At 42.2% G+C, this 249345-nt stretch overlaps 1 protein-coding gene and 3 long non-coding RNA genes across 10 annotated transcripts; 2 read left to right on the forward strand and 2 right to left on the reverse strand.

Moving 5' to 3' along the window:
* The first annotated feature begins 22181 nt into the window (after positions 1-22181).
* LOC116505783 lies at positions 22182-73472 on the forward strand. Of its 4 annotated transcripts, none has more exons than XR_004254968.1 (4): positions 29155-29321; positions 43071-43169; positions 44458-44556; positions 73299-73472. It is a non-coding gene; the product is annotated as an uncharacterized LOC116505783 (long non-coding RNA). The 4 variants fall into 4 exon arrangements; XR_004254969.1 differs by lacking the exon at positions 73299-73472 and adding an exon at positions 57713-58616; XR_004254970.1 differs by lacking the exons at positions 29155-29321; positions 73299-73472 and adding an exon at positions 22182-22356 and having other exon boundaries at positions 44458-44544.
* Positions 44467-100492, reverse strand: LOC116505784. The gene is made up of 3 exons (XR_004254971.1): positions 100299-100492; positions 66674-66903; positions 44467-44544 (listed from the first exon to the last, which is right to left on the reverse strand). It is a non-coding gene; the product is annotated as an uncharacterized LOC116505784 (long non-coding RNA).
* A 134-nt stretch (positions 100493-100626) lies between these two features.
* On the forward strand, positions 100627-214083 carry SLC44A1 (solute carrier family 44 member 1). 4 transcript variants are annotated; one of them, XM_032213169.1, is made up of 16 exons: positions 100629-100935; positions 137952-138041; positions 139165-139307; positions 145250-145386; positions 167095-167188; positions 177255-177424; positions 179836-179925; positions 192309-192442; positions 193068-193254; positions 194427-194592; positions 196141-196297; positions 200387-200470; positions 201767-201904; positions 206196-206432; positions 207741-207821; positions 209880-214083. In XM_032213169.1, the coding sequence occupies exons 1-16, from the start codon at positions 100906-100908 to the stop codon at positions 209901-209903; spliced, it is 1962 nt and encodes a 653-aa protein (XP_032069060.1). In that variant the 5' UTR covers positions 100629-100905; the 3' UTR covers positions 209904-214083. The 4 variants fall into 4 exon arrangements, with proteins under 4 accessions (XP_032069058.1, XP_032069060.1, XP_032069059.1 ...); XM_032213167.1 differs by lacking the exon at positions 209880-214083 and having other exon boundaries at positions 100627-100935; positions 207741-208206; XM_032213168.1 differs by lacking the exons at positions 100629-100935; positions 209880-214083 and adding an exon at positions 131329-134297 and having other exon boundaries at positions 207741-208206.
* Positions 212260-228651, reverse strand: LOC116505785. Its single transcript, XR_004254972.1, has 3 exons — positions 228019-228651; positions 223557-223613; positions 212260-213981 (listed from the first exon to the last, which is right to left on the reverse strand). It is a non-coding gene; the product is annotated as an uncharacterized LOC116505785 (long non-coding RNA).
* Between the last annotated feature and the right edge of the window lie 20694 nt (positions 228652-249345).

The following is a 249345-nucleotide window of genomic DNA, read 5'->3' on the forward strand; positions in this document are numbered from 1 at the left end:
CAGTTTCAGGAATTCTTTCCAAAATAGCGAGGTGAACTGGATACCCCTATCTGAAATGATGCGGTCCGGCACCCCATGCAAATGATAGATATGCGAGATGAACATCTCAGGCAGAGATTTGGGAGATGGGATCTTGGAGCAAGGAATTAAATGAACTTGCTTGGAGAATAAGTCAGAAACAACCCAGACTCTCCGGAAGTTCAACAATGAAATCCATAGAGATCTTTTTCCACGGGGCTTCCGGGTGAGCTACCACCTGGAGCAACCCTTGGGGTTTTCCCGGAGGGCGTTTTGCAGCGGCACCAATGGGACAACTAGCCACATAAGACTCAATGTCTTTTTTCAAAGAAGGCCACCAAAATTGTCTCTTAATGAGATGCAAGGTGTTGACGAACCCAAAGTGTCCGGCCATGCGAGAGTCATGAGCCCGTTGGAGGACGGTGGTTCTAATGGATGTAGGGAGGCATAATTTTGCGCCAATCCAGGCCAATCCATCTTTCATGGTGCATTCATTCATATGTTGCTGGAACCATTCATCCTTTGTAAGGGCCCCCTTTAATTCAGAGATAAAGTCTTGTGTGACCTCTAACTTATAGGTTGTCTGACTCCTGGTGACAACAGGAGCAGCCAGACTCCTTGTGGGAATGACAGGTTGGACAACACTGAGCTTTGAACTGTTGTACTGCGGGAGCCTGGACAAAGCATCAGCCATAAAATTCTTCCCTCCCGGAATGTATTTCAAAGTAAAATTGAACCTATTGAAATGTTGTGCCCAGCGCATCTGTTTGGGAGACAGTTTCCTGGGGGTTTTCAACGCCTCCAAGTTTTTGTGGTCAGTCCACACCTCAAAAGGTTGTTTAGCGCCCTCTAGAAAATGACACCAGGTCGTCAAAGCCCAACGAACAGCAAAAGCTTCTTTTTCCCAAATAGCCCAGCGTCTCTCAGTGTCGGTCAGCTTGCGAGAGGTGTAATCGCAGGGTTGTAATTTTCCTTGTGCATTTGCTTGAAGCAGTACTGCCCCCACCGCCACATCACTGGCATCAGCCTGGACCACAAAAGGTGTGTCCATGTCTGGGTGTTTCAGGACTGGTTCCTCTGCAAACAGGCATTTCAACTTCTCAAAAGCAGCCTGACACTCCATAGTCCAGTTCAAAGGTTTGCTAGGTTTGGGCTTTGCTCCTCCTTTCGACTTAAGGAGGTTAGTGATTGGAAGAGCGATCTCAGCGAAGGAGGGAATAAATTGACGATAGAAGTTAGCAAAACCCAAAAAACTCTGTAACTGCTTACGTGTGCGTGGGGCTTCCCATTCGGTGACAGCCTTAACCTTTACTGGGTCCATCTCTATCCCTTTGTGGGAGATTCAATAGCCCAGGTAATCTACCCTCTCCTGATGAAATTCACACTTGGATAATTTGGCATATAGTTCTGCTGCACGGAGTTTCTTCAAAACTGTGCGGACAAGCTTCACGTGCTCTTCATGTGTTTCCATGTAAATAAGGATATCATCTAGATAGACCATCACGCCTTTGTAAAGATGGTCATGCAAAACTTCATTAATTAGTTGCATGAAGACCGCTGGTGCCCCCTGGAGGCCAAATGGCATTATTCGAAATTGGAAACAACCAAGGGGACAGTTGAATGCAGTCTTCCATTTGTTCCCCTCCTTAATTCTGACCCGATAGTATGCTTCCCGCAAGTCCAATTTAGTAAAAATTCTCCCCTTCCCTAGTTGAGCCAGCATGTCCTTCATCAGTGGTAAAGGGTAGAGGTTTTGGGCAGAAATGCAGTTAAGATTCTTAAAATTCACACATAAACAAAAGGAGCCATCTTTCTTTTCTCTGAATAACACTGGGGCAGCTACTTTGGGTCTCGCTGGTTCAATGAAACCCCTTTCCAAGTTTTTATCAGTGAATTTTCTCATTTTGTCCATCTCCCTAGGGGTCATTGAATAAATTAGGGTTTCGGGAGGTTCACCCCAGGTAGAATATCAATGGTGCAATCTGTGGCCCTATGAGGGGCAACTTATCAGAAGATTTTTCACTGAAAACATCTTTCAGGTCCCAATATTCTTTTGGAATTCTTTCCTCCCCCTCAATTCTTTCCTGCCCTCTGGCCGCTAGTTTGGGGACAGTTTCATCAGGCTCCGGATCCTCCATCCTCCCCTCAGGGGGTGTGGCTGACTGAATTCGTAACCACCCATCTCTTCAGTTAATGCATGGGTTCCATTTACGGAGCCAGGGGAGTCCTAAAATAAGGGGCCGGTCCATCCCTGGGGCTACAATAAAAGTTATCATCTCTTGGTGGGTTCCCAGCCACATTTTGATGGACTCTGTAGTAAAATGAGCAGGACCGCCCCCCGCAATAGAGCCATCTAATTGGCAAAATGCAATTGGGATTTTTAAAGTTTTCAGTTTGAAGCCCATTTTTTCAACTATATCTCATTTCACTTACATTTCATTTATTGAATTTCTATGCCGCCCAATCCCGAAGGACTCCGGGCGGCTTACAGAAATGAAAAAAGATTTAAAAGAATTTTAAAAAGAGAATGGGACACAACAAAGTTAAAAAAGGAACACAACAAACACCCAATCAGGAGGGGGCTGGACCTCAGTCGAGGGGTCAACAGCCCCAGGCCTGCCGGAAAAGCCAGGTTTTAATGGCTTTGCGAAAGGCCATGAGAGTGGGCAGGGCCCGGATCTCTGGGGGTAGCTCATTCCATAGGGCCAGAGCGGCAACAGAGAAGGCCCTACTCCTAGGTGTCGCCAGCCGGCATTGTCCTGCTGAAGGCACCCGGAGAAGGCCCATCCTATGCGATCTTATTGGTCTAAGGGAGTTTGAGTTTGAGTTTGAGTTTATTATTATTTATAGGCCGCCCTTTTCCCTGAGGGGACTCAGGGCGGCTTACAATTTATAGGGAAGGGGATACAAGACAATAAAACAATAAACATGAAAACAGTGCAAGAAAAAATAAAACACAACATTCATCATTTGGGTGGGGACAGATTACGATCTTTATCCCCAGGCCTGACGGGATAGCCAGGTCTTGAGGGCTGTGCGGAAGGTCTGGAGGGTGGTGAGGGTACGAATCTCCACAGGGAGATCGTTCCAAAGGGTCGGAGCTACTACTGAAAAGGCTCTCCTCCGCGTAGCTGCCAGTCGACACTGACTGGCAGATGGAACTCGGAGGAGGCCTAATCTGTGCGATCGAATAGGTCGCAAGGAGGTAATTGGCAGGAGGCGGTCTCTCAAGTACGCAGATCCACTGCCATGAAGGGCTTTATGGGTGGTAAGTAGGACCTTGAAGCGCACCCGGAGATCAACAGGTAGCCAGCGCAGCTCGCGGAGGATGGGTGTTATGTGGGCGAACCGAGGTGCACCCACAATCACTTGCGCGGCCGCATTCTGGACTAGCTGAAGTCGCCGGATGCTCTTCAAGGGCAGCCCCATGTAGAGCAATTCCAGCCTAGAGGTCACAAGGGCCCGAGTGACTGTTGTGAGAGCCTCCCGGTTCAGGTAGGGTCGCAACTGGCGCACCAGGCGAACCTGGGCAAATGCCCCCCTGGTCACAGCCGTCAGATGGTGGTTGAAAGTCAGCTGTGGGTCCAGGAGGACTCCCAAGTTGCGAACCCTGTCTGAGGAGTATAAAATTTGACCCCCCAGCCTGAGTGATGGAACACTAACCAAATTATTGGGAGGGAAACACAACAACCACTCGGTCTTCTCCGGGTTGAGTACAAGCTTGTTAGCCCTCATCCAGTCCGTAACGGCTTCAAGACCCCGGTTCATCACGTCCACCGCTTCATTGAGTTGGCACGGGGCGGACAGATACAGCTGCGTATCGTCCGCATATTGGTGGTATCTTATCCCGTGCCTCCGAATGATCTCGCCCAGCGGTTTCATGTAGATGTTGAATAGTAGGGGGGATAAGACCGAACCCTGCGGCACCCCATATGTTAGGGGCCTAGGGGTCGATCTCTGCCCCCCAACTAACACCGACTGCGACCTGTCCGAGAGGTAGGAGGAGAACCACTGTAAGACAGTGCCTCCCACCCCCACCTCCCGCAGTTGTCGCAGAAGGATACCATGGTCGATGGTATCGAAAGCCGCCGAGAGATCAAGGAGAACCAGGATGGAGGCATGGCCTCCATCCCTGGCTCTCCAGAGATCATCGGTCAATGCGACCAATGCGGTTTCTGTGCTGTAACCAGGTCTGAAGCCCGACTGGAAGGGGTCAAGGTAACTGGCTTCCTCCAAGGACCGTTGAAGCTGGAAGGCCACCACCTTCTCAACAACCTTCCCTACGAAGGGGAGGTTGGAGACTGGACGATAGTTGTTGAGTACAGCTGGATCCAAGGATGGTTTCTTCTTTCTTCAAGGATGGGAGGTATGTGGCAGAAGACAGTCTCGCAGGTACCCAGGTCCTAGGTCATGTAGGGCTTTAAAGGTGATAACCAGCACCTTGAATCTTGTTCGGAGACCAATGGGAAGCCAGTGCAGCTCGCGGAGGATAGGTGTGATGTGGGTGTACCTTGGCACACCCAGTATCGCTCGCGTGGCTGCATTCTGGACTAATTGCAGTCTCCGAACACTTTTCAGAGGCAACCCCAAGTAGAGTGCATTACAGTAGTCCAGTCTTGAGATGACGAGGGCATGAGTGACTGTCTGAAGTGCCTCCCGGTCCAGATAGGGCCGCAATTGGTGCACCAGATGAACCTGGGCAAAGGCCCCCCTGGTCATAGCTGACCGGTGGTGTTCCAAGATCAGCTGCGGGTCCAGGAGGACCCCCAAATTGCGAACCCTCTCTGAGGGGGGCAATTTTTTTCTCCCCATGGTTAAGGATGGACTGGATGGATTGTCCTTAAGGGGCAACATCCACAGCCATTCGGTCTTGTCAGGATTGAGTGCAAGTTTGTTCACTCCCATCCAGACCCTAACAGCTTCCGGGCACTGGCACATCACTTCCACCGCTTCATTGAGTTGGCACCGGGCGGACAGATACAACTGAGTATCGTCTGCATACTGGTGGTATTTAATCCCATGCGGATGATCTCGCCCAGTGGCTTCATGTAGATGTTAAATAGGAGGGGGGACAGAACCGATCCCTGCAGCACCCCATAATTGAGGGGCTTAGGAGTCGACCTCTGTCCTCCGACCAACACCGACTGCGACCTGTCGGAGAGGTAAGAGGAGAACCACCGTAAAACGGTGCCTCCCACTCCCACCTCTTCCAACCATCGCAGAAGGATACCATGGTCGATGGTATCGAAGGCCGCTGAGAAGTCAAGGAGCACAAGGACGGAGGAATGGCCTCTGTCCCTGGCCCACCAGAGATCATCGGTCAGTGCGACCAAAGTGGTTTCAGAGTAACCAGGCCTGAAACCAGACTGAAATGGGTCTAGATAATCTGTTTCATCCAAGGTCCGTCGGAGTTTGAGGGCCACCACCTTCTCAACAACCTTCCCTAAAAAAGGGAGGTTGGAGACTGGATGATAGTTTTTAAAAATAGCTGGGTCCAGAGAAGGCTTCTTGAGGAGGGGTCTCACCACCGCCTCCTTAAGAGGCCGTGGAAAGGATCCCTCCATCAAGAAGGCGTTCGTGATTCTCTGGAGCCAGCCTCGTGTTACCTCCCTGCTGGTCGAAACCAGCCAGGAGGGGCACGGATCCAGTAAACAGGTGGAGGTACTCATCGCTCCCATGGCCTTGTCCACTTCATCAGGGGTGACAAGCTGGAACTCATTCCAGAAAGTCTGAGCAAAACCCTCCCTCGGCATCTCTGCTGGTTCTGTCCAAATGGAGTCCAGGTCTGTCCGAATCTGAGTGATTTTGTCCGACAGAAATTGAGCAAACTCTTCAGCTCGACCCTGCAAGGCATCCCCCGTCCCCCCACCCATTCAGGAGGGAATGGGTTATTTTAAACAGGGCAGCTGGGCGAGATTCTGCGGACGCAATGAGAGTGGAAAAATGTGTACATTTTGCCGCCTGTATCGCCACGAGATAAGTCCTAATAAAGGCTCTTAGCAGTGTTTGGTCGGATTCGAAGTTACTAGCCCCCCAGCGTCACTCTAGGCGTCTCTTTTGGTGCTTCATCTCCCGGAGTTCCTCAGTAAACCAAGGAGCCCTCCGGGATCCACTGCTGCGGAGAGGCCGCAAAGGCGCAATTTGATCCAGGGCCCCAGTCGTCGCTGTGTTCCAGGTGGTGACCAGGGACTCTGCCGGATTGTGGGCAAGAGAGTCAGGTATCTCCCCAAGCTCCTTCTGAAATCCCAACGGGTCCATCAGGTGTCTGGGGCGGAACCACTTAATCGGTTCCACCTCCCTGCAGTAGGGGAGTAGCTTCCAAAAACCAAGCCTCAACAGGTAGTGATTCGACCATGACAAGGGCGAGATGTCTATTTCCCTTAACTCGAGATCACGTCTCCACTGCCCGAGAGAAACACTAGGTCAAGCGTGTGTCCTGCTCTATGAGTTGGACCCTGGATTACTTGGGTCAAGTCCATGGCTGTCATGGAAGCCATGAACACCTGGGCCCCATCAGAGCATTCACCTAAGGATGGCAGATTAAAGTCCCCCAGTACTAACAATCTGGGGAACTCAATCGCCAACCCGGCTACTGACTCCAGGAGCGCAGGCAGGGCTGTTGTGACGCAGCTAGGAGGTAGGTACGCCAACAACACGCCCACTTGAACCCCTAGGTCCAACTTCAAAAGAAGGGACTCACACCCAACAATCTCGGGAGCAGAGCTCCTCTGAGGCGTTAAAGATTCCCGGATAATAATTGCCACTCCCCCACCCCTTCTTCTGGTGTCGTTGTTGATGGAGCACCTGAAACCCTTCTGGGCACATTTCAGAGAGGGGGACTCCTCCCTCATGGCTCAACCAGGTCTCAGTAATACATGCCAGGTCTGCCCCCTTGTCAAGTATTAAGTCCCGGACGAGGGGAGCTTTCTGGATCACAGACCTGGTGTTTAGCAACAGCAACCTGAGGCCAGGGCCCTGGCTTCTCCTGCCACCTGGTCCTTGAGTTGAGCTTACAGGGCCGGAACGAGGGATCGCTGTGACATAGCGAGCCCTCCTTCCCTGGTAATGGCTAGCCCTGTAAGCCCCCGTCATACCTGCCCATCCCCCAAATGACCGGAACGCTCCGGCCCACCCCCATCCCAGAGGGCCCTTTCCCCCCTCCCATGGCCCACGCTTCGCCCGGCAGGACACATCTATCACTCATTCTAGGATGAGGAGTAGGCACTTAGTGGGGGAGGCACCAGGCCATGCCCTCAATCCTCTTAGATGCAGTCTCAATCACTCTCTCATACATACCCCACTAAAATCCATTAAAAATATATAAAAATACAATGGTATAATAAAAAATAGTTAAAATTAGGTGGGTTCATTCATCCAGCAATCACACCATACACTCTCCATACAAAAAAATTGCGCAGTTCTTAACAAAAAGTACCACTCAAGTGGGATAGTGTAGAAATCGCAGTCGGAAACCAATAATAATGGAAAGAAAAGTGGGGAGAGTTCCATAGTCCCTCTCCCTCTTGTAGGTCCGGAGATGCAAGGAAAGGGGGGGGGGGCAAAGGCCCAGAGTCCAAAATGGCTGGAGTGATTGTAGGGGGGGTAGACGCCTGTTGAAATTGATGATAAGTTCGCAGTCTCGTTCCCCCCCCCACCTCATGAAGATGACCCAGCCGACCCGGCCCGGGGAGCAGTCGTAAAAGGTCTTCTTGAGGAGCAGCAGATGGCGGATAGTAAATAGAAAAAGAGGGAGGAGGGGAGGGGGGAGGCCTAAAAAGGTTGTTGCAACAGCAAAGGTTGTTGCCACCCAATCCTGGCAAACATGATTAGTCCACTCACCGCTCCTCCTCGGGGCACCACTACAGTAACACTAACTCCAAAGGTCCAGCAATCTAGGTCTGGAGGTCCAAAAAGCCCAGATCAGTCAGCTTACTTCCTTCTGACCACGCCGTTCAAGTGCCATTGCCACCGCCGCCACCACTCACAAAATGCCGCCATCCGGGAGCCGCTGAAGAGGGACAAATGGAGGCTTCAATCCCGCACTTAGTGCCCAGCGTAGCGCAGATGGAGGCTTCAATCCCACACTCAGTGCCCAGCACAGATGGAACTTCAATCCGGCACTCACTCCAGCATTCCCCTCCAGCATCGCAGTCAGGAGCCGCTCGCCGCCCCAGCACCGTCGCCACTGCCGTTGCCGATCTCAAAACGCTGCCGTCATCGTCGCAAGCCAGCATGGGGGTGGAAGAATTTCAGGAGCATTCAAAATGTCGTCCAGGGGCCGCTTAAAGCGACCTCCTCCCGCCCAAATGCTCCCCCGGCCTGCCCGATGGATAGTCTCTCATGGGGGTGAGACTATATCTGGGCTTATAATGCAACGTGAGCAACCAGAATCTAAAAGAGCCAGAATTTTCTCTTTTGTGTCAGAAGAGGGCACTCTAAGTTCAACTGGGATAAGCATGGGCCCCGAGCAGGAACTTACCCAGCAGTCTGCGTCCTCATAGTCACTGTTGTCAGACGAACTGGGGCTTCTGCTCCCTCCTTCCTCCGGCTCGAAACATCGAGAAATCTCCTCCCCCCTCAAAACAGGTTCTCTTTTCTTGCTAGGAGGCTTCTCAGTTATTTTCTCCCTCCGGGAGGGCGGAGCAGTGTGGGTCATCTTGACTCGGCAATTCACAGCACGGTGCCCCCCTCCCACAGCAGAAGCAGATGGAAGACTTGGGCTTGCCTGTGAATCCTCCCCTTCCCCCTTTTTGCACCTTTGGGAAGGGAGATTTGGTGGGGGGAGGGGAATCCTCAGCTTCTCTCTCTTCCTTGTAACGGAGTCTAGCCAAATCAACCTCAACATCTGCAGCATGCTCGTACCAAGATTCTAAGCAGCGGGGGAGTCTCCTGTTTACACATTGCTGATAAACGTCTTTGTTCAAGCCATCCGTGAAACTATCTAATAAGGCCTCTTCAGACCATCCTCTCATATAAGCTGACAATTCTTGGAATTCCTGTAAATATTCAGGCACAGTCTTTTTCCCCTGTCTGAGGGTGGTAAATTTAATTCTAGCCCGGTGCTCGATGAGAGGGTCATCAAAGCGTCTTCTCATGGCTACCATAAAACCATCAAAATTCCTCAGGAGAGGGGAGTCACTATTATGTAATCCGACCATCCATTCAGCTGCTTTCTTCTCTAGAGCCATTAACACTATTCTTACTTTAGCTTCATCAGAATCCAGGTCAGGCCCATATATTTGCATATAATTCCAAACCTGAATTATAAACAACCCCAATCCACTGGGTTCTCCATCATATTTTACGCTTAAGGGTGGGAACTTAGCCATCCGACGTCGCCTGCCCCCCCCCACTATCGGAATGTCTCTAGCTGCAGGGGGAGAGATCGGTGCTGGGTCTTCTTGTGCACATTCCCCTTTGGCCCCCCAGTCTCCCTTAAGCTATGCAACGGGTACCTTCTCTCTAGTTTCTCCGCCAGTCCTCTTTCCACACCACTCTCTCGAGCCCGGCGTTCGCCCCACACCTCTTCGAGGAGTTTCATGGTTTGGGACATCTTGTAGTCTTCCACCTTAGATCCATGCCAGTCAGCAGCTGGTTTCCTGGGCCTCCTCCTCGTGACTCCAGTTAGTGGTTCATCAGGTTCCTCTTCCTGTCCCACTCCCCAAGTCCACCTGGGTCGAACAGTAGGTTCCTCCACTTTCAGTTCGGCCAGCATTTCTGTTAATGATGGAGCTGCTGTTACTCCCAAATCTTCCTCCTGGTCACTGCCGTGTAAAGACATTTTTTTTCTGTGAGGGCCCCCCCCCCTTGGAAGGTGTTCGCTCCGGGTTGGGTGTGAGGTGAGACTCAGCTTATTGTCAGGTGCTCCTTCATTTAATAATCAAGAAAGAAACCACTCAACTCCATGCTTAGAATTAAGTGTACTTTTACTAATTACAAACGATGAGTAGCAAAGCAAAGCTGAGTCTGAGTAAAAAGGCGCAAAAGCAATAGATATCATGTATAATTCAATCCCCTCCCCTTGGCACCCCATTTCATAGTCCAATAATAATTCACCCAACCGTCAGGTGGGAGATGTCTTCAAAAAGCATCATCAGGGTGGAATGCTGGACGCTTGGCCTTGGCTGGAAACTCCCTTCTTCCACATGCGCAGATAGATGGTCAGGACAGCTCCTAATAACAATCCTCCAGTACATAATGATTCCCCTCCCAAATACCATGCCCCCCTCCCCATTTCAATGGCAGCCAAAAAGCAGCAGCGAAGCAGAGACTGACAGTACTTTTTAACATATTGTAAAAACTAATGTGTATTGCTGGTCTTTCACCGTAATAAAGATTTACTTATCCTGAAACCAGTGTTTATCAACCTTGGCTGCTTAACAGGGGAGAACTCCCAGAATTCCCCAGTCAGCATGGGGAAGTCAGCATGATGGTTGGGGAATTCAGAGTTGACATCCAAATTTGTCAAAAGTGAGAAGCGTGTCCTTAAAATGTACATAGGTAACTTTTTTGGTCTTTAGCCATTTAGACTAATGGCTCTTTCATGCCTGTATATGTATGCTACCCTGGGATTCAAAGACCCATCATTCCGCTCTGCCACAGATGACATTCCGTGCATAGCAATAGCAATTAGACTTACATATTGCTTCATAGTGATTATAGCACTCTCTAAGTGGTTTTCAGAATCAGCATATTGCCCCAGCAATCTGGAAAGATGGAAGGCTGAGTCAACCTTAAGTCGATCAGGACCAAACTCCTGGCAGTGAGCAGAGTCATTCTGCAATACTGCATTCTAACCACTGCACCACTATGGCTCTTGCATCCACCTTACACATAAACTCACCCTCCATCCCTAATTCCTATACACACTAATCTCTTTTATTCAGAACTCTTGGTACAAGTACAGTCTGTCCAACAGCTAGTTTATTAGGCAAGAAAGCCAGCTGGTTAACCTATGGTTAATGAGCCAGAGACTGCATTTCCCTGTGGGTTAAACATCTGCAGTGTTTGGCTTATCATTCCAATTCTTAAAACTTGGAAAACTGACAGCTGAATGTTTGAACTGAGCCTCTTAAAACAAAGATTACTTTTTGTGCTTTTATCATTAGATAAAAGGATCCATGATTATACAACCTCACCCTTGGGACTGCTGCAGAGTTAGGAGCCGTCACATCAGGTGGACGCAAGAAATGATCCAGTGTCCCTTGCCATGTTGATTTTATTAAGCTGCAGGTTTCTGTTAATTTCTCATCATATCTTTTTTTCTGTCTCAATATGACCACAACTGAAACCAGAATTTCCATTATTAAGGAAGGCAGTTGTTAAGTGAGTCCCACCCAATTTTACAACCTTTTTTTTTGCCACGCAAATCACCCAAAGTTGTTATATTAATTACACAAATCTGGCTTCCCCCATTGACTTTGCTGGGAAGCCACCTGGGAAAGTTGCAAATGGTGTTCACATCATATCAGTACACTGCAATTGTCTTAAATATATGCCACTTGCCAAGCGTCCAGACTTTGTTCACATGACTGTGGGGATGCAGCAGTGGTTATACGTGCAGTTGTAAATCACTTTTTCCAGCACCACTGGCGCTTTGACTGATCACTAAGCAAATGTTTGCAAGTCGATAACCCCCTGTAATTGAATTTGGCCCAAAGGAAGATGCTGGTATTTCCCCATTTTATTTTCTTCTTTCTTTACAATAAGATTAATCAGTCATTCATGGATATCATATTGATTCTAAACAGCCCCAAAGTGTTCTGATTATTTCTAATATATATAACTTGTTAGTTCCCAGGATTCTGTTAATTCCTCATACCCTTTTTCTGTGTCAATATTTAAATTTGGCCCCAAAACAAATTCTAATATTTTTCTCATTTTTATTTTCTTCCTTCTTTTTTGGTAGGGTTTATCTCATTCAAGAATGCCAAATTGATTCTAAACAGCCCCAAAGTGTTACAATGGGTTCTAATATATTACTTGCAGTATAGCTAATTTCAAAAAAATGAAAGAAAATTGGGAAAGAAACAAGGGAAAAGGCAGTGTGCTTTTTGGGAGAGAGTGTCTGTGTGTCAGCCGGATCTCCAGCATGGGCTTTTCCTTTGATGCATACTTTCTATCGGCTGCCATAGTAACAGGGTGCGGGGGATGGCATTGGGGTTAGGGAAGTGAGCTGGTGTGATGAAGGCAGTGGTGGGTTTCAATTTTTTTTTACTAACGGTTCTGTGGCCGTGGCTTGGTAGGCATGGTGTGGCTTGGTGGGTATGGCAGGGGAAGGATACAGTAAAATCTCCGTTACACCTCCATTTCAGGGAAGGTTACTGCAAAATCCCCCTTTCCTCCTGATCAGATGGGACTTGGGAGGCAGAGAATAGATGGGGGCAGGGCAGTCAGAGGCGGTATTTACCGGTTCTCCGAACTACTCAAAATTTCCGCTACTGCTTCTCCAAAACTGGTCAGAACTTGTTGAATACCACCTCTGGATGAAGGCTCATGTGAACTAAAAGAGAGGTTTGCTCTCAAGAATTACTGTGCTGCTGACTGTACACCCAGTCAAGGCCAACCATCCTAGAACTCCAGATGGACAAATGCATTTGAAGATGTGCTCCACATGACACTATGCAGGACATGGATTGGACATTCAGCCTGGGTCCCTGGGGGGAGAGATTTTGGGGAAACTTTCAATATGTAACTTTTGCGCCTTTTGGATCAGATCTTGCTTTCCATTTGCTGCTATCATTTCAAACTCAGTAAAAGTACCTCTTCTCTACTACAGTGGATATGAGGGTTTTCTTTCTTGGGTTTTGAATGGAGGCAGGCCTGACAGTGCTGTTTAAAGTAGTTCCAGTACAGCATAATATTTCATCTGGTCAATGAACTCCTCCTTTAAGAAAACTTTCTCAATAATAATAAAATTTCCTCTAGGAGATAAAGTTCCATTACTAGTGAAATATGGGAAGGAAGTGTGATATTGTGTCCGCATAACTATTTTAGAATTAATTCTGAACTAAATATTTCAAATGTAAGAGATCAGAAAAGTTTGTCATTAAATATTTGCCATGCTTGATTTTAACATTGTCTGCTGGCTTAACTACATATTTTCTCTTTGCTCAGTAACATGAATAGCATTATTTAGGAAGTTCCACTAACTCCGATGTGGCCACCAGAATTAGACTAACAATGAAAAATGTCTACCAGTCTGAAAGTATCTGTTCCAAGAAGAAACTGAAGGATTTCAGGGAAGGACAATAGATAAGTGAAATTCCTGATGAAAAGCATCACATGTTTATCCCTTCTCCTCATTCTTCCTTTATCCCGTAAGGTATCTTAAATAGGTGTTGTTAGTTGCAAAGTCATGTCAGACCCTTTGCGGCCCCATGGACAATGTTCCTCCAGGCCTTCCTGTCCTCTACCATCCTCTGGAGTCCATTTAAGCTGATGCCTACTGCTTCGGTGACTCCATCCAGGCATGTATTCAATAGGAAATGTTTCTCTTCTTTCTTCAGTATTGATATAGGACTTTTCTAAAGATTTTGTATTTGTAGAGTATCTGGTAAATAGGCTTCCTAAAAGTGCAGAGATATACAATGTGTGTCTCTGTGTGTGGAAGATTGTAAACCATCTATTAACAGATCTGAATGTTATTGTCCTTATGAAAACATGAACAGCAGCTAAATGCCACAGTGCTTTTTTGACAACTTGCATAGCAGGGTGAACAGCTTAAAATAAGTGCCAGTGTATAAAATTAACTAGCATGCCTTCATCTGTTTACCCAAGCTTGCCAGATACTCCCAGAGACACACAGCTTAACTTCAATCGCCAGAGTTGTAGCAAGTCACCCTGCAAATGAAAACATGAAAACATATTTTCCCTTCACAAAGCCTCTATTATCGTAGTTGCAATGCACAGAAAGTTTTTTTTTTAAATCTAGCTGCTCAGATTAATCTGCATATATATTGACAGGTATAGATCAATCTTCTGCTCTTGCAATCTAACAGACTCTCTAGAACAACTGACATCAATTTTAATGAATGCAGAAAAGAATGCTTAGGTGATAGATAGATAGATAGATAGATAGATAGATAGATAGATAGATAGATAACTTTCCAATGCTAAAATGGTGTAAAATGATGAATGATGTAAAATGAAGCAATGACTCAAATAATGCAGTCTAAGTCAGATACCTCAGAATCTAATGATTGATGGATATATTGCAATTATTCCCTCCCAACTGAATCAACTCTCACATACTAGTAGTAACTTATTAGCATAGTAAGAATGAAGGATCTAATATAGGTTAATATTCTCCCCGGTTTCTTTTAATTTTCAGAGATCTTTTTATAACACAGGGAACATTCAAGGGTCATTTTATGCCTTGCAGCTACTGTCTACAAAACAATATAAAACAATTCCTCCCCGCAAGATAGGAACAAAGGTTTCCTTTAAAAGCTACTGAAGACTTATTACCTTTCTTTGTGAAAACATGATTTATTTGTGCATGTGTAGGAGAAGATTCTGAAGGTCAGCCATCTGAAAAGCAGTTTATATTCCATCAGATTTTCAAGGGCCATTGAAATTTCTGAACAATTCAACCATCTCTGTATTATTCCTTGCATTTAATTAACATGGTTGTTAGGAACTGATGAGTCCTTTAGATATTATCTGATTACTAATAACCAACCCTATAAAGATTGCCAAACTCAAGTTGTTCAACCAGTTGCAGGTTCAAATGTTTGTTTGTTTTAAAAATTTTATTTTTAAACAACCATAAAACAAACACAGACACACACAAAGTATAAAAACCATCCTCGAATTTCCTACAGTGTGTCGATTGGTTACCAAGCTTTTGTGCCTCCTCACAATAGTTTTCACTTGCAATTTACATAAAGTCTCGCATCATCAATCTAGCATATATGTATACAATTATTATGATTATTAAACATTCATTGACTATAGCTATTATTACATTCTTTTTATGTGAAATATTCTAAGTTTAAAATAAAGTTATATTATGGCATTTCATTACATCATCCTGAAATCATCCAGTAATATTACATCTTTATATTCTATTCTATATAGAATTATTTATCTTTTATGACAAAGCTTTTCAACATCATCTCCATAGTCCTCACTTACAATTTATATAAAATTCCATATTATCAATCTAATGTATATCTATGCATTATTATCATTTGTAATCATGTATTTGACTATAAACTATTATTATTTTGTCTTATACATAATACTCAAAATTTAACTAAGTTTAACTTAATTTTTATTATGACATTTCATTTCATCATCCTGTATCCTTCCAGTAGTAGTGTAGTCCTATATCTTTTGCCATTTGTAGCATTTGTATTCTAATTGTTTTCTTTTTTTTTAATTAAAGTTTTTTTAATTTTTGATTTAAAACAAATACAACATCCTTCTTTACATGCTATAGAAAGTGTATCAGTTGGTTACAAATAGACTTTTGCGCATCTCTTCCACAGTCAAGAAACATAGTTCATGTTAGCTCGAGCATTTTAACTCAAATATTCGTACATGTCACCATCATCATATATCCATTTTCATTTGACTATAATTATTATTTAAAAAAAAGATAATGGTAATAATAATTTTTGTTTCTTAAACAATACATGCCCACACCAGTAACATTTTCCCCATATTAGTTAACATTTAACTGTATATATTTTATTTTATTTTTTAATAGTAACAATTATTGTGATTAATAACCTTTGTATATGGTCTAAAAATATTTCCAACCTTCCCTTCTCATATCCAATTATTATTTATCATATCAACTCCACATTATATACATTACTATCAATATCAATTATTATTCAGCTATATCTATTACAAATAAGAGTAATTAGATTTAGCTAGTTTCAAATTGTATTCTTCCATCTATCAGCCTATGTCTCTCTAATAACAAAACCTTCTCAATCCTAATGGCTTTCGTAGAACAGATTTACCAAATGTTTTTATAAGCAAGTCAAAGAGGGATATCTTCGCACCTTTTTACTCAGGATGCCTCTGATGAAATAATAACGTTGTCCCAGGCTTGTTAAACTTTTCAATTTGTTTTTAATTCTCAAGGGTGGAATTATAAATTCTGCAAATGATGTTTCATAAAGTGTAGATTCTTTAATGCTTCTCATTCCTTCTGCGCTCTGTCTTTTAAAATAAATCTTCTGTAAGGCTGCATCTCTTTGTCCCTCTGAAATAACCCAGACGCCCTGCGTGTCAGCAAGTTGAGAAGCTTCATTTCTCACCTTCTTCGTTTGTATTTCAGGAGCATTCAAACATTCAACGTTCTCACTTTTTCCTTCAAATTTTAATATCAAATGGTCCAATTTTTTTCCAAATCTTTCATATGAGTCAAACAGCTTTTGAAATGCAGAAAAAAAACATCTGAAACGAACTTTTCGGAGTATGTATCGACGCCATGTTGTGACGGAGTCTAAAATATTTGCAAGTAAGAACACGCTGGAAGCTGTGCAATCTTATCTGATCTTAGACCAACACAGTCAAGCAATAAAAGTGTCAGATCGTAAAAAGCCAATTTATAGTAGGTTAATTTACAGCCCACTTAAAGAGAGTCAGAGAAAGTATTAAAGTAGATCTTTGAAACATCTAAGAAATAGGGTAACCACCGGCCATAAATCCATTAAAAAAAAAAACCAATTCGCCGCTAGATTCTTCTGTTCTTTGGTTTCAATTAGCTTAGATTTTAGTGCGGACCGTCTCTCTTTGAGTAATAAAATCAGCTTACCAGTTGAAATCACTTCTACCATTCTTAGGGGCTACCTGCAGTTTCGGTTAGCATACAGCTAATCCAGAAGGAGTTGGCAAAAGGGGTTGAATTCCGAGCCCCCCCCGAGACCTGCGAACATCTCTGAGGTCACTGGATCTCCCCAAACCTTCACTGTCTCTTTGGAACAGCTAGGATCGAAAACGACCCGTCCAAAATTCCTTCGGAATAGGGGAATTTCAGGAATAGCCTGAAACTCCGTCTTCTCACTGCTAAGCCCCGCCTTCTTCCCATTTTCTTGAAAAGACTTATGTGGACTTCTCTTGGCAACTTGTTATTCATTGCATACAAGTGAAATTCGAAAAATTAGAATATCGTGTAAAAGTTCATTTATTTCAGTAATGCAACTTAAAAGGTGAAACTAATATATGAGATAGACTCATGCATATGTACTCAGTACTTGGTTTGGGCCCCTTTTTCAGCAATTTCTGCCTCAATGCGGCGTGGCACTGCTGAGGTGTTATGGAAAACCAGGATGCTTCAATAGCGGTCTTCAGCTCTTCTGCATTGTTTGGTCTCATCTTTCTCTTGGCAATGCCCCATAGATTCTCTATGGGGTTCAGGTCAGGTGAGTTTGCTGGCCAATCAAGCACAGTAATCGCACAGTCATTGAACCAGGTTTTGGTGCTTTTGGCAGTGTGGGCAGGTGCCAAGTCCTGCTGGAAAATGAAGTCAGCATCCCCATAAAGCTTGTCTGCGGAAGGAAGCATGAAATGCTCTAAAATCTCCTGGTAGACGGCTGCATTGACCCTGGACTTAATGAAGCACAGTGGACCAACACCAACAGATGACACGGCTCCCCAAATCAACACAGACTGTGGAAACTTCACACTGGACTTCAAGCATCTTGCAGTGTGTGCTTCTCCATTCTTCCTCCATACTCTGGGTCCTTGGTTTCCAAATGAGATGCAAAAGTTGCTCTCATCAGAAAAGAGGACTTTGGACCATTGAACAACAAACCAGTTCTGTTTTTCTTTAGCCCAGGTAAGACGCTTCTGATGTTTGTTGTTCAGGAGCTGCTTGACAAGAGGAATACGACATTTGAAGCCCATGTCCAGGATCCGTCTGTGTGTGGTGGCTCTTGATGCACTGACTCCAGCTTCAGTCCACTCCTTGTGAAAGTCCCCAACACTTTCAAATGGCCTTTTCCTTACAATCCACTCCAGGCTGCGGTCATCTCGGCTGCTTGTGCACCTTTTTCTTCCACACTTTTCCCTTCCACATAACTTTCTATTAATTTGCTTTGATACAGCACTTTGGAAACATCCACCTTCTTTTGCAATGATCTTTTGAGGCTTTCCATCCTTATGGAGGGTGTCAATGATGGTTTTCTGCACAACTGTCAGGTCAGCAGTCTTTCCCATGATTGTGATTCTTACTGAACCAGACTGAGAGACCATTTAAAGGCCCAGGAACCCTTTGCAGGTGTTATGGCTTAATTAGCTGATTAGAGTGGGATACTTTGAGCCTAGAAAATTGCACCTTTTCACAATATTCTAATTTTCTGAGATTGTGGATTTGGGGTTTTCATGAGCTGTAAGTCATAATCATTGCAATAAATCACGGCTTGAATTATCTTGCTTTGCATGTAATGAGTCTATCTCATATATTAGTTTCACCTTTTAAGTTGTATTACTGAAATAAATGAACTTTTGAACAATATTCTAATTTTTTGAGTTTCACCTGTATCTTGTAAAGATTTGAAACCCTCCATCTGTTCCTTCCATCAGCTTGCCTTTAGTTATCACTGGTGCTTCTGTCAAAGTTTTTCTCATTATTTCTGCCAGATTTCTTCCCTTTTCTTCTTCCATATTTTGAAGTCTGAGATAGAGTTCCAGTTTGTCAATCTCTCCTTTCAATTTTCCACTCCTATCATTTTCCTCCATGCTCGATTTACTTTCAATGTCAATAATTTTCTTATCACTGTTCATATTTTCCTTCAATTTTTTGAACTCTATCCTCAAATTTCATCATAGTTTTGAAAATATTCTCAAATCTTCCCTCCATTCTTTCTGTTATTTGTTCTATAATCTCACATCTCTTTTCAATGTTTTCTGTACTTATTTGTAGTTTTTGAATTTCTAGCATAATTTGTAACGTTAATTCCTTTTCTTCTTCATGTTGCACCATTTTTCCAAGTTGTAAACACTGCCACTAAGACACCCAAGGCTTTTTGCTAGGTTTCAAACAGATTCACTGTAATCTTTCAAGTCAAGGCTTTCTTTTTACTCCAGTCCAGCTACTGATAGTACTCCAAAAGAGGACCTGCATAAACAAACCGTGCTGTTCCCACTGTCCCATTCAATAAACAATGTCAGAGACCTTGAGATATAAGATGTTTTCAAGCCTCCAGCCTCTAGGTGGCAGTGTTACTTCTTTTTCCTCTGTTTTTACCCGTCTCTTTAAGTTCTGAAATTGAGAAAAGAAAAAAAATGCTTAAAAGGTATGATCCAGCCGAGCATTGAAAAAAAAGAGATTCTTGATCCACAATGCAAAAAATTGGGAAAAATAGAAGAAGAAGGAAAAAAAGACCAGTCCGATTTAAAAAGTAAGAGGCATTTGTAAAAATTCCATCCATTAAAAAAAATGAAATTAAAGAAAGAAAGATAACACATTGATTTTAATCCAGGCTTAATTCGCCGCTTGCTCTTTTCTGTCTTCAATTTTAATTTTACTCTAAGTCTTTTTGGGTGTTTTCTTCTCTAATATTAAAATTTATCTCACCATTTCGACACACTCTCTCTCCTGCTTTTCTTCCGTTCAGGGGCTGTCACAACTTTGTGCAGCTTCAATGGCTGCTTCTCTTTCACTGGAAAAAAGGGCTTCTCCTGGATCAATCAGGGACTTTGTGATGTCCCTGAGATCAGCAAGATGTGCCCTTCTCTATCACAGTCTCTATGGGATGGTTTAGGTCCAAAAGGACCGTCCAGAAGCAGAGATATCGACAGCAATCCTGAAGTTCCAAGATTGCATGTTATGCCGTCACGACGTCAAGTCCCGCCTTTTCCAGGTTCAAATGTTGAACTATTTATTATTAATACTGTACAGATAGTCCTCAATTTACAGTTGAACAGTTCAACTGTAGCTATAGTGGCATGTTTGAAGCTACAATGGCACTGAAAAAAGTGACATAACCATTTTTCACAGTTATGACCATTGCAGCATCCCCATGGTCACATGATGAAAATTCAGACATGGCAGTTGATTCATATTTATGACAGTTGCAATGTCCCAGGGTCACGTGGTCATCTTTTGTGACTGTTAAAGCCAGATTCAGTTAACAACCATGTTGATAACAATTGTAGTGATTCACTGAAGAGCTACAGGTCGTAAAATGGGGCAAAATTCACTTAACTGTCATACTTGGCAATAGAAATCTTGGTTCAATTGTGGTTGTAAGTCAAGAACTGTATTGATAGACCAGCCTAGTATCTTCCAGTTGTGATGGATTACAAAGCATACAATTCCCAGCAGACATGTGAAGATAAGCATGTATGTGTGCATGCATGTTTATTTTGATACACATAAAGAGAGACATTTTGACAATCCCACTTTTTTTGCTTTGTCTGGAAAGAATAGTTAGCAGGGGTGGGCTTCAAAAATTTTAGCAACGGGTTCTCCGTCAGGTTGTGGGGTGGGCATGGCCATAGTGGGTGTGGCCTAGTAGGCCTCCTGCACCATGGTGGGTGGGGTGTTTTTGCCCTCCCTGGGCTCTGGAGTCTCTGGAGGCTCCCGGAACTTCCGGGAGGTCCATTTTTAAACACTCCCTGGGCTCCAGAGGCTTTTTTCGAGCCTCCGGGAGGATGAACGGTCTCTGTCTCTGTGTTTGTGCAAAAGCTGAGCTTTATTGCTGTGTGTGTGTGTGTGTGTGTGTGTGTGTGTGTGTGAGCCCCCAAGTCACTGGGTGGTCACAGGAGGGCTCTGGGCCGTGTACCATGGGGCGCTGAGAGCTGCGACCCCCCCCTTTACATTGGAGAGGGGCACCAGCATGGAAGAGGCTCCTGGAGGAGTGGTTGGTCGGGGCTCGCTCGGGCATCAGAACGGGTGGTTGGTGGTCACCATTTTGGAGAGAACGCCCATTTTGGAGATGCACATGGCTGGAGCGTGAGGATCAGCACTCCTTTTACAGCTCTCCTCAGGCTACCCTACATTTATAATGTGACCTGGTCCTCCTCTGTGTCCTGGTGTCGGTCCGCACAAATGGATCCGGTGTCGGCGTTGGCACCATAGGTGCCGGAGTTCCTCCAGGATGGCCCGGAGAAGGATCTAGCCCCCAATACTCTCAGAGACAGGTTTCGGCATTGGCCCCAGTCCTCAGGAGGTGGGCTCTCGCTTCCTAGCACAGCACCCAGTCATTAAGAGGTTTCTCAGAGCAGCTGCTAATCCTAGCCCCCCCCCCCGTGGTGCACCAGTTTCCTACATGGGACCTTCCCACAGTGCTTCAGGCACTGATTGAGGCTCCCTTTGATCCTTTGAGGATGGTGAGCCTTCAGTTCCTAACCCTTAAGATTGTGTTCCTGGTGGCAATTACTTCCGCCAGGCCTGTATCCGAGCTCAATGCGCTGTCATCTAGGGCAGAACTGTGCACCTTTTACGACAACAGGGTTGTGTTCAGGCTTGACTTTTCCTTCTTGCCTAAGATTTACTCTCCTTTCCATAGGGCTCATGAGGTGGTTCTTATGGACTTCTGTCTGGCGCCCTCTATGGAAAGGGAATGGTCCTGTCACCGCCTGGACGTGAGAAGGGCACTGCGTATTTACCTGAAACACACTTCTCCCTTCAGGAGGTCAGAGGAACTCTTCGTCTCTTTCCAGCCTTCTACCCTAGTGGCAAGGGTGTTACCAGCTACCATTGGCAGATGCAGGCTAGCCATCACGAGGGCATATGAGGCATGCAGGCTTCTGGTGCCAGCTGGCATCACGGCACACTCCACCAGGAGCGCGGCCACATCTGCAGCCTGGTCTACTCAGGCACCCATCGAGGATATTTGTAGGGCTGCCACCTGGGCTTCGCCTTCGCCTTTCATCAGGCATTACAGGCTGGACCTTATGGTTCATCTGAGACCTCTTTCGGTAGGAGGGTACTGCAGGGAGTGCTGGACACTCAAGGGGCTCAGGCCCAATGATTCCCTCCCATGGACATCTAGCTTTGGTATGTCCCATCAGTGATTCCTCCCACAGGCCACTTTGGAGAATATCAGTTGGTCTTAGCTGAACTGCATTTCTCAAAGGTCCCGTGGGATGAGTCATTTCCCACCTGTGTTAGTGCACTGGTTAGAGCATAGGGTCTTGAGCCAGGTTAGTGGTTTTTGGTCAGTCAGGGTCTGGGGGGTTTGGTGTTGTTTTTCCTATACCCTTCCTTCCCAGGTTTCTCTTTGGAACATTGACCTTCGATTAAACTGGAGCCATGCAGAGGAAGTAGAGGGGAGTGGCCTCAACTTTAACCTCAGCCTCTGGGCAGATTGGACGTGAGAATAACCATCAGTGACTCATCCCACAGGACCTTTGAGAAATGTAGTTCAGGTAAGATCAACTGACATTCTTTTGCCTGTAGAATCTTCTTGTGTGCCATGATAATATTTCAAACTTCCTCCATATCTTTATTCTGGACTCTATACAAACACTTTGAATGGAGAACTTTCTTTTTATAGCCATCTGTTGCCATCTTATGGTCTATCTGGAGAACTAAATTTCCTTTTTCTTTTTCTAATTAAACTGGCACTATGTTTTCCATGAACTGGAGAGACCTACAGTTTGTGTAACACTGAATGTTTCTATTTAATATTTACAATTAAAAGGTATTTTTCCATATATTTTTTTAATTTTTGCCATTTGATTTTTTTTTCAAATAAAGTTTGATTTTGCTCATCTCCTGTGAGATTGGCTTATTTGCCATAGGTGGAGGGAAGGACTGAATTCTCTAGTCATGTCTCTATGTGACAAGGTCAAGAGATAGCAGCTAAGAAATTTTGGTTTGGATCTTTCAATTTCCAGAACTGTACACAGTGTGAGATCCTAATCTTTCTCAGATACTAGAGTTGGGGATGGAATTGAGGCACTTCATGGAAGACTGGTGGCAACAGGAAAAACCTAGTTGCTACCCTAAAGCAAGAACTGGGATCAGAATATGATCCAAAAAAACTTCATGGAGGGGAAGTTTCATTCCTCTAGCCTTCTAACCTGTCTGTTTCAGCTATCTGCTGTATGCCAGAGGTGGTATTCAACCAGTTCTGACAGGCTCTGGAAACCGGTAGCAGAAATTTTGAGAGTGGGGAGGGTATGGGGATTTTGCAGTATCTTTCCCTTGCCATGCCCACAAAGCCATGCCCAAAGAACCGGTAGTACAAATTTTTGAATCCCACCCCTGCTGCATGCCTATTCAAAACTCACTTCTTGGAAATGATAGAAGTGAGCTGTGCTACCCATTTCCACTTCTTGGAAATCCATAGCTGTGCTACCCATGGTAAGGAACACTCCATTTGAAATGGCTAGATGATAATTTTGGACTAGATAATATATTCCCTTTGTTACTAACTCAGATCAGCAGGAAATCACAACTTGTGTGTCTAAGCATGCTATTGCCAGCAGGACTTTGTATCATGACATTTAAGTTCCATGTTTTTGTGAGCACTTGTAGAGAATGGAGAGTAAAGTTGATGACCTTGATGGAGATATGCCAGATCCATTCCCAGAACTACTTGAAAAAGTTGTGGCAATTGATGGTATGGTTAAATATATCTTGATGATGCAAAGACTGTAATACAAAATGCCATCTTAACTCATAAAACATTTAATTATCACTGGGAGATAATTCAGTATCTGACATAATAAGAGGGACTGACAGAATAGGAGGAGCTGCAGATCTTCTTTATAAGCCAGTTGGTTTTATTCTAAACAGACTGATTACAAAAGTCTTAGATAATTTCTCTTTTCTAAACTATGCTTCCAAACCAGGATGAATCATTCTCTTAAAAAATATGACCTGATGTTTGTTAACATTGCCATTTCTTTCAATAATCAGTTGAGTAACCACACACTTTGCCCACAAAACCTACATGGGATTTGGCATGTTTGTGAATGCCAGTTATAGTGTGCTTGACCAATGCTGGCTGGGGTATTCCGGGAGTTGCGATCCACACATCTTAAAATGGTTAAGGTTGAGAAACACTGAGTTAAAACTTTTGGGATTTTTTATAATACACTTTTATTATTATTTATTTTGTGATACTGTTTTAACTTTATTTTATTTAGTAACTTTGGATCATATTCTTTTTCTTTTGTAATAATTTAAATGGTTTCAGGCTACTGTTTTAAATTGGAATTGCAGTTTTTAACTATAAACTGCATCGGGATAGTTTGAATGAGAAGCAAACCTGTTTTAAACAAACACATTTTAGAATCCTGTCCTGACATGACAGGATTAATTTCATCATGGTTTTTTTGCTGGGAGTCTGCTAATAGGCAAATGTGTTTTTATGTGTTTTTATGTAAAAGATTTTCATCTGTGGCTTTTGTGTGTGTTATTTTATTTATATTTCTTTTTTTCCCTATTAAAAAATCACCAAATTTTATGAAATGTACAAGTAAAACTAACAGTCAGGAAAAAAGGTAAAGAAGAAAAAGAGAAATAGAAGTACAGACAGATATAAAGAAAAAGAAACGAAAGCAAAAGTATACACAGGACAGAGGTGGGTTCCTACAGGTTTGCACTAGTTCGGTAGAACCGGTTCGTCAAATCTACCGAACCGGTTAGAAGAGATTCCACCAGTGGACCCGAAAAGCAGGCCACACCTACAGAAAAGATTTCAAAAATTTTTGAAACTCACCACTGATACAGGACAAAGAATGACTTCTGACTTCTTCTTCCAAGGTTTTTTTAAAGTGTTTCTTTAATCTGTACTTCCAATTTAATCACATTTTGAATAACTGCTGTTATGCTTGATCAGTTTTTCAAAATGTGAATATCATTTTCATTTCATCCAAAATGTTAAATAATATTAACTAATAATCAGGAATGAATTTAATAATACAATCAATACAGTAACAATCTTAAAAAGCAATTTAGAACTATTTCAAAGTGTTTGGCTATCTGATGATTAGGTACAGGAAAATCCGGGGAATATCTGGATCAACAGGCACTTAAATGTTTGCAAGCCACCAGCCTGACCAAAGGAGACTGAAGGCTCTGAACCATATATCTCCCCTAGATGTACATTTTTAATTTCAGCAAATGTCAGCAGCTGTCTAATTTAGAACTTATAATAACTTTATTATCACTCTGAATGTACACTAATTGGCATACATTAAAATGAAATTCTGTTGCATGCAGCTCTCAAACGGTCACCACCTCCAATATACACTACATAAACATGACAAAATAAATAAATACAAAATTATGCATATACACACATGTATTATATGACACAGAGAAACAATACACTCTAGTTCGGATGTATACATGTACATGGTGAAAAAAAATGAATCTTGCGAGTTTACCAGATGGATGGCATAGGGAACAAAACTATTACAGAATCTGGTAGTCCTGCTAGGAATACTTCAAAACCTTCTCTCAGAGGGGAGCAACAGAAACAGACCGTGAAGTGGGTGTGTGGGGTCTCTTAACAATGCTTTGAGCTCTAAGCACATAGTGCTTATAAGCAGTATCCTGAATAACAGGAATTGAGCTTCCTATAATCTTCTCGGCTGTCCTTACCACTCTCTGTATGGACTTTCTATCTGAGGCACTGCTGTCACCAAACCAAACAGTGATGCAGTTTGTTAAAATGCTCTCAATTTGTGCATCTGTAAAAAGTGTCCAGGGCAGGAGAAAGATGTGCTGTCCTCATCCAAAGCAGAAAATGCAGACTCTGTTTTGCACTCTTCACCAAGGATGACGTTTAGAGAGACCAATTCAGATTGTTAGTTATCTGCACCCCCAGGTGCTTAATACTGTTGACTATCTCTCCAGCTGCATCCTTGATACTGAGTGGAGTATGACTATACAGGCTCTTTCTAAAATCTACATTGATCTCCTTCATTTTATTAACATTCAGAACTAGGTTACTTTAACCAGACCCTGTCTGACCTTGAAAATTAAGAGTTCAGCTTAGTTGGCAAGGCTGTGCATGCTTTGAAAATGATCTAGAAGAAGCAGTTCAGACTTTATGAAGCACACCCCTCTGTTCAGAAAAGCAGCTTATCATTTTTCAGGCTTTAAAAAATTGGCACAACTACTTTTTTAATTGAAAATTTTAGAAAAAAAAAACTTTTACAAATGTTTACCTCGCCCCCTGCCCTCTCCACCTAAACCCCATCCTCCCCAACCTTCCCCCCCCCCCAACTTCCCAGAACCAATACAGGGTATAAATCTTTAACAAAGATGTTCTAAAATAAACTTTTAAAAAGTTGGTATGATCTTTCATTTGAGCTTTAATTCCTTTTTGTTAGGCTAAGTCTAAACAGATTATATCATTTCTTGTTTCTTCAGTCATAAACTATCTGGAATTTCTTAGTCCCATATTTATTTTGAGTATAGTCAATCCATCTTCTCCACTCCAGTTTATATCTCTCATTTGAGTGATCCTTGAGATATGCTGATATTTTAGCTATCTCTGCTAAGTTTGTTACTTTTAATGTCCATTCTTGAATAAGCACTACTACTTTTTAACAGTCACATTGACTTTAAGAAGCTGACTCTTGAAAGCAACCATATCTTTTTTTCAGGTTTACATAAAAGACTGAAAAATAATGAGTTATTTGATGCTTTTGTGAGGTCTGGAAGCCATTGCAACTCATGAAATAGTGAATAAGATACATAGGTGTATTATGCCATACCTACAACTATCTACTTTGCTGCATTCTAGATCAGCTTATGGTTCTGGATATTCCTTCAGGGCCACTCCATATAAAGTTCAAGGAGATCTCCAATCTTCTCCCACCAAAATGCTGAATCAGTTTGCTCAACTATTTGCAAACTGGTTACAGCTTGAAGAGAAAGGGAGGGAGGATATAAACACTGAAACAAATATACCATCTTTTAAATTTGTCTCCAGCTCTTTTTTCTTCAGTTCCAATTGGGTGACATCAAAAAGCAAATAAACAAGCAAACAAACAAATATTAGTGGAAATAAATAGCTAAGAATGAAGTTAGGAAGTTAATTCTGGAGCTGTTTCCTACAGTGGACCCCACAGGTACAGATCAGTTATGTCTGTGTTATCACACTGAACTTGCCTATTTTATCCTAATATGTACAATCTCAGCCAAATTCTGGGCCTGATCAATTGATTATCCATGTACTGGAGAAGCCCAGAAATATGGCTTGAATAAATCATGATTCAGATCAACTATAGATGGGGCTGTCATTGAAGCATAGTCTTAAGCAACAGTGTAGTGTAGCAAGACATGTTAGTCTGAGACACAGAGAAATCGTAAGTGGTGTTACAGAGTATTTCATTGTATTTAAAATTCCTTAGCTATACTATATCTAGTGCTTCTCTAATATTAAGAGATGAACAGCAATTATATGTATAACATTTCCAGCTGCTTTTTCCTCAAAATGGATCTCTCCCAATTTTTAAGTTGTAATATTTTTTGTTAGTTTATCAAAATATAAAATACAGAAATATGGATAGTCCAGGGGTGAAATCCAGCAGGTTCTGACAGGTTCTGGAGAACCGGTAGCGGAAATTTTGTGTAGTTCGGAGAATCAGCAAATACCACCTCTGGCTCGCCCCAGAGTGGGGTGGAAATGGAGATTTTTGCAATATCCTTCCCCCAGGAGTGGGGAGGGAATGGAGATTTTACAGTAGCCTTCCCCTGGAGTCAGGGGGGAATGGAGATTTTCCTTTCCCCAGGAATGGGGAGGCAATGAAGATTTTGCAGTATCCTTCCCCTGCCTCACCCAACAAGCCATACCCACAGAACTGGTAATAAAAAAAAATTGAATTTCACCACTGGGGTAGTCCTTGATTTACAACTGTTTAAATTACAACAGTGCTGGGGAAAAAATGACTTACGATTTTTCACACTAATGACTATTGCAGTATCCCCATGGTCAAGTAATCAAAATCTTGATGCTTCCAACTGGCTCATATTTATGACGGTTGCAGTATCCCGGGGTCACACAATCCCCTTTTGCAACCTTTTGACAAGCAAAGTCAATGGTGAAGCCAGATTCACTTAACAACTTTGGGAAAAAACCTTGCAAAATGGCCCAAAACTCACTTAATAATTGTCTCACGTAGCAACAGAAATTTCAGACTCAATTGTTGTCATGAATCAAGGACTACCTGTACAAAGAAAAATGAAAATAATGGGACAGTAGGGGAGGAAAAAGGAAAGAAGTGTAGGGTAAAGGAGTAAAAAGTACTTTTACATAATAATAAATAGCTATTTCTATAACAGCAAACCTATCTAATCAGCAAAACCCAAAATCAAAGTTTCATTTTTTCCATCTCAAGCAAAGTCCAAAGTCCCACCCAGTCCTGACCCTTTTAAAAACCTTTGATATGGAGAAATCCCAAGGTATTGGCTTTTATCACTTTCTCAAATAGTGGCATATATCTGCCCTCTGAAAGTCCATAAATCAAAATACTGACTACAGAAAAGTACTAGTAACAAGGAAACAATAATATTAGATGCAAATACAGTACACTATTGATTGCATTTATTGCTTGTCTTGTTCCATCTTTTGATCAACTTTGCAGTCTTAGCACATCATTCAAAGTCTAAAGGGAGTCTTCAGTCTGGAGAAATTTATGCATCCCCAGGGCTAAAAACATAGCTAAAGGGACCAATTGAAAAGTTGGCAACTCAACTCATTTTCCAGAAGTCCTTTCACAAGATGCGCTTCTTGCATATGCATATTACCTCATTAATGGAATTTGGGGGATGATCACAAAGATCTCATAATTTATTAGCAGTCAGCTCACAGCTCTGTCTGCCCTTAGCTGCAGAAGTAATACATATCATGTGGAAGGAAAGAGGGAAACAGAAAAGCAATTTTTCCAAGAAGTTTGAAGAAAATAAGTCAGTCACGGAAAATTAGACACTATACTATGGTGGTGAAGTGTGCAATTTATTAGAAATACACTCGAGTGTCACTTCACTCTAGAGGAAGAATTGTTGTCGTTGTGAAAAGGGATTTTTTTTTTTTACCATTCTTCCAAGATAATCTCTGTTTCCAAAACAGGCAAAGCCCTGGCAGAGCATGTATGTTTGAAGTGTGGCTACTGGGCCTTAATAGTGTATACTCTTTATTTATTCACACACACACACACACACACACACACACACACACACACCAGTGGTGGGTTCCAGATCCCGGTGCAACCGGTACAGTGCAGTGGAGCCAGGCGTCCACAACATGCACAGCGCCCGCATGCGTACTTACTGCCCACGATGCTCTGTGTCACTCCAGCTGCTCAGCGGAGCGTCACGCAGATGCCATACACTCTGTGCACATAAGCCCCAATCGGCTCAAATACAGGTAAGGAGGGCAGGCGGGCACCATACTGGAACGATACCAAGTGCTCCCAGCAGCACTGTTCCCTCTAAGCTGCGCGACCATGTGGCCGCACACGTGGCAACAAAACACCGTGCAGCAGTTTCTAACTGCCGTGCAGTGGTTTTTGTGAGGCGCCTTCCACCATAATAGGAGAGGAGAGCCAGCCTGGAGACAGCAATCAGTTCTAGATCCACAAGGCAGAAAGTAAGTAGCTCAGAGAAGGGGAGTGGGGTTGGGAGAAGGCATGGGACGGGCTCCCAGCAGCAGCTGCTCAGATTTGCCAGAGAGGGAGGGAGGGAGAGAGAGAGAGAGAGAGAGTATCTCTCCTTCCTTTAGCCCAACACTCTCGCTGGCATCCCGGCCAGATGAGAGGGACTACAGAGGGTCTCCTCAAGTCTAGGGCAGTGAGTCATTTGATGGGAAAGCTGCCTCTTGGAAGGAATGACCCGGATTGGCTCCCGCTTCATCTCTCCTGCTTCGTCTCTCCTGCCTCTTTGCTTCCCCGTTCGGTCTTTGGGCGGCAGATCGAAAGCGGAAGCCAATCTGGGTCATTCCTACCAAGAGGCAACTTTCCCATCGAATGACTCGCTGCCCTAGACTCTAGGAGACCCTCTGCAGTCCCTCTCGTCTGGCCGGGATGCCAGCGAGAGTGTTGGGCTGAAGGAAGGAGGGATACTCCCTCTCTCTCTCTCTCTCTCTCTCTCTCTCTCTCCCTCCCTCCCTCCCTCCCTCCCTCTAGAGAGAGAGAGAGTTAGTTGGTGGGCAGACTTAGCACTTTGTTAAGTTTGTTTCTCTGTGTGTTGTGCATAATATATACATGTCTGCATGGATGCAATTGTGCAAGCATTTTTTTTCCTCTTTAAAAGAATTTTTGGATTTCTCTTCACCAAACCTTTAAGACTGAAAGAGTTAGAGTTGAAATATAAAGAGATTGTCAATTGCTATACTGTTAGATTGGTAGGCAATTATGGACTATCTTGATTATATCCTCCTTAGAAAGAATATGCTACTGTATGGTTGAGAAAAAGACTTCATTCCATGGAAACCAAACAAAGTTCATATGGAAGGTTTCTTTCTATGATGGGCTTCTTGGGTCAACAGTGAATATCAGTTATCAGAAATGTAGGTAAAAAGTTAAGCAGGCAATAGGCAATTACAAAAAGGGAAGCCAACTTTCTGAATTCTGTTTCTTTGACTTAGTGACTTATAAATAGTAGACTAATGTTCTGAAAACGTGACCTAAATTTCTATATATTTTAAATAGTTGTAAAGCTATGCTGAAAAAGTTGTTCTCAAGGTATTGTGATAAATTCAATAAAAAGAAGGAAATTCTTTTGAGAGTATTGGATAGTAAATGGACAAATAAAATTACCAATCAAAGAGAATATTTGCACCTCAGGGTTGAAATGAGATGTTATCTCTTCCTCTTTCCTCTTCCTCTCTTCTCTCTCTGTCTCTCTCATCCTCTTTCTCTTTATCTCTTTTCTCTTTCTCTCTTTCTTTTCCATTCTTCTGTCACTTCTTCTCTCCTTCTCCCTTCTCTCTCCTCTTTGTCTCTTTCTGTCTCATCCTTTCTCTTTGTCTTTCTTTCTCCTTCTTTCCCACTCTTCTGTCACTTTCTCTCTCCTTCTCTGTCTCTTTCTGTCTCTCTTCCCTCTTTTTTCTTCCTCTCTTTCTCTCTCCTACTCTTTTATCACTTTCTCTCTACTGCCCAACCTGTCCCCATACTTATCTTCGACTGATCATGTTTGCAATAATTTACCTTCGTTTCTAAATAGGCACAGTTCCCTTACCGGATCCCTCGCTCACTCAAACACACACACACACACACACACACACACACACTCATGCACAAAACCATTTTTCTCCATTCCAATTCAGATCCTATAAATCAATTGCTCTGTGAAACATCTGTGAAAAAAATTCAGGTGCTCAGACATGAAAATGTGCCGCTCAAACACTATACTTTTCCACACACACTGAAAAAAAATTAGAGGGAACATTGCCCAGTAGGCACCAATATGCCTGCACCAGGGCATACCAATCATATCCCACCACTGACACACACCTATTAAAAGCAGACAAGCCAGGCCAAACTACCGCACATCTTAATCAATTTTGGTATTTGCCTTCTTTCCCCCCGCTCTTTGAAGACAATCAAAGGTGCCATTGCATGTGGGAATAAAATGGAAAAACTAAGATGATAGGGAAAATGTATCATTTATTTTACAGCTTCTGAATGGCACTAGCAAAATAAATGGGGAAGTTTGAAATTTACCCGAAAAAGCAATGTGGTTGGCTCAGAATTTCTAGCCCCAGCTTATTTGGATGTTTGACAGCAGTCTACTTTTACTATGCAGATATATAATGCACTTGTGTATAAATATATAGATACACAGATATACAACTTTGAATGAGGGTTGCTAGAATACTGCTTGGCAGCGCTGCTTTAAAATGAAGAATAACAGTCCTTAAATACATTTTTATTTTAAAAAAGTATTAAACAAGGGGATTTGCTCTTTAATATAAAGAAGGGGGGAAGACATTAAAGAAAAAGCAAAAAGGGCAAAAAAATAAAAGTAAAAAAAATTAAAAAAACAAAAGGGTGGCTTCCATTATTCTTCATAGCAAACATATAACCTCTCTCTCTAAAGTTGCATAATATTACTCTATCTATATTCTGTCTAGCCATCAAAACCATACGTTTTCATTTTTATGCAAAAAGTTTGAAACAGAATTCCAATTACCAATAAAGCAGAAGCATAACAGTCTTGAAATATTGGGAGAGAAGATGAGTTTATGGATTGGATGAATGGAGCAAAGATGCACATTCAATCCTGAAATGCCTACACTGCTTAAAGAGTGGATTTACAGTAGGAATTGTTTTGCTAGCTTAAAGCAAAAAAGTAATAATTGATGATATTAGCTGTCTCCCATTCCACTTGAAAATACTTTAGAAATGCTCGTTTCCTCTGAAACCATCAATGGTCATAAGTGTCACATGATCAAAATCCATGTCTGAAATACATGGCAACTGGCCGGTATTTCAGGCAACTGCAGCAGTGGTGGGATTCCAAAAAACTTTCTACCGGTTCTGTGGGCGTGGCTTGGTGGGCATGGCAGGAGGATACTGCAAAATCCCCATTTCCTCCCCATTCCTGGGGGAAGAATGAGAGGTGTGTTCCCAATTTTTTTACTACTGGTTCGGGCACATGCAGCAGCATCCTGGTGGGTGGAGCCTCCCACTACTGCTACTACCAGTCTGGCTGATCTGGGCCAAACTGGCAGCAACTCACCTCTGGGAAGGATACTGCAAAATCTCCATTTCCACCCATTCCAGAGGAATGATACTCTAAACTCCCCATTTCCACCCCACTCCTGGTGGAAGGATACTGCAAAATCCCCATTTCCTCCCGATCAGCTGGGACTCATGAGGCAAAGAATAGATGGGGGCGGGGCCAGTCAGAGGTGGCATTTACCAGTTCTCTGAACTACACAAAATTTCCGCTATTGGTTCTCCAGAACTGGTCACAACTGCTGAATACCATCTCTGATCTGCAGTGGTCCTGGGATCTTGTGATCACTTTATGCAATCTTCCAATAAGTAACATCAATAGGAAAGCCAGGTTCACATTGCACCTGTTTTATTAACTGAACAACTGCAGTTATTCATTTAAGAACTGTGGCAAGAAAGGCTGTAAAATGGAGCAAAACCCATTTAATAATTGTCTCACTTAGCAATGGAAACTTTGGGCTCAGTTGTAGTTGTAAGTTGAGGACTCCCTATATATTCATAAGTGCTCCTCCAACTTTTCCCCCTCCAACAATCCTCTGAAATTGTTGGTTCAATCGGGAGGAGTGGCCCAGTGTTATCCAGAAAGTAACCATGATTCTGAAGATGGACTTCAACCAGAAGTGGTATTCAGGAGATTCTCACCGGTTCTGGAGAACCGGTAGTGGAAATTTTTTGTTCAGAGAACCGGTAAATGCCACCTCTGACTGGCCCCGCCCCCATCTATTCTCTGCCTCCCAAGTCCCAGCTGATTGGGAGGGAATGGGGCAGGGGTGGGTTTCAACCGGTACGGACCGGTACAGATGGTGAAATTTATTGTGCCTTCCCATACCCGTTGGTCAGGAGGGCCCGTACCAGAACGCTCCCTCCCCTCGTTCACTCTTTCACTTGCCCTGCCCATCTGCACCATGCTGCCGAAAGGTTCTCAGAAGAAGAACCAGAAGAAGAAAGAACTGGTGAGTGGCTGCGGTGGGGTAGGGTGTAGGATGTTGGGGAACAGGGAAGAGGCAGAGGGACTGCTAGAAGAGTGTGTGTAAGGTGGTCAGACTGGCAAGGACAGCCATATTTCCTCTGTAAGTAGCTGTTTTGTTGTTTTGCGTACTTATTTTATTCTTATTTAAGTAGTAAGTACACAAAATAATAAATTTCCTTTTTTATATCTTCTTTTTGTAGGTCATTCTTTGGGGCAAAGAATTCAGTGACATTGACTTGGCCACTCCCACCCAGTCACATGATTGTCAAGCTACTCCCACCCAGTCACATAACTGCCAAACCATTCCCACTCAGTCACATAACCACCAAGCCACTCCCACAAAACAGGCCACACCTACAGAATAGATTCTAAATTTTTTTGAAACCCACCACTGGGGATTTTGCAGTATCCTCCCCCTGGTGTAGGGAGGGAATGGCGATTTTACAGTATCCTTCCCCTGCCACACACCCCAAGCCATGCCCACCAAGCCACACCCACAGAACCATAGTAAAAAAATTGAATCCCACCACTGACTTCAACCTTGGTTGCTCCACTTCTAATCCAGTATCTTAATCATTATACTATCCTGGTTTTCAACATAGACAGCTTTATTTGATAAAGCTTTTAAATGGAGGGATAAAGACGGGCTTGAAAAGCAAAACAAAATACTTCTTGAATTTTGGGGTGCTTCTCTCCTCTAAAATTGTTCTGACACTTTCTGCAATATAAGTATCCCTGGCTTTGTTTTTTGTACATGTAATGTACATGTACATTTATTAACTTATTTTATATGGGTTGTTTTTTTTAAATTTAAGGTCTGATCTGATCCGAATTGGTCGGAATGTTGGCAAGAAGCAAATATTTAACATACTGCGATGTTAAAGTATTTGTAATCTGTCTCCCATGTAACCTGTATTTACATAACTAACCTGTCTTCTCCTCCCTCTATCGGGTTCCCCTGTAATTGTTCAGCCATTCAGTTGTGACTGACACTTCATGACCTACTGAATACCAATTCGCCAGGCCTGTTAGCCAGAGAGTACTAAAAATACAGCAGCTCAACTTTTATGCAGCTAAATTAAGATTGCTGAGGAAGAAAAAAAAGTCTGCATACAGCTTCCTCTCTTTTATCTTTTCTTGCCTAGGCCACCATCCATCAACCATTCTCCATCTGGTGCCTTCCGGATATATTGGGTGACAATCATTACATCCCCAGATAATTTCACCAAAGACACAATGTTGCTAGAAGATGCCAGCTGGATACCATATTTGCATACTCACATTATGATTGCTGCTGTTTTTATTGGGGGATATATATATATATATATATATATATATATATATATATATATATATATATATATATATATATATATATATATATATATATATATATATTTTAGTGTCACAACCCTGGTAAGCCCCAATTATGGGAGGAAGCTAACTGCTTCCAACATCTGTCAATCGGCTCGTCACAATCACGACAGAAACCCAATATTTTTACTGTTGCCTTTTATTTATCAGCACAAATAAAAAACACAAATATAACAAAAAGGCAACAGTAAAAATATTGGGTTTCTGTCGTGATGGACTCTTGTGACGAGCCGATTGACAGATGTTGGAAGCAGTTAGCTTCCTCCCATAATTGGGGCTTACCAGGGGTTGTGACACTAATATATACCTTCTTCCCTGGCTTCAGCTGATAAGGAGGAGACCTGTGGCTTGATGGCTAAGACGTTTGCCTAAGATGCAATACAGCACAGGTTCGAATCCCAGTAAGGGTGTGGCTAGCTGATGAGAGCTAAATAGCTTGAAATAGATCTATACTAGTCTCCCTTTATTTATTTATCAGCACAAATAAAAAACACAAATATATATATATATATATATATAAGGTTTTTCAAAACACACTTTGACAAACAATCCAATGTTAGAGCCCACATGCTCTTTTCTTCCCCGTATAAACTATTTCAAGCTTTATCCTCACCTTAGCAACCCATTTGAGAGAAATCACCCACAGGCTTTTCGCATAGGAAGTCCTTTGCTGTATGTGAACCATTTTTAATCGCATGGAAATGAACCTGCCAGAAGGATGACAGCATTTTTCACTCCTCCAGCATCCCTCTTTTCCCCCAACTTCTTAAAAAAAAACCCAAAACCTCTGAATAATTTTAATCTACTCAGATCTAAAGTTGGCATAAATCTACTATTTGGGGTCTCGTGGCATTGAATTTCAGCAATATTTTCAAACGTCTTCTTCCCCCTTTTCTGCTGCCAGTGCCAAGCACTGGAGCTTAGTCATTGGGGTTCACTGAAGTGCACCCCAAGCTACTAAAGACAAAATATGCCAATCCAAGACTGCAAAACACTAACTTAGAGCTGATTGACTCAGAGTTTATCAAATTAACTCAATTTCCTGGATCTGCATGACTCAGTAGCCATAAAATCATCACATGCCCTGGGTTCACCAGTCATATTTGACTAAAATAGTGACAGATTTTATTTTCCTTGGCTCCAAGATCATCGCAGATGGGGACTGCAGCCAAGAAATTAAAAGACGCTTGCTGCTGGGGAGGAAAGCTATGGCAAAACTAGGTGGCAAACTAAAAAGCAGAGATATCACCCTGCCAACAAAAGTGTGTGGTTTTCCCAGTTGCAATGCATGGCTGTGAAAGTTGGACCATAAGTAAGGCTGAGTGCCAAAGAATTGAAGCCTTTGAACTATGGTGCTGGAGAACACTCCTGCAAGTCCCTTGGACTGCAATCAAACTGGTCAGTCCTAGAGGAGATCAACCCTGACTGCTCTTTTGAAGGCCAGATCCTGAAGATGAAACTCAAGTACTTTGGCCACCTAATGAGAAGGAAGGACTCACTGGAGAAGAGCCTTATGCTGGGAAGGATTGAGGGCAAAAGAAGAAGGGGACAACAGAAAATGAGGTGGCTGGATGAAGCAGTAGGCGTGAGCTTAAATGGACTCCAGAGAATGGTAGAGGACAGGAAGGCATGGAAGAACATTGTCCATGGGGTCGTGATGGGTTGGACAAGATTTCGCAACTAACAACAACAGTAACAACGATTGGGAATATTGGGAGTAAGCTAGTTAGACAAACACAAGTCTGCAATTACACAGTTTCACTGATGTGTATGTATACTGCTGTTTAAGAACCATTGAATTAAATAAAAGGTACATGGCTATCAGTGACGTGCAGTCAGGTGAGACAGGGGAGACACAGCCTCACCACTCCCATCATGAAAAGAAAAAAATGTAAAAGGAAAAAGGCGAGGGCTGAGGTCAGGCTGAGCTAGTTGCTGCCTCTCCGTGGATGACTCTGTTTAAAAAAGCCTCTAAAAAAGCACCCTCTACTATGAGGCAGGGGAACTGTGTGCCTCATCTAGTCTGACTTTAGGCGTTTTATTATTACTCGAGCAGAGTTAAGCAAGGGTTAAAAGCCTAAAAATTCCCCCTCTCATAGTAGAGGGCGCTCATTTGGGCAGGGCTTCTTCAGAGGACCCGGGGCAAGAGCAGAGTTGAAATCCTCTCTGAAACAACTGGAAAAGGTACGTGTGGGTCGGAGGGAGGGGGAGGAAGTCAAACTTCATCCTCCTGGTGCGGGGCTTTGGGCAAAGTCTGGAGGGAAGGACCCTGGCTCATTTGTGCTCTCCCTCCCCAAGTGTAGTTTGATTGCAGGCAGAACCATGTTGACTTTTCAAACCTGTAATCAGTGAATCTGGGCTGGATCCTTCCGGGGCTGGGAGAAAGTATGTGTGCTCCAGTATGGCTCTTTGACTGGCTTCCTGCCTCCTCCTGTGGTCTCCTCGCTGGTGCTCTCCCTCCAATCCAACTTTGTGTGTGTGTGTGTGTGTGTTTTGAGAGACAGTGAGTGAGAGAGGGAAGGGGGTAGGAGAGATAGTCCAATCCAACTTCTCTGTGTGTATGTGTGTGTTTGAGAGAGGGGTAGGGAGGGAGAGAGGGAGGAAGGAGGGGAAGGGAGAACAAAAAGAAAAAGAAAGACGGAAACTTCTTTCGCAAAGGAGAAAAACAAATGCTGTCGCTTTAAATCGGAACTGAGCATGCCTGGCTGTGGAATTCTGGGAGTTGAAGTCCACAAGTCTAAAAAAATTTGAAACCCACCACTGTGTCAGTGCCTCACCAGCCATAAACCTCACCACACGTCACTGATGGCTATCCACAGGTTTATATTATTATTACTTATGATTGATCACATAGTCAACCTGATGTTCAGGCTGGATTTGGCATTTTTCGTGCAAATATTGTCCTTCCCAAGGACGTGGAACAGGCAAATGTTCTTTGATGGTGTTAAAAGTATTACAGGATTCAAGCTGTTTATATGAACAAATATAATTATATGATCAAAGAAAATTTTCCTTGTGCAATTGACTGATGGTGAATTTGTCAATGCCGATGGTGTTCAAATAGTGTTCCTGATGTTTTGGAATTGCACTTCAGGCATCTATTACTACTGGTACTATTTTTGCTTTCCTTTGCCATAGTCATTCTATTTGCAGGTCTATTTCCATTTTGTGGTTTTCTCCAGTTATTTATCTTCCATTCTGGCATCTCCAGGAATTGCATTTTTTTTGTCTTATCAGCAATTGTTAAATCTGGAGTGTTATTTGGCATAACATAACATAATATGTTAGAATTCTATTCTGTTTGAATTCTAAAGTCCCAGGCCACTTTGTCTTCTTCATTTTCTGCTGCTTTGTAGTCCTATGTATCCTTGCTTGCAGGCAAATGGTATTTCTTGCAGATATTCCAATTCACGTTTGATAATACTTTGTCAGTTTACTTGCTATTATTATTCTTACCATCTGTTCACAACAATGTGAAATCACAACTGCCAGTTCTTTAGTTGATGGCTTTCATATGCATTGAGTTTTTCCCAAGAACCTAGGATACCTTAATGAATCAGTATAGTGTATGTATGGACCCAACAAGTGTGGCCATTATTATTATTTTTATACTACAATTGTATCACAGTGGCCAGTTGTTTCACTGGATTTGGCATTGGTTACTAGTCGGGCCCCACCCAGGGGCCTAGGACGTCGTAACATATTTTTGTAATATACGTCCAGCTCCAAGCAGTGCGGCTTTTTGCATTTGACTGATGGTGATTTTGTCAATTTTTAACTGTTTTAAATGTAATTCCAGTGCTTTTGGAATAGCACCTAGTGTGCCAATTACCACTGGAATTACCACTGCTGGTTTGTGCCATAGTCGTTGAATTTCAATTTTTAAGTCCTGGTATTTTGCGATTTTTTCATGTTCCTTCTCGGCGACCCTGCTATCACCTGGTATTGCGATGTCTATGATTGTGACCTTATTTTTCTCAACCAGTGTGATGTCTGGTGTATTATGCGCCAGTATTTTGTCTGTTTGTATGCGAAAATCCCACAAGATCTTCACCATCTGATTTTCGGTGACTTTTTCAGGCTGATGTTCCCACCAGTTTGTTGCTGTTTTAATATTATAATTTTTGCACAAATTCCAATGGATCATTTGTGCTACTGAATTGTGCCGCAACTTATAATCAGTCTGGGCGATTTTCTTACAGCAGCTGAGTATGTGATCAACAGTTTCATCAGCTTCTTTGCAAAGTCTGCATTTGGCATCATCAGAGGATTTTTCGATTTTGGCCTTAATGGCATTTGTTGGGATAGCTTGTTCTCGCGCAGCCAGGATTAGTGACTCTGTTTCTTTCTTTAATGTACCTGTTGTTAACCATAACCAAGTTTGTTCACTGTCCACTTTATCTTTTATTTTTTCCAGAAATTGGCCATGCAGTGCTTTGTTCTGCCAACTCTCCATTCTTGATTTTATCACATCTTTTCTGTATTCTTGTTTCGTCTGTTGGGCCTTCAGTAGATTTTTGTTCTTTACTTCAATTAATAGATGTTCTTGACTTTCTTTTAAATAATCAGCCAGTGCATGTTTTTCTTCTTCAACTGTTTGCTTCACTTGTAATAATCCTCTGCCACCCGATTTTCAGGGCAGGTATAATCTATCAGTATCACCACGTGGATGTAAACTGTAGTGCATTGTCATTAGTTTCCTGGTTTTTCGGTCCAAAATGTCCAAATCAGCTTGTGTCCAGTTAACTATACCAGCTGTGTATCTTATAACTGGTATTGCCCAGGTATTTATGGCCTTGATTGTATTTCCACCATTCAATTTAGATTTCAAAATTTTCCTAACTCTGTTGGTGTACTCTCACCTGATAATAGTTTTTACTTCTCCATGCTTGATGTTATCCAACTGCAGAATGCCTAAGTATTTGTAGGCTTCATTCTTGTTGCATTTAATTAGTTGGCCATTGGGCATTTCAATTCCCTCACATGCAGTGATTTTGCCCCTTTTTATGGATACAGTGGCACATTTTTCCATGCCAAACTGCATTGAAATATCGGTGCTGAATACTCGGACTGTGTTTGTCAATGATTGGATTTCTGTTTCTGACTTTCCATAGAGTTTCAAATCATCCATATATAGTAAATGCGAAATTTTTTCAGCTTCTTTGGCTGTTTGGTAGCCTAATTTCATTTTTTTTAAGATTACTGATAGTGGGATCATTGTGATGATGAAGAGAAGAGGTGAAAGTGAATCACCCTGGAAAATTCCTCGCTTGATATTAACCATTCCGTAGATCTCATTCCCTACTGCCAACTCAGTTCTCCATTGTTTCATCGCCTTTTCAGTAAAAGATGTAATATTTTTGCTAATGCCAGTTGTTTCTAAGCATTTTATTATCCAACTATGTGGCAGTGAGTCAAATGTCTTTTTGTAATCAATCCAGACCATATTCAAGTTCGTTTTTCTGTTCTTACAATTTTCTAATATCATTTTATCAATTAGGAGCTGATCTTTTGTGCCCCTGCTCCTTCTTTTGTTGCCTTTTTGCTCTACTGGCAAGATGTTGTTTGTTTCCAAATAATCCATCATGTTATCTGCAATAATGCCTGTGAGTAATTTGAAGGTTGTTGGCAAGCATGTTATTGGTCTGTAGTTTTCAGGTGTTGTTCCTTTAGTTGCATCTTTCTGAATCAAGTATGTTTTTCCAGTTGTCAACCATTCATCAATTTGGCCCTTTTGTAAAATTTCATTCAGTTGCCTGGCCAATATTGCATGTAAACTGGTCAGATATTTGAGCCAGAAACCATGTAATTGGTCCTTTCCAGGTGATGTCCAATTCTTTACCTTTTTTACTCAATTCTTGACCATCTCAGTTGTTATTTCTAATACTTGCATTTGTTTGTTGCCAATGCTTTTCTCAAAGTCATGTATCCACTTTGCTTCCTTATTGTAGTCCTTTGCATTTTCCCACAATTCTTTCCAGAATTCAACTGTGGCCTGCTTTTCTGGTTTTTCACTTTTGGTGTCACCATTCACATTAAGACTTTGATAAAAACGCCGTTGGTCAGATCGAAATTGCTGATTTTGTTTATATTGGATGATTCGTGCCTCATATCTTTCAATTTTTCTAGCTGTTGCTGTTATCTGCTGTTTTACAATCTCTACAGCTTCATTGAAGTTTCTTGTATCCAATCTATATCTTCTGATTAGCCGATCTATGATTTTGATGTTTTTAAGCCGTTGCTCATGCATGTTCTTTAAGTTACTAGCATCTGCCCTTAATTTTTTTATTTTTTGTTCTAATCGGATTTTCCACTTTGGCTTTGATGCTTTTTCTGTTGTGTGACTAGGTACTTTGATTTTAATGCCTAGTTCATTAGTGACTATTACAGCTGCGTTGTCCATTAACTGGTTTGTTTCCAAGATGGATCCTGATTCAATTGTTGAAAACACCGCATTAACCATTTTCATGATAGGGGCCAAAATTTTCTTAGGCACAGTTTTTAGTGATGGTAAACGTTGTCTTTCCTCATTAAGCAGAAAATGCTCCATGATCTTATCTTTCAATTCTTTTTGTTTTTGAGTTAGTTCATCAGTTGGTTCAGTGATAACTGGTTCTAATGGTGGTGGTGTTATTTCCTCCCCGAGAGCTTCTTCTGGGAGTTCTACTGTAATGTCTTTAGTTGTGTCTTGAATATCAGTTATTTCCGCTTGTGATATTGTTTTTTTGGTTTTGCAATTTGCCTGAATTTCCTGAAGTTCAACTTCACTAAACACTTTATTCTGTATAATAAATTGCCTTTGATCTGCTAGTCGTTGTTCACTAACATTTGAATCTGGATATTGTTGTTTCCATAATTCATACATTCGCTTTAAAGAGCCTCTTTTTTCTGGCTCTGAGTTGTAGTAACAGGCCATTATGGCACGGTTTTCATCCTCACTATATTTTTGTCGTTTGTTGGCTGGTCCACTTGTAGTCCACTTGTCGACAGATGTCCAGGGACCCCAACATCCGCCGCAGCCCTAGTTAACCTGCGCGACGACCGATGCAGTATAAAATTTTTATTCGTTTCTTTCACCATATTGTATGGGTTGGCGGGTTTTTTTTTTATGGGGCCAGGTTGCCAACCTGACCTCAACCCTCCTCCTTTCTCATCCGGGCTTGGGATTGGCAACGGTGGAGTTATTATTATTATTATTAATAATAATAATAATTAAATAATAAATAAATAATAAAATAATACCAGTATTATTTTCACAGTCTACCAGATAGTTCTGACTAGATTTGCTTCTGTTGGTTTTGTACTTTTGATTGGTTAGTTATCATATTCCTCTTCCTCACCTTATTCCTCATCAAGATTCAGAGGCCATCCAACATAAATTCTGAGTGGCTTACAACATAAAAAAGTAAAAGTGAAACAAACTTTTCCCCATACATATCAGGAAAAAAAATGTCAATTAAATAGAATTCTACTAGGCTCCAGCTTTCCCCAGGGCCAGGAGAACAGCTGGGTTTTCAGATTCCATCATCATCAGAGTAGAAGCCATGCTAATATCTGCAGAATTGCTGTTCCAGAAGGCAGAGATGGCACACTTCCAGGGACCTAATAGATGACATTATTGAATCAAAGGAACCCAATGCACACCCACCCAGATCATAGATGCTGCTGCTGTAATGATACAATATACTTATCTATATCAAACACAAGGAGTTTAAATAGCATATCTATCTGTTGTCTGTCCTTCTAGATATCAGTGCTTTCAATTTAATGTTGACTCCTGATGACTGCCAGGACCAGTGCCTCTGGTTTTCTTAACAATGCTTTTCAGAAGTGATTTTCCATTGCCTTCTTCCTAGGGCTGAGACAGAGGGACTGGCCCAAGGTCATCCAGCTGGCTTTGTGCCTAAGGCTGGACTACAATTTATGGCCTTCCTGTTTCTAGCCTAATGCCTTAACCATTGCACCGAAGTGCATTTCCTTAATAATCTCTACTCTCCTATACATGCTAAATCAAATACTTTTGGTTGTGAAATTCAGTGTGTCTCCAATTATTTCTTTGGATAAATAATTTTGCGTCTCTATTATTCACAAGGAAGCTGTTTAACGAAGAAACTGGATTGGAATGACGTGTAGTCTGCTGGTAGTTCCACTAGAGGTCAGACATCATACAATCAATATGAAAAATACTTAGGTAAGTGTTTGATAGAGATTCATATAAATATAAACACATGATCCAGGGCAGAAGTGACTTTTATTCTAACTATTTATTATTTTCATCAAAATATGCAAAAATGTGTCATTCTTGAGCACCATCTATTCCCAAGTTCTAATGCTGTATTTTGCTGAACATTTGTCTAGTCTGTCAAAAACAAACAAACATAAAATTCAATATTATATTCTCTGATGTTATGATTGGTGTGGTCCCTGCAGCCCTCAAACATCCTCCTCCTTATCACATAACTCCATCTATAAATGTTGCCTTTTCTACAGTGGAAAAAGAGATGAAGCTGTATATCTTTTATGTTCATAGAGATGCATGGCTTTTACTCTTCACTCTCACAGCATTCTCACTGCTCATATCATCAGCCAGAGGATCAAGATTAATCAGAACCAGGTCATTTTAGATTGTGCCAAGTCTTTCCTTAAAAAAATTAAAAAGCAGCCTGCTGAGCACATCTCTGCTTTCAAAGACTGAGCCAGTATAACTGAACTGCGGAATGAGAAAATGTAATTTTGCTTCAGAAAATGGAACTCAGCTAGAGACATGGCTTCCCATTCTGTGTTTTATTCTTCAGCCAAGTCTTTTGTCCCAAACTGTAGAAGAATGGTTTTTTTGGTGGTCCACCATGACTTGATCATTGCTCATCCAGATTGCTTCCTCCATAGCCAACCTCTTTCCACCAATAAACCTCTTCCACTGGAGGCTCAAATGCTGGAATTAATTTTATTTACTTTTCATTGGCTGGTGATTTAGTGGCTTTGTTATCAGAGTCACATTCATTTGCCTCGCTTTTTACCACCTGTCTCTTCTACTCTGTCTTAGTGTCAGTCTTTATCTCTGAAATCAAGGAGAAAAAAAGAAAAGAGAGGAGAACAGACAGAGAAAAATAGCTTTGTCAAGGCTAGATTCTTTTTTCAGTCGTACAGTTATCTATCTGCTCCTAGTGAATGCTTTTTTAATGAAATATCAACACTCAGTAACCTCAAACTTCTGTTTTCTTAAGACACATGTCTGTTTCTCTGGGATCTCGTATAAACTGTCAAACATAAAGAATCTCTGATACAGATTAACAGAGTTAGAAGGGACCTTGTTTGTCATCTAGTCCAACCCCACACCCAAGCATACCCTACACCATTTCTGACAGATGGCAGTCCAGTCTTTTCTTGGAAGCTTCCAGTGATGAAGCTCCAACAATGTCTGGATGCAAGTTGTTCCATTAGTTGATTGTTCTCACTGTCAGAAAATTTCTCATTTCCAGATTTGTCATTTCCAGATTTCTTCTTATTCCAGATCTGTGGGTGGTTCTGCTGTATCGGCTTCCACAGTCCAAAGGCCACCCTTAAACCTTCAAAAGTAGGTGAGAGACAAAATAAAGCAATCAATTTATTTTAAATTAACAATGAATTACATATTTATTATTTTATTACATTAAAAATTGATCAGCGGGTGCAAATTTTGGGTGGTTTCCGAAGGCCTCAAGCGATCCTAGAGCTTCAAGTTGCTTACCGTAGGAATAAAACATTACATAGAAAGCTTGATGATCAAAAATTCAAGATCACGAAACTAGTAAGTGTTGTATAGTAAAAGTTAGTCCTCGCTGTTACGAATGACAGCTCGGCAGCAGCCAGGCGCGTCTTAGCCAATCAGACGCGCCTGTCAGTTGCCGGGCGAGTCTGAGGAACTATAAAAGGCAGACTCGTTCAAACTGTCAGTTGTTCAGCACCAGAGCAGATGAACACTCCAGTCCAGCTGGAGCTGCTTCTCTGCCTCTCTCTCTACACAGATCATCCTTCTGTTGCTACATTGTTAAACCAGCACCCTGCCTGGTTGTTACCAGTTACTGTTACAAGTTGTGTTAAAATAAATTGGTTACAGAGTTACCGGACACGAGCCTCTGTCTCATTCCTGAGTAAGGATGGGGTAAAGCTAAGGACTACATTTGTTGAGAATAATCTGTCACATTCTATTTCTCTCCTTCTTTCTTCTCCCCGGTGGGTTGCTAGGAAAAGGACAGGTTGTCCTTCTCACAGGTCTGCATTTATTGCTGTGCCAAAAGGGTTTCTTCTGCATTGTTAAAGCCTCTTCATATAGTTTGATGGAAAATAAGTTCTTGTTATTTTTAAGAGAAGAAAACTGCAATAGAATTCTTATAGTTGGAGGAGAGCAACCTAGTTCAGTGTTCTGTATGTAGTGGAATGTCATGGTGTTCAGTCACAGCACTGCCTATATATTGTATAGTATGCAATCATTGTATAAGGTAAAGGTTCCCCTCGCATATACGTGCTAGTCGTTCCTGACTCTAGGGGGTGGTGCTCATCTCCGTTTCTAAGCTAAAGAGCCAGCGCTGTCTGAAGACTTCTCTGTGGTCATGTGGCCAGCATGACTAAATGCTGAAGGGGCACGGAATGCTGATTACCTTCCCATCAAAGGTGGTCCCTATTTTTCTACTTGCATCTTTTACATGCTTTTGAAATGCTAGTTTGGCAGAAGCTGGGACAAGTAACAGGAATTCACTCCATTATGCAGCGTTAGGGATTCCAACTGCTGAACTGTCAACCTCCTGATCAACAACCTTAGCGTCTTAGCCACTGAGCCACCACGTCCCTCAATCATTGTATAATATTCAATAATGTTCCCTGGGCTCTGCAATCTTCCTAGCTTTACTTTCTTCAATTAAACTCCGCAGGCTAATCTATCAGGAAATATCTCTTATAAAGCTTTTTCCAGTCAAGAAGAGCGGCCAGGGAGGCTGGTGGAACGCTGAGGAAATATATACAGGTGGTTCTTGACTTACATCATAACTGAGCCCAACACTTCTGCGGCTAAGTGAGACATTTGTTAAGTGAGTTAAGCCCCATTTTACGACCTTTCCTGCCACAATTCTTAAGTTACTCACTGCAGTAGTAAGATGGTTGTTTAAGAGAATCTGGTTCCTCTATTGACTCTGCTTGACAGAAGGTCGCAAAAGGGGATCACACGAAATTGGGATAGTGCAGCCGTCATAAATATGGATTTGTTGCCAAGCGTCTGAATTTTGATCATGTAACTGTGGGGCTGCTGCAATGGTCATAAAAGTGAAAGATGATCATAAGTCACTTTTTTCAGTGCCATTGTAGCTTCAAACAGTCAGTAAATGAACTGTTGTTGTAAGTCAAGGACGTATCTGAATCCTCAGCCACCTTGCAAAAACAGGAAATTCAAAACAGCCACCAACAGGCACTGCCCATCCTCTGAGAATGAATTGGTTCGATTGGTTGGGAGACCAGGCAAGCCAATAGGGAACTGAAGACTAAAACAGACAAAGAAATGAGAAAAACAGAAATCCTTTCCATAAAAGATCTGAGTAAAATTCTTCAAAAAGCAGAGCTTGGAGTTACAGCTGTTAAAGCTGCAGTTTCGTTTCGTTTATTGGTTTTGTATGCCGCCCACTCCCGAAGGACTCCGGGCGGCTCACAATGAAATGGGGGAGGGGATAAATAAGACAATACAAACAATATTAAAATACACAACAGTCACAAATGAAACGGGGCTGGATACTTCAACAGCCCCCAGCCTGCCGGAACGGCCAGGACTTGGTACCTTTACGGAAGGCCGGGAGGGTAGTAAGGGTCCAGATTTCCACGGGGAGCTCGTTCCAGAGGGCTGGAGCAGCAACAGAGAAGGCTCTCCCCCGGGGGGGTCACCAGCTGACATTGGCTGGCAGATGGAACCCAGAGAAGGCCGAGCCTGTGTGATCGAATCGGTCTTTGGGAGGTAATTGGCAGGAGGCGGTCTCTCAGGTACCCAGGTCCGATGCCATGCAGGGCTTTATAAGTAATAACTAGCACCTTGAAGTGAGTCCGGAGACCAATGGGCAGCCAGTGCAGCTCGCGGAGGATAGGTATTACGTGAGTGTACCTAGGTGCACCCACAATCGCTCGCGCGGCTGCATTCTGGACTAGCTGAAGTCTTCGAACACTTTTCAAGGGCAGCCCCATGTAGAGTGCATTACATTAATCCAGTCTTGAGGTAACGAGGGCGTGAGTGACCATCTGAAGTGCCTCCCGATCCAGGTAGGGTTGCAATTAGTGCACCAGGCGAACCTGGGCAAAGACCCCCCTGGTCACAGCCGACAAATGGTGATCTAAAGTCAGCTGTGGGTCCAGGAGGACTCCCAAATTGCGAACCCTCTCTGAGGGGCATATAATTTCACCCCCAGACTGAGAGATGGAGTAATTAGCCAATCTTTGGGAGGAAACATCAATAGCCATTCAGTCTTGTCGGGATTGAGTGCAAGCTTGTTCATTCCCATCCAGACCCTAACAGCCTCCAGGCACTGGCACATCACTTCCACCGCTTCATTGAGTTGGCATGGGGCGGACAGATACAATTGTGTATCGTCCGCGTATTGGTGGTATTTAATCCTGTGCCGCCATATGATCTCACCCAGCGGCTTCATGTTAAATAGGAGGGGGGACAGGACTGGAACAGATCGAGAAGAAGGAAGGGACAGCACTGATTTTTAAGATGCCAAGTCCTCATCCCTAAGGCTGTCATCCGCTATCACTCCTGACCCTAACCCAACCCTAACCCTAACCCTAACCCTAACCCTGACCCTATCCTAATCCAAACCCAACCCTAACCCTAATCCTGACCCTAACCCTAACCCTAACCCTAACCCAACCCTAACCCTGACCCTGACCCTGACCCTGACCCTAACCCTAACCCTAACCCTAACCCCAACCCCAACCCTAACCCTAACCCTATCTCTAACCTATCGCTCCCTCCCCCAGGCCAAGTGCACCATCAGATGGACGCTGCCCAAGTACCTATACCTATCTATCTGTATACCTATGTATACCTATGTATACCTATGTATACCTATCTATACCTATCTATACCTATCTATACCTATCTATACCTATCTATACCTATCTATACCTATCTATACCTATCTATACCTATCTATACCTATCTATACCTATCTATACCTATCTATACCTATCTATACCTATCTATACCTATCTATCCAGGGGCAGTAACGGGTAGCCAGCGGTTGGGGGAGGACGGTTGTTACAGACCAAAGCAGATGGTCACAGGCCAAGGCGGTGGAGAGTCAGTGCTGGGTAGGGAGATGGTAAAGGCTCCACAGCAACAAGGGCGGCAGAAGAAGAAAATGTCCAGCACGCAGAAAGAATGAAGGGCAAGGCTGCGGCGGTTGAGGAGGCAAGCAGGATGAAGAAGGGGGGGCGTCCAGATCTCTCTCCTCTCCCATCCCCTGGACTCCGAAGGGCCAAAAGTTGTAAACGCTGCCATCAGCAGCGTGGCGCCACCATCTTCCTCACCATGCCGAGATGTAATCTGGGCCGCCGAGATGGTCACGGCCGGCTGGTGGAATGTCAGTACTGGGCAGGAAGGATTTCGCATGCCCAGACCCGTAAGAGGGCGAAGGGAAGAGGCTATGACGGTGAGAGGGCGAGCAGGATGGAGGGGTGGGGGTGTCCAAGGAAGGCTATGGCGGCGGCAACCACAGCCAGCTGCCCGATCCGCCAGTCCCGAAAAAGGCCCCGATAAATCCCCCACCTTACTGGGGTGATGATAGGTAGTAGTAGGGTCCCCAAGGTTCACCGCTTCGTTGGATCAAGTTAAAATAAGGTCCCAAATGCCAGAGAATTCAATAGAACGCTGTCGTCAGCAGCAGGGTGCCGCCATCTTCTCCTCCATGCAGCGTGGGTGATTTCAAGCCGCCAAGGTTTCACCGCTTGAAAAACGCCCTGAAGCAGCTGTTCTTCAAAATACCAGTCCTCTTACGCTCCCTGGGTTCCAGTCCTTCCAGGGGACTTTTAAGAAGTTGTGGCAGATTCCGGAGGCTCTCCAAGATATTTTCCTCCCCGGCTTCTACAGAGCGAGAAAGCCAGGCAGCCATCTGGATCTCGCACATGCGCAGTTCTAGTTCCCATAAAGGTAACCCTTCTGGCAGAAGCAGCAATCATTCCCTCCCCTCCTCTCTCTCTCTCTTTTAAAAGAAAAACCCTAAAGCATGTTGTCACACTTACATAAATTCATGCTGGCAGTAGATAATGATCCCCTACAAAAGCTTATTCACAGTGATTGGACGACCACCCATTTGTTATCCGAGTTTCTCTGAGAGAAAATCCGAAAATAGATTTAGCAAGAAAACAATTCCTAGCACGAAAACTAAGCAAGATAGAAAATGTCACTCGCCAAATTGCTCTGTTAAAGATGCAGAAGCCGGGCCAATTTCAAAGCTGGCACCTTTTGCTTGCATGGAATTTCACAAGTGCTTCTAGATGTCTGGATTTTGGGATGAATACCCTTTGAATCAGTGGTGGGACTCAAAATTTTTTACTACTGGTTCTGTGGGTGTGGCTTGATAAGCATGGCAGGGAAGGATACTGCAAAATCTCCATTCCCTCCCCACTCCAGGGAAAGATTACTGCAAAATCTCCATTTCCTTCTGATCAGCTGGGACTCGGGAGGTGGAGAATAGATGGGCTGGGGCCAGTCAGAGGTGGTATTTATAGGTTCTCTGAACTACTCAAAATTTCCACTACCGGTTCTCCAGAACTGGTCAGAACCTGCTGAATACCACCTCTGCTTCGAATGGTGTGGGAGTATGAATGGACTTTCAGAAAAAAAAACGCAGACTACAGGAACCATTTGTGCTTCAATTTGAGGTGCAGGCAACACAGACTCATCCCCAACAGCCTGTCCCTGTCTTCAACAGTGAAGGGACACAGGGCAGAAAACATTCTGCAGCCAAGAAGGCTCCACATTACTCAGGGTGACCCTGAGGACACAGTTAAACCTCCAAGTGGCCTCAAGGACTCTCTAAAAGGATGCAAATGACCAATCCTTCCATGTCCCACCATCCAGTCAGAGCTGAAGAAACTTCTTGGATGAGAAGCAAAAGGTATTCAAAGAAAAACAAAGTCCAGTTGCCTCCTGGAAAAAGTACATTTTGGATAAGTGCTTTTAAGAGTTAATCTGAAATTCACATGTAGATTAATTCTGAAGTTTCTGGTATTGTCAGTTGCTTAAAGATTAATCTCAGGGAAATTGACCAAAAAGAGATTACAGTGGAAACAATGTGTGTGTGTGTGTGTGTGTGTGTGTGTGTGTGTGTGTGTGTGTGTGTTGTATTTGTGCTGATAAATAAATAAAGGGAGAGTAGTATAGATCTATTTCAAGCTATTTAGCTCTCATCAGGTAGCCATACCCTTACTGGGATTCAAACCTGGGCTGTACTACATATTAGGCAGTTGTGTTAACCACTAAGCCACAGGCTCTCCTCCTTTATCAGCTGAGCCAGGGAAATAGGTATGTAATTAGTGTCACAACCCCTGGTATGCCCAAATATGGGAGGAAGCTCACTGCTTCCATTCTCTGTCTATCGGCTGGTCACAAGAGACCATCCAGACAGAAACTCAATATTTTTACTGTTGCCTTTGTTACATTTGTGTTGTATTTGTGCTGATAAATAAATAAAGGGAGACTAGTATAGATCTATTCCAAGCTATTTAGCTCTCATCAGCTAGCCATACGAGCCGATAGAGAGAGAATGGAAGCAGTGAGCTTCCTCCCATATTTGGGCATACCAGGGGTTGTGACACTAATTACATACCTATTTCCCTGGCTCAGCTGATAAAGGAGGAGAGCCCGTGGCTTAGTGGTTAACACATCTGCCTAATATGTAACACAGCCCAGGTTCGAATCCCAGTAAGGGTATGGCTAGCTGATGAGAGCTAAATAGCTTAAAATAGATCTATACTAGTCTCCCTTTATTTATTTATCAGCACAAATACAACATATACATATACACATACACATACACATACACATACATATATGACATGATTACAGGTGTTTGCCTAACCCTAACCCTGCCTGATAGAATTTTCAGCAGATCTTGTAAAATTTATGAGTGACTTGAATACAAGTTTTTCAATAAGTGTTTTGAAGGCAAAAGAGGCTATAAATATTGCAGCTGCAGCTGGCCTCTGATTTACGGCAGAGCACAGCTACCTTTGCCAGAACTATTTGATGTCAGCTAAGATCTTGCAAAGCAGGCGTTCTGCCAATTCTGTCAGCCTAAAATCCAGGGGGCAAAAAAGCAGAAGGCTGATCTTGTGGCGCTCCAATCAATAGACCACAGTCTTATAAGCCAGAAGACTGCTATGAAAATGAGAGGGAAAAAGCTGGAGAAAAAGACTAAGCTATTATTACTACAACAGTAGGCAAGCCATAAAGTGATTTGCTGCAGGTGAGAAATTGGAGGTGGGCTGGCGCAATCATCAAATTGTTTACTTTTGGGTAGAGTAGCACTCTGGGTGGAATTGTCTGGGTTTTCAGAGTTTGGCACTTGAAACAAAAAGGCAGGATTCATATTGAGGCAAGCCATTTTTTTTTATTAAAAGAAGGGTTGCTAAGCTGTAATGGGATTGGTTCATATAAGCCAGAGGTGTCAGATGGAGCCTGTGGGCCAGTTGCATCACGCAAAGGCCACGCCCACCCTGCAAAGGGGAAAAACGTCACGAAATGTCACATGATGGCAATGTGACGCGGCAATTTTGACACCCGTGATGTAACTAATATGCTATGGTATTTAGGTATTTTTTTAGGTATTTATTGGGATTTATATGCCGCCCTTTTCCCTGAGGGGACTCAGGGCGGCTTACAACCACAGGGGAGGGGAAGTGCAAGGTCAAAACAAAACAATATGTGAACAACAGAAAAATAATAAAACCCAACTTTCATTCAGCAATCAAACAAAACACTCGGGCGGGTAATTAGGAGCCTATCCCCAGGCCTGCTGGGAGAGCCAGATCTTGAGGGCTGCGCGGAAGGTCTGGATAGTGGTGAGGGTGCGGATCTCCATGGGGAGCTCGTTCCACAGGGTCGGGGCAGCAACAGAAAAGGCTCTCCTCCGTGTGGTCGCCAGTCGGCATTGACTGGCAGATGGAATTCGCAGGAGGCCCAGTCTGTGCGATCTAATTGGTCGATTTAGGGAGGTAATCGGCAGAAGGCGGTCTCTCAAGTACCCAGATCCACTACCATGGAGTGCTTTAAAGATGGTCATCAGTATCCTGAAGCGCACCCGGAGACCAACAGGCAGCCAGTGCAGCTCACGGAGGACAGGTGTAACGTGGGCGAACCGCGGTGCGCCCACTATCACTCGCGCGGCTGCATTTTGGACTAGCTGTAGTCGCCGGATGCACTTCAGGGGCAACCCCATGTAGAGCCCATTGCAGTATTCCAGTCTAGAGATCACAAGGGCTCGAGCGACTGTTGTGAGAGCCCCCCGATCTAAGTAGGGCCGCAACTGACGGACCAGGCGAACCTGGGCAAATGCCCCCCTGGTCACAGCCGACAGCTGGTGATCAAGAGTCAGCTGTGGATCCAGGAGGACTCCTAAGTTGCGGACCCTATCTGAGGGGTATAGAATTTGACCCCCCAGCCTAAGCGTTGGTATATTAGCCAAATTATTGGGGGGGAAACACAACAGCCACTCGGTCTTATCCGGGTTGAGCACCAGTTTGTTAACACTCATCCAGTTCTTAACGGCCTCCAGCCCCTGGTTCATCACGTCCACCGCTTCATTGAGTTGGCACGGGGCGGACAGATACAATTGTGTATCGTCCGCATATTGATGGTATTTTATACCGTGCCTCCGAATGATCTCGCCCAGCGGTTTCATGTATATGTTAAATAGTAGGGGTGATAGGACCGAACCCTGGGGTACCCCACATGTTAGGGGCCTCAGGGACGATCTCTGCCCCCCGACTAACACCGACTGCGACCTGTCCGAGAGGTAGGAGGAGAACCACCGCAAAACAGTGCCTCCCACTCCCACCTCCCGCAGTCGTCGCAGAAGGATACCATGGTCGATGGTATCGAAAGCCGCTGAGAGGTCAAGGAGAACCAGGATGGACGCATAGCCTCCATCTCTGGCCCTCCAGAGATCATCGGTCAATGCGACCAAAGCGGTTTCTGTGCTGTAACCAGGTCTGAAGCCGGACTGGAAGGGGTCAAGATAGCTAGTGTTTCTTAACCTTGGCAACGTTAAGATGTGTGGAGCTCAACTCCCAGAATTCCCCAGTCAGCATGGATGGCTAGGTAATCCTGGGAGTTGAAGACCACTCACCCTGAAGTTGCCAAAGTTTAGAAACATTGTACTAAGCCAGGGGTGTCAAACTCAATTGAGGGCTGCATCAGCATTGTGTTTGACCTGTGGGGGGGGGGGTACTGGGGTGAGTGTGGCCAGGGTAGGCATGACTGGCTTGATGTCACTCGTGTCAGGGGCACCTGTGGATCCCGAGTGCTCTGCTAGTGAAAATGGGCTCCCAAACTCCATTTCTGGCTGCGATAGCCTCTTGCCATGGAAAACGGAGCCCGGGAGGGCCGCACATAGCTCTCTTGAGCTCTGTTTTCACTGGCAGAGGCACCATGGCCTCATCTTTCACTGTTTCCAGGGTGGCCCCATGGACCAGATCTAAGTACCCCGTGGGTCAGATCTGGTCCCCGGGCCTTGAGTTTGACACCCCTGTCTTAAGCCATCAGTTGTCATTCCAAAACCCCAATGGTGCAGGTCAGGGGTGGGTTCCTCCCGGATTGCTCCGGTTCGCGCACACTGGTTGGTTGGTGAACCCAGAAGTAATTAACTTCCGGGAATGCCGGTACCGCTCCTGGCCCGTCGCTGCAAAGCACATTTGCCGACAAGGCAGCGCGACCCGCTCGGCATGTAGAAACAGCAAAAGAAGGAACAGGAGAGGAGTTCCAAGCGGGGCTTTTCAAACAGCCGAACTCCTCTCCTGTCCCTTCTTTTGCTATTTGAACAAGCTGTGCGGGTTGCACTCCCTTGTCCCGGCTGCCCCGCTGGCCATGCGCGCCTATGTTTTCCAAGGCATGGAACGATTCCGGAGCCCATCCGTCACCCCTGTGGAAAACATAAGCACGCACGCACAGCCTGCACAATTACAGCCCCGGAGAGAGGAGAGAGGAGACTCTCGGAAGGAAGCCAGAGACAGCGGGGCAGCCGGGTCCCTCGCCCTCAGAGGGAGGAAGGGCCAGTTGGGAGAGGGGCTTTGGTCCTGCTGCCTCTGGTGGACGAAGCTTTACTGGCGAAGATTACTGGCGAAGATTCCGCCCCTCATCCCAGAGCCATTGGTCTTGGGATGTTCTGCGGAGCCCCCCAGGGAATAACGCTGCTGCCAGGTACTTTTAACCATATATTTTGCCCCAATGTATGCAGAATGCTGCAAAAAACCATGAATACAGGCCAGTTGTTGAGTGTTTCAAATGTGATTGGAACACTCAACAAGGTGACCACAGTATGTGTGTGTGTGTGTCTGTTTCTGTGTCTATGTGGGTCTATGTGATAGAGACAGACAGACAGACAGAGGCACAGAGAGATAGAGGGAATGAGAGAGACACAGACACAGAGGAAGGGAGGAGAGACACACACACACACACAGTTAGAATCACATAGACACAGAGGGAGGGAGCGAGGGAGAGAGAGGCAAAGACACACACACACACAGACAAACTCACACAGAGAGAGAAAGAGAAAGAGAAAGAAAGGAAGAAAGAAATAAAAAAGAAAGAAAAAGTGAGAGATGGAAGAAAAAAAGAAAAAAGGGACAGAGACAAAAGGAAGGAGAGAGAGAGAGAGAGAGAGAGAGAGAGAGAGAGAACACATGGCCGGCAAGCCACTCCCACCAGGTCACATGGCCAGCAAGCCACTCCCACAAAGGAGGCCACACCCACAGAGTAGGTTCGAAAATTTTTTGAAACCCACCACTGGTGCAGATCACACAACATACTCAGCTACAGTCAAACCAACCTCATCATAGCATGTCACATGAAACAGATTTTTTTAAGTTATACAAATCTTAAAATAGTGTGCCTTAGGAAAATCCCATCAGATCTCTCCCTGATCGCTTTGATTTGACATCTGAGCAAGTCTGAAAGAAGTGCTTATGTATCCAGCAATTGTTTTGATCTGTTCTGAGGCTTCCAACCACCACCATCAAGGTAACCTGTTTCGGTAAGGGCATATCTGAGTTTCAGTCTTCTTTCCTCTGTCTCACGTGATCCCAGTGTGACAGTGCTTGTGATCAATTTAAAAATAATAATGGTTATTGTTTTCTGAATTGCTTGTGTTGCCAGCTGATTAAGAATTTACAGGATGGATACTGCAGCAAGATTACATGAAGGGTTATGCAAGGGCTGAAACAAAGAGCATCATGTTTATTTGAATTGCCCCATTAATTAGTTCCAGCATGGGGAGGGTGGCACCTCCATTCATCATAGTGAGCCTGAATCAGAGGTGGGTTGCTCCCATTTCGGCCCGGTTTGGCTGAACCGTAGGGGAATTCAGGCCTGGGTCACAGAACTGTCAGTGACCCAGGCCTGTCACGCCCCTGAACCGGCTCCCCTTGCCGCCGCCATTTTGGTTTTTAGTGACTGTGCGTGCACAGTTCACTGTAAATTGTTCTGCACATGCGCAAAGAACAATTTACATTGAATAGTGCACGCACACGCGAGTGGGTTGCAAACCAGTAATAAAACCGGCAGCAATCCACCCCTGGCCCGAATGGTGAGGACGGAACTCTGGAATTTTGGCTTCAGAATTTTATTCACCTTAAAACAACAACAGCGAAAGGCTGCTTTTATTAGGCAGGTTTCTGAACCCTTAAAACTCTCTAAAACCCTCCATTGGTCCAGGATTGGTCACAAGCAAGGAAAAATTAGATATTAATGAGGATTAAGTGTCTGCCAGACATTGGTGCTGAGGCAAAAGGGGGAAATAATGATCTAATTGGGGTTAAAGCTGAAACTTTATTATCTCACAGCTCATTGGTAAGAGTAAATAAGAAGTGCTAGCTTGTCTAAGCATCCTCTCTTTCAGGTGTTAATTGGAAAATGCAGGGCAGTCACAAGGCAGTTATGATTAACACTGAGCATGCAAAGAAGTGACTTTGTAAGTCTTGAAGAGGATGCTGGTAGATCACTTTTCCATCTAAGGAGATTTTATTAGAAAGAGAAAAGCCACTGGACAGGACAGGACAGGAAGTTCTGAAACTGTGAACAGCTGTAGTCTACAAGTAGTCATTGACTTACAACCATTCATTTAATGACCATTCAAAGTTACCATGGCAAGAACCAATTCTTGCACTTTACAATTGTAGCAATAAGCCTACAGTCATGTGATCAAAATTCAATTGCTTGGCAGTTGAGGAGGGAAAAAGGACTTTGGGATGTGGGAAGCCCCCTCCCCCCTAGAAGAATGAAATATTTTGAGGAATAGTTAAAAAGGCAGGATAAAATATTTCCCCTAAAAGAGAAATAAAAAATAATAAGGGAGACAGAAGCTTAAAGACCCAGCTCCCTGCCCCCAAGCAGATATTGAGCTGGGGCAGCTTTTAGAAATGCAGATTTGGTAATAGCAATAGCAATAGCAGTAGCAGTTAGACTTATATACCGCTTCATAGGGCTTTCAGCCCTCTCTAAGCGGTTTACAGAGTCAGCATATTGCCCCCAACAACAATCTGGGTCCTCATTTTACCCACCTCGGAAGGATGGAAGGTAATCCATTGGATGGTAATCCATTACTCCCTACAGCAAAGTCTGAACAAGCGCAGATTCGCCCTCACTCAAGAGCCAAAACAGGGCAAAGTCATTAAGCCGCTATAGGAATGACTGCATCACCCTCAGAAATGTCCACCAAACTTAGTTCAGACAAACACCTAGGATTTGTACTTTGCCTATAGAGCCAGCTATGACCTTTACATAACCCCTACATGGCACCACGGGAGCCTGACAACAGCCAATAGAATACATGTCTTTGCACAGGAACAGGAAGCTCAAGTTCAAAGCCCAAGAGAAGATATAACCACCCCCCAACTCTCAACTCCATGTGGTCAGCTGCCCAGAACCACCCATGTGGTTCTGCTGCATCATTAAACCATCTTTTCAATCAGCCTCCATCCTCCATTTTATCTCCAGTGCCTTTCTTCTGGCTTGGAACTGAGCCAGATGGATATTCCTTCTAACAGGAAGAATATCTGTTTTTCCAACTTTTTTATTTTTCTTTAAAAAAAAACACAAATATGTCATCATTTGTCAATCATTAAGACATTGAAGTACAATTTTTTTTGTTGTGTGTATCCCTCCCTCCCTCCACCCCCCCACCCCCCCTCCTCCTTCCCCCCCCCCCGACTTCCCAGAACCCGTACACGGTATGGATTTTTAACTAACACAGTCTAAAATCTATTGAGAAAAAAGAAATAAAGAAATTAATGACATTCTAGATTGACCTTAGCTTCTTCTTACTGAACTGACTTTTAACAGTTTAAATCATTTCTGATCTTAAGCATAGGCTAACTGGAATTTCTTAGTCCCGTATTTATTTTGTATATAGTCAATCCATTTTTTCCAGTCTCGTTTATATCTCTCATTTGAATGATCTTTGAGATGTGCCGATATTTTAGCCATTTCATTTCTTCTAACAGGAAGAATATCTGAAGGACAGTCAGGAAGATGCACTAAAGTTAATTATCATGAAGATTTACTGAAAATGAAAGAGATCAAACTAGCCTATAAGAAAGACCAAATAAAGTATAGAAAATAAACATGGCAAGGCAAAATTCTACATGGTTAACACATTAAAAAATAAACAAGCAGGCAAAGAAGATAACAAGATCTGGCAATGATCAGCAGGAAAGCTGAAGAAAAAGACAAAGGGGCTAATTCTGTTTGCACAAGACCAAATGTATACAAAACCAGAATTAAGAAGACTGCAACAGATAGCAAATGTCCTTGCAAAAAAACTGAAGCAATCGTGGGCCATCTAGCTAGCTGCTTGCAAGACGATTACACAGACTGATTATAAACAATGGCATGACAGTAGCGCATTGGGATATCTGCAAGAAATTGTACTTTCCTGCAAGAAAGAACTGGTGAGAATATAAAGTAATAAAAAAATGAAGAATTAAAGTGCTTTGGGAGTTTAGAAATCAAACAGACAAGCATTTGCTTTAATATGATATAACAACACCTGCCTGTCCCAGGACCCTAAGAAAGACTTGATAAGTGGACAAGAATGCAAAATCAAACATAACTCCTTAATCAATGGCCGATGATCATTGATGTTGCTGCAATCCACCTTATTTTCCCATTCGTCTGGCAGACGCGCGGCTAGGTCCTTGTTCTCTGGTCTCCTGCCCTTCCGGAAGGGGAAAACGATGCTTCCTGTCTTGTGATTGAGTATTTTGTTGTTTCTCTTGTCCTTCTCTTTGTCTTTCTCCAAGTCCAGGTGATTCAGGATGTCCCGCCTTCAGGACCTTATGATAGAAATCTCGGGCTTCCCCTACGGAGTTGAGACAATATTTTTGCTCACCGAATGTAATTATAATACCAAATGGCACATCCCACCTGTACTGTATCTGACGATTTCTGAGTTCTTTAACTAGAAAGGCGTAATCTCTCCTGGCTCTTAACATTTGGGGTGGTATTTCCTTGAAAACAATCAGGTCCTGTACGTCAATTTGTAGTCTGGTATTATAAAATTCTTGTAGTATCGCATTTCTGGATTCTCTTGTAGCAAAGTATATAATTACATCTCTAGGAAGGTGTCTCTGTTTTGCCGCCCACGAATTATGACGATAAATTTTCTCGATCTGCCAATCAAAATTGATTCCCGGACTTCCCACCAGACGACTGAAGGCCTCTGAAAAAATCTGTTTCAAGTTCTCCTGTTCGTTTTCGTGCAGTCCCCTAACTCTTAATGCAAGCTCCATCTTTTTATAATTTATCATAACAAGTTGTTTTTCTGCATTTTCAACTTTTTGTTGCATCACTTCAATTTTGGATGTCAGGTTGGTGTTGGCTTCCTCCAGAAGCTCAAGCTTATCTTCCATTCCAGCAACGTAGTCTGTCAGTACAGTTACTAGTCCTACCATATTATCCTTTGTTTGAGCAATCCTGGTATCAAGCTTGTCGCATAAGTCTGTAATAAGTTGCTTCATCTCCTCTCTAAATTCTTTAAGAGTCTCAAAAAGAAATTCTTTCATTAACACATCTCCAGTAGGGGGTGTAGAAGGGAAGGGCTGCAACTTTGTGCCAAATGCCTGAGGTGTATTGCTAAAAGGATGTCTCCCCGACTTTGATTTTGGTACCATTATATCTTTTCTTCAAACAATTATTCAACAGTTATTCAAACTCAGCTGGCCCGTTATTTAGCTTGCGAGGGAAGAAAGTATTATGTCCCCCCTAATTTGTTCGTAGAAGATTTTCAAAAAATGTCAGAAAGGAAGCTAGTATTTTCCCTAGGAAAAACAAACAAAGTTCTCAAGTCCGGTCTCTGCTCGCCTTGATTTCAGATAAATTAATTTCAGAAAACTTTTAGAGGTTGATAAGAAGAGATCTTCAAGGGAGTGGAGCTAATTAAATTGTGAGAAGTTATTCCTTTGATTCTGTGCCAGGAAGTTGGAGATATATCATTATAACAAATGCGGAAGCTATAAAATCGCCATCTTGAAAGCAATTAAACAAAGGAGTTTTTTATAACATTGAAGCTAGTATTTTTGATAGAAAAAACAAATAAAGTTCTCAGGTTCGGTCTCTGCTCGTATTAATTTTCAATAACCTAGTTTCAAAAAATTGTCCTGAGGGGGGGGGATTCCTTGCCTTGTGCTGTGAAAAACAGCTGAGATATTCTGTCCGGAATTAAATGACTCAGCCTTGGTTGATCCTCCCCTCCGTTCACAGCCAAAAAAAAACAAACTGCAAACTTCAAAGAAGGCTCTTACCGACTGGGTCCCTCTCTGCTTTTTTCTTGCCTGAAAAAAGAGATGTCTACTAGATATTAAGTAGATAACGAACCAGAAATCTGGGGGCAGCTCAGTTAAGCTGCCGGCGACGGCAAGTCCCTCCCCGGAAGTCTCTCTTTCCCGGAAGTCTCTCATTATAAAAGAGAAAGAAAATATTTTGCTATTTCAAACAGCTCAAAACGATATAACTTTTCTGTAAGAAAATTATATTAAATTAACTGATCCAAAATATTTGCTTAATTTTGAACTTGGTTAATATTTTGTGACTTTCGCTTCGCAAAAAATGGTATAGTTGTATACTGAAGAAGAGACATTAAGGCTGAACGAACAGATGCGGATCTCTTTGGAAGATATATTGTATGGGATCTAAAAAGACTTGATCGATAACTTTGAATTTTTTATATAAATTACTGATGATTTATTTTCCAGGGTGAAGAGGGCGGAGATTGCGGTGAGGGTTCTCTTGGATCGCGGCCCAGTTTGGATGGAGTTGGGAGGTGTGGTATAGACGGGAGAGTAGTGGAGGTCGAAGGGGAGCTTATTTTGAGACGGAAAGCATATTGATGATTGTAAAAATTGTTATTTGAACACATTATTTGGAACATGAATAAGGATATATCCAGGGAGTTTGTAGGAGATCTAGGCGGGGCATATATGAGAGGAGTATCGATGAATATAAAATATATGTATGTGTATGTATATGTGTATGTATATATATATATATGTGTATGTGTATGTGTGTGTGTGTGTGTGTGTGTGTGTGTGTGTATATATATATATATATATATATATATATATATATATATATATATATATATATATATATATATATATATATATATAAATATATATATATATGGATACAGACAGAGGCAGGGACGAGAAGAGTTGGAAGAGGAAACCGAGAGAAGAATTTGAGATGTGTCTAAATTGTGTTATAGAGGAAGGAGGTATAAAGGGGACAAATTAAGGGTTTGGAAACAGATAGATATTTAGATAAAGAGATAAGGCCCCTAGCTAGAGAAGAATTCTACTTGGCTAACTTACTTGGTTTTAATATATTTTGAAATCCTGCAGGTAATTAACTAATTAAGATTAGGAATGATGTAAACTGCTTAAGTTTGTGTAATGATAAGAAGCTGAGTTCAATGTAGAGAATTTACTGACTTTTTTTTATTCTTTTTTTCTTTTCCCTGTTTTTTTTTAATTATTATTATTACCTCTTTTTTCTTTTAACTTACTTGGTTTTAATACATTCTAGACTGTGTTTGATAAAAAGCTATACCGGGTACGGGCTCTGGGAAGTCGGAAGGGGGGAAGGGAGGTGGGATCATAGGGGGGAGGGGGGAGGGGGGAAATATAGTTTGTGTCAGTTTTTAAAACAACATGAATGCACTTGTATACTGTTGCTTTTTTTTCTTTTTTCTTTATTTTTAGTACAAACTAAGAAGCTGAATATATCGATGAATAGTAGAAATACACCGAAGTGAGGAGTAGAGGGAAAGAAGAGAGAGGGGTGGAGAAGGAGCGAGAGGGGAATGGAAGGAGGGTGAGATGGAAGGGAGGGGGAGAAAGGAGCGTTAGAGGGGGAGGGGAAGTAGAAGAGGGGAATGTTGGAGGGGAGAAAGGAAAGTTGGAGAGGGGAGAAAGAAAGGGTGTATGGAGGGTTGAAGCGCTATGTTGGTTTTCTATTATGGGGAATACAAAGAGAGTTGTGTTTATTGCTCAATGTTATATAGCCTCAATCATGCACAGTATACATGTGACTGTATGAAATGAAAAATGAAAATGAAATAAAAAAGATTCAAGATAAAGAATGCAAAATCAAACCAGGGGTGGTATTCAGCAGGTTCTGGCCAGTTCTGGAGAACTGGTAGTGGAAATTTTGAGTAGTTTGGAGAACTGATAAATACCATCTCTGACTGGTCCCACCTCCATCTAATCTCTGCCTCCCAAGTCCCAGCTGATTGGGAGGGAATGGGGATTTTACAGTATCCTTCCTCTGCAACGCCCATCAAGCCACACTCACCAAGCCACGCCCACAGAACAGGTAGTAAAAAAAAATTGAATCCCACCACTGGATCAAATATAAACATCTAGCTGACTGTGCAACCAACTTGTTTAACCAAATTGTTAAATATATGCTGCCCAACCTCCAGCAACTCTATGTGGTTTCCAGGTCTGCAAAACACTGAGCCATCACAGTGGTTTGCCTAGTACACTAGGCTAAAATATGATTAGCTACTATCTTCATTATATCTCTTAAGAAAAAAAATTTTTTTCCAGTACTTTTTAAGAAGAGTACCTTGCTAATAGGTACATGATTTATCACATCCATAGCCTGCACTGTGCACATCAAGGTCCTGCTGAGGTTGACTGTCTAATCTTTTTTCAATCATTTATTTCTGCCCAAACCTAGACCCGAAATTGTAAAAAAGATCAGATGTGAAATAATTACTAAAACAATCACAGCAAGTGCAGAAGAAACAAAATAAAGGCTAAGGACAGCAGAGGCTTAAGTGCCCAACTTGCAACCAACAGCATGAATGCCAAAATATTGTTATCCACATTTGTTGGCAACCAAACCCTAATCTTGCCGCTGTGGGAGTGTTACTTTTTGCTTACTGGTTGCTTGGATCAATGATCCAATGTTCTTTTACAACATCTAAATAGAAAATGAAATTACACTTTAAGAGCCCTCCCACTTAACACAGCAGAAGGCAATTCTTGGCACCTTAACAAAACAAGAGCTTTTCTCAACACAAATGTGAACAAATTGGTAAACTGTTTTCCTGGCTGTGATGAAACTATCATTATTTATCAGGGTTCTGAATTAATATTTGTCACTAACGTAAATCATACCACACGAAAATACGTCTGAGTCTATTTTAAAATTTTCTACTTTAGCATCTGACATTTTTGGCTGGAGAAAAGATGATCTGGGAAAAAGCCATACCAAAGGATTGAGATTTCTGGAACCAAATGGTGAATCTGGGGAAATTGATTGTAGTAGTTTTGTTGACAAATTCTCAAGACTTCGTCTTTTAGCACATGGTTAAAAGCCACTGGTTAAATATATATGGGTTGTTTTTTTTCATTTCTACTGGTAACATTCCAGGGGTGGGCTGCTGGGGGTTCGCATGGGTTCTTCTAGCTAGAATTCTGGAGGTGAACCTCCAAATCCCACCACTGGCTGGCCCCTGCCACTCTGCCCCTCCCCTCCCATCTCACCCCTCCCCTCCCAGGAGTCTCCATGTGGCCTCCATGTGGCCCATTCATCATGCCAGGTAAGTGCAGGGCCCCCACGAAGGCTCAAGGAGGGGGAAAATGGTTCTACCAGAGGTTCCAGAAATCTCAAAATGGGCCTGTTTCCTGCCTCTGGAGCCCAGGGAAAGCAGTTTTCTCCCTCCTGGGAGGTCGAGAAAAGCCTCCGTAGCCTGGGGAGGGCAAAAACTGGAACTGCTGGAAGTTCAGAAACAGGCCTGTTTCCGGCCTCTAGAGCTCAGAGGAAGCAGTTTTTGCCCTTCCAGAGGCTCAAGGAAAGCCTCCGAGCCTGGGGAGGGTGAAAAACAGCCCCCTGCCTTAGTGCAGGAGGCTGACTAGGCCACGGCTACCATGGCCATGGCCACCCAGCAGCGAGGTAGCAAACCCATTGCTGCAAGTTTTGAAGCCCACCCCTGTATATTAAATTAAATGAATCTGAGGGTATCTGGGGGCACGGGGCTTATACCACTGCTGAATTAGTGCTGTCCTCTCCATTTGAGTCTCAATAAAATAATGCAATTGCAGGAAATGTACTGTCCTTGCTGATCACAATTGAGCCCAAAATTTCTGTTGCTAAGAGAGACAGTTGTTAAGTGCATTTGCCCCATTTTATGACATTTCTTGCCACAGGAGTTATCACTGTGAATCACTGCAGTTGTTAAATTAATAACATGGTTTTTAAGTGAATCAGGCTTCCCCTCTTGACTTTGCTCATTTAAACGTTGCAAAAGGTGATCGCATGACCCCAGGACACTGCAAGCCTCATAAATATGAGTCAGTTGCCAAGTGTCAGGCCATATCTTCTTTGAGATGAACAATAAAAGTGTTGTCTCACTTCCTGATTTATGTGCCTTCTTAGCCTTTCATGATACTCATCTATTAGGTTTCCCTAAAGCAGATGAGAACTTGACTCATGCTTCCCAGAAACTCAATGCAATACCCCTAGAACTAAATCTTTATTGTACCTCAAGAACAGTAGCCATTACAAACATTTTATATGGCTAGGCCATTAAGGGTGATCCCCAAACATACACAGTATCTCCAGGTACAGGTCCAATGGCCTCCCAATTTTTCAGTAAAATTAGCGTCCAGTTCGCCCAAACCAGTCCAAACCAGCTGAATCCCACCCTGGACATGAATATGAGGAATTGAAAGATACAGGGAGACAGATGATAACTAACGAGGCAGATGTCAATTTCGAATTTTTTCTGAAGATGAGTGAGCTGGGTTGCTCTTTTGTTTTTGTTTAAAGAGAACAATGTTAAGCCAGTTTTGGGGCATACACTACAAATTTTGATTGCTTCTTACAAAAATGATGCGAAACCAGTTGAATTGTGTCAACTGTTCACCCACATATAGTCCAGTCAAAGAGTTCTTCAGCAGGGGTTCAAAATTAATTTTTGAGTTGGGCTACAGGTCGCCTAGCCATGATGTATGCAGATAAAACCAGAGTTAAAATTTCAGAAATGGGGAGACCAGAAGGAGCCAACTCTCTTAGCTATGCATTTGAAAGTGTATGAAATGTATGTATGATGATTTTGAGAGAAGTCAGAAAATGAGGTTTATCTTTTTACCTGTATAAATCCAACATTATCTTAAACCCTAATATTTCAGATCATTCTTTAGTCAAGAACTGTTACATTATTTTATTTTGCACACCTCCACCAATACTCTCCCTCAGAGGTAGTTACTTTACATCTTCCCTCGTCAATCATCAGTAGCTCCATGCTGCTATATATTAAATCTATTTTTAGAGCATTTACACTCTCTTATTGGTGTTAACTATTCTGCATGCAGCAGCAGGATTTTTGTTTTCTGATTTAGGAAAGCAAAAAAAAAAAGTTGATTATCTGGGTTGCTTCATCTGTGGTGAAAGAGGTGGGAAGAAATAATATGCAGCGACACCCAAAGTGACAATAAAGTCATATGTGGGCTTGATGTTGTCACATTTAGATACTTGTTTCATTCCCCCCCCCTTTTTTTAATCCGCCCAAAGTTCTCTGACTCATAAATCTTAAGCAGAACCTGGGCGTGCTTTGTGTTATTTTTGTTCCCATGGACTCATATGAGAAATGAATGAATGAAAAGAATGTTAGTAGTAATGTAATGCCCTTTGCCTAACGTGACCAGATTTTCAGATTGGTAAAGAGGGACACCTTTGACCGAGGCGGGAGGGGGGGGGGCTTGATTAAAAATTTTATACGGAGCAACAAAAATTTTCATATAACGCAAAAATAGTATTGTATTTTTTTTTATTTCAACATAACTACAAATTACAAATATAAATTGTAACTCTTGCCAAACATCAACATTTTCATCACGTGACCATGAGGATGCTGCAATGGTCGCTAAGTGTGCAAATGGTCGCTAAGTGTGAAAAATGATCATCAGTCACTTTTTTCAATGCCATTGTAACTTTGGTCACTATACCACCTTTCTTGCCACAGTTCTTAAGTGAATAACTGCAGCTGGTATTTTGTATTTTGGATAGAATCTTTTTTTAAATAGTCTAAGACAATTTAAAAAAAGAATCCACACAGAATAAAGCTATTTTAAAAAATCCTATGCACAATAAATAAAATATTATTTTAAAATACATTAAAACAATAAAAGAAAAAAACCCAGTTCACTTACCAGCAGGCACAAGTCAATCCAGAATGATGTAGATGTTAATACAAAGAACTGATCAAATTAAAATGGTGAAATTAGTCAGGGAAATATTTTTCAAAGAAACTTTTGCCACCATTTTTTCTTCCACATGAGCTGACCTCCAACCTCCATGCCCCTCCCCTCCGGAAAATCCAGGAAGTAACACTTGCGGCCCCTCTAGCCAAGCATTGTCACTTATGTTACTAACTTATCAGCTGCAGTTATTCACTTAAGAACTGTGGCAAGAAAGGTAGTATAGTGACCAAAGTTACAATGGCATTGAAAAAAGTGACTGATTACCATTTTTCACACTTAGCGACCATTTTCACACTTAGCGACCATTGCAGCATCCTCATGGTCACGCAATCAAAATTTTGATATTTGGCAAGAGTTACAATTTATATTTGTAAATTGTAGTTATGTTGAAATAAAAAAAATTACAATACTATTTTTACGTTATATGAAAATTTTTGTTGCTCCGTATAAAATTTTTAATCAATGCCCCCCCCCCGCGCCCCGGTCAAAGGTGTCCCTCTTTACCAATCTGAAAATCTGGTCACCTTAGGTTAGACAGGGTGTCTTTTGTCTTGCCCTGGTTAGGATTTCTTAAGCAAATCCACTGGGGTTTCAACATGAAGCCAGAAAATCGGGACTTTTTTAAAACGACACGGGACAAATTGTTATAAAGCGTGACTGTCCCGCTGAAATTGGGACGTCTGGTCACCTTACCTTTGCCCTTTGAGGTTTCTCAAGAACACGGCTGTTGAACTCCTGGCCTGTGGGCCAGATGTGTCATGCACTGGCACAGCCATGCCTGGATTAGGAAGGGGGAAAAAGTCCCGATACATCATGTGATTCTGCCGTGACAATATCCCTGCTCAAGAACAAATAATATGGTATGGTGAAGGCCTCAGAATGTCTGATCCGATACATGGAGGATACATACATCAGGAGATATTCTGGTGGATACAAAACAAACATAGAATTAGATCTTCCAATTCTCCGTTTCATGTTCTTAATCAGCAGAACTTCAGTTTATGATTGTGAATTTAAAAAAATAATACAACATTTCTGATAACACGATTAACTATATTGCCAAATTTTCAGCTTGGTTTGCTTTCGAATATCCATGTGGTGAAGAGATATCTGTAACTAGTCATGTTGAAATCCTCCTCACGATGAAAAGCTTTGCCTGGTTTCTGCACATCAAGCTATCATTAAACCCACTGAAGAAAGATAGCTTATTCAGCAACTGTGATCTTCACTGCTGAATTGATTCTGCTCAGACTTTATAAATTATAGAAGAGAATAATTTGGAATAAGCTCCATTACTCTAGATGATTCAGATACTCTTTTTAACTCTTGAATAAGGTTCTCTTGCCATTATTGCTAACATTTTCCCCCTCTTTTCTTTGCTAGAAACAGCAAATAGAAATGTAGCTAGCAAAGCTTTATTATTACTAAGATAAGTAGAAAGGAAAGCTTCATCTCTCCAGTTTATGTTATTGGCAGCTTTTAAAGAAAGAGGAGAACATACAGAAATGTAGTAGACTCATTCATTAAGATCTTCCGATCAGAATGAAGACAAATGGCCGCCATCTTCACCAAATTAAAAAAACAGATTAAATCAGAACAGGATCAAACTCTTTACTAAATTACTATACATTCAGTTTGTAATGGCTGAATATCAGTTGCATTCCAAAGATATGCCTAGAGTTAATTGAACACAGTTAACTCATTGAACTTACATTTGCATAATGCCCTCAACTATAAATGGCTGCACTGACCAGATTCAGACAATATGTTAACTAATGCATGATTGGCTGAATTGTTCCATGCATTACATGAACACAGTCATTGGGTATTTAGTTCAAAGTGGTGGTAGGGGCACATAGATTATCAAATTAGACATTATCTACTTCTAGGTAAATAGAATGAGCCTAGGATTTCAGGATAGATTCTTTGTTAAGTTTCTATAGGACCCTCACAACCAACAATACTGTATCTTCCAGGTTAGCTTCTGAATGGATATGTGGCCATTGATGTTAAGGTGCCTGGCTCCATATTTGCTGAGATGTTTGCATCACACAATCACATTGCAATATTAAGTTCTAAAATCAAGTGTAGATGTCTCAATCCTACAGTGCCAGGTACTTTGCAGGGACTTACTGATGAGTGTTTTTCCCCCAACCTTTTTCATTTCTTTTCTTGGAGTACATATTATTTTGCTCAGGTTGCTTTTGTTGCTGTTTTGATATGTATCTCGGCTTCTGTCTTCCAAGTTTTGTGCATCCTCAATGCCATCCCAGTCTTTATGGCCCTTTCCATATCGCTTTATAACAGATTTGTAAGCCCAATCAATTTACCCATGCTCTGTGGCTATAGTATTATTATGCTTCTTATCTTCTTTATTATCCCCTCTTACTGGTATTATTATGATTACTCTGTTGCTTTACATCAGGGGTGTCAAATTCACATCGTCATGTGATGTATTGGGACTTCCCCCCCCCTTTGCTAAACTGGGTGGGGGCGGGCCAGCACATGACGCATCTGACCCACGGACCACAAATTTGACACCCCTGCTTTACATGTACATTGAGAGATTCTGCACCAGAGACAAATTCTTGTGTGTGTAATCACACTTGGCCAAATAAAGTATTCTATCTAATTGCTTCTTCACTAAGCAGTTGAAGCTTGACAAAGTGTTGAGAATTCAATTTTAGGGTAGTGTATCATTTGCATTCTGATAACTTTAAGCAATATTGTTCATTTTGTACAGTAAATGCAGGCATAATTTGCTTGACAAAGAGCTTGCTTAGAAGAATTATCTGACCCCCATCATGTACCTCTCCTTATGACTTACCCAAATCTAATCATATTATATAACCTTGGGTGAGACTGTTTGTGATTGTGTCCTTTTCTAGATTATGAAACCAGAAAGGAACTGGTAATGGTAGCCTCCATGGATCCATATCATATATATATATAGGTGTCTGAAGGAAAGGATAAATAAAAGGGCAACAGTGTTGGTGGTAACCATAAAAACTGTCTGGCTATAATTATCCAAACCATGCAATTGTTTTATGATCATACTAGCTGAATATCCATGCTCCGCCTCGAAACTGTGTGATCGGGTTTGATAAATTGATACTTACAGCTTGAAAATTAATAAGTAGTTACCATCAACCTCTCCTCTCCACTTCTGTCCCTCAGCCTTGTCCCACAGAAGCCTCCCCTATCCTATCCCCTTCTCTCCCTTAGCCTTGCCCCGCAAAATCCTCCTCTATCCTATCCCCTTCCCACCCTCAGCCTTGTCCCACAGAAGCCTCCCCTATCCTATCCACTTCCCTCCCTCAGCCTTGCCCCGCAAAATCCTCCTCTATCCTATCCCTTTCCCTCCCTCAGCCTGGTCCCACAGAAGCCTCCCCTATCTTATCACTTTTTTTCCCTCAGGCTTGCCCCACAGAACCCCACCTATCTTATCAACTTTTCTCCCTCAGGCTCCTCTCCAAACTCCCAGCCAGCAGGCCAGATGGGTCACACGCTGGCCACGCCCACACCCATTTTCAGGTTGGGAGGGGAAGTAGAGCATCTAACTCCTTAGCATCAGAGTGTGTTAATAATAATATATGAAATACTAATGCTCTGGTGGTCATTTCAAAAAATCCTTTGTTACCGAGCACCTAAAAGCCAAGAGGAACATACGTGCCAAATTTCAAGTTCGTAGGATTTACGGTTCTGGAGATTTCATGATTCCTGCTTGAGTGTTTTCTTGCTTATATATAGAGAGATTTGGCAGGTATTCACAATCTGTCTTTCCAAGGAACATCTATAGTTAGAAGAAGGGTTACATGCATGGCTTCACAATGGGTCTGGAATTGTATATTGAATGTATGGATGTACAATGTCTATGTTACCATAAGGTCACTTGCAATCTGGAGACCTAGGAGCCATGGTGGCACAGTGGTTATAATGCAGTATTGCAGACTAACTCTGCCCACAATCTGGATTTTGATACTGACCGGCTCAAGGTTGAGTCAGCCTTCCATCCTTCCGAGGTCAGTAAAATGAGGGCCCAGATTGTTGGAGGCAATATGCTGATTCTGTAAACCGCTTAGAGAGGCTGTAAAGCACTATAAAGCAGTATGTTATTGTTACTTGTTAGTTCCAGAGATTTTTAAATGACTAATAGCAACCTTATGGAGGAAGGAACAAAAGGCTGGGACACCCATGATTTCCAGTTCAGGAGGGTGTCCTGAAAAACAATTTGCCAGAAGGAGCATCTCGTTCGTGGAAGTTTCTCTCGCTTGCTCAACTGATCTGGCAATTTGTTAAAGTGCCAATGAAGTCATCCAACCCACACATTAGATGAAAGCTGCATCATCTGCAGCTGATGGGAAATTATGTTTGTATATTTTTTGTTGTTTACTCTAGTTGTGCAGCAAATACATTTCTTGTCTTATGCTGTGATTTTCTACGACTCCTAAGGGAGAGCAAGCATATTGGCACAGAGGGCACAGCTGCGGCCACTTTACAAGGACATGGAGAACATTGTAACATTTGGGGGATCTTTCTGCAAACCAGAGTACCTAGTTTAAAATGATTTGTTTCTGCAATTACAATCCTGGCTGCTTTCCAGACAGGGGCTAGAGCAGAAAAGTGTTTCTTCCATTCAACTGGGAGTTCCTTGAACTGCTATTCTGCAATACAGCTTCAAAGTACCAGACCCTTTTTAAAAACCTCAATCAAGAGGACTGTGCAATAGACACTATACCCATTTGTACCAAATATAAGGTGATCCATTCCTTTAAAAATGAAAATCCAGGCAAAGTCATGTACAGGTAGTCCGCAACTTACATCAGTTTGCTTAGTGACTGATCAAAATTACGGCACTGAAAAAGTGTCTTATGACCATTTTTCACACTTAAGACCTGCCTCCCCAAGGTCACGTGATTTACACTGGAAGCTTGACAAATGAATCACATTTATGACGGTTACAGCGTCCCGGGGTCATGTGATCACTTTTTGCAACCTTCTGAGAAACAAAGTCAATGGGGAAGCCAGATTCACTTAACAACCGTGTTAGTAATTTCACAACAGCAGAGATTCACTTAACAAATGTAGGTAGAAAAGTCATAAAATGGGGCAAAACTCACTTAGCGACATAAATTTTGGGTTCAATAGTGGTCACATGGTAAGGACTACCTGCAAAGCTTTCTCCATTGGTTGATTGGAATGACAGATGCAGCAGCATCCCACAGTGTCTATTCAGAAGTAACTCCAAATTGGTCAGATTTATACATTGTTCTAAGTGAGATTTAGTTAGCTATGGTTTGTAGAATAAAGAATAATTGACTGGATTCATACAACACGTGAAGCTTTGAACTGACTAAACCATACATTGGCTTCATGCAAAGTTTCTCAAAACTTCATGGTAACATAATCCTTCAAAATGATAAATGAATTTTAGGAATGGAATTGATTTAATTGGTGTTTAGACTGGATATCCCACTTTTAATATACCTTAATCTATATCTCAGTTTATATATGGGTCTTTTCCCATATAAGATTGAGATTGTCTTGGCAACATTTCAGCAAGGTCTCACTCGCCATCTTCAGGCTGGTGTTTTGGGCTTAAAGCGTGGTCGGAGCTGACGTCTTTCTATAAATCTTGGTGGGGTGTGTGTGGAGTGCTGGCTTTGTTTCAGTAAGTGGAATGATTGGTTGTGTGGTTGTATCATGATTGGTAGATTGGTGCTGATTGGTGCTGGCTGTGTATCCGTTGTTCTTTTGTGTTGTAATGGCCTGGGTGGTAGGTGGGGCTTGTTTGTTGACTAGGGCTGGTTTCCAGATGTCTGGTAGGCGGGAGGTATCATCACGTTTATTCCTGTTGTGGGGGTGTTTCTCTATTTTGATAGCTTCCGAAATTATTCTCTTGTTGAAGTGTTCAGTTTTGGAGATTAACCTGGTTCCTTCAAAATTAATTTCATGTCCCGTAGCTTTAAGGTGCTGGAAAAGGGAGGAAGCTTTTTCTTTTTTTTCTTACTGCGTTCTTGTGTTCTGCGATGCGTGCATTTATTCTTCTGTTCGTTTGTCCTATGTATGTTGCAGGGCAGATTTTGCATGGTATTTCGTAGACTTCTTCGTTTTCTAACTGGATTTTGTTTCAGGTGTTTCTTAAGATGTTGGCTATTTTTTAGTCAGTGTTGAAGGCTGTCTTGATATTGTGTCTGTGGAGAATTTTGCTGATTTTATCTGTGGTGCCTTTGATGTAAGGGAGGAGGGCGATGCCGCTGTCCTGTTCTGTGTCTTGGTTTTTGGGGGGAGTCTCCCTTTGGATTAGGTTGGTAATTGTTTTTCTTTGGAATTCGTTGGAGATTAATACATTTGTGAGAGTGTGTAATTCAGTTTTCAGGTGGTCTTTGTCGGCTAGGTTCTGGAGATGAGGGTCTTGGCTACAGAGTTGATCTGTGCAGGGTGGTGATGGGATTATGTGTTTAAGTAGCGGTTGGTGTGTGTTTTTTTCTGGTAGATGGTGTGTCCTAGGGAGCCATTGGGTTTTTTGTAGATTAGGACATCCAGAAAGGGAAGTTGGTTGTTTGCTTCTATTTCCATAGTGAATTGAAAAAAACTGGATAACTTCCTCACACATCTCAACAGCCTACACCCCAAAATACAATTTACTATGGAAATAGAAGGAAACAACCAACTTCCCTTTCTGGACGTCCTAATCTACAAAAAACCAAATGGCTCCATGTATGTATGTATGTATGTATGTATGTGTGTATGTATGTATGCATGTATGTATATCTTTCTTTCTTTTCACAACATCCCATCCAGAGGTGGTATTCAGGAGGTTCTGATCGGTTCTGGAGAACTGGTAGTGGAAATTTTGACTGGTTCAGAGAACTGGTAAAAATCACCTGACTGGCCCCATCCCCATCTATTCTCTGCCTTCCGAGTCCCAGCTGATCGGGAGGAAATGAGGATTTTGCAGTAACTTTTCCCTGGAGTGGGGAGGTAATGGAGATTTTACAGTATCCTTCCCCTGCCATGCCCACCAAGCCATGCCCAACTGGTAGTAAAAAAATGTGAATCCCACCATTGATCCCACCCCATAATCATGGTTTGAACTATGGGCTGAGCTCACCAAGCAAAAACAAAGCAAGCCACTTTATAAGTCAGTGTAATTGATGAACCTAGCTTACGGGAGTACCGGTATGTTTTCATGACTCCAAATCTGTTGACTGTTACTTCATTCAATTGGTGCAATCTTCATCTTGAGATTAATTTTAATATCTAATGCTTGTGACTCAACTAGTTTTTGCTGTATTTTCCCCTGTCCTTTTCGTAGCCTGGTGAAGAGTTTTGGATAATAAGGAAATGCAACCTTTTCATCTTCTTTTGCGGCATTGTGCCTAACCCTGATATACTGTAGATATTGTATGATGGGAGATAAGGATGATTTCCCCACAAAGGATCAACATGGTTTCAAAAGAAAAAAAAAGAGATAGAACGTGAAGAAGACTCTATGAAGGAAGGAATTAAAGGGTTGAAAGAAAACTGAGTGGGTGAAGAGACCAGCTGTTTCATCTTCGTTTATCAGTGAATGAAAGAGCAATTTTCTCATTGCAACTTGGCAGACCTACAAGTAGCAACAGCAGCTTGTTAAAAGTAGAGGGAACAGTATGTACAAATATTTCACAAAGGACAAATTCAAGCATTAATTACAAATTCTTTATTTCACCAGTTGTGGAAAAATTACATTATGAGATGTTGCAATAAATTAAACTCTAATTATTAGGGTTGCATATGCTTGACTACTTATGGCCAGCTTTGTAGCATAAACTTTACTTTTAAGAGTGATAAAGCTACTTATATTGCAGGTCATTGACAGCATCTTGCAGATGTTCAAAATAGTATGTATTCTGGAAAACCTATGGAAATGGGATAAGAAAAGAAAGAAAATACCTCAAATTAATATTTTTTTTTAAATCGGGAAAAACTATGGTACCATCTTTCTTGAGAAAATTGTCATGTAATAAAATTTCAATTCTTAAATGCAGCTACTTTGAATTAGATACAGGACTCTTTAATGGCCTTGCTGCTACATGTAAGAGTGTGTTGTCATTATTTGTGAAATTGATGCAGGAGGGAGTGCACAGGTAAACCTACCAGTGGCTGGCCAGGTTAGGTGGTCTTAATAGAATGGACCTTATAAATTCATATTAGCTTGGCTTTTCATTCTAGTGCCCTGGAGTTCCAACTTTGACTTGTAGCTTGAGTGAACTTTCTCTCCAACTTCCTCATAAGTATTAAAAATAGGGCTGAACAGTGTGGCAAGACCCTGTAAAGGAGGGGCACAGGAAGCCAGGCGTGGGTGAGAGATAGAACAGAGGTGAGACAGCTAACATTCCAAATGAACTTCTCCTTTTTGAAATGTCATGCTTGTCTCATGTATGGAAACACCTTGAGAATGCACAGTGTGGAACCCGGCATAAAAGTAGTATCCTGGGCAGAGCCAGGCAGTTCAGATTTTGGTGTGTGAACACGCTGAACTCGATGCATCAAATAAACCTGTTTCTCTCGCACCTTCGTGGTCTCGAGTCCTGGTCTTTCGTAAGTAGATTACAAACCTCAATCTGCTGCAACATTTTTGGTGAGCCAGGCAGGAGTCGAGGGGTCTTTGGGACCCTCTGGAACGTCCACCCCGGTGTCGGGGCTCATCCTGTCAGGGGGAACCTCCCTGGCGCCAACGTACCCTTGATCCGAGGGACTTCCCAGCGACAGAGGGCTCTGGCAGCAGCAGTTGGCGATTCCAAGAACCACCAGAGAAGGACCAGAGACCAGGCACCTGAAGGCTGGCCAGCATCGCAGGAGGGAAGCCAAGTACATGAGGCAAGTACTGTGGGGACCCCATTAGGCCCGGACTCCTTGTTGAGCCGGAGGCGAGGCCTGATCTCCCTCGCTAGTTGGAAGGTTTTGGGGAGGATTGTTTAGTGTATGTGTGTTTGTGTGATTGAGGGGGGCTACTGCATTTCCCTACGGTGGCCATGTTGATCCGGTACCCTGGGTCAGAGCCTGTGTGGGGTGACTGCTAAATCCTTGTTGTCTGGTGCCCTGGGAGGACCATGGGTGGTGGCAGCAGTGTTCCCCTTACTCCCTTACAATGTATGTTAAATCATTTTAAAGAAGGGTATATGACTCAGGATTATGGCATTGAGTGGAGCAGGCATGAGCTTAAAAAGTTTTGTGAATCTGAATGACCCACTTTTGGTTTTGGGTGGCCCAACAAAGGCACTTTTGATCCCAACATAGCTTTGAATGTCCATAGGTTAGTGTTTGATCCTGATGTAGGACATCCAGATCAGGCCCCATATATTGACGTGTGGTACAATTTATTGAGGAAACAGCTTGGCTAAAAAATGCAAAGACCAACAGTGTATGCTTATGGCTGTTCGGGTTGTACACCCCAAATGTCCCAAGCTGAGACCACCAATCCTAGCTAGTGCCCAGAAGAGTTGCCCCAACCACCGCCCTATATGCCCCCACCAGGATCACCATGACCCTCACCCCGACCATGCCAAGGACCACACCTAGTAGCTCAGGAGACTCGAGGGCATCAACAAGCCGTTCATCTGTGGGGTGGATAGAGCGAGGGCTGGACGTTGTGACCTCTATGATGTCAGAAGAAAGTCCTGTCAGAGGGACAGGGGATGTGGATCCTCTGAGCTCACCAGAATTTTGGGAGAACAAGGAAGAGGAGATAGAGCAGTTGCTGGGGGCTGTTGGAGGAAAGCCAGAACCAAGTGAGGACCAGCCGGTGGCAGCTAGAACCAGAGCAAAAACAGAGGCTCCTATTTTGACAGCCCCACTTTGGAGAGTGGATCAGTTTCTGGTGGATCCAAGCGACCCCTCCTGACTCTCCACAGCCTCCCTGTTTCAATATGTCCCTTTTACCACTTCTGACCTGCTCAATTGGAAACTTCACTATGGACCTTATAGTGCTAAGCCAAACGAGGTGGCTGATCTGGTTAAAACTATTGTGGACACCCACCACCCTACTTGGCTAGATCTTCAGCAACTAATGGCTACCCTGTTTAATGCTGAAGAGAGGGAGAAGATTAGGATTGCAGTGTCTAACATTCTAAAACCTGATGTCCCTGTTCACACCACTCTGGCTGACTTTAATGAGCAACGCTTCCCTTCAAGGGACCCGAGATGGAGCCCCTATGACCCCCACCAGCTGATTCTGCTATGTAATCATCAACAGTTAATTGTAAGGGCTGTCCAGCTGGGAGGGAAACCAGCCACCAATATGTCTAAACCAAGCCTCATTACTCAAGGAGCTACCAAAAGCCCCAAGGCTTTTTATGCTCGCTTGATAGAAGCCTACTAACGGTATACTCCTATCGACCCCACCCTTCCTGAAAATGCTCAGATGCTGGCTATGGCCTTTATTTCTCAGTCAGCCCCTGACATCAGACACAAGCTGCAGAAGCTGGAAGGGGCACTGTGAAAGCCCCTCAGTGAGCTTATGGAAGTGGCTAGAAAAACCTTTGTCAATAGAGATCTGGTGGAGGAAAGGAAAAAAGATCAAAAGATGCAGAAAAAAGCAGAACTGCTAGTGGCAGCAATTATGACCATGCCAGGAGGGAGAAGAGGAATTAGGGAGGGGGACAGGACCCCACCCTTGGGACGGAACCAATGTGCCATCTGTTACGAACATGGCCACTGGGGAGGGGAGTGCCCCAACCGGGACTGAGCTCCACCCTCTGAGGAAAGGGAAGATGACCGCCCTAGGATGCCAAGGGATTCCCCTCCCCTACCAAGCCGCCCCAGGAGACGTGAATCTCACAGGAGGCCCTTCAATGGCATGCAGAGGCGAAATGGTTTTCAGTCATTGATTCAAAGGATGCTTTCTTTGCAATCCCCATCCATCAGAAAAGTCATCATTTGTTTGCCTTCGAATGCCCAGTCACAGGCAGGAAGCAACAATATGCTTGGACACGCTTGCCTCAAGGCTTTAAAAAAACTCCCCCACCTTATTTGGAGCTGCATTAGCCATGGATATGGAACTTTTAGACATTGTCCCACCCGATGTGGTTTTGCAAGACGTAAATGACTTGTTGGTCACAGGCCAGATGGAGGAAGCCTGTCATGCCAATGCAGCAGCCCTACTGCTCCTCCTACAGGAGAAAGGCTACAAGGCCTCTCGGACCAAAGCCCAGTTAGTCCAGTTGGAGGTTAGATATTTGGGTTACGACATCCAGCAGGGACAAAGGACCTTGGGCCATGAAAGGAAGGAGGCCATTTGCCAATTGCCAGCCCCACGAAATAGGAAGAAATTAAGGGGCTTTTGGGGAGCAGCTGGGTTTTGCCGCATTTGGATTCTTAACTTCGCATTGTTAGCAAAGCCACTCTATGAAGCTACCAAGGGGAATGAAAAGGAACCCTTGAGGTGGGAGAAAGAGGAACAGAACAGCTTTTTGGAATTGAAGCATGCTCTGACTCAGGCTCCTAGTTTCCTGACCTTGACAGGCCTTTCCAGTTGTTTGTGGACACTAAGCAGAATATGGCCTTGGGGTACTGACCCAAAAGTTGGGAACATGGTATCGCCCGGTTACATATTTGTCCAAACAGCTGGATCAGGTGGCCAAAGGGTGGCCCGCCTGTCTTAAGGTTGTGGCAGGAACTGCCCTACTTACTCAGGAAGCCAATAAGCTCACCTTTGGACAACAATTAGACATCTACACCCCCCATGCTCTTAGAACTGTCCTCGACCAGAAAGGCCATCTGTGGCTTACCAATCCACGAATGCTGAAATACCAGGGGCTTATTACACATAACCCCCTCATCAATCTTGTCCAGTCATATGCGTTGAATCCAGCAACCTTATTGCCTGAACCAGATTCTGAAACAACCCATGATTACTTACAAACAATTGAAGAGACCTATGCCAGCCGCCCAGATTTGAAGAATGAACCCCTCTCCAACCCAGACGCAGCTTCTTTTTACAGATGGAACCAGCTTTCTACATGAGGGCGTGTGAAAGGAAGCTTATGCTGTGGTCACCCTCGATGATGTGTGGGAAGCTATGCCCCTACCACCAGGAACCAGTGCCCAATTGGCAGAACGATATGCCCTCACAAGGCTTTGGAATTGGCATGAGATCTAAGAGTCAACATTTATACAGATTCCAAATATGCCTTCCTAACCGTCCAAGTCCATGGAGCTTTATATAGGGAAAGAGGCCTCATCACAGCAGGAGGAAAAGACATCAAATATGGCCCCAAATTATGCGTCTGCTGGATAGTGTATGGGCCCCCAAGCAGGTTGCCATTATGCATGTCCGGGGTCATCAAAAAGGGCTCTCAACAACTGAAAGAGGAAACAACAAAGCTGATCGAGTTGCCAGAGCAGTGGCCTTGGATCCCCCTTCTTTACAGGCCACCTGCCTCACTCTGTGGACCCCGGCCCAGGAAGAACAACTCTCCCATCGTATAGTCACTCAGAAATCCAGCAAGCTGAAGCGATAGGGGCAGAATTACTAGATGGGTGGTGGGTTCTGCCAGACAAAAGGGTGTTTGCTCCCCAGCAATTGGCATGGGACGCTGTCTCCTCCCTGCATAAGCATTTGCACTTAGGAAAAACGGCTTTACAAAAATAAAAAGGCCTTGGCTCAGGGAGGTCTATAGCAACAATTTGTCTAGCCTGGCAGCTGCTGTTTGCTCTCAATGTCAGGTATGTGCTGCTAATAACCCACGTCAAGGCCCAGTTCAGGTGGGAGGGTCAAGAGAGGGCAGATCACACCATAAAGGATAAGTTGCCCAAAATTTGTCAGGGTACCCATCTCAAATGGCCGGATGCCCTCAGCATCGCGTTGCTGGCAAAGAGGTGCGCTCCCACCAAGGAGTTGGGCATTTCGCCATTTGAATTGTTGTATGGGAGGGTTCCTAATTTGCTTGGCCCACAGGTGTTGCCCACCCCCAGGTTGCAGACACGGTGAAGCTCAAACAGTTGTAAGCCCTGAATACCATAGTCCACCAATTGCAACAATATGTTCTGTCTTGTTGTTCTCATGTAATTGTAACTCCAGTCCACAACTTCCACCTAGGACAAGAAGTCTGGGTGAAGGACTGGTAGAAGGAACTATTGGGCCCCAAATGGTGTGGGACGTATACTGTTGTTTGTTCTCCCCTTGCTGTTAAGGTAGCTGAACTTACGCCTTGGATTCATTGGACCCGTCTTAAATTGGCTGCGAAAGCTTACTGGAAGGCCTCCAGTGACCCCGCGGAGCCTCTGCACCTCACGTTCCAGAAGCACCAGGTGGAACGCCGCCTCTTCTGCTGACACATGGGAAGCTGTCGCTTTACGAACAGGTGGTGAAGAACCAGCGCCCCCTGCACGTGTCGCTCTGGATGTCAACATCCGTCGCACGGGCAACGTACCGCATCTACCGTGGAAGCTCCACCCCCACCCAACGCCCAGGCACAACCATGGAGACCGACCAGCGCCTACGCCAAACTGCGTGCATTAGGAGAGGCCTGATCCCGGCAGTTCTGATCGTGGTTTTTCTCCTATTCATTTTCTCCTATTCATTTCTATTCTCGTTAACTCTCTTTATCTCTATCAGGCAATCCTGGCCAGAACAAAGGGTAAGGCCCCACTGGTGGTGTGGGAGGTTCCAAATGATTACGAGGACCCAACCCCCTCTCCTGCTCCATCCTTTCCTAAAGGGGGGAATGAGGGTACTCCCCAACAACCGGAAGCTAGGCCCCTCACCTCTACAAATGACTCCCCTCCACTGGTAACTTCTGAGCCAATGCTAGAGGAAATGGGTTCAGGGCCTTTCCCCCTTTGCAAAGACTGCTTTTATCAGGGTGAACAGGGACTGCATTTTGTGTATAATGAACGCTGGTTATTAAATTGCCATCTGGAGGAGGGGCTATCCCCCTGTTCAGAGGAGACAGGGAACTATTGGCAGTGCCGAGTGAACCCCAATGTTACAACTTGGGCACCAAACAAATACAATTCGACCATTAGGTGCCATCGCAAAAAGCCCATTTAGAGACCCTTCCCAGACCCCTTTCCAGAAAGGACAAGGGCTTGGGCGAAGCGGGCACCCCTTGATTTCAGTCTGAAAATGGAATATGACATAACTTATGACCAGATTCCCATAATAGTGGAGATAACTTGTCAGCTTATTGGGGATGTAGGGAATCAGTGGTTTCTACAATGGTGGTCAGAGGATGAGAATCTGTCAAGCATGAATGCACAAGACCTGAGTAAGTACTGGCGCATAGGTATAACGCGCAACAATAGTGCTAAAGCCAGTCGCCTGGAGGTCTGGATAACCCAATCCAACTACTTGGAAACATATCAATGCCATGCGGGGACACTTGACAAGACCCTCAGCAAGAACAGCTATAGCCACCCTAAATACACAGGGAAAGGGAACGGTGGTTCTGGAGCCACTCCTACAACAGGGTAGGAACTCCCGTCCCACGAGGAACCCCTCAGGAGGGTGGGAGGGGTGGCCCACAAGGGAAGGAAAAGGGAGCCCCAAGGGCACCAGGGGCCACACGAGTGGCCATTACCCCCTCTCCATTGGAATGCACTCAATGCCTGCAGGGTCCACAGAAGGACAAAATGGGAATAAGCCACAGACCCCATCTGGCACTTGGGAAGCCCCAGAGAACATGTATTGGATTTGTGGAACACTGGCCTACGAGATCCTCCCTGAGGATTGGTCAGGCTCTTGTGTTCTTGGATGGATAAAACCCTCGTTTTTTCTGTTGCTCATCCAATCACGACAGGTGCTAGGGGTGTATGACTCAGTGGGCTCCACCAGTCAGAGATTTATCAATCCTCTCCACTGCCACTGACAAACTCCGTACTGCAGTGTACCAAAATCGATTGGCTCTTGATTACCTCCTCGCAAGGGAAGGAGGGGTCTGTGGGAAGTTCAACTTGTCTAATTGCTGCCTTCAAATTGATGAGACTGGAAGTGTCATTAACCAGCTCACCACAGAAATGAGGCAACTCACTCATTTCCCAGGGCAGGAATGGAAAGGATTTGATTTCACCTCAACTTTTAACTCCTGGTTCCCAAAATTGCCTGGATTGCAGGCCATCATTGCTTTGATTGGCCTGATTGCAGCAGGATGTGTAATCATCCCCTGCATCATGCCAATCTTTGTCCGTGCCATCACCAACTCTTTGTCCCTCTTGGTGGAGAAACGGGCCACTGCAAAAGTCCTGGCCCTAGTGGGACACTCAGAAGAAGGGAACGAATATGTTGGGCTCATGGTCAATAGGGAACCTGACGTTTATGAAACTACACAGTAATCTTCGGATTGGGTGCAGTTTCAAAAGGGGGAATGATGCAGGAGGGGGTGCACAGGTAAACCCACCAGTGGCTGGCCAGGTTAGGTGGTCTTAATAGAATGGACCTTATAAATTCATATTAGCTTGGCTTTTCATTCTAGTGCCCTGGAGTTCCAACTTTGACTTGTAGCTTGAGTGAACTTTCTCTCCAACTTCCTCATAAGTATTAAAAATAGGGCTGAACAGTGTGGCAAGGCCCTGTAAAGGAAGGGCACAGGAAGCCAGGCGTGGGTGAGAGATAGAACAGAGGTGAAACAGCTAACATTCCAAATGAACTTCTCCTTTTTGAAATGTCATGCTTGTCTCGTGTATGGAAACGCCTTGAGAATGCACAGTGTGGAACACGGCATAAAAGTAGCATCCTGGGCAGAGCCCAGGCAGTTCAGATTTTGGTGTGTGAACACGCTGAACTCGATGCATCAAATAAACCTGTTTCTCTCGCATCTTCGTGGTCTCGAGTCCTGGTCTTTCGTAAGTAGATTACAAACCTCAATCTGCTGCAACAAAATGGAAATTTACAATGAGTACTCATTAATGTGTTTTAAGAAATTTGCTATGATTGAATTTCTGACCTTGAAGGAGTCTCTCCAATTTAAATTGGTAAACCACTCAGAGTCACTTGATTGAGTTGGGTGGCTATAGAAATTGAATAAATAAATAAGTAAACAATTAAAGAAAATTGACTACCAAATCCAGGTTGTATATGGTTTTAACTTTATTGAGATGAGTACTAGTGTATTGCTGGGCCCCAAAATCTAAAGATGGTAATATTAATTGTCTCTTTAAGTGGGTGGTCTATTACAGCAACCAACAAATTTCCCATAAGAAAGATCATGAACTGATTAAGGATGATCACTGCATCACTCAAAGGGAAATTACTATCAACCTTAGCATTTCATGGGAATGTGTGAGTCACATTATTGCTGTTATTTAACATTGTAGTTTTGGGGACAATGGAGTCCTCACATGCTGTTTAAGGGTTGAAATTTGTAATTCTTGTCATACTATGAGAACAAAGGTGAGGAATTTCTTCACAGTAATGTGGGGGCTAATGAAACATGAACTCAACATTGTGATGGAGAAATGAAGGATCATTCTGTGGAATATTATCACAAAGCTTAACGTGACTGGGAAGTCGGAGTCAAATCAAAGCCCAGGCTATGGTAGGAAAATTTCATGTTTATGGTTTCTTGGTACATAGATGGTATTATTCATATGAATTTCCTTGAAGCTGTCACCGCTCTCAACTCAAGAGGACTATAAGGCAACATTTGAAGCCTTGAAACAATACCTAGATACACCCATGTTACACCTATCCTCCGCGAGCTGCACTGGCTCCCCATTGGTCTCCGGATCCGCTTCAAGGTGCTAGTCATTACTTTTAAAGCCCTACATGGTATTGGACCTGGCTACCTGAGAGACTGCCTCCTGCCATTCACCTTCCAACGACCAGGTTGGGCCTCCTCCGGGTGCCATCAACCGGACAATGCTGGCTGGCGGCTCCCGAGGGGGGGGGCTTCTCTGTAGCTGCACCGGCCTTGTGGAACGAGCTACCTGCAGAGATCCGGACCCTTACCACTCTCCCGGCCTTCTGTAAAGTGACCAAGACCTGGCTGTTCCGGCAGGCCTGGGGCTGTTGATTAATATCCAGCCCCATTTGATTGAATGGATGATATATTAATTTTAATAATTGTGTTTTAATTTTTTTTATATGTTTTTACTTTTGTTGTGAGCCTCCCAGAGTCCTAAGGGAGTGGGTGGCATACAAATCTTATTAAAGTCGAAAGTTAAGTGGCCTTTGGAAACACAAGCATGTCTTTCCTCATTCTCCATTTAGTCCATGCAAAATTCCCCCTTTCCAAAACTGAAGGAATAGTTTCAGAGGCATTCATTTGTCTCTGTGGGAGAAGTTCAAATTGACTGGTTCTGCTGGGTATGATGAGACCAAACAATGAGGAAAACGAAGAGCAACCCTGGCTCAGCAGTGAGATTTTTCTGCTTGTCTATTGTGAAAAAGGTTAGCTGAAAGATGTTGATGTTCATGCTTGTTGAGATAGTTTGTCAGCTGCTCTAGGCAAAGCATGAAGAGAAATATGGATGGATTAGCACCCTCGGAAGATGATGGAGATTGAGTGCATCCCCATGCAATGATCAAGCAGGCAACTGCAGTTCCTTCCATCTGTTTCTCTTACATTTAAGCAAAAGACAGAGTCAGCAAAAATAAAAAAATAAAAAATCAGGATTTTTTTTTGGTAAAGAGGGGGGGGGGAATAACGTTTTAGACCATTTGGAAGAACGTATATGGCATCCTAGTAGCAAACGCAGTTGACAGACCTGAGATCTCAAATGGCTTAATATCAGTTATTTTATAGACACACAGAGGAGAAATTACTTTTAAAAAATTATATTAAGCATTTTTTCCCATGGAATAAAAGACAAATTGAAAAGAAACAAGCAAATGCAAGAAACAAAAAAAATATTGAAGATATACACGATCCAACCTTGTTTTCAGCAGATAATTACATTCTTATTGTCCCTCCTCCTCCTTAGGTGTTATATAAGACCTTTCAGATCAATAAACCATCATCTCTTTCTTCTTTCACCAAAAGATCCATCTAAGATTTTCAATCTTTCAAGAAAGTTGTTTTTTCTTTGATCAAACAGGTCAGTTGTGCCAATTTCAAAAATTTTGACATTCACAATCTATCTCTCATTATTCTTCCATCATTGTGCATACAATAGTCTTGATGCAGTTACCATATTTTAAAAAATCAATCTACCATGAATCCTTTTTAATTCATTATCTTTAAGTCTCAATAAAAAGGTTGCACAGAGGAAAAATTACAGGCACATTTAGTTAAGACATTTGAAACATTCTCTTCCTTCCTAAAGTAATTTCTCTTTACCTTTTATTACCTTGTAGGGCTTCCTTTGCCAGATTAATGAACTGTGATGTAAATGTTTTATTTTTCAGGCTCTTTAATTAAATATTTGGGCAATAACAGTTTTCTTCTGCCTTTCTAGCAAGGAACAGAATTGGGTGATGGTGCTATAAACCAAGCCCTGTAATTAAGCCATTAATAGGATGGATTGTAGTAGCCACTGTGGCAGATACTTTGAAATTTAATCCTAAATACAGTTAAATAAGGGAGATTTCAATCATGAAAATAATTTTTGGGGAACTAAGTTCCATCTCCCCCCCCCAGATAAATCACAATTATCCCTGCCTCACAGTTGTTCAGATTAGTGATGAGAATAGAAAGAACAACCACTCCAGTGGTTCTATCGATTAATCAATTTTATTATCATATAACATTTCATGAATTCCATCATCTTAGTAACATGAATGATATTAATTCTTATGAGAGATTTTCTACTTCCATACCATTTGTGATAGAGAGGAAAGGGAAGGGGAAGAATAAACTGGGTTGTTTTAAAAATTGGGAGCTATAAAAATTACTTAGATACTGCTCATAAACTATGCGCTAATATATAGTCTTGCTCGCCCTCTGCAGTAAACCCAACAACGAATCTTCTAGTCTCTCAAAGAACAGTAATTCCCTTATTGCATGAGATTTATAGCTCCAAGGTTTATTAGTGTTTATGAAATGTAGTTTGGAAGAACCAAAAAAATTAGGAAGGGGGAATGGTAAATAATGAAATCCAATATGGCTTTGGAGTTGATTGCTAAATAAATAGAAGCCATTGAAGTGGAAACAGTTGACCCAATAGAATAGAAAGCTGAAGATCTCAAACACTCTGTCCCATCTGTAGAAGATGATCAGACTGAGCCCGAAGGAGGGGTCAAATGAATCATCAGTCATGAGTCTCTGAGAGCTCACAAGAGATCTAAGTCCAACCCTCCTTGAATTTCCTCCTAATCTTGATTCCTGCTAATTTCCCTTGACCTTAGTAGTTCAGATTCTTGTAGAGAGGTTAAACTTACAATAAATCTTTGAACACATTTGAACTGCCTGGATCTCCTGATTTCCCTGGTGCTTGGTACCATCAGCCCTATAGGCCTTCACAGTCTTGTCCTGCTTTTTGAGTTGTAATAACTTGGCATGACCCACTGTCACTACTTACTTGAGTCATTTGGCATCTGCCCCAGTGTTCAATTTCCATTTTTTTTACTACTGGTTTACTTGTGTGTGCATGTGTGTGTGAGACGCTTATGAGCATGCGCGACACATGCGCATGTGCAGAAGCATCCGGGCAGGTGCTGCCACTACCGGTTCACCCAATCCAGGCTGAACCGGCAGAAACCCACCTCTGATCTACCTCTATATTGGGGCATGAAAGAGATTGGATTCTCACAACCTCACCGTCTTTCTGGCAATAAAAAGATCAAAACACAACATTTAAATAATTTGGTATTATTTAACACCAAAGGAGCATCAGATGTGTGATTAGAGAATTCACCTTTTCCTCCCCATTACCTGTGGGAGATAAAAATAATCTCACAGGAAATAAACAAAATCAAGCATGTTAAAAAAATGCAGCAGATAAAACAATAAAATTGATAAGTCCTGAAAAATATGAAATAAAATATAGTGTTCCAAGCAGACCACAAATGACTCTAGTTCCCTCAAAAGAATACAGTCCAATATACAGACTATTTAAAGAGTATAATAAAATCAATATGTTCCTGCTCATCCTGAAGATAGGGAAAAAATGAAATTCACTAGTTAGGAGCCCTGGTGACTCAGTGCTTAGAATGCAGTATTGCAGGCAAACTCTGCCCACAGCTTGGAGTTCAGTCCTGATAGGGCTCAAAGTTGACTCAATCTTCCCTTCTTTCAAGTTGGTAAATGAGACCCAGCTAGTTGGGGGCAATATGTTGATATTGTAAACTGTCCAAAGATGACCAACATTTCTGTTAGTAAGTGACACAGTTGCTAAGTGAGTTTTGCCCCATTTCACAGCCTTTCTTGCCATGGTTGTAAAGTGAATCATTGTAGTTATTAAGTAAGTAACATAGTTGTTCAGTGAATCTGGCTTCCCCATTGACTTTGCTTGTCAGAAGGTTGCAAAAGGGGATCACATGACCACGGGACAATGCAGCCCTCATAAACATGAACCAGTTGCCACGTGTCTGAATTTTGATCACATGACCACGGGGATGCTGGAAAGATCATATATGTAAAAAACAGTCATAAGTTACATTGTTCAGTGCTGCTGTAACTGAATGGTGACTAAGTGAACTGTTGTAAGTCAAGGACTACTTGCCTAAGTCTAAAACTAAGTCTGTCTAAATGCTGTTATGCAGAGAAACAATAATTAAAAAATCAGATGGTTTAGCATCACACAGAATAAAGAAGGAAGCCATCTAACGCAAACACTGGCTAGAATTCTCACCACTTTTTCTATAGCAAACCCCCCTTGCTTTTCTTTTACCCAGATTTCCCTTTTCCCTGGAAATCTCAACTTTAATCTGAGATTCTAAGAACCGTGACACCTCTTTTCAGCCTTGATCAACAACAATTTCTTTATTTTTAGAGGACCAAAAACATTTCTGTGTTCCAAGAAAGGAAGTAAGTTGGAGTAATTCTGTACCCATGTGACAAAGAATGTGTTTCCCTTGGGAAGGTTTGCTGTGGATGTGAAAGTTTGAGCCTTGAAAGTTGAGGGGATCGTTACAAGAGCCATTAACTTTTGACACGGATGAAACTATGTGGTATACTGAAAAGTCTTAAATTATATATTGTTGTTGTTAATTGCGAAGTCATGTCCGACCCATTGCGACCCCATGGATAATGTTCCTCCAGGCCTTCCTGTCCTCTACCATCCTCTGGAGTCCATTTAAGGTCAACCTACTGCTTCGGTGACTCCATCCAGTCACCTCATTCTCTATCGTCCCCTTCTTTTTTTGCCCTCAATCTTTCCCAGCATTAGGCTCTTCTCCAGTGAATCCTTTCTTCTCATTAGATGGCCAAAGTATTTGACTTTCATCTTCAGGATCTGGCCTTCTAAAGAGCATTCAGGGTTGATCTTCTCTAGAAATGACCGATTTGATTGCCTTGCAGCCCAAGGGCCTCGCAGGAGTCCTCTCCAGTATCATAGTTCAAAGGCCTCAATTCTTTGGTGCTCAGCTTTTCTTATGGTCCAACTTTCAGTGTCATACATTGCAATTGGGAAATATATAAAATATGGTTATATATAGTCAAAGGAAAATGTAATGAATTTAGAGTCTTGTATTTCAGGTATTTGGGGAATTACTACATGTACAATTTTCTACATCTTTTCTCATATAATATTTCCTTATGGTGACAGTCTAGGGATATGTATACAACTTTCAGTCTCCAAAGATGTTTAGTTGTCCCTTCCTACCACACCAATATGGTCATTCACTAGAGACAGAACTTTCTGTAAAGGTATATTTCTACATCCTACTGATTTCTGGATATTGTCATTTCTAATGTTATTAATATCTGTAATTTTGTGTTTACGGATTGGTTTGCCTAACAAATGACATTATAACAGATGATAGTGATCCACTTAACTGTGGCAAAAAAGTCATAAAATGGGGTAAAACTCTCAAAAAACTGTCTTCCTTGGCATCAGAAATTTTGGACTCAATTGTGGTTGTAAGTAGAAGACTATCTTTACAAAGAATGTTAGTAGTTTAGCTGGGAGAGATCACTGCTCCACTTATTGGAGAGTTGCTTCTCATCAGAATAAATTGTGTTCAGTGAGGCAAGCTTGAGATCTAGTATTATTACACCTGAGGCAGCTCAAATATTATTCATTTTCTTTCCACCTTGGAATATCTGATTGGCTTTCTATAAATATCATTTGAAAACCTTTTTTAAAATTAATCAAACAAAAGCCACAATTTTTGTCAGGTTATGAGACAAAAATCTTGGCTCTTGTCTGATAAATATATTTTAAAAAGGCCTACAGAGTCAAGGATTACTGCATCTTGAGAATTAATTCTTTTAAAAGGGGCATCTGTGTGAAGCTCTCCGTATAAATCACTTGAGCTTTCACTGCAACTAATAAATAGAGAAGTGACTTCATCAAGAGAAGGCACTTATTTCACAAAAACTCTGGGTAAAGAGGCTAAATATTATTTTTCCTCAACATTGCCCTTTGTTGAGATTGCTGGATTTGGTGTGATAAATGTTACTTTCTATGATGTTAAAAACATCAAGTGGTACATGCTGTCCCTTCACAACTGCTTGTTCCCTAAGAAAACAAATGACAGTTCCCTTTAGTGTCATTCCTTTTTTAAAAAGACTTTTGTCTCTGAGATTTATCGCAAGAGCTTAGTAAGAGATTTGTAGCAAGCTGCACTCAGCCTTTAGGCTTGCATACCCATTCAGTGCCACAGCCATAATTCTCCTAGAGTGGAATGACAGAAGATCACAGTGGCTAATAATGTATTATGATGATACTGTCTGGACAAGAAACATTGCACTCCATTTGCAGCATCTCATTTAGATTACAAGAAACTTTTCTTGCGGACCAAAAACAAACATATTTTTCTAGTCACAAACAATACTGAGTAAATTAAGCAAAAGCCAGGAAACAATCACCATCATCATCATCTCCCAATGAGGCACTACCTTGATGCGGTTGGAGGCAAATAACTGCCATAGGCAAGAAAAATCAGAAGATGCGAGGCTCAAATTACAAACTATAGGAAGAATCTCTGAACTTCAGTCCAATCAAGAATGCTTCTTATCAATCCATCAATGGAGAGACTGCTGTAAATCAGTCAACACCTGGCAAAGAAGTAGCAGCGCTGTTTTGGACACAGATATGGGACAAACCAAAAAAATACAACCAGAACGCAGAACGCAGCTTGGCTAAAGGAGGTTGAAATGAATAAAAATGAAGTTGAAATAAATAGCAACAGAAATGGTGGAGAAAAGAGGAAGGAACATATAAGAATATATATGTATACCTATACGTATACAGGTAGTCCTTAACTTACAATCATAATTGAGGCCATAATTTCTGTTGCTAAGTGAAACATTTGTTAAGTGAATTTTGCCCCATGTTACCATTTTTCTTATCATAGTTGTTAAATGAATCACTATAGTTAAGTTACTAACACGGTTGTTAAGTGAATTTGGCTTTCCCATTGACTTTGCTTGTCAGGTCGCAAAAACTGATTATGACTCCAGGACATTGCAACTGTCATAAATATGAGTGGTTTGCCAAGTGTCTGAATTTTGATCACATGATCATGGGGATGCTACAAAAGTTAAGTGTGAAAAATGGTTATAAGTCACTTTTTCAGTGACATTGTAACTTTGAACAGTCACTAAATGAACTGTTTTAAGTTGAGGACTACACATGTAAGTATATGTAATATATATGTATGTGCGTATCTCTCTCTCCCCCCCCCATTCCCTCCCTCTCTCTCTCAAATACAAGCACAAATTGTTGATATAGCTTATCTGAGTCTTGACCTGAAACATTGGCTTTGTTTTTCTATGCAAATATGCACTTTGTATGTCTGTTAGATCTATCTACATGGATAGAATGTGGCTGGCTGGTTTTTAGAATCAAAGAATTCTCGCTTATAATCAGCAGGCAAACAGTGAAAGATCTTGCTGGGACACAGCTAGTATAAGGGTTATCTTATTCTTACTTGATTTTGCTAGGTACTTACTTTAGTTAAAAGAACCTGGCAAACATTGTGATACTTGAATCCACTGTGTTTCACACAGCAGTGATGTATTGGATATCAGGTGTCACATTTTCATATTCTCACAAAGAAAATGCTCTCATTATAGCTTTAACTGAGCTAATTGTAACATGTAGACCATGTATACTTTTCAGATCATTTATAATATGTCTGTGGAATGAGCAATGAATAAAGTTTGCCTGGGAATAATTGCTATGCTCTGCTCAGATCACACCTTCTTATTTGGCCATACTTCAATAGCTATCATAGTCTCTAAACATCTGATCTGCTGAGATCCAATCCCACATTGAAGGAAAGCAGAAAAAACTTTGTTGGCTAGCCTACTACAAGTTGATCTCAAATTAAAATAAATCCAAGACATATGAATATTGTCATAGGATTTTATTTCTCTTTTCTTCTTTATGCCATTATACAGAGTTCTTAAAGTCTTTAACAAACCTCCTTTGTATACCCAGTAGGGAAAAAAAATATCCAGGTCACTCTCTTGGTTTATCATTTACTGTATATACTCGAGTATAAGCCTAGTTTTTCAGCCCACTTTTTGGGCTGAAAAAAGCCGCCTCGGCTTATACTCGAGTCAGTGAAAAATTTGCCCGAAATGGAGGAGAAAAAGGGGCGGGGCCATGCCGCTGGGTGACACTCGTGAATGGCCCAGTGCCCCTGTGAGTTTCCCCTCCCTCTGTGTCAGTTTGCCGCGCAGCGCGCACCGCACCATCCCCCCTCCTCACGTTCTAATGTAATGCAGGGCTGTCTTACGATTTTCCTTCCTCCCCCTCCTGCCGCTCTGCAACGATGTCCCACCTCCTCCTTGTTATGGCAAGCAGCCACATAGCGATGTCCCACCTCCTCTGGTACAGTGATCCAATGATAGGAATCACTGTGCCGTGTGTCATAGGAGGCGAGACATCGCTCCCGCGGCTGCACGGGACATCATCATCACAGCGGGACATCAGCATCATGAGGTGAGTGAAGTATTTCATTGAATACACCGCTAGTTTACTGTTTTTCTTTGAAATAAATATTCAAAAACATTATTGGTATCTATTTTTATTTTTGAAATTTACCGGTAGCTGCTGCATTTCCCACCCTAGGCTTATACTCGAGTCAATAACTTTTCCAGTTTTTTGTGGTAAAATTAGGTGCCTCGGCTTATAATCGGGTCAGCCTATACTCGAGTATATACGGTATATTTCCTTTTTAAATTTTAAAACCTCAGCCAGGCTTTTTTTGGAGGGTGAGGGGGTAGATCCAGTGAAATATTATTTTCTATCATTTTCTTGGCCTGACAGATGTAAATCCATGTTCAATACCATATCTATCTTGTCAGATAAAATTTCTTTTACATCCAACATTTCTTCAGTAACATCCTTTGGATCTATTCCAGGGGCGTCAAACTCAGGGCTGGGATTCAACCAGTGTAACAACCCGTTCGCTGAGCGTGCATTTTGCACATGCACAGTGCATTTGAAAACAACTCTAAAACTTACCTTCTACTGTAGCCCCGTGAGTAAAACAGCTGAGGCATGGCAATCCGCTCTGCGGTGCCTATCAGCTGGGTTTCAAGGAAATATAGGACAGACTAGCGCAGAGGCGGGCCAACTGATCGCCAGAACTACTGGTTTGCCCGAACTGTTCCAAACTGGCTGAATCCCACCCCTGCTCAAACTTGCATCATCATGTGATGTATCAGGACTTTTTTCCCCTTCGCTAAACTGGGTGTGGGTGTGGCCAGCAGCATGATGCATCTGGCCTACGAATTTGACAGCCCTGATCCATAGAGGCAGACATCATTACTGACAATGTTGACAATGTTGCCATTATTTTCTGATTCCATTCTTCAAAAATCTCCTTCAGTATTTTTACTCTCATAACGATCTTGCAGCCTATATATCTTTCTTCTGCCTAAAATCTTTAGTCCCTCTTACTGTCCAGTTTTTGAAATCATGAAATTTATCTATGCTGTGTCTTGTAAAAACCAAAGAGGGTTTCTATTTCCCCTTTACTCTTTGTAATTAATTCCAAAATCTTATTGTAAGAATTTCAATCCTAGTTTTACCTTTATCTTTACTCCAACCATAACTTTCTAATATCAAAATCTCATTTAGCTTTTTGTTACTTACCGTGTTTTCCCGACAATAAGACATGCCCTGCTAATAAGCCCAATTGGCCTTTTCAGAGCATGCGCCATAATAAGCCGTCCCCCGAAAATAAGCCTGCCCCCAACTATTTCAGCGCATGCGCAACCAGTCCCCGCCATTACCACTGTACCACCTACCAGTACAGCTTGTTGGGCAAAAAGAGGGCCCACCACAAAAATAGCAGCAGGCAAAGCACAGTGCTTCCACCCCCCATCCTTCCCTCCCATGCAAAAAGAGCCCGCCACAAAGAGCGGCAGGCCAGCAATGCGATCACCCCCTCCCGCCTGTTCCTTCTCGTGCAAAAAAACACTGCCCACCCCACCTCAATGGTAAAGGCATCTTGCCTGGTTCCCTTCCCTGCCACCCCTTTAGCAAGGGGTGGCAGATGGGGGGGAGAAGAAGCGAGGCGCGCCTCTTACATTTCCAGGTCTGTTGAGTTCCTCACCCTTTCATCCAGTGAAGCCCCTTGTAAAAAAACCCTTGTGAGTTGAAGTCATGAGTTTTTTTACAAGGGGATTCACTGGACGAAAGGGTGAGGAACGCAACGGACCTGGAAAGGTAAGAGGCGCGCCTCGCTTCTCTCACCCCCCCTCGCTAAAGGGACGGCGGGGAAGGGAACCAGGAAGGCTGCCTTTACCATTGGGACGAGGTGGGTGGTGTTGGGCCGCGAGGCGCACCTCTTACCTTTCCAGGTCCGTTGTGTTCCTCACTCTTTCGTCCAGTGAAGTGCCTTGTAAAAAAAACCTTGTGAAGTCATGAGTTTTTTTTTTTCAAGGGGATTCACTGGACGAAAGGGCGAGGAACGCAACGGACCTGGAAAGGTAAGAGGCGTGGCTCGCTTCTCTTCCCCACCTGCCACCTCTCGCTAAAGGGACGGCGGGGAAGGAAACCAAGCAGGCTGCCTTTACCATTGGAGTGAGGTGGGTGGTGTTGGGCCGCGAGGCGCACCTTTTACCTTTCCAGGTCCGTCACGTTCTTCGCCATTGTGTCTAGGGAAGTCCCTGATAAAAAAAAAACACCCTTCTCGCGACTTCAAGAAGTTTGATTGAACTTGCGAGGTTTTTGTTTTTTTTACCAGCGGCTTCCCTGGACACAATGGCGAGGAACATGACGGAGCTGGAAAGGTAAAAGGCACGCCTCGCTTCTCACCTGCCCCAGAAAATAATAAGCCCTCCCCCTATAATAAGCCCAAGGCCATATTTTGTGGGGCAAAAGAAAATAAGACCCTGGGGGAAACACAGTATTTCAGGTTGTTTAAATTCTTAGCAATCGCACTTAGATTTATATACCATTTCATAGGATTTTACTGCCCTTCCTAAGCAGTTTACAGGGCCAGCATATGCCCCCAACAATTTGGGTCTTCATTTTACCAACCTTGGAAGAATGGAAAGCTGCGTCAACCTTAAGTCGATCAGGATCAAGCTCCTGGCAGTTGACAGTTAGTGTGTAATACTGCATTCTAACCACTGCACCACATCTCTTAAATTTATAATTAAAATTTATTTTGTTCAGGATCAAAGACAGACTTGATGTTTCATATTTGTCATTCTAAAAGTCTCTAATTGCTTAGAAATAGTTAATGGGAAATTTCCTAAAGTAGTTAGAATGTGAGTTTTGCAAATTTAGTGTCCTTTAACAGTCTCCATTTAGTTATGAGCAAAATGGTTAATCCCATTGTCTCCTAATACTAAAACCCACAGAAAAGGACTCTTCTATGATCTCATGAGGAGCAGTCATCGGGAGCATTTGTGGGCAATCTCCTTTCCTCTTCTTATCGGGAGAGATCCCAAGAGACTAATCAACTCACTTGTTGTTGCTTTTTTGCTGTGGTGATCGGCTTTGCTTTCATAGAACCATCTTCAATTCACCATAACTTCCCTTGAAGCCATAAATTGACAATATTCTGGATGTGTAAGCCTTTATAAAATTATCCTCCCTCATAGTTTGATCAAAGAAATATAAGTTCATTCTATATCTTGATGGATGGTCTTTTTCTAAAATAAAAAGCACTTTTTATATAATTTTTCTGAAGCTCTCACAAGGGATTTATAACTTGTTGCTTTATTGACCCCATTTTCCCATTCATAGACTACAGGAAGTCTGGACTTACAAAAGTTCATTTAGTGACTGTTTAGAGTCACTAAAGAAAATTGACTTATGACATTTTTCAGAGTTACAACCAGTGGTGGATTTCAATTTATTTTACTACCGGTTTGCTCGTGTGTGTGTGCTTGCTTCTGCGTCCGGACAGGTGGGCGGAGCCTCTCACCACCGCCACTACCGGTTCGCCTGATCCAGGGTGAACTGGCAGAAACCCACCTCTGGTTACAACCTTTGCAGCATCCATATGATCATGTGATCAAAATTCAGATGCTTGGCAACTGGTTCATATTTATGACCATTGCTGTGTCCCAAGACCATGTGACCACCTTTTGTGACCTTCTGACAAGCAAAGTCAATGGGGAAGCCAGATTCACTTAACCACCATGTTACTAACTTATCAACTGCAGTGATTCACTTAACAACTAAGGCAAGAAAGATTGTAAAATGGAGCAAAACTCACAAATGTCTCACTTAATAACAGAAAAAATTCTGGGCTCAATTGTGATCATACCTTTAACCACATATGAACCACTGTGTCACCCACTTTTTGAACACTCTCCTGCAGTTTTGGTAAGAATCTATATTTGGTGCAACCTTTGGTAATAAAGATGTTCTGTATCCCTCTTCATATTTTTGACTGTCAGGATGTAAGTAGAACACAGGAACAAGATATTCTTTCAAAACAGCACAGTGTATTAACCAGTGCAAATATTTAGAAAGCCAAAATGGAGAAATGCTCTTGGGCTAATATTGCCATGCCTGAAGTCATAATGTTCTGAAAAAGTCCTGCTTTGTTTATGTTTTGACATATTCCATTGGTGAGGTCTTGGCCTGACAAGTTGAGGTCAAATCCTCTGCTGAAAAGCCTTGAGCCATCCAGATTTATTAAGTAATCTTGATTGTAAAATTGACTATGGAGGTAGAGCGCTAGGTGAATTATTACATTAAGAAGAACTGACTCTAATTATATTGTAAAACTGGGTTACGCCTTTTCTTTTTCGCCATTTGGATTTAATCCATGAGCTGCTTAACTAACTCTTAATATAATTACATATCTGAACATTAAACCAGTTTCCATTGTTTGAAAGCAAGGTGCTATATATATATGAGAGATTTAGGAAGAATTATCCATTTAAAACGAGCCACTTTGTGTTATGTATTTATGTAACAAATCTGATGGCCTTCTTCAGGTTCTCATTTAGGATAGCTGCAAATAATGAATGTGAGAAAGCTTTTTTGTCTTGCCTTTCCACCCATAGTTTCCCATTTGTCTACTTACTTCTAGATTAAAAATAGCTGGGCAGTGGTTGAAGACACAGGAGGGAGAAAATACTACTCTGTACAATACCGATGAAATGTAAAGCATGGAAGGTTACCATCCTTCTAAGTGTTGGTCTCATTGGTTTCTTAATATATCACACCAAATAATTTATCTTTTTTCTTGGTTAGGGAACTCCCCCCCATCCCCCAAACAAATGAATTTGGCTTGTTTAGGTTATGATTAGGGAAAGCAAAGGAAGGAGGCAATCGCACAAGCAGCATGCTCCATCCCATATTTGGGTAGACCAAGTTGCCCTGATAGACCGACCTCACCAGAAAAAAAAACATCACTTAAGGAGGCAATATTTTCAAGCATGTTAATATATACTTGAAATAAGTGTTTTCAAGCAAATTTCATAAAGCCAGAGTGGGAACTTCCTTATCTTGCCTCCGATACAGAAGGCAAGGCGCTTTGCTGATCTTAAATTTCCCATGTTATTTGCAACGCAAGCAGCTATGTTTTTTTTTTAAAGTCAGAACTTGTTTTTCTAGCAATTTTGCAACAAGGTGCTAGAGCTAATTCTGGGGAGGTGAAGCCATTTGCTGTTAGCACCAAAGGCTTTTTTTCCCCTCTGTGATTCATCCATCACATGCAAATCTGTTCTATTTAAGATGACTGTGAACTGAACCAATCATGTTATCATCTGGCATTCCTATCCAGTACTTCCAACTAGCCCCGTATTTATAGAATGGCCATAATGTTAACCAATCTGGTTCTGAATACTGTATGCCTATTGCTGGTAGGTTTGGCTGTGCTGCCTTAAAACGAGATGCACTGACTTGTATTCTAGACCGGCTGGACTTTCATAGGCCATTAAACACATTCTGAGTCATGCAAGTAGCAGACAGGAAAGATCTAGCTCTGCAGAAGCTGGAGGAGATCCAAGAGAAAAGGGAGTGTTGTTTTGCCTACTGTTGTGAATCCTACCGATGTCTTGAAAAACAGGGCTGGGTTGATTTAGTGTTCAAAGCTCATCTTTTCAGTGAGAAGTGGAGCAGTATCCTGTCTTAGTAGCAGGCTTCCAGGCATTACCAGATGCTCTGCAAATGCTCTTTCTTTCACCCTAGCTGGGGATTTACAGGAGCCTTGAAGGTGATAGAACTACAGATCTGACTTCATTATTTTATGAATATGAAATCCCAGCATGGGAACAAAGCGAGATTTAAAGCTGCAGTCATAAATATATTTACTAAGGAAAAAGCCCCAGGAAATACAGGGAAACTCATTTCTGAGAAAATATGCACAGTCGTAAGTCTTCTGACTGTCATGAACACTCTTCCTCACAGCACTCTTTAAGGTAGCTTCCCTAAAGCCAAACAGAAAGAATACAGCAATCTTCTAATGATGTGTGGTTTGACAGCCCCTGAATTAATACTGATTGATTTATTTGTTTGCAAATTTTACACGGCAGCCTATATTATATAAAACTACCCTAGGCAGATTACAAATACACCATAAAGATACAGGATTAAGACTCTTAACACATCACCAGTGCTACTATATTGCCCTCTCAAGAAAAACACCAAACAATGCTAGGCTCCCCTCCCCTCCTGTCCAGTGTGAGGGAAAAACCAGGTCTCAGCAACCTTCCAGCTGAAACTGCCAGAAGGGTAGGTATCTTTTATTTTGAGAATTTAATTGCCCTAAAAATGCAGATCAGGGGGATCTTCTAAGTAGAACAAATGGCTGTTATTGGAGTTCAAATTTGTATGTGGCAACCATTGGCATACGGTACATAAACTGACCACTAGAAGCAAGAAATATAGAAACAGCTGAATAGGCTGTTTACTTTGGTGTGAAGACTGAAAGGAGGTCATCAATCATCCTGATCACACCCCTGGCTTACTCCAAGGTTAACCTCCAACTTCACATTAAAAATGTTTGCAACTTCTGCTGACATAAGAGGAGCTTTGAGGTCATTTCCAGGATTTTATTTCATTCTGGTAACGGCTCCACTCCAGGAGTGAAATTCAGCAGGTTCTGACAGGTTCTGGAGAACCGGTAGCGGAAATTTTGAGTAGTTCAGAGAACCAGCAAATACCACTTCTGGCTGACCCCAGAGTGGGGAGGGAATGGGGATTTTGCAGTATCCATCCCTTGGAATCTGGTGGGAATGGGGATTTTGCAGTATCCTTCCTCTGGAGTGGGGCAGGAATGGAGATTTTGCAGTATCCTTCCCCTGCCACACCCACCAAGCCATGCCCACAGAACTGGTATTAAAAAAAAAGAATTTCACCACTGCTCCACTCCACCAGTCACTTATCTTCATGACCATTTTGTCTTGGATTCCCTCCCCGCCCCCCGAAAGAAACTTCTCACATAAAGACTGAGTGCACTTTGTTTTACAAAGCATGTCTTAGCCTTCTGTCAGTCCCTTGTGTATATGAAAACGCTGATGTTTTGGAACACAACACACAATGGTTCTTATTCAGGTGAGGCATTGGTCTGCTAGCACTAAATAGTTCAAGAACTTCAGCTGCCATACACAGGTAATATAGTGTCTCCTTTCACTTGCATGGTCTGTTGGTTATGCAGAGAATCATCCCAAGTAAGTGCCAAAAAAGTAGTGCAATTGTACCATATTTTCTACTTTAACACCATATTTGGCCAGAGGTTTGCCAGTCTTACAGAAAAGTGATGGACTGGTAAAAAGGTTTGCTATACTTCCTGTAATTTGGGCTTTCTGATCAATATGCCTATGTCAAAAATCATGACACGTTACTGGTATGTAGCATCTCTGCATAGCTTATTTGTTGTTTGGACATCATGAAAGGTAATTATAGCCTGCTTATTTATTTAATTTATTGGCTGCCCATCTTACCTCAGGGTAGCAATAGCAATAGCAATAGCAGTAGACTTATATACCGCTTCATAGGCCTTTCAGGCCTCTCTAAGCGGTTTACAGAGAGTCAGCATATTGCCCCCAACAATCTGGGTCCTCATTTTACCCACCTCGGAAGGATGGAAGGCTGAGTCAACCCTGAGCCGGTGAGATTTGAACCGCTGACCTGCTGATCTAGCAGTAGCCTGCAGTGCTGCATTTAACCACTGCGCCACCTTGGCTCTAACAGGGTATTCCTGTTATGTTCCATAGACCCACCCATACTAACCCAAGTCCACCACAACAAGGACTTCTGCTGCTGTCAGTAATGCCATCAAAGGAAGCATTCCACACTCAACCTTTCTCCTCCCCCTGTATGGATAGATCGTCTACTCTGCTTTGTTGCCAAAGCAGAGTTGAAAATATGAACAGCACTTCTTTAAGATACTATAATGTAAACTGGCTCCTGCACTGGATAATAGCATTGTAGTGCTATCCAGAAGGACCTGACTTTCCTTGTCTAAAAGATTTGCTTTATTTGCTTTTGAAAATTATTTTTGAGTGAACAAATGCAGCATGTGTCTTAGCCCAAACTACAAATCTTTTGAAGTTAAATTTTGCAGACTATGTAGTATTAACTTGAAGAAACTGGTTGGAATAACAAGTACCATTCTCTTGTAGCCACTGACAAAGAAATACAGGATTTGTAGTCCAAACATCTGGATAACATCAGGCTGCCTACTTGCATCTTAAATACCTATGCCATAGTACTAAAAGCCCAGATTTTGGTGCTGAAAAGTATTTATTCTTTAAACATTTTGTGTTTACTTAGGTGACCTGTGGACCTTTCTATTAATTTCTGAGCTATTTCATTCAGTATAGAATAACTGTACTTAGCACTTCTCTAAAATATTTGAGTTCTGAGGAAACTTGATTATATGAAAAAACAGAAAAGGGAAACGAAAAGGAGAAATATAATTCTAGCTGCTCATCTATGGTACTATAGAACTATGTATTCATAAAAAACATTACTTTATTCAAATTGGGTTATTCATAACATTTATTTATCCATCCATCCGATTGTAGCAATCATGTTCTTTCTGTTGTTTTTCAAGAAATCTTATTGCAACTGGGTTGTGTATAAAAATGAAACGCATACATGTTCTTTCCATTTATGCTTTACTTCATTTCTATCTCACCCTATTGGTCTCTCAGTCACATACTAGACATAATCTCCATAGGAGAGACTCTATCATTTTGCTATACCTTCAATCCTTTTCTTGGCAATAATCTTTTATTTAATAATATTAATAATAGCTTATGTTTATTTTATTGTAAATTCGTTGTTGTGAGCCACCCAAAGATCTAGAGTCAGGCATGCAAGTTTAATCCTCATCGTCATCCTCTTCTTCTTAACCAGAACATTCTTTCCAAAATGAAAAGAAGCATGGCATATAATGCATGTAAAATACCTACTTTTAATTTACCAGAAACAGTAACTCTCTCTCCTTTCCAAACCTGGTCACTGGACGAATTGCCGTATTTTGCTATATAGGTGTGTACGTGCAGCTATTCTTGATTGTTGGGTTATTCTGCAGCTTTTCCGAGTAGCAACAAAGGGTGATATAAAGGTCATCATATGATCAAAACATACAGATCTTTATGAAGGACAGGAAAAGGAAAGTGCCCAAGGTCACTCGGGGATGTAAACGAATAACAACGGTCAATAGAACAAGCCCTGGCTCAGAAGTAAATCCTATTGATTTGCCTGTGATTAACTCGTTGATAAACGGAGATACAGTTGCAGTTTAAATAATTAAAGTTTGTAAGTTTATGCGCTAATTACTTCGCCCTAACCTTGTTCACAACGGAGAAGTAAGAAGGGGAAGCACAAAAGAGGGTACTACCACCGAAATACAAACCGGAAGTGAGTCGGGCCCTTTTAAACCAGGGAAGGTTTCCCTGACGGAGGTGCCAGCGAGTCCTTCGCCTGAACCGCAGTCATTTCAACGAGTAGGTCGGCGTCGGTCCTGGCACTTCTCCTAATTCAGCTCGACCGTCTCGCGCGACGCTGGCAGCGTCGTTCCGGGTTTGTTTCTAGGTCGCGCGGCAGCTTGGTTGGTGGAGCCCGAGCGAAGCGGAATCTCAGCGAGCCGCTGCCTGCTTGGGGGGAGGGGGGAAGGGGGGCTGCTCCTCCTCCTCGCCTTCCCCCGCCCCATCCCTAGCTCCGCCCTCGGAGGCGCCGCGCGGCGCTGCCGTCGGGATGCGGGTGGAGGGGTAAGGGACGAGGAGCTGCCGCCGCCTCAGAGAAAGGGTGTTGAGACGCCGCTGCGGACTCGGAGCGGCGGTTTGAGCTCACGAGCGGCCCCTCCGGCGGCGCAAGGAGCCCTTCCTCGCCCCCTTCCCTTCCTTCCTCCCCCCCCGCCGTCGCCTCGCTGCCGCCGTTGCCCTGGGGCCGGGCGGGCGACCGGGAGACCGCGGCGCTTGGATGCCTGGAGCTCGCAACAGAGACCTAACCCCGAGCCCGCCATGGGCTGCTGCGGGAGCGCCGCCTCGCAGGTAAGCGCGAAAGAGTTGCTCTCTTGACAGACCCCCCCCCCCATCACAGCCCTTGTATCCTGTTTTTTTTTTTTAAGTTCAGGGAGATTTCCCCCCCCCCCTGCATTCTGTCCTCTGGGGGGGAGCCTCGTTTATCTCCCGACCGAGCCCCCCACCCCGGCTGGTTTTGTTTATCCGGTTTTCTCTTTTTTCTTCCCCGCCTTCCAATGGGCTGCCAGTAACTTATTGCCACCTAAAACTAAATTGTTTTGGAAAAAGTGCCCTGGACTTCCTGAATCGCCACCCCCACCCCTTCCTTATCTGCTCTCCTTTCACGTTTGGTTCTCTCCTCTTGAGCCGCTTCCCGGGGTTGCAAATCCGGATTTGAGCACAAGATATGAGTCGGATTGCTACCACCGCGGCTGCTACCTTCGTTTTATTTGATAAAGGTAGGCTCAGCTTGAGATAGAAAACTGTGTGACAAATATATTTATATATATGTGACACATATTAAATAAAACGTTAGGAAAGCATTTGCCCCGCAGAGCCTTTGGGTTCTTCCTGTTTAAACAAAAAAAAAATCTAATAATTAGTAAGAGAAAGATGACAGCTGTCTGATTTCTTCAGCATCCTCCCCATCTTCCGGTGTTAGCTTTTGGTATCCTAGCCTTTGCTCAGTTCTTTGTCCTTCATTGGACCAGAATCTGAACTTTTATTGGCCTGTTGCTCGCTTGTTCCACATTTGGCTTTCCTCCGTTGAAAACCTCTGGTTTGAAATGCCTTATTTTGAATATGCTTAGGGGTATTAAGAGTATCTTTTGTTTTCCTCCTTACCAATCTTCTGCTCCTAGTTTGCTTTTTGTATTATTGTTTAATAATGGCCTAATATTTGATTTGATATCCTTTCTGCAAGTCTTAATGATGACAATGACGAATCAATTCATAACTATCTTTTCTTTAATTTGGGCAAATCTACTTCCAAATCTGTCTCTCATCAATATCCTACAATTCTTTTAAATTCAATACATTTGGTATGATATGACCATTTTATCTTGCAAAAATTTCTGATCAGTAGGTTACAGCTGTAACCTAGTGAGGATTACCTATACCCAGGTAAAACATTGCAGTTCCTGTATCATATTGCTTTCTTCCAATATCCAGTTGTCTTTTATGTGCCCTTAATAACTCAGGAATGGCTATCCTAATAATAACCTCTGTATGTATAATTTTTGTAATAGTTATCTGCACAGAATAAGGATGCAAGTCATAACACATTGATTTGATTCATTTGTGTAACACATTGATTTGATTCATTTGTGTGTTGTTGGGGGTTAGTTTTAGTTTGATTCAGTATGAGGATGGAATTTGTTGAAATTGAACAATTGAAGCCCTCAATCACTAACATTTTCTTGCTGGAAGTAGAGGTGTTCCAACTTCAAAATACTGAAAACTATCCATTTTGTGTTCAAAACACTTTCTCACTCATCAGGATGCTTATGAAATGTAACATTAGAAAAAGTTCAAAACAAATACTTTGCAAGCACCTATTTTTAATTTGGATTAGTATTTATGGGCACAAGTTGTTAGAAAGGCATTAAAAACCTTTCCAGGAGGAATAATCTCAAGTGAAATAATTATCTTTGCAGGTATGTTCTCTTAATTCTTCCAGGTATTTTTGTAGTGTTACACAATGTTTTACTGAGCTATGGGAAATTTTCTTTCTCCAATGATAGGCATAGTTAATTAGTTTCAGTCTACTTTCTCTGATTTTCTGTTCCTGTCTAAATAAAAAGCAGTTTGTCAGTGTTCTCTCTGTCCCACTATCATTTTTCATTGACGTATTCTTTCTTTAGTGTCTGTAGAGAGAAACTTCAATCCAAACATGGAACTGGTAGTTTATTACATAATAACACTTCATATATTTGGGTGTGGTTGGAAACTAGATGTAGTAGATATTTCACATTCCAAATTTTGGGGTTTTAAATGTATAATGAATCAGCATTGTGATGACTACCGTGTCTTAGTCGAATGGATATATATATGTAAGACGGAGAAATCAGATCATCTTTGAAGATGAAGTCAAGCCATTGTGGTAGATCATAAAGTACACTATTCTTTCTTGCTAGTTTAAACTTGTTGTTTTAATACATGGACAAATGAGAACTAGTTAGTAATTTTTGATCTTAGTACCAAATATACATATTTTTTATTTCCTCCTTCTCAAAATGCCTGTTGAAATATTTTGGCCTTTCTTTTGCTATCATTTGTTTGATTTTTCTGAAACAAACTGCTTGCATTAGTGTCCATTACATAGTGTTCATGTACTTCAATAATAAGACTGTGCATTCTGTGGTTTTGGATTTTGCAGTTCTGTAAATAGTCAAGCCAGGTGGCAGCAGCAGATAATGAGCCATTAGATGGGATTTTGGTTCTGTTCACCTCCAATAATTCTGTTCTGAGATGACTGAAAAACAGCAATGGCTTAGTTAGCTTTAACAAATTCTTGATGCGTGTTGCCTTAAAGCATAGCATCAATTGTTCAACTTGTGTATTATCTTTTCTAGGACCCCCCATCCCCTCCAATTCTTTACCTCTATACCAGTTTATGAACACATTGGATTTTCTTTTCTTGTGGAGCTTTCACTTCAGGTTGAATTGGTTCCCTGTCTTTTGACCTATGTCACTTCTGTCAAATTGCTAGATTTTTCTTACTTAGACCATCACCTTTGTAAAGAAAAACACTGATCTATTCTGTGCATTCACTAATAATAACTGCATCCAGTGCAATCTTTGTGCTTATTACAAAGCTTTGTGTGGGTAGTATATACACTACATCAATTCTTGAACCTTTTGTTCATATGTTGTCTCTTAAATGATTTTTTTCATTTTTCTGTATATTTCACTCCTTCAGTGTTCCATATATATTAATCTTGAATATAAAGAGTATAAAGGACTTTTCAAAATATACTTATCCTGATTTATATTTAAATATTTAAACTATTATCTACATCTGAATTTAATGACTGCAGGGAAATGGTTGGAAAAATTGCCATTGCATTTAGAACAGTATTCATATAGCTTCCTAATCTCTATCTGTTCACGTAAAGCAGTTTAATAATTATCTCGACATACTGTTTTTAATCTCTGTTTTTTCCTAATACTTTAAACTTTATCTTGATATTATTATTTTTTTAATCCAGCTTCATTTGAAACATTTTCTATCCCACTCAATTCATTCTGTGGAAATAGTTCAGTCAAGTTTTGTGCTTCCATTTTATTTTTCTACTTTGCAAAATGTCAAATCTCATTTTAAGTTTCCATGGCTGGATTTTTTTTCCTATAGTCACATAATCTTTAACAGTTATTATAAATTCTGTAATACATTAAATCTTAAAAATCCCATTTCAATTTAACACTTTTGTAATCCCTTTAAATGCTGAAATCCCACTTTTAATATTCTGAATGTAACCAGGGAGTGGGATGGGAAGTTTCTTTGTGAAGAAAAACAGAACATAAATGAAACATACATATCTTTATTCATATCTATACTATCACTGGATGTGTTCCCTTCCTTTCTTGAAAATGACATCCTAAATATAATAATTTCACCTTGCAGCAACATATTTGTAATCACTAAAATGAAAGGGAAGGTTCAAGCCTGTCTGAAAGCAACAGTCTTCACTCTCACAGTATATTTGTTAGGTGAAAAACCCAATGTATAAATGAATTAATCTAGTCACTGAAGAAAAGCAAATCTTGAAATCCTTAAAGCGATAAGATAGAGCCATAAATCTTATTCTCATTCCCTGATGATCAGATACTTGTTTGTTTTCTGGAGAAATTTTGTATGGTACAAAATTATATGAAACAGAAAATTCAGGAGTCCCTAACTTTGTGGGCTCCATGAGAACATTTGAATACCAAGTGCATGATACTTTCTCAAAATTGCAATTTGAGTGTCAATCACACAAAACACCAACATATCAAACAACAAACAATCCATTGAGCAGCACTCACTCTTCAGTTTATTTGTTAAGACTACTGTACTTTTGCAACATGGAAGCTTGCCCTTTGTTGCAGTTGTTCTGGTTGCTTTTTAATTGACTAAAAAATCAGGAAGGATTGAGAATTTTGACTTAAATTACCGGTAACTAATTTAAGAAAGCCAGTTTGGTGTAACAGTTACATATATCCCTAGGCTAGAAACTGGAGAAATGAGTTCTATTCCTGCCTTAGGCACAAAGCCACTTGGGTGACTTTGGGCCAGTCACTTTCTCTCAGGGCTAGGAAGGTGGCGATGGCAAACCATTTCTAAAGAACCTTGCCAAAGAAATTGCAGGGATTTATCTAGGCAGTCTCTGAGAATCAGATACAATTGATTGGAAGCAAAACAAACAAACAAACAAAAACCCACCCCCAAACAAACCTAGCTTAGGTCATGTAGAGCTTAAATTTATTTTTTCTAGAAATCCCAAGTATTTCTGTGTTTTAAATTTAAAAGTGGGGTCATATGACACATACTTTAATAGTTGCACACTTTTCTGAAGTCCTTAACTGTGAAATCTTTGCAGCATAAGGCTATTAGGAACAGTGGAGAAATTATTTTATTATATTAATATCTAAAGATGTTTCCTGCAGAGAAAGACAATATAAAGTTTTCATGTAATTTACAAATCAAAGATTTTTTCCCCAGTCCAGTACCCTGGAAATTTCTTTTACTGGAGGGATTAAATGCACATGTGTGTGAGCATATACACAATTTGTATGTTCTGCTATTTGGTTCTTATTTTTCTCTTTGCTACTAATCTATATTATTTAGTTTACTCTGCCAGCTATTTATTTGACTTCTGCCACTTCTCATTTAGGACTAAAGATGGTGGAAACAGTGCAATATGTGCAGGTCTAAGGATGCCAATATATTATTTGAAAGTGATGGCAGAAATTGCCTCATGGTACAAATAGAAATTTATGTTTGACTTTCGCCATTTTTCAGGCAGGTAAAAAACGAGTATTGCTGTCTTACCTGGCAATATGGTAATGGCAATATACAAAATGTAGAATCTGTAGAACATTTGGGAAAGCATCTAACAAAAACTTGCTACATGAACTCAGTGGTATTACATTTTCTCAAAAGAATTTTTCCATACATAAATGACAAACCTATACAACCATAGCTATCCAAAATACATGGCTAGCAGTAAGATAATTGAATTTGGTATTTTCAGAAGTAAATTTTTCATGGAAAGCTTATGAGATGTCTGGATTTTCAATAGAAAGTATGCATATTTGTTGGTTTTCTTATTCCTTTTCCATTTTTGCTAGGAAATTGCAGGGTCCAATTTTTTTATTCTGGCCTTGGAAATAAAACTGAACATGCAGAATTAATACTATAATAGCTGTATAGCAATTCTTCTTTTGTAGGCTGTTACCAGCAAGTATATCAGCTATAAAGTACAACATATATCTGGCTATTTTATAAATTATAAGGATTTCTGATCATGATGCCTAATTATTTAACAATGATTGTAGCAAATGACCCCATCTATCATTATATTAAAAGTGGAAAAGGCTTGAGGTAAGCAAAATGTAGTTGTTTTTTGTGTGATCAATGTATTTTGCTCAGAAAATGAATGCTGCATTTCAGAATTCTTAAACTGAAAATGTATAGAAGCAGTGAATAATTCTTGAGATTTTAAAGTAAAACACAGATCCCAAGTAGGAAAATGAAAGATCTCCTTGAATGTTGCTCAAGCTTTTAGGAAAAAAGGTTGGATATAAATCTAATAAATAAATAGTGTTTCTAAAGTCTACACATGTAGACAATGAACTTCTACAAAGAGTATTCAAAATTATAGAAATGTAATGTATTTGTACTGAAAGTGTTGTACTGTTTCAAAAGACCTAGACCTTATATTATGTATATTTTGCCAACCTGTTATTTTTCTCCTATACTATGGTTATCATAGAATTATAGGATTAAAAAAGACCTTGAAGACCTTTAAGGTCAACTGTCTCTCTGGCGCAAGAATCTTGAAAATTTCTAGTGATGAAATGCTGATGACTTTAGTAGATTGGCTATTCCACTGATCAGTAACTTTGATAGGAAATTCTTCCTTGTTTCAACTTTGGATCTCTTACTGTAAAGGTTTCACCCACTGATTTTTGTCTTATCTTCCAGTGTTCTGGAAAATAAATATACCCTTCTGGCCCGGGGACATCTGTTCATGTATTGGAAGACTATTATCATGTCTCTCCTCAGCCTTAACTATTTAAGGCTAAGCATACCTAAATCCTACAAACTGTTTTATTCTGGGATTTAGCCTCCAAAACATTTACCATATTTGTTGCTCTTCTCTGCCTTCTTTCCAGTCCCCCAGTGTCCTTTTTTATATTAAGGAGACAAGAGCTGGATACTATATTCAAGGTGTGGTCTGAACCAGTGCAGCTGCAGCATGGTTTTTATCATTTTCCAATATCTTGACATTATAAGTCACTAGGAGTTGCTTGCTCTTATCTGATTCATTTTTTAATTTTTTAAACAATTATTTATATCCCACCTTTACTACTACTACTACTGGTTAATCTTTGGTGAGATTTACAGCCTTTGGGGCTGGTTGGTAGCTTAACAGCTCGAGTCCTAACCAAGGACCTAAGAACTGTTAAGGTAACATCAGAAGATATAAGCTGTTCCAAGTAGGGTTGTTTTTTGTAGAATCAGAATCTTCAAGTCTGATAAATTTAGAATTTCCAAATAGTGAGGTAGCTCTTTAGGTATTGCTCCAAGGGCTCCAATTACAATCGGGACAACACACGATTCCCCCCCCCCCCTCACACAGTTCACTCAATTTCAATTTGCAAGTCACGGTGGTGGTGGTGGTACTACTACTAGTATTACTTCTACTACTACTACTAGTACTACTACCACTACTACTACTGCTAGTACCCTGTTTCCCTGAAAATAAGACCTCCATGGATAATAAGCCCAATCGGGCTTTTGAGCACAAGCTCTAAAATAAGCCCTTCCCCAAAAATAAGCCTCCCTGAAAATATTGCAACACAGCAGCAAGCATGAGGTGACCATGCTCGCCGCTTCCTGCACCTCAAAAATAATAAGACCTCGCCAAAAATAAGGCCAAGTGCTTATTTTGGGGTGAAAAAGAAAACAAGACCTCATCTTATTTTCGGGGAAACACAGTATTATTCAAATAACTCAAAGATATGAATATATCCAACATAACGTCTACCTCATATTTTCCCCTCAACAACTCTATGATGTGGGTTAGGCTGAGAGAGAGTGACTGGGCCAAGGCTGGCTTTCGTATTAAAGGCAGGACTTGAACTCATGATCTTTTGCTTTCTAGCCCAATGCTTAACCACTGGACCAAACACAATTGTGGCTCTCACAGATGCGACTGGTAGTCAAAATCTATAATTGTATTTAAAAGTGGTGTCTAAAATTGCCCCAACTACAAATGGAACTGGAAAATAATTCTTGAGGATAAGAAAATAAAAGTCTATGCTGTGTTTAAGTATCTTACAACATTCACAGCAGGAATATAATAAATTAAGAATGTGTGTTTCAAATTCAAGTATAAATTTTCATATTAATATGCAGTTGTTAAATATGTGATCCCCCCCCCCCAATATGTGTATAAGTAAGATTTAAAGCCACATAAAACAGGGGAGCCATTAGAGCCAATAAGGTTTCCTTTTTGGATCCTGGTTAGCAAAATACAGGGATTTGCTTTATTGTCCGTTTATTTGAAATGGCCCTCCCCTCTTTATGTGAAAGGAGAGATATGAATGGCTTTGGTTTTAACGTCTAATGGCCGTGTCATAAAAATAGTAGAATATATTAATAGAAATCATAGTCCACTTAAGTGGATGGCTGTCTTAAAGCTAAATAATAACTTTAAAATATGTAAAATACTTAACTCAGTCAGAGCACTTTTTCTAAAACACTATATACTAAGCAAGTCATTCTAGGTTCAGATTCCTCTCTTTTTTTCATAGTATTATTTACAACCTCCTAGCCTTAAGTAGTTGTTCTTATCCATTATTAAACATTTTGATGGACTGTGTATGTTTCTCCATATGAAATCTACCCTCCCCATTTATATTTCCTTTACTTATAAGTTACTTCTATAGTGTAATCCATGTTTTCTAAATTAGAAAGATAGATTCCTTTTGTAAATTTAGCCAGTAAGTCTGTGGGACTAGTTAGGATGCTATTTAATCCTTAGTTTTTAGAGAAAATTATTTGTGCTGCAGATACAGAACATGTAGAAAACAACATTGTTTTATAAATTTTAACAGGCTGCTAAAATTGTTCGTGAAATAATCTAATAAGATTAAAATGCAATATAAATAAAACACATAAATGGATATGTTTTAATTGAATAGACATTTATGTCTCTCTCCTCATTACTGCATTCGTACAATGTCCTGGTCATAATTCTCTTTGAACTCAGACTGATTTTTGAACAATCAGTTCAAGGTTTTAAGAGATATGTGACATACAGTGAAACACATATACCCAGACATCCATTTTCTCTTTCATCCACTCACTTGAAAAAAAAACAAAAAGAATAATACATGCTGAATAATAAATAAAGATGGATGGGTTTCTGAGTTGTAGAAAATGATTTTATACCTGCTGACCTAGAACTTTTTAAATGTTGAAGATATATTTTCCATTAATTACAAATTTTAGCATAGATCCCTAATAAAAAGATAATAAAGGGAGAGACAGTTTGATCTAGTGATTAAGGCATCAAGTTAGAAAGCAGGAGACTGTGAGTTCAAGTTCTACCTTAGTCATGAAAGCCAACTGGGTGACTTCGGGCCAGTCACTCTTATTCAGCCCAAGCCACCTCACAGGGTTGTTGTGTGGAAAATAGGAGGAAGATGGATTGGACATGTATGCCGCCTTGAATTGGGCAGGATATAAATAAAACAAACAAATAAAATAAGCACTTTTCATGTATTTATATAACCAAATGGTAGACAAATACTGACTTCTGAAGTTCACAGAATTCTTTCTAGTGTAACAATGAAAAGATTGTTGTTGCCATTTCTTCAGTAACTATAAAAAATTAGATATAGGAAGCAAACTTTTCTTCCTTTTTGTGACCTGAGTTGGTCACATAGAGCTGTCCATGCAGTTGTTGATTGCAGTTGATCTCCAACTGCTTTGGTATTATTTCTACTATGTCTGATTGTATTATAGACATGATACTCAGCTTGTACTGCCAAACCTGTTGTTTAAGTAAAATTTCTTGTTGCCAGTAACAACCAGATAAATATTAAAATCAAGGATTGAATTAATCTGATTTTGTCACCAAAATTAACATAGTATTTGACATATTGGAAATATTTCAGTGAAGAAGTAACATAGTGACAAACAGAGAAAGAAGACATTTGAGATCTAAAAATCTGGACATGACAGAATCTAGAAGAGATAATGGGTTGGCATTTTTCAAAAAGTGAAAAAAATATTAAAAGAGAAAGAATGTTTACCTTAACCAGTGATAACAACAAAAATAGTTATTTGGAGCAGCTTTGTTCTTACCTTAAATTAAAAACCCTCCTGTCAGGAACAAGACTATTTAGTTGTTTTGTAGAGAACATGTTTAGCATTAAATATTAATATTCTGCAGTACATTTCATCTCAACCTCTACTTCAACCATATACTTGTACATTATCCTCCCAATGTTTCAAAGACAGCATAAAATTTCCTGGATTTATTCACTGCACTGAGTTATGAGTTCTTTAGTTTTTTATTTAGCATATTGTTTTACCCTAATTGGGTAGTTAGCACAAAGATGTGCAAAATGGAACAGTTTGTTTCTAAAACATTTTGGTTTTTTTCTATTGGAATATTGTCCCTCCTTCCCAATCTTACCATTACTGGATGGTTCATTCATTTCCATGTATAAGTTTTTCTGAAGAGGAAATGCTTCATGATGTTTCAGACATTATTAGGCCCACTGTTTGTTTTGTTTTGCATTTTTTATTCATGAAGTTCTGTACAGTTTTTTTCTTTTAATGATCCTGCAATCCCTTGCTTCGGGGTGGGGGGTGGGGACTGATTGGGGCTGAGCGTTTACTGGCTGGCTGCGCTTCCTGGTGCCTATGCGGACTTCACAGCACTGTTGCAATTAAGAAATGTTGATAAAGACATCAGGCTAGAAACTGGGAGACCATGAATTCCAGTTTTGCACAAAACCTGCTGGGTGACTTTAAGTCAGTCATTCTCAACCCTGGGAATGAGGCAAGGGCTCTTCTGAAGAACCTTGCAAAAAAAACAAAAAACTGATAGCCAGACACTCCCAAGTGTTGGAAGAAATGTCCATCTGGGTTCATTTCCAAGTGGGGAGAAAGACACTGGAAACATGAAGGATGATTGGAAAGATGGTTTAATGGTGGACAGAACTACATAGTTTGAGGTCCTGGGCAATCGAGCACATGGATGAGAGACACAGAGAAATTTGTACCCTCTCTTGGATCCCACCTTGGAGCTTTCTGTTCCTGTGTAAGGACAGGTATCCTGGTTGGTTGTCAGACTCCCATGGGGCCCTGCAGGGGTAACTTTGTAGGTTGTCTTGAGTCCCAGGCTTGGTTGAATCTTGCTGGATGATGAGGTAATGAAGCTAATCCTATTATGAGGGTGAAAGTCTTAATCTCATCACCCTGGAGCTAAAGTTGGGGGCAGTGAGCTGCTTTGTCTCTAAAAACATGTTTCTCCTTTTCTCATCCAGGAAAATATAATATTCTGCCTTTTGAGTATTTCCTAGAAAATTTCATTCTTCTAGGACAGCAATGGCGAACAATTTTTGGCTCGCGTGCCATAAGGGGGGAGCGCAGAGGGGCCATGCGTGGGCATGCCGCACTCATAATGCAACATGCGACCCCCAGTCCGCATACGTGCATGAGAGGGGCTCCCCCCATTTTTTGTATGCTTTTTTCGCCCTCCCCAGGCTCCAGAGGCTTTATAGGAGCCTGGGGAGGACAAAAACAGCCCCCCTGGAGGCCCTCCGGAGGCTTCAGGAACCTCCAGAGGACTAAAAACCACCCTATGAGCAAACTGGAAGTTTGCTCGTAAGGTGGCTTTTAGTCTTCCGGAGGCTTCAGGGAAGCCGCCTGAAGGTCCCTGAAGCCTCTGGAGGGCTTAAACAGACCGTATGAGCAAACCGTAAGTCTGTTCCCGAACTTCTGGTTTGCCTATAAGGCCTTTTTTTTTGCACTCAGAGGCTTCAGGGCCCTCCGGGGGGGGGAGCTCTTTTCGCCCTCCCCAGGTTCCTATAAAGCCTCTGGAGCCTGGGGAGGGCGAAAAATGGCTTTTAAAAATGATGAACTTTTAAAAATGATGAACTAGCAGAGCATGCACGCTGGCCAACTGGCAGGGCAGTGCCTTGCGTGCCCGGACAAATGGCTCCACGTGCCATAGGTTCGCCGTCCCAGTTCTAGGAGATGGGTGGGCACTAATTTTTTTACACAAGAATCAGACACAATTGAAGAGGTTTAAAAAATAACCTCTTTAGGGAATTGAAGTTCAACTAGCCGAAATGCTCTGTGGAACTGGATGTGCATGAAAAGGGGAGGGGGAAAGTATTTTGTTTCAAACCCAAATAAATACATTTGAGAGTTTTAGCAAATCATTCTGATTTGCTGTGGTTGGCTGTAGTTTGATAGAACTGATACTGGAACATGTTGCTTGTTCTTTGGGCAAATCAAGATTCAGAGTGTTCTTGTGGGAGTAAGCAGGGTCTTCTTCTTTTCTCCTCCTCTTCTTCTGCATGGCCAGCCTGCTGATCTTTGCAGCACCTTAATTTCCCTTTGTTTCCGAGCCACATCATTGTCTTTAAGCAAGTCTACGTCTTTGTCTTCAAGCATGCATAACCGGCCAGCTTGCCTTCCTGACATCATCCTACTGCCTGTCTTTGCTTACCCCAAGGATACCAGTGGCAACAGCTAATAGTGGTAGGGAAAGGAAAACACTACATAATTTGTAATCTACGGAGTATATAGTAAATACTAGGGCTATGCAATATTTGGAATTAGATTCTCTGTAGATATTTTAAGAGTTTCTAGTGGCCCACATCTTTCACATAACCACATTTTCTTAACAGAGCTGTGTCTTTTCTTGGAATTACCGTACATATTTGCCATCCATAGAGACTTCTATTGGCTAAATCTTATTAAATAATCAAAACCTTGAGTATGTGTAGTCAAAAGAGGTATCTGTAAATACTTGAAGTTTTGTCATACACTAGATATTTTGAGTTAGTTCTCCAAACCTCCAGAGCGTAAGAACTGTGTGGTTGAAGCTTTTCAGAGGGAGATCCAAACTAAGGAAAAATTTATTGATTGTGAAAGCATGTTAAGCATTGCATAGCATGTTATGGGGGATCCATCACTGGATGTTTTCAATCATTTTTAGATAATTTTAGATAACCATTTTTGTGTCCTTTTAAAAGTTAAGTTCCCAATAAAATAGTTTCAGACTTCAGTGTCGTCACAGAATCCTTTTGTATGAATTCACAAATGGTTACTTAAAAGAGTCAATGTTTTAGCTGTATGAAAAGTTTCTTATGCTGAAAGTTAATTTATTCTAAAGCTTCCATTCTAGGTCCTCTGAAAAGTGATTGAAGGGACTAAAATGTTTAGCTATGAAAAAAAGATTTTTTCCAGAACTGCCGGAATATCTCCTATTGATATGATAATGCCAGAATGTGTCCTATATGCTAAGACTTTTGAAATACCTGGAAGGTTGTCATAAAGAAAAATAGGCATAACAATTGATTGAAATTACAAGAAAGCAGATTGACTCAATGTTAGAAAAAACTATATGGAACCAATTACCCAGTGGTGGACTGCCCTTCTTTGAATGAATTGATATCGACCTAGACATTCCTCTGTCTTTTATGCTTTAATTTGGATTCCTCCACTAAGTAGGACAGTAAGTGAACTAAATAGCCTTTTGGCTATTTACACTGTGTGACTCTAAATATAAATGTTTCCCTGGCCTCTCATGTCTGACTCTAGGGTGCGGTGCTTACTTCTGTTTCTTGACTGATGGAGCTAGCATTGTCCAAAGACATTTTCTCTGCTCATGTGGCCAGTTCGCCCAAACCGGTAGTAAAAAAACTGCTTTAAAAAGGTTTTTTTTTTTTTGAAAAGTTCCAACGATTGCATGGCACAGCTGATTGTCACACAACTGCTCATCGGAACATTTTTTTTTTACTTTTTAAAGTATTTTTTAACTACCGGTTCGCAAGTGAATCAGTAGCAGATGATATTATACAATTGTATCACAGCGGCCAGTTGTTTCGCCGGATTTGGCATCGGTTACTAGTCGGGCCCCACCCAGGGGCCTAGGACGTCGTAACGTATTTTCGTAATATGCGTGCAGATCCAAGCAGTGCGGCTTTTTGCATTTGACTGATGGTGATTTTGTCAATTTTTAACTGTTTTAAATGTAATTCCAGTGCTTTTGGAATAGCACCCAGTGTGCCAATTACCACTGGAATTATCACTGCTGGTTTGTGCCATAGTCGTTGAATTTCGATTTTTAAGTCCTGGTATCTTGCGATTTTTTTCATGTTCCTTCTCGGGGACCCTGCTATCACCTGGTATTGCAATGTCTATGATTGTGACCTTATTTTTCTCAACCAGTGTGATGTCTGGTGTATTATGCGCCAGTATTTTGTCTGTTTGTATACGGAAATCCCACAAGATCTTGACCATCTGATTTTCTGTGACTTTTTCAGGCTGATGTTCCCACCAGTTTGTTGCTGTTTTAATATTATAATTTTTGCACAAATTCCAATGGATCATTTGTGCTACTGAATTGTGCCGCAATTTATAATCAGTCTGCACGATTTTTTTACAGCAGCTGAGTATGTGATCAATGGTTTCATCAGCTTCTTTGCAAAGTCTGCATTTGGCATCATCAGAGGATTTTTCGATTTTGGCCTTAATGGCATTTGTGCGGATAGCTTGTTCTTGCGCAGCCAGGATTAGTGACTCTGTTTCTTTCTTTAATGTACCTGTTGTTAACCATAACCAAGTTTGTTCACCGTCCACTTTATCTTTTATTTTTTCCAGAAATTGGCTATGCAGTGCTTTGTTCTGCCAACTCTTCATTCTTGATTTTATCACATCTTTTCTGTATTCTTGTTTCGTCTGTTGGGCCTTCAGTAGATTTTTGTTCTTTACTTCGATTAATAGATGTTCTTGACTTTCTTTTAAATAATCAGCCAGTGCATGTTTTTCTTCTTCAACTGTTTGCTTCACTTGTAATAATCCTCTGCCACTTGATTTTCGGGGCAGATACAGTCTATCAGTATCACCACGTGGATGTAAACTGTAGTGCATTGTCATTAGTTTCCTGGTTTTTCGGTCCAAAATGTCCATATCAGCTTGTGTCCAGTTAACTATACCAGCTGTGTATCTTATAACTGGTATTGCCCAGGTATTTATGGCCTTGATTGTATTTCCACCATTCAATTTAGATTTCAAAATTTTCCTAACTCTGTTGGTATACTCTCGCCTGACAATAGTTTTTACTTCTCCATGCTTGATGTTATCCAACTGCAGAATGCCTAAGTATTTGTAGGCTTCATTTTCTTTGCATTTAATTAATTGGCCATTGGGCATTTCAATTTCCTCACATGCAGTGATTTTGCCCCTTTTTATGGATACAGTGGCGCATTTTTCCATGCCAAACTACATTGAAATATCGGTGCTGAATACTCGGACTGTGTTTGTCAATGATTGGATTTCTATTTCTGACTTTCCATAGAGTTTCAAATCATCCATATATAGTAAATGCGAAATTTTTTCAGCTTCTTTGGCTGTTTGGTAGCCTAATTTCATTTTTTTAAAGATTACTGATAATGGGATCATTGCGATGATGAAGAGAGGAGGTAAAAGTGAATCACCCTGGAAAATTTGTCTCTTGATATTAACCATTCCGTAGATCTCATTCCCTACTGCCAACTCAGTTCTCCATTGTTTCATCGCCTTTTCAGTAAAGGATGTAATATTTTTGCTAATGCCAGTTGTCTCTAAGCATTTTATGATCCAACTATGTGGCAGTGAGTCAAATGCTTTTTTGTAATCAATCCAGACCATATTCAAGTTCGTTTTTCTGTTCTTACAATTTTCTAATATCATTTTATCAATTAGAAGTTACCTCCCTGCTGGTTGAAATCAGCCAGGAGGGGCACGGGTCCAGTAAACAGGTGAAGGCACTCATTGCTCCCATGGCCTTGTCCACTTCCTCAGGGGTGACAAGCTCGAACTCATTCCAGGAAATCTGATCAAGACTCTCCCTCGGCATCTCCACTGGTACTGCCCAAGTGCAGTCCATGTCTGCCCGAATCTGAGTGATTTTGTCCGACAGAAACTGAGCGAACTCCTCAGCCCTTCCCTGTAAGGGTTTCCCCGCATCCTCACCCTTCAAGAGGTAGCGGGTTACCCTAAACAGGGCGGCTGCGAGATTCTGCGGATGCAATAAGAGCAGAAAAATGTGCACATTCTCCTGCACACCGCTTGGAGAGTCCAACCAATGGGTTATTTCAATCTGGTTGCCCTGGAAGTGAGGAAAGACTTTTCCTTGGCCACGCCTCCAGGCGTGCCTAATTCCCAGAAATTTTCCTCAGTTTGGCCCGTTTGGAAGCTGTTTTTGGGAGCTCCAGCTGAAATACCTCTTTGCTTGGACTCTCTTTTATTCTTCCTGACTTTTCCTACTGAGAATATTTCCCCTTGGGCAATCCTAGATTCTATTCTAATCTACTAACATTTACATTTGTCTTCAAGCCTCCAGGAGGCAGGAGGTAAGCGTTTTGGCTGGGGGAAGGGCCTCCTTCTTCGATCTCCTCAGGCCGATCTCGGAGGCTTGCCGTGCCTTTAAAACGGCGCGGCGGCAGGAAGGCTCTAGGAGCCAGCATCTCCCTTGTGGTCCCTCTATTTGTTATGTTCTTGCGAGTTTTTTCACTTTTCAAGCCCATCCACTGTAGTAACTGACGCAGAGGTGCTCGCGACCGCCCGAAGGCTAGGCTAATTTCCTCATGGCGCGGCGGCCATTTTAGGCGCAAATCGCGCCATTTAGGCCCAGCTGCAGGCCGCGCAGCCACGCTACAGCAGGGACCGCTGAGAGGCAGTAGGCCAGCAAGGGGGGGTGCCCTCTGGCCTTTGCCTCTCCTCTGTCAATGTGGAATTTTTCGCCGTTCTCCTGCGAGCGGAGCTGGGGCCTTGTTCTAGGCAAAGGCAATCGCCCCGGCCTTGGGAGGCCTACTGCAATCCGAGCCTTCCTCAAAGGCCTAGGCCTCCCTTCATCCCTGCTAGGCCAGTCTATCACTGACTACAGGCCCAATAACAAGGAAACCTCCAGTTCAGGCCCCTAACTGACTCTGTTAATTATTGTATTATGCCTTGCATTTACTGTGTCCTGCTTAATGACATCCTCTCTCTTTGTCCTTTATTGCAGAGCAGCCTACAACCTACTGCAGCTCTTCCTCATTTGGACTGCGCTTGCTTGCTTGTGCAGTCTTGTCATGGAAAAAGTGGGACCTCTGTCCAGTAGACCGGGACCCTCCCAGGGCCTGGATCAGGTTCCTTCTCTATCTTTGGGTGGGGGGGCTAGTGGAGACAGGGCTCCCTCCCAGACCCCTCCCCTCAGGGCTCCATGTGCTGTTGAATTTAGGGCTGCCGCAAGGCGCCAACGGGCGCTTGACAAGCAATTTGAAAAGGCCCGTTGCCAGGCAGCTAAGGAGGCTCCCTCCGGGGATTCCTTTGTCCTGCCACTCCCAAGAAGGGATTTGACAGCAATCATGACAGAAGAAGTTGACTCTCAAAATCTGTCCCCAGACCGATCATTTTCTGAGCCCCCTTCCCCGGCCAATTCTTGGTTTCCCGAACAGGAACCAGCCCCGGAGATGTCCCCAGGGGTGGGTCTCTGGAGGATACCCCTTCCCAGGGGGAGGGGCCTACTGATGCCAACCCGGACTCGGACCAAGATCCCGAGCTTTCTCCCAGAATGCAGGCGACAGTGGAGCGCGCCATAGCAAAGGGCATAGCAGACGCCATGGGGGCGCCTGATAAGCAAGCAGCCCCTTTGGTTCCCCTGGCTCAGGGTGGTCCTCCTCCGGCCAAGCGGGTGCGTCATCCATCCTTGGAATCCTCCATTGTTAGCGAGACCTCGGCCTTGGAGGCAGCGGATCCTATAGAGCAGGGTCTGTCCGAGGATGAAGACCTCTCCCCAGACGCTCCTTCTTTCTCCGGTCTATTCAAGCCCAGCTTGTTTAAGTCGGTCCTCCGTAAGGTGAAGGCCACCACGATGATAGGCATTAAGCCAAAGCCCACTCAACCGCAGACTGATTCGACCCCAGTAAACCCGAAAGCAGTCATGTTTGACGCCCCAACTTCCCAGCAAGAGTTGGTTCCGGTTCCGGGCTTGTTCCTGGACCTTATCCAGCATCAGTGGGTCCAGCCAGCCACCTTGTCCTCTCCTAGCGGAGTGGACAAGAAACTGTATACCATGGAGCCTGTCCTGGAGGATCTCTTAGCTCTCCCGGCCGTAGATCCACCCATTATGGCCCTTACTTCTAATGCCTCCCTGCCTGCGGACCTGTCTGAAGGCCTCAAGGTGGAGGACAGGAAGTCCGAGAAAGTCTGTCACAAGACTCACCTGGCGGTAGCCTGGGCCATTAGGGCCTCGTCTTCCGCCTCTTTCTTTAGTAGGGCCGCTGTAATCTGGTCGCATGACATCTTAAATAAGATTCCCGCAGGGGACGCCCGGCTCTATCAGGACGTGACCAAGCTCATCACAGCGTTGCAATACGCTGCTGACACGGCCCTCAATGCCACCAAATTCGCCTCTAGGGCTCTAGCCGCAAATGTCACCTCCCACCGACTGCTCTGGCTCCGACATTGGCAAGCGGACTACAAGCACAAATGGAAATTGGCTTCTGCCCCCTTCAAGTGGTCTAAATTATTTGGTGAGGTTTTGGATTCCTTCCTTATTGAATCGAAGGACAAAAGGAAGGTCCTTCCCTCAACGTCTAAGAAACAGGACCGCAAGTCCACGCCCTATGCGAGGCGGAGTCCTTTCGGCCCTCAGAGCCATCCACATCTACCTCCTTCTACCCCTCTAACAGAGCAGCTGGGCAGCAGGGGGAGAGGGCTCAGGACAGGTCTTCCTTTCGAGACAGAGGAAGACAGCAGTTTGGCTTCCGCAAATTCAATCGCGGAGGCGCCTCCAACAGGCCCTTCCAGAAGTCCAAGTGACTCCCCGAGCTCATCACCCATCGGGGGTCGACTGCAGCTGTTTGCCTCCCACTGGGCCCAGACGGCTCACAATGCCTGGGTCCTACAGGTAGTCAGCGAAGGTCTGTCCCTAGAGTTCCTGTCTCCCCCTCCCAGGAACTTTATCAGGTGCCCCACTCCCTCATGTCCCACCAAGAGGGAGCAGATGAACCAGGAGGTTCTCCATCTCCTGGAGATCAATGCCATAGAGCAGGTGCCCAGGAAGGGAGCGGTTTCTACTCCATTCTCTTCCTGGTCCCAAAGAACTCGGGGTGGTGGTGGTGGAGGGCCATCTTGGACCTCAAGAACCTCAACAGGTATATCGCCTACCGGAGGTTCAAGATGCAGTCCCTCCAGTCCATCTTGGTGGGGATCTGCCAGGGAGACCTCCTCACCTCCATCGATCTGCAGGAGGCTTACCTACACACCCCCATTCACCCCCGACATCGGAAGTTCCTGCGCTTCTTTTATGCAGGCTGCAACTTCCAGTACAGGGCCCTTCCATTCGGCCTGTCCTCGGCCCCCAGGACCTTCACCAAGGTTCTGGCGGTAGTGGCGGCCCATCTCCGCCGCAGGCCCATAAGGCTCCAATGCTACCTGGACGACATCATCATCCAGTCGTCGTCCAGGCGGCAGGCCTTACGGGATCTCCAGATCGTCATGAGGACCTCAGGCACCACGGGTTCTCCCTGAATCTCGAAAAAAGTCACCTTACCCCCACCACCAAGATCAATCACTTGGGGGCGGTGATAGACACCATATCCTGCAGGGTGTTCCTCTCCCAAGACAGGTTAGAGGCCCTCAGGTCCATGACTCACTCAGTACTGCAAGCAAGGCAGGTTCCGATTGTCCTCCTCTCACAGCTGTTGGGGAAGATGATCTCCTGCCTGTCGATCGTCCCCTGGGCATGTCTCCACTCCAGAGCCCTGCAGTGGCTGCTCCTATCTCATCAGAGAGCCAACAGGAGCAACTCGCCAAGGCTGATTCCAGTACCTCCGTCAGTCAAGAGGTCCCTCAGGTGGACATCTCCAGCTCTGACCAAGGGACACCTGTTCAAGGAGCCCGACCAACTGGTCATCACCACCGCCGCCAGTCTCGCAGGTTGGGGAGCGCACATGGATCATCTCGTGGTCCAAGGCAGGTGGTCCCCGGCGGAGTCGCGTTGAAGCATCAATCTTCTGGAGCTGCGAGCTGCGAGGTTGGCCCGCCGTCATTTCCATCGTCACATACGTCGCCGTCATGTCCTATTGATGACGGACAACGTCGCCACGAAGGGGCACATCAACCGCCAGGGCGGCACCAAGTCCAAAAGATGATGGCGGAGGCGGAGCGGCACCTGGAGTCGATCCGCTCCGACCACATCTCCGGTGTGGACAATACCCAGGCGGACTGGCTGAGCAGGACCACCATCGACTCCGCGGAATGGCGGCTGGATCCTGCTCTGTTTCATCAACTGTCCCGCAGGTTCGGTTTCCCACAGGTCGACCTGTTTGTGATGGAAGCCAATGCACACCTTCCGCGCTTCTTCTCCCGCTTCCACTGTCCGGGAGCGGAGGGAACGGATGCTCTTCGCTGCAGCTGGCCTTGCGGCCTCCTCTACGCGTTTCCTCCTCTTCCACTCCTTCCCCGTCGTCTAATCAAGATCATAGAAGAGAGGGCGGAAGTGCTACTCGTGGCGCCCCATTGGCCCCCGGAGGTCGAGGTTCACCGACTTAGTCAGCCTGTTGGTGTCCCCGCCGTGGCGGATTCCCCCGGACCCGGTCTCCCTCAGCCAAGGGGCCATTGTCCATCCGGAACCCCAGTGGCTACAGCTGGCCGTCTGGCACTTGAGGGGGACCTGCTAAGGGCTGAGGGTCTGTCAGAGGACGTCGGCAACACCATACAAGCGGCTCGGCGTCCGTTGACGACTAGGATCTATGATTCCACCTGGGCTACCTTCGCCCAGTGGTGTGAAGACTCAGGACTCGACCCTGTCACTGGCTAGGGTACTGGACTTTCTACAAGGGGGCCTTGGGAGGGGTATCGCTCCAGCCACGCTTCGTCGCCAGGTGGCGGCTTTGTCCACCGTTTGGGCCAGCGACCCTTCACTTCCTCTTAGCAGGGTTCCTAGGGTGTGCTGCTTCCTCAAGGGCGCCTCTAACCTCCGGCCCCCCACGGTCCACTGTTACCCAACATGGCAACTTTCTGTGGTGCTGCAAGCCCTTATGGGTCCACCATTTGAGCCTCTCCAGATGGCTTCTCTAAAGACTTCCTTTCTTATGGCCATCACCTCCACCCGTCGGATCTCGGAGTTGGCGGCCCTGTCGATTCGCCAGGACTTATGCGTCATCCATTCCAACAGGGTTGTTTTGCGGCTTGATCCGACCTTCCTCACCAAGGTCAACTCCTGGTATCACAGGGCGCAGGAGGTTGTCTTGCCAAACTTTTGCCCGCGTCCTTTCCATCCGAGAGAACGCAAGTGGCACAAGCTTGACGTGTGACGGGCTCTGAAGATCTACGTCCATCGCACCTCCGACTTCCGGAAATCTGAGGCCCTCTTCATCTCCTTCCAGCCCTGATCTCTAGGAAAGAAGGTCTCTTCTTCTACGATTGGCAGATGGCTCAGAGCCTGTATTGCATCTGCGTACGAGCAACAGTCGAGAGCGGTGCCTCTTCGTATAATGGCTCACTTGACGCGCATTGCGGCGACCTCTATGGCCTGGGCCACGCAAGCCCAGGCCGATCGAGGAAATCTGTAGGGCAGCCACGTGGTCTCCGCCGTCTCCATTCGTTAGACACTATAAGCTGGACACGTTTGCCTCAGCTGAGGCGGCCTTTGGCAGGCGGGTGCTGCAGGCAGTGACTTCTGTCGTACCCCGTGATTCTGTTTCCGCCCGCCCAGTTGGACATTAACTTGGGTATGTCCCATTGCTTGGACTCTCCAAGCGGTGTGCAGGAGGACGACCATTGGTCTTACCTGAAGGGTCCTTCTCTGTACACCGCGCGAGAGTCCAACCCACCCTGGTCCGGGGATACAGGTTCGTCATGTCAACACGGTTCCATTCTACGGTCATCTTCAGCTGCATCTCCATGGCCAAGTGTCTCAAATTTCTGGGGATTAGGCACACCTGGAGGCGTGGCCAAGGAAAAGTCTTTCCTCAGTTCCAGGGCAACCAGACTGAAATAACCCATTGCTTGGACTCTCCCGCGGTGTGCAGAGAAGGACCCTTCAGGTAAGACCAATGGTCGTTTTGCCGCCCGTATTGCCACTAAATAAGTCCTAATAAAGGCTCTTAATAGTGTTCGGTCGGATTCGGAGTTACTAGCCCTCCAGCGTCGCTCTAGGCGTCTCTTTTGGCACTTCATCTCCCGGAGATCCTCGGTAAACCAAGGTGCCCTCCTGGATCCACTGCTGCAGAGAGGCCGCAAAGGCGCAATCCGATCCAGCGCCTCAGTCGCCGCAGCATTCCAGGCAGCGACTAAGGACTCTGTCGGATTGTCAGCAAGGGAGTCAGTCATTTTTTTTTTTTTAGTCATTTTATTAAGATTTATAGGCCGCCCTTTTCCCTGAGGGGACTCAGGGCGGCTTACAATCACAGGGAAGGGGGTGCAATATCAAAAGACAAACAAAGTGTGAACAAAAGAAAAATAATAAAACACAACTTTCATTCAACAGTCAACACTCGGGCGGGTAAATTGGGAACCTATCCCCAGGCCTGATGGGAGAGCCAGGTCTTGAGGGCTGCGCGGAAGGTCTGGATGGTGGTGAGGGTGCGGATCTCGACGGGGAGGTCGTTCCACAGGGTCGGAGCTGCAACAGAAAAGGCTCTCTTCCGTGTAGTCGCCAGTCGACATTGACTGGCGGATGGGATTCGGAGGAGGCCCAGTCTGTGCGATCTAATCGGTCGGAGGGAGGTAATCGGCAGAAGGCGGTCTCTTAAGTACCCAGATCCACTACCATGGAGTGCTTTAAAGGTGGTCATCAGTACCCTGAAGCGCACCCGGAGACCGACAGGTAGCCAGTGCAGCTCGCGGAGGATGGGTGTAACGTGGGCGAACCGCGGTGTGCCCACTATCACTCGCGCGGCTGCATTCTGGACTAACTGCAGTCGCCGGATGCACTTCAAGGGCAACCCCATGTAGAGCCCATTGCAGTATTCCAGCCTAGAGATCACAAGGGCTCGAGTGACTGTTGCGAGAGCCTCCCGGTTTAGGTAGGGCCGCAACTGACGGACCAGGCGAACCTGGGCAAATGCCCCCCTGGTCACAGCTGACAACTGGTGGTCAAAAGTCAGCTGTGGATCCAGGAGGACTCCTAAGTTGCGGACCCTATCTGAGGGGTATAAAATTTGACCCCCCAGCCTAAGTGTTGGAACATTGGCCAAATTGTTGGGAGGGAAACACAACAGCCACTCGGTCTTGTCCGGGTTGAGTACCAGTTTGTTAGCGCTCATCCAGTTCTTAACGGCCTCAAGACCCTGGTTCATCACGTCCACCGCTTCATTGAGTTGGCACGGGGCGGACAGATACAGTTGCGTATCGTCCGCATATTGGTGGTATTTTATCCCGTGCCTCCGAATGATCTCGCCCAGCGGTTTCATGTATATGTTAAATAGTAGGGGGGATAAGACCGAACCCTGCGGCACCCCGCATGTTAGGGGCCTCAGGGACGATCTCTGCCCCCCGACCAACACCGACTGCGACCTGTCCGAAAGGTAGGAGGAGAACCACTGCAAAACAGTGCCTCCCACCCCCACCTCCCGCAGTCGTCGCAGAAGGATACCATGGTCGATGGTATCGAAAGCCGCTGAGAGGTCAAGGAGAACCAGGATGGACGCATAGCCTCCATCTCTGGCCCTCCAGAGATCATCGGTCAATGCGACCAAAGCGGTTTCTGTGCTGTAACCGGGTCTGAAGCCGGACTGGAAGGGGTCAAGATAACTAGCTTCCTCCAAGGCCCGTTGAAGCTGGAAGGCCACCACCTTCTCCACAACCTTCCCAATAAAGGGGAGGTTGGAGACAGGACGAAAGTTGTTTAAAATGGCTGGATCCAAGGATGGTTTCTTCAGGAGGGGTCTCACCACCGCCGTTTTGAGTACGGCGGGGAAGTGCCCCTCCCAAAGGGAGGCGGTCACGACCGCCTGGATCCAGCCATGTGTTACCTCCCTGCTGTTGGCAACCAGCCAGGAGGGACACGGGTCCAGAATACAGGTGGAGGCACTTACAGCTCGAATGGCCTTGTCCACATCCCCAGAGGCAACATCCTGGAACTCAACCCAGAGATGATTTGCCAAGTAATCCTCCTGTGTCTCGGCTGGATCTACTGCGGTGGAGTCCAAGTCTGACCGAAACCGAGCTACTTTGTCCGCCAAGAACTGAGCATAGTCCTCAGCCCTACCCTGCAAGGGGTCTCCCGCATCCCTCCTATTAAGGAGGGAGCAGGTTATCCTAAACAGGGCGGCTGGGCGTGACTCGGCGGACGCTACCAAGGCGGAGATGTGTGATCTTTTGGCAGCTCTTAATGCCCAGACGTAGTCCTTGGTGCAGGTAGTCAGAAGTGCTCGGTTCGCCTCGGACTTATCGGACCTCCACAGGTGCTCTAGGCGTCTCCTCCGGCGTTTCTTCTCCCGGAGCTCCTCGGTGAACCAAGGAGGTCTCCGGGATCCACTGACCCGGAGGGGCCGTAGTGGCGCAATCCGATCAAGAGACTCCGACGCCGCCGAATACCAGGCGGCAACCAGAGTCTCCGCCGAACTGTGGGCGAGAGTATCAGGAATAACCCCAAGCTCCGTCTGGAACCTCAACGGGTCCACAAGTTGCCTGGGGCGGAACCACCTGGTCGGTTCCTCCTCCCTACGGTGGGGGTTTGGCCTCCGGAAGTCAAGCCTCAGTAGGCAGTGGTCTGACCACGACGGGTATGATCTCATTACCCCTCAGACCAAGATCACACATCCACTGCTCCGAGAGGAATACGAGGTCGAGCATGTGACCCGCTGCATGGGTTGGGCCCCGAATTACCTGGGTCAAGCCCATGGCTGTCATGGAAGCCATGAACTCCTGCGCCCCATCAGAGCGTTCACCGAGCGATGGCAAATTAAAGTCCCCCAGAACTATAAGCCTGGGGAACTCAACTGCCAGCTCGGCTACTGACTCGAGGAGCAAGGGGAGGGATGCTGCAACGCAGTTGGGAGGCAGGTACGTTAGCAGCAAACCCACTTGACCCTTGAGGTCCAACTTTATCAGCAGGGACTCACACCTGACAAGCTCCAGAGCAGGGACCCTACAAGGTAACAGAGACTCCCGGATAACAATAGCCACACCGCCACCCCTTCCCTGGGCTCTCGGCTGATGAAGCACCTGAAATCCCTCTGGGCACATCTCTACAAGGGGGACTCCTCCTTCTGTGCCCAGCCAGGTTTCAGTAATACATGCCAGGTCTGCCCTCTCGTCAACAATTAAGTCCCGGACGAGAGGAGCTTTGTGTACAACAGACCTGGCATTTAGCGACAACAGCCTGAGACCAGGGTCCTGACTACTCGCGCCATCTGGTCTTGGAGTGGGACTCATAGGGCCGGAAGGAGGGATCTCTGTGATGTAGCGAACCCTCCTTCCCCGGTAATGGCTAGCCCTAAAGTCCCCGCCATGTCTGCCCCTCCCTGTAATGACCGTAATGCTCCGACCCACTCCCGTAGCAGTAGTCCCCCCGACCACCCCACTGACCCCCGCCTTCCCCGGCAGGCCCTCCGAGTCAAACATTCTCATTTATCCACCCTAGCAATTCCCACGTCTGGTATCTCTCCAAGCTCCTTCTGAAATCCCAACGGGTCCATCAGGCGCCTGAGGCGGAACCACTTAATCGGCTCCACCTCCCTGCAATGGGGGAGTAGCTTCCCAAAGTCAAGCCTCAGCAAGGAGTGATCTGACCATGACAAGGGCAAGATCTCTATTCCCCTTAATTCAAGATCACATCTCCACTGCCGCGAGAGAAATACGAAGTCGAGCGTGTGCCCCGCTCTATGAGTCGGACCCTGAACTACTTTGGTCAAGTCCATGGTTGTCATGGAAGCCATGAACTCCTGAGCCCCGTCAGAGTGTTCGCCCAGAGATGGCAGGTTAAAGTCCCCCAGTACCATTAGTCTGGGGAACTCCACCGCCAACCCGGCTACTGTCTCTAGGAGCGCAGGCAGGGCTGTTGTGATGCAGCTCAGAGGTATGTACGTCAATAACAAGCCCAATTGAACTCTAGGTCCAACTTCAAGAGAAGTGACTCACACCCCGCGATCTCTGGAGCAGGGATCCTGCGAGGAACTAATGACTTTCGGATAATAACTGCCACTCCCCCACCCCTTCTTCTGGTGTCGTGGTTGGTGGAGCACCTGGAACCCTTCTGGGCATATTTCTGAGAGGGGGACTCCTCCCTCATAGCCCAGCCAGGTTTCAGTAATACATGCCAGGTCTGCCCCCTCATCTAATATTAAGTCCTGGATGAGGGGAGTTTTATAAACCACAGACCTGGCATTTAGCAACAGCAACCTGAGACCAGGGCCCTGATTTCCTGTGTCACCAAGTCCTTGAGTTGAACTTGAAGGGCCGGAACAAGGGATCGCTGTGATGTAGCGGTCCCTTCTTCCCCGGTAATGGCTAGCCCTGCAGCTCCCATCATATCTGCCCCTCCCCGTCATAACCGAGATGCTCTGACCCGCCCCCATCTCCGTAGACCCTCCCCCCTCTCCCATGGCCCCCATTCTTCCCGGCAGGCAGCACATACCATTTGTTTTAGGACGCGAGGTGGGTCTGGGCCCCCATCCACTTCTGCTTCTGCAGTCAGTGTAGGGGGCTCCAGGCCGCACTCTCAGTCCTATCATGTTTACTACACAAGCACTCTCCTCATACACACCCCACAATAATCATTAAAAAGTACAACAATATAATAAAATAATAAATTAGTTAATTTAAAAGTGGGTACATTCTTCTTCATTCAGACGTTCACACACACACTCCACAAACAGGCTAAACACAGATCTTGATTTCGCACAAGCGGTGCGCGCAAGTTCGAATAGCTGGAACTGATAGTGGTTTGGGAGGGAGAGTTCCTCGTTCTCTCTTTCCCTCCTGCGAGGCCCGGAAAAGTGCAAAAAAGGGTCCAAAGTCTGGGGTGACTGAAGTGGTTGAGGGAGGGGGGGTAGGCGCCAGTTGGAAGGGGCGCTGGATCCCCGTCCACGTCTTCTCCGTCTTCCGTCGTCTCCTTCTGTAAGGGGCGTGTAACACGAGGCAAAATGTCGAAGCTGCCGACATGCCAAAAGATTATCATAGTCGTTGCAGCAGTGGTGTAGTCCGAAAGGTAAAACGGAAGAGAAGACGGAAGTGAGTCTCCGGCCGGAGCCAGGAATGGCAGCAGCTGGGGGGGGGCATCGCTCGATCCCCAGGCATACCACCTTTCCAAACTGACGGCGCCGAAGGCAAGATGGTCCAAGAAACAGCACCATCCGAGGAGGCGCTCCTGGGGCAGCAGCGGACGGCGGCAACCGCAGTAGAAGAAGCCAGATGCAGGGTCCCAAAAGCCGCGGTTGAGACAGTCAAAGCGTCGAGCAGTGAGAAGCCCTGCAGCGGTGGTAGCAGGGCAGAAGAGAGGCCGTGGCGGGAAAGGCGGAGGGGGTTGCCCGGAACAGCAACGGCGGGGGCAGGCAGAGCCAGCTGCCCAGTCCCCCCAAAGGGGCAGCGGGGAATGCCCAGAAGAAGTGAGAGCAGAGCCAGTTGCTCCAGCGCACGGCAGCCGACACACTTCTTTCAGTTGCCCTCTGGCAAACGCCTCGGATGGCCGGCATGGGGGTGTCGGTGCTGCTGCTGCTGCTGCCGTTCGCCTCCTGTCTTGCGGGCCACGGTGAGTGAAGAGCCAAGCGCAGCGACTGCCAAGCGGCCGGCCAGAGCGGGAGGGGGAGGGACGCCAATGGCCTGCTAACTGCCCAGGCGCTGCCTGTGTCCTCAGGAGGAGAGCGGATTCTCGCTGCACCCACGGACGCCCACTTCCAGGCCCGGCTCTTCCATGACCTGCTTCGCTGGAAACTGGGCCCTAAAGATTTCAGAGCATTTACCGTATATACTCGAGTATAAGCCGAGTTTTTCAGCCCACTTTTTGGGCTGAAAAAAGCCGCCTCGGCTTATACTCGAGTCTACAACTGGATCCGGCAGTGCTGTTGCCTGTTGGAGGAGGAGGAGGCGAACCAGCCTGCCACCGCCGGCCACCGCCACCCCGCCGCTCTTCCCGCCCCCTTCCAAGCCCCACAGTCCAGCGGACGCAGCAGAAGCAGCCCCGGGGCTCCGCTGCCGCTCCCTGCATTTTGTGGACGGGGTCTCGCAGGAAGGAATCCCCTCTCCAAGGGATCCCTGTCCAGAAAATGCGGGGAGCGGCAGCGGAGCCCTGGGGCTGCTTCTGCTCCGTCCGCTCCTCTCTGCTCTCCTGTCGCCAGCTGGTGGGGCTGACCCTGATCCATAAACACTGCCGAATTCAGCCTTGGATCTTTGTCCGGACCTCTTTCTGGTCCGCCTCTGAAGTCCATATTCTCCATAGTCTCTCGAACTGCTCCCCCCCACCTCCAGTTTCTTCCTAGTTTGATCCCACGCGCCGCTGACCTAGGAACCGCATACCTCCCAGCAGTTTTTTCAGGCTGCTCCCAGATGGGACGGGAGGGGGATTGTATTAGCCAAAGGGGGGAAAGCGAGCGAGCGAGCGAAGCAGTGGGAGGGGGAAAGGATCCCTGTGAAGCCCTGCGGCCAAGGAGCGCTGCCTGCTTTTAAAGAAAACCTGGAAGGGGAAGAGGGCGGGTTTTTTCCCCTCTCCCTTTTTCTTTTCGTTCCCGTGGCTCAGCCTCTCCTTTCCTTGGGGCCGCTGACCTAGGAACCGCATACCAGCAGTTTTTTCAGGCTGCTCCCAGATGGGAAGGGAGGGGGATTGTAAACCCCTTCCACACTCTGGCTCCTTTTCTTTCCTCCAGAGTTCGGGCTCTCTTTCTTTCTTTCTTTGAAAGAGAAGCCCAAATTAGCCAAAGGGGGGAAAGCGAGCGAGCGAAGCAGTGGGAGGGGGAAAGGTCCCTGTGAAGCCCTGCGGCCAAGGAGCGCTGCCTGCTTTTAAAGAAAACCTGGAAGGGGAAGAGGGCGGGTTTTTTCCCCTCAGTTGTGAGGGCAATGCTGCTCGCGACTTTCCCCTAAATGTTGGAGAAAACTTTTCACCGCTGTCCTCCTCAGCTCATTTGGGAAGGACGATTGTAACAGGTTGAGATTTCCTTTCAAAACAAAACAAAACCAACCCCTCCCCCGGTCCCAATGTTTCAAACAACCCCCTTTCCTGCTGGGAAGAGCCCAGCCAACCCCCCGTCCCTTCCCATTCGAAAGGGAAGCTCGTATCACCTTCTAGAGAAAGTGGCAAATGCCCTCCGTGACTTCCTTGGTTTTTCTCCGGGCTCTGCTCTTCGGCATTGCCCTTGGGGAAAACTGCCGCGGTTTGTTTCCTTGAATATATTAACAGGCGCGTGGAAAGCAACTAAGCCAAGGAGCGTACGTAGTCCAGCCAAGTGAGTCTAGTTTCCTGGGGTCCCTTGCTCGCTCGCTTTCCCCCCTTTGGCTAATTTGGGCTTCTCTTTCAAAGAAAGAAAAAAAGAAAGAAAGAAAGAGAGCCTGAACTCTGGAAGAGGAGGAGCCAGGGTGTAGAAGGGGTTCACAATCCCCCTCCCTTCCCATCTGGGAGCAGCCTGAAAAACTGCTGCCGCGCCACGCCTGCGCCCCAAACAGAGCTGGGTCCAATCAGCCTTTTCCCCCCTTTTTATGCCCTGTCTCAGTGCTGCTTGCACTCTTGTATTTTCCCCTTCCTCTTACGTGCCCTCCTTGGTGCAGCGGGCTAACGCTGGTGAAAGGAGTGGGGTGGACACAACTGGTAAATTATAAACCACAGATTTTAATCCTATTTAATTTTTAATGGTATCAAATTTAGCTATAAAGAAGAGAGAAAGAAAGAAAGGGAGTGTGTGCACAGGAGTGTGGATTTTCTAAAAACCCCATTGAATCCAGAGGAGGGAAGAAAGAAAGAAAGAAGAAGTGTGTGCACAGGAGTGTGGATTTTCTAAAAATCCCATTGAATCCAGAGGGAAGAGAGAAAGAAAGAAGGAGTGTATGAGGGTGGGAGATTTCCTAAACCCCATTGAATCCAGAGGAGGGAAGAAAGAAAGAAAGAAAGAAGAAGTGTGTGCACAGGAGTGTGGATTTTCTAAAAATCCCATTGAATCCAGAGGAGGGAAGAGAGAAAGAAAGAAGGAGTGTATGAGGGTGGGAGATTTCCTAAACCCCATTGAATCCAGAGGAGGGAAGAAAGAAAGAAAGAAGAAGTGTGTGCACAGGAGTGTGGATTTTCTAAAAATCCCATTGAATCCAGAGGAGGGAAGAGAGAAAGAAAGAAGGAGTGTATGAGGGTGGGAGATTTCCTAAACCCCATTGAATCCAGAGGAGGGAAGAAAGAAAGAAAGAAGAAGTGTGTGCACAGGAGTGTGGATTTTCTAAAAATCCCATTGAATCCAGAGGAGGGAAGAGAGAAAGAAAGAAGGAGTGTATGAGGGTGGGAGATTTCCTAAACCCCATTGAATCCAGAGGAGGGAAGAAAGAAAGAAAGAAGAAGTGTGTGCACAGGAGTGTGGATTTTCTAAAAATCCCATTGAATCCAGAGGAGGGAAGAGAGAAACGACAGCTCTGATGGTGATGACTGTGAACTCAGTGATGATGACAATGTCTATGCTGATAACCTCACACTAGCTAATGCTGAAGCTCTGTTTGGACATACAGATGATGGGGAGGAATCCAGTTTTGAAGGATTTTAACTCTTATGTTTTAGCTTGGTTGCTGAATGAGCTAAGGTTTTTGTACATTTAAAGTTATTGTTGATACCATATTGTTTTTATTGACCCTCTTTTCCACTTACAGAGCTAGTTATTTATTTATAAATAAATAATATTTATTTATTTATTCAAAAACATTATTGGTATCTATTTTTATTTTTGAAATTTACCGGTAGCTGCTGCATTTCCCACCCTAGGCTTATACTCGAGTCAATAACTTTTCCAGCTTTTGGGGGTAAAATTAGGTGCCTCGGCTTATATTCGGGTCGGCTTATACTCGAGTATATACGGTAACCCTTGGGCTCACAGAATGGTGTCACGCTCCCACCAAAGTGGTACCTATTGATCTACTCACATTTGGATTCTGTAATTCTATGCAGTGTATGTAGAATTCTTAAAAGGATGGGAGGTTGAGTAGTTATTTGGAGTACAGCCTTTTGCACTGGCAGAACTGTATTCTTCCATCTAAATCCAGTCTCCAGTTCTTCAAAATCACAGGAAAGAAAAAGATAAGTTTATTGTTTTACCAAATTAAAATAAACTGATTTTGCTTTTCAATACTTTGAACATTTATATGTGCTATTTTCTTCCATATTGATATAGTCTTACTTTGTCAAGCCTTCAGCTTGGTGCTTTTAATAGTGAGAACAAAATAATGTGGTTGACTCAACTGTTGTTGAAAAATGGGTGGTATATGTGAGCACATATTTGTGATATGACATAGCATAAAACAAATCAATATAGTACAAATATTTTCCCAGTCTTATTTCAGTAGTTAGTGATATATTCTTAAGTGCAATGTCATACCCACAAATTCTATTTGTTTTCTGGCCATTATCAAATTAATATAGAAAGGTGAGAATTTCTTTAAATAATAGGAAGACTGGAAATGCTATCTTATTTAATTCTTTTCCAAGGAAAGTAATTTTTCTAAGGCAAGTAATCACAGTAAAGAATAAAGTAAGGCAGGGATCATGCAACCTCTCTGTGCAGAATTATACAAGGTTTAATACTGCATGCATCTGATTTGATACAGCAGAGTAATTGATTAGATATAATTGGATATAACAGTCCTTTATGAGTCAGTGAGGTCAGTTAGGTAATGGATTGTATGATATAATGGGGGCAGTACTAGAAAGACAATGGTTTACTCTACTGAGAGAACAAACCTTCTATGAACCTAATTACTTTCTAGGCTCTAGAGGTTCATTTTAAGAAGTTTATCTTAAACTTTCCTTGGTTTCCAGAGCATATGCCTGCTTCTAATATCTTCTAGGTTTATCATCATTCCTTGGCTTTCTGTCTTTTATGATTGATCTGACAGTTTTATTATTTTTAACTCCCTGGGAAAGTAATTAGGAAAGAGGGATGCTTTCCTTTGTTTTACTTCTTCAAAGAAACACCATATTTTTTCCTACATAGAACTACAGATTGCCCATTTATCTGTATATAGTATATCTCAAAAATAACAAATATGTGGACTGATTGCACTTAAATTTTCTGTAACTTTTCATTCAGACAGAAATAAGTTTCTATTTAATCTATCTAATCTTGTGCCACACATTTGTGTAGAATCTTTAAATGAAAAAAACTATAGCATAGTCCTCGTCCAATTTTGTGTTTTCGTTTTAGCCACTTGCTTGCATTATTTGTAGCTAAGTATCTCTTTCTTCCACATTGCTTTTATTTCGTGACTATAAAGCAATCTCTTACTCAGAATATAATTATAGGGTTAAAAACTTCCACTTCCTTTTGGATAAATATAATATTGTAATCCTTTGATTGGATGATGTTTTGTGATACAATGTTATATGAATTTGTTTTGTCAATATTTCCCATAGAATAGCACAGCAGAATCTAAAGGTTTTTAATCAAAGGAAAATAATTAAAAATAAAAGTAAAAATATGGTGCCATTCTCTGTATGATGTATTTCAATATGCCGAACTGTCATAACCGTAGGCACCTCAGCTGAAAAGAGAAATAAAACTTTTTATTTTGAACATAGGAATTCATTCCAATTTATTGAAAATTACTAAAAAGTAAAATGGTTGTAAGTCCAGTTGCAGAAACTGCAGTAATTCATATTGAACTTTTGTAACTGGAGAATAGAGAAGTAAAAATGTGTTTGGAATAAAGAAAACTGTCAGACATTTAAGAGCTGTCAGATTTGGAAATTCTTGCAAATAACAAGTTTTAGACCAAAATAAATGGGCCTGTACAAAGAAAATTCTAAAAGAAAAACAACGAAGATAGGCATGGTTTTTGTCACATCTGTAATTTTGTCACATGATCTTAGACAGCAGTGTTTCCAGATAAGTCAAAAAATTCAAGACAGAGGTTGCGGTTGAATGATCAAAGCCCCACTGTTTTTGCACATTCAACTTTGCTTGCATGTAGAAAAGGGCAGAGCTTCAGTCCTGCTGTTGCAGCCGCCATCTTGATTTTTATAACCAACACCTTGTGGATGCTGCTAATGTGAGCATTCTTTTAGCAGTGAAATTTTAATACATTTCATGTCAGGTGCCAGTATTCTAAACAAACAAACAAAATTAGTTAGCTTGAGATTTTTTCTGGTATTTTGCTTTTGTGTTTTCATTTTATATGAATATACTGTTGTGATAAACAGTTTTTTGTCACTATTTATACTGTTAACTTGATTAAATTCTCTTACAGGTTTTGGAAATAAAGGCTAAAGTAATCTATTCCTGCATCTCCAATTCACACTGCTTCTTCCATAGAAGAAGGAGTGGGAGGGAGTGTGAAGAAAAAGATAAGGCGATAATAACAAGGGAGCATGAGTGTGAGAGAGAACAATTGTCCTGGGTACAACTGACAATTTCCCCCCACAAATTTATGTACAGATGAATGTGGTCCTTGGGATGAAAGATTAATCAAACAGAAAACATTGAAGAAGCTGCAAGTATAAACGTGCAATAGGTTACTGAGTATATTTGTATCAAATTTAATAAGAAATGTTTTTTGTATTTGACATTTTTAGTAGATAAGACTACATCAGCTTGCATATTTTAGCAACAGCAAATAGTTGCACTATGACAACTAGTTGGGAAAAACTATCATGCTTATTCATGTTTTTATGCAGAGTGGGAAGGCGGAAATCCATTTGGGCTGCAGGCCAAGGTTGTCAGCTGCCGTTTTTATGGTGCTTTAGTAGTAATGGGGCAAAATGAGCTACTGTCAGACTGCAGAACAAGTAATAATAACATTTGGATTAAAACTATGTGATGCTCATAAATGAAATGTTAAAAGTACTTTGGTTTGCATAATTATAAGAGTAAAAGTATCTTACACGTTTATCACATATGTGATTTCATTTCTGCTCCTTAGTGACTTAAAGAAAAAGTTGGTTAAATAGATTGGAAGAGCAGTATTATCTATGGGTTTAATCATAAAGATGGCAATGAATATAATATGATATACAACATTGAAATTCTAGGTGAAGATAGTATGAATTGTTTTTATCTGACTTTTTAATTTCCCCCCTCTTTTTTGAACATGCCACTGTCTATTGACTAATCATAATAAAGCTGCTACACTTATTGGACGTAGCACTTAGCCTCTTGGTTTCTTGTCCATTTTTCAACTATTTTAAAAAAAAAATTACCATGATAGTGTTTGCAGTGGAATGCACTATAAAAAAGAAAAGTTTACATACACTATATTGCCAAAAGTATTCTCTCACCCATCCAAATAATCAGAATCAGGTGTTCCAATCACTTCCATGGCCACAGGTGTATAAAATCAAGTACCTAGGCATGCAGACTGTTTTTACAAACATTTGTGAAGGAATGGGTCGCTCTCAGGAGCTCAGTGAATTCCAGCGTGGAACTGTGATAGGATGCCACCTGTGCAACAAATCCAATCGTGAAATTTCCTCACTCCTAAATATTCCACAGTCAACTGTCAGCTGTATTATAAGAACGTGGAAGTGTTTGGGAATGACAGCAACTCAGCCACGAAGTGATAGGCCACGTAAACTGACGGAGCGGGGTAAGCGGATGCTGAGGCGCATAGTGCGAAGAGGTTGCCAACTTTCTGCAGAGTCAATCGCTACAGACCTCCAAACGTCATGTGGCCTTCAGATTAGCTCAAGAACAGTGCGCAGAGAGCTTCATGGAATGAGTTTCCATGGCCGAGCAGCTGCATCCAAGCCATACATCACCAAGTGCAATGCAAAGCGTCGGATGCAGTGTGTAAAGCACACCGCCACTGGACTCTAGAGCAGTGGAGATGCATTCTCTGGAGTGACGAATCACGTTTCTCCATCTAGCAATCTGATGGACAAGTCTGGGTTTGGCGGGTGCCAGGAGAACGGTACTTGTCTGACTGCATTGTGCCAAGTGTAAAGTTTGGTGGAGGGGGGATTATGGTGTGGGGTTATTTTTCAGGAACTGGGCTTGGCCCCTTAGTTCCAGTGAAAGGAACTCTGAATGCTTCATCATACCAAGACATTTTGGACAATTCCATGCTCCCAACTTTGTGGGAACAGTTTGGAGCTGGCCCCTTCCTCTTCCAACATGACTGTACACCAGTGCACAAAGCAAGGTCCATAAAAACATGGATGACAGAGTCTGGTATGGGTGAACTTGACTGGCCTGCACAGAGTCCTGACCTCAATCCAACAGACCACCTTTGGAATGAATTAGAGTGGAGACTGAGAGCCAGGCTTCTCGTCCAACATCAATGTGTGACCTCACAAATGCGCTTCTGGAAGAATGGTCAAAAATTCCCATAAACACACTCCTGAACTTTGTGGACAACCTTCCCAGAAGAGTTGAAGCTGTTATAGCTGCAAAGGGTGGACCGACATCATATTGAACCCTATGGATTAGGAATGGGATGTCACTTACAGTAAATTCATATACGAGTAAAGGCAAGTGAGCGAATACTTTTGGCAATATAGTGTATTTATATCAAGAGAGCCAGCTTGGTACAGTGTTTAATGTATCAGGCTAAAGCCTGGGTGACATTTGAGTTCTAGTCTCTCCTTAGGCAGAAAGTCATTTGGGTGACCTTGGGCCAGTGTCACGCACAATCATCCTATGAAGGAGGGAAAAGGTTTTTTTTTTCTGGGGGGAAAAACTTTGCCAAATAAACTGCAGGGACTTGTTCAGGCAGTAGCCGAATGTTGAAAATATCTGTTTTTTGGTCCTCCCTATTTAAGACTTAACAATATTAAGATCTTGACATTGAGCAGAACAACAGAGTCTACAATGACAGGGAAGTGATAAAAGACAAGTAAAGAATGCTAACATATTAGAGTCTTAGAGGATCTGCTTCTACAAAAGGAATTTTAATGGGAACTATTTATTTTCCTAATTCTTTCCATGCCAGTATTCAGCCTCATACTGTAAGCTATTTTGTAGCTTATTCTTGTTCTACAAATTTGAACTTGCTGATAACTGTCTTCTTGTGCATGAGTAGGGTCATTTTGCCTAAATAAACAGAACATTGGAAATGGTGAGAACGGTTGGAATTGGAACCATTTCCCTTTGTTAGATTCCATAATGTTCAGATCAGGAATTTTGTGACAAAATGGATGCTCTTTATTGTCCATACCAGTGGATCATAATGGATATGAATTTTAAGCTTAGTAATACACATTGGTAGCTAGAATCTTTGGTTTACATCACACAGGTAACCCTCAACGTACAACCATAATGGAGCCCAACATTTCTATTATTAAGCAAGACAGTTGTTAAGTGAGTTGTGCTCCATTTTAATAATAATTTTTCCCAAGTTATTAAGCGAATCACTGCAGTTGTTATGTGAGCCATGCAGTTGTTAAGTGAATCTGGCTTCCTCCATTGACTTTCTTGTCAAAAGCCAGCTGGGAAGGTTACAAATAATGGTCACATGACCTCAGGACAGTGCCAAATTTTGAGCACATGGCCATCGGGTTGTCGCAACATTTGTAAGTATGAAAATTGTCATAAATCACTTTTTTCAGTGCTGTTGTAACTTCAGTCACTAAATGAATGGTTGTAAGTTGAGGACTACTTGTACTCTTCAAAACATCTTGACTTTACTTCATGATTTCAGCCCATAGTACTTCTATTACATATGTAAGACAATAGCTGACATAAAAATCTAATTTATTTATAAATAAACCCATCTATTTCTAAATAAATAAAAGTTATGCCCCCCCCCCCTTCCTCAATACACTTTGTTTACAAACCACTATGACTATATTCATAAATATAGTAAGCTAAAACTCTAATTAGGATTTAGCAGAATGAATGTGCCCCATGCTTCACTGGAGACTTAGTTAATAGGTTGTTACTGGATTTCACCAAGGCCAGTTTTAATAGATGAATCACATGATTTGCATACCATTACATGATTTGGATCAGGTTAGAATAGATTTTAAATACTGATCATCCAATTTCCACTTGGAAAATAGGTTAAAAAAAATTCCTGTGGCATAAATAGACATTGATCACCTCTGTGATTGTAGAAGAAACAAAAGATAAAGAAGTATGGAGTGGTTGAAATGAATATTCATTCTAATTCATCTATTGATTGGTTTGCAGATTTTAATGAATTTTTGGGGATTCATCTAGGGTGGTGCAAATGGGATGGTTATCTTTTTGAGACTGAAACCATTTGCATTCATTATTGTATTGTGTATAATAAATAAATAAAAATATAATATCTAAGTACTTTTAATTAATGAAACCTAGCAGAGCTAGAGCCAAAACAGTGGGAAATCTTCAGTAGTCTTATAGTAACCATTTGTATTCCCAGTGGCCAAAGTATTCTATTCATGTTTTGTTCCAGATTTTCATAATCATTGTATTTTCTTCATATTCCTTTTTCTTCCCCTGTCTCAATTCCAAACTTACAGAGTTCCAAACGAGAGTGGAAGCCTCTGGAGGATCGCAGCTGCACAGATATCCCATGGCTTTTGCTGTTCATTCTATTTTGCATTGGCATGGTATGTAACAAAATACATATCTAAAGGAACATTTTTTTCTTCCCACCAGGTACTGGATGATGATTTCACAACTTGTCAGAAGATTCATTTATTTGTATATATGTGCTGTACTAAGCAGCCAAGTTAAAATACTAAATTGGCACTTTTCAGCATATGGGTGAGATTAATATATCTTATCTGTATCTTAGTATTGAGTTTAAGATTTACTTTCTGTAGACCATTTGTCTCTAATTATTTCTGTCCATCCCAGGACCAACAGAGGAGACAGCTTCAGATCACTTTTGTTAAGTGTCATCTTATGCAGAGAATAACATCCCTTTGTTACTATAACTGCTTTGTGGAACAACATCTCCTCTGAGGTCAACTGGGCCAGTTTTATGAAATACACTACATATTAAAACAACAGAAAAATCACCAACAAAACACTCCTGTGTTTTAGTTTTTGTTGGTGATTTTGCTACTGTTTCAGCACAGTATGTGCACCACTCCAAATCACATGGCTAGCAGGCAGTCTTGCAAAATAAATAACTAAACAAATTAAGAATAAATTGGTAGTCCCAATCTAAATTACTGTAGCATGAGCTAACAGCCCTATTTCTTTCAGATATATTCTGCTGTGTTTTTTATTTGAAAGATCTCAAATAAATTCTATTCCAGCATAGAATTCCTTATTGTATAGATAATAATGGTCAGATCCTTACCAACATGTGATTAAATATGATTAATCAAATGCACTTCTAGTCATTGTTACCATCTGAGCTTCTGTATAGTATCTTGATTCAAAAAAACATATTCAAATTTCAAGGCCATAAATAAAGATGTGATAACCTGGACTTATAAATTCATTGTATCTATGGTTCTAGTGTATGGCTTTCTCTTGGATGCTAATTTTACAACATGCATGTCATAGGTATCATGATGTACACACCTGATTTTCCTATTTTCTCTTGGGCAATCATGCTTTTACTTTAAAAAAAATTATAGTCTTTCAAAGGAAAGAGAATGAAATTGGAATAGAAAAGGGAATGCAGTTTTATATAGCGACCTAACAGAAAGGCATAGTTTTGAAAATGGCATTTCAGTGAGCATGTCACTGAAAACTTTCTCAATTTATTTCTTCCAGGGTTTTATTTGTGGCTTTTCAATAGCTACTGGAGCAGCTGCAAGATTGATTTCAGGATATGATAGTTACGGAAATATCTGTGGACAGAAGAATGTAAAAATAGAGGGAATAGGCAACAGTGGTCTAGATCTTACAGAAAAAAAGTAAGTATATAATCTAAGGACTACTATTTCAATCCCCCCCCTTAATTCTTTCTTGGAGACTGCCTGGATAAGTGCTGCAGTTTTCCTGGCAAGATTTTTCAGAAGTGGTTTGCCATAGCTTTCTTTTTTGAACCGAGAGAAAGTGATTAGCCCAAGGCCACCCAGATGGCTTTGTGCCTAAGGTGCGACTAGAAATTATGATCTTCTCATTTCTAAGGTGGGACTAGAAATTATGATCTTCTCGTTTCTAGCCTGATGTTGTCATTTTGGTTCGCAAGATTAAGTAAACAATAAGTAAAACATTTTATTACAAGATTAGACCCTGCTGTTTTAGTCAAAGAATTTCTTTTCCAGATGTTTTCTATATTTGGAGGCTTGTGCATACTTTTGTGCAAATATTCCTGTGAATCATTTGAAATTTAGAATCTCTTTGCTGCTTTCACACAATTTAGCTCTTATGCAAATACACTTAAGTGTTTTTCTATTTGACCTGCTCACAAGATGATGCCCTGTTGTTTGCAGCAAGATATTTTTTATTACAGCTATGGCAATATTAATGTTACACAAACCAAAAGAATCATGGAAATTGTTTCTGAAAACATTCAAAAATTCACTGTTTCTCACATCTTTACTCTACATAAACTGTCATGGCATTAGATATCCTAATAAATTATTTCAGGTATTATTCCAGTTACATCTGATGCAAGATCAGACTATTTGCATTCAAAGAAGTTTTGAATATCTAAAGTGTAAGTGGACCTCTAGAGAACTATATTTAATTATGACTAAGGCATATTTCCACTGTAAATATAAGGGACAGCTAATTGAAAGTTAAGCCCAAAGAAAGATTGGTGATTGAAATCAAAGCAGAGCCAGAATATTCTGTTTCTAATACTTTAAACATTAGAACTTAATTGCAACTTATACAGATGCTCTGTGCCCTGGGGCATTAAAACATGTATCTTGGATTTAGCATAATGAGTGAATGACATTGTGACTTATCAACAGTGATGATAATGACAAAAGATATAGAAGGGAGAATGGGCACTTTTAAAAAAAAGAGTCAGGAACCTTTTTTTTAAAAAAATGTGGCACTGAGGTGATATGTGTGCTCATACAAATGATTAGTTTTGCAGCATGTTAATAAAAGTTTGTGAAAGTGATGGTACAAGAGAGAAAGACCTTATATCACAGCAGAGTTATCTCTGAGTAGGGATGATATTTCATCACTTTATGGCTTTCAGAATTGATGAAACATGAATTTTCTGGAGTAGTCTCTGAGTGGATTGGAAATATAAAGCTGCTGGGATCACCAAAGCAATAGTGGCACCAGTAACATAACAGGAACAACAATCAGCTGTTTGGCACTGGTTAAACTACTATTTAGGTACTGTTGCTCAGCTAATAAGGATTTGGCAGCATGGAGATGTCAGTGGAACTGCGTTATATTTTTTGTGATTGTGAGAAAGACAGTGATAGCGAAATATTCCTGGATTGGCCTTGGGATACTGTAGTTGGTTTGGACATTTTTTTTGAGGTTGAGGGATGAATGTTATTATTGTGTGGTCCCCTATCCCCCCTTGCATGAGAGTTGAGGGAGAAAAGTTCACGCTATCTTATATTACCTCATGAATATTGTTATTTTGTTTATCCCTGATTACTTGGGTCAGTATGGCATAGCTAGGGGGAGTGGTTTTTGATGAGGTATAGATATGGGTGTGGCACAGAATATAGGCTGCTGATTAAAATGAAGGCTATGGAGTCCTGGAAAAAGGTACCTTTGACATCTGAACATTAAGCTAATTGAATGGTTGGTGTGTTATTGACCCTCGGAGAAAGGGTAGGAGTGGGTGGAGATTGGTGGTTTGGGGGAGGGAGCGGGGCAGAAAAATGGCAAGTGATAATATGGTAGTGACAAACTAAACCCAAAAAGGGTAAAAGACAATGTTACTCATTTACAATAGTTTGCATCCTTAAAAAGTCTACAAGGCAAGTTAGTATTCTGAATGCATATGCATTTGTGTGCATGCCTGAAAGCAAAATGAGGAATGAAAATTCTCCACAGTGCTAGCCTCTCTGTGTTCATGGTGCAAAACTGCATGTCGATTTCACACCTTTTAAATAAATACTTATGGTGACAATGTTTGAATAGAAGAGATTTTATTTATCTTCAAGAAGGAAAATAGGCTTGTTGTATTTCAAAGTTCAGTAAGTCTTTATCATTCTATTCATCCATTTATTATATGGACCAAATTGATCTAAGCCTCTCTAATTGTCTCTGCAAGATGTACTTCTGTTTCTTGAACAAAATCTTAGATAATTTCGTTTTTTCCTAATATGGCTGTAAAAGATTCCTTTAAAAAAACTAAAGATTTGTAATAAACATTTAGGGAAAAAAGGAAGGGGGTATGAAATAATTATGTGCAATTCATGAACATGCGCTAAAACCATCTGCTATCTTGGCTGCTGAACAGATGGAGAAATTTTTGTGGCAATCTCAGGAAAATGAAAAAAAAAAGTGGAATGTAATAATAGTTATACTACACTATAGCAATACTATTCATGAGCCAAGATAGAATACTAACTTTCTACATTTCAAAATGTGACAGATGCATTTTAGGATGTAAGAAACAACACATTGAACAAGCAATTATAATATCCTGTATCATATAACCAAGTATCCCCAAAGAACTATTGTTACAAGGAGAGTATTCAGTTCATATGGAACAGAAATCCAAACTCATCAATTAATTACTATATTTTGTTTTCTTAAAATTTCATTTGTCCTGAAATGCTTAATTAACAAATTAAAAAGTGTGTGTGTGTGTGTGACTTGATCTAATGATACATTGATAGCTTTAATGAGTCAACAGGAGCTAAATCACTTAGTTTAGGCTGAGATTTTATCTGCCTTGTCTTTTCTGCTTCTTCAAGGCCTGCTGAAAATAAAAATCAAAAGTGTAAGCAGAGAGCTGGAAGATACGCAGTGGCCTTTATTGTTTTAATCTAATGCTAAGGTTTATTGATTGCAGAAGCAATGTCCATTAATGAAGGATTGGATAGTAGAAGAAAGCTGGTTTCCTTTATAATGAGACAGTTTATTTGTATCAAAGTAAAAAAGCTCCTCTATGGAAAGTTTGAAAACATGTTCAAAAATATTTTTAGCCCAACATTTTCTTAATATTTTCAAGTTTGGCATCTCAGTTTCTAGACACACACAGAGAGATACCTAGAAGTATCTATATATACCATAACAACCCCATAGATGTTCCCATAGTTACACCTTTACCCCCAAAAAACCTGGTCACCTAAAACAGCTCTCTGTCAACCCACTCTATTGGTGCAATAAGAGAAGAAAAAGAAAAAGCTTACATTTTGCTTCCCTTATCATCATAAAGTAATCATTAGAAAGGCTCTTACCTCTGTTTAGACAGGTTTACTCTGCATAATACATACAATGTTGGCTCGCTCATCCACAATTAAATCATGGATAAGGAGAATGTTATTACAGTTGATTGTATTTTAAAATAGTAAGGGCAGGAATCCAGATCACTGGATCATTGGTGATCAAGCATTGGGCCAGAACAACAAGGTGCTGCATTCAGTGCCAAATACCGAGGCAGCTTTCTCAGAATTTTTTTTACTGTTAACATCCTTTGCTTAGCTCATTCTGGACATTTGTTTCCCTGAAAACATCTCTAGAGTTTGTACTCTTTTCTGACCTGACTCTTTATTTTTCCTGTCTTTTCCTGTCTTCACTAATGCAACCATATTGACTTCTTGTGCAGTCATACTGACATTTTGAACTGTTCTCTATTTTTTCCTCCGCTGGGGAATTGTTTGCAGACAATTGTACTTACCTACTGTACTTATTAAAACCTACATGTTAAAGTATGCTTGACTTTGCTCAATTTTTATTTTCTTAAAATGAAGAAAGCCAATGTCATTTTCCGCAATATTCTTGCTCCTTCTACTTGCTTAAATATCTTGCTTATTTTCTATATGTTGTGTAAGAAATAGGCAATTGTTATGACTGTCACTTTTATTTGCTGTTTTTGAGTATTCTTTGAAAATACATATCCTAATCTTTATGGTTCTTTGTAAAATAGGTCAAAAGAAAATCAAAAGGGTTGGTTGATGGATGAAAGGATACTATTTCAGGAATTAATGGCAATAGTAATATTATAATGGGTGGGTAAAGTAACTAACATACCATCCTGTGATTATTTCATGTGCTTTCTGTGTAGTTCTACAGTATATAGCATAAATCAATATTACATACTATATTCTGAAATAGCAAGAAAAATGCAGGTGTAATATCACTGATCCTAAGAGCCCTCATTTCTGCATTGAGATCACTTGGTTTTTTTTGGTTTCCAGATGTGTTGAGGATAGCAAAATTGCCAGTGGAAAAGTTTCTAAGGTGAGCAGTTTGGGAACTCTTATTTCATCTTAGAAGACTACTTCATGGTGCTGATCACAGCTAAATAATTACTTTCCTGCAACTGTTACATGACCCCAAACCATTCATCAAAATGGCTTCCAAACAAATATTCTTGGCTTTTAAGACCTTTGTCAGGAATGCTTCTCAAGAGTTTCCCTTTCAGACAAAAACAAGAAAGAAGTCTTTTCAATTGTGTGTCAAGCCTATCTGCAAGCCCCCTAAACCTCACTCTATAAATAAATTGTGGACAATACAGGTAGTCCTCAACTTACAAGTATTAGTTTAATGACTGTTCAAAATTAAAACAACACAGAAAAAAATGATTTACGACCAGTCCTTACAGCATTCCCATGGTTGATAATGTGATTATAATTTTGGCATTTGTCAACTGGCATGCATTTACAATAGTTACGGCCTCCTGGGATCATGTGATCACCATTTGCGATCTTCCCAGCCAGCTTCCGACAAACAAAGACAATAGGGGCAGTTGGATTTGCTTAATGGCTACTTGATTCACTTAACAACTGCAGAGATTTGTTTAACGAAGGATATGAAAGGAGCCCCCAACTGGGCATCCCTGGGTAATGGTCATGTCACCAGCTAATCCTTTCAACCCAGAATCACCTTAGAGCTTCTGACACGAGTGCAATGTGAATGATAATTGGAGTACTACATATATATTATGAATTTAAATATCAGATTCATAATATAGTAGGCTCTTAGTTTCTCAAAACCTATGAACAAGGGCAAGCAATTTTTTTGGTGTGAATGATACATTTAAAAAATAATGTTGCTCCTTAACTGCCTCAAAGTACATGATAGTAATGTAATTTGATAGTACAGGATGACCGTTGTTATAGTTAGCAAATCAGGTGGGATGGTAATATATAGTATGATTATTCTGCAGCCTTTGATGTGGAATTGCATTATGTTAAAAAGTGGAGATTGTGAAGTTTCCAGGTTAACATGTTGGGACCATTCTGTAACAGTGGATATATTGTTATGTTTCTGAATGAGATAAAATCAATACATACTTTAACAGACTTTCTTTCAATGCTTGATTACTTGTTCCTTTAGCTCTTATTGCATTCATTTAAAGCAAAATGCAAAGTGTTTAGCACTTAAGATTAAGCACTTAAGATAGCCAACTTAAGATTGTATATGGGCAACCAAACTTTGTAGTTCACTACCTAGAAATGCATTTTAGGAATGGTATAGTCAGATGTAACTAGAAAAATGCTGACTATTCAGAAAGACATATATTGTATGTGAGTAGATGTCACATGAGTTGCTAATGGTTTTCTTTGTGGTGATTCCATAATACTAAATATAGATATTTAACATCCATCATCATTACAGAGAGGCACCACTGTAATATTAAGTGGAAGTGTATAATTAAATAAATGCTATGTTATATAGTGCTTTTACTTCTAAAAATTGAAAATTCTGATTTAGGTTCTTTATCTATATTAACATGTATGTGCATTTTTTCCTTAAGGTTTGTGTTTTTTCTGGAGCCATGCAATGTAGATTTAGTACGTCGGAAGATCAAGTCCATTGCTCTCTGTGTATCAGCATGCCCACGTAGTGAGTTAAAAACTCTGGATGATGTTCAGAAATTTGCAGATATTAATGGTAAGATGAATACAATTTTATTTATCATTTTACTAAAGTATTATTTGGAAATAACTAAGAACACATAAAAAGGAAACCATCATGCATTGTGTTTAAACAGGCTTTTCTTTTTCTCAGAATAAAGTGCTTCATCTACAATAGTTGAAATATATATGATCTTATAAACTTTACATATTAAAGAAACAAAACAAGATACTGTTTTTCTTAAGTGCTCTCTCTTCATATCTGAATGTTATAGATTTAATTGGACTTGAGGAATTAAAGCTCATAAAATTAATCAAATTTTCCTAGTGGGTGACAAGCCCACACCAACCACATTAACAATGTTGATACAATGTCCCTAATTTTTGTTCTGAGGCTCTGCACTGTTCTTTGATGTTACACTTTGTAAAAAGACTAATGGTCCAAGAATGGTTCCAGCAAAGATAGTTTTAATGAGAAAGCAAAATTATGTATTTGTATTTATTAGATTTATATCCTGCCTTTTCTCTACAAGCTCAAGGAGGCATCTATAGTTTCCAAGGTTTTTTCTACAACAAAACTTACTGAAGTAGATTGGCAACTAAGAGAAAATAACTGAATACAGATTTGAGATTGGCTCTATTCTTAATCCAACATCCTAACTACATGTAGTCTTTGACTTACAACCATTCTTTTAGTGATCATTTGAAGTTACAATGGTACTGAAAAAAATGACTTATGACCATTACTGTATCCCCAAGGTCATCTGACCAAAATTCAGATGCTTGGCAACTGATTCATATTTATGATGGTTGCAATATTCGATGGTCATGTGATCACCCCTTCTGATAAGCAAAGTCAATGGGGAACCCAAATTTACTTAACAACCATGTTATTAACTTAATTGATTTTGGAATCAATTGTGATTGTAAATTGAGAACTCTCTATAAACAACATTTCCTTTCCCTCCTTTCTCATCCCTTCCTCTTTCCATCTTTCCTGGAATAGTTGAGTGAATTACTTTCTTTTTACATTACTAGGTGCCAGAAATGTATGTTATTAATAAATACTGATTATTCTGATATATATGCATAGACTGTTCCTAAATTGCAAATATGTTTGGAGTAAAGTGCTTCTGAAAATTTATTTGTATGCTTTTATTTAAAACAAATATATTAAAAGAGTTAACAGAACTTATAGAGGAATAGGAGTCTTATGTGGCATTCTCCAATGCATCATACTGAACTAGAATCAGAGCTGCACATAAAGTGCCAGATGCTAAGAAGAATTCTAGTCAGATTTATATTCTAGTATGCTGGTTTTCAGTGTCTAAGAAGGTTTTTAGAACTTATCAATAGAATATTAAGTGATGCATTAAAACCTACATTTCAATAGATGTGAGTCAATATGATTTGTTGTTTATGCCAATTTGACAAAAATGTGCCCTAAATGATACAAGGTGAGAAGGAAGTGACACCATGGTGACACCATAGCATTATATACAAATAGTGGTATATTTTGTAGTGTTTTAGACAAAACACAAATCTGGAAAAAATATTACTTTTCACTTTGCTTACAGAAATGGAAACAGTTTGGCCTCTTCAGGTAAACTTCAGAAGATTAAGCAAGCTATATTTCTAACTCTATTCCAATAAGAATATTCATTGAATTAATGAATATTAAAATAATACTAATGGTGGAGTTTGCTAGTTTATATTTGTCATAATTTTATTTTGTGTATTTCTGAAGTTTAATTCTGTTGCACCATCTCATAAAGGCTTTTAAATTAGCATCATCATCTTAATCCAGAGCATTAGATTTTATCCGAAAAAACAGTTCTAATTTCTTTTCACCTTATGCAACCTAGAGGAGCAGCTGCTTGTTCTCAAATTAAGCAAATTAGATGTTAGACAGAATAACAAAACAATAGGAAAAAGAAAAAAGAAATTATTATTATACAATTGTATCACAGCGGCCAGTTGTTTCGCCGGATTTGGCATTGGTTACTAGTCGGGCCCCACCCAGGGGCCGAGGATATCGTAACGTATTTTCGTAATATGCGTGCAGATCCAAGCAGTGCGGCTTTTTGCATTTGACTGATGGTGATTTTGTCAATTTTTAACTGTTTTAAATGTAATTCCAGTGCTTTTGGAATAGCACCCAGTGTGCCGATTACCACTGGAATTACCACTGCTGGTTTGTGCCATAGTCGTTGAATTTCGATTTTTAAGTCCTGGTATTTTGCGATTTTTTCATGTTCCTTCTCGGCGACCCTGCTATCACCTGGTATTGCGATGTCTATGATTGTGACCTTATTTTTCTCAACCAGTGTGACGTCTGGTGCATTATGCGCCAGTATTTTGTCCGTTTGTATGCAAAAATCCCACGAGATCTTGACCATCTGATTTTCAATGACTTTTTCAGGCTGATGTTCCCACCAGTTTGTTGCTGTTTTAATATTATAATTTTTGCACAAATTCCAATGGATCATTTGTGCTACTGAATTGTGCCGCAATTTATAATCAGTCTGCACGATTTTTTTACAGCAGCTGAGTATGTGATCAATGGTTTCATCAGCTTCTTTGCAAAGTCTGCATTTGGCATCATCAGAGGATTTTTCGATTTTGGCCTTAATGGCATTTGTGCGGATAGCTTGTTCTTGCGCAGCCAGGATTAGTGACTCTGTTTCTTTCTTTAATGAACCTGTTGTTAACCATAACCAAGTTTGTTCACCGTCCACTTTATCTTTTATTTTTTCCAGAAATTGACCATGCAGTGCTTTGTTCTGCCAACTCTCCATTCTTGATTTTATCACATGTTTTCTATATTCTTGTTTCGTCTGTTGGGCCTTCAATAGATTTTTGTTCTTTACTTTGATTAATAGATGTTCTTGACTTTCTTTTAAATAATCAGCCAATGCATGTTTTTCTTCTTCAACTGTTTGTTTCACTTGTAATTATCCTCTGCCACCTGATTTTCGGGGCAGATACAGTCTATCAGTATCACCACGTGGATGTAAACTGTAGTGCATTGTCATTAGTTTCCTGGTTTTTCGGTCCAAAATGTCCAAATCAGCTTGGGTCCAGTTAACTATACCAGCTGTGTATCTTATAACTGGTATTGCCTAGGTATTTATGGCTTTGATTGTATTTCCACCATTCAATTTAGATTTCAAAATTTTCCTAACTATGTTGGTGTACTCTCGCCTGACAATAGTTTTTACTTCTCCATGCTTGATGTTATCCAACTGCAGAATGCCTAAGTATTTGTAGGCTTCATTTTCGTTGCATTTAATTAGTTGGCCATTGGGCATTTCATTTCCCTCACATGCAGTGATTTTGCCCCTTTTTATGAATACAGTGGCGCATTTTTCCATGCCAAACTGCATTGAAATATCGGTGCTAAATACTCGGACTGTGTTTGTCAGTGATTGGATTTCTATTTCTGACTTTCCATAGAGTTTCAAATCATCCATATATAATAATTGAGAATTTTTTTTCAGCTTCTTTTCATTTTTTTTTAAGATTACTGATAGTGGGATAATCGCGATGATAAAGAGAAGAGGTGAAAGTGAATCACCCTGGAAAATTCCTTGCTTGATATTAACCATTCCATAGTTCTCATTCCCTACTGCGAACTCAGTTCTCCACTGTTTCATTGCCTTTTCAGTAAAGGATGTAATATTTTTGCTAATGCTAGTTGTTTCTAAGCATTTTATGATCCAACTATGTGGCAATGAGTCAAATGCCTTTTTGTAATCAATCCAGACCATATTCAAGTTCATTTTTCTGTTCTTACAATTTTCTAATATCATTTTATCAATTAGGAGCTGGTCTTTTGTGCCCCTGCTCCTTCTTTTGTTGCCTTTTTGCTCTACTGGCAAGATGTTATTTGTTTCCAAATAATCCATAATGTTATCTGCAAATTGCCTGAATTTCCTCAAGTTCAACTTCACTAAACACTTTATTTCGTATAATAAATCGCCTTTGATCTGCTAGTCGTTGTTCACTAACATTTGAATCTGGATATTGTTGTTTTCATAATCCATACATTCGCTTTAAAAGGCCTCTTTTTTCTGTTTTAGATTTCAAAATTTTCCTAACTGTTGGTGTACTCTCGCCTGACAATAGCTTTTACTTCTCCATGCTTGATGTTATCCAACTGCAGAATGCCTAAGTATTTGTAGGCTTCATTTTCGTTGCATTTAATTAGTTGGCCATTGGGCATTTCAATTCCCTCACATGCAGTGATTTTGCCCCTTTTTATGGATACGGAAATCCCACTTATTGTTGTTTCCATAATTCATACATTCACTTTAAATAACCTCTTTTTTCTGGCTCTGAGTTGTAGTAACAGGCCATTATGGCACGGTTTTCATCTGCACTATATTTTTGTCGTTTTGTTGGCTGGTCCACTTGTAGCCCACTTGTCGACGGATGTTCAGGGACCCCAACATCCGCCACGGCCCTTGTTAACCCGCGTGACGACTGATGCGGTATACAATTTTTATTAGTTTCTTTCACCATATTCTAAGGGTTGGCGGGTTTTTCTTTATGGGGCCAGGTTGCCAACCTGACCCCAACCCTCCTCCTTTCTCATCCGGGCTGAGGACCGGCAACGGTGGAGTTATTATTATTATTAATATTATTATTATTATTATTAGTTTTATTATTAGTCTTATTATTAGTCTTATTATTATCAGAGACAGTTCCATAGTTGAACTTTTATTACACATTTTAAATATAGTACATAAGCAAACATAAAAGATAAATGAATAAATAAGGAATTAAAACACCATAAATATGATAACTTTCTAGCATATTTAATTATGAATAATTGAATATATATCAAGATTAAAAATTGTTATTAAGCTCTAAGTTAAACATGAATATCGAAAACCATGGTCAACACAGTATATAATTCACCAAGATTATGTGCTACAATAAATTCAATCTACTTTGCTAAGAATCTGCTCTGATTATCTTGTAAATTTAATTATCTGGTAAAAGATAATTATATTGTATATATTGTATAAGTATATATGGATTCTGTTCATTGAAAAATCAAAATTCTTGAGGGGTTTTGATTGATTGGATTTATAGGGCTTCCCAACTCAGCTAGTGTAAATGATATACAGTAAGAAACAATAAACCAAAATAATCACATAACATTAAAAAAATATGCAAGATATAAAATAAATATGACAAAACATGCAAATGGAACAATCAGAAGGGGATTTCCGATAGCTAAATCTGGCTCCAGTTTCTGCCTTGGTTTACCTTCCCAATAAGCAACGGAATCAGAAGGTCATTTAAAAGCAATTAATTAGGGTACCCCTATGAAAAGGGGAGAGCCTCAAGACCCATTTTACATTCCTTTTTATAATTAACACAACAGAGAAAATGCAAGAGGGAACTTGATTGGACGGGATAAAAGTAACTTCCCCTTTGCATAGGAAATCAGTTACATGTTAAATATTTGCATCCCGTAATATCATACATATTAATTAAAATGAGGTCTGATGTAAAAAATGTTGCTTGGAATTAATGAAGAGACAAACCAGACCCCCATTTGCACTAACAAACTTTTTTTTTTAATCAGCCAGTTTATCTTTCCAGTTTAGGAATGTTAAAAGCTATCAATTAATCCATACAGCAACAGGATAAAAGGTTTTCTTACATTCCAGTCTGTAATGAACCGTAGTACCATTTTAAAAGAGAGAAAAATAAGTTAAATTAAAAGACAAAATAACTATGTTAATTAACAAATTACCAAATTCATGTCATGCAAACCTCACGTCTCTCAACTGGATCCAAGTACCTGGGGAAAAAGTCAGGTTGTGGTGCATAGATGTTGCACAAACCCATATAACATAGTTGAGGAATGGTTTCCAATTTGAATTGAATTCTATATCAGGTTTACTTTTAAGATTCTAAATACTGAAGCATACTCCCTCAACTTAGCTATTCTTCCAATATGAGGATCAAACAACCTTTTCAATAAGAAGTATGATTATAATATCTGCAGCAATTTGCAAAACAAACCTAATTCAGCATGAAGGAATTGAGTTTGCAGGACTATATAGTTTTGTAAAATACCGTAAGAATATCACAAGTTGGAATAGCAACTTAATTCAAAAACAAAAGTCTTGCCTTGCTGGGTACAATTTTGTATGTGAGAGAGCCTATTCCTATTTGAATTTAGTTAGATCAGTGGTTCCCAAACTTTTTCAGTCCACCGCCCCCTTGGTACTACAAACTGATCCTCAGTGCCCCCCACCCAGTGGTGGAAGTCATTTTTTTTACTACTGGTTCTGTGGGCGTGGCTTGGTGGGTGTGGCTGGGGGGTTCATGTGACTGGGCGGTTTGTACGACGGAAGGAAGATAGTAACAGTAAAATTCAAAAATGTAACAATTAATTGCACATTTATTCAAAATCCAATTTAAAAACCTTTTTAGTTAATATTAATTCAACAAAATTGTTGAACATGATCCAGTGATACCAGGTTTTCAAAGTCTGATAGTCATTTATCAAGAACCTTAGTAACTAGTAACTTAGTAAACTCAGTAAAATTTAGTAACTACTTCACTGTTCAGTAAATTCTTAATATGATGGATGGGCTTGATGAAGTGATACCAGTTTCCCAATGTCTGGTTTTAAGTCACTTAGCAGGAGTCTTAAATCACCACGTTCAGTAATATGGAGTCAATTTCTTTGCTTGGAGAGAAGTTGGATGACCACACTGAAGCCACGTTCCACCAAATATGATGTTGGAAATGCAACAAGGAGCTTCTTAACCACTGTCCATAGTGCAGGATAGCAATCAGAAATTTCTTTCTGTAACCAAAACTCTTGATATGATTTCTTGAACTTTGGCTTCAGCTCAATGTCATTTTGCAGCTCTAACCCTAACCCTAACCCTCCACTACCCCATCTTCCTCAGTATCTGAAAATGGATTTATCACCCAATCTGGAATTTCCATCAAAAAATGATCCTGATATCGCTCAGACATCTAAGTCTTAGAATGTCAAAGAAACAACTTTAGCTGGATAGTCACATCCCTGCAATAACACTGTAATTTTCAGTTTCATTAATTTCCACAATATCAACACTAGCTTTGCTACTAACCCCTTCCAAACCATCTGCATAGTCTTTAAGATTTGGCGGTCTAAGTATCAAAAATGGTTGACTCACATCACACATCTAAGCAAAACTGAAGTACAATCTATTTTTTCCTTTTTTTAAAAAAATATATCAATTTTAAGATTTATATTACTGTTTTCATCCAGCCCCCATCCAAAAATGGCAAGAAACTCTGGTGTCACTTTTTTTAAGCAACCATGGACAGATAATTGCTCATACATGCCTTAATATTATTGTCTAAGTTTCTTATTGGCTATGCTAACCAAGAGATGCTCTGGTCATTGTTAACCCTGCTGCAAAATTTATGTGTATCCACACATACAAAGGCATACAATATAATCTTATCTCCTTCAGATTGTCAATTATTTTGCACGACACAGACGTTCTGCCTTTAAATGCTTAAATGGTTTCAATGACTAAACTTTTGCTTGCCGAACCAACTATTCAAAACTAGTAATTCCTCAAGAAGAGAGGATGGGAATGGGGATATTTCAAAAACTAAACACATATCCTAAAAGAAAATCCACCCATGACCAGCATTGAGTGGAGCTTTAATAGCTTTAGAATAAATGAGCTGGAAGGGACCTTGGTGGTCTTCTGGTCCAGCCCCCTGTTCAAGCAGGAGAACCTATACCAGAGGTCTTCAAACTTGGCAACTTTAAGACTTGTGGACTTCAACTCCCAGAATTCTCCAGACAGCTATGGACTTCCACTCCCAGCTATGCTGGCTGGAGAATTCTGGGAATTGAAGTCCACAAGTCTTAAAGTTGCCAAGTTTGGGGACCCCTGACCTATACTATAGTAGTATATACATACAGTATACTATACCTATATCAAAGAAAGCTCCCATGAGTTTAACAACACCCATATTTCCAAGACTAGGAACTGCTACATATCTTCCAATTTTGGTCTCACAATCTTGTATCCTAAGTATGCCTAAGTATTTGTAGGCTTCATTTTCGTTGCATTTAATTAGTTGGCCATTGGGCATTTCAATTCCCTCACATGCAGTGATTTTGCCCCTTTTTATGGATACGGAAATCCCACTTATTGTTGTTTCCATAATTCATACATTCACTTTAAATAACCTCTTTTTTCTGGCTCTGAGTTGTAGTAACAGGCCATTATGGCACGGTTTTCATCTGCACTATATTTTTGTCGTTTTGTTGGCTGGTCCACTTGTAGCCCACTTGTCGACGGATGTTCAGGGACCCCAACATCCGCCACGGCCCTTGTTAACCCGCGTGACGACTGATGCGGTATACAATTTTTATTAGTTTCTTTCACCATATTCTAAGGGTTGGCGGGTTTTTCTTTATGGGGCCAGGTTGCCAACCTGACCCCAACCCTCCTCCTTTCTCATCCGGGCTGAGGACCGGCAACGGTGGAGTTATTATTATTATTAATATTATTATTATTATTATTAGTTTTATTATTAGTCTTATTATTAGTCTTATTATTATCAGAGACAGTTCCATAGTTGAACTTTTATTACACATTTTAAATATAGTACATAAGCAAACATAAAAGATAAATGAATAAATAAGGAATTAAAACACCATAAATATGATAACTTTCTAGCATATTTAATTATGAATAATTGAATATATATCAAGATTAAAAATTGTTATTAAGCTCTAAGTTAAACATGAATATCGAAAACCATGGTCAACACAGTATATAATTCACCAAGATTATGTGCTACAATAAATTCAATCTACTTTGCTAAGAATCTGCTCTGATTATCTTGTAAATTTAATTATCTGGTAAAAGATAATTATATTGTATATATTGTATAAGTATATATGGATTCTGTTCATTGAAAAATCAAAATTCTTGAGGGGTTTTGATTGATTGGATTTATAGGGCTTCCCAACTCAGCTAGTGTAAATGATATACAGTAAGAAACAATAAACCAAAATAATCACATAACATTAAAAAAATATGCAAGATATAAAATAAATATGACAAAACATGCAAATGGAACAATCAGAAGGGGATTTCCGATAGCTAAATCTGGCTCCAGTTTCTGCCTTGGTTTACCTTCCCAATAAGCAACGGAATCAGAAGGTCATTTAAAAGCAATTAATTAGGGTACCCCTATGTTAACCCTGCTGCAAAATTTATGTGTATCCACACATACAAAGGCATACAATATAATCTTATCTCCTTCAGATTGTCAATTATTTTGCACGACACAGACGTTCTGCCTTTAAATGCTTAAATGGTTTCAATGACTAAACTTTTGCTTGCCGAACCAACTATTCAAAACTAGTAATTCCTCAAGAAGAGAGGATGGGAATGGGGATATTTCAAAAACTAAACACATATCCTAAAAGAAAATCCACCCATGACCAGCATTGAGTGGAGCTTTAATAGCTTTAGAATAAATGAGCTGGAAGGGACCTTGGTGGTCTTCTGGTCCAGCCCCCTGTTCAAGCAGGAGAACCTATACCAGAGGTCTTCAAACTTGGCAACTTTAAGACTTGTGGACTTCAACTCCCAGAATTCTCCAGACAGCTATGGACTTCCACTCCCAGCTATGCTGGCTGGAGAATTCTGGGAATTGAAGTCCACAAGTCTTAAAGTTGCCAAGTTTGGGGACCCCTGACCTATACTATAGTAGTATATACATACAGTATACTATACCTATATCAAAGAAAGCTCCCATGAGTTTAACAACACCCATATTTCCAAGACTAGGAACTGCTACATATCTTCCAATTTTGGTCTCACAATCTTGTATCATTGGTACATTTTCTGTTTTCTGTTTTCCAATGTTATGGTGAATTGACTCTTGCCATTGTCAGCATATATATAGGTTATGATATTTTTCATGTATACTTTTTGGAATCATTCTTAGTTAAATATTTGCAGTTTTAATTCAAATATTTTCAATATTCACAACATGTGTGTAGTATAAACTAAGATTTAGGGAAAGCTGGTTTGCCTTTCTTTTGAGATTTGCAAAATCATCTTTGAATCTTACTCTTACCATAATTTCCTCAATAATTAATTAAATTAAATCAATTGTTCTTTACAGTCTTGCAAATTTCTGCTACACTGCTCCAGGTTGTTAAAGGCCTTTTTGTGCATCTAAAATTATTACTGCTATATTCTATTTTTTATTCTTCTTCTCCATTATCTTCTTGTATATTTACAAAGAATATAGTTGCTTGAAAAATTATGCAACTGCTATTATTTCTGATTATTTATTTCCCGTGATTATTTTTATAACTGATGGAAGGTGGCTAACACACACAATACTCTTTCCTCCATTATTTTGTGAGTTGGGCTGAGAGAGCCCAAAACATGTAAAAAGTGTGTATGTAACAGTTTATTCCCTTTCTCTTGCTGTTTGTCTTTCTCTGGTGGCGCAGTGGTTAAATGCAGCACTGCAGGCTACTTCAGCTGACTGCAGTTCTGCAGTTCGGCTGTTCAAATCTCACCGGCTCAGGGTTGACTCAGCCTTCCATCCTTCCGAGGTGGGTAAAATGAGGACCCGGATTGTTGTTGGGGGCAATATGTTGACTCTGTAAACCGCTTAGAGAGGGCTGAAAGCCCTATGAAGCGGTATATAAGTCTAACAGCTATTGCTTTTGCTATTCTGAGTTGATATACCAAAGGTTTTCTATATAGTTTGCCTTTTCCAAATGATTTTGGCATTTTACTTTCTTTTGAAAGTTTTCCATATCCAATAAATCTAAACGTTATAATTTTATTTGACTTTGTTTAACTCCCTAAGTACTTGTCTTCTTGGACTGGTTTTGTGGTGATTCTTTTGTTTTTCTTTCAGTTGTGATTTCCATCTATTTTTACATAAAGAAGCTTTTGTTTGTTGTCTCAGCAGTTATTTCTTTTGTCCCCAACAGTCTTCGAGTTCTCCATGTATATTTAATGTTTAGTTATTTACGCTTAGTTCTTAGGACTTTTGCAAGAAATATGAATTGTCGTCTTTTTTAACATTCTAGGGAAAACATTTTCAAATATTTGCATTTGCTTCCCTTCTACAGTTAAGTGGGCCTCAATCTGCTGTTTTAGAATAGCATCTCTCCTTCTCTTGTGCAAAAACCTTAGGAGGATATTCCAAGAGACTTCTTCTTTGTGTAAATATAAAATTTATTCTAAAAAAATATTTAATATGTACAAAGTCTTTGCTTTTGCTGAATTTTTAATATTTCTACTGGTGATTTCCCCCCTTATTTTTGCCCCTTTCACTCATGGGCTTCAACTATCTTGTCCCTTGTCTTGACATTATTTGTTTCTTTCCTCTTTTTTCTTTGCAAGTAGTAAAAATATTTTCGATAGACAATGTTTTCTTGTTCTACTGCTGTAACCAATCATTGCTTCTTTCTAATTATTCCATTTTATAATAAATCATTAATCTTCTTTACCTCTTGTAATATTTCTCCTGTTGTTATCTTCTTATAACATTCTTAATTCTCTTTATTAACTTCTTTCTATGACAAACATCTAATGAACATACGTTAAAAAACATTTTTTACCACTTTTTAGCTTTCTGTTTGCCATCAATTTCTGCAAGTTTATCTAAAACTGTATCTTGTATGTAAATTCTGTTGTGTAAATTCATGATCAACAGCAAGAATATATGCAATCCTTAAATCCATTTAATTTTTTAATTGGAATGTGTTAATTTAATGTATGTTCTTTGGAGCCATCTAATAAATCATCTTATATTTTGCAATAGAAAAAATGAGCTGACAAGTGACTCAAGATGAGCCTCCACCCAGTTTCCCGCACTGTTGTTGTTGTTGTTGTAATTCTTTATGAATCACAAGTACTTACAGTAGTTATTAGTTGAAACCCACAACTTGTTCCATTAAGATGTTAGTAATGCAAGTAAAGATCTTAATTCAGATCTAAGTGCTATCTAAGGTCAACAGAATATTTTCTTTTGTTATTACAAACACATCCTTTCTCCCTTTCTTCTCTTCCACCTCAGTTCAGGAGTCATTTGGAAAGTGGTCAAAATTGTAATGATAAAATCCAATGTAAGAAAGTAGTTGTAATTGTAAGATTCAAAAGAGCAGAACAGTGCAGAGAAACAATAATTTATTGGTTGGATCCTTGATAGATTTGTCAAATGTTTCTGTCAGGAGAAAAAAACTAAGGGAAGTTAGCCATGGTTAGCTTTGAACAACTGCATCTATGTGGCTGCTAGATGGTAAAATGTGGCCTTGACAAAAGTGTCCAAGTATCCCCAACTTTGTTTTCTTAAATTAACATGTGGCTTAAATTCTTAAGTAATAATCCTCGAGTTGAATCTAAGAGGATTTGAGGCTTGAAATTCCATATTCTATTTTATAGTGAAAGGAAGAAATAATGACCAAGGATAAGCTTTGAAATATAGAAAATTACATTAGGAAATGTAATTTATACAGTGAGAATCATGAATAATGACCTCGTGAAAGATTATGATTTAATAACTTCATACATTTATATTAAATAATATATAAAAGAATAAAAATATAAAAGTATTAAAAATAAATCAGTGAAATTCAATATCTCAGGTATATTTATTTTGTTCCAAATATACGAGGACATTATGAAACTAGATCATGTTTATTCATGATCACAATTGGAGTTAAATGTGTATTTATTAGTTGAGAATGCTTTCTAAGACTGATATCAAATGAAAAATGTTATTTCCCTTCAGATTCTGTAGCTATTTATTGCTTCAGAAATCTGTTGAAGACATATATTTTCCTATAGGGCATCTATAGGTAAAAATTAAATGAATATATTTTTGTTTCTCCCAATGTTTATTAAAACATCTGCCTTCATTTTTAGTATGTACTATATTTTTTGGACTATAAGACGCACCGGAGTATAAGACACACCAAGGTTTTGAAGAGGCATTTTTTTTTAAAAAAGTAGGTAGGTAGGTAGGTAGGTAGGTAGAGAGAGGGGGGAGAGAGAGAGAAAGATAGAGATAAATACAGTAGGGAGGGAGGGAGAGAGAGGGAGAGAAAGAGAGTAGGTAGGTAGAGGAATAGAGAGAGAGAAATAGAGAGAAATACAGGAGACAGAGAGAGGTAGGGAGAGAGAGAGTAGGTAGGTACGTAGGTAGAGGGAGAGAAAGAGAGAGAAATACAGTAGATAGGGAGGGAGGGAGAGAGAAAGTAGGTAGGTAGGTAGATGTTTCCAGGTGTATTTATCCATGTCCTGGAGAAATTACTGACAATCTGCAGCACCTAAGACTTTGTTTCTGCTGGCACAGCACTTGATCAATGTAATTCATATCAACCACTCAACTAAAGAACTTCCAGAAAGGGGGGGGGGAGTTTTTGCACTCTGCAAACTTCCCATAAATGGCCCGTTTTTCGTGAAAATGGGGCTGCTTTCCCCCCCCAAAAAAGAGGCATGAATAGCCTTTAGGGGGCTTGCAGAGTGCTCCTGAGTGGCGCCCCCCCCAAAACCGCCTGTTTTTTTGCGAAAATGGGTCCGTTTTTTCTCAAACAAATTGCATGCATAGCCTTTAGGAAACTTATAGAGTGCTGCTGGGGGCTGCGGGGGCAAAAGTGGGCTGTTTTCGGTCATTTCTGCCCTCCCCAGCACCCAGGAGCTCTCTAAAAGCCTCCATAAGGCTATGCACGGCCATTTTGGTGAAGGGGCGGGGTTTCGGAGGCAAAAAATGCTGTATTCAGTGTATAAGACGCACACAGATTTTCAGCCTCTTTTTTGAGGCAAAAAGGTGCGTCTTATAGTCCGAAAAATACTGTATGTTGATTGAATTGTTTTTAGTCTGTACTTTTCATTTTACTCTTTTTAAACCAGTTCAGAAGCTGTAGGAATAGGAATAGGAATAAGTTTATTTATAGGCCGCCCTTTTCCCTGAGGGGACTCAGGGCGGCTAACAACTTATATGGGGAGGGAATACATACAGTAACATATAACATAACACGTAATTAAAAAATAAACAACATTCATTCATCATTCGGGTGGGGGCGAATCAAGTCTTTACCCCCAGGCCTGACTGGATAGCCAGTTCTTGAGTGCTGCGCGGAAGGTCTGAAGGGTGGTGAGGGTACGAATCTCCATGGGGAGATCGTTCCAGAGGGCCGGAGCTGCTACAGAAAAGGCTGTCCTCCGCGTAGTGGCCAGCCGGCACTGGCTGGCAGATGGCACTCGGAGGAGGCCTAATCTGTGAGATCTAATGGGTCTCGAGGAGGTGATTGGCAGGAGGCGGTCTCCCAAGTACCCAGATCCACTACCATGAAGGGCTTTATAGGCGGTAAGAAGCACCTTGAAGCGCACCCAGAGATCAACAGGTAGCCAGCGCAGCTCGCGGAGGATAGGTGTTATGTGGGCAAACCGAGGCGCACCCACAATCACTCGCGCGGCCGCATTCTGGACTAGCTGAAGCCGCCGGATGCTCTTCAAGGGCAGCCCCATGTAGAGCACGTTGCAGTACTCCAGCCTAGAGGTCACGAGGGCACGAGTGACTGTTGTGAGTGCCTCCCGATTCAGGTAGGGTCGCAACTGGCGCACCAGGCGAACCTGGGCAAATGCCCCCCTGGTCACAGCCGACAGGTGGTAATCAAAGGTCAGCTGTGGGTCCAGGAGGACTCCCAAGTTGCGAACCCTGTCTGAGGGGTGTAAAATTTGGCCCCCCAGCCTGAGCGATGGAACACTAACCAAATTATTGGGAGGGAAACACAACAGCCACTCGGTCTTTTCCGGGTTGAGTACAAGCTTGTTAGCCCTCATCCAGTCCCTAACGGCCTCAAGAACCTGGTTCATCACGTCCACCGCTTCATTGAGTTGGCACGGGGCGGACAGATACAGCTGCGTATCGTCCGCATATTGATGGTATCTTATCCCGTGCCTCCGAATGATCTCGCCCAGCTGTTTCATGTAGATGTTAAATAGTACGGGGGACAGGACCGACCCCTGCGGCACCCCATATGTTAGGGGCCTCGTGGTCGATCTCTGTCCCCCAACCAACACCGACTGCGACCTGTCCGAGAGGTAGGAGGAGAACCACTGCAAAACAGTGCCTCCCACCCCCACCTCCTGCAGTCGTCGCAGAAGGATACCATGGTCGATGGTATCGAAAGCCGCCGAGAGGTCAAGAAGAACCAAGATGGAGGCGTGGCCTCCATCCCTGGCTCTCCAGAGATCATCGGTCAATGCGACCAAAGCGGTTTCTGTGCTATCGTTTGACCACCACCTAATGGCTGTGACCAGGGGGGCATTCGCCCAGGTTCGCCTGGTGCGCCAGTTGCGACCCTACCTGAATCGGGAGGCACTCACAACAGTCACTCGGGCCCTTGTGACCTCTAGGCTGGAATACTGCAATGTGCTCTACATGGGGCTGCCCTTGAAGAGCATCCGGCGACTTCAGCTAGTACAGAACGCCGCCGCGCGAGTGATTGTGGGTGCACCTCGGTTCACCCACATAACACCTATCCTCCGCGAGCTGCGCTGGCTACCTGTCGATCTCCGGATGCGCTTCAAGGTGCTATTAGTCACCCATAAAGCCCTGCATGGTAGTGGATCTGGATACTTGAGAGACCGCCTTCTGCCAATTACCTCCCTGCGACCAATTAGATCACACAGATTGGGCCTCCTCCGTATTCCATCGGCCAGCCAGTGCCGGCTGGCAACTACAAGGAGGAGGGCCTTCTCAGTAGTAGCCCCGACCCTTTGGAACGAACTCCCCGTGGAGATTCGTACCCTCACCACCGTCCAGGCCTTCCGCACAGCCCTTAAGAACTGGCTAGCCCGTCAGGCCTGGGGACAAGGATAGCCGCCCCTCCCGAATGATGAATGTATGTTGCTTATTATTTTTATTATATGTGTCTATGTCATTGTTTGTATTTCCCCCTCCCTGATTTTATGTGAGCCGCCCTGAGTCCCCTCAGGGAAAAGGGCGGCCTATAAATGTTAATAAACATCTAAACATCTAAACATCTGTAACCAGGTCTGAAGCCGGACTGGAAGGGGTCCAGGTAATCGGCTTCCTCCAAGGACCGCTGAAGCTGGTAGGCCACCACCTTCTCAACAACCTTCCCAATAAAGGGGAGGTTGGAGACTGGACGGTAGTTGTTAAGTACGACTGGATCCAAAGATGGTTTCTTCAGGAGGGGTCTCACCACCGCCGTTTTAAGTGCGGCGGGGAAGTGCCCCTCCCGAAGCGAGGCGGTAATAACCGCTTGGATCCAGCCCCGTGTCACCTCCCTGCTGTTAGCAACCAGCCAGGAGGGACACAGGTCCAGTACACAGGTGGAGGCACTCACAGCCCTCATGGCCTTGTCCACGTCCCCGGGGGTAACATCCTGGAACTCAACCCAGCGATGGTCTACCAAATCGTCCACTCGTGCCTCGGCTGGGTCTGCAAAAGTGGAGTCCAAATCTGACCGAAACCGAGCAACTTTGTCCGCCAAGAACTGGGCATAGTCTTCAGCCCTACCCTGCGAGGGGTCCCCCGTGTCCCTCTTATTTAAGAGGGAACGGGTTATCCTAAACAGGGCGGCTGGACGAGACTCGGCGGACGCAACCAAGGAGGCAGTATATGATCTTTTTGTTGCCCTAAGTGCCCTGATGTATTCCTTGGTGCAAGTTGTTAAAAGTGCTCGGTTCCATTCGGATTTATCGGACCTCCACAGGTGCTCTAGGCGTCTCCTTCGGCGTTTCCTCTCCCGGAGCTCCTCGGTAAACCAAGGAGGCCTCCGGGATCCACCACCTCGGAGTGGCCATAGTGGCGCAATCCGGTCCAGGGTCTCCGATGCTGCCGAGTGCCAGGCAGCAACCAGAGTCTCTACCGGACTGTGGGTGAGAGTATCAGGAATAACCCCAAGCTCCGTCTGGAACCTCAAAGGGTCCATAAGTCGCCTGGGGCGGAACCACTTGGTCGGTTCCTCCTCCCTACAGTGGGGGTTTGGTCTCCGGAAGTCAAGCCTCAGTAGGCAGTGGTCTGACCACGACAGGGGTATGATCTCATTACCCCTCAGACCAAGATCACAAGTCCACTGCTCCGAGAGAAATACGAGGTCGAGCGTGTGACCCGCTGAGTGGGTTGTGCCCCGAATTACCTGGGTCAAGCCCACGGCTGTCATGGAAGCCATGAACTCCTGCGCCCCATCAGAGTGTTCACCGAGCGTGGGCAAATTGAAACCCCCAGGACCATAAGCCTGGGGAACTCAATTGCCAGCTCGGCTACCGACTCGAGGAGCGAGGGGAGGGCTGCTGCAACGCAGTTGGGAGGCAGGTACGTTAACAGCAGACCCACTTGACCCTTGAGGTCCAACTTCACCAGCAGGGACTCACACCCGACAAGCTCCGGAGCAGGGATCCTACGAGGAACTGTAGAATTGCATATTAGATCGATCTATCTATCTATCTATCTATCTATCTATCTATCTATCTATCTATCTATCATCTATCATCTATCTATATCTATCTATCTATGACTTGTTTGCCATCCATCTCACTTTGAGGTGACTAAATAATAATAAAGCAGAATATTTTGTGAAATTGCAATAACAATAGCACTCAAGTAATGTCAAGTATGATTCATCCTAATTTATTGTAACCATAGAAGATATCAAATTCTTGAATAATAAAATAAGATTATATATGTGTGTGTGTGTGTGTGTGTATACACACACACACACAGATATAAAATAAGATTATTATTATATAAAATAATATATATTATTATATAATATTATTATATAATATATTATATAAAATAAGATATATATTATATAAGATATATAATATATATCTTATTTTCTTATATATTATATTCTTTATTATTATATTATATTATGTACTGACCTTTTAGTATTCATGTTTATCAAAGAATTAACTTTATATTTGGAACACAGAGTAGGATCCTCTTTGAGATGAATCAGGATATGAATTCATTAAAAACTGAGAGAGGAAGTGTCAGAAAAGAGTTACTCGTAACAAACCAGCTCTTGGAGGTAACACCTTTCACCCCCAATTCTAGGTAGGTCATGTATGAAGCAAGTAATTTTAACATAATGTACAAAGGAAATGAGGGATGGGAAAATAGCATAGGAATGGTGGTCAAAATTTCTGTGCAAAATTGGCTTCATAAAACTCTTAAATATTTGCTAGATGTAGCCAAATATTACTATTACAGTTTTGAAATTTATATATAGTGTTTAGTTTTATATTTCACGCTTGAGTAGGTTTTTGAGTGGATACTTTTGGAGTGAGCTTTGCAGTGTAGAATTATCTGCAGCTGACATAAGTGGATGTCATATCCACTTTTACAGTCCATATAAAATGGCTTGGAAAAAAAAACACCTGAAATAATGTTTTGTGCCTGACTTTTGGAAGTGAGAGTATCTTTCTTCATGAATTGTGTTTACATTGCTGTCTTTTAAAAAAACTGGTAGTCAAAAAGTAAAACAAATGATTCTTTTTGTTTTTTATAAAGTCCAAAGCAATTTTTGAAATGACTGTTAACTTATCAATGAAATTTTCATAGTTTACAGTTATCATTTTTCCATAGCAAACTGTTATTGTGAACCTGCAATAGAAGGCGTGTGTTTTGGTTTGCTCACTTCGGAACAACAAGGTTTAGATGATACAAATATAAATATATAGTTTTGCAACCTTTTGGCTAAGATCAAGTATGCTATCATTTGGAAATAGATAATGACCATGGAATGAATTCTGCTGGAGATTCATCTTGAAAGAATGATAGCAAAAAGTTACTGTTTGGAGATTCATTTAAAAATTATTGTATATCAATGTCAATGTTAGTTTTTAAAGCTCTTTAGGGCTCATTTAAAGTTATTAACATAATTTCTGTCTTCTCATGACATGCAGAGCTCCATAGATAATGTGTTGTATATGTTGTATAGTCTTCTATATGCCCTAAACACACTTGTAAATCTTTTTTTTTTAAAGAATGCAATGGTTCAAAAAAAAACACACACACACACACAAAAGAAAATTTCCCCAAAGGGTGGAAGGGTGTTCTTATTAGTTGGAAACATAAACTATTAGGGTGGGAGAATTACCAAAAGATTTGTTAGAGAAAAGAAAGATCAGTCATCTGTAAATGTGGGGAAAAAGTGTACCAGCCTCAGCTGTGGTTCCAAGAAGTAGAATTGTCTTACAACCAGCAGTTTCCTTAAACCTACAAAAATGACAGAAGGAATGCTATTAAGATGTGCAGTGGTAAGTTCTGATGGAATATGAACGCTGACAAATTAAATAGTCTTCTAACAATCTTCCTTATAAAATAAAAGGCATCAGCTTGGGAAAGTCTATTGCATCCATTGATACCAGTTAAAAGCTATATAAATAAGTTACAGTTTAATTTAGACTAGATCAGTGGTTCTCAACCTGTGGGTTGCGACCCCTTTGGGGGGTCGAACGACCCTTTCACAGGGGTCACCTAAAACCATCCACCTCCACTGGCATCGCCCATGCTCAGGAATGTGTCCTGAAGCAGTAGGTGCATGAAGAGCGCCGGGTGGTGAAGCAGCCTCCTCCCAGCTCCGGGTGCAACCTAGACGCCACCCCGCCTGGTCTCCACGCCAGGGAAAGACCAAGGCGCTGAAAGGGGAGAGAGACGGGTTCTTCTGGGTGGTGGATCAGCCTCAGCTCTGACAAACATCCGAAGCAAGTGCGGCCGGCAGTGTCGCTTCAGCTCAGCTGCCTGCACAGGGGCTTGAAGGCACCCGGAGAGCAGGAGACCGCCAGGGCAGTTGGGCCACCTGCCTCAGTCAATGGGACAGGCTCTCACCCAGGCAGGCGCATGCTGGGATTCAAGCCGCCTTGGGCCAGGACGCCGCCTTTTCCACCAGTCCTATCCTGTGGGCTAAACTTTTTGGGCCCCAGGAAGGGCTGGCAGGAGAGGCCGGAGGGGAGGACAGGCCCCTCCCACCCATTCCGTCCTGAGGACTTCCACTCGGGACGGAAGCACAGTTTGATGTAGCTTAAGCCTCCATTTAAAAATCCCATTTAAAGGGAAACTTCTTAATCTGTGTTTAGGAAAGAAGAAAGAAAGAGAGAGAGAGAGAGAGAGAAAGAAAGAAAGAAAGAAAGGAAGGAAGGAAGAAAGAAAAAAAGAAAGAAAGAAAGGAAGGGGAGGGCAGAATGGAAAGAAAGAAAGAAAAAAAGGGAAGGAGGGAGGAATGGAAAAAAAAGAAAGAAGGAAAGGAAGGGAGGAATGGAAAGAAAGAAAGAAGAAAAGGGAGGGGGGAATGGAAAGAAAGAAAATAAAAGAGAGGGAGGATTGGAAAGAAAGAAAGAAGAAAAGGGAGGGGGGAATGGAAAGAAAGAAAACTGGGTGGGTGGGTTGGTGGAACAGAATGTAAAAAAAATAAACTTAATAAAGTGAAACTGCTGCTGGAGGTAGGCAGGGAAGTCATTTTATCCTGGAAAATCCCAGCCTGGCTGATCTTCTCCCAAACCAAGATTGGCAGATTAATCACTATGCTTTAATTATGCTCAATTTGTAATAATGAAAATACATCCTGCATATCAGATAATTTACATTACAATTCATAACAGTAGCAAAATTACAGTTATGAAGTAGCAACAAAATAATTTTATGTTTGGGGGTCACCACAACATGAGGAACTGTATTAAAGGGTCGCGGCATTGGGAAGGTTGAGAACCACTGGACTAGATGATAATACTTAGGAGAAAAATGTTGGTTTACTTCCAAAAGTTGTAGCAGAAGAGACATAAATACAGATAGAAAAAGGCAACACTCCAGAATCACAGAATTTCTCATTGGTTTGATCTGTTAAAACAGGTCTTGATTATTGAAAATGTACACATACATCTGTTCCTCATTTCATGAACCTCTCTTTCTTGGCACCATTTATTATCCATGTAAAATCATACTAAATTCAAAAATAACTTTTCCATCTATCCATTCACTTCTCAAATTCATATTCTATTAATCATATAAGGGCTGCTTGTAAGGCTTCCTGAAAGATGTCTGTTCCTTGTGGTTATAAAATGAGTGATGAATAATCCATTCTGTGTGAAGATCTCCCATTTTGGTACAGCAGATTATATGGTTGAGGAACTACGCTTTAAACTAGACTGCTGCAAGGAACTGCCCTTGTGGTGATCCTGTTCCAGATAGTTCCTAAAGTTTTTGTTGTAATTATTTGAATATAAATTAAATTGAATACAAATTTGAATATGTAATTATGTGAGATCAGTCTAATTATTTCTAAAAACACAGCATTTCTTTATTTACCTAAGTACAACATTGCTCTCAGAAAATCTATATTGTACATGGCATTGTCTATTGCAGTGTTTTTCAACCACTGTGCCGCGGCACACTAGTGTGCCGTGACATAGTGTAAGGTGTGCCGTGGGAAAAACACTTTATATATAGTCAATATAGGCACAGAGTTAAATTTTTTTAACATTTTCTAATGGTGGTGTGCCTCGTGATTTTTTTCATGAAAAAAGTGTGCCTTTGCACAAAAAAGGTTGAAAAACACTGGTCTATTGCAGCAAGGAATACTAGAATACTAGAATCAATGTTTCATTTCTTGTGTTAATGCGATGTGTTATATCACTTTTCATCAAGTAATGTTCTGTTTTGTTTTTTATGCTTTAAACAGGATCTGCTTTATGTAGTTATGAGTTAAAGCCATCTGAATACACTACACATGTAAACGCTGCTAAGCTTTGCCCCAAGCTCCCAGTTCCAGAGAGGTAAACAAATACCCAATGTCTTACTTTGTGACAAAACTCTATGTATGTGTGTGTGTGTGTATGTATGTATTATTATGGAATTTAATCACCTGCTAATTTCTACAGACAATTCATGGAACTATATGTTAGTTGCAGTGACGTGCAGTCACTGGAAGCAGTGGAGGCGGGGCCTCACCAGTCTCCTGAGGAAAAGGAAACAATTTTTAAAATAATTAAAAAGGCCAAGGTAGTTGCTCCCAGACTCCAAGTCACAGTGACTCTGAGTCTGCTTAGTGCTAACTGTAGGAGGAGGCTAGAGAACTATGGGCCTCCTTTGCATAAGGAATTTTTCGCCTTTTAAGAGTTAACCAAGGGTTAAAAAGTAAAACATTCCTTATGCAAATGAGGCACATGATTCTCCCGCCTCCTCCTGCAGAGGGCACTTTGTTTAGAGGCTATTTTAAAACATTTAAGCAGAGTCATCCACGTGGTGACTCTAGCAGCAACTATCCTAGCCTGCCTGGCGCTGGCTAGACCAAATCTTGCATTTTTGACGCAGCTGGAAGGTATGTGGGTCAGAGGGAGGGGGCAAGGGGGAGGAATTCAATTTATTTGTAATGTAAGTAATTGTAATTTGTTTTTATTATGGTTGTGTGTGTGTGTGTTTTATCCGCCTCTGCTGGTGCGCGGGTAAAACACTATTTTTATTTTTCATTTTTCATTTTTTATTTTTTATTTTATTTTATTTTTTTAAGCCATGCCGCCTCGGCGCGCCATTCAGCGAAACATGTCCTGGTTTGTGGCCGGGCGGCATGCACTTTAAAGTGCCAGCGTGCCGCCCGGCCACAAATCAGGACATGTTTCGCTGAATGGCGGCCGAGCTGGCCGGCACTTTAAAGTACCGGCATGCCTTCCGGGCCAGCCATTCAGTGAAATATGCTGAATGGCCGGCTCGGAAGGCATGCCGGCCATTCAGCGAAACATGTTTAAAGTGCTGGCCTGGCTTCCAGGCCGGCCATTCAGCGCTCGCACCCAGTGCTCGCACGCCCACCGGACAGCGCCAGGGAGGAGAGGAACCACGCGGGTCCCACCGCTGACGGTACGGGCCGAGGGTTGGCTGGCTGGGGTGGGGGTGGCTGCTGCTGAGGCCTCCAGCCTTGCAATCCTGGGCGGGGAAGGCGAAGGTTCGCTCCGGAGCTGCGGATAAGTGTTGCACCAGGAGACCTCTGCCCCGGGGATCCCCCGCTCCCCCCATTCAGATCACCCCCGAACCCAAAGGAGCCTGGCGGGTTGCGTTGCGTTGCATTGCGTTGCATTGCATTGCATCACTTGCATTGCACGGCATAGCATCGAGTTGCGCCTTTTGCTCGCCTTTCCAGCGCAGGGGTGCAGGCCAGGGAAGACGGGGTTTGGGGGGCGTGGAGGAGGAAGGGGCGATCTCCCCCTCCGTTCGTCTGTCCTGCTGCAGAGCTCCTCCCAGGGGAGGGGGAGGCGGCGAGTGCATTGATCCCCGTTTGCAAGACCAGCCCTCTGCCTTTTTGTCCCGTTGGGAAGTGGGGGTGGGAGACAAGAAGGGGCAGGCTGGCCTCGCCGCTTGCATTTCCCCTATTCCCCCCCTCCCAATATAGGTGCAGAGAAAGAGCCAGGCTTCAGAAAGGAAAGGATATTTTTAATAATTTTCTTTGTCTGAATATGATTTCCCATTGAGGAAAAGGGGAGTTTTAATTCCCCACCAGTAAAAAAAAAGTTTAGTCTTTGAAGGCCCCTTGTGTGACATCTGCCTCCGTGTGTGTGTGTGTGTGTGTGTGTGTGTGTGTGTGTGTGTGTGTGTGACATCAGTGCCTCACCAGCCATAAACCTCACCGCACGTCACTGGTTAGTTGTAAAGAATTCCCTTCAACTAGTACATGATGCAAAATATCCCACACATATACTTCAAATCTGGTATTGAAAAAGTGTTGGGGGGAAAAATGTTGGTTTCCCTGTTATCATTAGCCAGGAACTCAAGGAAATTTGGCGATACTAGGTTAAATGCTCTGGCATATCTTGGGTTGTGTTGGGTGCATGTGCATGAGATTTCCTCTCCCCTTTTTTTGTCAGTTATGATTTTGTGGTTGTATTTCATTCAGTGGCACTTGATTGCTTAGTTGGAAAGTCTTCCTCCTCAATATGTAAGTGAAGACTTAATTATCCAGGCCAATTAAAAGGTTGAATCATGGCAACTGAGCAAAGTTTGTTAAACTAAGATGTTTTGCTTCCCCTCCAGGAAACTTCATTGGTCAAAAAAAAAAGAAAAGTAGTTAGGCAGAGAGTCAGAGACTTTTGCCATGTATTTGCAGATGCAAGTAATGTGGCTTTTTAAATTGACAGATGGAAATTTTGTCAATGCACAGATTTTCTATGTGCCATCTAAGATTTTTGGATATGAAACCAAGTGTGCCACTGGGGCCACAATGGCTGATTTATGCCATAATCTTTCAATTTTGCTTTTCAGATCTTGATACTTTGTAATCATATCCAATTTTTTGTCTTCTATTTTGCTACATCTGTTATCCATATTTTTTTTCCTTTCAGTCACAGTTAAATTTGGTACCTTATGAGTCAAGACTTTTATCAGTTTATTTTTGGAAATTCCACAATATTTTAATTTTCTTTCTGTTTAATCTTTCTGATTTAATCTCTGGTAGGAAATATATTAAATTCAGGATAATCTTCCTAACCTACAGAGGAATTCCCCCCCCCCCCGATCATATTCCATATATTGTAACTCTTAAGACAGGGTTTCCATTTTAAAGTTGGAATTATTTGAGAGGAAAAGAGTTTCCCTTTTTAAAGGGAATATGGATATAGATATTGTCTTAGTGAGGAGCTCTACTTAGCAAAGACAATATAATTTTTTGACTGAGTTTTCCTGAAATGTGAAGGGGAAACGGAAAAGTTCTGTCATTTGTCAATATTTCATTTAACTAGACCTTAAAAAAATATGTTTTTCCTTTACATGCCAGGACTTTATAGCAATTCTGCCTTTTTTGAAGCTTATATTTAATACCGATAATGGTTTCTCTGTTTGAAGAGTTGTCCCCTCATTACACATGTTAGTATTGTTCTTTCCTTTCCTCAGTTATAATCATTATTAAACAAAGGATATAATCAGTAATCATTAATAAAATAACAGGGTGATTCTGAATACATTTATTATTCTACTTACTATTAAAGGAAAGATCCATGCTTTTTACATGTACCAGAGCCAAAACTGCTGTAATAAAAATTGATCTTTTGTGCTTCATTCTCTGGGGTCTCATTTATTCTAAGATATCATGTAGTACCCACTGGCCTAATTTTTTAATTCATTATAGAATTTGTCTGCTATGTATTAAACTAGATAATTTCAGAAGTGCTAGATAATCACACTGTCTAGCAAAAGACATTTCAGAGCAATACTTAATTGTGTATAAATGAAGAAGGTAAAGGTAAAGGTTCTCCTAACACATATGTGCTAGTCGTTCCCAACTCTAGGGTTAGGGAAGCCGAAGAGCCAGCGCTGTCCGAAGACGTCTACCTGGTTATGTTACCTTCCCACCAAAAGTATTTTTCTACTTGTATTTTTACATGCTTTCGAACTGCTAGGTTGGCAGAAGCTGGGACAAGTAATGGGAGCTCACTCTGTTATGCGATGCTAGGGATTCGAACTGCCGATCTTTCTGATTGACAAGCTCACCATCTTAGCTATTGAGCCACCGCTTCCCTTAAATGAAGGAGACAGAGTTGCATTAATTTTTTTCCAGGTTATAAAAGATGTATCTTTCTGGAGAGAAAAGATTGTTTTGATAAAAATCTAAGCAACCATAAAGATAGTCCAGAGCCAGTCTTTTTTCTGTTCAAATAATGATCAAATCTCTCAGCGATGCAGAGCTAAATATTTTAAAATGAAAGAAGATCCAAAGGAAAGCAGAACTTATCATGAAGCATGTGTTAGCTTTTTTTTTTTTTTTTTAAACTGCATCCAAAATTCCATGTGTCTAGCACCAGTCTAGTGATTTTGGTTTCTTATCAACTAATGTAAACTTTAATTATTCTGATACAAATATGCGTGTTGATTTGAAAATTATTCCCTAAAGCTGGTCATTAACAAAAGAAACATGTTGGGCCTTGACTTTGGGGCAATTATCCTGTTTGTTTAATTCTCAGTTTAAGATTACAAATTGCTGTTTCTCTGTGTTTAATCCAGTATCCAGTTCTTAACAAGTTGTAATACCTTGCTTTCTATAGAAGGACTACAGTCCTTCTATATGGAAGAAGTATTACAAATTTGCTCTCAATAGTATTTCCACTTAATTGGGTTAAAGAAGAATCCTAAAGAAGTTTCAGTGTCTAACATCTGAATCAATTTGAAGCCATAATTTCATTAGGAAAGCATTTACTTATTCATTCTTCCTTTTGTATCACCAAGTTATTTACACTTTGTTAATAATTTGTATTCACCAAAAGCCTAACATTTCTTAGATGTGGTGCCAAGAGTTCTAAAAAAAAGACGTTTTGATCATGGGCCTTAATTTAATTTATACATTCTATTGTTGTTCTTTATAACATTGTAATTGGATATTTCATTTATTTGATTTTGTGGTATAAACCATATTCTCATATTTAGGCATATTACTTGGTTGTTTTTTGCTTGATTATCAGTGCAAAGGAGATGGGAATTCTGGCCCTAATTTCTAAAAGCTGTGCTGTAATATCATTTTTGCAACAGCTTACTTCTTCTTCAGTAAGAGTCACGGGGAACTGTAGTGAAATGGTGGTGGAGACAGAGAAGCCAGAAAGAACCCAGTTGATTGATTTAGTGGAGTGGACACACTGTCTCCATCTCTTTCTCAGTTGCAGTCACTCACTCCACTTAGCTACAATAAATAAAATCTAGTGTTCTCAGCATTTCTACAATAGTATGTAAAAAACAGTTTATTAGTTGAAATTAGGATACTGATTCCTTAAACCAGGATTTCCTTCTGATCCCTACAACTTGAAAAGGTAATAGAAGAACTGGCAAAAGTGCTAAAAAAGGCATCCCAAATTGTGAAGGGAGGGAAGCAATTTCCCTATAAGGGAAAGTCACATTCTTTGAGATAATTTGAGAAATTAAATATTTTAATAGCCAAGGAGTAGTGATAGAGGCTTATGGAATCACATGCACTATGGAAAATTTGAATCGGAAGATACCTTCTTTCATAATGTTACAGTTGTCAATCGAAACTAAGTAGGGAATTCAGGACAATGGGGAAAAAAGCTTTATATACATAAATAAATGGGAGAGGCACTGTCAGGAGATATGGGGGTGGCCATAGACTTATATTGTATAGCATTAAACAGGAATTAGATTGATGGCATGATTACGTCCTAGATTTGCCACAGGAATCTAATTGGCCACCATGAGTAAGAATGCTGGGCTAGGTCTTTGCTTTGGCCATAGTTCTATTAACCCATGGGGCTCTTAACCCCATAATAAATTCAAAATGTTTGTTCATCTTTTCCTGGGTATTGCTCAGTTGAGCGAGCGAGCATTCACCTTTTCTATTCAGCTTAACTCTCTGCAAATCACTTGATTTAGAACCACCTCTGAAGCTTGCAGCAAATGTGGAAGTATTTGTACACCAAGACTGCCTGCTTTTGAGAATCATGGTGTAATCAGGGAGATTTTTCTCTTCAGTTGCTGTCATTAGTAGGACCAGGAACTGAGACCACTACTCATATGCTGGACTGACCATTTTAAATGGTAAAATCTGAACAGGGTTATTGTTAGAATGCTACTTAAAATTAATTAGTTGTTACAAATTAAGTGGCTTCACGTTTTTTAAAAATTAACCACTCTATAAGAGAGATATTGTTGCTGGGTTGACAACCAGGGTAGAGTCAGAATTCTCAAGCTTAGCCATGAAACAAGCATCGTGCAGGTGTATTCTGTCATTTCTGCTTGATTCTTCCTGTCAACAAGTATAACTAAAAAAACGTACACCCACCAAAAAACTCAACTACTTATTTTAGAGGTTCCATTTTCACATATGTTGCACATATGTTGCTGGGTTTTGGCAATGGCTGTCAGTGGGATTTCCACGGGTTGAAAAAAACATTTGGAATCAGATTCATTCCAGTTTCTTAACCTCCTTTAATTGGCAAACATACACTCCTTCTATATTGTGCAAAATAAATCAGATGTTTCTTAGAATTTTTCTGTGTTCCTCAAGGGAAGGTTGAATTCTATAACTAGGAAGATTTAAAGTGCATTTACAAATTCCATTATAGCAGACAAGATAATAAAGTTGCTTCTGCACTGGAATATTTCACTGTATATGAACAAGAGTTTTTACCAAGAAATAGAGCAATGTATCTCACTTTTTCTCAATTGAACAGAAAACAAAACCGTTCCACTTGCAGCATTTTGTCACAAATGCTCCAAATTAGCTGTATTCCAGTGGGAGAAAAATTGAATTGTTTTTAGTATTTCAGCCATAGGCATTTTTTAAAAAGGGATTTGTTCTTTTGTTTGCACTTTAGATGAGATGGCAGTACATACATATTGCAACTGCAGCAATGTACAGAAAATTGGCTCAAGGAATTGTAAAACGTTAAAACGCATTAAAAATGCCAATAAATAGTAAAGTCAGTTAACAAAAAACCTTTTAGAATCTATGCACATGTATCAAAGAGTTCAATGACTAGTGTTTAAATCTACATTTAAAAAAATATGTTTATGTTTGTATCTATAATAAACAATATAATGTTTATTGTAGTATTCAGTCTTCTTTAACTTGCAATATTTTTCCTTTTATTCCAGCCATAGAACAAAACCTTGTTAATTTCAAGTTTGGAATATTTATGGCAGCAGTACTCAGGTCAACTGTTCAACATGAGATGTTTTACACATCTCTAATTGAAAATGGCCTCCTGGAAAACTGATTACTTGCTTATTTACTCATTTAATGTTCATTTTAAAATAACAAAAAAATCACTGTATATAGTTGCTCATCAATCATGCAACTCTATGTAGCTAATACTTTAAAAACAGTAGGAAAAAATATCAACAAAAGTTAAAAGCTAAAGACAGTCAACAAACTTCTCAATGAGTTATCAAAACTTCCAACTCTGTCCAGATCTTCACTGCCTTGCAAAAGGCCAGCAGGGTATGAAAACACTAGACATGGAAATGGAAAATGCTAAATGCTCTTATTGGACTGAGTCTGTCAGAGCTGTTAGGACACTATTGCTAGGACTTCCCAGCTTTCGACTCAGTCCCTTAGCGAGGACAGATGCATCGAAAAATTCTCTCCATTCCTGGTTTTGTTGAAAGATCTGTACTAAGCAAGGAACTTGGACCTTTGGACATTAAATCATGAGTTTTCACCTGGCTGACTCCTAGCTCACTGGTTGAGTCGCGACACGAATCAATTAGTGTCAGGGTCATTATTAATCAAATTTATTTTACCCCTTTAAACAAATTGACTATGTAGAACACCCTTTATTTGCAACTAAACAGGATATAAGTACAAACCTTAGAGCTATGAAATTTTATAAAATGAGGAATGTGAAATGTGAAAGTTCAAGACTAAAAGTCACAGCAACTTATACCTGTGTAAATTGTTGCTACAACCTATTATTATTAAGTCTGTCTCCAAACTTTTAATAAAATAAAGTTTGCAATATAAATGTTCTATCTTTAACATATCAGATAATTATTTGAATATATTACAGCTTTCTATTCTGTCCCCAATAGATTCTTTTAATGTTTAAATTATACAAGACAGATATTTTAAGTCATTGTAAAAAAAAAGTGATATTTCACATATATACAGTATCATATTAATGAGGATATGGGTAAGATGCAGAAGTAATAATTTTTTAACTTTCTCTGAGAAATTAATTTTAGCCAGTAGTTGCTATAAAATGTATATAATTCAGCTTTAATGGAATGTTTTAGCAATATCCCATGTAAAAGACAGTAATGACAAATGAAGCAGTGAGTTTTATAGGAGTAAATCCTTAACTTTTAATAGCATCTTTATTACATTAGATTTAAGGAATTAAATAATGGGAATATATATATGGTTTTATACGATTTAACAGTTACTCTGTAACGTAATATAAGCAGTAATTTATGGCAGCATTACAGTTCATTTGAATTAAAATTGAATTAAAGTTACAGCATGCCTTACATAGTTGATAGGTGTCTTGTCAATTGTTTATCCTACAGCTGTAAGCATTGTTTGAACTTTGTTTATACTTATATTTCATAGTGATTTTTAGTTATGTGGGAAATAGAGATTCTAAAAAAATTATCTAGATATATAGTAGACAATTTTCTTCCAGCTTGGAGCTAAAAACACAATTAGTGTTTAACATTTGTCTCTGCAAGTGAAATGTAATATATAGAAAAAGGTTGAGTATTTTCTTGTTTCCTTGATTTGAAGGATTTTCCTTTTTGAAAGATATCCAGCTGAGAAGTAAAAAGGCATATCATACCCCACTTGTCACACTTTTGCTGAACTTGGCAAGTAAGGCACCAGAAAGTGAATCAGAGAAGGGGGTTGAATAAAATTCCACTTAGATATGGATATTGTTTCTATCATTAGAATCTCTAATGAATAAAATTGCAAAAAGTTCTGTGTCCCAAAGAAAATTAAAAATAGGTAAGTTTGACAGTTTCCTATAAATTTTGGCAGCAGTCATGTAGCTGTCTATTAAGCAAGAATGAAGAATAATAATTTACATTATAGGAACTTGTCATTTAATTAGCGGAACTTAACACCATGTAATGTGTTGAATGATCTGGCTATGAAGTACATTATATTGCTAAAAGTATTTGCTCACATCTGATTTTGATTATGTGGATGGGTGAGCGAATACTTTTGGCAATATAGTTTACTTCTACCCAGGGTGGAGAAGCTTATATTGTTACTGTGAAAGCCGTAACACAACTGCTAAACAACAAAAGGAATGTTGTTATATCAAAAGTTCATCAGATTGCTATAATTTCCTTATCTCTTTTTGGTTACACTGCTGTGATGCATTCTATATGGGACCATTTCTGAAGATGATGCAGAAACTTCCATTGGTCCACAAGAGGGTGCCCATTTAGCACCGATACTATAACTACTGTTTTGGTAACTGCTTCTCAGTCAGTACAGTTGTTGGTCATTACAGAACAAGTCACTCCTGGGTATTTACATCTGTCTATCCCAGCAAGATTCAGCCCACCTACATTTTTTTTAGAAGGATGCTAAAAATGAAGGGAATGGGGTGAGAAGCCAGTGATGCATCTCAGGACTTTGGATAGTCTCCTGAGTTGTAGAATGCCCCTAACCTCCTGGTCATTAGGAATTATTCTGTGCAGCAGTTAAGCAGTTAAGGATCCCATGGCTGCCTTTAGATAATTATTTTAAGAGCGGGGGTCATTTGATATTTCATTATTTTGAGTTACTGTACACCACCTGAATCCAAGGAAGCAGGTTATGTATCCTATAGTGAACAAATACATAATTTTCTAGAATTGGTGTAATATTCAAAAACTAGAATAAATTTTGAGATAAGATAAGTGTGTAGTACCTCCATAAAATGCATCTTTCTGTCCCTTCTCCCCCCCACTCCCACCCCATGTGTGTGTTCTGGCAGAGATGTTCTTGGGTACTTTCTTCTGCTACAAAATATTTACTTTTCTGAAGGGAGTTGAAGTGGTAATGAGAATTCTAGAAATCAACATTTCTCTCTTACATTAAATGATAGAATATCTTTTTTAAGACTCAGTAGTAGTGGGCTTTTACTACTATTTTAGATTGATTGATTTTTCTTTTTTTTTATGATGATGCTTTGGGAATATCAGTATGTGCACTCCACCCTCTCTGATTTTTTTAAAATTACTTCATGACCCATTACAGTCATTTTCATTTATAGCAGCACTTTTATTTTATCTCACAGCTTGTGGTTTACAGTATTTATGAGGGTGGAGTGTACTGCATCAATTCACCTTCCATTTGTGTGTTGATGTGGCATTTATATTACATAGGAGTAATTTTTTTTCTGATTTTTTTTCTTGTATCACCAGTGCACCTATTCCATTCTTCCATCGCTGTGCTCCTGTGAACATTTCCTGCTATACCAAGTTTGCAGAAGCCCTGATCACCTTTGTCAGTGACAGTAGTATCTTGCACAGGCTGATTAGTGGAGTAATGACCTGCAAAGAGATTATATTGGGACTTTGCTTGTTATCACTAGGTAATTTTTTTCTCATTCTTAGCTATTTCTGTAGTATTGAATAACTTCTATCCCCACAATATGAAAACGACGCATGCTCATTATTAACTCTTACAGAATAGGAAACTATTCCAAAAAATGTTTCTTATCCAGTTTCTGACTTAAATGCTTTTTAAAACATGTGCATTGAATCTCCTTATATTTAAGTAGTGTGGGGATTTTAACTGATGAAAGCTTAATTATTTGAAGGCACAAATGTTGCATTTCCATTATGGTAGTTAAAGAAATCTGACTATGTAAATATATATAGCTATATACAGCTATGTAGCTATATAGCTTTGCTTAGCGATAAAGAACCATAGATAAATTGCTGTAAACTGATCAAATAAATAGCAGCTATAGGTATATTAAAAACAAAATAAAAGATTAATCCTTTACCCTAAAATAAATATCAGGATTACCACAACTTTAATGCAAATGCCCAAATACTATTGTGTGCAATAAAAGGAACTTGACTTTTTTATTTATTTATAAGAAGTACCATTCACTGTTAGAAAAGAAACACTGGCTTTTATATAGCATAACTCAACTAACCATATAGTAAATAAATAAACAGGCAAGTATGTTTTTGTTTTCCAGTTAAAGTATCCTTTCACTTAAAATGAATTTAATTTATGAATTTCGATAAGAATGAATAGGTGGAAGGAAGCAACATATCCATGGACATTTTTCACATGTGCCAAATTGGCCTCTTTGCAGGAAAAAACAAAGATCCAAACAAAGTTGTTGTAATGAAACAAACTGAAAGAATTAACCAAATGCAGATAAGAATACATAATAGATTGCATCCAAGCCTGAATATTCTCTGTCTGCTCATTCTGGCATGATTATAGTTCAATAAGGACTCCATAATGAAAGCAGTACAAGCTTATTTGTCTATATTGACATTATTTTGTTTCTTTTATGGACAACAGTCACACATTGAAATAGAAAGAATTCACACATTTATAAAACATTACATTTCCTTAAAGTTCATATTTTATTTCTAACGTTCAAGGGCAAAGATTTGGTATAGTTTTAATTAGAATTAGTGTGTATAGTATTGTTGAACTAATTAGCTGATCTTTCAATCACATAGTTTAAAGTGTGCAGCCCTAATTAAAAATTCTTAGCTCTGTATAGACTTGATTGTTAAGTAAATATGATGATAATAAGAGAACTGTCCTTAGTATGGTCTTACATTGAGCGAATAGTTCTGAATGAAAAATATTCATTAAATATTCCTTATAATACACACTGTACACGCATATACCAGTTGATAATAAGATTTAGGGTTATTTGCAATGACTGAGAATTCATAACTATCTAAAGCCATTCATTTTGAGATGATGATAAAACATGTAGTAGTACAATAATTACATTTATTTCATCAACATAGTGGATTGAAAAAACTTTTTAATCACTTAAAAGCCTTTACCTCTCTGCATATTTATGTCACAGTCAATGGGAAATGAATATCCTGAAACTTGATGAATATTGATAATCTCAGTTAAAGTTAGCAAATGAGCAAAATTGTATAACTTAATCTTCACGGTATCAGTGTTTGTTAAGTATATTAAAGATCATATTTCGGAAACAGTTCACCCATGCATTTCTCAGTTTGCTGATACTTGCTAAATATTACATATTCATTATGCTGCAATTTATGTTTATGTATTTATGTGCACTTGGACACACATTCATACATAATTTAATATAATTCATTACTTCTAAAGTTAATTACATTAAAAGTAGTATCCTACTAACTGATACATGCAGTCCAAAAGGAGTCGCAGCTTTTCTTGCTCTTCTAAGTCGCCCTATTTGTTGTTGGCATTTTAGATATGTTTCAGTATGAAACAAAGTACCACAAACAATGTAGTAAAAAGGCAGGATTTTCACATTCCAAACAAAGCACTAGATATGTAAGAGTTAGCTAAATGAATCACCCTGATCAAATTGAAGCATAAAGCATGGTTCTTCTCACAGTTTTTACATCCTTATTCATCCTTGACATGATGTTAAGCATGTGTGTCTGCATGCGACGTTTTGGGTTTTGCTCACCATGAGTTGTATGATGCTTTTGCAACTCATGATAATAAATGTGCTGTTCTATCATGTCATTTAATCTTTTGTCATGTGCCTGCATCTCTTTATTTATTATCGGTATGTATATATAAAAATTGGTACTTCATCTGCATTTAGACTTGTTTTATTTAATTTATATCTGGGAAGCTGAATAGAGTAGCTTAATCTGCACATTGTTGTACAGAAGAGTTGAAGGTAAATGCGATTTTTTAAAACTAATTTTAAATTGTATTATGGCAGCCATTATTTTTGGCTATTTGTGGTTGGAGTAATTATCCTGTCTATTCTATTTTGTTTCTCTGCAGTGCTTTCCATGATTTTGATGGTGATAATCAGATATATTTCAAGAGTACTTGTCTGGATCTTAACAATTGTTGTTGTTTTGGGCTCACTTGGTAAGTAAATGAAGGTATTCTGTCTCCTCAGACTACATACTGTACATACTTTCTTCATAAGTTTAACACTTTTTTTTGCTGCAAAACCATTTTGCTATTGTTTATGATAATTGAAATAATCAGAAAAAGCCTTCACTCGCATGCTTCCTTTATCATGTGATCCTGGCAATAAAGTAATGAAAGGGATAATTGTTCCAATGTTAGCTTAAAGACCTGTTCTGACCCCCACTCCGGCCTGTGATTAACGCAGACACAGGCTTGGCTATTTGCCACTCTTTAATCACAGGAATTACAACTCCATTGGCTGAAAACCCAGACAACACTCTCATGGAAGAAGCGTTGGCAGCAACCCAAACCAAACAGAATGGAAATACAAAACAGACCAGATAAGAGTTCCTCAAGACTGTTACGAACGGTTGTGTCCTGCAAAAGGACCCCTCCCAATTTCTCACTTATATTCTCTCTTGGGAGGGGCCAAGCCACAACCACCTGGGCTTGATTATCTCTTATGAGTCTGCCTCCGCAGCTGCTGCTTCCGTTTCTCCGTCCTTCTTTGTCTGGCATCAGGAACAAACTGCCTTGAGTCCTCCCGACTGCTCCATGCCTCCGGCGCCTTCTGGTGGCTAACCAGCCTCTGGTCCCTGCTCTGAGTCTGAACACTGCCCAGGGTCCTCCACATCTTCCCTGGCAGACTCATATGGTTCCTCGCTATCTGAGTCCATCAGCAGCTCAACCGGATCCTGCTGGGCCACAACAAAGACCATATGTAATGGCCAGCACAGTGAAGAATATAATTGGTGTTGCTTTATTAGAAAGTAACCCTGGAACTGTTTTAACTACCATCTGAAAAAAAAATAACAGAGTTTTTTTATTAGTTTAGAGTAGAGGATATTTCCAGATATCATTAAGAATAAGTTTAGGTATTACATTTGCCATAGGTTCCTCTGGCAAATGCAATACCTAATCTTATTCTTAATGCTATGTGGAAATATCCTTTACTCTAAATTAATAAAAAAAAACTGTTATTTTTTTTTCAAGTTTACATTTTCCACTGCAAACCTTAAGAGTTAAAATAATCATTTCATGAGTTTCACCACAGTCTACATGGTGTTATTTATTGACAAGAATGGAAATAGTAACTTGGGCCCTGGGATGAGAAATGTCTCTAGTAGTTCCTTCTACCCTATCCATTTAAAATTTGAAAAAAAAAAATTAAAACAATAAAATATACATTCTTTACCTTTTTCACATACCACCACCACATCACTGCCTGTCTCCCAAGCCAGTTTTATATGCTAGAAGATTTTGGTGTAGAAAATAATTGGTAGCAGTTACAAGTCAAACTAGATTTTGTGAGGATGGCTCAGTATGCATGGTGAGTTAAATACATGGGATAAATATTTCAGTCCTGTTTCTGATGTATTGTTTTAATCTGTTAGACTTTAAAACTAAAATCATGTCATGTCAATCATGGAGACTATAATGAGCTTTCAATATGCTGTTCTAATTTTCCTAAACATTACAGAAGCCTATTTTCTTGTAGACAATTAGAAATAAAGTGCTTTAAAATGGTGGCCAAAGAAAAATTATATATCAAATCAGATTCTAGAATTAGAGCATTTATGAACTGACATTTCACAACTTAGTAAATTGGCAATTTTTTAGCTATTGGATATGATCCAACTAGCCCATCTGTTGAAAACATACAGTTCAGATGAATGACCAGTATTATTGGGAAAAATAAAGTAAAAAATTACTTTATTGAGAAACAAATATTATTGAGAAAAATGAAGTAAAAATAAAACAAGATAAAATATTATAATGGGTTGTGGATACATCAGAAGTTAATAAAAGTTTGCCTACTTTTGCAAGCAGTATACATATAATTTAACTATGTTAACTGAATCATATTGATTTGATAACAAAAACTACATATAAAAGGATCATAATTTCCCAAAATATTTTTTATCATAGAGGGTACAGTATGCAGGGGATATAGAAAGTCTACACACCCTTGTTAAAATGCCAGGTCTTAGAGATGTAAAGAAAATCAGACCAAGATAAATCACTTTCAGAATTCTGTAGTATAACATATAAGCTGTATAATTCAGTTAAAAAACAAACTGAAATCTTTTAGGGGGAAACATAATAAAATGCACAATAGCACGGTTACATACCCTAAGTGTGTCTATCTTTAAAGTACTACTTTATTGAAGCACCTTTTGATTTTATGACAGCATTCAGTCTTAGGATAAGTGCCTATCAACATGCTAATACATCTTGTCTTGGGAATCTTTGTTTACTTTTTCTTGAAAAAGCACTCCAAATCTGTCAGATTGTGAAGGGCATCTCCTGTGCACAGCCTTCTTCAGTCACCCCACTCCAGATTTTCAATTGGAGTCAGGTCCAGGCTATACTGGGCCATTCCAAAACTTTGGACTTCTTCGGGTAAACCTATTCTTTTCTTGATTTGGAGATATGCTTTGGATTGTTGTTATATTGACAGGTGAATCCTCTTTATACTCAGCATTTAGCAGAGGCCTGCATTTCAGCAGAAGCGTTAACATTTTGTACCAAAATTCACTGATATTTGGAACTGTTCATAATTCCCTCCACCTTGACTAAAGCCCCATTTCCAGCTGAAGAAAAGCAGCCCCCCCGAACATTATGCTTCACTGTGGGTATGATATATTTTTGGTGATGTGTAGTTTCTATGCCAAACATACTTTTTGGAATTATGGCCAAAAAGTTCAACCTTGGTCCAATGTTCCCTCTAATTTTTTTTCAGTGTGTGCGGAAAAGTATAGTGTTTGAGTGGCATTTTCATGTCTGAGCACCTGAATTTTTTTCACAGATGTTTCACAGAGCAATTGATTTATAGGATCTGAATTGGAATCGAGAAAAATGGTTTTGTGCATGAGTGTGTGTGTGTCTTTGAGTGAGCAAGGGATCCGGTAAGGGAACTGTGCCTATTTAGAAACGAAGGTAAATTATTGCAAACATGATCAGTCGAAGATAAGTATGGGGACAAGTTGGGCGGTAGAGAGAAAGTGATAAAAGAGTGGGAAAGAAGGAGAGAGAAAGAGAGACAAAGAGAAAGGATGAGACAGAAAAAGACAAAGAGGAGAGAGAAGGGAGAAGGAGAGAGAAAGTGACAGAAGAATGGAAAAGAAAGAGAAAGAGAAGAGAGACAAAGAGAAAGAGGATGAGAGAGACAGAGAGAGAAGAGAGGAAGAGGAAAGAGGAAGAGAGAACATCTCATGTCAATCCTGAGGTGCAAATATTCCCTTTGATTGGTAATTTTATTTGTCCATTTACTATCCAATACTCTCATTCCTCCTTAAGTTCATCAAGAATTTTCTTCTTTTTATTGAATTTATCACAATACCTTGAGAACAACTTCTTCAGCATAGCTTTAGAGCTATTTAAAATATATAGAAATTTAGGTCACGTTTTCAGAACATTAGTCTACTATTTATAAGTCACTAAGTCAAAGAAACAGAATTCAGAAAGTTGGCTTCCCTTTTTGTAATTGCCTATTGCCTGCTTAACTTTTTACCTACATTTTTGATAACTGATATTCACTGTTGACCCAAGAAGCCCATCGTAGAAAGAAACCCTCCATATGAACATTGTTTGGTTTCCATGGAATGAAGTTTGGTCTTTTTCTCAACCATACAGTAGCATATTCTTTCTAAGGAGGATATAATCAAGATAGTCCATAATTGCCTACCAATCTAACAGTATAGCAATTGACAATCTCTTTATATTTCAACTCTAACTCTTTCAGTCTTAAAGGTTTGGTGAGGAGAAATCCAAAAATTCTTTTAAAGAGGAAAAAAAATGCTTGCGCAATTGCACCCATGGAGACATGTATATATGCACAACACACAGAGAAACAAACTTAACAAAGTGCTAAGTTTGCCCACCAACTAACTAACCCTCTCTCTCTCTCCCTCCCTCTCTCTCCCTCCCTCTCTCTCTCTCTCTTTCTCTCTCTCTCTCGGCATCCAGGCCAGATGAGAGGGACTGCAGAGGGTCTCCTAGAGTCTAGGGCAGCGATTCATTCAATGGGAAAGTTGCCTCTTGGAAGGAATGACCCGGATTGGCTTCCGCTTTCAATCTGCCGCCCAAAGACTGAACGGAGAAGCAAAGAGACAGGAGAGACGAAGCAGGAGAGATGAAGCGGGTGCCAATCCGGGTCATTCCTTCCAAGAGGCAACTTTCCCATTGAATGACTCGCTGCCCTAGACTCGAGGAGACCCTCTGCAGTCCCTCTCATCTGGCCGGGATGCCAGCGAGAGTGTTGGGCTGAAGGAAGGAGGGATACACACTCTCTCTCTTTCTCTCTCTCTCTCTCCCTCCCTCCCTCCCTCCCTGGCAAATCTGAGCAGCCGCTGCTGGGAGCCCGTCCCATGCCTTCTCCCAACCACCACACCCCTTCTCTGAACTACTTAGTTTCTGCCTTGTGGACTTAGAACTGATTGCTGTCTCCAGGCTGGCTCTCCTCTCCTATTATGGTGGAAGACGTCTCACAAAAACCACTGCGCGGCAGTTGGAAACTGCTGCGCGGTGTTTTGCCATGTGTGCGGCCACGTGGTCGCGCAGCTTAGAGGGAACATTGCCTTGGTCCCATCAGGCCATAAAACATTTTCTCACATCCTTTTGTCTGACCTGAGTAGATATGCTTTTCTTTGTGAGAAAAAGCTATTGTCTTGTCAACGTACCCCATAGTTCAGACATATGAAGAATATGAGAGCTTGTTGTCACACAGTACACAATCAGCACATGCCAGAAATTCCTGGAGTTCCTTTAATGTAGCTATAGGCCTCTTGGACCAGTTTTATTTTTTATTTTTCTCATCAATTTTGGAAGGACATGCAGCTCTTGGTCATGTTACTGTCGCACCATATTTTCTCCACTTGGTGATGGCTCTTCATTGTGTTCCATGGTATATCCAATGCCTTGGACATTTTTTATACAATTCTCCTGACTGATACTTTCTAACAATGAGGTCTCTTTGGTGCTCTGTAAGCTCTTTGCAGACTATGACTTCCACTGTAAGAAACAACTGAGTAAATGTTAGAACAGCTGAACTTTATACGGGCTTGATCAGAATCCCTTTAATTGATGACAAATGTGTCATCAAATGTGTACTGAATGTGATTGTTTAATTCTGAACATAGCCACATCCCTACTTACAAGAGGGTGTGAATGCTTATAATCATCATCTTTTAATGACCCCATAATCTCTTGTGGAGTGGAGTCTGGGCAACTGAATGAGCTAGCAGTGTGTAATAGCTGGATGCCCTTCCTGTCGCCAATGCGGAGTTTTGTTCAGCAGATATATTCTCATGGTGCCCAGAGAGAGAAATATCTGCTTCTACCTAGGATCGAACTCACAAGTTTCCTGATTGTGAGGTGAGAGCTCCACCTCTAGGCTACCGCACCACTCCTAGGGTGTGAATGCTTATGTTGCCACATTATTCTAGTTTTTTATTGTTATTTTTTCACTAAAAGATTTCAGTTTCTTTTTCAATTGAATTGGATAGCTTATACGTTATATTAAAGGTGGAAAGAATTCTGAAGTGATTTAACTTTATCTGATTTTTTTTACAACTCGACAACTCAAAACTTTAATGGAGTGTGTAGATTTCTATAATTTCAACAGTTCCTTGTCCATAGGAGCGCAATCTTAAGCTCATATTGAAGTTTTTTTGTACTGGCACTCCAAAACGACTGTGGGGAGAATGTTAAAGAAAACTAGCATTAGTGATCTTTAGAATTTGAACACAGTTGTGTGGTGTAGGTTTCTACTGCTGTGTAAAAAAGGACTTGACTGCTGAGAAATATGTTCTTAAGTAGAGTAGACTGGACCCATTGAGCTTCCAGGTCTTTGATATGTTGTTTAAATGTACTGAGTGAATTCCACAATTCATCATTTGGAAAGCCTCCATGGAGAAGCCTGAGATATTGATGTTTTTGTAAGATAATCCTGAACCATATTGATTTATGATTGCCCTCAGCGGAATAACCCAAGCCTGAGGGAAAAGAACTATAATTTCAACTATTGTGCTGTGTTATAGGTGTATGCACTTATTTTGAATAGGTAGCTTTGTCTCCCTTCTTAATACTATGTTTGTAATACAAGGGGCTATGTGAAATATAGCTTTTAGGAATTTATTTTGGATACTCTTAAGAGAAGGAGTAAAGGAAGTGTAAAGTCCTACCTTGCATTAAAAAAGTAGCTGTGTATGAATCTTAGCTGAATAAAATTTTGCTGTTGCTGGGATGTACTGTGCTGCTTTGAGGAAGAGAAAAAAATTGAATAGCAACCTGTTGTGACTCAGCAGTTCTGTTGAGAGTCTTTTCGGGATACAAAATTCAGAATGCAGCTGGGGCTTGTGGGAGGCAGGTTTGGAGATAAAAGGATGGATGCTGCCACGCCCCAGTTGCTGGAGTCAACGTCGTTCCTTCTTGTGTTTCTTGTTTGGTACAACATTGCTTGATTATTAATCATGATTTATGCTTGTTACACTTGGATAAGTGCTTTGGTGTTTCATGTAAACCTGATCCGTGCAGATGGTAGAAGAAGTGCAGTGCTTGTAAGAGTTTTTGTTTTGCATTCTTGTCGGAGACTTGTATTTATGTTATTTCTGGGCTCAAAGCCAGTTTAAACTGAAAACTGATAAAGAAAGACTTCCTTTTAGGTTGCCTGCCTGCGTTTGTTAACGAGCCGTGAAGGGGGGGAGATTGACTCCAGCCTGATAAGCCTCCATTTCATTAACTATGGAGCAATTACATGCTGCACAGACGCAACTCGTGCAACAGATGGCTGTCCTGACGGATCAAATGGCACAATTGCAGAGAGCTGTAAGACCTCCCCCCCCCAGCCAAGGAGGAAGTGCCCAGTAGCCATGCCCGATAAATACGATGGGAGTCTGGCTATGTTCGCCACGTTTCTGGGACAATGCCAGCTGTTCCTGAGCCTGAGAATGGAGGACTTTCCCACTGACCAGACGAAGGTGGGATTCATTATTAGTTTGCTCTCAGGCACGGCTGCCCGTTGGGCCACTCCCCTGTTAGTGCAGCAGAGCCCTTTGTTGAATGACTTCCAGGGCTTCTGTCAGCATTTCAAACGAATGTTTGAAGATCCGATCAAAGGGGAAACAGCTGCCAGAAGTTTGAAATTACTGCAGCAGGGGACTGTGTCATTGCAGGAATATGTGTCTGAATTCATGCTACGTAGCCAGGATTCCACATGGAATGAACCAGCTCTAATGGACACGTTCCAAGATGGATTGTCTGAGGCCTTGCAGGATGAACTGGTGAGGGTGGACAGGCCACCGACGTTGGACGCGTTGGTCCACCTGTGTCACCGGATAGACGCCCGGCTGCAGAGGCGAAGGCCTCGCCGGGTATTCCAGGAAACCACCAGCATGCCAGTTCAGCAAGAGACTGCAGTGGACTGGGAGGAGCCCATGGAGTTGGGTGCTGTCCGACCTCGGGTGTCACGGACAGAGATGGACAGAAGACGTGTGGAGGGATTATGTTTTTACTGCGGGGATCTTGGACACTTGGCAGGGAGCTGTCCCAAGAAGAACAGGAGAGTTGCGCAGACTGCAGCCGTCCCTCAGCAACGCACGATCAAGTCGGACAACCAGCACGTTGGTGCGGCCGTGTTACCCCGTTCGCACAAGATAGCGTGCGTTCGGGGGGTGTGGAGTCCCAGGGCGGATGCCCTGCCAAGTAAAGTAAAGAACTCTGACCCTGCGAACTCGCTTCCACCTTGGACTGTTCTACCCGTTGCAACCTGCGCTGCCGTTTGTCATCCCAGGAGCATGCAGTCTCTGGTACGGGATGCGCAGCGGGGTGACGACTGGGTGGAGCGACAAAAGGCGGAAGTGAGGCCGGCGTCCCCATGGACTTTGGAAGGGGATCTTTTGAAGTGTCGGGGCCAGCTCTATGTTCCCGCAGGGCACATCCGTCAACGGGTGCTCGTGCAGATTCATTGCGCATCTGCAGCAGGACATTGGGGGTTTGTTCGGACATTGCGCCTGGCCTCCCGTCAATTTTGGTGGCCCCATCTGAAAAATGACGTATGGAGGTGCGTGAAGTCATGTGCTCTGTGTCATTGGGCCAGGTCTACAAGAACTCCGCCGAGATTCCAGACTTTGTCGACTCCGGTCCCCGCAACACTGGACTTTGTCTCTAGGTTCCCAGTGGGGTGCCAGGGTCTTGGACTGTGTTCCGGGGAGGCCGTCACCAACCCTTCTGGGCTGCACCCCGATCATCGAAGGACTCTGCGGGAGGGGATTGCGTGGTGGCTGGTGGGTCGGCCTTGCAGAGGGTGGAGGACCCTGGACAGGGTGTTAAGGTTCGGCCGAAGTCAGCAGAGCTGCCGTCAACCTCCAACGGAAAGGGGGTTGGTGGGTCGGCCTTGCAGAAGGTGGAGGAACCTGGACAGGGTGTTAAGATTCGGCCAAAGTCGTTAGAGCTGCCGTCAACCTCTGACGGAAAGTGGGTTGGTGGGTTGGCTTTGTGGAGGGTGGATGACCCTGGATGGGGTGTCGACGCAGGGAAGGGCAGAAGGAAACAGGGTGGCCACCGGATACCTAAAGAGTTCCAATTCAAGGGGGCTATGCCTCCAGAGGTTTGGGATTCATGAAAAAGGCACCAAGGGAAATGAGTGCGGATCATCTTGGGGACACGCTAGCCAGACCGTCGGACCCCGGGGAAAGGGCCCTGCGGTGGGGGATAGTGTTGTGACTCAGCAGTTCTGCTGAGAGTCTTTTCGGGATACAAAATTCAGAATGCAGCTGGGGCTTGTGGGAGGCAGGTTTGGAGATAAAAGGACGGATGCTGCCACGCCCCAGTTGCTGGAGTCAACGTTGTTCCTTTGTGTGTTTCTTGTTTGGTACAACATTGCTTGATTATTAATCGTGATTTATGCTTGTTACACTTGCCTGCCTGCGTTTGTTAACGAGCCGTGAAGGGGGGGGGGGACAGAACAGCAACCACTGCTTTTGAGCATTTTGTATCACATAATGTTAGTGTGTCTTGCATTTGGTGTAGCTGTGGAAAACCATGCACAAATATTTAAAGCATTTCACTTATTTTGATATTCTGTACATTTATTCTTCAGGGGTACAGTTTCAGTCTCTTTGCAAAGATCAGGATCTTTGCTTTTCTATAGTTGATTTATAGTGTTTCCTCAGAACTGTAATGGCCAGAGCTTTCAGAGCTTTTGTAAATCTAATTAATGTCTTTTAAATTTTAGATGAAGCAAACAAAGTCCTCCCAGATCACAACAAGAGTTCATTTAGTTTGGAAACTTGGTTCCAGTTGTGCTAGCCAGATATTTACCAAAGTCCCACAACACACTGTTTTATCCATTCTATTGCTAGAATTTTCTTAGTATAAGCACTGAAAATTATCTCAGAATCTATGAGAAAATAAGCAAAAATATCTTAAATCAGCATTGTCTTATATCTGCTGCTTTACAATTTGACCAGAAGAAAAAAAAAATTGATTTCTTTTCAGTGTTTCAATGTTCAGATATTATGACTCCTTGATATTGAGATATTATCTTTTTTGAGTGCTTTTGAATGGGTGAAATTTCTAGGTAATTATGGTGGGCAGAGAGTTTGCTCTAACAAGCAAGAATAATGCAAAGGATCTCATGAGAAGCTAGAAACTATTGTTTTATCCTCCTTTTTAAAGATGGCACAGTATATATGTAGTACTCCAGATTATTTATCCAGAATTAAAGAAATTATAAAATACAGATTGCAGTCTATGATTGCAAATCATAGACTGCCTACCACTAGCTTTAACAATAGTTAAACATTATTTGGATTCTAAAGCTATTAGTAAAAAACTGGTGCTAAATTTAAGATTTCAGTCATGGGTTTGAGTCCCTTTCCAGTCTTTTTGAGGAAAGATTGATTAGCTCTAATTGTCATTGTTGTCAACATGGTGTTTAAAGGTTCTTTATCATTCAAAAAGGCTTTGCAGTATGTTCCGGGCAATCATCTGTCTAAGTACCATATTTTTCAGACTATAAGACACACCGGTGTATAAGACGCACCAAGATTTCGAAGATTTCGAAGAGCTAAGTAAGAAAAAAAAAGTTTTTGTCCTCTCCGGCCCCCAGGAGCACTCTGCAGGCTTTAGCAGGGCTGGGGGAAGGCAAAAATGTCCCTGTTTTTGTAAGAAAAATGGGTGAAAAATGGGCCATTTTTTGCAAAAATGCCTCTGTTTTTGTGAAAAATGGCCCAGTTTTTGCCTGTTTTTTTCAAAAATGGGGTTCAGGGTGGGGCTTCAGGAGGCCAAGAATGGCTGTATTCAGCATATAAGATGCACCAACATTTCTACGCTCATCTGGGGGGGGGGGTGCGTCTTATATTCAGACAAATACGGTAGTTTGTGTACATATAATTACGATTATCTCAGAGATAGGAAGCCTTTCAAGTTGATGAGTACATTTGGGATTTTAAAAGTACAGTATGTTGGGAATGCTCTCACACAAGGCTGTCATGGGGGGAAGATTGTATAATAAAAAAAATCATTGCATGGTGGAAATGGCAAGTCACAAAACATCAGTATCAATTTGATTAATCATCAATCTTTACATAAAGATTTTTTAAACAGAATGAGGTTATTGTCAATTATTAGAAATCAGACGAAAATATTATTATAGTAGTGGCAATGCTTACCCTGCAGAAAACAATATTTATATTGCAGAATGACTTCACATTGATGAATTCAGGGAGTTAGACTTCATGGAATATAAAAGTATAAAAGTGAGGAAAGTAGTGATATAAGCTGCAAACTTAGAAACATTTAAAAGTTATGCAGATTTTCCATACTCTAAGCCACTCTTTTGCATATGCACTGCTTGAAATATGTTTAATGAAATAAAAGGTAATATTTCTAATATTTTTAAAAAAATCTAATTTGAAATAAAAGACAGGAGATTAGCCATCTGTGGTGGTAATTGCAGTAGTAAAAGTTTATCCCAACTTCTATAAACTGTACATAACTCAAGGGGCAAACTTACCTAATACTCCTGCCTATTTTCCCCATAACAACAACCCTGTGATGTGGGTTGAGCTGAGAGAGCATGACTGGCCCAAGATCACCCAAATGGCTTTGTGCCTCGAATTCCCAGTCTCTTGGTTTGTAGACAAGCACCTTAAACAAATACACCAAACTGGCTCTCTGATACTCAGTTGGGATACAAGGGAAAAAAGTGTTTATATAATGTTTGAGTTTTTTTCACTATATAGAATATACTCAAAACAGCTTTTATAAAAATCTATTCAAACAATAACAAAAATTGTTTTTAAAATTTTAAATGTTTCTGTCTTCTTTAAGATGAAAAGTAGCACCTTTCAAGTTATTGCTTCAGCCAAAATTCTATATTTCAAAGAGAATGGAATAGTTCAGTTAGTGCCGAAATAAATATGTATTTGGTGGATGAAAGGAAAATAAAATGGGTACTTTGTTGGTCACTGCTGAAAATCTCAGTTCTAGCTAATGAAACAAGGCCAATTCTGCATAGTCCAATCTATTGATTATTTTATCTGTTACTGCATCATAAAACCATGTCTTTTTGTCCAATTCAGACCAAACCTACCCATAAACAGAGACCAGGTTTCAAACTTTGATTTCAGGCTCAGCAAATAGAGGCAGTGACAAGCCAAGTGTGTGTGCAGTAGTTGCAGGCACCTCTCAGCAAAATTCCAAATGTACATAAGCTTGCCTGCAAATAAATTTAAAATCTGAACAGTCAGATCCCAGAGTTTCAGAAGGCAAAAATCCAAATAAGAACAGTTCTTCCCGAATATTTATTGCCAGATAGCAGTGGCTTTTATGCAGAGTGGCTTCTGAGTGGAAGGATGGGAACTAGGTGAGACAGCAGGTAGAGCATCTTTGGTTTGCTCAGCACATAGGAACTGGACAGTGGCCCTGCATCAGGTTCATCATCATCAGACTCTAAGAGCAACTACTCTGCATGATTGCAGAGTCAGCCTAGGGGGCTTCATTGCTTATTCCCAGAGACGCTCACCTGGTAGCTCCAAAGAAGGCTGCTCAGTATCAGAATCTCTCAATGAAGGTGACTATGATACTCCTGGCATAGAAAACTTTTAATATTTTCTAATTATGGAACATAAATATGTGCTTTGTGGAGACAAATCTGTTTTAATTAGTTGCCTTTTGGGAAATCAAAGTACCATTATGTTTCCATATTTAAAGTCAACCCTAGTTGTATCTCAATGTGGCCTGATGTAGTAGAAAATGAAACTCTACAAATTATTTGCATGCATATTTCTTTTCTGAAATTGATGTGCACTATATTTTTTCCTTTGCGGACACAGGTGGCACAGGGGTATTGTGGTGGCTGTATGTTAAAATGTCTCCCAATGGCACTCTTACTGTTGAACAGCTTCAAATAGCCAAAGACAATCGTCAGGCCCTCCTGATTTATGCCATTGCAGCTACTATCTTCACAGTGAGTATTGGAGGACTGTCAAATTAGGGCACGTGAAGAAGGCCTGTATAAGGGACATTTGTACCTTCAGTTCAGTCTTGGCTCCTGGTGACTGCCTGAACAAGTCGCTGCAATTTTCTTGGCAAGGCTTTTTGGAACTGATTTGCCTTTGCCTGCTTCCTAGGACTTAGAGAAAGTGACTTGGCTTAACCATTACACCAAACTGACACTCTTATCATGGAAAGTGGGTAATCAAATATATACCTTTGGGGTTGATTTTATTATTATTGTAAATAAATAAATAAATAAATACATACATACATACATACATACATACATACATACATACTACAAGAGTCACCAAACCCCCCCCCCCCCCATTCTGATTGATGGATATGCAACATGCTGGTCATATATACCTAAGAAATAAGATTGCTTTCTTATACTCATGGGAAAATTCCCTGAGACCAACTGTTATTAGTAGGTTGCTACTGGAGTTAAAATTATTTCATATGTTTTGTGTTGACATTTTTAATTATATAATTAAATATTTTAAAAATGGTGCTTTGAATAGGTGACATATTTTACTTTATTTCAATAAATACATTTACCTAAAGTTTATTATGGAATTTCTTTCTTTTTTCAGGTTATCTTACTATTAATAATGCTAGTTATGCGCAAAAGAGTAGCTCTCACCATTGCCTTGTTCCACGTGGCTGGCAAGGTTTTCATTCATCTGCCACTGCTTGTCTTCCAGCCATTTTGGACTTTTTTAGCCCTCATCCTTTTCTGGATATATTGGATTATGGTTTTGCTGTTCCTAGGTATTACTGGTATGTGTTATGTAGTTTTGGTTTTTTTCCCGTTTCTTTACTTGCAATTCCAAAAAACATTGTGCTCTTATCTTTATATTGGGTCAAATTAAGAAACCTAAGGATCTTATTTGAAATATATGACATGTTTTGCTCCTATTACCTCACCACTGACTGAGCAGTGATTCCACAATATACGTTACAGATGCAGTCAAAAGTATTATCACCTTTCTATTTCTCTCCCGCCCCCACAGAGAATCCTAATTTGCTATGAAATGGGTTGAACGTGACATCAGAAGGCTCAAACACATATCATCACTCAGTCTTGCTAGGGTTGACTTTGAGATTTTCCTCTTCATCCAACCATTACAGATAGCCCTAACCTATGACCATAATTGAGCCTGGAATTGTAGTCATAAATTGTTAACATCATAAGTCAAGGCATCACTAGTTTTGGCATTTTTTTTGCACCAGTCATTAAGCAAATACTTTGGTCATTAAGCAAATCCATTTTCCCTACTGGGCATTTTTTGTCAGAAACCAGAAGTAAGCACTGGAAACCCACAAATAAGGTCACAAATCACCATAGGATGCTGCAAACTGCCATGATGGTGAGCCAGTTGCCAAGCACTCAAATAAGAACACATGAACTGGGGATGAGGTTGGAGATGTAGCTGTTACGATGTTGAAAGTGCTTTGTAAATAGCTCTAAGGAGGTCCTTAGTAATTTTGAATGGCTGTTAAGTGTTGGATTGTATATCAAGGACTACCTGTAGGGTCTCCAGATTTTGGGACTTGAGTGCAACAGTCTTGCTTAGCCAAACCAGGAACCAAACGGTAAATGAGTTCTTCTCTCCCAAAGGCATGGGTGTCCTATCAGTGAAAATTTTCAAGGCAATATTGGACAGTCATTGTCTAGAGTGGTATGAGGATTTCTGCACTACGCAATAGGTTGGATTAGAAAATTCCCCAGATTCCTTCCAACTAATCAGTTAGCCTTTTTAAAAATTTATTTGTACTATTTTTACTAAAATATTCTTGTCATATTGGTGTTCTGAAAGGCAGCTTATATATTATTATTTTATTAACTACCAAAACCAAGCATAATTGTGACTATTCTATGCAAACATTAAAAGGACAGCTTTCTCATAGAATTAATATTTTAAAGCCTTCCTGCCTTCCTTTCCTACCAGGTAACCCGGTTGCAAACGAAGAGGGCTTAGTAGAGTTTCGAATTACAGGGCCACTGAAGTACATGTGGTGGTACCACGTTGTGGGGTTAGTTTGGATCAGTGAATTTATTCTTGCCTGTCAGCAGATGACTGTAGCAGGAGCTGTTGTGACATATTATTTTACAAGGTGAGTGAGTCTGGGCAATCAAATCATGAGTGATCCAACTTCTGAAATTTTAAAAGTAACTGGATTAAGTGAAATGATAGAATGGAAGAAAAGCAAATTCTCACTTCAGCTAGTTTAGAACTGGGGGGAGGAGTTCTGGAGTGATGCTTTGTTCCTTATAGACTTTATAGCAAATAAAGAGTGAATGTAACACAGTCTGCTCATAAATAAGTTATATGGAATTCCAAAAAACTAATTATTATGGAAGTATCTATAAAATTGCAGCTATATATTGGTGCATAGATGAGTAACATAAAAGCTTTAATCCCCAATTTTTTTGATCAGCAAGTGTTCCTATGTAGAGGATTGTATAAGGATCATTAGCAGGAGCTAGTGTCATCCAAATGGGTTCCACTCCATACCCAGACTTCTATTCTATTTAGTGCCAAAGTTTTTTGTATCTTGACAATTGGCACCAGTTATTCAGTAGCTTTCTTGCTTAAGCTGATGGAAGTTATCTTGGGTTTGACCTTAATGTCAGTGTTTTCATGATTCCCATGATATTGAAAAATGTAATTGATCCAAATGCAGTTGCTCTGATGTATGTCACTGGAGGAATCTCTTAAGATTTAATTGGTTCAGTAAATTCATCAGGGGGATATAAGACTTAGTTTTTCCACTCTGCAGGAAGATATCTTTGAAGATAGGAGATCTGACTTTTATTCCTCACCTTTAATCAGTAGCTAAATCTGTCAGTGATTCAGAAGCCCCATTTCTTGTGAGGTTTAGATTATGTGTAATTCATTTCCTGCCTGGATAAGAAACCAATTGAAATAGTCCCTACTGTGCAGAATAATACATTTCTGCACTTGAAGTATTGGCTCGCAATCTTGACAACTGTCAAATGTCTGTTTACTCTCTGCAATGGAGAGAAGAGTGGAGCCCTAGATATGAATACTCTTTTGATCTTCACCTAAATTGAGAACAATTAAGTAAACAGAAAGTTGGCTCAATCTCAAAGATGCAAGCTCACTGTGAACTTTCATCCAGTCAAGTATGGTGGAAGCTCAGTCCTAAAAATTCTTTATTTCTCTGTGGAGCTTTAAAAATAAATCTGGCCCAGGAGAAGACATATGAAATTCCTGCTATAAATCAGTTTAAATATAAAATCATATACATATATTTTTCATAAATTGATGTATTTATTTCTAATCAGTGTGCCTTTCTGTCTTTGCTGAAGTGAACAATCATTTCATTTCATTGCTTTCTGTTTCTCAGATAAAATTCCTTTCAGGAATTTTGGCAAGTTTATTGCCAAACATTTGCAGTCATTTTGTTGGCCCAAGCCACTGCCTATTTGTAAGCTAAGGTCAGGACTACTCAGATTCACCACCACTTTGTTTGTAGGAAAAGAATTAGTTCAATATAACTTCATCCTTGACAAAAGCAACATTTACAGATTTGGGGCCCTACAAAATTTAGACATGGAGCTCTTCACATTGCCATCTACATTTGCCTGTAAATGCAGTGCAATCTCACACTTCGTAATTTTTACATTTTTCTCCACAGAGAAAAACGGAATCTGCCGTTCACACCAATTCTGGCATCTGTCAATCGCTTGATCTGTTACCACCTTGGAACTGTGGCTAAAGGTTCTTTCATTATTACCTTAGTGAAGATTCCAAGAATGATTCTCATGTATATTCATAGCCAAGTCAAAGGAAAAGTAAGGGGAAATTAAGTTTGATATATAATCAAAAAAATTAATAAAAAAGGAAAAATATGAAAAATGTTCTGGCAGATCAGAACAGAGACCCATGCAATCAGTACATTGCTATGAAGTAGGAATGAGATGTGGACCAGCTATACCTTCCATATGCGTAAAATAAGCCTTCTCAAATGAAAAAAAAAGAAAAGAGGTTTTTGGGGCAGTGAATTTGCAGATGATACCTAGCTGGCAGGAATAGCCAACACTCCAGAAGATAAGCTTAAAATACAGAAGGATCTGGATAGACTTAAATACTGGGCCCTATCTGGCAAAATGAAATTCAATGGTGAAAAAAATGTGGTTCTACATTTAGGCAAGAAAAACCAAATGCACAGTGCTGCTGCCGCCACTGCCGCCAAAACCAAGTATTGCTGCTGCCAAAAAAGTCAACACAGTCTTGTTGCATTAACAGAGGGATAGAATTAAGATCGCATGAAGTGTTAATATTAGTTTTTAAAGCCATAGTAAGTTCACATGTAGAATACTGCATCCAGTTTTGGTCACCACAACATAAAAGAAATATGTTAAGACTCTGGAAAGGGTTCAGAGAAGAGCAACAAAGATGGTTAAGGGACTGGAGACTAAAACATGAAGAACGGTTGCACGAATTGGGTCTGTCTAGTTTAATGAAAAGAAGGACTAGAGGTGGCATGATAGCAGTATTCCAATATCTAAGGGCTGATAATATCTAAGGCTACAAGAGAGAGGGGAATCAATCTATTTTCCAAAGCACCAGAGGGCAGGACAGGCTTAGGCCCAGGGTACCTGCGAGACCACCTAGTGCCACCAGTAGCCTCCCACCGTCCAGTGCGATCTCACAGAGTTGGCCTCCTCAGGGTGCCGTTGGCCAGACAGTGTCGGCTAGCGACCCCCAGGGGGAGAGCCTTCTGTGTGGGACACTGTTCCCTCTAAGGTGCGCGGCTACGCACATGGCAAGAAAACACCGCACAGCAGTTTCTAACTGCCGTGCAGTGATTTCTGTCACAGGCTCCGGAAGCTGAGGGGCCTCAGAAAATCTAGGGTTAGCACGGGTGGGAGGACAGCGACAGGAGCTTACATGGCACAGCCGGTCTCCTAGGACCTCCTAGGCGCCGGCTGTGCCGCTCATTACCGTTAGTTGCCCTGGGTTCAGCAAAGCAAACGTGGGGAAGTCCTTTGCAGGTGGCTAGAACTGTCTGCCCGCAAAGGACCTCCCCAGACTTGTTTTGATGAGCACGGAGCGACTGACGGTAGTTTGCGCCGGCTGCGGCGACTCAAACTAGCATCAGTCGCCCCGTGTTCAGCAAAGCAAGCCCAGGGAGGTCCTTTGTGGGCGGCCAATCCTAGCCTCTTGCGCCTGGCTCTGCGGCTGAAGTGAACCCCCAAAGCCCCCCTGCCACCAGAATATCTGCTGCCGCCTCCTCCTCCTCCAACAGCACTGCCAGATTTGCCGCCTGACGCTGCAGCTAAGGTGAAGCCGCCAAAGGTCCCGCCAGCACCCCCGCCCGTGGCAGTGGTGCCTCCCCTTCACGCGGAGCACCTGAGCTGGCCCCCGCGTTATCCCTCCCCCTCCCTCCTCCGCCGTGCTTTTGAGGAGCCATGAGGCTGCGGGAGCTAGTAGGAAGGCGGTGGAGGGGGCAGGAGCAGGAAAAAAAGGCCTCATGGCTTCTCAAAAGCACGGCGGAGGTGGAGGTGGCGGCAGCAGGGGTAACCCGGGGCCCAGCTGAGGTGCTCCGAGCGGAGGGGGAGGCACCGCCGCTGCTGTGATGGGCGGGGGCACCAGCGGGAGCTTTGGCGGCTTCACCTCAGCTGCAGTGCTGGGCAGCAAATGTGGTGGTGCTGTTGGAGGAGGAGGCGGCGGCAGCAGTTATTCTAGTGGCGGGGGCTCATTGGCATCTTCAATGGCAGCCCTGCCCCCTGTGAAAAAAACCAAAGATGGAACAGATCCACACAGATGACGTCGCCGCAACATGACTGGAGGAGGAATTCTGGGATTTGAAGTCCACAAGTCTTAAAGCTGCAGAGCTTCGGAATGAAGACCTTGTGCAGCCAGCAGCTGCTATGGGAAGGGCCAGGTCAGGCATATCTTAAAAGCAGGAGGAGGAAGAACATGGGAACAGTGGGCAGCTGGCATGGCAGAGGGTAGGGTAGTGTAGTCAAAAGGGCAGAAATGACAGATGTGTGAGGGAAGTTGAAGTAAGGGTGAGCCCAGTAGGGCAGAAGGGTTCTAGCTTAAGAGCAGCGACCAGGACTACTGAAACTGCCATTGTAAGTGATGGAGTGATGTGATGTTTCTATTAACAATCATATCCCTTAGCAATAGAAATTCCAGTCCTAATTAGGGTCACTAAGTGAAGATTATCTGTTCAGCAATTTTGTTTATAAATTGTTAAAGATGTTTAGATATTATCAAATTCTGAACAGTATACAAGGTACTTATATACTTATGACCTAAGCTAGTATTAAGCTATAACAGGGATGTGCAGTCACTGGAGGCAGGGGAGGCGGGGCCTCACCAGTCTCAGGAAGAAAAGGAAAGAATTTTTTAAAATAATTAAAAAGGCCAAGGTAGTTGCTGCCAGACTCCAAGTCACAGTGACTTTGAGTCTGCTTAGTGTTAACTGTAGGGGGAGGCTAGAGAACAATGGTCCTCCTTTGCATAAGGAATTTTTCGCCTTTTAAGAGTTAAGCAACGGTTAAAAAGCGAAAAATTTCTTATGCAAATGAGGCACGTGATTCTCTTGTCTCCTCCTGCAGAGGGCTTAGAGGCTTTTTAAAAACATTTTAAAAACATTTAAGCAGAGTCATCCACTGTGTCACAGGCGTCTCGCAGCGGGGACGGAGGAGGCGGGGGGGCGAGGCGGCAGAACCAGCGGCGAGAGAAGCAACCCTCGCCGCTGTGTCACAGGCGTCTCGCGGTGGGGACGGAGGAGACGGAGGGGCGAGGCGGCAGAGCCAGCGGCGAGAGAAGCAACCCCCGCCGCTGTGTCCGACAGGCATCTCGCATTTATGTCCTCCATAAACGCGAGACGCCTGTCGGACACAGTGGTGGAGACGTTGCTTCTCACCACTGCTGCGCTCTTGCCTCACCAACTGTAATCCTCACCACACGTCACTGAGCTATAACCATTTTTTGGTTTGCAGCTATGGCTTTTATCATCATTGCAATAATGGAAGTAGTAGGGTTCCAGTAATCCCACTGTTGCCAGGTTTACCCAGAGATTTCTTCCTATAAGTATATATCAGTGGTGGGTTTCAAAAATTTTTAGAACCTCTTCTGTACGTGTGGCCTGCTTTGTGGGAGTGGCTTGCCAGCCATGTGACTGGGTGGGCGTGACCAACTTGTAAAATGTGGTGAAACTCACTTAACAATGCTCTTGCTTAGCAATCAAAATGTTGGCTCAGAAACTCTGGCATTTGAAGCACGCAAGTCTTAAAACCGTCAAGTTACAAGACCGTTGCACCCCTAACCTTTTAGAAAAAAAGCCCCGGGGTGTTCAAACTTGACAGCTTTAAGACTTGTGGACTTCAACTCCCAGAATTCCTCCTCCTGCCATGTTGGCTCAGGAACTCTGGCATTGAAGTGTGCAAGTCTTAAAGCTGTCAAGTTACAAGACCCTTACACCCTTAACCCTTTAGAAAAAAACCCCAGGGGTGTTCAAACTTGACAGCTTTAAGACTTGTGGACTTCAACTCCCAGAATTCCTCCTCTCTCTCTTCATCTTGATGATGTGCGGACGGGCAGGGTGAGGGAGCTGGAACCAGTTCTAAACAGCACTGTAGATTTGTGGAACCTCTTCTATAGAAGAGGTTAGAACTGGCAGGAACCCACCCCTGGTATATATATAGATTACGTTGCATGGAAAGAAATAGCAGATGTCTTGCATATTTGATTTGGCTTTATATAACATAGCATAATAATTATTAAATTAGATCTTAACTTCAAGAAAGTATTATGTAAACTGAATCCTATATTTGAAACTTTTCATCTAAAAAAGCATTCTGTGCTCTATTAAAATGCATTTTCTTTCTTTTTCTTCATCATTGATATTAATATTATTACCTTAGGAAAATGTCTGTGCTCGATGTATTCTAAAAGCCTGCATTTGCTGCCTTTGGTGTTTAGAAAAGTGCCTGACTTACTTAAATCAGGTAAGATCATATTTAAAGCAGAGGATGAAATAATTATTCTAGTACCTGTGCACTAAAGACATAAATGCCTTTGCTGAAATTAAAATGCAACAGGTTCCTTGGCAGAAAGTAAGAACAAATATGTTTTAGATAGGATGGTGCTTGTAATAAAATAGCAATATCACTTACACTTATATACCACTTGACAGTATTTTACAGCCCTCTCTAAGCGGTTTACAGAGTCAGCATATTGCCCCCAACAATCTGGATCCTTCTTTTACCCACCTTGGAAGGATGGATGGTTGAGTCAACCTTGAGCCTGTCAGTAAGCAGTGAGTTATCCTGCAATATTGCATTCTAATCGCTACACCACCATGGCTCAGGTTCGAGTGCTGAAATAAATTTGTGTAGAGATTGAATGGCTTGCAGAATGAACTCATAACAAAAAGAGTAAAAAGTTTTTTTTTCATATTTAGGTATCATTTTAGAAAGGAAAGGATTATAATTAGAATCTCATGTTGTTGAAGGAGACCACTGAATTACATCAAATATCCTTTGACTGCTATATTATAATTTTACAATTGTTGTTTTAACTTTATGGTATTTGCCAGTTTTATGAAAATACTTGTATAATGAGTTAGTTATATAATTTGTTACTTAGATCTATTCAACCTAGTTGTCCTCATTCTTTTTTCAAAAACTAAAATTCTTAAATAGAAAAATAAACTTCAAGTCAATATGAAAATATTGGACTAAATTCTCCTGTGCTTCAGTACTTTAAAATTATTAATATCCTTTCCTTCCTTTCTAAGGTACATCTTTTTTTAAAAAAATACAGCTTGCAGAAATTAACCATTTTTATGCAAGAATTGTTAACTGAAAACAGTCTTTTTATTAGTCCCCAAAAGAATTAGTATAGGCATTACACTAATTTGTGATTTATCCAGACATAAACAAATTTAACCACATCCCAGATTTATATCCATGCTATCTGCTTTTATCTCTTGCTGCCACAAAATATAGTTTCTGAAGCAAACGTGTTTATGGTGACATAGTTAACGCTAAGTACATTGGCAACTTTGCAGGAAAAATAGAGGGGATATTGGAAGTGCATCAGTTTGGCTGTTTATATCTTGCTAAAAAACTAATTTGGCCTATTGAACAGATTCATATAGATCTTCTTCATTCTGATAATGACCGAGGGGTGAGAGATATTTGTCAATGTAATGTCATGTAATGTAAAGATTTTAAACAGGAAGAGCTTAAAATTTGAGTAGAACAAAGTCTGACCAATTCAACGGTGTCTTTCTTGCCCAGAATGCATATACAGCCACAGCTATCAACAGTACCAATTTCTGCACTTCAGCAAAGGATGCCTTTGTGATACTAGTGGAGAATGCTTTGCGAGTGGCTGCTATAAACACAGTGGGAGACTTCATGCTCTTTCTTGGAAAGGTAGGATTGAGTGGTGAAAAAAATGTCAAAACCCCTCTCCAAATAGCCTTGTTTATTTGAACCCAAACAATATGGTTCTGATATCTGTTGGTATCCAGTGTGCATTGCACAGTGACACTGCTTCTTCCAGCTGTCTTCGCATGGAAAAGGGGAGGTGCTCTGCCTTGATGCCTTCAACCAAAAATGTTAAGGTGGTTGCTTTCTGGAAATGGCATTCAGAGAAAACAAAAGCCAGTGAGGTGTCCAGGTTGACTTTAGTCAGTGGCTCCAAAGCAGAGAGCTGATTTCTGGACACTGTGAAATCTGGATTGAAATGACGCATCTCTTATATCTTTATAATGCTCTGGTAATCAGTATATACATCATGTTTACCTGTGTGGCATAAAATGCTATTGTACCTACTTTTGCAGTCTGGAGGAGTTAAAACCATCTCTCATAGTGCATTTCAGCAGGTTATTTAATCAGTGTTCTACAGAACTTGTGGGGTTCCATAACAATATAGTGGGGTTCTGATTCAAGAGAATAACCACCACAAATTTCACTGGAAGAGAGATAATTTTCTATACAGAACTATTTCATTTTTTAAAAAAAGTAATAGATTCTATGCTTTGAAAAGCCTCTGCACTATACTATCCCGTTAGTGATACAGTTACACCCAAAGTATATCTTCTGTGTAAATGAAGCAATGTGAACAAATGTCTACAGCTGTTAAAAAGTGTATCCACAGCAACAAGGACATTGTGAGAAACGTGTATGGGCAAGATTCAGTTAACTGATTCACCTAAAATTAGCACTTGACAACACAGATGTCTGTGCTACTCATTGTTGTATTGTATTTTGAGTTCTTTTTTAATCAAGGACCCGAGGATTAGTGAGTAATCTCATTTCAAATAGGAAGAAGCTGACCAAGGTGTGTGGTATAGTGCTGATATTACCATAAGATGTGAAAAGGAGCTGAAGTTTGAATATGCACTTGAATGCTAATGATTTGGGATATTTCCTAACATATTCTTTCTAAAATTCCAGTTGGATTGGTGATGAACTTAATAGTGTCTTTATATAATTAGAGAAGAAAACATGATTTGATTACAACGTTAAAAAGTTTGCCTTTAACTGAAAAGTTTTAAGTACCTGCATTTTCAAAAACATCTCAAACCTTCATAAAGCATTGGAGTCATAGTTATAAAATCGTTTCTGCTCATTATAATTAAAAAAATCATGTTGTACCAATTAAACTTCCAAGTGGAGGCTTTGTAATCCCACTAATATATTAGGTAGTGAAATGATCGTTAATATATGATAGTTACATAAGTTGAGATAATAAATGTAATAAATAAAATATGCTTGCCATAATGTGCATTGGAGTATTAATTTAGAATTGAATTTGACATGTACTAGAAAGGTAAAGAAAGGGCAGGAAAGTTACATTTTCAGATGGCTGAAGCCAATGCAGTCCTAGGTTGCATTAACAAAGGGATAGAATCAAGATTATCTGAAGAGTTGATATCATTTTATAATGCCTTAACAATACTTGGAATACTGCATCCAGTTTTGGTCATCACAACATAAAAGAAATGTTGAGATTCTAGAAAGAGTGCAGAGAAGAGGAACAAAGATGATTAGGGGACTGGAGGTTAAAACATGAAAAATGGTTGCAGGAATTGGATATGTCTAGGTTAATGAAAAGAAAGACTAGGGCCATGATGGCAAAACTATGGCAGAGCCATTTCTGAGGGCACGCAAGGCATTGCCCTGTCAGCCCCCGCGCGCATGTGTGTGCTGGCCAGATGATTTTGGGCACTGACTTTTGGCTGTTTTACGCCCTCTGAAGGCTTCCTTGAAGCCTCCGGAGCGTGAAAAATGGCCCAATGCGCAAACGGAAAGTTCAGGAACAGACTTCCGATTTGTGCGTTGGGGTGTTTTTCGCCCTCCAGAGGCTTCAGGGAATCTTCCTGGAGGGCGGAAAATGGCCCAACGGGCAACGTTCCCAAACTTCCAGTTTGCATGTTGGTCTGTTTTTCGCCCTCTGGAGGCTTCAGGGAAGCCTCCAGAGAGCAAAAAACAGCCAAAGATCAATGTTGAAAGTCAGAAAATGGGCCGTTTCCAGCCTCAGGAGGGCCTCCAGGGGGGCAGGGGAGGGCGTTTTCGCCCTCCCCAGGCTCCTAGAAAACCTCTGGAGCCTGGGAAGGCGAAAAACAGACCTACCGGGCCCACCGAAAGTGGGAAAACGGGCCATTTCCGGCCTCCAGAGGGGAGAGGCCGTTTTCACTCTCCCCAGGCTCCAGGAAAGCCGTGCACGCATGCACAGGGCAGCAGGGGGGCGTCGTGCATACATACGCTGGGGGCATGGCATGGAGGGGCATTAAATTATGGGATGGGCACGAGTGCGTGCGATAGCGTGCACACATGCTTTTGGCACCCGAGGCGAAAATTCTCCAGAACACCTTAAGTCCAGACAAGAACCTGTTCTGTTCCCTCTTCACGGCTCTTAACAAATGGCCAGACAAATAAACTTAAAAGGCACTTTTCTTTATCAGTTCACAGTTCAAACTGGCTTTGAGCCCAAAAATAACATAAATACAAGTCTCCGACAAGAATGCAAAACAAAAACTCTTACAAGCAATGCACTTCTCCAGTGTAGCCTTGAATCAGGGTTACAAGAAACAGAAAGCACTTATCCAAGTGTATTTTCCATAAATCACGATTAATAATCAAGCAATGCTGTACCAAACAAGGAACACACAAGGAACGTATGACTCCAGTGACTAGGGCGTGGCAGCATCCGTCCTTTTATCTCCAAACTTGCCTCTAACCAGCCCCAGCTGCATAATGAATCTTGTATCCCGAAAAGACTCACAGTAGACATCTGCTGAGTCACAACAGAAACCAATCAAGGAGAGAAGCAACCTAGAACTAAGAAGAAATTTCCTGACAGTTGGAACAGATAATCAGACTTGCCTCCCATTTGTGGGTGCTCCAACACAGGTTTTTAAGAAGAGATTGGACAACCATTTGTCTGAAATGTTATATGGTTTACTGCTTGAGCAGAGGGTTGGCTAGAAGGCCTCCAATGTCTAGTCTGTTATTCTGTTATTCTGCTTACCGGAACTAGCAATACTAATTAGAAATGCTGAAGCTTGTTTTTAATTCCCATTAATCACTGTAGCAGTGGTATCAAATCAGCACATTTCTATGTTTCTTTTGCTTAAGCCAACTTTCACATTGTTTTAGGATGCAAAGATCTATTTTTATAAGTATCTTTCATAAACAGCATGAGTCACACTTTGAAAATGCATTTGAAAATCCTTGTTTCAAGGCTTGCATTTCTTAAATAAGTGAAAAAAATATTGAAACTGATCACATTACTTTTCTAAAACATACAAATATAGAATTAAATTAACTTTCCATTTTCAAACAGTTGAAGAGATTTGGGGATTGGTCTGACTCTAGTATCTCCAGAGGATACTTCGGAAAATAGCGCAGTAGTTAACTAAACTCTCTCTCACACAAATTTTAAATTGTCACAGTGTGTTGTGTTGCTGTTCCAGTGTTCAAGTCTTCAGGTCAACTTTAGTTGGCCTTTAGTGCTGCTCAATTTCAATTGAGAGTATTTTTTTTTAAAAAAATTGCATACTACAATTGTTTGGAAAAAATATAATGAATCTCTTACACTGCTAGTATTAAGAAAAACAATTGCTCCCCAAGAAAATTGCCGTGTGTGTGTGTGTGTGTGTGTGTGTGTGTGTGTGTGTTTGTGTGTGTGATATAGTTAGCACTAATTACTAGGAAAGAGCCATTATATTATTAGAATTAGAGTTTGGATTAAATAATTAATACATATATGAGAACTGAACCTTTGCAAACAATTTTAGTTTCAGGCCCAGTCTTTACCAAGTCTGATGCCTTGCTTTATTGGCTAGAAATGATATGAAGAGAAGACAAACTATCCATTAATGAAGAATTAAAACGTTTAGTTTGGTACAACTAAACCTTTTTTTTATTCTTGTACTAAGAGGTAACACTTGTTCTACTATAAAGTTCCTGATCAAAAAAGTTCCTGATTGAAATAGTAATTAAAAAGCTAGCATAACATATGCAAAAGAGAGGGAGAAGGAATAAATACTTCATTATTAAAGTCCATTGTTATTTTTTAAAAAATGATTTAGGCTGAGATTTGACAGACTTTAGTAGTTCATTTGGTCACCTAAAACCTGGAGGTGAGGTGTCCTTTGGCAATCAGCAATGTCTTTGCTCTGTGCTTTCTCAACTCTTTGCTTTTTTGTCTCCCTAGGTCTTAATTGTGTGCAGCACAGGCTTGGCAGGAATCATGCTGCTGAATTACCAGCGGGACTACACGGTGTGGGTGCTGCCCCTTATCATTGTGTGTCTATTTGCATTCCTGGTTGCCCATTGTTTCCTGTCTATTTATGAAATGGTAGTGGATGTCCTTTTCTTGTGCTTTGCCATTGACACCAAGTATAATGATGGCAGTCCTGGAAAGGAGTTCTACATGGATAAAGTCCTTATGGTGAGGCCCTTCTTCTGTATTCCTGCACTCGCCTAAGTAGGAGGAATCATTAACTGCAAAAATACTAGCACAGTGGTTGTTGGATGATGCTTCCCTTAGGAACTCTTATTTTGAAATGTTGGCTAGTTTATTTGATGTTAACGGATATTTGTTTTCATTCCACGCCATGTTGGAAGTTATTTGACAAGTTTCCAAATATTTTTGTTTTGTTTTCTGTGATTTAATGAAAATAGCTTACATTCACCCAGATATGTCTTTTCCATGCTGCAGCTGTCTGCACAGCTGAATAAGGAAATCAGTCTTCCAATTCATTTTTAAAATGTAAACTAAGAAGTGTTGTAGGCTCTTTAGCATCATTAAGAGTTTTGGAGAAACCTATGGCTTTTCCAGTGGTTCTCTTTTGTGAGATATATTACAAGCTACTTGAGTTTTCAGACCACATAGAATTGCTCATTGAAGCATACATAGCAACAGCACTTAGACTTATATACTACTTTACAGTGCTTTACAGCCCTCTAAGCAATTTACAGAGTCAGCCTATTGCCCCCAATAATTTAGGTCCTCCTTTTACCCACTCAGAAGGATGGAAGGTTGAGTCAACCTTGAGCCTGGTGAGATTTGAACTGCCAAATTGCAATCAGCCGGCAGTCAGGAGAAGTAGCTTGCAGTACTGCACTCTAACCATTGCACCACCGTGGCTCATTGTGCACCTCCTCCTGTTTTCTTCTATAAACAATGTTATGAGATAGGTTGGGCTGGGAAGAGAATTAAAAGTAGGACCTGATGCAACTTAACCACTATAGCACTCACTTCTCATTAAATATATCATAAATAAAATTAATAAATACTAAAATGCGGAAAGCATTAGGGAAAGTGCATCAGTTATAGAATTTATTGCAAGAACATTAAACCATAATTTGGCATTTAAAATGGCTTAACCTTTAACATGTGATTGTCAGAAGGGTTCTTTTGGATAAATGTCAAGGATCCACTGACATTACTACTTCCTAGCAGCCAAAGAGAAGAGAGTGTCCAATAAGTGCATTAGCAGCAGGTCATTTGCCCAGACAACAAAGCTAACACTGGGAGGAAACTGAAGAGTGGAAAGTCTTTAGAGAGCAACAGCACAATTGCCCAAGCAGCAGAGAATTTTTCTTGTCCTATCTGAGAGTTGGTGATTTAGAAGTTTGGGGAAGATATAATGCAATTATCATCAATGCCAGATCTTCTTTAAAACCATGATAGAAAAGGATTTAGTATTTAGGTTCCAGAAAATAATGCAGTGAATTTTCCCCAACTATTTTTCAGGAATTTGTGGAGAACAGCAGAAAAGCATTGAAAGAAGCTGGCCGGGGGAATGGAGGTGAAGGCAAGGAGCTCAAACCAATGGTAGGTCCAAGAGAAGAAATAGCTACTCTTTTCCAAGAATTTCATTTGTACTTCCTATCCCTTTCTATTTTCACTGACTGTGCTTCTTCAGAAGAAGTGTTTGCCATTTGTGTCACTCAGGATGTTCTGCTTTTTCTGTTTGTGAGCTTGCCTATTACCTGGATGGCAGAGTTTTTGTCACAGCTGAGAGCGCCTCCCATAAAAGTAAGCTGAAAGGAACAGTATCTTCATTCTTCTCCTGTGTTTATGTCACCAAGGCTACTAGTAGTATTCACAGAATTCTAAGGGCTAAAAACAGAGGGAAAGTGCTTATTTTAACAGTAGCAAATAGTAATAGCACTTCGACTTATATAGCGCTTTACAGTGCTTTTACAGCCCTCTCTAAGCAGTTTGCAGAGTCAACATATTGTCCCCAACAATCTGGCTCCTCATTTTACTGACCTCAGAAGGCTGAGTCAACCTTGAGCCTGGTGAGGTTCGACCTGTCAAATTACAGGCAGCCGGCAGTCAGCAGAAGTAGCCTGCAGTACTGCATTCTAACCACTGTGCCACACCACTTCACAGTGCTTTACAGCTCTCTCTAAATGGTTTACAGAGGTAGCCTGTTGCCCCCAACAATCTGTGTCATTTTACCAACCTCAGAAGGATGGCAGACTGAATTAACCTACATCGAACTCCTGGTTTTGGGCAGAGTTAGCCTGCAATACTGCATTCTAACCACTGTGCTACCAAGTACTCTTGAAATATCAGACCTACAAGTAAAGTGCCTAGATATTCTACCTCTGATATCTCTTCCACTGCTCTGTCCTGGGTTGCTAATGGAATTCTGCAAGAGCCTGCAGCCACATCCAGATCACATTACTCTTCACTGTAAAGATGGCGAACATTCACTGCTAGATCTGTGATTTCTGCAACTGAACTTCTGATATATTTGATTGGAAAGCTCAGGAGTGAATGGAAGTAGAACTGTCATATTTTATTTCTGTTAGTATCAACAATCAAGTTATAGATTTCTTTGAGGGGATGTTCTGCTTTGATGAAAGCTTGAACAAACCACCTTAGTAAATTGCATCACAGCTTTGCCTCATTGAGGCATTGTAGAGCACCTCTTTGAAACAAAATAAAAGCAGTGTAGTCAGTAGTCTTTCATTTAGGCCTCATGATAGGCTATTTCCCCTATCAGTAAGGAAATAGATACAGAAACTCCTTTCAACCTGCTAAAATATCATTTTTCCTAGTTTTGCTTCTAACCCCATCCCCATCTCCTTTCTTTACCATTGTTCTTCTGTTTTATGACTAATGAATAAATATTGTAGGCTTCCTTGGTTTGAAAAACGTACTTGCTTATAACTGAGTATCAATAACTCAGAGACAAGAGCAAGTTCATTAACAAAGCATTATTACTGTAGTTTGTAGTCGGATTGAAATTAAAACATATGAGTATTTGTTTTTTCTGAATTAGCACCTACTTTGGAGATATTGCACTGGGTCAGAAAGTTTCCTTCCCTGCTCTTTTCCCGTAACTGACTCACATGCAAATTTACAATTAAAATGCCCTATCTGAAACAGCAGGACGACTACTCTGCATCCAAGAGAGAGCCTCAGAGGCTAAACAGTCATTTGTTGGGAATATTTTAATCCTGTACAGTTGGCATTAAGTTTGGTGGCCCAAATGCCTATTCTGGGAAGAGAACCATGGAAGCCATCCTAAGCTCCTTGAAAGAAATGCAATGAAATAAATTATAGTAAGCAACTACAGTCCATAAATATATACGTATAAATATTGTCTAAAGCTTTCAAGTTGAACTTTAAACATCTGTGTCAAAGAAACAGATTCTTCTTTATCCTCTGTATTTCTCTGCTATGATGCATGTGTGTTTGTTTTAAAAACCTCCAATTTCCCACATTTTTTTCACCAAAGAAATGCAATACTGTGTCTATTTAAAATTTAAATGTAGTTATAATTTTAAAATTAGTATTGTTTCTTAATTATGCTCTTGATCTAGAAACATGTTTAATTTTTAACTTTCCCCCCTCAATTTATAACTTCTTTTCCAGGTCTCTGGAGCAAGTTCATCTTGAAGCTGGTCAGCCAATATGGAAACCATTGACATTCCAAAACAATATCTATTTCTCTCTTTCTCTAGCTATCTCTCTTCTATATATATCTATATCTATATTATTTAAAAAGCAGCCAAAATCAGAGAAAAGGAACAGGGATTTAATACTTTTTTAATGATTATTTTTGTGAAACATGTACTCTTTTCATACGGGTGGCTTTTACAAGCAACTTTTATCATTGTTCCATTTTTAAAAAATCATTGTGGTTTGTGGAGATGTTATGATTGTAATCCAATAGAGATTTCAAAATTTGGAGGAGAATTCCACTATATTTAAAAACAATAATGCAAGATTTTCACATTTGGAATAACATAAGTAGGTCAAATAATTTCCCCACATTTTTATTTTTAATTAACATAACAGTTTAGAATTCAGTGAGTAATGACGGTTCTGGGAGGAAAAAAAAACCCCTTTGTTACAATTTTTTATTAATTAGAATCAGAATGGATAATACATTAATCATGTCAGATTTTGTTGCTTCTTTGTAGGATCAAGTAAGTTTAGCATATTCAGATTTTTTTGTATTATATAATTTAAGACATTAGAAAAAACACAACCCAACTCCTCAGGTATTAAGATATTGAGACAGCCCCTGAATCTGTGAAGGACAAACTAAAGATGTATGAGGAAGAATGAGTTTAATATGCAACTTCCGTCCTGTGTTATCTTATTTTCCCTGTTAGGTTTAATCTTGTCCTTTGCACATTGTTTTTTATTTGAACTAAGTAGATTCTTCACTTAAACAATTTAATAACAACATTCTGATGCTCAGCCTTAGATATGCTCCATTGTTGTTCGTTCATAACAATATGGAAAGATTTAAAGAGTAGAGACAAACTGTACTACTATACAAAAAATAAGTACTGTAAGTTGCTTGTGGTTTTTTTTGTTTTGTTTTGTTACTGTTGACCCATATCTGGGACATATTTCATTATACATTTGGTAATTTAGTGGAGTATAGTAGGAAAGAGCACATAAACATCATTTTGAAATGTCACTGTCTTAGTATATAATGTAGGTCTTAAAGTAGTCTCTGTATATTCATGGTCATGGGACCTGAGAGCCACATGAATACTTCAGAAACTTCCAGAAAGCAATATTTCTCTCCCATTCCATCTTCCTTCATTTTTAGAATAATTTTTTGTAATTTTTTTAGTAATCTGCTAAATACTGAGACTCTTATCCTCCTAAAAGTGTATGCGGAGAATATCAGAACTTCTTGGATATATGGAAACTGATTAATTTTCTTTTGTACCAAACCAAGATTTGTTTGGATGGTAGTATATTTGGGAATTGATAAGTATCTTTTCAATCTTTGGAGCCAAGAATGCAAATATATATTTTACATTGAATCTTGATCTTAAATTGATATTGTTGGCCTTTTTAATCTCTTTTTTTCCTGATAACATAGTATCTTAAATTTGAGACGGAAAGTTTATCCATTCATTCAGATGAAAAATGGACAATAAACTATTCAAATGATATTTAATGACAAATTGATATGAGAAGATACTATTGGGGATGTTTCTCTTTAAAGAAATATATCAACAAAATTTCTTCTCTGTGCTTAATTGCCAAATGTTATTTCATTTATCTTGGTAAGTTACCAATCTTTTCTCCTCTGAGAAATAGATATCTGTTTTTCTTTTGCATTCCCTGCTTTTACTCAGTCTAACCAATGCCTCTTACAGTATCCTCTATCCCCTTCCCAGTTTCATAAAGTAATGGTCTGATAACTCTACTTGTATCCTAATAGATTGTTTTATTCTTTCATCAGCCCTTATCTCTACACCTGCCCCAAACTTTAGTAAATGTTATCTTGGAATTTCACTAGAAGAAAATAGGAAAGTAAGTACAGATAGGAGAATAATTCAGCAACTTTTACTGCCAATCTATGCTGTACTTTAAATCCATTTGCCTTTCTGCAACTCTCATTCAACATCAATGATAGTTGTTTGCTATCATGTACAATTTGTCTCCTATTTGACTGGAAACACATGGAAATCTCTACGTTTTTTGATAGAAAGATGTTTAGGACCATCAGGATACTTTCATATTAATCATGCATTCTCGAAAAGCACATCTTGGTTTTCCTTTGATCATGTTGGTTTCTGAATAGAACTATGAGAAGGCATTTGGTACCATGTGAAATATTTGAATGATTGATCTATAACAAAAATTGATTTTTGAAACATTCTTGAGAGTAGATCATCTTCATACTCTAATTCCATGAAGTTTCTACCTTTTAACAGTTGGGATCATTTACTTCCTTTTTATCAATAGCCTTTCACTTTTAGGATATTGCTTTCTTCTCATATATTCTGAGGCTTGATCCATGTCCCTCATTCATTAGAAGATTGATTCTTATTATAGATCAGCTTTCTAGGGATGTTCTAAGATACAGTATAGTCCTTGAGATAATCAACTTTTATGTTAGTCAAGTTATAACTTTGTAAGTAATTGAGGAAGCAATTGAGAAAACTGGCTGCTTCTTTTGCATGGGGTCCATAACCAGGAGACAAACTGCTAAGTTTGTTCCTGATCATCTCACCAAAAATCATTATACAACAAAAGCTAGCATGATTGGGCCAGAACAACTATTTTAGATCTTACGGTGCAAGATGGTACTTTTATGGGGAAACATCCTGTAGTTTGAAGTAATAACCAGGAATGTGTTTCTGCTTCTGGTTTTTGTATTAGATCAAGACAAAAGCATGATTGGTAAACCTTGCTTTCCAGAAGGTTCCAGAGTTTGATAAGGCTCCTTCCCTATTAATATGAATAGCCAGAGACCTCTGGAAGAACTTCATTGCCTGTTGGTAGCTTTCATTTATCAAGTAATCAGTTTTGTGTGTTAAATTCCTTTCTTCATTCTGAAATTTACTATGTAATGAATGCTAATATTTCTCTGTTTGGCTTGATGTAATGATAAATGCTTATAGTGTAATTGCAGAGAATAATTTCATGATCTGTTTTATGCTATATATTCTTTTGTTACAATTTTTTAAAGAAACTATTTTTGTTAATATAAAAGTAAATATTTCAGAGTAAAATTTTTAAACTTTATTGCACTAAATGCAGATGTGGAGATAAAAAAAAGGAATGCCTCAGTAGTTGAATCACTCCAGAGAATCTTTTGGGAGAAGAGCTACTGTTCTAGGTAAGCTTAGTTAACAGTTATGAAATAGGTGTAGAGACAAGGTGACTGGCTACCAGTGTTTTTATATATGGCTGTTTTGATTCTGTGCTTCCTTTCAAAGGATGAGACCTTTTCAAACTGCTGCTGAATGAAACATAGCATTCTGTAATTAACTGACAGTCTTTGCTGTGTAACTAAATGCTTCAATTAATTTTTATAAATCATATAACATCTCAAATCTTTTCAGGCTACTTGCAATAAAATTCAGGACAGTTTAAAAGAAGAATAATCTTTTCTCAGTCAGTCAGATAATCCAATAAGTTTAACAAACTAGATTAGCCTCTGTTCCTGCTAACATGCTGATTTTACCAATGTGAATTATGCCATGAAATTTCATTTAGAGGTAGCTGACACAAATCAAGGTTTGGAATGCACATTTTAGCAGGAACCAAGGTACTAGTCTAGGCTTAATCTAGAGCACTGCTTTAAATCTCTTTAATGTAAATATTACATGTTACTGTAATGATATTGGAGGAGAATTATGAGGAGGAGCCTTAATATACAGGAGGAAGTTTTGTAGCTTTGCCCTGGCACTTAACTTCAGATGTAGATTGTTGTAAGTCAATGAAATGATATTTATTGTCAAAGAAATCTGGACTTAGCAGATTGAAAACCACAGCAATTGGACCACAAACAGAAAAGGAACGGCAAGACACTTAAGTAGCTCCTCCAAGGTTATCTGCCATTGAGTTCTACTTCAACAATGACTCAAGATAGGAGGCCTGGATTAGACTCACCACTGACATCATCCCAATTCCTGCATTCCAGGCTCCACAAACTTGTGTTCCCTGCTTGCTGAAAGCCTTGAGAAAAGAGATGCTTTTGGGTTTGAACTTGCAACTAGAATTGTAAAGAGAAACAAATTTTTGTATTTTTGTATACCTTGATTGTGCAGCATTTTTATATACAGGTCCTGTTTTACAAATAAAATTGGTTTCTTAACCCGGTGTTTAAAAAGTTTTATGGATATTACTTCTCTTAGGAGCTGTGATCTTCAAGATGAACATGTCCCCTATTTTCTGGCAGAAAGGTATACTTCAGGCTGGTAGCACTTGGAGACTTCTGAGATATTTTATCAAACATGAAACGGCACCTGACTGGTCAAATTAATTGCTTAAGCAGTGATATATTTAGGCAGAACTCATTAAAAAATAGAGCTATCCTCTGGTAAAGGGGAGGGGCAATACATTTTACAAATAAATACATAAATGCAATTGGGATTGCTTTTATGAAGATCCAAGCTAATAGTTTTGCAAAGCATAAGGATGCTTCTAACATTTTAGTATTAACCAAGAAATAGCAAGTTTTTCCTCAAAACTATTTTTATTTTGAAATGTACATTTTCTCATTTGGAATAAGGCCATTTATGAATCTCATAAATTCATTAATAAAATTATTTCCCAGATGGGTACATCACTAGCTCTAATCAGTTACAATTCCATTAATTCTGTTTAGTCTTCCATAGGACTAATGGAACATGATTTTATGATGACACACTTCAGTGATCCAGCAGCAAAATTTCATTTTTATGCATGTCCTGAAAATGTCCTGTCATATTTTTTTTTCAATTGGATTCTTAATTCTTGCAATATTAACTTTAACTGGCGATACCAAAAGGAGTCTATGTGATTTTGTAATTCAGAAGTGATTTAATCAAGTATTACATTTTTAAAAAATTTCAATATTCTCAGTTAAATAACATTAAGTTTTACTGAATCATGAAATTAAGGAACTCTAGTTCGTTCCTTGACTTATTTCTTCAAAACATTTTCTCATTTCTACTGCTGTTTTAATAGTTAAGTCCCTGAGATCACATTTCTTCTGATTGTTCTAGGGGACTAAATTGCTAGACAACTTTGTTCAATTTGGACTCAAGAGAAAGGGATGCAACTTCCATATTGTTTTAAGCACACCACATGATATAGCATGACACAGTCCTGCAATGTGAGCGCCCCAGGTCAGGTCTTCTTTTATGATAACACCCAGAAAGTTAAAACTGGCCACTTGCTCCACTCTGTCTCCATTGATAAACAAGGGCTGGATGTCTGATCTATTCCTTCTACAGTCCACTATAAGCTCCTATGCCTTATTGGTGTTAAGGACCAAGTTATTGTCTCCACACCAACTGGTCCACCTATCGATAGGCAGACTCATCCTCCCCAGAGATGTATCATCTAAAAATTTAGTAATAGTATTACTAGTGTGAGTGGGAATGCACATAAAGAGTATAGAGCAGAGATAGCGAACCTTTTTGGCACTGAGTGCCCAAACCAGAATGTGCACGCATCCATGCACATGTGTGCACTGGAGTGCCGGAAATCTGAAAACCAGCTGGCCAGTGTGCATGGACGTGCCAGAAACCAGAATAGCATCTGGTGATGGCATGCGTGCCCACCGAAAGGGCTCTGCATGCCATCTCTAGCACATGTGCCATAGGTTTGCCATCACGGGTATAGAGTAAGGGACTTAACACGCAGCCCTGTGCTGTACCAGTGTCAGGAATAAGGGCTGAAGAGATACGATTACCTAATCTGATGTGGCCCTCAATGAAATTGAGTTTGACACCCCTGCTCTAAAGATAAAGATACTTTAGGTTGGAGGTAGCACTACCCCGCTCTGCTCACACATGAGGTTTTTAAATGGTATTTAATCCTCATCATTTTAATTATTTTTAAATTTTATATTTTTAATACGTTGTAAGCTGCCCAAAGTCACCTTGGGCGGCTTGCAATGTAGTAAAAATAGAAATGTAAAACAATTAGAGATATAAGAACAACCTTAGTTATAAAGTGATTTATGAAGTCAGTTTGGATAGTGAGATGGAAGGCATACACATTTAATAAATAGAACCCACTTAAACAAGTCAAAGTAATATATAAATCATTTATTGAGGGAAATGATCCAAAGCTACATATATGTGTGTGAACCAGAGGTGGGTTCCTACCAGTTCGCACTGGTTCGGCCGAACACGTGGTAATTTGGCCTGAGCCGCAGAACTGGCAGTGACCTAGGCTGGCCACGCCCCCGAACCGGTTCCCTGGTCTCTGCTGCCATGATTTTTTTTCTTGGTCTTCGTGTGAAGTGCATGTGAAGCAAACCGGTACCAACACCAGTAGGAACCCACCCTGTTGTGAACCTTTGCTTTCAGTAACTTGGGTGCCCCACCCACCTTTCACTGTACAAGTGCATTCACAAAGTCTCCCTTCTGGAAAACTTCTCAGGAAGATTACTGCACCAAGCCTGGTTCCATAGAATTGCAGCATCTAGATGAGGGGTAGTCAACCTTTTTATACCTACCGCCCATTTTTGTATCTCTGTTAGTAATAAAATTTTCTAACCGCCCACCGGTTCCACACTAATAGTGATTTATAAAGTAGGGAAGTAACTTTACTTTATAAAATTTATAAAGCAGAGTTACAGCAAAACCCTACCGCCCACCATGAAAGCTGGAACGCCCACTAGTGGGCGATAGGGACCAGGTTGACTACCACTGATCTAGATTGTTGAATACTAGCGCGGGAAATGAGGTCTCTCTTTCTGGTTGGTTCTTGGGCGGAGCCGGTTCAATCCTCGCCTGATTGGTCAAGCTACTCGACGCCCCATTGGCTCCTTGCTTAAACTCGGAGGTATAAATGTTTGGCGCGAACCACGCCACGTTGAATCGTAGTTACTCTGTTGAATAAAGGTTGCTGCTTAGTTTATCCTCGTGTCGCGTCCTCTTTCCTCGCTCCAAGATGCAAAACTGGCGACGAAGGTGGGATGAGATCCCCGCGACCACGGAGAAGAACAAGCCAGCTTGCCACCGCGTCTGAACCAGCACGGACACGCTCTTCAGGCTGAGAACCCCGGCAGCGAATGTAAAAATTTTTCCGCCCTCTTTCTCCCCCTCTCTGTTTTTGTACTACAATGGCATCAGCGCTTCCTCCTTTTGCGCCGTTCGGATCTGCCGGAGAATCATGGGATGGCTTCATGGAGCGTTTCGAGTGCTATTTAATTGCATCGAAGAACCGGGCACAGACCGACGAAGAGAAATGCAGTTTCTTCTTGTCCTGCTGTGAGCCTTCCATGTTCGCCTCTGCGAGAGCTCTGGCCGCCCCGAGGCCAGCTTACAAACTTGGGTGGGATGAGCTGATGTCCAGGTTGAGGGATCATTACGCTCCCTCACCTTCTCTGATCGCACGCCGTTTCACCTTCCGCCGCCGAGTGCAAAAGCCCAACGAATCCATCAGCCAGTTCCTAGAGGCTTTGCGCACAGTGGCCGCCCAGTGCGATTTTGCAGACCTGGAGGAGAACCTCGTGGAGCAGTTTGTATGCGGGGTCCGTGACGTGCAATTGCGCAGCCGCATGCTCCGGAATCATAAAATTACCTTGGTGCAAGCCGTGGAGACCGCACGAGCAGCAGAGCTCTCCGAACAATCCACGGCCGACATCGAACGCCTCCAGCTGAAACCCCCCGCGCAAACTGCTGCGGGGCCTCCCACCCAGACGAACCTCGTCGACGACCTCTCTCCTACGGAAGATGAGGAGGAGGAAACCGTCGGGCAAATGAGGACGCAGCCGAAGCGGAGACCACACCAGCAACCACCGACGCCCGCTCAGCCAGTCTCAAACGCACCTTGCCGCGGATGCGGCGGCCGCCACAGCCGCGCATCCTGCCCGTTCCGTTCCGCTGTCTGCCGTCGCTGCCGAGGAGAAGGACACCTCGCCAGGGTCTGCCGGGCTCTTGTGCCAGCCCCATCGTTTATGCAGCCCAGCGACCAACGCCAGGCACCGCAACGCCGCCAACAACCACGTCCTGCGAGGCGAGCCGAGGACTGCCATTCTACCTACCAGCTCCCTAGCGCCGACTGCGTGGTTTACCAGGCTTCCCACGTCCCCGCCGGCGATCGCAAAATTAGCACCGCCGTCCGACTTGAAGGTCAGCTTTGCCGAATGGAGGTGGACTCTGGGTCTTCCCGTTCCCTTTTATCTTGGGCCCTGTTTTCCCGCCTTTGCCCTAGGGTTCCCCAGAGTAAATTGCGCCCCGTTGGGGTCTCCCTCTTAGACTACCAGGGAAATGGGATTCCCACGGCAGGAATATTCCACATCCGGGTGGAATACGGAGATTTTAAGGGGAAACTTCCAGTTTGAATTGTCAGGAATGACCTGCCCGCTCTCCTTGGGTTGGATTGGTTTCCCGCCTTGGGCCTCACTATAGAGGGGGTGCACAGGGTAGTTCCCCGTACCGTAGACAGCGTTTTAGATGAGTTCGCAGATGTGTTCGATGGGAAATTGGGCTGTTATAAGGGCACCCCCATTTCCCTTTGCCTCGATCCCCAGGTCGTGCCCATCAGGCTGAAGGCACGTAGGGTCCCTTTCGCATTGAGAGCAAAGGTAGACGCGGAACTTGATAAGCTTATAGAGCAGGGGGTAATTGAGCCCGTAGATCATGCCTGTTGGGAAACCCCCATAGTTCTCCCGGTCAAACCCGATGGATCGGTGAGAATATGTGCCGACTATAAGTCGACCATCAATTTGGCCCTGCAGGCAAATCCATATCCCGTTCCCGTAGTACAACACCTACTCCACTCCTTAGGGCAAGGCCGTATTTTCGCCAAGTTAGATATGGCACAGGCCTACCAGCAGCTTCCCGTAGATGATGACGCGGCTACAGCCCAGACCATCGTCACTCACCGCGGGGCCTTCCGTTGCCGCCGTCTTCAATTCGGCGTTTCGGTTGCCCCGGGGATTTTTCAGAGCCTCATGGAGCGGTTGCTCCACGGGCTCCCAGGCGTCGTTCCTTATTTTGACGACGTCCTGGTCGCAGCCCCCAGCCACTCGGAACTCCTGAAAATACTGCGGGAGGTCCTCACACGTTTTAGGGAGGCAGGACTGAAACTAAAGCGCAGCAAATGCGAAATCGCTGTCCCCAAAGTAGAATTTTTGGGATTTCTCATCGATGCACAAGGTATCCATCCCACTCCTTCCAAAGTTGCCGCCATCAAAAACGCACCGGCACCCACCTCTAGGGCGGAATTGCAGGCGTTCCTGGGGCTTTTAAATTTCTATGCCCCTTTTATCCCCCACAAGGCGTCGTTAGCTGAGCCGCTACACCGACTGCTTGATCGGTCAGCGGCCTGGAAATGGGGTAGCCGTGAAGCGCACGCGTTCGCGGCTATAAAAGATATTTTAACCTCGTCGGCAGTCCTAATTCAATATAGCGATAGGATGCCTCTAGTCTTGACGTGCGACGCCTCCCCCTATGGCATAGGGGCGGTTCTGAGCCATGCTCTCCCAAACGGCTCAGAGGCTCCCATAGCCTTCTACTCCCGGACACTCTCCTCAACGGAGCGGAACTACAGCCAAATTGATAAAGAAGCTCTGGCTGCAGTGTCCGGCGTTAAGCGATTCCATGATTACCTCTATGGCAGGAATTTCACCCTCGTCACGGATCACAAGCCGCTCCTGGGGCTATTGGCAGGCAACAAGCCAACCCCCCCCCATCTTGTCTCCCCGCATGACACGCTGGACTGAGTTCCTAACAGCGTATTCGTATACGCTGTTATACCGTCCGGGTAAGCAGTTAGGGCACGCAGACGCCCTGAGCCGTTGCCCCTTGCCACAGACGGATACAGCCCACGTGCCCGCTCTTTCTATCTTGTCCATTGCCGAATCCGACCTCCCCGTCTCTGCCGCGGATGTTGCAGCTTGCACAAAGGCCGACCCCGTATTATCCCAAGTAGCTTCATGGGTTTTGAGGGGTTGGCCCGCGGAAAAGGTAGCGGAAGGATTCCGACCATTTAAAGCACGACAAGCCGAACTTGCCCTTCACGGGGGTTGTCTTGTTTGGGGGGATAGGGTAGTGATTCCCACAGCCCTACGGGCACGAATCCTGCCCGCACTCCACAAAAACCATCCAGGCATAGCGAGAATGAAAGCCTTAGCCCGCAGTTATGTGTGGTGGCCCTTGCTAGATTCGGAAATTGCAGATTACGTAGGCCGATGCAAGATATGCCAAAATTCTAGGCCGAATCCCCCCACAGCCGCCCCTCGCGAGTGGGAAATTCCTAGAGGCCCATGGTCCCGTTTACACATTGACTTTGCCGGCCCCTTCCACGGCCGAAACTTCATGATAGTAGTCGATGCTTACTCTAAGTGGGTGGAGCTGGTAATCATGACTTCCACTACAGCAGAGAGCACAGTGAGGGCCCTTCGTAAGATGTTCGCCACACATGGGTTACCGGATGTGATAGTCTCAGATAATGGGCCCCAGTTTACCTCCACCACATTCCAAGAATTCCTGGCCAAACAAGGAATCAGACACGCAGCCACAGCCCCTTATCATCCAGCGAGTAACGGCCGGGCGGAGCGCGCAGTTCGCTCAGCCAAAGAAGCCTTGGGCCGCATGGATCAGGGCGATTGGCAAGAAAGAGTGGCGGCTTACCTTTTGAGCCAACACTCCATACCCTGTCCAACGACTAATAAAAGTCCTGCGGAGCTCTTGATGGGTAGGAGATTGCGAACCCCCCTAGACAGACTCCATCCACTTTACGCAGGGGATCTGCCGAGCAACCTGGGGGCCCTCCCTTCCCACGCGTTTAAGTTAGGGGATCCCGTCTGGGCCCGTTCCTTTTCTGGGGATCCACGGTGGGTTCCCGCAACCATCACAGCCCTGACTGGCCCCTGTTCCTTCAGGGCCGGCCTGGCCGACGGAACACAATGGAGGCGCCACCTGGACCAGTTAAGGCGACGCCTCCCCGCGGAAGCAGACGGCCCGAGCCTCGCAGACATTCGTTCTCAGCATGAGCTACCCTCGATGACCTTTTCCCCAACGGACTGCCTCCACTCGGGGAACGGAGGACAAGCCGATGCGAGCTTTTCGGACAGACGTGCTTCATCCGGCTATCCTTCTCCTCGAAGCCCTTACCGAGACTCTGAACCTACATCTCAACCGGATTGCATGGGGCCATTGTCGGACACCCTTGTTGCCACGGAGACGCCATCTCGGACAAATGGACATCAGGCATGGGGCCTGGGGCCAGCACCATCCCTCGGGGCCGCGTCGCAGACTCACCGCCCCGCCATGGACACGCTTCCGCCGGCAGTTTCCCCCCCGACGACAACTGCCGGGGAGTTACGAAGGTCGGGACGAGAGCGTCACCGTCCCACCTACTTACAAGACTATGTTTGCCCCATCTAAGGGTATCTTGACTAGGGGGGGGAGGGGTGTTGAATACTAGCGCGGGAAATGAGGTCTCTCTTTCTGGTTGGTTCTTGGGCGGAGCCGGTTCAATCCTCGCCTGATTGGTCAAGCTACTCGACGCCCCATTGGCTCCTTGCTTAAACTCGGAGGTATAAATGTTTGGCGCGAACCACGCCACGTTGAATCGTAGTTACTCTGTTGAATAAAGGTTGCTGCTTAGTTTATCCTCGTGTCGCGTCCTCTTTCCTCGCTCCAAGATGCAAAATAGATGTTAGTCACATCTTCCAAAAGATGTCCCCCAAGAAGGGCGCTTGAATTTAGCTTTGTGATAAGCAGCTAAAGGTTCTCATCATAGAAGGCCCACCCACAGCAGATATCCATCTGTGTGTAAGCAATTTTGCCTTCTAAGTGCCATGATAATTAGTACAAACAATAATGAAATGGCCTGTATAAAAACTATTTTGGTAGTCCAGGATAAAAGAGGAGTAATAATAAAAGGGCCAGATGATCTAGCGAAAGCTATAAATAGGCACAGCTTCAGGTCAAACCCGACAAGGCTGGTACACCATGGTGTTTTCAACTCCACAGCATAATTTCACAGGGTTTTTTTTTGGTTTAGTAAACACAGGGTCTGATAATGCTAAAAGCCTAGCAGAATTGCACAAAATCTAGCTAAATTGCTCAATTAGCCAATCATTGCTTTCCAAGTGGGCATGAAATAAAGTGCTTCTAGCTTTTGATGGCAATTATTGCCCTAAAAATGAAGGAAGGAAGGAAGGAAGGAAGGAAGGAAGGAAGGAAGGAAGGAAGGAAGGAAGGAAGGAAGGAAGAAAGAAAGAAAGAAAGAAAGAAAGAAAGGAGACAGAAGAGAGCAATGAATATCACCTGGAAAGGCTTCTGCAGTGCTGAGCCATGCTGAAATATTTTATCTAGACAGATAGAAGGAAACTATCCTAGAACTTCCAGAGAACATATCAACCAGGAAACTGAACAAGGACTTTACAATCTTCCAACTAGGTAATGTTCTTCACCTAAATATAGATAAATTTAGGGCCATCTTGTGAGTACACTCATGATGCTCTTCAAACTTTGGATTGGATGGGTTGTTTTCCCCTTCCCTATTTTGGTATTAGCAGGGGGCATGATAGTTCAGCAGTTAAAGACCCTGAGTTTGTCAGCTTCAAAGCTGACAGTCTGGGTTTAATACCTGAGTACTGTGTGATGAGTGAGCTACCGCTACTTGCCTCTGCTGCTGCCCACCTAGTAGTTCATAAGCATACAAATGCGAGTAGATAAATAGGCACCACTTCAGTGGGAAGGTAACTATTATGCACACCTTAGGGTACAGTCATGCTGGCCACATGATGCTGGAAAGGATCTTCAAACAATGGTGCCTTTCTCAGCTAAGAAACTGAGATAAGCAACGCCCCCTAGAGTTGGACACAACTGGACAGGGGAAACCTTTATTCTTTAATGTTGGTATTATCCTGCCTGGTGAAAAGATCTGAAATACTGAAAGTTTTTCATTCTAGTTCATGCTGAATTTATATTGACTGATTAAATTTAGTTGCAAGTCTATCCCCACTGAATTTGAAGAAAGCTAAACTTGACTTATTTATTGCTTTATAATTATCTACGATTTCATCCATGACCTGAGTGAACTCACTGAATAGCTTCTGCCTTTGTCCCCCATTTCAATGTGGAATCAACCAATATTGACTCAAGAAAAATATGAAAAGAGAATATATATGATTTTTTAACCCCCAGCCCCCATCAAATGAACTTAATAAAATTAATTTACCCACCACCAAGTAAGTGGCCTTTGGACTTCAGTCTGAGTAGGGGAAAAAATAGCTTGGAAAGGAAATAGCTATTTCAGTTAAAAACAAGTCTTGCTTAAAGATTAACCCAATTTGGAGTCAGACATAGCACGAAGTCACACTGTACTTAGTTGTAACTTACTGTTTAGCTAGTCATCATGGTTTATATAGTAGTTATCATATATACCTATTCAGCTCATTAGAGTTTATTCCATACAAATGGTCCTCAATTTACAATCATTCATTTAGTAACCATTCAGCATTATGTGGCACTAAAAAAAGTGGCTTTACTACTGGCGCTCACACTTATACGACTGCTTTCCCAGTCAGCTCCCAACAAGTAAAGTCAATGAGGGAATGAGATTTGCTTAACAATCATGTCAAAAAAGGTCATAAAATTGGACACAACTCACTTAACAAACTCATCACTTAGTATATGGTTCCAAATGTGGTTGTAATTCGAGAACTACCTGTAAATAAATCAAGAATGATACATTTCTAACATGATCAGTTCTATGTATGGAGCACTCACAAGTTCTTTCACTGTATGCTATCAAATCAGTGTCAACTCATACCGATTAAAAATAATATTTTCAGACATTTATGGTATAGATGGGGGCCTCCTGTAGCTGGGCTAGCATATTTTTTGCACACCAACACGATCCAACACCCTCTTCTGTCTCTTTGATCTGTTAAAGTGTGTTTAGCTAAATCTCTGAGTGCCTCAGTCACAGTTACCATACTGTATATAAAATGTTGTTTATGGGTAAATGAATGAGGGCAAGCCAGTTGGTGAGACAGTTTTCTATGCAAGATTTTCGGAAGAACAGCGTCTCCAATGTGTAATTATGTATGCTAATTATTCTGGAGGGAAATCTATAATCTTGTCTATATAGAATATGTCTCGGTTATCCAAGAAGGCTGGGTTGTTTTTTTGCCACCTGTCAGATTTGCAGGGATAAACAGGGAAGATGAACAAAGCAATGAACGCTAACAAATTAAGCCATAAAACAGCAGATTAGGAACTTCCTGAGTAGCAATCATTCAAGTTCTACCTAAACTATGATAGGCAGCCAATGGTAGCCAACACTGGCCGCTTGTCCTTGGCTTCCTTTTAAGATCCATTGTTTCTGGCAGTCTGCAGACGAGGCAAGCAGAATCCATCTTCTCTTTCTTTGCTTGCCTCAATTTAATAAGTGCAAAATGTGAGGCCGAGCCAGGCTCTTGTTCTAGCTAACATTTCACTGAAGGTCTTTTTGGGGCCGAATTGCAGACATTTGCATTTACAGCCTGACATGGAACACCGCTGGGATTGTTTTTAGTGATAAAGCAGAATGATGTCATGGTAAAGGTGCTGCCTTAGAACCCAGGAGACTTGAGTTCTGGTTTCACCTCAGTCAGGAAAGCCAGCCAGGTGACTGTGGGCCAGTCACTCCCTCTGAATTTAATCCATCTCACAATCTGAGCCAGGGGAATTAAATATGTTCACTGCTTTGAGTTAACCAAGCATATATAGGTGGTCTGTGACTTACAACCATGCCTTTAGTGACTCTTTGAAGCAGTGGTATGATTCAACTTTTTTTACTACTGGTTCTGTGGGCGTGGCTTGGTGGGCATGGCATGGCATGGTTTGGTGGGCGTGGCAGGGGAAAGTTACTGCAAAATCCCCATTCCCTCCGGATCAGCTGGGACTTGGGAGGCAGAGAATATATGGGGGCAGGGGCAGTCAGAGGTGGTATTTATCAGTTCTCCGAACTACTCAAAATTTCTGCTATTGGTTCTCCAGAACTGGTCAGAACCTGCTGAATACCACCTCTGCTTTGAAGTTACAACGGCACTGAAAAAGTAATTTATGATCAGTCCTTGCACTTACAACCATCAAGTGGCAGATTAAGGTTTACTGGTGCCCTAAACACTGACAAATCTTGGTGCCCCCCCCCTTTGTACATACTGTACAAATCTTCATTGTTTTTTCTTTCTTTCTCAACTTTGTGATGCCCTCTTGGGCCTGGTGCCCTAAGCAAGTGCTTAGTCTGCTTAATGGTAAATCACCACTGCAACCATCTCAGCCTTCCCACAGTCACATGATCAAAATTCAGGCATTCAGCAATTGGCATATACTGTATTTTTTGGGCCCATTTTTTTTAAAAAAAACGGCACGAATAGCCTTTAGGAGATTTGTAGAGTGCTCGGGGTGGGGGTGGGGGTAAAAACGAGCAAAAAAATTTGGCCCATTTTTTGCTCATTTCTGCCCTCCCCTGCCCCCAGGAGCTCTCTGAAAGCTTCCTAAAAGCTATGCATGGCTTTTTGGTGAAGGGCGTGGGGTTTCGGGAGGCAAAAAATGCTGTATTCAGTGTATAAGATGCACCCAGATTTTCAGCCTCTTTTTTGAGGGAAAAAGGTATGTCTTATACTCCAGAAAATATGGTATTTGCAACAGTTGCAGTCTCCTGGAATCAGTTAATTGCCACCTGTGACCTGCATCTGTGACCACATGATACACTTAGCAACTGCAATGATTTGTTTAACATAGGTCAAAAATCAAACATGACTGATTTAACAGTCACTTGCTTAGCAACAGAAATTCTGGTCCCAATTTAAGTAATGAAATTACTGAAGCTACTGTTAGGTCAAAGAACAGAAGTCAGGTAACCCTCGACATATGACTACAATTGAGCCTAACATTTCTCTTGCTAAGTGAAACATTGGTTCAGTGAGTTTTTCCCATTTTATGACTTTTCTTGACACAGTTGTTAGGTGAATCACTGTGGTTGTTAAATTAATCACACTGTTGTTAAGTGAAATTGGTTTCTCCATTGACTTTGCTTGGCAGAAGGTCACAAAAGGTGATCACATGACTTCAAGACCTCAGGACACTGCAACTGTCATAAATATGAGTCAGTTGCCAAGCATCTGAATTTTGATCACATGACCATGGGGATACTACAATGGTTGTGTGAAAACTGGTCATGAGTCATTGTTTTAGTGTTGTACTTGGAACAGTCACTAAATGAACTCTGTAAGTCAAGGACTACCTGTATAACCTAATTCTGCAAAATAATTTCGCATTCAGGTTGACTTCAGTGCATGCAGTCATAGGCACAAATGTACACAAGAGCCACTCTTACGTTTTTGAAAAGCACCAACTTTCTGTGGGATTGTGTATGGCTTTTATTCTGATACCAAAAGCAAAAAGGGGGCGATTTTAAACAAATTCATTGAATCTGAAAATGCAAAAGCAATGAAGCTCTCCCAAACAGCTCTCCATGTATGTGAGAAAACGACACAACCTGCCTTCCATTGAGGACCTGTATACTGCATGAGTCAAAAAGAGGGCTGTGAAAATAACTATAGACTGCTCACATCCTGGACATAAATTGTTTCAACTCCTACCCTCAAAATTACGCTATAGGGCACAGCACACCAGAACAACAGTTGTTTCCCGAATGCCATCACTCTGCTTAACAACTAATTCCCACAGCACTGTCAATAATTTACTAAGACTGTATTACTATTCTCTTCCTTCTTAGTATCTGTCTCTCCCCACTTATGACTATAACTTTGTTGCTTGTAGCTTTCAATTTGTATTGTTTTATTTGTTTTTTAGTATGATTTGATAGCTTATTAGTAACCTTGATTATAACTAAGTGTTGTATCTTATGATTCTTGATAAATATATTTTATTCTCCTTATTTACACTGAGAGCTTATGCACCAAAGACAAATTCCTTGTGTGTCCAATCACACTTGGTCAATAAAGAATTCTATTCCATTCTTGTGCTCTCATCCTTGCAATGTCTGATTTTCTTAAAAGGCGTTCTTTCTCTGGGGGGCCTCCAAAATAAAGACTACCTTCTCCATTTTAGTGTGTCCTTAGGGAGAGAGGGGGCGGGCGTGTTGTTCAAACTGGACCCTACCTGAGGAGCTGTGATGAATGTCTGCAGCTTCAGCAATTTCTTGCTTTGGATGTTACTGGGAATCAATACCCAATTTCTTATCCACTGTGTTAGAAAGGGTTGATATTCATGTCAATATTTGCTTCCTGCTGTTTAAATCCCTGACCTTATCCCTTTCCAAGCAATCTTGAACCTATGAACATTGGGAACTTCCAGCATCGATAAAATGCTGCACAGGGACTGGCTCAGCCAGCAATCAGGAGAGAATTCATCAGTCCTTGCGCTCAATAGATCTCTGGGGACGTGACCTATCCCCTCCAGCTGTCCTTGACAAGATCAGCTTGCTTATCAGGCATGTGCTTTGAGTCAACAAGCCCTAAGTCATTGCTCCTCTTCCCAGAGGGAGCATCAAAATCACAGCCTGATCCCTGTAGGTTATATGGGAGAACCAAGCCCTTTCTAGGACAGCAGAGGCCCTCCTCCTGCCCCACTGCCCATGATGGAAACTGCCCAGTCCCAAATTCGAGACCAGCTGATTCTGCTCTCTGCCAACAGTTCTGGCCTCTTCCTTTCAATTTACAGAATGATTTCCACCACTGTGTTAAGTGGCACAGCTTCCTTGTGCTCTTAGAGGGTCTTTTCCTTCCCTTGGATTAACTCCTCTTAAAACTCTTTATGTTCCAATATTGAAGTGCAAATCCTCCCTTCTTTTTCAATCCCTGGACAAAACTAGGCAGAAGACACCTGTGCCATTTATTATGGGAGAAAAGGGGTTCCTTCCTGTACTGGCTAAATTCCACCTTGTAAGTTTAGCATAATGCTTGAGTTCTGTGGGTAAGCAAATATGGAAGGTGGTTTTCATTGGTCATGCTTCTTAAATGGATTAGTCGTCAATGAGTATGTTCAACGTTAGTTAAATAGTACATTTTTAGTGGAACACTAATATGACACATTGAATGCAAATATAACACAGTTCACACCTTGTGCAAATTGATCAAATTACCATCCGTGGCACAACCCTTAGATAAAATCTTTCTCCATCAAATGTCATCTTTCTCCATTTTTCCCTTCAGCAATCTTCATCTACTCTCCCATCCAATCAATGGTCCAATTTGCCAACTCTCATAAGATGTTTCACCATTGTACTTTCCCCTCACTTCCAGTCAGCCAGCGCATATTCAAATGGTTTTCTTACTGGTTAAGACAAGAACACAAACAATGCATATTAAATCTCAGTATCCACAAGTTTGGAAGCTTCGCCAAAGACCATCTAGGCCATCTTTTGCTAATACAAAGCATCAATGGGTAGCAGTATAGATAACTTGTGCTGATTTTTGAAAGAATTTTTATTGTTCATTTCCTCTGTACCATGACTGGAAGTCATCAGATAATTACATACCTGCTCACCAGTGTTAAAAATTGATAGTATGAGAGTTACATTTACAGCTCCCCCATAAACAGAAAGGCCCGGTAGAAAAATCCCACAGCACCCTCTACTGGCCATGTAATCAGAAGAGTTGCAAAAAATTATATAGTATAGGCATCCAACTAATACCACATACTTTTATCTCATATATATATATATATATACACACACTAAGGTGACCAGATGTCCCGATTTTTGCGGGACGGTCAAGCTTTTGCACAATTTGTCCTGTGTCCCAGAGCGTTCTTAAAAAGTCCCGATTTTTGTGACCGGACCGGAAGTAAGCCTGCCCCGCCCCCAGCCCTGTATACCCGTCCCAGCCGGCCAGTATTTTGTCCCTTCTGTCTCCCCGTTGCTCAGAAAAGCAACTCTGGGAAGGTCCTTTGCTAGCAGGCAGGTTCTAGGATGCCTGCCGCCACCAAAGGACCTTCCCGGAGTTGCTTTTCTGAGCAACGGGGAGACAGAAGGGACGCAATCTCCTTTCATTCTCTCTCTGCCTCATTCACTCATTTGGGCAGCAGAAAACGAAAGAAAATTGCATAGCCGAGGACAAGGGAGCCTGCAGCCTCCTTCATTCAAACGTTCAGGCAGTGGGGATGGGGGGGGGGCTTTCTCGCATGCCTTCTTTCTCTGAAGCCGCGACGGATTTAGCAAACTGGGCAGCGCGTGCCTTTGGGATTGTGCAGCAGCCGAAGATCGCCTGGTTAAAAAGGAGGAAGAGGAGGCTCCACTAGTCCGGAGCCCATCCGCAAGGGCAGGGATCCACACACACACACACATACACAGGGAGGGAGGAGAGACAGAGAGACACAGGCACAGAGAGAATGACAGAGAGAGAAACAGAGGGAGGGAGGGAGATAGAGGCAAAGAGCCACACAGAGAGTGAGAGACAAACAGATACAGAGAGAGAGAGAGGGAGGGAGGGAGGGAGTGTTTATGCACAGAAGGAAGATTTAAAACTTCGGAGTGAATCCAGGAAGAAGGAAGAGATGGAGGACTGGCTTTTCGCTCCGATTTCTGATCCCCCAGCTGTTAGTGACGGAGGAGGAGGAGGATGAAAGAAGGGGTTGCATTTTTGTCAGGCTGAAAGCTCATTCTGTGGCGTTTTAAAGAAGTCCCGTTCTTTTTTTTTAAGCACGAAAGGAAAAATCTGCAAAAAAACCTGAGAAATGTTCCTTGCAAAGCATCATGGTCGCAGAGAATGCAAATGAAGGTGCTTATCTCCCTGCCGGGCTGTCCTTGTATTCAAATCGGAGTCACACTGAGTCCCATTCAGAGGGCAGAGGGACGCTGTGCTTTTTTTGTTTTGTTTTACCTATGTTCTCACAACCATGGAAAGGTGGGTTTTGTGCTACAAGGATCTTTCTTTCTTTCTTTCTTTCCCTGTCTGCGGTTCCGATTGCAGTTGCTTCGGATTAAAGCACCGTTTCTCATTCCTTGCAAAACTGGGGAAAGGGCATCCTCGGTTGCAAAATGTTCCCCTGATTTGGTTTATAAGTTCGCAGCAATGCAATCCAACAAATAGGAAAGTTTTAATAAGATTTTCTGACTTTATTTGGTCTCTGCTGCCCCCCCAACCCCTCCCAAGGAGAGAGTGGGAAGGAGAGAAAGGAAGGAGGGAGGGGGGAAGGAAAAGAAGAAGGGAAGGAGAAAAGAGGGAAGGAGGTAGGAAGAAAAGGGGAAGAGAGGGAAAGAGCAGAAAGACAAAGAGGATGAAGTTGATAGGCAAGAGGAAGGAGGAAGGAAGGAAGAAAGAAAAAGGGAGGGAGAGAGGAAAAGGGCGTTGGTACTTACCTGATACGCCTCTTCTCATAGTGGGGGGAGGAGTATCCAGGATGGGTTTGACTTTGTCCTCTCGTGATTGGATTGAGTCAGATAAGTTCTTTGGGCTCCGCCCCCTGATACCGGGCATGCCCAGTTTTACTGACGAAGAGCTCTCTCCGACTCGTTGCATCATTCACTCCAGACTCTTGATTCAATTTTTGCTTTTATTGTCTTCAACATCAATATTTAAATAACAACGTAAACAATGAACATAACACTTAGTCGTACAAACATAGTCAGGGAGGGACTGGATACTCTTCCCCCCACTATGAGAAGAGGCGTATCAGGTAAGTACCAACGCCCTTTCTCCATAGTGAGGGGGGAGGAGTATCCAGGATGGGACGTACCAAAGCCTGCACGTCCCTAGGGAGGGAGACCCCAGAGGCCCCCTGTCCCCCACTCAGGCCTGTTGAGGCACGGGTCCTGCCCTGTGAACCGCCTGCAACACCCTGCGGCCGAATGAGGCCTCTGCTGAGGCAAAGGAGTCCAACTTATAGTTCCTAACAAAGGGAGAGGGGGAAGCCCACGTGGCTGTCCTGCAGATTTCGGCCAGGGATGCTTGCGTGGCCCAGGCCGTGGATGTGGCTGCACTCCGCGTGGAGTGGGCTGTGATATGATTTGGTGTCTGTAACCCCTGCGATTGGTACGCAGTGGCAATGCAGGTTCGCAACCACCTGCCAATAGTGGTGGAAGTTACCTTATTGCCCAGGGATCCTGGTTGGAAGGAGACAAACAGGGCTTCGGATTTCCTGTTTGGCCTGGTTCTCCTGAGGTAAATCCTCAGAGCCCTCCTAACGTCCAGAGTGTGCCACTTCCTCTCCAATGGGTGAGAAGGGTCTGGACAAAAGTTGGGCAAAATCAGTTCCTGGGCTCGATGGAAGCAGGAGCACACCTTGGGAATGAAGGATGGATCCAGCCGTAACACCACCCTATCTTGGTGAAAGACACAGAGATCCTCCCTGGTGGACAGCGCCTGCAGTTCGGATATCCGCCTGGCGGAGGTGATGGCCACCAGGAACGCCACCTTCAGGGTCAGGAACTTAAGGGAAACTATTTGTAATGGCTCAAATGGAGCGCCCGTTAGAGCGTCCAATACCCTGTGTAAATCCCAGGAAGGGTACCTGTGTACCGTAGGTGGTCTGAGATTGGAGGCCCCCTTAAGGAATTGCCTGACCATGGGGTGGTGCGTCAGGCTCTGGCTTCTGCCACACAGGAGAACTGAGGAGATGGCTGAAACCTGTCTCCTAATTGTGTTAGGAGCTAACCCTCTATCCAGGCCCGCCTGGAGGAAGTCCAGAACCTGAGGCACCGTAGCCTGGATGGGGTTGAACCCCCGGGAGTTGCACCAAGAGTCAAAGGCCCGCCACGTGGAGCCATAGATGCGCTCTGTGGAGGGCCTGCGGGCGGCCTGGATAGTCCTTATCACCCTGGGGGAGAAGAGGTCTTTTCCTCAGGATGCTCCGCTCAATCGCCAAGCGGTCAACTGGAGCCATTGAGGATCCGGGTGCTCCAGTGCCCCCTGGCTGAGGGATATCCTCTCCTGGGGAATTCTCCAGGGCCTCTCCACCGACAGAGACTGGAGATCTGCAAACCAAGGCCTCTGGGGCCAATGCGGGGCCAACAGAACCACTTCCGCCCCCTCCTGAAGGATCTTCCGTATGACCCTGGGAATCAGGGGCAAGGGAGGAAAGGCATACAAAAGACCCCTGGGCCATGAGCTCCGCAGAGCGTCCGTCCCTTCCGCCCCCCGTGTCCGGTACCTGGAGAAGAACCTCGGGAGCTGAGTGTTGAGGGGAGTGGCGAACAAATCAACTTCCGGGCGCCCGAAGCGCTCGGCCACCTCCTCGAATATCGCAGGCTGTAGCCTCCACTCTGAGTTGTCCACCTCGGCCCGGCTGAGCCAGTCGGCCCTGGTGTTGTCCACCCCCGCTATGTGTTCTGCCCTCAAAGACCGGAGGTTCCTTTCGGCCCACTGACCCAGACGTTTGGCCTCCTTCATGAGGGCCCTTGATCTTGTCCCCCCCTGTCTGTTTATGTGAGCCTTGGTGGTGATATTGTCTGTGAGGACTAATATGTGCTGGCCCCTGACCGAGTTCTGGAACCGTAACAGAGCCAGGTGGACCGCCCAGAGCTCCAACCAGTTTATGTTGTGAGCCCCTTCCGCCTGAGTCCACTCTCCTTGCGCCATCTGAGCCAGCAGATGGGCACCCCACCCACTCAGACTGGCGTCCGTCGTTACCGTCAGGCGGTCTGGTGTCCAGAAGGTTTCGCCCTTCGTGATCGCTGGGGATGTCCACCAAGTCAGGGAGCGGGAGACCTCTACCGGGAGAAGTACCTTGGTCTGTGAACAGCTCATGCGCCTTCGCTGGAACGGTAAGAGAAACCATTGGAGATCTCTGGTGTGGAGGCGAGCCCACGGGACGATGCCAATGGCGGAGACCATGGTGCCTAGTAGTTTAGACAGAGTGGCTAGGGACACCTTGCGCTTCCTGGCTATCGAGGAGGCTAGCTGTCTAAGCGCTATCTGTCTGTCGGGCGACAGGAAGACCATGCCCGCCTGGGTGTCTATTCTGGCTCCTAGGTGAATCAGACTAGTAGAGGGGTGGAGGTGACTCTTGGCTAGGTTCACGGTAAACCCGTGGTCCCTCAGGACTGTCATGGTGACGTCTAGGTCTCGCAGAGTGCCCCTAAAGGAGGATGACTGCAGGAGCAGATCATCCAGGTAACATTGGATGCGCACCGGGACCTGTCTCAGGTGCGCTGCCAGCGCTGCCATTACCTTTGTGAATACCCTCGGGGCCGAAGACAGCCCGAAGGGGAGGGCCCGGTACTGATAGTGGTGTCCCATGTAGCAGAACCTGAGATACCTACGGTGATCCTGGGCAATGGGAATGTGCAGATAGGCCTCAGTGAGGTCTATAGAAGTGAGAAAGTCTCCTTGTCTAACCCCCTCCAAGATAGAGTGTAGGGAGTGCATCTTGAACCTCCTATAACGAATGGAACGGTTCAGGCGTTTCAAGTCAAGGATCGCTCTCCAGCCCCCCGAGGCCTTGGGGATGACAAACAGGATGGAATAGTGCCCCTGACCCTGTTGCTCTGGAGGCACTGGCTGGATCGCCCTGATCTCCAACAGGTGTTGGATGGCTTCCTGCATCAGCAGCCTCCGGGTCGGGTTCTTAGAAACCGGACATATCCGGAAGAAGCTCGGGGGACTGGAAAGAAATTCGAGTGAAAGGCCATGCCTGATGGTCTTCTGCACCCATCTGTCAGAGGAGGTGAGGTCCCAGCGGTCAGCGAAGTGCGCTAAGCACCCCCCAATGGGGAGAACGCTGGACCTAGCTTTAATATTTGCGGAAGGAGCGCCCCCCTCCGCCTCCTCCGCCCCCTCGAAAGGGCCGCTTCTGCTGCCTGCCTCTTTGCTGTCTGTCTGGGTACCTCTGTCTAGCAGGGAATCCCCCTTGATACTGCCTGCCTCCTGAGAAACCTGCCTCTGACCCCCTAAGGGAGTCCTGACCCCAAAAGAAGGAACCAGAGTCCTGACCCCGGGAGTAGGAGCGTCTGGGGTATGGAGTTGACCTGAAGCTGCCTTTCTTCTGGGTGGTGGCGAGGACCTTCCTCTTGTCCTTGTTCTCAACCAGGAACCGGTCCAGAGCCGAGCCAAAGAGGGAGTCCCCTGTGAAGGGGGCTGAAGCCAGGCGCCACTTGTGACGAACCTCCGCCTGCCACTGTCGAAGCCACAGCAGCCTGCGTGATGCCACCGACGATGCGATCGCCCTGGAAGCAAATCTGGCTGCAGCCAGGGTGGCATCCGATGAGAACTGGATGGCCGCTGCCAGCCTGTTGATGTCCTGATGTGACCGGGCATCTGCTATGGGGGTGCGTTGCTATAGCTCCTGCAGCCACAGCAAGGAAGATCTGATGATGAAAGAGGCTGTGGTGGATGCTTTCACAGCCCAGGCTGCTGCTAGATGGCCCCTCTGCAAGGTGAGGTCTGCCTTCTTGTCCTCCGCCTTCAAGGCATCCTCAGGCTCCCCAGGCATGTTGGTGGATGTATGAAGAGCCACGATTGGATCATCTATGGTGGGCTGTGCAAGTAGCTTAGCCAGCTCTTGGTCCACATTGAAGAACATCCTGTCTGAAGAGGAGGGTGAGGGGCCATTTGCAGGAGATGCCCATTGGCGCCTTATCAGGCCTAGGAAGGTCTTGGGCATAGGAACAGTGTCTGCCTCGATGGCCTGCTCATCAAAGATGTTCTCTGCTGAGAAGCCCTGGCGTTGGGGTGTGGCCTCCGCTGCTCTGTTGCCTAGCTTGACCGTTGCCTTGGCCTTGAAGAGCAGTGACTCACACAGTGAGGGCTGGAACAACCCAGTGAATGTGGGTTTAGGAGGAGGCATGTCTTCATCCTCTGATAGCTTGAGTTCTCTGATCTCGCCTTCCTCACTTTCATTGTCACTGTCCTCCTGGGATGAATCTGAGGAGCTGTGAATCTCCTCCTCCTGGGCTTCTGGGAATTCAGGAGCCCTGGGGGTGGGGGAGAGGGGGGGCCCCTGAGGCTGTGGCTGTTGAAATGCTGCAGCCATGTATTGCTGAAAAGCCTGCATCATTAATTCCTGGAAGTTGGGGCCCCCTGTGGGAGGTGTTTGGTTGGGGCTAATACCCCCCTGAGCGGGGGGGGGGCTGCCCAAAAGGGGAAAGCCAGTAGGCAAGGCTGCCCCCACAGTAGGGGTGATAGGGGATTGCCACCCCTGAGTAGAGCCCCAAAGTCCCGAGGTGTCTATAGGGATCCTTGCTGGCAGGGCTGGATTCTCCCCTGAGCCTCCACTGGATAAGGGAGTGCCTGGATTTTCTCCCCCTTTGCCTGGGGCATCCTGATGGCTGGCTGCTTTGTTGCAAAGCCTCTCTAAAGCCTTATGCCTCCTCCGCTCGTATTTAGAAGGCTTGGAGGGCTTGTGACCCCTCCCTTCCTCTGGATCTGCCCTGGGGGAAAGGTGCTTTGTTTTGCATTTAGCCTTTCCTCTCCCCCCCCCTCCTCGGGCAGTCTCTGGGGAAGCCACTGACCTGGGTGCTTGCTCTTCTGCCCCTCCGGTGGGGCTGCAGTCCATGTTTGTAGCTGCCTGGGATTCTCCTTCCTGGTAGCTGCAGGGCGCCGCCATCTTGGACCACGTGGGTCCTCCCGGTTTTAAAATGGCGCCAACCGGCTTGCAAAGGGGCGCGAGATTTAAAAGTGCCTGAAGAGAGGCTTGAGCTCCTGAGAGCTAGCCACGTGCGCTCCCAGCCGGATTTTCTTCCTCTTGCCTCTCCTCCGATGCCGCTGTGGCCAGAAACAGCTTCTTCGGCTTCCTCACGATCCTCTGGCCACGTGGAGGCAGCACGGGCGCTCCAGGGCGTTTGGAAGCCCTGGTTCGTTGCTCAACCCTTGAAGGGAGCAACGGAGCGCTCCAGCGACTTACAAGCCTCAGCGGTTAGGGCTGCCTGCTAGAGGCTTTTGCCCGTCCTCCTGCTGCCCGGCCCAGCTCCTCACTGAGTCTCTTCGGATGTCCTCAGTGGCCAGGGCAGCGTGCCGCCCCAGGGGGGCTAGTGGCAGTCCCAATCCTGCAGGAGGAGGCTGTGTGTGAAGCAGGGAGGCAAAACTCGACGGGTCCAAATGAGATTTTCCTTTAGATCCTAGTAAATTCTTGGAGCTTCAGAATGAGCAACTTCTCACGATCGGATTGAGTCAGAAAACTGGGCATGCCCGGTATCAGAGGGCGGAGCCCAAAGAACTTATCTGACTCAATCCAATCACGAGAGGACAAAGTCAAACCCATCCTGGATACTCCTCCCCCCTCACTATGGAGAAGAAGAAAAGATGGAACTAGAAAGGAAAGAAGGGAGGGAGGGAGGAAAGGGGAAGACAAGAAAAGAGTAGAAAGACAGAGAAGGTGAAGGTAGATAGGCAGAAGGAAGGAAGAAGGAAGAAATAGGAAGGAGGGAAAGTGAATGGAAGGAAGGAGGAAGGAACAGAAGCGAAGGGGAAGAGAGAGATGGAAAGAGCAGAAAGACAGAGAAGGTAGATAGGCAAAAGAAAGGAAGCTGAAAGAATGGAAGGAGGAAGGAAGAAAAAAGGAGGAAGGGAGTGAGTGAGGAAAGAAGAGAGGATGGAAGGAGAAAGGAAGAAAGAGAGGGAAAGAGCAGAAGACGGATAAGGTGAAGGTAGATAAGCAAGAGGAATGAAGGAAGAAGTGAGGAGTCTCGAGGAGGGGGAAAACATTTAGTGACCAAAGTTACAATGGCATTGAAAAAAGTGACTGATGACCATTTTTCACACTTAGTGACCGTTGCGACCATTTTTCACATTTAGCGACTGTTGCAGCATCCTCATGGTCACGTGATCAAAATTTTGTTTGGCAACAGATTCGTATTTATGATGGTTTCAGTGTCCTGGGGTGACCTTTTGACAAAAAATAAAAATTTTAATCAAGCCCCCCCCCCATGGTGTCCCTCTTTACCAATCTGGTCACCTTAATACACACACACACACACACACACACACACACACACACACACAATGTGGTTGTAAAGTACCCACACTGTTTACAAGAATAAGTTATGAATTTGGGTAGCTAACCAAGACCATTCCTCATGGCAGACTTTGGGAATTTCACCTGGAAATTCTAGCTACATAGCTCTGTACCATAGCAGGCAGTTAACCGTTCATGGGTGGGGTGGGGTGTCAAACAGGGTTAAAACTTAGGCTGTTATCCCAAATAAGAACCAATTGGTCCTTTTTATTTATTTATTTTTATTTATTTATTTTTATTTATTTATTTTTATTTATTTATTTTTATTTATTTATTTTTATTTATTTATTTTTATTTTTGAAGGTGCTACCAATGGCATCTATAGGTGGGATGATTAAAATCCAGAAGATGGCAGCATAGAGTCAAAATTAAAGGCCAGGGTTTTCTCCAGGAAGAAACCATTCTTCCCTTGGTGAGATTCCACAAGCAGACACCATTTTCCAAGTGCCAAAATTCATTGCTGGAAGAAAGTAAGAAAGCATTATCCCTAATTCTTCAAGCTTCTCTCCTACAAAGGAGCCTGGAGTATAGCAAAATTAATATCGGGTGCCGAAAACCATGATGACATAAGGAATTGCTCAAGCAATTTCTTTATTGCAATTCACCCATAGACAGGAATCTTGCCAGACTAAAGCACACTTTGCATAACTAATCTGATAAATGCTGTGAAGAATTAGGGAAGATTCTTTTTTAATCTCTTCCTGCATGCAAATGATTCAAGGCTGATCTGTCTCTTCACTCTTTCCTCCTATAAGTCAGTGCCAGATTCCATCACAGTATCAATATTTAGAACAAGAAAAAAGAAATTGAACCTCTACTAAAAATAACAGAATATGATATATAAAATGTGTTATTTATTAATTAAATTTGTATCCTGACTGCCTGCTTATACAATGCTCCAGGCATCTTAATAATATAAGAACAAGAACAATATCATTAAAATCAAGATAAAATCTTTAAACAATAATTAGTAATAGCTTTGAGAAAATGAAATTTACAATGTCCTGATTCAGCTAATTGCATCAAGAAGCCCCAATGTGGCTAACCATGATTTTGTTCTGTTGGCAACACTTGGTTAGATTCACACAGATATATGAAACCAGCAGGAGAGCAAGTGAATTTGTGGAACCTCACTCTCTGGGGTTCTTCCTGTCTCAATATAAGTGATCTTCATGAAGCTACAGCAGTGCATCAGGCCATGCATGAGAGCCAAGTTCTGGGGTTCTCCTGTGAAGGTGTTGCAATGGCCGCAGTCCCTGCAACAGCCCAACCCACTCCTTAATCCTAACAAGCAGGCCTGGCTCCTGATGACCTTGCCTAGGGCTACTTTCCTCCTCTTTGAGGCGGGCTGAAATGCTACCGGTTTGGACTGGTTCGCCCAAACTGGTAGTAAAAATGCTACCAGTTCGCCTGATCGAGTAGTAAAAAAAAATTCTACCAGTTCGGGCGAAGCGGTATTTCCGATGATTTTTTATATTAGTTAGAGTCATCGGATTTCCTGTTTTCTAGCTAATTTAAATTGCATGTCACAGGCGATCGTCAGAAATTGAAGGTCCTGCACATGTGTGAAAGTAGCACATGCACTCACATTTGCAAACTGGTAGTGAAGATAAGTTGATTTCACCCCTGCTTCAAGGGCTTCTTCATTGGGGGCATCACCCTTCTGCAGGAAGTGGAAGAGACGCAGCAGACTTTCACCTGCTAGATGTGAACCTAACGTAATTCCCCAGGAAGAAACCCAGGAAAGTAAGACTGGGCCACTTCTTCTATCCCTTGCAGTAAGGTGATACCTTGTGAAAAGGAAGCTGGTCTGCTTGGCTGGGCTTGTTGCAAGGTCCTCGCTGTGAATGCAGCAGCAGTGAAGGAGCGCCCTTTACTGGGGTGGCTACGAATTTGCTAGTGAGCTAAATTCAGAGTATTTATTTCAAAACAAAAGCTTATGTGGTTCTAGAATCTGAATATTAATCAGTATACCTGTAAATCAACCAGCTTTGATGGGGATGTGCTTCTGTCAAATCTCTATTTGGATTTACCCTGTTGATATTCTTCCCTGTTCTGACAGCAATCCACCTTGAATTATATGTATATGTATGTATGTATGTATGTATGTGTGTGTGTGTGTGCGTGTATGTATGTATGTGTGTGTGTGTGTGTATATATATATATATATATATATGTATGTATGTATGTATGTATGTATGTATGTATGTATGTATGTATATATGTATATGTATGTATATAAAACATTTATATGCCACCTATCTCACTGTCAAGTTACTGGGCAGCTTGCAAATGCTATAAAAACGACGCTACAAACATTAAAACGTTAAAATATTAAATAAACAGATATTTAATTAATAACCAGGATATGCAAATCTGTCTGCTTCATTATTGCTGCCAAACTAACAATGTTGTCCAAACATTGCCCAATTTTTTTAACTGATGACTGGGGAAGGGTGGGAGGGGTTGTTATACAAGTGCATTCATTGCCTCTGGATATCATGCAGGTTGAGTAACCTCTAATAAACCACATTATAATTTAATGTCTGTACTAAATCAACCACTGACTGTAATTAGCCAAGAAGTAAGCTACTGCTTGCCAATATATATACAATGTTTCCTACTGCCCCTTGGGGTCTGTTACCTTGATATACCAGGAGGGCTAAGCAGTTTTATCTTACCAATGTTGAAGGATAAGTCTCTTAGCAATAAGTTCAGTGTAGAGAATCAATTTCCATTGTTCAAGTATCAATTTCATGAAACAGATACAAAGAGGAGTCTAGTAATATCGTTTCCCACTGTGGTAACACATTTTACTTGAAGGCAAAAGCTTTCATCAGATACAATTCTTGCGCATGTGCGAGATTAGAATGGCTGCCAGGCTTTTTCGCTCTGAATTAATCTGGCGTAAAAGCGTTGGAAAACTCCTAGAACCAACTTCATAACCATCCGGAAAAGGGTCCCTGGGGATGACTGAAATTCAGAGGACCCGAGGAGACCAGACATCTGGAGGGGTCACCACTTTCGGGCGGCCCCGGACCACGCAACCTTCGGTGGCTTTCGTGTTACCTATGCTGTTCGGAAGTGAAGATGGCGGCGCCGCACTGACGACGGCAGCGTTTTCCAGCGATTCTCGCCAGTTGCGATGCCTTTCAATCCCGTCCGCTCAACTTGGTGAGCCTTTGGGGACTTCACTTGACTGTCATCGCCCCGGAGAGGGGGTGGTCGATCTGTGCTTCTGACAGGGCTGGGCGAATCAGGCAGCTGGCTGTGCTTGTCGCCGCCGCAACCCTTCCGGACGCCCCCCCCCTCTCTACTTGGCTCAGCCTTTTCGTCAGCGCTGCCTTTTCTTTCCTCCGCTCTCTACTTGATCAGATCTTCCTTTTAGCGCAACTTTTCCTCTGCCTGCCCTCGCTGCTGTGGGGCCTCCTCCTGCTTCTCCTGCCTAACATCTGGCTTTCCCCTACCTTGGCCTCTGAACACCTGGCCTCTTCCAACTGCAACCTTTGGGCTCCTGGACTCGCCATCTCAGCCCCATTTGCTTCGACCATTGCCACCCACCACTGCCCCTGGAGTACCATCTCGGATAGCGCCCGCTTAATTCACCTTATTACGGCACCATGAACTTTGGATTGGTACATTTACAGTGAGTGTGGAGGCCCTCTGACTTTTCGGTGTCACCTACAGTTTGTTCCGTGGTCCATTTGTTCAGAGGAAGGAGCAACGGAAGATGGCAGAAATATGGGTGGGGACTTAACGTTTCTTCAACTGATGCACCCCCCCCTCTTCTTCGATCCGCCTCAGCCACCCCAGACTTTGAACCCTTCTGGACCCTTTCCAGGTCTACAGGAGAGGGGGAAGACGAGACACTCTCCTGTATACCACCTGTATACCACCGCTGGTTTTCAGCTATTTTGAACTCTGAGTCACCTGCACAACTATTAATACCTGCACGAACCTTCTTTGTATGTGGAATGTTTGTTGTATGCATGTAGGTGAATGATCCCACTTTTTAATTAATTTAATTTTTATACCCTGTTTTATTGTACCTATATGTTTTTAATTTTATAGCGGGGTATGCATGTGGAGAATGGCTGTTTGGTATATATGAGGTGACCGAGAGCGCGGCCTGGAGCCCCCTCCACTGAGTGCAGAAGCAGAAGTGGATGGGGGCCCGGATCCGCCTCTCGTCCCGGAGTGCATGGTGTGAATGGCCTCCCGGGGAGAGTGGGGGCCGTGGGAGGGGAGCAGGGGTCTATGGGGATGGGGACGGGCCGGAGCATCCCGGTTACATTTGGGAGAGGTAGGTACGATGGGAGCTACAGGGCTAGCCATTACTGGGGAAGGAGGGTTCGCTACATCACAGCGATCCCTCGTTCCGGCCCTGATAGCTCAACTCAAGGACCAGGTGGCAAGAGATGTCAGGGTCCTGGTCACAGGTTGCTGTTGCTAAATGCCAGGTCTGTGATTCATAAAGCTCCCCTCCTCCGGGACTTAATATTAGACAAGGGGGTAGACCTGGCATGTATTACTGAGACCTGGCTGGGCCATGAGGGAGGAGTCCCCCTCTCAGAAATGTGCCCAGAAGGGTTTCAGGTGCTCCACCAACCACGACATCAGAGAAAGGGGTGGGGGAGTGGCAGCTATCATCCGAGAGTCATTAGTCCCTCGTGGGATCCCTCCTCCGGAGACTGTCGGGTGTGACGGTCTGGTGAAGCTGGACCTAGGGGGTCAAGTGGACTTGTTTCTAACGTACCTATTTTCCAGCTGCGTTACAACAGCCCTCCCTTCACTCCTAGAGTCAGTAGCCGGACTAGTGGTTGAATTCCCCAGACTGATACTACTGGGGGACTTCAACCTGCCATCTCTTGGTGAACGCTCAGATGGGGCGCAGGAGTTCATGGCTTCCATGACAACCATGGACTTGATAAAGGTAATTCAGGGTCCGACTCATACAGCGGGACACACGCTCGACCTCGTGTTTCTCTCTGGGCAGTGGAGATGTGATCTGGAACTGAAGGGCATAGAGACCTCGCCCTTGTCATGCATGATCAGATCACTTCCTACTGAGGCTTGATTTTCGGAAACTACTCCCCCACTGCAGGGAGGTGGAGCCGATTAAATGGTTCCGCCCCAGGCGTCTGATGGACCCATTGGGATTTCAGACGGAGCTTGGAGAGATACCTGACTCCCTTGCCCACAATCCGACAGAATCCTTGGTCGCTGCTTGGAATACAGCGGCGGCTGAGGCACTAGACCGGATTGCGCCTTTGCGGCCTCTCCGCGGCAGTGGATCCAGGTGGTTTACCGAGGAACTCCAGGAGATGAAGCATCAAAAGAGACGCCTAGAGCGACGCTGGAGGGCTAGTAACTTTGAATCTGACCGAACACAACTAAGAGCCTTTATTAGGACTTATTTAGTGGCGATACGGGCGGCAAAATGCACTAATTTTTCCGCTCTTATTGCGTCCGCAGAATCTTGCCCGGCTGCCCTGTTTAGGATAACCCGCTCCCTCCTGAAAGGGAGGGATGCGGGGGAACCCTTACAGGGAAGAGCTGAGGAATTTGTTCAGTTTCTGTCGGACAAAGTCACTCAAATTCGGACGGACCTGGACTCCACTTGGACAGTACCAGCGGAGATGCCGAGGGTGGGCCTTGATCGGATTTCTTGGAGCGAGTTCCAGCTTGTCACTCCTGAGGAAGTGGACAAGGCCATGGGAGCGGTGAGTGCCTCCCCCTGCTTACTGGACCCGTGTCCCTCCTGGCTGGTCTCGACCAGCAGGGAGGTAACACGAGGCTGGCTCCAGAGGATTGTTAACACCTCTCTACAGGAGGGATCTTTCCCGCAGCCTCTGAAGGATGTGGTGGTAAGATCCCTCCCTAAGAAGCCTTCTCTGGACCCAGCTATCCTTAAAAACTACTGTCTAGTCTCCAACCTCCCTTTTGTAGGGAAGGTTGTTGAGAAGGTGGTGGCCTTTCAACTCCAACGGACCTTGGATGAAGCAGACTATCTAGATCCCTTTCAGTCGGGTTTCAGGCCTGGTTACGGCACCGAAACTGCTTTGGTCGCGCTGACCGATGATCTCTGGCGGGCCAGGGATAGAGGACATTCCTCTATCCTGGTGCTTCTTGACCTCTCAGCGGCCTTCGATACCATCGACCATGGTATCCTTCTGCGACGGCTGGGGGAGGTGGGAGTGGGAGGCACCGTTTTACAGTGGTTCTCCTCTTACCTCTCGGGCAGGTCACAGTAGGTGTTGGTTGGAGGACAGAGGTTGACCCCTAGGCCCCTTAAATATGGGGTGCCACAGGGCTCGGTCCTGTCCCCCCTCCTATTTAATATCTACATGAAGCCATTGGGTGAGATCATTTGCCGGCACAGGATTAAATACCACCAATATACAGACAATACTCAGTTGTATCTGTCCACCAACTCAGCGAAGCGGTGGAAGTGATGTGCCAGTGCCTGGAGGCTGTCAGGGTCTGGATGGGACTGAACAAGCTTGCACTCAATCCAGACAAGACCGAGTGGCTATTGATGTTGCCCCCCCAAGGATAGTCCAGATATACCATCCCTTAGCCTGGGGGGTGAAATTTTACACCCCTCAGAGAGGGTCCGCAACTTGGGTGTCCTCCTGGACTCACAGCTGACATTAGAACACCACCTGTCAGCTGTGACCAGGGGGCTTTTGCCCAGGTTCGCCTGGTGCACCAGTTGTGGCCCTACCTGGACCGGGAGGCACTTTGAATGGTCACTCATGCCCTCGTCACCTCAAGTCTTGATTACTGTAATGCGCTCTACATGGGGCTGCCCCTGAAGAGTGTTCGGAGACTACAGTTGGTCCAGAATGCAGCCGCGCGAGCGATATCGGGTATACCTAGATACAACCATGTTACACCTATCCTCCGCGAGCTGCACTGGCTTCCTGTTGGTCTCTGAACGCGCTTCAAGGTGCTGGTTATCACCTTTAAAGCCCTACATGGCCTAGGACCCAGATATCTGCGAGACCGCCTCCTGCCACATACCTCCCAACGGCCGATAAGATCTCACAGGCTGGGCCTTCTCCGGGTGCCGTCGACCGGACAATGCTGGCTGACGACCCCTCGGGGGAGGGCCTTCTCTGTAGCTGCTCCAGCCCTGTGGAACGATCTACCCGCAGAGATCCGGACCCTTCCCACTCTCTCGGCCTTCCGAAAAGCCACTAAAACCTGGCTGTTCCGGCAGGCCTGGGGCTGTTGACCCCATGAATGAGGTCCAGCCCCACTTAGGTCGAGTGTATGGTGTGTTGCTTTTAAATCTGTTTTCTCTTTCCCTATATTTTAACTTTTTATTTTTACTCTTGTACTTTGTAAGCCGCTCGGAGTCCTATGGGATTGGGCGGCATATAAATTTATTAAATTACAATTAATTACAATTACAATTCACTACAATATCAGATCCTTCCTGGCTTTTTACCACCCATACACTAATGTCATTCTCCTTCTATCATGTAATAAATATATAGTTCAAAGGAACACAGACAGCTTGAATATTAAACTCTAGCTCAAACTCAAATGAATAGGTCTAAGAACCTTTTCCCCAGAACATAAACAATTTAAGATGGTGTGAAAACCTATGCTGCAATGAAGCACTATTCTATTGCATCTCCAACAGCCTGATAACTTAATCCCTTTCTTATACAAGTACCATGGTGGCACCAATAAGACTGAAATAATATTTTTGCATTGAACAAACCTTATAAGTGTTTGATGGAAATATCAAGAGTTGAAATGAAATGGGAATTTCCTGTTCCTTATTCCGGTCTTAATATTGATTTGATTGTATTATTTTTATATTACACATTTATAGCATTTTAAAATATCTTTTATAATACATTTATTAAAGTTTAATTAATGGCTTCTTTGTCTCATAAGATTTAGCAATCACTTCTAATAATTCACATGCCTCTAAAGCTGAAAATGTTGTCAATCCAAATCAAGGTGTGAACAAATAAATACTGTAAATACTGCCAGTGTGTAATGGCAGTAGTTAAACAATATATAAACAACAGACAAATGGTGCAGGTAGTTCTTTATTTACAACAGTTCATTTAGTGACCATTCCAATTTACAACAGCAATGAAAAAAGCAGCTTATGACCATTTTCCACACCGATGACCGTTGCAGCATCCCCATGGTGACATGATCAAAATTCAGACGCTTGGCAACTAGTCCATATCTATGACCGTTGCAGTGTCCTGGGGTCATGCAATCCCCTTTTGTGATAAGCAAAGTCAATGAGGAAACCTCAACCACATTACTAACTTAACAAATGTAGTGACTCACATAACAGCTGTGACAAGAAAAGTCGCATAATGGGGCAAACTCACTTAACAAATGTTTCACTTAGCAACATAAATTTTGGGAAAAATTGTAGTCATAACTTGAGGACTACCTGTATTTATTATTTAGCCCAGGATGATACTATGAAACGATAAGAACTAATTGTTATCAGTGAAGAATTGATTTCAAGTGAGCATTACCTGTGTGGATATAGCTTAACATTTAGACAAGTTGGGCATTGAGGGATGAGATTTCCAGGCCAAATGGCTCTGGGGAAAAGCATCACCAGGAGATCCAAAGATGTGATTATCAAACTAAAACTGCAAGAAAATCTAATCATTGGTAGCACCAAGATTGACAATATTTGCAAAGATATTAAGAACATAAAGCACAAGAAGTAGAAACTGAGAAAAATTCAAAAGTGTAAAAAACAGAAACGTGCACCAAAGCGAATGCTTTAATAAGTGAGCATAAATAGGCCAGAATGGTCTCCTATGATTCAGAGTTATGTGATATACTAGTACTACAATATTTCACATATGCTATGAGACCACTGGAAGAATAAAGTAGCAATGAGATAGTGTCACTGACCAGTATATATTCTGTTATAACCCAACACATGTATTTGGAAGGTACTGGGGTAGCTGGTTGTTTGTTACTGAGCTAAATTCTGAGTATTTGATGTAATATAAAAGCTTACAGGTAGTCCTCGATTTATGACCATACATTCAACAACTGCTTGAAATTACAATGGCCTTAGAAAAAGTAATTTATGACCTATTCTTGAAACTACAACTATCACACAGCCCTCACAATCACAGGATTGTAATTCAGGCACTTGGCAACTAGCTCCCATTTATGATGGCTGTAGTGGCTTATGGTCACATGATTGTGACTTGTGATCTTCCCAGCCAGCTTCTGACAAGTCAGTTGGAGAAACTGGATTTCTCTTAATGACTATGTGATAAACATTTAACAGTGATAAAGTTCTGGTCAGGTGATGACTTAGTTAATAATTGCATCACTCAGCAATCAATATTCTAGTCCTGCAGATAATAATGATTGCAGAACAAGGATGACCTATATATGGTTCTAGAACCTGGGTATTTCTTAGTACCCCTGCCCATCAACTCAGAGCTGATGGTGATGTGCAGCTATCAGAGAAGTGAAGAACTTTTTGATTTAAGTACCCTGACTCCCCGTTCAGTTACAGTTGTACTAAGTCTTAGAAGCTTTAATGCCAGCTTAAAATGTATTCCTCCCTCTACTCGCCTGGTCTTCCAAATAACTCTGTGGCCTCATGTGGGGAGCCCAGTGGGGCACATGTGTGGAGCCCAGATTGGAACTGATTGGTGCCTTGAGAAGTTTCCCCTATGCCTTTTAATCCATGTTTAACATCCCTTGCTTCTTTAAAATTGTACATATTGTTTTTTATATTTTTTTGTACACCACTCAGAGTCTTTCTGTGAGAGTGATGGGTGGTTCTTAAATATGACAAATAAAATAAGTAAAGAAATAATTAGTTTTTGCCTACACATCCTAACAAGTCATTCTACTTTTCATCAATCAGTATACTAAATTTACCCACCCATGTCACCAGTCTACAGTTTTAAGGAAGGAGGAGAAGGGAGAAAGGGAAAGACAGAGAACTTGAAAAAAATGGACCTTCCTAATGAACTTGAAAAAAAAATTGGAACTTTTTTATTATACATGTATGGTAGCAAGAATGTTCTCTGGGCAAAAATGGAAAGATGGAAGAATAGTTGGAGAAAGTGATGGAATTAGCAGAGATGGCCAAATTAACTGCCAATTAAGGGATTTTTGTTGTTGCTATAGAAATGGCTAATATATACTGAGTATGCAAAGTAAAAAATTGAGGCTGTAATGTTATATTTATTCTACTGCACTGAATAGTTGGAAAGTTAATGCTTTCTCCCACTTCCCCCTCTATCCTATACTTCTCTTCCCCCTCTTTCCCCTTTCCAAGTATTTTCAGTTTCATTTGTATTTTATACTCTAAAAAGTTTAATAAAATTACCTTATAAAAAAGGATAGATGGATAGACAGACAGGCAGGCAGATCACTCATTTTTAACCTATTGAGGAACTAGCCTATAGAACAAAATTAAAGTGGCTTAAGATGGTTAATAGAACAAGGCAATAATCCATATTGGATAAGAGCTTTAGAAAATCCAGGATTCTAATTGGTTGAAACACTTGAGTCTATAGCATGACAATGCAGCATTAACAGGAGCCTGTTTATTTATTGAGACAAGCTGCAAATAATAGAAATGACCTTCCAGTAATGCTGGGATTTGGGCATGTGTAATGTCTGTGATGATGCTTGCTGCTTTGCCCTGAAGTAGAATGGCAATGGATGTGAAGAAGTGCAATTATATTTGATGTTAGCAAGTCTTCATTACTGTAACCCACACAAGTGACAACACCACTGCTTTTATCTCCACTCCAGGTAATTTTAGAGAGTGAGCATAAGCACTACCAGTTCAGTGCCTCTGTAACTTCAAACAATTGCTGAAGGAAGTCACTAAGATACAATTACTTGTATTAGGAATTCAATCTCTTGATAGGTCAACATTCTTCAAGTACAATACTGCGAACCCCAGGTGTGCAAATATTTTACACTATACTTCGCTTCCTTGAAGTAAAATCCCATGCTAATATTGGTTTTTGGGAGCTCCCTTATTACACATAATATGCATAAAAACTGGGTTGGACTATGAGAAAAAAACTGTCAATAGTATTATTGGGCAACACCATTATAAAAAAGTCAGACTTTCTTCATTGAAATTTAACTCCTGGTCACTATAGCAACATGGAAGTGATTTTCCATTGTTCTTCTGAAATACCTTTGTGAGGATCAACAGAAAGGAGAGTGAGGTTCAAGTGTTCAGTTTTTCCAAACTACAGGTAGCTCAAATTTTTGTTGTTAAGTGAGACACTTGTTAAATGAGTTTTGCTCCATTTTATGACCTTTCTTGCCACATTTGTTAAGGGAATACTGCAGTTGATAAGTTAGTAACATGGTTGTTAAGTGAATTCTGCCTTCCCCATTAATTTTGCTTGTCAAAAGTTTGCAAAAAGCCATCACATAATTTTGGGACACAGTAATGGTCATAAGTATGAATCAATTGCCAAGCATCTGAATTTTGATCATATGATCATAGAGATGCTATGGTCGTGTGAAAAATGGTCACAAGTCACTTTATTCAGTGCCCTTGTAACTTTGAACGGTCAATAAATGAACTGTTGTAAGTCGAGGACTACCTATATTCATCAGGAAGGATTTTTTAAAAAGAATGTTTAAGAAGCATAGAGAGCCACAACATTATTCTTCCCTGCTGCCATTTATTTATTAAATAAATGTTAGCAGCAATCGCATTCTGCAGGTTCATCTGCAGGCTAAAACAAACGACGAATGGTTGCAGGAACTGGACATGGCTAGTTCTAGGGAAGAGAAGGACCAGGGGAGACATGATAGCAGTATTCCAATATCTGAAGGGTTGTCACAGAGAGGAGGGGATCAAGACAGCTATTTTCCAAGGCACCTGAAGGCCAGACAAGGAATAATGGATGGAAACTGACCAAGGAGAGATTCAACCTAGAAACAAGGAGGAACTTTCTGACAGTGAGAACTATCAACCAATGGAACAGCTTCCCTTCGGAAGTTGTGGGGGCTTCATCATTCTTCAAGAAGAGACTGGACTGTCATCGGTCAGGGGGTTGAACTAGATGACCTACAAGGTCCCTTTCAACTTTGTTATTCTATTCTAAGATCCTGCAAGTCCAATAATAGGGAAAGATGCAGATCCCATTCAACCCTAGGCAAGGGGGACCAATGCCTAGCTTGGCTCTGAAAACACTGCCATGCAAGGCTGCAAACAACCGTCTTGCATTTTTCTGCAAGCATCCTGGTTACTATAGCAATAGCAGTTAGACTTATATACCGCTTCATAGGCCTTTCAGCCCTCTCTAAGCGGTTTACAGAGTCAGCATATCGCCCCCACAGTCTGGGTCCTCATTTCACCCACCTCGGAAGGATGGAAGGCTGAGTCAACCTTGAGCCGGTGAGATTTGAACCGCTGAACTGCAGATAGCAGTACTGCACTCTAACCACTGCGCCACCTCGGTTCTACAGTCCCTTTGGCCAGAGGCAAA

This window comes from Thamnophis elegans, chromosome 3, assembly GCF_009769535.1.
Source record: "Thamnophis elegans isolate rThaEle1 chromosome 3, rThaEle1.pri, whole genome shotgun sequence".
NCBI lineage: Eukaryota > Metazoa > Chordata > Lepidosauria > Squamata > Colubridae > Thamnophis > Thamnophis elegans.

What these genes read in the sequence shown, in the direction of transcription:
- SLC44A1 (XM_032213167.1), top strand. Translation starts at nt 100,906, where the DNA reads ATGGGCTGCTGCGGGAGCGCCGCCTCGCAG. An exon ending in ACTTTGCTTGTTATCACTAG is followed by an intron (nt 177,425 to 179,835) that starts GTAATTTTTTTC and finishes GTTTCTCTGCAG; the next exon opens with TGCTTTCCATGATTTTGATG. An exon ending in TGTTGTTTTGGGCTCACTTG is followed by an intron (nt 179,926 to 192,308) that starts GTAAGTAAATGA and finishes TTGCGGACACAG; the next exon opens with GTGGCACAGGGGTATTGTGG.